A 243793-nucleotide genomic window follows, 5' to 3' on the forward strand; every position below is an offset into this window, starting at 1 on the left:
GGAAACAGTATGGAGGTTCCTAAGAAAATTAAAAATAAAACTACCAGATGATCCAGCAATCCCATTTCTGGGTATTTATCAGAAGGAAATGAAACAACTATATTGTAGACATATTCAACACTTACATCATTCAGTGAAGCATTGTTCACCGTAGCCAAGACATGGAAACAACCTAAGTGTCCATTAATGGATGAATAGATAAAGAAGATGTGAAAACACACACACACACACACACACACACAGGAATATTATTCAGTCATAAAAAAGAAGGAATTCTGCCATTTATTAAAGCATTGGATGAACCTTGAAGGCATTATGCTAAGTGAAATTAGTCAGACAGAGAAAGACAAATACTGTACGATCTCACTTATACATGAAATCTAAAAGGCTGAACACGTAGAAATAGAGAGCGGAATGGTAGTTGCCAGGGGCTGGGGGGGTTGGGGAAATGGGAAGATATTTGTCATAGGGTACAAACCTCCAGTTATAAGAGGAATAAGTTCTGGGAATCTAAGGTACCGCATGGTGGCCTTAGTTGACAATACTGTCATATATTCTTGAAAGTTGCTAAGAGAGTAGATCTTAAATGTTCTCATCCTAACAACAAAAAATTATAATTATGTGAGGGGAAGGATGTGTTAGCTAACCTTACTGTGGTATTCATTTCCCCATATATACACGTATCAACTCATCACGTTGTACACCTTAAACTTACACAATGTTATACCTCAGTAAAGCTGTAGGGTGGGGGGCATGAAGGCCCATCCTATCCCAGTGGTAACTCCTGGTGTTCAGTAGTTCTGGAGACTGGGCACCAAGTGGGCTTCAGTGCTGCCCATTCTGGTGGCTCCGCCATACTCATGACACAGCTTCTGTCCACTGCTTCCTCTCCACACTACATCTAGAGCACAAGTTCCCAGTGAGAGAACCTGACGGAGCTGGTTAGTGTGACTCCAGTATGAAAGGCCTTTTATCGGCTGGCATTTTGCAAATTTCCAAGTTCTAATCAACTGTGGTCAAGGCCCCAGGATCACATGACATGAAGCTTGGCAACTTATGTATAACCACCAGCTAGGGCTGCTTTGTCCCAAGGAGCCTATAAGTATGTCAGCTCCCTAGAGTTTCACGGTCTGTCTAGTTCACTTCTATAGCTGGCTTTCATCCAATGGCTATTGTATTATTTCATATTTTTATAGTAGGAACTACCCAGGGTGCTAGGCTTTGAGTTATTAAGCGTTGAATGGAACGGGTATCATATGTTACAACATTCCAAGGGGAATAAATCTTTAGGATAACTCTGGTGGTAAAGATGGTAATAAAACAAGGTATCAAAATAGAAAGATCAGCCCAGCTACCATGAAACAGAGTGTCCCATTCTAAATCTAGGTTTTTGGGGAAAAGTAAAGGTAATTTACAGCATTAATAGTAAGTGTAAACCCTTTCTTAAGCCTATAACATCTGGAAAGGTGTGAAGGTACTATTCCTTATCAGAAGGAAAAATCTTATTTTTACATAATCATATCACAAATGCACAGAGGCCAAATTAAGTCACAAAACAGACAAGTTTGCTTTTTTAAAAAAATAAATTTATTTTATTTATTTATTTATTTTTGGCTGTGTTGGGTCTTTGTTGCTGCGCACGAGCTTTCTCTAGTTGTGGCGAGCAGGGGCTACTCTTTGTAGCGGTGCGCAGGCTTCTCATTGCGGTAGCTTCTCTTGTTGCGGAGCACGAGCTCTAGGCGCACGGTCTTCAGTAGTTGCAGCACGCTGGCTCAGTAGTTGTGGCACATGGGCCCTACGGTGCACGGGCTTCAGTAGTTGTGGTGCATGGGCTTAGTTGCTCCGCAGCATGTGGGATCTTCCCGGACCAGGGCTCGAACCCGTGTCCCCTGCATTGGCAGGCGGATTCTTAACCACTGCACCACCAGGGAAGCCCCTGACAAGTTTGCTTTTTGCATCAAGTCCCCTCTCAGTACTTAGAGGCTACATCAGAGAGGTACTTGGTAATCTCTTCTTTCTGTCTTTGTTCCCTCGGTGTTTTTTACCCCTCGCTCAGGCTCTCTCCTCCACCCCAATCCCTGTTAATTGATCGCTTTGATTTTCTTCTCAGTAAAGCTGACCATGCAGCATGAGGGAGGGGATTGTAGGTCCTTCTGAGAAGAGAAAACCTCCACCAGACCAACTTTTTTTCCTTCTCTTGCTGATATTGATCACCTTCATAACATAAATACCAAGGGTTGTTTTGCTCTGCTTCTCTTTTCCACTTAAAAAAGATCCCTCCCAGGGTGGAGGGTGGGGAGTGAAAAGGGGAATGCTGGAAGGAGAAAAGCTTACCTGCCACCCCATCTTAATGAAAATTAACAGAGACCAGAATCTGTGAAGCCCTGGCATTGCTGTTGCTGGCTCTCTCATTAAATCAGCTTGCTCTCCCTAGTGTACGTGTAATTTCCATTCAAATTGACTCAGTCCCAAACAGGAAAGAAAGACTAGATTACATTATGTTACATTACGAAAGATACAGGTGCTATTGCAAGTGCATTTGGAATTTTTTGAGTTAAAAGACAAGACCAGTTGTGAAGTTTCTATGGTTCTATGTATACTGATACCAAGTTAAGTCAAAGTGAATACCTTTGCCTTCATCTGATGGGAGTTGTGTTTAATTAGTGAAATTTGGATTATAGTAGAAGTTTATATTTAAACCAGGAGTTTATATTTTAAAAGGTAAAAATTCACACAAAGCTAAATAGGAAAAGTACAATCCTAAGGTTCTTGATGTTTTCAAAATCTGTCACTGACAAGAAACAAATGTCAGGATATTGATTTTAGTCTTAAACATTTAGAGAAGAGGAACCTAAGCCAGCCAGTGTGGTAAAGGTAAATTTTCTTTAATAAAAGAGCTGTGGGGCTTCCCTGGTGGCACAGTGGTTGAGAATCTGCCTGCCAATGCAAGGGACACGGGTTCGAGCCCTGGTCTGGGAGCATCTCACATGCCGCAGAGCAACTGGGCCCGTGAGCCACAACTACTGAGACTGCGCATCTGGAGCCTGTGCTCCACAACAAGAGAGGCCGCAATAGTGAGAGGCCTGCGCACTGCGATGAAGAGCGGCCCCCACTTGCCACAACTGGAGAAAGCCCTCGCACAGAAACGAAGACCCAACACAGCCATAAATAAATAAAAATTAAAAAAAAAAAAAAAGAGCTGTGAACTCAAACTATACTATGAGGCCAAAGTCATTTTTACTGGAATACATCTCATGTAGTTATTGAGCTTTCTACTACTAAGATTCATGAGTATTAATTAGACTTAATATGATATCATGGTTTGCTTTCATTGTATAGTTAATTATATTTCATTATTAACACTTTTGACTACAAATCCAATCGAGATTTCTCGTTATCAATCCATCACAGAGTTCTGCGAATTCCAACCGCCAAGTATCTTTATTTCGACCACTACCCCGACCCCATCCTCCTTCACTCAGACTATTGGCATGGCCTTCTAATTGGTCTCCTGCTCCCTTCCGCCCTGGTCCGTCTCCCATCTGTTCTCCACCAGACAGACAGAAGGCATGTTTGCAAATGCATACAGGCGAAAAGAAAGACAAACTCTTTACCGCAACCTACAGGGCCCTTATGATTTGGCCCTTACCTGCTTCCCGCTCTCATCTTGCACAAGCTACTGCTCAGTCTTTCAGAGCCTCATATTGGCCTCCAGCCACAGAGCCCTGCACATGCATCTAGGACCCTCTTTCCAGAATCCTCTCCCCTCCCCTCTTTACCTTATTAACTCCAAGCACCTTTCAGGTCTCAACTCAAGGACCTCTTCCTCCAAGAAGCCTGCTCTGATCTCCTTCCCTGACTAGATCCCTCTTAACATCCCTCTTAAGGCGTGTGATTAGTGCTGTGTAACTCTTCTTCCTAGCCCTTGTCACAGTCATGCTGCTTTATTGGTTTGGAGATTATTTGATGACTGTCTGTCTCCTCTACTTGACTAGTAGTTCATTGAGGAAAGGAATCAAGTCTTTTTGCTCACTCCAGGCCTAGAAGGGTACCTCATACATAGTGGCACCCAATAAGTCTATGTTGTATGAATAACATGAAAATAGCCCAAAATAAATATAGGTACATTTATATTTTATGGATTGAAATGTATAGATACAAAATTACTATTATGCCATAAATCCAACTACTTTAACAATTAAGAGAAAAAATAAAACTGAACTTAGGCTTTTATTTATTTGTTTATTGGGAAATAGTAAATCATTCAAAGTGTTGTTTTACTAAAATGGTTAGTTTTTCGTGCCATCCATGAATATTAAATTGTCAAACTATGTATGTCAACCTCAAACTCCCATGACATTCTTTTTACCCTCCAAAGTTAAAAAATTTATTGGCTCATGATTTTGAAATATTAAAGTGCTTCTCAGTTTTAGCTTTGATTGAGTTTTACAGCTTTTTTAAAAATAAAGAAAATACTACCAAAAAATTAAAATGGAAAGTGTTACTGATGTTAAGTATAGTAGGCAGGATGGCAACAATTTAAGAAAACTAAGAGTATTGTGCTCTATTTTCAGGTGGTTTCTCATAATTTATGTTTCTACTTCAATAAATATTGCTGTTTGCGAGTTTTTCCTTGCCTGGACCTCGTACAGGTTTAAATGTGTTTAAAAATTTGGATAGTTAACTTTTATGGTCAGAAACATTTGATTCTAAATGTATAATCCTTGGTGTTTTCAGTGAAGTAAACATGTGTGAACAGTCTGGAAGAAGAAATTCCATTACCACATTGAACAGAAACGGAATTAACTCCTTAATTTTCTGGGTAATCTTCGAGGGGATTTTCATCTAATCGCTTGACTTTTCAAATAGAAATATTTTGCCCAAGTCAGACATTAGCAATTGGATACTTCGGTGATGTAACAAAGTACTCAAAACAAATCATGCTAATGATTTAAGAGTGTTTTTTGTTCACGGGGATCCATGTCATTTGAAAATAGTGCCTGTTACAGAGTGGGCATTTAATATTTGTTGAGTGATAAAATATATATGTAAGTCTAATTTTAAAAGCTTGATTAATCTATAACATAATAAATCTTTCATTTTTGGAAATTAATTCTTAATTCAGCTAATCTTAACGGCTTTGCAATAAGCAGACCTGTGGGTTCTCACGCTTTAGAGAAAATGGAGGCATATTTCATTTGTAAAGAGGGGAAAACCTTTTCAGTGAGTTTTTAATGTCCAAAAGAGGCTGTGGCTGGAATGAAATATTCAGTTACTTGTGGTTTATTTAATACTCAGTTTATTCAAGCCAATAAATTCAACTTATAGATATTGATGTTTTATTTAGAAATCTAATACTTGTATGTTAAAATACAAAATGATGAAAAAAAAATACAAAATGATGGCTTTCACTTTTTCTTTGAATGATCTCATAAACTTGACAGTTTAATTTCTCCGAGTCTTTTATTTATGTTTTAAATACCAAAGGTACAAAGAATGTTAAAGTACATACTGATGCCTACCACTAGCTTAAGAAATAAAGTATCACAGGTAACTTTTGAAGTTCCCAAACTACTCCTTCTGAAATGTATTTTCTACTCCCACACACTACCACTATTCTGAATTATAGACTATAAATGTTTACTGTAAATAATACAGTATATTGTTCTGTATGCTTTAAAACTGCATAAACAGTATATCACAGGTTGGGCTCTCTAGAAGCAGACACTGACCCTGAGTGGCTTGTGGCTTGTCTGTGGCCTGTCTTTTCATTCTTTTTTAAAACATGGACTTGTTTGCTAAATAGAGGTTTTAATTTTTTACACTTTTGTGTGGTCACATTTATCAATCTTTTTCTTCACAGTTTGTATTTTTGGTATCTTATTTTCAAAATCTCTCTTCATCCCAAGGTTGTAAACATATTCTTCTGCATGTAGAAGCTCTCTTGCTCCCACTTATATCTTTAACTCTTGTGATGGTTAATTTTTATGTGTTAACTTGGCTGGGCCACAGATGCCCAGATAGTTGGTCAAACATTATTTTGGATGTTTCTGTGAGGATGTTTTGTGTTTTTTTAAATTAATTAATTAATTAATTAATTATTTTTGACTGTGTTGGGTCTTCATTTCTGTGCGAGGGCTTTCTCTAGTTCCGGCAAGCAGGGGCCACTCTTCATCGCGGTGCGCGGGCCTCTCACTATCGCGGCCTCGCTTGTTGCGGAGCACAGGCTCCAGACGCGCAGTCTCAGTAGTTGTGGCTCACAGGCCCAGTTGCTCTGCGGCATGTGGGATCCTCCCAGACCAGGGCTCGAACCCGTGTCTCCTGCATTGGCAGGCAGACTCTCAACCACTGCGCCACCAGGGAAGCCCTGTGAGGATGTTTTTGATGAGATTAATATTTAAATCGGTGGACTTGAGTGAAGCAGATTGCCTTCCCTAATGTGGGTGGGCATCATCCAATCAGTTGAAGGCCTGAGTAGAACAAAAAAGCGACCTTTTCCTGAGTAAGAGAGAAATCTCCAGCTGACTGCCTTCACGTTTCATCTGCAGCATTGACTCTACCTGCCTTATGGCCTTTGAAAGCTGAACATCAGCTTTCCCTGGGTCTCCCCCACAACTGGCCCACCCTGAAGATTTGGGGCTCACCAGTCTCCATAATTGTGTGAGCCCGTTCCTTATTATCATCTATCTATCTATCTTTCACCAATCTATCTATCTACCTACCTATCTATCATCTATCAACTATCTATCTAACCATCCATCTAGCTAGCTATCCTGCTATTTAATCTATCTGTTTGTCTATTTACCTATCCATCCATCTGTATCTTCTATTGATTCTGTTTCTCTGGACAACTCTGACAAATATAATCCCCCCTCACCCCTGAAATAATTTTTATGTATGTATGGGAGGTAAAGATTCAATATTACATTTTACAAACAGAAAACCAAGCGTTCCATCACCATTCTTTAAAGAGTCCATCCTTTACCCACTGATCTACAATGCTGCTCTGTCATAATCAGTCATACATTGGCATGTCATAATTATTACAGCTTTAAAATGAATCTTGATATCTGGGAGAACACAATCTCTGCTCCCCTTTTCTTCTGGCTATTTGGGGCCCTTTTCTTTCATATAAATTTTACAGCCATCCTATCAAGTCTGCAAAAAGTTATGAGTTTTTATTAGAATTTCATTGCATTTCATTAATTTGGAGAGAATTGACATATTTATATTAATACATTTTTCTATTCTTAAATTTATTTAGGCTACAAAGTTCTTGCACATCTGTTTTTAATATTTATTCATAAGTACCTTTTTTTTTTTGGTTCTGAGGCTCCATTTGTTGCTAGTGTATAGAAATGCCATTGATTTTTTTTTTATAATTGATTTGCTTTTTCTATATCTATTGAAATAAAATTTAATTTTTTCCTTTAGTGTGGTGGAATCCATTAATTGATTTTTCTAATGTCAAACTGGCTTTGCATTTCTGGAATTATCCCATGTTGGTCACTGTATGTATTACTTATCTTTTGCTCCATAGCAAGTTACCCCAAAACATAGCAGCTTAAATAACAAATATTTATCATCTCGTACAGTTTCTGTGGGTCCGGAAGCCAGGAATGGCTTAGCTGAGTGATTCTAGTCAGGGTGTCTTACAAGGTATCAGTCAAGGTCTTGGCAGGGGTTACAGTCACTTGGAGGCTTGATTGGGCTGGAGGAACCACTTCCCAGCTCACTCACATGGCCCTGGGCAGGCTTAGCTCCTCACTACGTGCGCCTCTCCCTCTGATGCTTATGACATGGCTTCTGGCTTCACCCAAAGTGAATGATCTGCAAGGAAGATCAATAGTTAGAAGCCATCACATCTTTAATAAACAAATCTCAGAAGTGACACACCATCACACCTACTGTATTCTGTTGGTCACATACACCGACCTTGATACAGTGGGAACTACCTGGAGGTGGGGACCACTGGGGATCCTGGAGGTTGGCACAGTCATGATGTTTTATACTCTCTGCATATTGCTGGATTCAGTTTGCTAATATTTTACCACAACTTTCGTGTCTATATTGGACTATAATTTTTCTTTCTCATTACCAAGTTTATACTAGCCTTGTAAAATGAGATTAGTAGTGTTCTCTCTTTTTCTATTCTTGAAGGAGTTTGTGTATAATATCAGAAGAAAATCTTCAGAATATCAGAATTATTTATTCCTTCACTGTTAGAATTCAATGGGGATCCATCTAGTCCCCATATTTTCCTTGATTCAATTCCTTCAACTGCATTGAAAGATCATTTGGGTTTTAAAACCACTCAGTTTTTCTATTTCTTCTTAAGACAGTTGATGTAAATTGTACTTTCATAAAATTTGTTCGTTTAATCAACATTTTCAGATTCTTTGGCATAAAATTGTCCATAATGACTTTTTATTCTGTATTCAGTATTTCTAGCTTTTATAGTAATGTCCTCTTTTTCTGATATTGGTTATTCATGCTGTCATTTTTTTTTATTGGCCTCATCAGATGTTTGTTAAATTTATTAGGTTTTTTGAAAAATCAATCTTTGACTTTACAGATCCTCTACATTGTGTGTTTGTTCTTTTAATTTTATTGGCTCCTGTTCTTATTTCTACCATGTTCTTTCTTCTACTTTCTTTGGGTTTATTTTGCTTTTCTTTTTCTGTTTTCTTGAATTTTATTCTTAGTTTGTTAATTCTTAGCTTTTTGCTAGTATGAACATCTTAGACCATAATTTTTCTAAGTATTGCTTTAGCTGAATCTTGTAAGTTTTGATATGTACTATTTTAATTATTTCTCAGTTCAAACTATTTTTTTAAATTCAACAATAATTTCTTCTTTGATCCATGAGTCACTTAGATATGTATCTAATTAATTTCCAAAAATACGAAGATTTTCTTGAGGTCTCTTTTGTTGTTGTTGGTTTCTAACTCATTGTATTATGTTAGGGGAAAAATGTTTGTGTTATTATTTCAATCCTAAAACATTTGTTTAGGTTGCTTTAGTATTGAGTATATGGTCAATTTTTGTAAATATTTTGAATGTGCTTATTATATGCAGTATTCAATATATGTTTATTAGGTCAAATTTATTATAATGTTTAAATTATATATGTATTTAAGAATTGTTTTTCCATTTTTCTATCAATTACTGAGTGGTTATGTTAAAATACCATATTATGAATGTGGATTTGTCTATTTCTCTTAACAGTTCTATCAATTTTTAAGGCTAAATGATTAGGTACATAGAAACTTAAAGTTGCTAAACCTACCAGTTGAAATGAACCTTTCATAATTATAAGTTACCCCTGTTTATCCTGAATAATGCAGTTTGTCTTAAAGGCTACTTAGTTTAAAAGCAATTTGGCTTTTTATCTGAGCCTTCTAGTTTTCTAATTATAGTACAGGTGGATTCTCCTGGATTCTCTTCTTTCCTTATCAAGCACCAGTTTGCATCTTCTTTCTATAATAAGCTTCAGCTTATTTCACTGTTCTTTAGTAAAATCCTGTTCATCTCTTTCTCCTCTTCTTCAAGTAAAATTGAATCCCACAGGCCTGGTTGTTGCTTTAAGTAATGAATGAAATTCCAGAGTTGGCTCTTAAAAATGCAAGTCTTTGTAATTCACAAAAGGAGCCTAAGAGACATTTAGGAGAGGTGGTTTCTCCACTGCAGCTGCATAAAAGTGACCATCCTTGTGTCATAAAACATGTTCGGAGAATCTGATCTGATGTGGTATTGAGACTTGCATGAATGTTTATAAATATATTAACTTGTTCTGTTCTTTGTTATTATAAGTTTATCCTTGGAAGGATAATACAAAGACTCTGGAAATCATTGCTGTGTTCTTCATCTCCAAAATGCTCTTTAATTATGATAAATTGTCTTACTTAATAATCTGATGCTCTCTTGATGTCATGTTTGACATTTCCATATTTCTATACAGTATCAATACTTGTAAGATTGTTCTGTGAAATCAGTAGAAGATTACTAGCATTTTTTTTCTTCTCTCCCCTGCATGATAAAAAGAGTAAATGACCATGACTCTACTAGATTTCTTGTTTAGCAAAGAGACTGATTGTCTTGTCTCATTTTTATTAACCAGCCTAATGGCTGGGCTTCGATATTTTTGTATTCTGTGTTCTGCATTTTTATTGCCTCAATTAGAAGTTCCCAGACCTGGGCACAGTATCAGTTGATAGGTTTGGTAGACTTTCGTCTTTGCATTCGCATCTATGGTTGTGTTTAAAGAACTGCATCAGAGTTTATTCCTCCTAATCAGGCGTACTTCTATCTGTTCTCATAGTTGGGGCAGGGGCGCTGGTGTGGCGAGGAAGCCTATTGTCCTGATTATGCCTCTAATTTAGGTTTTACCAAGACTTTATACTGTCAGAAACTGTTAGCTCTGAAGGAGTATTCTGCTGTCCACTCTTTATCCACGAGCCACATCCCAAGCCTTTTTCTGACGAAAAGGAGAGGGCAAAATGCAGGGTTTCCTCCAGTTCAAGCTAAGACACTATTTGTGTACACAACAGAGGACTGTTTCACATGGAACTTTCCACGTACCATATATGTCTCTGATGGTTTTTAAGTTTTTTAGTTAAAAAAATTTTTATTGAAGTATAGTTGATTTACTGTTGATTCAGGTGTACATCAAAGTGATTCAGTTATACATATACATATATATTCTTTTTCAGATTCTTTTTCATTATAGGTTATTACAAGATATTGAATATAGTTCCCTGTGCAGTAGTTTTTAATTTGTTTCCTTTTTTTCATTTCAATTTGTCAAGACTTTTTAAATTTGAAGATAGTTTTCCCTTATTATACCCCAATTTCTCTCCTACCTTGTTCCCAGCAAGAGAAAAATAGACCAGTGTGATTGGCATTACGTCTGGCTTTCACTGATTCACTGCATATCCATGGTGAGGAGCAGGACTTCCCTTCTAGAGCGACTTTCTGTGTCTTTCCTTATGAGCAAATATCACATGCCTGTCACCATCAGTTCTGCCCAATTCCAAAGTAGATGTATTAGTCATGGATTAGAATTTTGTCTCAGTACCTTCCTCTTGCTTTTTTTTCCTCTCTTACTCTTGCATCTGCAAAATCTGCTTAAGGATTCCCACGACTTCTGTTTCTGAATAATGCTTCTCAAATAACATGGAGAAAATTTTTGCCCCCCTGTAGTTTAATAATGCATGTGTATGCTGTTTCTATGTCTTATTAATTTATTAAGATTTTAATGGGAGAGAGAAGGAGATTCTGTTGTCCTGCCATTTTTCTCTGGAAATGAGTAAATAAATTATATATGTGTGTAATTTTATTTTAATAGACTCTGTATAAGTCAGAGTTCTCCAAAGAAACAGAACCAATGGGATATAAAAGGAGATTTATTATGAGGAATTGGCTTATACAATTATGGAGGCTATGAAGTCTTGTGGTCTGATATTCCCCAATCCAGTCAAACTGAGAGATAAAATTTACTGTCACAAACTCTAGAAGAAAATATGGGTCAAGGGCTTCCCTGGTGGCTCAGTGGTTGAGAACCTGCCTGCCAATGCAGAGGACGTGGGTTCGAGCCCTGGTTCGGGAAGATCCCACATCCCGCAGAGTAGCTGGGCCTGTGCGCCACAGCTGCTGGGCCTGTGTGCCACAGCTGCTGAACCTGTGCTCTGGAGCCCGTGAGCCGCAACTACTGAGCCCGCATGCTACAACTACTGAAGCCCATGCGTCTAGAGCCCGTGCTCCGCAACAAGAGAAGCCAGTGCAATGAGACGCCCGCGCACTGCAACGAAGAGTAGCCCCCACTCACCGCAACTAGAGAAAGCCCGCGTGCAGCAACAAAGACCCAGTGCAGCCAAAAATAAATAAATAAAATAAATAAATTTATTTTAAAAAAAAGAAAATATGGGTCAAAAAAAGAGTTCAGAACTTTTTCTGGAGGGCAGTTTGCCCAATATCTATCAAAATGTTTTGACCTAATAATTTTACAATAGGAATTTATCCAAAAGCTGTACTTACACAGGTATACAATGGCAAAGGAGTAGGGTACTTTGCTGCAGTATTATTTGTAACTGCTAAAGATTTTAAAAAATATAAATATCCATGAAAAGGGAACTTCTCAAATAAATCATGGTACTGTATATCCATAGAATTGGATAAGCAGCAGTAAAAAAGAAAATGAGAAAGCTCATTGTGGATTGACATGAAAGATCTCCAAGATCTATTGTTAAGTGAAAAAAACAAGTTGCATAACAGTGTACATAGTATGCTATCATTTCTGAAAACGGAAAAAAGGGGGGGGGGAATACATGCATTTGTTTTTATATGCACAAATTCGTTCTGGGAGGATTTGGAAAGATACATAAGAAATGTATATTAGTTGCATCTAGGTGGGAGAACTCCATGCCCAGATGACTTGGGTATGTGCTTTTTTTCTTTTGACTCTTGAACCATATGAATATATTACCTACTCAAAACTAGAAAGAAGGAAGGAAGAACTACACCAAAACATTAAAGTAATTGTCTTTTGGTGATTAGAATCTGAGCAACCTTTATTCTCTTTTTATGTTCTTCATTGTTTTTCCTAACTTTCTACATGGTATGCATTACTTTCACAATTAGGAAAAATATTTTTTGAATAAAAATAATCATTTTTGTCCTTTTATTTATCACATAAGTCTCTCTCACTGTGGTTTAATCCTAATTCCTTTTGAAGAATAGGACAAAAAAAGATAGGCTTTGAAGATACATATTATTCTATTCTTCTTGACATAGTGAATTAAGAACAGAATATTTTGAAGTGCACAATACTGTGTTGTTATTATAGGCACTATATTGTATGGCAGATCTCTAGAATTTATTCATCTAGCATAACTGAAACTTTGAACAATGACTCCCAAACAAAACAACAACAAAAAAACCAAAACAAAAACAAAAGAACACAAGGAAATTAGGAGGTGATGGGTATGACTATTACCTTGATTGTGGTGATGGGATCACAGGGGTTTGCATACATCCAGACTCTTCAAATTGCACCCATTAAGTATGTGCAGTTCTTTGTGTACAAATCATACCTCAGTAAAACTGTTTTTTCAAAAAAACTAGAATATTATCTATATGTTCTCTTCTTCCAGCTAAATAATTCAAACTGTTCTAATATTTTACTTTCCTATTTCTAAAGGTAGGAGGTAGAATTATGTATGTATAAAAGACAGTTATGTATGAAAGACAAAACAAAGACACCACTTTTTTGTGTGTCCTTGTTTGCCTCAGAGCTCCACTTCATTTTGACTACGTTCTACATCAAGGAATCTAAACTTATTCACAATTTTTTTTTCCTGCAGCTTGAGTCATATGGTGTTATCATTTAGAATTTAAAAATTTTCAGCTTCCGTGAATTTATCACCTAAAAACTGGGCCACTGTGACTGGTTAATGTATTTTAGTTATATTATGGGTAAATTCTCTTTAGGTAATGAAATTTCACCATAAAATGTTATCGTTCTATGTAATTTAAATTATTTATACAACTACTACATTTGGCATAGGAATTCGTTGAATTCTGGTTTCTGAGGTGACAGAAGGAAACTTCTACGCACTGAGATCCTGGGTGGGATGAGGTTACAATGCCCAGTACTGACAGAGAATTGCAGGACCTCAGCCTGGTTTCATCAGTATCAGAATTATTGCCATAAACAGTTGTGTAATTGCTTTTGCTTACTTGGAATGCTGACGTGGCTGGTGGTATAAAGGCAGCGAGCACACCGGTCTGTGCTCCTTCTGCCAGGCAGCTGTCTCCCTCACAGCCCGTAGCCCACCAGCCCTCCAGTGTATCTCCACGAAGCACAAGGGAGTCACTGGTTGCTGAGTGCCCCCGTTGGAATGCTGATCTCAAGAATATCTTCTGTACCTTGTTTCTTACTGGGGCAGACCTAAAAGAAAGTTCTGTGAGCTGGGAGAAGTCATAATTCTCATCCATTGTCATTCTAGAACCAGACTCTGTGGTCTGGTCCAGCCCATTCTTTCATATAGAAACCAGAAACCACACACAGTATGAAGTTAGATCATGACGTCAACCGTAAAAGCAGGCAGAGTTTCCTGGTGGCCTAGTGATTAGGATTCTGGGCTTTCACTGCCGTGGCCCGGGTTCGATCCCTGGCCGGGGAACTGAGATCCTGCAACCCGTGCAGTGTGGCCGAAAAAGAAAAACATGTGAACTGATTAACCCTAAAAGCAGACAGATCTGATTTGAACTCTGTCCCTACCACATACTGTTTTGGTAATCTAGAAGAATGACTTAATTTTTCTGAAACTTAAAGTTCATGTTTATAAAACTGGGACTACAATGCTTACCTCAGGATATGGTGGTAAAATTAAATATATTTGTGTAAAGTGGGAGGCCCTTAAGTACTCAGTATTTCATTAGTTACTTTCTCAACTTGTGGTTAAATTGTAGAGCACAGTATAATCTTAGAATTTATATATATTATATAAATTATATCTATATTTGTATATATATTAATTGAAAGTATTTTCCATACTTGAACCTGAATAGTAGTAAAGTTTAGATAACTGCCACCAGTTCTTCTACTTTATTTCAAATTCTGTCTCTTTTTTTCACAAATCATTATTTTAATGTTTGTTGCTTTGTTTTTAAAAGTTACTAAAAGAGAAAGAGAAAGAATACACAAAGAACATTTATTTTTATTTTCTAATATTAGATTACCTTGACCACAAATTTTAAAACTATGAGTTCTCAGTTTTATTTATTTTCACACTTTCCAAAAATACTTTTTCTATTGTGATGTGAAACAAACAAAAAAATCCACCAAAAATTATCTCTTCCTGTAATCAGGTAAATAAAATAGTCCTCTGACTGACGTACAAAAACAGACTAAAATATGAATAGGACTGTTCTTCAAATCTGGGTCTTCAGAAGCTGACTGAGGTCAGTTTCCCTGGGAAAGAGACCCTGAGATGGAGATTTGTGTGTAGTTAACTGTTGGCGAGTCTTATGGGGCTCAACCCCTGTGGGGAGGGCGGAGGAAATAGGATTGGCTGAGGGAGAAGCTGCAGTGTGGCGCAGTCCTACAGGCAGCTCTGGAGCTGGGAAGGCCCTTCAGGAGGCAAGGGAGCCGGGCAGGATGGCTCCGCGTGGTCCGGTCCTCAGCTGTGGGCTGTTCCAGGAAGGAAGGTCGAGTGGCTCTTTTTAGCTGAGGGCAGTTCCCAGGGAGGATTTAGCTGAGCTGGGGAGTGGGAGGAGGCGTGAGGGGTGACTGAGTCGCTCTCCACAGCATTCACTACATGCTTAAATCAAAATATATTCAGACTTTCTTCAACTCCTACTTTAGATGTGTACTGCAGACTAATGGCTGCTGAGTAGTTAGCAGTAACCACCAAAGTCCGGACAGGTAACTCTAAAAATCATCTAGAAAAAAAAAATGAAAATAGAATAAAATCCTCATTTGTTTGGAAACAGCCTTTTGTGAGCAACATAATTGTTTAACATGCCAAATATCTTTACAAGCAACAACCACAGCCCAGAACACTTGTTCCAAATATACATGATCCTCTTACTAACCTGTTAGTCTTATTCGTGTATCTCCTGAACATTCAATATTAGGATTACATTACTCCCCACCTCCTGACGCCCCAGGAGAGAAGCACAGATTTAATATATGTGGCTACAAGTCCTGGGACTATTCATGCAGAATCTCTGACAGTCAAAAGGCATGAGACTTTAGTGACTGCTGGGGTATTCCAGGGTCCGTGAGAGATGACCTTAGGCTAAGCTCTATTGGGGGAATTTATCACTTTCTTGAATCCACACTGAGAAAGAAAAGCAACGGATGAGAGTGGGGAGACAATTGTGGAAGATGAGAGGGAGAGCTCTTTACAATGGAAAAAGACAGAGAACTGGGACAAAGACTTATTCCCCCCCCCCAATATTTATTTGCCCCTTTTCCCCTTACAGAAGTAGAACTGCTGAATTTTAAGTCAGCAAATGACCACCCACTTCATATTTCACCCCTTCCTGCATTGGCTGCAATAATGGGATTAGTTTTATAATGAGAAGTGAGTGAAAATGTTTTGTACAATTTATAGAAAGTGTCCTTAAATAGAGTCTATGTGTATTCTTCCTGCCCCTTCCTTCCTCCTGTTGGACCATTCAGACAAGGGCAGCACACTTTAGGAACCACGAGCAACGAAGTAGAGGCAGCCTGGTTATCTGGGCAAGTTCACAGAGCATTGCCCTGAACCACCTACCTCCAGACTCTTAGGTAATAAAGAAATTAATTTCTCTCTCGTTAAGCTGCTGTTATTTATATGCAGCCAAATATGTATTCTAAATCAATACAAGAAAAATACTCAAAAAGCTCTCCTTTTGAGACTTCCTTTGTGGTGCAGTGGTTAAGAATTGCCCGCCACTGCAGGGGACACGGGTTCAAGCCCTGGTCCAGGAAGATCCCACGTGCCGCAGAGCAACTAAGCCCGTGCACTACAACTACTGAGCCTATGTGCCACAACTAGTGAAGCCCGTGCACCTAGAGCCTGTGCTCTGCAACAAGAGAAGCCACTGCAATGAGTAGCCCCCGCTTGCCACAACTAGAGAAAGCCTGTGCACAGCAACGAAGACCCAACACAGCCAAAAATAAATAAATAAATAAATAAATTTATTAAAGAAAAAAAGCTCTCATTTTTCAGAATCTTTTAGAGCAGTGAAAGTTTAATAAATACACTTTTATTTATTTAAACTCTAAAAGATTCATAGATAATAAGATAATTTGCTCAACAAATTTGAAACTACTGTGTGCCAGGCACTGTTCTAGACACTGATGATACAACTGTGAATGGGATATGCAAATTCTGCTTACATTCTAGTGGCAGGAGGCATTCAATCAACAAATAGACACGAAATATGGCAGGAGGTGGTAGTGTGACCACCAAGCAGTATAAGAGAGTTAAGGAGTGTCAGGGAATGCTTTCCTAACAAGATTATATTTGAGCACAGATCTGAAAGAAGTAGTAAAATTTAAAACACTTGGTTATCTGGGAAAAGAACATTCCAGAAAGAATACCAACAACTATTAAGAGAGAAGTGGGAGCAAGGTTGACATGTTTGAAGACTAGCAAGGCTTTATGGTTGGAGCTGAAGAAGCAAGGGGAAGAATGTAGGCGGTCCAAGGGTTTAGATGGTAAGGACCTAGATTTTCTCCTGAACGGAATGATTAGAGGCTTTTGAGCAGGAGGAATGAAGTGATCTGAGTTATATTTTGAAAGCATCCCTGTGGAAGATAGAGGGGCCAGGTGGGAGCAGAAAGACTAGGTGAAAGTTGATGGTGGCGTGGAGCAGGGTGATAGTTATGGAGAAGTGGTCAGATTCTGGATATATTTTGAGGGTAGAGCAGATATGATCTGCTGATGAATTGAATGTGTGGGGTGAGAGAATAAAGACTCAGGACTGACTCTATGATTTGGCCTGATAGATGCTGTCTTGATAAAAAAAACCTGCTATAAATTCCACTTTGGGGGTAGAGACTTGGGGGAAGTGAAGGCTTTGTGGCACTTCTCTAGACATTCATTATAGTGGTAACTAGACTCACTGTGACCTTGCATGTGCTAAACATACATGTCTTACTTCATTTTACTCTCACAACAATCCTATGGAATGTCTATTACCATCCTCATTTTACAGATGAGGGCATGGTTTTAAGTGGGTTGCATAACTTGTCCAAGGTCACACAACTAGTGAGTGGCAGAGTCAAAATTCAAACCCACCTCTGCCTACTCCAAACGTGGGTTCCCAACCACTCTGTTACACAGACTTCAATGTTTCTACTCTGCCGTCTGTTAGAGTAGGGCAGACAAACTAATCCCCACAGGCCAAATCTGGCCCTTCACCTGTTTTTGTCCAGCTCATAAGCTAAGACTCTTTTTGAAAAAAAAAATCAAAAGAAAAATATTTCATGACTGTTGAAAGTTATATGAAATTCAAGTTCAGTGTCCATAAATACAGTTTTGTTGGAACAGAGTCATGCCCATCCACTTACCTAGTGTCTATGGCTATTTTCAGGCTACAGTGGCAGAGTTGAATAGTTGCAACAGAGACCATTTGGCCCACAAAGCCTAAAATATTTACACTCTGTCCCCTTATAGAAGAAGTTCGCCAACCTCTGGTTTAGAGAGTGATCTCTGTCCTAACATTTATGAAATGCCAGACTTGTGAAACATTTCTATTGTAGTTAATTTCTCCAGTGTCAGAGAGGGTACCCCTCTGTGGAAGAGAGTTTGTTCAGCCAGTTAAAGATTAATTACTCATGCAGTTTTGTTCTACATTGAAAGCACAATACACAGTGGAAGTGAACCCAGAGTCAGAACAATGGCAATAACCTTGACGGCTCCCTCTCCTGCTCTCTCTCTCTCTCTCTCTCTCTTCTCACTCTCTTTCTCTCTCTCTCTCCTCTTTCTCAAATAAGGGTTAAATACCACTTAAATAATCTGTACCTTTCAGGACATTGAGAATACCTGTTATTTTTAAATTATTAAAGAATTTACCTTTAGGACTTGTTTTTGAAATTTTTAAGTTCCCAAATTTCTAGCTTTGAAACTATATCACACACTGGGATATAGACCCAATCAAATTTCCTTCTGCTGAATGCCATGGGTGAATAATCATGATAACATTGATCAAGGGACGGTATTCTATAGACCAACAGTCACTTTATTTCCACCAGAAAAGAGGTATGTGAGGTCTGCAAATATGGCTCTCCCAGCAGAAAGCTTTGTAATGATCTAGTGGGGAGGGAAATAAGACAGAAAACAAGATAAGAGCTACATATGAAGGGAGAGTGTTCCATCTCTGTGCCAAGAACAGAAAAGCTCTCAGTCACAGTGTTTATCTGTGAATCTAGAAGCAGCTGATGTTGTGAAGCTCAGCGTGCAAGTGTGTTGCTATCACCGCTGCTGGCTTTCTCTTCCAATAAAAATCTATCTTATCTGAACTGAGCTGAAAACAGCTTGTTTTCGTCCATGTCATTTTTGGCTCGGAGAGAGTCGTGAAATCCCATCCTTGGAGTAGACTCGAAAAGAGACGCACGTCAGTTGCGTTTGTATGTGAATGGTGACGCCACACGCTCCTCGGAGAGCAAGAACGGATTCTCTCCTGTTTGGTCATGCCCAGTTGCCTCTTGTCATGCTCAGCTATATCTTACATATAAATTTCTCTGTACTGTAAGTATTATCTATATTTACTACTTCTGGTAACAGGTATTTTCTTTGGGACCAAACTTTTGTTTAAAAATAACAGGACTGACACTTCCCTGGTGGTCCAGTGTGGTAAGACTCCATGCTCCCAATGCAGAGGGGCCTGGATTCGATCCCTGGTCGGGGAACTAGATCCCGCATGCATGCCACAACTAAGAAGTCCTCATGCCATAACTAAAGATCCCCCGTGCCACACCTAAAGATGCTACAACATGCCTGCGTACTGCAACTAAGACCCGGTGCAGCAAAAAAAAAAAAAAAAATAGGACCAGTCTTGGTGCAGGGGGAGGGTGGGGGTTGATACTATATGATTCTATTTATATAGCATTCTCTTTCTGACAGCATTATTGATATATAATTCACATGCCATACAATTCACTTACTTAAAATGTACAATTCTCTGGTTCCTAGTATATACAGAGTTGCCCAACCACCACCATGTTCATTCTTAGAACATTTTCATTACCCCCAAAAAGAAACCCTGTACCTTTTAGCCATCACCAACCATTCTCCCCCATCCCACCCAGCCCTAGACAACCACTAATCTACTTTCTGTCTCTCTCTCTATTTGTCTATTCTGGACATTTCCTATAAATGGAATCATCCAGAATGTGATCCTTTGTGGTTGGCATGTTTTCAAGGTACATCCATGTTGTGGTGTCAATATTTTCTTTTCCTTACTGAATAATATTTCTTTGTATGATATATCCTATGATACTTTTTAAATGACAAAAATTATAGACATGAAGAATAGATTAGTGGTTGCCAGGTGTTAGGACTGGCAGTTGTGATGGCAGGGGATGCCATGACTGTGGCTATGAAAGGATAGCATGAGGCATCCTTGTGATGGAACTGTTAGGTATCATGACTGTGGTGTTGGTCACACAAATCTACACATGTGACAAAATTGTATAGAATTAAATACACACACACACACACATACACACACAAGTACATATAAATGGTAAAATCTGAATAAGATCAGTGAATTGTAGCAGTATCATTTTCCTGCATAGGATAGTGTACTCTAGTAATGCAAGATGTTATCTTTGGGAGAAACTGGATGAAAGGTATACAGGATCTTTGTATTATTCCCTACAACCATATGTGACTCCAAAATGATCTCAAAATAATATTCAAAAATAATAAAAATAGGAACATACCTTTCAAGAATGGCAGAGTAAGGACCTCTGAAAATTCACTCCTCTATAAAAGCAAAAAGAACACTAGCAAAAATGGTCAAAATCAACTTTTTCAGAACTCTGGAAATTAACCAAATGCTTGTAACAATTTGAGGAGTGTTTATTCAAGAAAAGCACTGAATCATGGTAAAAACAGTGAGCTTTGTGGCACTTTAACCTGCCCTGTTCTCATCCTCCTCTTCCCAGCTCCAGGGTAGCCTTAAAAACAAACAAACTGGGCTTCCCTGGTGGCGTAGTGGTTGGGAGTCCGCGTGCCAATGCAGGGGACACAGGTTCGAGCTCTGGTCCGGGAAGATCCCACATGCCACGGAGCAACTAGGCCTGTGCACTACAACTACTGAGCCTGTGCTCTAGAGCCTGCGAGCCACAACTACTGAGCCCGTGTGCCACAACTACTGAAGCCTGTGTGCCTAGAGCCCATGCTCTGCAACAAGAGAAGCCACCGCAATGAGAAGCCCACGCACTGCAACGAAGAGTAACCGCCACTCTCCACAACTAGAGAAAGCCCACACGCAGCAATGAAAACCCAACACAGCCAAAAATAAATAAATAAATAAATAAATTAAAAAACAAACAAACAAACCTGCAGTCATGGTGAAAACCAATAGCAGCCACTGGAAGGGATAGAATGTTGGAGCTTCCCCAAAGCCCCACTGCCAAATACCTGTCTTTATGTGACCTGTCTGGCAGTTCCCTGGAAAATCCCACTCACAAGGCTTGTCTTTATTTGACCTGACTCAGAGCTCACACATTATGAACAGCATTTTCCCCAGGGGTGTTTGTAGAAAACAACCAATAACAATTGTTTAATATCACTGCTGCCTGAGGTGGTAGTAACAGTTGCAACAATAAACAAGTTCACCAACAAACTTAAAAGGGAAAGCTGGGGCATAAGATGTCAATAATAGGCTTTGAAAAGCTCTGACATATTCCTGGGAATCTAGAAAGCCACACCCATGTGTAGGGCTGTGTGCATGCCCAGGAAAGACCTGAGAAGGCTCTAAACTCTCACCTCTGGTTAACCATGAGGCTCTGTGCGAGCAGGAAGTGAAGGCTAAGGCAGAGTTGTAAACAGCCTACTGGAGTGTTGACGGCATGTCCCAACATGCATGCAAAGGCTGGCAGACTTATTCGTTCCAAGAACTTAAGGAAATGTATATACAATTGTTAACTGCCCAATAAGAAAACCAAATAGAGACTTCGGTGTCCATACATGAAAAAGAATACAGACTTTACAGAACTAATTCAGGAAGTTCACTGAAAAACAAATAGCAGCAGTAAAACAAACAGTGACAACAACAAACCCCTGGGGAGTGGAGGGAAATTTGATTTCCAGATGTTACATTATATGATTTAAAACTTCCCATTTTCAGCAAAAAATTATGAGACATGCAATGAAACAAGAAAGTATGGCCCATACATGGGATAAAATTAGCAGTCAGTAGAAATTGGCCCTGAGGAAACTCAGGTGCTTGACTAACTACAAAAAGCCTTTAAATCATCTATTTTTAAACATACTCAAAGAACTAAGGGAAATTATGTCTAAAAAACTTAAGGAAAGTGTGAGAATGATGGCTCACTACATAAAGAATATCAATAAAATAGAAATTATAAACAAGAACCAAATGAAAATTCTAGAGTTGAAGAGTATAATAACTGAAATGAAAATTCACTTCAGGGGCTCAACAGAAGATTTAGGCTGACAAAGAATCTGTGGGCTTGAAGACAAATCAATTCATTTGATCTAGTTTGAGGAACAGAAAAAAGAAAGAAAAAAAACAGACACACAAAGACCTGTGGGACACCGTTAAGTATATCTGAAAGAAAAGACTGTCAACCAAGAATTCTTTATCCAGCAACACTGACCTTCAAAAACAAAAGAGAAATGAAGATATTCTCAGGTACCTAAACATTGAGAGAATGTTCAAAGAAGCATTATTTATAATACCAACAAGTAGAAATAATCCAAATGTCTATCAAATGATGAATGAATAAACAAAAAGTGGCATATTCATACAATGGAATACTACTCAACCATCAAAAGGAATATGCTTGATATGCTACAACATGGATGAATTTTGAGAATATCCTAAGTGAAAGAGCCACTCACAAAGGACGACATATTGTATGATTTCATTTATATGAAATTTTTAGAATAGTCAGATGTATAGAGATCAAAAGTAGATTAGTGGTTGCCTACAGTGGCAGGGTTGGGAAAAATAGGGCATGATAGCTATATGATAGAGGAGTTTTTTTCAGAGAGTGATGGAAATATTCTAAAATTGATTGTGACAATGGTTGCACAACTCTGTGAATGTACTAAATATTATTGAATTGTATGCTTTAAATGGATGAATTGTATGGTATGTGAATTACATTTCATTAAAGCTGTTACCAAAAAAGGGTGGGGGAGGGGTAAAACAATAAAACTCTTAGAAGAAAACATAGGCATAAATGTGCATGACCTTGGATTAGGCAATTGTTTCTTTTTTTTTTTTTTTTCTAGAAGACTTCCCACCCTCACTCCCATCCTATCCTTTGGTGAATGTGACCTGGCACCCACTCCCTGGGGGAAAAGCCTCTTTTTTTTTTTTAAATTAAACACCTGATCCTTAGGTCATTTGCATTCTTAATTTATTTATTTATTTATTTTTGGCTGTGTTGGGTCTTCGTTTCCGTGCGAGGGCTTTTTCTAGTTGCGGCAAGCGGGGGCCACTCTTCATCGCGGTGCGCGGGCCTCTCACTATCGCGGCCTCTCTTGTTGCGGAGCACAGGCTCCAGACGCGCAGGCTCAGTATTCGTGGCTCACGGGCCCAGTTGCTCCGCGGCTTGTGGGATCTTCCCAGACCAGGGCTCGAACCCGTGTCCGCTGCATTGGCAGGCGGATTCTCAACCACTGCGCCACCAGGGAAGCCCTAGGCAATTGTTTCTTAGATATGACACCAGAAGCAGAGCAACAGAGGAAAAGAAAAGATAAATTATACTTTGTCATAACTAAAAACTTTTGTGCTTCAAAGGGCACCATCAAGAAAGTGAAAAGACAACCCACAGAATGAAGAAAATATTTGTAAATCATATATCAGATAAGGAAACATATAAAGGATCCAGAATTATGAAAGAACTTTTACAACTCAATTAAAAAAAAGACAATTAACTCTATTAAAAATGGGCAAAAAATTTGAATATACATTTCTCCAAAGAAGATATGCAAATAGCCAGTAAAACACATGAAAAGATGCTCAACATCATCGGTCATTGGGGAAATGCAGCCAAAACCACAAAGAGATGCCACTTCACACCCACTAGGATGGCTATACCTTTAAAGAACAGAAAACAGTAAGTGTTGGTGTGGATATAGAGAAATTGAAATCCTTGTATATTACTGGTAGGAAGGTAGAGTGATACAACCACTTTGGAAAACAGTTTGTCACTTCCTCAAAAATTTAAACATAGAATTATTAAATGACTGAGACATTTCACTGTTAGTTCTGTGTTGGTTTTAAAATGTACCATGAATCACATTTTGACCAGCCAGAATATAGGGGAGTTTGCTGGTTTGCTATACCATAAGGTCCAGAGGTCACAGTGGAAGAGTTTGGAAAGACAGAAAGGGGTGGGAAGGTAGGTCAATTAGTAGAAGCACAATTCATTTAATAAAGTTTTTGTTCTTACAATTTTAGAGCTTTCAGGGAACAAAATTTAAATCAGTGTTCCCAGGAAGTTATGTGAAGAAACAGTAGTTGGCATTTGGTGGGGGGGGGGCAGTCTCATGATGGTAGGAGCAGATCTTTCTGACAGGCAGCTGATCACCTTCCCCAGAGAATATCACATCCTCAGGTGACTATATAGTCAGGTGTATCAGGAGAATAAAAAGCTGGGGTGTGTTAGGGGGAGCCCTTTACCCTCCCCCTTTACCTTTCAAAGAAGGGAGAAAATGCTCACTCAGTAAGAAAGAAAAATACAAGAGGAAATTTCTAGGTTTTTTCTGCCCCCTCATTCACTTCTTCCCAAAGTTGAGAAGTAACTTATACTTGAAGGGGTGGAGGATGTGTGGTCCAGCCTCTTCTGGGCTTTTTGTTTGTTTGTTTTTTTGATGCAGCTTGATATTAAGAGACTTACTCCCTGCCCATCTTTCCCTAAACTTTCCAGGCCTGGATGGAGAAAGAGATCTATTAGGGATCCAGATAATGGCCACAGCTCAGATCATGATCTTTAAGCCTAGCAGGGAAAAAGCTGATGTTTTTATTTCAGTCTATCTGATTGCAGCATCTCTTTCTCATTCGGTGGGAGCGGGTCTTCCTGACAGGCAGCTGACCCCCCTGAGCATCCTTTGCTCCCCGTGGCAGTCACATATCCTGGAGCAGGAAGCTGAGACTGCCACTTATTCTAGAAGAGTGGTAGGGTTGTGGCACTGGATTTAAATATAAACACTGGGGCTTCCCTGGTGGCGCAGTGGTTAAGAATCGCCTGCCAATGCAGGGGACACGGGTTCGAGCCCTGGTCTGGGAAGATCCCACATGCCACGGAGCAACTGGGCCCGTGAGCCACAACTACTGAGCCTGCGCGTCTGGAGCCTGTGCTCCGCAACAAGAGAGGCCGCGATAGTGAGAACCCCCGCACCGCGATGAAGAGTGGCCCCCGCTTGCCGCAACTAGAGAAAGCCCTCGCACAGAAACGAAGACCCAACACAGCCATAAATAAATAAAATATAAACACTGGGTTCAATTAACTGCCCATCCATTTATTCCATATACCTTTGTTGAGTACACTCCCTGTACTCATTGCTGTGTACAAGGTGACGGAGATGTGAAGGGGAACATGGCAGATGGAGGATATTGACCCTTACAGACCTTTCATCTCCAATGGAAAGTTCTCTGCCCTTTGGGGGCAGCATTTCGCCTGTAAAGTGGAGACTGGTTTTCCCTCTCAAGCCTCATGTACCTGGGACCAGAAGGAGGGGAGAGTCCTTGTTGCCCCCGAAATGCCATCTCAGGTGTTACATCTCCCACCCTCCTTCAAAGTTCATATCATCAAACATCTTGCTGTACTGATCATTCCACCTTAGTCACTGATGACTTTAACACCTGGCTCACTCTCTTCTCTTCCACCTCTACTCCTGTTTTTATTTTTTGACGACTTCATTCAACAGGCTCATGGATGAAATCCATCCGAGACAGGGTGTATCTCTAATTTCCTGTGTGCTTTCTGTGAATTTCTCCCCTCTTTTGCTCTCTCTAAACCCTGAAGACTGTTTTTCTTTCCCGAAGCACACAGTGAAGAAGAAACAGACTCAGAGGAGCCTCTGCTGCAGATGTGAGACAGGAAGATCCAGACATGGGCTGCTGACTATGCCGGGGCTCCGGGGAAAGGAAAGAGCAGGTATGAGGATGGTTCACAGGGAAGAGGAAAGCCTTGGAGGAGCAGAGTTCTTGAAATGGGAAGGGAGAGGAGGACCCTTAGTTGAGAGAACCAGGAAGTGGAGTGGACAGGACTTGGTACTGAGCTATCCTTACTTGGGAAGGAAGCTCCCACCCACTGGGGACGTCCTGCTGCTCCCGGGCTTGTACTGCACCCTTGACCAGAAGGTGAGGAACTTGGTCATCTTCTGTGCGGTTAGAGCCACAGAGGGAAAAATCACACCTCCTGACCAAGATGGGACAAAAGAGGATCAGATTAGACTTTGCTAACCCCTGCACTGCACTGACACAGCCCCGCTGCCACATGTTTATGCTGTGGTCTCTTAGTTCCTTGACCTCTCACCTCTAGTGATCACTTCCTCAACCCACTTCAGATGCCCACTGTCATGATGATGGTCTTGTCATCAGCCATGACCAAACCCAGTCCACACCTTGCAAACCCCATGAACTTCCTGGTCCTCTCTCTCCCTCTGTTGTTCTCTGGCAAAGCCCCAGCCTGGTTAAAACCAACCCTCAGCCTGATCTGTGCCTGTCCCTGAGCGGCTGAGCGGTGCTGGAGAAAAAACGCATGGCCACGCTGAAAAAACAGTCTCACTGCAAATCTGTGACCACAAATCGCAAAAGGATACTCAGCACTGCCCAGGGTCCTATCTTACATCCCTGGTGTGTTTGGTTTCCTAGCTCCAAAATGGCTATTTTATACCTTCTTTCCCATCAAATTCCCTATGCACACCCACTCCCCCACCTCACTTCCTCACACAAGCGTGTTCTCACTGGTGGCGCAGTGGTTAAGAATCCACCTGCCAATGCAGGGGACACGGGTTCGAGCCCTGGTCCGGGAAGATCCCACATGCCGCAGAGCAACTAAGCCTGTGCACCACAACTACTGAGCCTGTGCTCTAGAGCCCGCGAGCCACAACTACTGAAGCCCACACGCCGCAACTAATGAAGCCTATGCACCTAGGGCCCGTGCTCCGCAACAAGAGAAGCCACCACAATGAGAAACCCGCACACTGTGATGAAGAGTAGCCCCCGCTTGCTGCAACTAGAGAAAGCCCGTGCACAGCAATGAAGACCCCACGTAGCAAAAAAAAAAAAAAAAAAAAAAAGAAATATATATAAAAAAAAAAAGCAGACACCTACACACGCCTCACCCTACCACGCTCCCTGCCAACTCCTCCTCGTGGGCTCCAGATCCCACCCCTTTCTTGTTCTCAAGGACAGGCTCCTACCGTTCCCCCAACTCTTCCAGACTTTTCCTGCCAGCATCCAAACATGCTGCAATCTGTCCTATGAAAAAATAAAATCAAAACACCTCAAATGACCCCATAACACCTTTCAAATTCCCCTCTCATTTCTCTGCTCCCCTTCAAAGCAAAATATTTTGAAGGCAGTGATTATAATCACTAGTGTTTCCACAATCTCTCCTCAACACACTCTATGCAGTTTCCTTCCACACCACTCCACCCAGACTGCTCTTGTCAAGGTCTCCCAGGGCCTTTGTGTTGCCAAGTCCAGCATCACGTCTCTGCCTTCATCTTACTCACCCAGCACTGGGCCCAGCGAACTACTGCTGCTTCCCTCTGCCCTTTGGCAGTCTGAGAAGACAATATTAGAGCTTCTATTTTCACTTATTTTTTTTCTCTAAAACAAGTAAGGAAGAAATTAAGCTTTACTAATAGGTAAAATCCATTTTTATACTGGTGCCCTCACTTGGTTGCTATAGCAGACAATTAAATATCACATATGCCACACAGGGCGTGCTGAGGGATGCTCCATAATCAGAGGTATGCCACAGTTCAGTGGTGTCGGCTTATGGATTACATGATCTTAAAAAAAAAAAAAGTTTTATTGTGGTGAAGTATACATATTGGGTTGGCCAAAAAGTTCGTTCGGGTTTTTGGTAGCAGCCTGCAGAAAACCCGAACGAACTTTTTGGCCAACCCGGTATCATGAAACTGACCATTTCAACCATTTAAAAATGCACCATGTAGTGGCATTATAAGTACATTCACATTGTTGTGCTACTGGGACTTCCCTGGAGGTCCAGTGGTTAAGACTGTGCCTCCATTGCCGGGGGCACATGATCGATCCCTGGTCAGGGAACTAAGATCCCGCGTGCCGCGAGGTGTGGCCAAAAATAAATAAATAAATAAACAAACAAATAAATAAATAAAAGTAAATAAATCATATTGCTGTGCTACCATCACCACCATCCATCTTCAGAACTTTTTCGTCTTCCCCAACTGTACCCATTAAGCAATAACTGTCCTTGTCCCCCTCCCCGCAGCCCTGGGAAACCATCATTCTAATTTCTGTCTTTCTGAATTTGACTACTCTAGGTACCTCATAAGCAGAATCATACGTTATGTGTACTTTTGTGACTGACTTATTTCACTTAGCATAATGCCTTCATAATGGATAAGCATAATCCATATAATCCAATGGATAAGCATAATGGATAAGATTTACCCGTATTGTAGTATTTATCAGAATTTCAATCCTTTTTAAGGCTGAATGATATTCCATTTCATTATATGTATATAGCACATTTTGTTTATCCCCTCATCTGTCAATGAATATTTGGGTTTTTCTCCGGCTTTTGGGTATAGTGAATAATGCTGCAATGAACATGGGTATACAAATATCTGTTTGAGTCCCTGCTTTCAGTTCTTTGTGGTATATACCCAGAAGTGGAATTTCTGGGTCCTATGGTGATTCTATCTTGAATTTTTTGAAGAAGCACCATACTGTTTTCCACAGCAGCTGCACCATTTTACTGTCCCGTTAGCAATGCACAAGGGTTCCAGTGTCTTCACATCCTCACAGACAGTTATTTTCTGTTTTGTTTTATTTTGTTGATAATAGCCATTGTAATGGGTGTGAAGGTGTATCTCACTGAGGTTTTGATTTGCATTTCCCTAATTACTATTGATATTGAGCATCTTTTCACGTACTTGTTGGCCATCTGTATATCTTCTGGGAGAAATGTCTATTCAAATCTTCTGCTCATTTTGGGGGGTTGTTTTTTTGTTTTTAAGCTGTAGGAGTTCTTTATATATTCTGGTTATTAATCCCTTATCAGATGTATGATTTTTTTCCCAGAAAATATATATCAGATATATATTTTCTCCCAAAATGTGGATTGCCTTTTCACTCTGTTAATAGCATCCTTTGATACACAAAAGTTTTTAAGTTTTGATGAAATCTAATTTAACTGGTTTTCCCTTTATTGCCTGTACTTTTTATGCCATATCCAAGATATGACAAATCCATTGTCATGAAGATTTTCCCCTATGTTTTCTTCTAGGAGTTTTATGGTTTCAGGTATTACGTTTAGGTCTTTAATCCATTTTGAATTAATGTTTTATATGTTGTAAGATAAGGGTCCAACTTCTTTCTTTTTTTTTTAATCGATGGTTGTTTAGCAGTTAGTTGTGATTTGGGGTGTGCTTATGAGAGGAGGTGAGCTTCGGGTCCCTCTACTTGCCATCTTGTCTCTCCTGCATTTCCCAACTCTCTTTTGCATGTGGATATTCAGTTTTTACAACCCTATTTGTGAAAAGACTGTCCTTTGGTCTAGTCATCCTTGTCAAAAATCAATTGACCATATATGTGAAGGTCCATTTCTGGTCTGTCTATTCTACTCTATTCATCTATATGTCTGTCTTTATGCCAGTACCACACTGTTTTAATTACCATAACTTTGTAGTAAGTTTTGAAATCAGGAAACATGAGATCTCTAACTTTGTTCTTTTTCAAGATTGTTTTGGCTATTTGGAGTCCCTTGAGATTCCATATGAATTTTAGGATGGAGTTTTCTGTTTCTGCAAAAAAAAGTCATTGGGATTTTGATAGAGATTGCATTGAATCTGTAGATCAATGCAATACTTTAGGGAGTATTGACATCTTAACAATATTAAGTTTTTCAATTCATGAAGACAGGATGTCTTTCCATTTATTAGTGTCTTTCATTTCTTTCAGCAATGTTTTGTTGTTTTCAGTGTACAAATCTTTCACCTGCTTGGTTAAGCTTAATCCTAAATATTTTTTCTTTTTGATGCTATTGAAAGTGGAATTGTTTTCTAAATTTCCTTTTCAGATGGTTAGGTGTATAAAAACACAACTGATTTTTGTGTGATGGTTTAAAATCCTGTGACTTTCCTGAATTCATCTATTAGTTCTACCAGGTTTTTGTTGTTGTTGTTTTGTTTTGTTGTAGATTCTCAGGTTTGCACCTGTCTTTGATACTTCCTCTTCTCTCTTGCTCTCTCATTCCTCTACATGCAAATAGCCACCAATTCATTTCAGTTTGTTTTGATTTCACAGTGTTTCTAATCTTTGACACTTTCTTTAGTATCATTATAATCCAATGTGATTGAATGAATATTTCTATCCACAATATCTAGGGCAATGTGTGAAGAAATTAGTTTCTAAAATAGTCCTTTTATCTCTCTCTCCCACTCAAACCTCTAGGACCTCCATATAACAGTAGAGGCTCCAGCCTTCTCTCCCATCGTCTCAGAAGCAGCACTGAGGCTATGGGCTCAGGAAGACCCAAGGTGGAAGCAGACATGCTGCTTACTAGCTGTGTGACCATAGGCATGTAATGTAGATCCTCCCTGGAAACTGGTGATGATAATAATAATAACTACCTCAAAGGGTTGTTGAGAGGTATAAACCCATTTGGGCTGCTGTAACAAAATACTTCAGATTGAGTGGCTTACAAACAACAGGAATGTACTGCTCACCATTCTGGAGGCTGGGAAGTCCAAGATGAAGGCACCAGCGTGGTCACATTCTGGTGAGAACACTCCTTCTGGTTCACAGCTGACACCTCCTTTCTGCGTCTTCACGTGGTAGAAGAGACTAAAGATCTCTTTTTTAAGAGCACTAACCCATTCATAAGGACTCCACCCTCAAGACTTGATTACCTCCCAAAGCCACCCCACCAACACTATCACACTGGGCATTATTATTCCAACATGTGAATTTGCAGGGGTGGGAGGGAGAGGGACACAGACATTCAGACCATAGCAGGAGGCTTAAACAGGACGATGAACATAAAGCACTTTGTAAAACACCCCCTTTCTCCTACTTTCTTTCTCCAAAGACACAGATGGGATTGATCTCCTGAATCCTCTTGTCTTTATTACTCCTTTGGCGCTTACCATCTACTGCCTTGTACTATTATCTTTTTATGTGTATCTGTGTTATCTTCCCCACAAAATATATAAATTCTCCAGAGGCTGAGAGTTTGTCTTTTTTTCTTTTTCCCTTCTTTTGTGCTTGTGGCATATTGTAATACAATGCCTTATACATGGTAAATGCTTAGTCAATATTTGCTTTTCAGTTGTTTGACATAATGAAATCCTTTATTGCCTGGTTTCCAAAGTCTTCAGAATTGATGTTTCATTTATTTCAAGTAGGTTTTTCCCCCACTTTGATTTTAAAACAGCCTGCAACACTTAAAAATAGCTAACAAGAAAGTAATGAAGACATCACCACTTCCTGGAAGACCATCTGAATGTATTTCAACCTATGTCTCTATCAAAAGTGGAAAAAACAAAGACAGACCAGGGTTGCCAGATAACATACCCAGTTAAATTTGAATGTCAGATAAACAAGAATTAATTTTTGTTAGTATAAGTATGTCCCATGTGATATTTGTTGTTTATCTGACATTCAAATTTAATTAGGTGTCCTGTATTTTTGTTTATTAAGTATGACAACCCTACCACGAAGGCTTTAAGTTTAAAAAAAAAACTGTGAACAAGCATTATTCTCTGTTGAAATGAGACTATTCCCATGTGCTTAAAGTGTTTTTGTGTCAAAAGAATACAGCTTGAGACATCATTATGAAACAAGCTTTAACCACAACTATGACCTTACATGGAAAAGACATGTGATGAAAAAGCTAATGAAAGGTAACATTAACTGAAATATCAACACACATTGCTTTGGAATATAAATGAAAACAGTGATGTTTCTGTAAAATGCAATCCTGTACTAAATGAAAGAATTGGTTGGGCTTTAAAATCTTTTATAGTGAGTGTGTAAAATGATCATATTTGCATATCTAAGTCTTCTCAGAAATACTATTGCTCTGCATGTTGAAGACATGACTTAGAACTTACAGGACAAATCTTGAGAAAAATTAGAATTATCTGTGGCATGTCCTATTGCCACTCGGGAGAACATAAATATAAATTGTACCTGTCAGCTTTATTTATTCAAGATGTCAGTGAGAACTTTTATGTGACTGAAGTACTTTTGGACCTAGTCTTCATTTTGGCACCACATTAGAATCTGATTTGTTTTTAAAAGTAATGACCAGTTTAATATATACTGATCAAAATGATTAAGAATACCTACAGTGTCCCTGGGGAGTCAGTGTTACTTCCGACTTGTTACCCAACCACATGGTGCAACCAATGATTTGTATCAGTACAGCCTGTAGGTCAATTCATCACATCCTCCACCATGAACCACATGGTTCTACTAGGTAAAACATGGAACTTGTCATGCACATAGCAGCTTACCTTAAGAGCTGGCCATTCTCCTATGGCTTGAACTTGGGCAATTCTCCAGTTTACTTGATTGTTTTAGAAGTCTGATCCATAATACAATAGATTATTACCCTCGGAGAAGGAAAGGTGTTTTTCTTTTTGAATTCAACAATATTTATTGAAAGCCCAATATGGGCTAGGCACCATTTGGAGGAATGAGCAAGATGGACATAGTCCTGCTCTCATTGAGCTTGTATTCTAATGAGTGGAATCACACAATAAACAAATAATGAATGGACAAGGAAGATAACTGAGAATGGTAAATGCTAGGCAGCGGATTGAATAGGGGGGTGATGTGAAAGAGAGCAACTGGGTGCCCTTTTAGGTTAGGGGATTAAGATAAGCCTACCAGAGGTGGTTGAATTTCAATGCAAGTCCAACAGAGGGAAGACGCCAGACAGGCAAAGATCTGGAAGAGTATTGGAGCAGAAGGAGGGCGAAGTCCCTAAAACAGGATGAGCCTGGTGTGCTCTGAAGGAGAACCAGTGTGGTGAGAGAGAGGATGGTGCAAGGTGAGGCTGCAGGTAGACAGAGGCCAGATTATGGAGGACTTAAAAGAACGGGGATTTATTCTAAGTGTGATGGGAAGCCATGGGATTTTTCCATTAAAAAAATTAAATAAATAAACACACAATATAATCCTTCAAAGTAAAGGTAGTGTTTTAACAATGAGGAAAAAGTAAATGCTTTGAAAGAAAACTAAGCAATGGAGAAAAATATTTTTAAGGTTAACCTTAAAATTGACCTAATCATTGTATCATGAAGTATTGATTAAACCAAGATTTTCTCCAAAAATGAAGAATATTATCACCATCTATTTTTATTGAGAGAAATCTGGTTTAAAATGATGTGTTAATTTAGAAATCTGGTTGAACATTTTGTGATAAATTAAAGGTCCAATTTTAATTTCAATTTATATAGATGCTTAGTTTGAATGGGTGTCATAGGTGAGAAAGATTCCTCACAAAAAGACATAGATCTAAATGCAAGACGTGTATTCTTGGCTCTGCTACTAAGTCATAGGTTCTTTTTGTATTTCCATTCAGCAACTGTGCAAAGGTTTTTGCTAAAATTTAGCTTAGTAATTTTCCATCCTCCCTTATGTCAAATAATTATTCTTGAAAACGAACTGAAAATGAAGGGTTTTTATATTCTTAACAAAGGGACTTTAAATCCACTGAAAAGCTACATTTGGAAGATTTAAAACAAGTTCTTAAGAGTCCAGGTAGGAGAATTTTTATTAGTGACACATATTTTTGGCAAAAGAAAAAAATCATATTCACCTAATGATGAATTTCCAAACACCCATTTCCCTACTTTCTCTATAGTATGAGATTCTTTCTCAGTCATTTTTAGAATACTGTCTTTACCTTTAAGAGACTCTCTGTGGTTTAAAGCTTTTTAGAAAATTGTAGATAGCGTGCTACTGACAACCATTTGCCATTACAGAAGGAGATCAGAAAACTTGGCCCAAGGCAAGGAGCTTTCGGGGTGCACCTGTAGGAGGCTGACTGAAGCAGCGTGGAATTGGTCACTGGCCGAGGTTAGTTTACACATGAGGCAGAGCGGACTTGAAAAGATGCATCAAGTTATCTAACACAGGCTGTCAAAGTTCAGAACGGAAAGGTTAGCCTTCTCCAGCCTGCTGCCGGTGGCTGGGCAACAGCTTGAGGATACACTAGAAAGAAGGATTCCGTCAATCCACACTACAACAAATAGAAAAAAAAGCAAATTGACAACAGAAAAAAAAAACCCCACTTTGTCTCTACGTTTCCCTTTATCACTAATATATAAGTGGTGGGTCATAGAATGTTCTTTAGTGTGTGCCTCTAAATAAACCCTTAATGCTGACCTTTTGCAACTTCTTTTTCTCCTTAAGTTTGCAGTCAATATTTATTTCAACATGATTTCATCTGGACAAAAATGTTCTGTAGGTGAACATACGGTGGTATCTGGCCCAATTCTGCACCCCCTGGAGACAGCCCTGGTGCCAGGGGGAGGGAGAGGGGGAGGGGGGGGCGGCATGGGGGGCTGTGGCTGACAGTGGAGATGCGGACCAGGCTCCAGGGAGCAGTAGAAGGAAAGAACAGTAGCAGAGCTTACCAGATCACTGTGTGTCCATTCTACTTCAGGCCTGATTTGAAATAGTGGCATCCTTATAATCGATTCAGGGAAATGTGGTCTCAGCAGATACTTAGGAGCAGGAAGAGGGGAAAGAAAATAAGCCAAGGAATAAAATGTGGTTGTTTGCCTACACCACAGATACCTTGATTTAAAAACTCTCAGTTTCACTTCCATTACTGGAACTTTCATCAACGTACAAGTCAGAAATAATCAAATATCCTGAAACGTCAGAATATGGGACTGACACGTGTTAGACCAAATTTTTCACCTCTGAACAGTAATTTACTATACTGATAATTCTGTTTATTGTCTATTCATGACTCTGGTACTTTCTCAGTAAATTCAGAGATATCCAGGTCTCAAAAGAGATAACTGGTGAATTGATGTGCTTATCAGTTATTTATATCATTTCTCAATTATAAAATTAACAAATGACGAAGCATTAACTGAGTCAATGAACCCAATTTTAGAAGGAGGTAAAGACCTGAGTACATCACTTAATCACATTAAGTTAAAAAAGCAGAGCTGAAATGCATGCTTAGGAAACCATTTGTCAAAAAATACCATGAGCTAAAAGCCATTTAAAGACCAGCATAGACAAAGGCTAAATTAATATTTCAAAAGTTCAAATTATGTTTTTCCTACTCTTGTGCAAACATACAAAAGGAAAGGGAAAAGGGAGGTGGAAAATTTCTTTTTAAGCATCTAAAAATGATAGTGAATGAAAGGGCACCTGGTTAATGGTAACTTGTACCATTTTCTCTTTTATAAACACGATTCTTCCTTAAATTTAAAGGTTTAGGTTAGGATCTGTATCTCTTAATTTGAAGCTATTGAAATTCTAACAACAAAAACTATGTTCGCGCGAGGTAACTCCTTTAGAATGTCAAAAATAATCTTTGCCTGTAAAAATGTTCTTTGCCCCCTGGTGGTGAAAATATTATTATTTAATTTTTTAAAAGTTAAAAGACTTTCATTATGGAGTCTTGGCACTAAAAATCCTTCCATGGTTGCAAAAAATAAGAGAGGATTATATATTGAAGTGGGGAGAAATGAAGCTAGGCCGTAAGTGTGGTAAAGGAATTTAAATTTCTCCTATCTTACCATTTAGAATTGTTGATTGCTAATTCAGTATTATTTCAAAATGCCGCCTCCTTTTAATAAATTTAATAGTAAGCATTTATGAGGCATGGAATTTCTGTTCATAATCTAATGCCTTAGCTGTGCGGCGTGTTGACCGAGGTGATCAGCAACTTTGCACTGTTTCCTTTGTGTTTCAGTTTGGCATCACAAACAACATTAGAGCTCAACGGCACAATGCCAAAGCCAGGCTGTTGAGCCTGGAAGAATATGAAGAGGCCTGTTCAAATTTTCTTTTGCAGACTAATTGGAGCTTTTGTGTATGAGGGAAATACAACGATTGCTGTACTCAGGCTGGACGGAGGAGTCGGGAGAGACTATCCTTGTTGGTTGGTTAAAAGTAAAATGGGAAAAACTAATTTTCAAATTTAAAAAGTGATTCAGTGAGTTGATGGAAACCTTTGAAAAATGAACGATAATCTTGAAATTGTGTAAGATGTTAGGAGAAAGAAATTTTTGCATGGATTCTACTGAGGCACATTAACGTCTATGTAAAGCAGAAGACATCATTATCTGAAAAGACAGCTACTTCAGGGTAAGACAATCACCAATGAGTCTTTAATGACTTAATCGGTGAACAAATTTTCCCTTCCTCTTGTTCATGTGGGTCACATGCTTTTAATTAGGTATTTATTAAAGCTGAATTTGGCAGGAAAATCATGAATAATATGTTTTATGGAGTTGGAACAAAAAAAGTAAACTGGCTTTGAGAACCAGTCATTATTTTGTAAAGGTGGTCTTGTCTGCCACCATCTTGGGCAGACAAGTGATTGGATAAATTTCCAGTGAAGTGGGCATTTGCAGCCTAAGTTTAATAACAAATGACTTTAAACACAAAATCTAAACATTTAAGAATAGATAAGCTTTATTTATGGAGCCCTTAATACAAAGTAGATAGAGACCTTCCATAACATATTGGTAACATTTAAATAGCAGTTACTATATACTGGGCTCTAATTATCTCACTTAGCTCCTACAACAATTTTGGTAGTATTTTATGGTTTTGGTAGTATTATTATCCTAATTTTACAGATGAGGTAACTGAAACACAAGGATCACCCAGCTAGTAAGTAATAGAGCCAGAATTCATACTGAATCATCTGGCTCTAGAATCTGTATTCTTTTGCACTATGAGATTATTTGAGTAAACAGTACATTATCCAGAGAAGTAAAAGCCATAGTGTCAACATGATAGAAATGTATTTATTATTTATAACATGAAGAACATCTGCATTTATTTATTAGCCCTTCAAAAGATTAAGATTCAGTACTGCAATAAAAAAGGGATTATTTTTCAAGAAGGTGCTTCCCCAAAACAATATTTTTCTAACCTTTGTCAACTCAATATGTTTGTGAATGATGTTTGGTTAAATAAATTACAAGATAATGTTCCATTAGAGAACAATGATATCTTAGAACTTTAAGTCCATATATTTGAGAAACAGCCAAAAAGGGGCAAAAGAGAAAATTTCAGAATAATATTCCATTGTATGGATATACCACAGCTTGTTTATTCATTCCTCAGTTGATAGGCATTTAGGTTGTTTCCAACTCTGGTTAGTATGAATAATGTTGCTATGATCATTTGTATACAAGTTTTATGTTTTTACTTTTCTTGTGTATATACCTAAGAGTGGAATTCCTGGGTCATATAGTAACTCTATCTTTCGTTTTTTGAGGAACTTCCAAACAGTTTTCCCAAGGGGCTGCATCATTTCACATTCCCACCAGCAATAAATGAGGGTTCCACTTTCTCCACATCTTTACTAACCTCTTTTTTGTCTGTCTTTTAAATTACTGCCATCGTAACGGGTGTAAAGTGGTATCTCTCTGTAGTTTTGATTTGCATTTTCCTAATGACTAATGATGTTGAGAAGCTTTCATATACTTATTGGCCTTTTGTATATATCTTCTTTGGAGAAATCCGTTGCGCATTCAAAAAAAATGTTGAGTTGCAAGAATTCTTTACATATTCTAGATGTAAGTCCCTTATCAAGTATATGATTTCCAAATATTTTTCTCCCATTATCTTGGTTGTCTTTTCACTTTCTTGATGGTATTGTTTGTGACACAAAGTTTTAAATTTCTGTGTAGTTCAACTTATTTATTTTTTCCTCTGTCACATGCTTTTGGTGTCATATCTAAGGGACCACTGGCTAACCCAAGGTCACTAAAATTTACTCTTATTTTTTTAAATAAGAGTTTTATAGTTTTAGCTTTTACCTTTAGGTCTATCACCTATTTTGAGTTAATGTTTTTTTTTCATCTTTGGTTTCATGTCTTTCATTGGTTTTGTAAAATTCTTGGCCATTGTTTCTATAATTATTGCTTCAGCTTCATTCTCTCTCTCTCCTCTTTTTCTAGGACCCCAGTTATATGTGTGCTAGATTTATTCACTGTGTCCCACATGCATTTTTTTAACATCTTTATTGGAGTATAATTGCTTTACAATGGTGTGTTAGTTTCTGCTTTATAACAAAGTGAATCAGCTATACATATACATATGTTCCCATATCTCTTCCCTCTTGCATCTCCCTCCCTCCCACCCTCCCTATCCCACCCCTCTAGGTGGTCACAAAGCACCGAGCTGATCTCCCTGTGCTACCACATGCATTTAAAGCTCTATTCTCTTACCATTCTTTTTTCTCTCTGCTTCAGTTTGGGTATTTTTTCTTGACCTATCCTCAAATTCACTAATCCTCTCTTCTGCTGTGTCCAGTCTGCTGTTAAACTCATCCACTGAGTTCTTGATTTCAGATATTACATTTTTAAATTTGAGATTTTCCATTGATTCTTTTTTTAATGGATTCAATTCTCTGTTGAAATTCTGCATTTTCTAATCCATTTTATCCACTTTTTCTTCTATTTTATAAACTATTGCTCTATTTTATAATAGTTATTTTAAGGTTCTTGTCTGGACTCCAATAGCTGGCTTATCTGTGGGTCTTCTATTATCTATTTTTTTCTCTTGATTATTGGTCAAATTTTCCTGTTTTTCTCACATCTCATAATTTTTTTTTATTATGTACCAGACTTTTATATTAAAAACAATAGACAATAGAGATGATGTTATTTTCTCCTAGAGATGAAAATAGACAAATAGGGTGAGGGTCAGGGATTGAGCTGGGTAGGGATTGGGTTGGGGTTTTAGTAAGATTCATTCAACTTCTGGTTTCTCTGTTTCTTAGGTGTGATTCCTCTGAGCCTGCAAGGTTTCTATCTCCTCAACCCAGCATATTTACTTCTGCTCTTCAGAGGTTTTAAACTTAGATCTTTATCCTCCTATTCATATAACTTCAGAAATATTGCAAATGTCTTGAGGGAGAAGACTGCCTGTGTATTTGAAGCAGGCTCCTCCTCTTCGGTAGAGTTCATTTTGTATGCACTGGTAGAATGTGAGGAGATTTTACTCGTCCTATCCTTCAGTCTTTCGGCCTCCTGCACGACCCCAGAATTCAGCAAATGTTCTGTGGGAAAGCTGGCTGTAAGTCTGGGCCTCCTCTCTACATTTCCAATCCGTTACACAACTCACAAGACTGTTAAACATTTCACTGGCTTCTCTCTTCCTGTGTACACTGCCTCTGCCCAGGCTAAGCTTCATCAGTCCATGCCCAGAATCATTAAATGTCAACAGATAAGAAAACAGCTGTTCATTGTGAGCTAACTTAGTCCTGGCTTCAGCAAAAGAAGATTTATTCAATTGCATTGTCCTCTGCATGAGACTGAACACGTGAAGATGCCAAATTAGAAGTCTAAATGTAAATAGCACTGTGGTCTTTGCAGAGACCTAGACCAGAACAAGCAAGGACATCACTTCAGAGTGGACTAGTGTTATTGGAACTGAGTAGGAAGAAGCTTCCAGAGCAATACCTTATAGCAGTGAGAAGCAATAGCAGTGCTGTATTGAATAGACTTCAGTTCTGCTTTTCAGCTTGGCCTTGGAAAGAGAACTATTCCCTTTAGATGGAGGAGGTCCTTGGGGTTCTTGGACAACATAAGAATAGAGCTCAAGAGGGAAATACCAGATCGCTAAAATATCAGTGGCAATATGGCACCAGTTTCAAATGTTATATTGCACTTAATTTAATGGTCAAATTAGGAGAAAAGATGAATGTTGGGATATTATGTAAAAGTAGTGCTTAAGATTATTGCTCTCATTTTATTTCGATGTTTTAATCATTGAATAAACAGTAAGCTAACTTAGAGATGTGGTAAAAATACCTCTCGCTTTAAGAAAACTGATATATCAAAAAACCAAACTAAAAAACTGTGGGGGAGGCACGGAGGTGGGGAGGTGTTCACAGGATTCCATTCAACTAATTGAATGCTAGCATGTGCTATGCATTGTGCTTGGAACTGGGAATACACAGAAAAGGTGATACCCTTTGCTATGGACTGAATGTTTGTGTCCTCCCCAAATTCATATGTTGAAGCCCTCATTCCCAATGTGATGGTGTTTGGAGGTGCAGCCTTTGGGAGATAATTAGGTTTAAATGAGTTCATGATGGTGGAGCCCACACTGTGGGATTAGTGCCCTTGTAAGAGGAAATGCTAGATCTCTCTCCCCCTCCCCCGCACTCCCACCATGTGACGGTACAACAAGAAAGCAGCCCTCTGCAACCTGGAAGAGGGCTCTCACCAGAACTCGACCATGCTGACCTTTCCCCGTTACAGACTTCCCAGCCTCCAGAACTGTGAGAAATAAATGTCTGTTGTTTAAGCCACCCAGTCTATGGTATTTTGTTACAGCAGCCCTTGCCGACTGAGACACCCCTGCTCTTGTATCTTTGAAAGTTAAGCCTCATGATGAACTTAAAATGGGATTAATTCAAGCACATATATTATTTTTAAGCAAGATATACTTGCATTCATTTAACTATTTTAAAATATATATATATTTTTAACTCTACAATAATGGAATGATTTCTTCAGTAAGATTTACTTCCTGCATCCAGGTATTGTTTTTCTAACCTTTGTCAAACATAATATATTTTTACTATGAGAGCTTTATCATTATCCTGTTGAGCTTAATTCAGCTGGCTGGATCCAAGATGGGAAAAGCATGAGATCAAACTCTCAAAACTGGTCAAGCAAAAGCTAAGAAGAAAATAAGGTTCACACAAGAGAAAGCAATAGCGGTGAGGGGGAGGGTGGAGTAGGAGGTGAGACACTGGTGGGAAAGAGAGGAGGGTTTTAGCCTAAATGTCATTGAAAATAGACCTCAGTTGGGAAAGGAACACCAATTGGAAATCGACTAAAGCGGATAAACTACACTTCCCCTAAGACTTTGATTGAGTCACGCTTATTAATTTCTGCCAGGTTGCCTACTTTATGGTATTATGCCTATAAATCTTAATTCATTATTAGAAGTATACTTTTTGTCTTGGTTCAAATTTCATTTCTTCTTCACCTCTCTCAAAAGGATACTTTAGACTACTCACTAGATTTGTCCCTTTCAAGTCCTAGGTTCAATTCCTCCTATATCTTTGGGGATGGAATAATGAAATGTGTGGAACAGAGGCCGTAGTCAATACATCAGTTTTCAAATATACTTTTAGTTTTTAATATCTGGGGTAGGGTAAGAAGGTATCTGTTTCAGGGATATTTGGGATGTTCCAGGTGGATGCGCGATGTCTATAACTGTCCACGTCTCTTAATCTGTGTCAACACACGGCACAGCTTCGCGGAGCGCGCCAGCGACTGAGAGGCATTTCGCGGAGGCCCAGGTCTGGGGCGCAGGCTTCTCTACTTCCGGCCCCGCCCCCTCTCCCGCGGTTGCTAGGAGACGTGATGTCACCGGAAGCGAGGCCTGGGATAGGCTAAGGCGAAGGGAAGCCTCTCCCACCCGGTGCAACCTCAGCGCCCGGCGCTGGCTCGCCAGCTGTTTGTAGGCCTGGGTGAGGGGCGGGGGTCCGCGGAGGGTAGAGCCGCCCGCGGCCGAGCCTGTCCCTCAGGCTAGGACCAGCCGCAGGGCGGGCGACTCCGGGGCGGCTGCCCGTGCTTCCGACTGACAAGCACTGTTCCCGTAGCCCGCGCTGCCCGCCACGTCCCTGGTCTCGGCCGACGGCGCTGCGCGGCGGGTGACCTCTCCGAGCCCCGCGCGATGACGGCGCCCTGCTCCCGGCTGGCCCGGCTTCCTCCGCGCCGCCGGCTCCGGCTTGTGCCGTTCCCGCCGCCGCTGCTGTTGCTGCTGCTGCTGCTGGCGGTCGCGGGGCCGGCGCGCGGCTGGGAGAGCGGAGACCTGGAGTTGTTTGACTTGGTGGAGGAGGTGCAGCTCAACTTCTACCAGTTCCTCGGGGTGCAGCAGGTAAGCGGGGCCGGCCGGCCGGCCGGCAGCCCGCCCGCCCGAGGGCTGCGCCTCCGGGGCAGAAAAGTGCGGGTCTGGGCGGAAAGCAGGGGGTGGGGCGGGCTCTGACCCCGCTTCCTCCGAGGGAGCCGGGCACGCGGGGCAAGACTTGGTCATCCTGGGCTCGTCTGCCGTCCTCAGCCCGATCCACCAGGGTCTCCTCGTAACCAGGCTCAGAGGGAATGACCCGCCTTCCCCAATTCCTCACCGCCCGGCTCCCCTTCTCGAGTTCCGGTCTCAGTGACAGCAGTCTCAGTGACAGCCTGGACGGTGCCACCAGCCTGGGGTGGCGATCCCTTCTCTTTCCTCTGCCATTCTGGGGGAGATCCTTGCACCCAGCTGTGCAGGAGGAAGAAGGAAGAGTGGTGTGGGTAGATCTTTTACTCTTACCCTTTCCTTGCCGGCCCCGTGAACGTGGGAAAGAGTAGTCGTGTCTCCCTCCAAATTTTCACCTTCCCAATTACACTTATCCATACTTTAGCAGCCTCCTTTCCTCTGCCTTTCTGGGAAGATAGGAATACATTTTGGTTGGCGTCTGGGTTGCAGAAGTTTTTCTTGCACTGTACTTTGGAATCTATGTAGCCTATTCGATTAGGCGTTCGTATCCTAGTTTAGAAATCTGGAGGAACTTGAAGCCTCTACAGTGTTGGTCCTGGAAGTCATAGAAGGAGCCATCAAGTTTTCGGGGCAGTAGAGGCACTTGGGGTGCTCCAGGAAGAGAAGTCCAACCAGTAACGCAGGGTCGTTGTCTTTTTCTTTTCCTTTCGTTTCGTTTTCTTTCCTTTTTTAGCTTGAGACTTTAACTTGTAATGTCCGTTTGTTGCTATTTACTTACACCCTGGGAGTGGTGAATGAGGGTAGATATCCCGTCTCTGACGCCATTTTACTGGTTTAAGAATTATGGGGTTAAAGACTTAGAATTTCACAAGATCTGACTGAGCCCTTCATAGAATGCTTTGAATAGTTATGGGGGCAAAAAAAAAAAAAATGTTTACCAACAATTGTCATTCAAGGCACACTTCCCGTGACCAGATGTGAAGTGTACATTTCACTCCTACAGGTTATCATAAATTTGTGTGAACTGTTGAGCTTAACACTAAATGGAAATTTACTTTTAAATTAAATATATATAATTGAATATAAAATAGCAGTTGCCATGGCACCATGATTTTAACGAATTTCAATTTTGTAAGTTATAAAGTAGTTTAAGAATTTCACACTTCAAATTCTGTGCAAACGCTTATGTGGCAATTGTCTTTAGTCATTGTCTTCACCTGGTGCCACTTCCTGCTTGTAGAGACAAAGTAGACCTCATTTCAAAGTAAATGGTGTTTCAATATGTGTAAAAATCACTAGTGAAATATAACTGAAGACTTTTAAGAATGCCTTTAATATTGAGAATATTTGTTAGAATTTATCATAATTGATTAAATTCTGTAGCTAGAGAGTCTTTTACATAACCTATCCAAAGATTTTGAAGATATTTTCCAGTTATTCAAGGAAAATTAAGCCCCTTTCAGAGAATACAGAAACTTAGTAGCAGTGGTTTAAATTTTAGATTATGTAATCTAGCTTGCATGTGAACTCTCATAGAATTTTCATTTATAAATTCATGCAATTAAATTTGCAGAGTTAATTAGGCAGTGTGAACAACCAGAGCATTTAACTATATGGGCAAAGATGGGAAAATAAAGAAGCATCGGTAATTGAGAAGATTCTGTGTGGAGGTAACATTTTAATAGAAGGATCCAGAAAATTGTTTTCATCTGTGTTTCTCTACCCAGTTGTGTTGAATTGGAAACAATGCAGAAGAAACTTTATTCTACCTAAGCAGAGAAACTGATTGGAACAAGTTCTTTACATTACATTGAATCTTAACTTTCTTAGGAGACTTTCAGGAGACCAGAAACTTGGTAGAGACAAATGCAGCCTGTCTTATGTCCTTAATGTGTAATTTTCAGGCCAAAGCCGACCAGTCTCTTCTTGACTAGCCAGACATGAGGAACCAGAGCAAAGTAGGTAGGTTACTTAAGAGTGGTGACCTGGCTTTACACACTTAATCAGTTTTGTTGTCCATTCAACAGAGATTTAGTTCATACCTACTAAATACTAAACACTGGGAATTGGCCGGTATGTAACACAAAACCCCTAGACTAGTGAAACTCACATTTTAGTAGGGGGAAACAGTAAACAACCAAACAAGTAAATATAAATGTCAGATGGTCAGAGAAGTCCTCAGAAAGAAGTAAGGGAGTGAGCCATGTTGATAAGTGCATTCAAGGAAGGCAAACGGTTAAGCTCAAAGGCCTTGGAGCTTGCTTAGTATTTGAGGAATGGCAAGGCAGCCAATGTGGCCAGAGCAGGGTGTATGGGGAGGACAGTAGTAGATGAGATCAGAGTCATGGGGGGCGGGGGAAGATCTTGTAGGGCTTCGACGTAAGTCATGAGGACTTTGGCTATTATAAGTAAGTTGGGGATCAAGGGGGGTTTTGAACAGAAGAGGTACATAATTTGACTTAAATTTCAAACCGATCACTTTATTGAGTTGGAGATCAACGATAATGTACGTTATTAATTATTGGATAATTGTGGTGTAGAATGTAGAATGGACCTGGGTGGTGCAAAGTGGTCAGATTCTGGATATAATTGGAACATAGAGCTGACAGCATTTTGCTGATTGTTTGAATGTGGGATGTGGAGGTGGGGAGTGGGGAAGAAAAGTTGAGGATAATTCGAAAGCTTTTTCTAAACCTCAGAAAGTGAATAAATACTTGTCTAATTGCACTTGCCACTTACTGAGATGGAGAAGCCTGGAATAGAAGCAGGTATGGTTGGGGGAAAATCAGTAATTTGGTATTGGTCATGCTAAATGTGAGCTGTCTAATAAACTTTAAAGTTGGTTATCTAACCCTGGAGTTGTAAGGAGAAGGGTTTGGGCTGTGCATAATAAATTAGGGAGCCCCTGGCACTTCGTAGGTAATTTGAAGCCACAAAACCAGGTAAGTTCACCACTGGAGTGAATGTAAAAGAGAACAGAGGGGTCTGGGAGCTGGACCATGGGAGGAACCAGCAAAGGAGAAGAGGAAGGAACAGCCAGCAAAGTAGCAGGCAAACCAACAAAAGATGGTCTCTTTCAAGTCAGGTGAGGAAAGTATTTTAAAGAGGAGGAAGCAATCAGCTGGGCTAAATGCTGATGATAATTCAAATAAGATGCGTTCTGAGCACTGACTGTTGAATTCAACAGTGTGGAGGTCATTGGCTACTTTAGTGAGAGCTGTTTCAGTGGAGTGGTGAGATCAATAGATTGGTTACATTGGGTTCAGGAGAGAAGGAAGGGGGCGGAATTGGAGACAATTAATAGAAAAAAACTTTTTTTTGAGATCTCCATACCCCAAACTAGACTCCAGGGATGATTAGTGACTTAATGTGGCATCCATTTTATCCCTTTTTCCGCCAGGTCTAAAGTAGTTCGCTCAGTCACTCCCTAACCTCTTTAATTGGAATAATCAATGACTTTTAGAACTTGAACCAGGCCACTTACTGACTTATGACCTTGTCAAGTTAAATTATTTCATTTTTAGGACAAATGGTATTTTCTTTCTTTCTTTACTTCATAGGAGACACTTAAATATTTATTAAATGAAAAAATATGAACATGGTAACTAAAACTAAACAGTAATTCACCGAATGAGTAATTGCTTGACTGTTTTTATTCAGTAGGTTATATTTATATTGGCCTTTTATTGCTCTCATACAGCAAAGGAATCCCTCTCCTTGTATTCCCAGGTTTCAAATTGGTTCTAAAAGCTTTCAAAGGGATTCCAGAAGTTTTTAGTGGAGGTATGTATACAGGTGACATACCAGAGGCTCACTCTATTTTTAGAATGACTTTGATTGTTCACAGGGCATTCCAATTTGGATATTGCCTCTTTTCAGAGGATACAAGGTAGAAGATTAGAAGAATGTAGGAAAAAAAGTGTGTTATTGAAATATCTTTCATTAGTAACTTAAATTCTAGGTCCCCAAACAGTATTTATATTTATTCTAACAGCTCCTGCTCCTTGGATACCTGTATTTCTTGTGGGATCAATTTTTTTCATTGTCTTTTGGGTCCGTGACTTTCTTTATACTTTGTACAGTGTTCTAGCCAACAATAAATACTTCATAGTCATTTAAAAATCTGTGAATTGAAATTGTAACAAGCTAAGTTATCTTAAATTTTGCAGCATTTACTTTCTGATGCAATCAGAGTAATTTTCTTGGTGCCAGTCATTACAGATTCCTATTCCTATAGAACTAGAAAATGTTAGAAATGCCTCTTTCTCTTATAAAATTTTTAATAACTGCATCCTTACATTCAAATGAGTGCTAAAACCTGGTTAAAAGAAGAAAACTATTGTTAAGTGCACATGTGCTTACAAAATGTTGGATTTTAACTTTTTAATCAGAATTAATAAATCTTTTAAGCTCTTTCAGTCTGTATTTCAGATGCACAGAATGCACAGAGTAGCAGCCTGTATAAGGGAGGGACAATTATGGCACACTCATCCTACATATATCCAAGGGGAGGGACTTCCTTAAAGAAATACTGCTGATCTCTTGACCCATCTCTTACATCTTTCAGTGGATGAGTTACCTTGTTAGAGGGTGATCACCTGTGGTCTGCTTTGCTTGATTGGGGAGAGCTAACTAATTAAAGAGCTAGAAGTAATGATGCTCATTCTTAACAGACCAGCAAGGCAGTTGTTATCCTGGCCAGACTTTCTCTTGAGTGTACTGTCTCAAAGTCTAGGCTGGGGATGGGAGGGCCAGAATTTCTAGCAAGCTCTCTTGGCTCCTATACGTAATCTCAATTCTCCAGTAGCTTTTCAGCAATAAAGGTGCTATTTGATCTCTATTTGCCTGACTTCTGTGTTCTGTTTTTTTTGGGTGGGAAAAGCACAAAGTCATTAATGGGGCCTTCTCAAACCCCAGCATAGGGGTTTGAGAAATAAAGAGGAAGATCTCTTTCATAAGTGACTGGTGAATCTGTACTGTGAGTATCAGTTCTCTCCAGTGATTCTTGTAGATTCCACTGAGCTTGTGGTGTTAGTTGAATATAGTGCAGTCTTTCTCTAGTGAGTCTATTCCCTTGTAAATCTATGTCATGTAATAATCACTCCCCCATTTTCATTGTAGAATCCAAAATTATTTGTTGATTTGTAGAGAGAGAGATGTACAAAGTTTGGAATGGTAGATAACCTACCAGTCATTTATATTTCTGATGTAAAGCATATCATGTATAGAGTTAGAGCTGAATAAATACTTGTTTAGTTGTATACATATTTGCATCAGCTTGAATTATTGTAAAATTGATTTACTTTTCTTATGTACACGCTGTTTAGTGGAGGTTGCCTGGACATATTTTACGGGAAAAAGCAAGTTTATTGGGAAACTTTTGCCACATAATCTAGAGCTGATGGAACAGAAATCCTCTTCTAGTTGTAAGTTTCTGTTTTCTTTTTATAGTATTCTTTTTTTTTAAAAACTAATTATGAGAACAATCCTAGAATAGTGTGTCTTTTATTATTCATAGATACACCCTAAGCTGAACTGGGAAATGGAATTGTCCTTTGTTATTACAATTATTCTTAGAGATACATTCTAAAATCTTTTTAATAAAAGTCACCATTTTACCCAGTGATTGGTGTAATGTGGTGAATTTCAATATCATATGTTTTATTCAGTGTTGGGAATGATACACAGGGTAGGATGGAGGTGAGGGTAGGTACTTGGCTTGATGATTGCTGGGAGGAGAACCTCCGTGGCAGTTGTAAGTAACACCAGTTGATAAAATGCCTTGTATCTATATTAAACATGTTCTCACTTATTCCAAGACTATATCGTCTTGGGAATCTTTTTCTAAGTCAGGCATTATTGGGTCTATTTGGACAGTAATGACGTCAATTAATTCTACCCAGAATTAAAAACAAATCCAAAGTCTTTCTTGTATAGAAGTGTGCAGAGATGGAAGGAAAGGAATGGCAGTGAAAAGAGAGACTTCTGATTGGGTGAAGCAGGACCCTAGACCAATTGATAATGAAGCTATAGTCATATGTATTTTCAAAAACCTTTCTTTATTTTCATCAAAACACCTACTTGTGAAAGATGGGTCCTATACTAATGAATGTAAAAATATGATTATGTTTTAAGTAACATCATGGTATTCCATTTGAAGAGCTAAATTTTTTTTTTTTTTACTTACATTTACTGAAATTTTTGTCTAAGAGTGTCATTGGGACTTAATTAGAAATTTAATCTAGGATTTGTGTCTCATTCTCATCCTCCTTAATACTACATTAAGTAAGGTTAGGACTCGTTCACTTACTCAGAAAGTGTTTCTGATTACCATCATCCAGCAACTGGAATCTCACGCATAATCAGGCATGTTGCAAAAGCAAGGCATGCCGCTGTCTACATTTCTGGTTAGAGAGAATATGTGCATAGAACAGTATGCTTCATTATTAGACAAAATGCCCATTTTAGTGCCAGTGAAGCAGTGGACATAAAGCTATGTGCAGCTACATGGTCAGCTAATAGAATTTGAATTAAATATTAAAGGTAAGAGTTTAAGATCCAGAATTAAATAAAAGGACACATGTCATGGTATAAGCAGCGGTATTAAAATGGAAAAGAAGCAGTATTAAAATGCCACTGAGTGCAAACACTAGAATTCTAAAAGGAAGTAATTAATTAAACAAATTCTGGAATACATACAACTCCTGATCATAGAAGGTACAGGGATTTTAAAAAGCTGCATGAGACCGCACTGTGACATGTGTAGTAAGCAGTAGTCAAAATGAGTTAAGACCAGAAAAGTTGTTGTTGTCATTTATTGGGAAGGTCTGAACAGACCATAGAGAAATCCTGGGGTCCATATATGTGCCTGCTAAGGAAAGTAGAGGCTTCATATTTCTAGCCAATACTTAAGGACTTTATACCATTAAAATGGATCAGGTTAAGGAAGCTATCTCATGGCCAATTACCAAGAAGCCTCTGGCTTTTTGGAATTAAAAAAAAAAAAATGCAAATCTTATTAGCAGTTATTTTCAATTACCACACTTTTAGTTAACATATAAAAGATTAGTATTTAGGTCCTTCTCTGACTTCAAGTAGTGTTTTGTATTAATATTGGTGATTAAATTTGATTTAAGGAAGTTAATATATGACTGTATAATGTAGGGTGACTGGAACTTGTTGTTCCTTGTACTTAAGTATATTATATAAAGTTCAAATGATTGCCATGCTATGCAGTTCTATAGTAGTTATACAGAATTAGTGTGACTTTTTGTATCACACATTTGCAAGTATATGTTTAACTTAGAGTAAATTAGATCTTGAAATTAGTTTTTGTGGAAAGCTTTGCAGGTTTTCAACGATGCTGCCACCTCTCAAAGCATTGTTGAAACTTCTTATTTTGCGTTGCTTTAAAAGCCTGCAGCATATTTGGCAGATTTACTCATTAATAGTAAACCTTTAAGATGGATTTGATTTTTGCCTATAGCTTATAGTCATTTGGAGCTAAATTTGATGACTAAATTGGGTTTGCAAGCTTGGGTAAGTACGCTTTGGATTGATAAAGAGATCTGAAAATAAATTTCAAGTAAGGCTCATAAACTGGTTTGAGGACTGTTGTCAAAGAAGAATTCCAGGGAAGTTTGGAGGGGGTGTCAACATGAAGTAAATCTGTAGCCTTACAAAGCAACAGAATGTATTCCAGTAAATGGCTTTTGGAGTACTTATTACTTTGCGGGTAGCAAATTTCTAAAAGAATTTTTACCTGTCAGAGAAAAATATGTAAATAAAAATCATCATTAATTTTAGAGAGGCGGGAAAATATTGAGCTAGAAGAAAATATTTTAATTATTTGCCTGCTTGCTTTTAAAATTAAAAAGGATCATAAAGGTATTTATTATATAACATTTCTCTAATAATGCTAGTTAAAGCAGAGTGGTGGAGGAACCAATATAAACGTTAGGGATAGAGACAGTAGCTGAGAATACCACTGAAGGAGAAAGGAAATACACAGAAAGAGGGACATGTACACAGAAAAAAAATACATCAGTACAAATACTGTAATGGAGTAGTATCTCCATCTTGTGGCCTTCTTTGTATATTGTTGTTAAAAATGTTGAGGGGTTGTATTTTCACAACTGTAGGCATAAGTAAGAATAAAATATAAGTCAGATGAAAATAAAATATGGGTCAGAGATTTTTTTGCAATGACCTTTGAGCCTGAGCTTCCCAGTTGGTGTGCAGTAAGTCAGTGTGCTGGGACAGTGGTGCCCTCCCCGGAGAGGAGTTAACTCCAGTGTGTCTTACAAATGTAATTTTCTGTGAAATGCCATGGTATGGAAAAAGTTGGAAGAGCACTGTGAAGGCATGCAGTTACAATGTTTTTCTTCCAGGGAAAATTTTATAAGCCTGTGTATGTATGTGTATACATATAAAAATAAAATTGTCCTATGTAATTACTCGTATCAAAATCTTTGCTATACTAAAGATCTTCGTTTAGATCTCATAGAACCAAGAGCATTAGTTAACATATTGGTGAGTGAATCCGGATATAAGAGGAATCAAGAAATCTGATGAATTAGTGTCCTTCAGTTACTTGATTACTTATTCTGGATGGTGGAATGACCATTATGTAACTATGGGTACTGCATACCCATAGTTTGCAGTAACTCAGAGGAATACTTTAATGGTTTGTAACAATCTGTGTGAAGAGGATACAAATGTCTTTGGAATGTATAAGTATACCAATTCTGAGTAGCCTAAAGTAATACTTTGTGACAGTAGGAGATCAGGATTTGTAAGTAAAATACCACCTTACTGACATATATTTCAGATTTTTGACAGATGACTTTCTTTTTAAAGCCATTGATCCCTTAGGGCAGCACTGTGCAATAGATACATAATACAAGCCACATACATAATTTAAAATTGTTTAAAAGCCACATTTTAAAAAGTAAAAAGGAAACAGGTAAAATTAATTTTAAAATATGTTTTATTTAATCCCATGTATCAAAAATATTATTTCAACATGTAATCACATTTTTAAAAGTTATTGAGACATTTCACATTTTAGCTTTTTTACTAAGTCATCAAAATCTGGTATATATTTTAAATTTATACTTCTTAGCACACTTCAATTTGAATACTCAATTTTGATTGAAAATACTTAATCTGTGTTGAGATTTCATAGAATGTGCAGCTAACAAGTAGATTCATGTAATCAGATTCTTCCAAACTAACAAGTAGAGTCATGTATTCAGGTTCTTCCAAACATACTTAAAAAGCTTTTCAGTAACTGAATCAAATATCATTTAAAAAATTTAAATATAAATGACTCAAATTAAATAAAAAATTTGATTTCTGAGTTGCACTAACACATTTCAAGTGCTCAGATATGGCTAATGGCTACCACATTGGATAGCACGACCTTAGAGAATGAACATTTCTGTGTTGTATAGCTATATCTAAATATTTTTGGATAAAATCACTGATTGCTGTTTCCATTTTGTCAGGGACGTTGTAGGTTTTGTTTTTGTGTCTTAACTCATTGTGGTTTTTATTGTTTTGCTTTTTTTTTAGGATTGTTCCAATTATGCTATATATCATCTTCCTAGTTAGTTTTCTGTCCGTTTTGTCCATTCTTTTCTTTGGCCTGTAAAGGCTGTTAGTATAGTACAATGCTGCTCTTCTAGGGACAATGGGTTCTGAACATCCATGCGTAGAGGTCTGTCTGCTGAGGGTGTTTTCAGTAACCAGCTTAATCCAATTTGGTCGTTTACTTTTGCTGACTAGCCTGTTATATTTTATAATTCTTAAAGTGTTATTAAGTTAATATATTAGGTCTTTAATGATGCTTTAACCAAGAAATCACCAGTGTTCCTACTTTGTAATTTTAACTTTGAGGTTGCCTGTTCTCCCTAGTTATTCTGAAACTCATCCATCAAATATATTATTAGTTATGAAATATTCACTATATTTTCTGCTGTCATCTATTTTGATTATTATAACATCTTTAATTAAATAATTTTAAAAAGGGATGTCCAGGTGCAGTTCTATTTGTGTGCCAGTCTTTTGGCTCATTATAATATCAATTAGGGATTCCAGAGTCTTCCTTTTCCACTAGCCACCTTTGCCATCTCCACACAGCTCCTAAAAGTACTGCTTTATTTTGGACTGATTAATTGCTGATCTTTTTGCTTTTGTCTTCTGTAATTTCATAAGCAAGTAAGGAAAAGAAGTAGATCTTAATATTGATCGTTCTTATACCTGGCTATTATTGTTTTAAATAGTCCCGTTATAGGAAAGAATTGCAGTGGGTCAGAGATGTTAAAAAGTCTATGATAAGGGAAAAAAACAACAACGAAAATTGAAGAACGGATATAGAATCCTGAAGTTAGAAGAGACCTCACCAATATCTAACCTGTTTCCTCATGTAGGAGTCTCTTCTGTAGTTCTCCCCGAAGATGGTCATCCAGTCTGTTTGATTTACGTCTAACAATGGGGGATTATGAAACAACCTGTTAAGTTTTTGATAAAGTACTCAATGGGAATTTAATTCTTATGTAAAGCCAAAAATCATAATTCTTATACTTACTTTCAATTTTATTTGCAGTCTCCTTTTGGAGTACCTCCGAGTATATATTCCCTCTAAATTATTTTTCTGAAATGCCTTAAAATAAAATGCACAAGAGAAATAATTACTTGTTGATTCTCTCCACAACAGTAGAGTTATTTAAAAACAAACAAACCACAGTTCTTTGTATAGCAGTTATACCTCAATAAAGTTGTTTAAAAAAAAAATACAGGCAAGCTGAGAAGCCTACTTGGTTTCATGGTCTTTAGATATGTATTAAGTCCACCCTAGAGAAGACCCAAGCCACCGTAGTTACAGTTGTCTTGGAAGTACACCAAGCATGATTTGAAGTTACTATAAATAATTTCCTGGGCTCATCAAAGTCAGCAAGAGGCAATTTCTGAACGTTGAAAGCATAAGATGATTTGGGGTATGTCGGCTTTGATAATATGGACCACAGGGTTGATTTAATTAAAATTGTACCCAAAAGTTGTTACAGACTCCTAAAGCAAGACCCGTGTGTACAGTTGTGCAGGTTTTGTGTCTGCTTCAAAACTATCGTGATACAAAGATGTTTTAGACTGAGGTTTTTATGAAGAATTGCACATAGGTAATTAAACTGTGAAGGAAATAATTTCTCTTTCATAATTAAAATGTTATGTTTCTTTAGGTAGAATTTTAGTTTTCAGGTCCATCTTGAGTGGCTGTTTCTCTCTCCTTTTTATTCACCCGTCCTCCCTAGGGGCTTTATAATGGCTTTTACTCCTTTCCCTGAGACACCTAGACAAGCAGTCGGTCTGATATAGGCAGCTTAGGGCTCCCTCCTGAGGTTATATTGAGGCCATTGCAGATCCAGATACCAAGCCTGCAGATTGTTTGGCCTGGTTTCAGGTGTTGGGCTGAAACTATGGCCTCTTAGCATCTCGGACACATAATATTTTATAAGCTTGTAGCCTCAGGCAGCAGACTTCACTTTTTTTCACAGGTGGTGGAGTCCCACTGCAACCCTTGGTTTCCAGCACCGAGTCTGGCTCTGATCCCGGGCCTTTTGTGGAGCACTTTCAGTCCTCATTACTCTGTGGGAGTCATACTTCTCATTTCTCCTGCCTACTACAGGTGTGGAGTCCAGGCTTTTAGCTTAAGCTCTGTTTGTGGCTACACGTTTCCTTTAGTTTTTGTCTACAGAGATACTTAACTAGTTTTGGCCGTGGCTATATGTTTATGATTTTCTCTCTTTAAATTTTATCATTGGTACATATTTGGAGTAGGGTTTAGGAGGAGCAGTGCTACTTTGACTCCAGAGTATTTTTTAAAGCTGCACTTTTTAAATTATTATTTTTAATGCCATTTTCCTATTATCTAAGCACCTTTTACTACTTAACATCCAGAAATATAGTCAGGCCTATCACTCACAGCAATGTAAGAGGCTGTTACTTAGGCATTAAAAGGAACAGTAAACCGTTCAGTCCGTGTCGCTATCAGTCCACTATTCCTAGACTTGATCCAAGTCTGGGCGCTAAAACAGGCAAGTAACATTTCTAAAATAATCAGATCCCACAGGTTTTGAATATTGTAATAAGTAGATCCATTACCCCAGAGTGATGTATGTGGCCCTGTTATTGGAGGTGTCCAGAGGAGAGTCCTGAACTCTGTCTTGCATGTAGTTAGAAAACCATGCCAGGTGGGGAAATAGTTACTGAAACTCGGGTACGTGTCAGAAAAACCATTGCTGGAGGAAATGAATGGTCCTGAAGTTAAGATATATGCAGATAATTTCATGTTGATGTTTTGTAAATATATACCAATCACAAACCTCTTAAAAAGACTTTCTTTTTCTGGACCTGAATAACATTATGTTCTCTTACATATAGTCTTCAAAATTCACAAAACAAAAAATAGGACAGTGAGGGTTAACCTCACTGAAAAACATTTTCAATAATCAACTTGATGGACAATACTAAAATCATAGAGTTTCAGTGGATATTAGCTTCATGGAATTGAGTGATCTTTAATCAAAGCTTCAAGCAGTTTATAGAGTACACATTTGGAATGTACTTTAAATTATTTTAAGGAAAGAAGTATACAATTCAGTTTTACAAGAAAAGATAAAGGGTCTTTTCATATTAGATCCATAGGATTTAAATATAATCGGTTTACATACAATTTGAAGGACATGTTTATCTTATTATTGTATACCTTTAATATTGAGTTGTTAATATAAGGGAAATCTTTAATGATACTACCATGGATGAAAACCGTGGTATAATGATCTTTTTAAAAGACATTTCACTTACAGACTGTCATTGCTGCTTTTCTTTAACATGGATAACAATACTCTGTTTCTGCAGCAGTTCTCTGCAATAGTGTTTCTAACCTTTGTTTTTGTGACAAAATAGAATATGCACAGCTATCTAGGTTATGTTATGAAATTCTGATAAAACCTGTTTTTCATATTTATTAATTCATTTGTTCCTTCTACAGCACACTAATAATAGTAGAGAATGGAAACAATCAGATTCTAATAGTAGGAGAATATTTGAGTGAACTATGATATGTTCTTGGTGTGATATGTAATCATTAATAACAATATAAGTGAAAAGTACATAGCAACATGGAAAAATACGTATAAGTGAAAAAAGCTAAATAGCAAGTTTTATTCACATTTGATTATAATTTTGTAGGAATCATATATGCACAAGGGTGAGAAAGTAACATGGGCTAATGAGAACAGTTTAAATTGTGGGATTGGTAGAATCATTTTATTTAGGGGTGAATATTTCATTTAGAGTCCTGATAACATTACTAATATATACCCATGTAAATTCTATTACTTTGGAAAAAAGAATGTTATATAATTAAATCACAATTGGATAAACTAAATTAGCAACATATCTTCATATTTATGAGATAAAGTATATGGATATTTTAAAGTTGCTTTTAACCTATAAGCTATTTAAAATTATGAGTGGGAAATTAAGTAAATCAAATAATTTTAGACTAAAAATCCCATGTATTTATTTTGTTATTTAAAAATATTACCAAATAATTTCTAATAATTATTTCAGTGAATCAAACTGTTTCATCATAAGTCTAATCTTCCAGAAAAGACTATAAAACTCTGTTGTTGAGCTTATAACATATAACGATTACTATATATGATAATGATAGCACAAAGAAAGGGGCAAGAGATGGAGCTGTAATGGAGCAATGTTTTTATATTTTTCCAGAGTAAAGTTAGTATTTACCTGAAATAAATCTTTTTTTTTTTTTTTAATTTATTTAGCTGTGTCAGGTCCTAGTTGCAGCACGCGGGATCTTCATTGCAGTGCACAGGCTCTTCATTGCGGCACGCGGGCTTCTCTCTAGTTGTGACGCATGGGCTCAGTAGTTGTGGCGCACGGGCTTAGTTGCCCCACAGCATGTGGGATCTTAGTTCCCCAACCAGGGATTGACCCCGCGTCCCGTGCATTGAAAGGCGGATTCTTAACCATTGGGCCACCAGGGAAGTCCCTGAAATAGATCTTGGTAAGATACATACTGTAATCCTTAGAGCAACTACCAAGAACATAACTAAAAAATTTATATAGTAAAAATTCTAACAAAGGAGGTAACATAGATCACTAGGACATATCTATGTAACTAAAAAGAAGGCAGTAAAGGAGGAGAGGGGGAAAAAGACATGAGGTATATAGAAAACATAGCACAATGGCAGATGTAAATCTGACCATATCAGTAACTAAATTAAATATGACCAGATTAAACATTCCAATAAAAAGGCAAATAATGTTAGGCTGGATTTAAAAAAAAAAAAAAAGATAAAAGATCCAATGATATGCTTTCTACAAGAGACATACTTTAGATTCAAAGACACAAATAGGTTGAATGTAAAAGGATGGAAAAAGCTCCCAATTTTTGGAACTTAACACATTTCTAAATAACCCATCAGTCAAAGAAGAAAATCACCAGGGAAACTAGGAAATATTTTGAACTGAATGAAAATGAAAACAGAACGTATCACCATTTATGTGATGCAATTAAAGTAGTACTTAGGTGGAATTTATAGCTTCAAATACCTATAATAGCAAAGAAGACAGATTTTATTTTATTTTTTATTGTTTATTTATTTTGGCTGCATTGGGTCTTTGTTGCTGCGCACGGGCTTTCTCTAGTTGCGGCGAGCGGGGGCTACTCTGTTGCGGTGCGCGGGATTCTCATTGCAGTGGTTTCTTTTGTTGTGGAGCATGGACTCTAGGCACGTGGGCTTCAGCAGTTGTGGCACGTGGGCTCAGTAGTTGTGGCTCTCGGGCTCTAGAGCGCAGGCTCAGTAGTTGTGGCACACAGGCTTAGTTGCTGTGCGGCATGTGGGATCTTCCCAGACCAGGGCTCAAACCCGTGTCCCCTGCATTGGCAGGCGGATTGTTAACCACTGCGCCACCAGGGAAGTCGCACAAAGAAGACAGATTTAAAATCATTAACCTTACGCTTTTGCCTTACAACACTAGGAGGGGAAAAAGTGCAAGCTAAACTCAAAGCAAGAAAAAGGAAGGAATAGTAAAGATTAGAGCAGAAACCAATGAAATATCAAACAGTTAATAGAAAAATCAGTGAAACCAAAAGTTTGCCCTTTGAAAAGAGCAACAAAATTGACAAACTGTTAGCTATACTGATCAAGAAAAAAAAAGAAAGAAGACATAAACACCAACCTCAGGAATGAAAGAGGATGTATCACTGCCAACTCTACAGAAATTAAAAGGATTATAGGATTATAAGAGAGCACTATGAAGAACTTTGCCTACAAATGAGACAACGTATATGAAATGAACAAAGTCCACTGACCAAAACTACTCTCAATAAAAAATCTGAATAGACTTATAACCAGTAAGTAAATTGAATTAGTATTTTAAAGTCTTCCCACAAAGAAAAGCCAGATGGCTTCATTGGTGAATTCTATCAAATAGTTAAAGAAGAAATAATCACAAATTTTCAAAAACTTACAGAAAATAGAAGAGGAGGGGAGGGAATATTTCCCAACTCATTCTGTGAGATAAGTATTACCCTGATAACTAAAGCCAGACAAAGATGTCACAAGAAAAGAAAACTACAGACAAATAACCCTCATGAATAGAGATGCAAAATTTCCAGCAAAAATGCTAGCCAGCTGTATCCAGCAACATATGAAATGGATTAAACTTAATGATCAAGTGGGATTTATCCCAGGAATGCAAGGTTGTTTTAACATCTGAAAATCAATTAATATAATACACTGTATTAATAGAATCAAAGACAAAAACTGCATGATTATCTCAGACACAGAAAAAAAAATTGAAAGAATCTAGTACCTATTCATAATAAAAACTCTCGGCAAACCAGGAATAGAAGGTAATTTCATCAACCTAATAAAGAGAATCTAAAAAGCTATCCGTGTAGACATTTCCCCCAAGAAGATATACAAATGGCTAGTAAGTGCATGAAAAGGTACTCAACGGTATTTGTCATTAAAGAAATGCAAATTAAAGCCATAAGGAGATAAAACATTACACCCACTAGGATGCCTATAATCGAAATAGTGGACAGGAAAAATCATTGGTGAGCATGTGGAGAAACTGGTGGTAATGTAAAATGGTACAGCATCTTTGGAAGACAGTGTGGCAGTTTTCTTGTTTTGTTTTTAAAGTTCAAGTAAACTTAGGATATGCCCCAGCAGTTCCTCCTAGATGTCTATAGTGTCTTAAGGCAAAAGTGAAAGTATATGTCCATACAGATTTGTACATGAATGTTCGTAGAGCATTATTCATAATAGCCAAAATTGGAAACAATCCAAATGCCCAGCAACCTATAAATGGATAAACAAAATGTGATATATCTATGTAATGGAATACTAGTTAATATTTAGTATAAAAAGGAAGAACTTCTGATATAAACTACAACATGGATGAACCTTAAAAACATTATGCTAAGTAAAAGAAGTCTGACTCAAAAAGACTCCATGTTACATGATATCATTTATATGAAATGTCCAGAAAAGGTAAGTATATAGTGACAGCAAGTAAGAGTAGTAGTTGTCATAGTCTGGGAATGAGGGTTGACTGAAAATGGCATGAGGGATCTTTTTTAGGGTGATAGAAATGTTCTAAGACAGGATTTTAGTGATGATTGCATATCTTTGTAAATTTATTAAAATCACTGAATTGTGTACTTACAGTATGTGAATTTCATGATATGTAAATTATACCTCAACAAAACTGTTAGAAAAAAGATGTGTTATTTTATGGGAAACATGAGGGTGCTCTGAATTGAGAGTCTTGTTTGACAGATTACTCTGTAAGGAACCTAAATTGTGACTTCCGACATGTCTGAGCATTTAAAAGTTCTTATGATTTGTCCTCTTCCGTACAGATGCACACACACATACACATACCTATGTTAACTGAATATACAGACTTGTTTCTACCATTGCATCTTTGCTGTCAGGGACTTCCCTGGTGGTGCAGTGGTTAAGAATCCGCCTGCCAATGCAGGGGACATGGGTTCGAGCCCTGTTCTGGGAAGATCCCACATGCTGCGGAGCAACTAAGTCAGTGTGCCACAACTACTGAGCCTCTGCTCTAGAGCCTGTGAGCCGCAACTACTGAACCCACATGCCACAACTACTGAAACCTGCGTGCCTAGAGCCCGTACTCAGCAGCAAGAGAAGCCACCACAATGAGAACCCCACATACCACAACGAAGAGTAGCCCCCGCTTGCAGCAACTAGAGAAAGCCCGTGCACAGCAACAAAGACACAATGCAGTCAAAAATAAAATAAATAAATAAAAAGAATTCCATCTCACTATGTTCTGGCTTTGACATTCATTAAAATGTAAATTTTTTTTAGTGTAAAATGTCCTAAAGACTTGTTAATGTGTATCTTTTTATTAGATTTTATACTTTTTAGAGGTGACTCCAAATAATAAAGATGAAAGCTGAAATTTTAGTTATATGAAAAATGCTTTTAAGTATCCGAGGCAGACTACTAACCATCTATCTACTTTTCTTTAGTAGCAGAACCCCTGTATTATTAGATACTGGAGTTAAAAACAAAACAAAACAAAACACACCAGCATTTTCCTGTCTTCTTTACAGGTAATGGTGGCCAGTGAACAGAAGACATAGAGTTGGGCTTCTAGTGAAGGAAGCCCTTAAAGGGCAATACATCATTTTGTCCTTGTTTCTCCCTCCTTTCTGCTCACTGGAATGTATCAATAGATGAGATGTTAGTAGCTGTTGCAGCAGACCTCTTGCAAGTGGAGGTGACCTTGAGAAACCAGGAGCAGAGAGATAGTAGGGGCCCGGGTCCTGGTGACTATGGAGCCGCCATAACTGCCCTGGATGCTCACTTCTGTACTTCTCTTATGGAAGAGAAAAACAGACCTCCATCGTTTAAAAAACCACTTGGTGTATTGAGTTTCTGTTACAAGCAGCCTATTTCTAATACACTGTTCTTACCTGTATGAAGGGTTGTTCTTTAAATATTTTTTATTAGATTTTTTTATGTAAAAGCAAAGAAAAACGACATTTTAAAAATCCAAAGAAAACCACTTTTGACATTTTAACCTATATCATTTCAGGGTTTTTTTCCTCATACATATGTTTTTTTTACCTAGTAACTCTGCTCATACTGTTAACTGTGCCTGAAGTTTCTTCCACCTCCAAAAATAATCTATGTGAGTACTTTTATGTGAGTACAGCATGCTAACTGCTCTTTTTTAAATTGTGGTGAAATACACATAGCATAAAATTTAACATTTTAACCATTTTTAAAGTGTACAATTCATTGTGTATATTAACAGTGTTGTGCAACCATCATCACTATCCGTTCCTAGAACTTTTTCATCATCTCAAAAAGAAACTCTGTATCCATTAAAAAAAAAAAAAATTGCTCACTATTCCCTCCTCCCCCAGGCCCTGATAACCTCTAATCCATTTTCTGTCTCTTAAGACCTTGCCTATTCCAGGCACCTCATATAAATGGAATCATACAATATTTATCCTTTTGTGTCTGGCTTATTTCACTTAAGTCTTCAAGGTTAATCCATGTTGTGGAATGTCTCCAAATTGTATTCCTTTTTATGACTGAATAATATTCCATCGTATGTATACGCCACATTTTGTGGAATATATACATTCATCTGTTGATAAACTGGGGTCCACCTCTGGCTATTGTAAATACAGTCGACTCTTGAACAACATGGGTCTAAACCGCACAGGTCCACTTATGTGCGGATTTTTTTCAGTAGTAAATACTACAGTGTTGCATGATCGGTGATTGGCTGAATCTGCAGATGTGGGGACTGAGTGTAAGTTGTATCTAGATTTTCAACTGCATGGAGGGTCCGTGCCCCTAAACATGCCCCCTCCCATCTCCACCAACATCATTCAAGGGTCAGCTGTAAAGTTGCTTTAGACACCGGTCGACAAGTATTTGCTGGAGCCCCTGCTTTCAATTCTTTTGGGGATATACCTAGAAGTAGAATTGCTGGATCATATATATGGTGATGATCTTTTCCACAGTGGCTGCATCATTTTACATGCCCACAAGCAATGAACAAGGGTTCTAATTTTCTCCACAGTATCACCAGCGTTTTTTTGTTTGTTTTTGTTTTGATAATAGTCTTCATAACGGATAAGAAGTAGTATCCTATTGTGGTTTTGATTTGCCTTTCTCTAAAGGATTGGTGACGTTGAACGTCTTTTCACGTGCTTGTTGACCGTCTGTTCCTTGCACAAATGTGTATTCAAGTCATTTGCCCATTTCGGGGGGATTGTTTGTTTTTTTTGTTGTTGAGTTATGGGAGTTTTTGATATATCGTGGATATTAATCCCTTGTCAGGTATATGATTTGCAAACGTGGATTGTCTTTTTACTCTCTTGATAGTGTCCTCTGATGCACAAAAGTTTTTAGTTTTGATGAAGTCCAAACTTATCTCTTTTGTTTCTTTTGATCCCTGTGTTTTTGGTGTCATGTCCAAGAAGTAATTGCCAAATCCCATGTCATGAAGTTTTTCCCCTGTGCTTTCTTCAAACAATTTTATAACTTTAGCTCTTACCTTTAAGCCTTTGATCCCATTTTGAGTTAATTTTTGTATATGGTGTAATATAAGGGTCCAGTTTCATTCTTTTGCGTACAATTTTTCTGGCACCATTTGATGAAAAGGCTAACTGCTTGAGTATATCTTATTTAATCTCTAAAACAGTTCTGTCAAGTTAGGTATTTTATCAATGAGGAAATGGAATTTCAAAGACTTCCCCAAAACTAATAATTCGCGGAGTTAGGATTTACACTCTTGTTTGTTAGGTTCAAAGATCATAACCATTATTCTGTATTATTTCTTACTATTCAAATGCTGCCTATTCTTAAAGATCTAGCCTAAATTTAACCTCTTTGTTAAGATTTTCCCTACCCTTCCAATCAGATATGACCACTCCATGGCAAATTTTTTATATACTCTTAATTCGTAGTACACTGCAAATGGTATGTATTCAATACACGGCAAGTGAGTGATAGAATTGTAATTCAGAATAATCTAAGAATTGTAATTCAGAATAATCTAACTGGTACCCTTACCTGTGTAAAATATGAGCAGAAACCAAAAGGGTGGAAATAATCACAGAAAAAGGTAATTCCACATTTTGCTTAAAAAAATCAATTGCACAAGTATAAAATGGGAAGATCTAATTTGACCTTAGTAAAGGTAAACGCTCAAGTTTTAGTTGATCACAAACTGAATTACGCCAACAGTATGGTGCATCTGCTTTTAAAAACCAGCTCTAGGTTGCATTAACATACATATAATGACTTGATTGTATGAAGTGAGAAATATAATGCAGTCTGTAACTGATTATGTACATTCCTGGTAACAAATGGAGTGTTTTAAAAGGGGAGCTGTAAGTATAGTAGGGGTTCTGGGAATCTTGTCCAATGCAGAACATATTAAATGTGAAAAAGAAAGGCTAATGGGGTGCATGATCACTGACTTTGAATATTAGAATTAAGAAATATATTTTTAAACTTTTTACTTATCTTTCATTTTGGAATAATTTCAGATTTAACAAAAAAGTGGCAAAAGTAATGCAAAGAGTTCCTTTATACTCTTCTCCTAGTTTTCCCAAATGTCTTACATAACCTTAATAAAATGATCAAAATCAGGAAATTAAGATTGATACAGTACTATTAACTAACCTACAGATCTTATTCAAATTTTATCAGCTCTCCTACTAACATCTTTTTTCTAGTCCTGAATCGTACATTTAGTTCTTATCTCATTGATGTCCTCTACTCTGGGACAGTTCTTTAGTCTTTGTCATTCTTGACTTTGACACTTTTCAAGAGTATTAGATAGTTATATTTTAGGATGTCCGTCAATTTGGGTTTGTCTCATGTTTTCTCATAATTAAATTCAGGTTATACATGTTTCGCATGAATACCATAGACTTGATGCTGTGCCCTTTTCAGTGTATCATGTCACCAGGCACATGATATTGATGTATCACATTGCCGCTGAGCTTAACTTTGATTACTTGGTTAAGTGTATGCCAAATTTTTTCATTGTAAAGCTACTGTTTTCCGTTTGTCATTTTTCATGTGGGAAAATGCTTTAAGATTATGCAAATATCTTATTTCTTTTTTTTAAATAAATTTATTTTATTTATTTATTTTTGGCTGCACTGGGTCTTTGTTGATGCGCACGGGCTTTCCCTAGTTGCGGTGAGCGGGGGCTTCTCATTGTGATGGCTTCTCTTGTTGCGGAGCACGGGCTCTAGGCTCACGGGCTTCAGGAGTTGTGGTACGCGGGCTTAGTAGTTGGGACGCACGGGCTTAGTTGCTCCGCCGCATGTGGGATCTTCCCGGACCAGGGGTTGAACCCGTGTCCCCTGCTTTGGCAGGCGGATTCTTAACCACTGCGCCACCAGGGGAGCCCGTTTATTTCTCATCATTCTTTTGCCCAGTAATTTTAGCATCTGTTGATGATTCTTGCCTGTAGCCAACGTTACCATGGTACTTACCAAATGGTGATTTTTCTATCTCCATTATTCTTTCTATACTGTAAGGAAGAGATAGCCCTTCTCACTGTTTCGTCAGTTACTTATATCAGTATGAATATTTATTTTAATCTATGGGTTATGCTACATTACTATCATTATTTTTTTGCTCATATTATACTACATTTGGCCATTAAGAACTCCTTCACATTGGATCCTGTGTCTTTTGTCTTACTCCTGTTGTTTTTCAGGGCACTTATTTTCTGGCACCGCAAGATGTTCCAGACTTATCTTGCACTTTCACTGCCCCAGCGCTGGAATCGGTCATTTCCCCAAGGAGCTCTGGTTCTTTTCATTGAAGAATAATATTTAGAAACCAAAATATGGGCACTAAGTGTGCTTGTTGCTTTTGTGGTGCCCTTGCATCTAGTATTTCTCAATGGACAGAACTAGGAAATATATGTATGCATATGGTTTGCTCAGTATCTGGATTTTGTGTCTTTTTGTTGTTGTTTACTGCCATCTCTTTAACATTTAGCGCAGTGTTTAGCACTATGGTAGATAGATATTCGTAACTAACAATATAGAAGGGATTCCTCACTTAGTGAGGTTAGACTATATAACCTAAGGACTTTCCAATCCCATAAATCTGTTGTGTTTTGATTCTGAGAAAGGTAAACTGGGGAATTAGACAAAAAATAAATTCAGAATAACAAAAATAAAAAGCTGTGGGAGGAGAAAGTTTTGATTATTATCAAAAACAGTGAAGGAGTTGGAGGCCTAGGACAAACTTTACTCAGAGTAGTAGGTAAGCAGGAGAAGATTGGTACTCCTTTTATCCATTATGCCTTAGTCTGGCTGTCTTGAGAAGGTTGTATCAGTAAGCCATGCAGACATCCTCAGAGAAGCAAATGAGGATATCCCCTTCACTGGAATTCTGTCCTTTTATTTGCTTTCCATTATTTTCTACTTTATCCAGGTGGACCAGATCCAATAACAGTTATTTCTGCTACAATACCATATTTGGCTCCTTGTTCTGCAAAATCACGCCGTGAAAGTAACAGATTTTTAGGAGAAATAGGGTTGAGTAGAGCCCTCAGAATCTATGGAACTTTATAAACACTAACAAAAACAAAAAATACTTAAGAAACAATCTCCCACCGGCATTTGTACCTAGCGTCATAGTCAGTCAGTTCTTAGAACCCTTCAAACTCTTCTGTTGATGCTCATTTATTTGAGATATAGGTTTTTTAGGTCATTTGAATAAAAATTCAAAATATGATCCAGAGCAGAACACTTTTCACTGATATACAAGTTTAAAAATGGAGGAAATAGGGCTTCCCTGGTGGCGCAGTGGCTGAGAGTCTGCCTGCCAATGCAGGGGACACAGGTTCGAGCCCTGGTCTGGGAGGATCCCACGTGCCACGGAGCAGCTGGGCCCGTGAGCCACAACTGCTGAGCCCGCGCGTCTGGAGCTTGTGCTCCTCAACGAGGGAGGCCGCGACAGTGGGAGGCCCGTGCACCGCGATGAAGAGTGGCCCCCACTTGCCACAGCTTGAGAAAGCCCACGCACAGAAACGAAGACCCAACACAGCCAAAAATAAATAAATAAATAAATAATTAATTAAAAAAAAATATATATATATATTCAAAAAAAAATGGAGGAAATATACTTCTTCAACTATACTCACAGTTTCATCAGATAGCTTTACATAGTAGCAATCATAGATGTTCTCAGAGCCACTAAACCAGGTACTACTTACATTAAAGGAAGGCATTTCTGTGAATTTTTAGCTTTTTAAAATTTTTTAATTTTTTTAAGCTCTTCAAAAAGAGCTAAGGCTTTGTCTTTAATTGCAAGAAAGCTTGTCTCCAATCATTTTTAAAAAAAATGAATGAGCCAGGAAAAGATCAAATTGGGCTAACACAACTTCTGCATTATAAGGACATCATACCACTATTTACTAATCACATAATAAGGTAGTTCAAGTTAAAGAAGCACATGCCATAGCAGTAATTAACCTGCAGTAAACTGAGTAATTGATTGCTAATCTGTGTACACTTCAATGACAGTGTTTAACCAGAGTTGCTATTTGCCTTTTCTTATAGCCTTAGATGTTTCTGATAACATTGTACAAGCATATCACTTGCTGAATTTACAGAGTCTTTGAATAGAAGATGGGCTTGTGTGATGTATGTAGTACTTTAGCCTCTGGATTCTTGGGTTTTGGAGAGGTGCTTTTGGGTAGTGGTTTTGTGTATGTTTCCACAGCCTTTTAAATTCTTTCCCCTTTTTTCCTGTGCCTCTTTCTATGCCTCCATCTATTCTGTTAGTCCCTGGCACTGTGCTAGGTTTTATGGAATCTTTGAAAGGAGAATATAATATAATTCCTGCCCTTTATAGACAGGAGGTAATTTGGTTGCATTGCAAGACAGAATATAATCAGTTGACGGACTGCTCTGTGATGCCTGTAAACAATAGGCCTGCCTGTGCTGTGGCATTGCCTAGTTTGGCTGAACACATTTCAAGCTTAAGAAGTTGCTGACCCCAGTCTGACCAGGTTCTGAGCCAGTCCTTTCACTTGCTAATTGACTTTCCCACTTCACTGAGAGACTTTCTGAATTCTATAAATTACTATATCAGTATGTGAGTACTACAAAATCTTGTTTCAAGAAGTAATGGAGGGACTTCCCTGGCGGTCCAGTGGTTAAGACTCCATGCTTCCACGGCAAGGGGTGTGGGTTCGATCCCTGGTTGGGGAACTAAGATCCCACATGCTGCACGGTGCCGCCAAAAAAAAAAAAAAAAAAAAGTAATGGAAACTCTTGTAGAGTTTGCCTGTTGTATTTCTCTCCCTTTCTCCCACCCTCCCTCCCTGTTAAAATTTCCCTCTCTTAGTGGAGATATGCTTCTAGGTGGCTAGTGGCCTTTTATATTTTGTATTCTTTAGTCTTCTTGACTATTGTATGGTAATCAAGAAAAATCTATATATTTGGTTGGGGAGGAAGGAGAAAGGTGTGGGAAGACTTGAAGTAGAAGAGCTTTAGAAAGAAAACTATTGAACCTTATCTAGCTTACAAAATAATCTAAATGTTCCTATTTAGAAACTAGACATCCTCATTTTTTTTTTAAAAAAAGGGCTTTTGTAGTTATATATTATCTAAATGTTGACTTGATGTACAGAATGTAGAAAAATAATTTGGGCATGGATTTTATTCCCTTGTCACTTTAAAAAGTATTTTCTCCATTTATTTATTACTTTCCTGTTGACTTTTCACAGAATTTTTATATTAGACAATCTTGTCAGCTTTCCAAACCAGAGAACAGACTGATTATCAACCCTTATTATCCAGGTGGGGAAGTGGAGATCCAGAGTGATACAAGGATCGTGTGTAGGGTCAGCACTAGAACAAAAGCTTGACTTAAATGTTCTATTGGATGTATTAAGGTGTATTTGTTTTATTTAATGTGAAAAAATCATGGTAACTGACTGTCGTCTCCTGGGTATGTGTATTTTGGTCCCCTGCACCGGGGATCAATTCTAAACTCAAGTCTAAAATTGGCTCCAGAGACTACAGTGTTGAGAAGAGAAATAGGAAGAGATATCTGTACTTCTTCAAATCACACAAATAATTGCTTGGATTAAATTAATAATTACTACTTTTGGAAACCATTTCTCATTCTGAATTTTATTTTAATTCATATTATAGTTTGTGTTTATAAAACAAGGAAGTGAATTCCTGAAGAAAACCTGATAATAGTTGCTTTAGAGAAACCGAGCTTTGTAAATTAATTAATTAGACTATATTGCAGCTCTAAGCTAAATAATGTTTACTTGGCATAGTCTATTATTTCATTTTTCTTTTCATTTTTTACATTTGGTAGTTTTCTTTTAAAAAAAATCACTAAGATAAAATCTTGAATCTTGTCTGGCATTGAAGTACTAAGTACTATGACTTGCATTTGTGGGTGTGAGAATATGTCAAGGGAGCAGGAGGCCAGCTGTGTGAGTGTTCACCATATTCTCTTCCTACCTACAAAGAAGCATCATGTGCCCGACTCATTCATGAGACCAGATTTGGAGCCATCACTGCTCCTTTCTTCTGTCCCTTACCATTGGCCCCATTTCCTCCTCACTGATGCTGCTTGTCTTGATGCGTTGCTTTTGCAGTGGCTGTGTTGGTGCTGTTATGGAAGAAAAGAGAAGTAGGGGAACCTGGTGGGTGGCCTGCATTCAAGAAAAGACATAGAGAAAGGCAAAGGCTGCTAGCCTTCTCTTCCTCCACCGATTTTTAACATAGCCATAGAAGTCAGTAAACAGCCTCTGTAGCTAGATGAGGGTTGAATCCTCCAGCTCCTTTGCCTTTTGTTACCCATTGAGAAGAACTGAGAAAAGCCACAACTAGGAAAAGTCCCTTGCTCCCCAAAGCAAGTGTAACCTTTTCAGACAGGTATTGATCTTCGTTGGGTTAAGAAATACAGTGTGTATTCCTTTAAACCCCACTTCAAAACTGTCTGTTGGCATTTTCCCAGTATTCAATTAGCATTTTAAAAATTACTGCTATCAAGACTCTGATAAATAACATGGCTAGGGGAAGATTTGGCATGGAATTTTAGCTGATAGTGGGATGATATTGGTACCTTCAGGAGGTATGGGTAGTAGGGAAAAGAGAGTGTTAGGATTAACGAATAAATATTTATGTAGACTGTCTTAACTTACTGTTGAACAACTATATTCTTTTATTATTGGCCCTCTTATCTCATAGGAGCAACGCCTTTCACATATGCCAAACATTTCACAACATTGGTCATTACCAAATATTTGCATGCCTAGTATATGATACTTTTCTAGGTTTTATAGACTGTGTGGAAGGTACGATCCTTGCTCTCAAGTATAATTTAAAGACGATACATGGCTGTATTTTGGAATCAGGAAGATGAATACAGTTTCCAGTGATAAACCTATTATTGTCTTTTAAAAACAATCTTATATAGCCCTTCAAGATACAAAGTTTCCTTTATAGTAGTAAATTATAATTAGATACAACTGCTTATGCAGCAGCTGGTTGATTTACAAACCTCTTCAGTGCATATTAGGATTACATTTTTGCTCACTTAAATATGTTACTCTTTTCCTAATTTCCCCCTAATTTGTCTAGAAGAAATTTGAAGTGAACCTAACCTAAAAAAAAAAAAAAAAAAAAAAATCCTTTAGGCTGAAAAACTTGAGTAGTAATCAATTCATAGTTTAATAAAGGACATGTGTAGTTTGAATTTCTGGATAACCACTCATCCTTTGAAAGTGTTCCTTAATTAAATCCAGATGAGAGTAGCGAGGAAGGTATTCAGAATACTAAATAAAATGGATGTGCTTCATGGAATTTGCAGAATTCATCAGTACATGTAACAATGATTTATAATTGCATTTGGTCCTAACACATATCAGTGTAGATCTAACAGAGGCACAGTTAAGTAAGGAAGCTAGTATAAAACGCTAAGGTGAAAGGGTTAATTGGCCTTGCACAGTTCAATTTGCCACTCTAGTGGCACTTTCTGTTGTCTGTGTAAACAGAGTTGCTAAGTACTTTCTCACTAAGCTGCCCCCCTTTTATTTATACAGTTGAACCACCAATAAGGAATGGATCAGTTTACCAGTTGTTAGGCCTTTTCTTCCTGCCTTTTCTGCCCACTTCATGCTTCCCTCCCCTCCCCCAAAGCTGTTGCTACATACCTCTCTAATCTTTCCTCAGTCCTTATGCTTTTTGTGGGTTTTATTATTTTTTTTCCAGCTTTTTTCTCTCTCATTCATTGATTTAAGTGTATGGGTATGTACACCTGGTTCTGCTCATCTGTACCTCATTCTTTCTCACCCCAGCTCCCAATCATTCATTCTACTCCAATTGCTATCTCAAAACTTGCTGCAACTTTTCTATTTTTTTTCAAAGAACATTTAAATATTCTTAAAAAATTTAAACATTATGTATATAGCTAAAGGCCTCTCTAGCCAGACACTTTACCGTCTGAGAACCCCCCACCCGGCTGTGAGTTAATATATTGATATATATACACTGTTAAGCCATTTTAGTAATTTTACATTTTTATGTATACCTATTCATAATCATAATATGATTGCTGGAAATTTGCAGAAATGATAAAATTCTGGAAATATTGTTCTGCTTGTTGGTTTTTTTCCACTCTACATTATATATATATTTTTTTTCATTTATTTATTTATTTATTTTTGGCTGTGTTGGGTCTTCATTGCTGCGCACGGGCTTTCTCTAGTTGTGGTGAGCGGGGGCTACTCTTCGTTGCAGTGCGCGGGCTTCTCATTGCGGTGGCTTCTCTTGTTGCGGAGCAAGGGCTCTAGGCGTGCGGGCTTCAGTAGTTGTGGCATGTGGGCTCAGTAGTTGTGGCTCGCGGGCTCTAGAGCACAGGCTCAGGAGTTGTGGCGCACGGGCTTAGTTGCTCCGAGGCATGTGGGATCTTCCCAGACCAGGGCTGGAACCCGTGTCCCCTGCATTGGCAGGTGGATTCTTAACCACTGCGCCACCAGGGAAGTCCCTACATTATATTTTAAAGATATATACATATTACATAGAGAGATCTAATTTAAACAACTTCTTCATAATATTACATTGTATTTTGTATTTAAATTATGCGGTTGTGTGGATGGATATATAAGTTGTGTCCAGTTTTTTCCCTATTTTAAACAGTGCCACAGTGAACACCTTTACAGATGATGTCTTGCACATATTGCTACAGTTTTTTAGGGCAGTGTTTTCCAAACAGCAGGCAGTGAAATCAGTTTAGTGGTTTGGAATCTGCATTTTGAAAAAGAATAGAATGTGATAGAAAGTGTCAGCGTAAAGGGCACTTATTTTTTCATGAGACATGTATCACAACTCAGAACACAATTATATAAAATGTATTCCCTACTGTGGGTCTCAAATATATATTTTGTATGGTGTATCTCAGTCTGTTTTGGATTCTATAGCCAGAAGTGGATTAACTGGATCGTGGGCTACATAATATTTTGAATTTTGTTAGACACAGCCAAATTACTTTCCATACTGTCTACATTAATTTACACTCCCTAGACCCTAATCAGTATTTGATAGTCTAGTCAGATTTTTATATTTTCTATATTCTTCAGGGTGGAAAATTCCATCTTATTTTAATTTTCATTTTAAGTAGTGAAGTTGAGCATAACTTCCTTATTACTAAAAATAAAAGTGTTCGGACCCGTCTAGTTGGTAGATTGCTATTCTTGCAAATCATATTTCAAACTAGAGAAACCTTCATCTCCACAATCTTTGCCAGCACTTTTTAAAGTAGTGAACATAAAACTATATGACCTTAGTAAGTAATTGCTACTAAATATAATTTTGTTAACCATGCCACATTGTGTTACATTCAGGTTTATCTGAAATTTGTTTTGAAACACAGTTCTCTTACCCAATGTGAGTAACTTCGGGTAAAACAGCATATTTGAGGAATACTGATATCCCTCAGGGTGTGGATTTAGATTCATTTCAGCAAAATTCTATCATGCCTATTCCTTCTGTTGTAGAAGAAGAGTTCTAGCCAAGTGCTAGAATATATTTCATCACTTTGTGAGGACCACTGTGGACTGATAATGATCTTAGTATTGAGCAGAACATTAGAAAATAATTTTAGTTTAATTGTTATTACTTATCTACCTTCTGTTTGATTTTCTCTGGTAATAGAGATATTGTCACTTTCTTTCTAGACAGTTTTTTTTGTTGTTAGTGTTGGTTATTAAATTTTAACCTGATACCTGTTGGTTTTATTCATTGGTGCCTTCAAGAGTCACATAGGAAAGACTATACTTCTTTCATTAGGACAGTTCAATATTGGAAGCAACATAATTCTTTGTTGTGGGAGTTTTGATCTTTAGAGAGTTGAGAGACCAGAACACACAACCAATAACACGACTCAATTTTTAGAGAATTGAGAAATGGGAACACACAGCCATTAACACAAGCAGCAACAACAACACACACTAGTATCATTTCTGGGTTTATTACTTCCTAAGGCTTATTCCATAAATTGCCAGTTTTTTGTTTTTTGTTTTTTTTAAATTTATTTATTTATTCATTTATTTAATTTTTGGTTGCATTGGGTCTTCGCTGCTGCACGTGGGCTTTCTCTACTTGCAGTGAGTGGGGGCTACTCTTTGTTGTGGGGCGCAGGCTTCTCATTGCGGTGGCTTCTCTTGCTGCGGAGCACGGGCTCTAGGCGCGCGGGCTTCAGTAGTTGCGGCACACGGGCTCAGTAGTTGTGGCTCGCGGGCTCTAGAGCGCAGGCTCAGTAGTTGTGGCGCACGGGCTTAGTTGCTCCGCGGCATGTGGGATCTTCCCAGACCAGGGCTCGAACCCATGTCCCCTGCATTGGCAGGCGGATTCTTAACCACTGCGCCACCAGGGAAGCCCAAATTGCCAGTTTTTAATATTACTTCACTTAAGTATGTGGTTTGTAAAGCTGTAAACAAAGTTGGAAGCTGATTTGAAAAATGGAGTTATATTTTGAAGAGCCTTTCATTTTCTTTCTTTTTCTTTTCTTTTTGTTTTTTAAATAAAGACTTTTTACTAGAGTTGTATTATGCTATTTAGGTGATCTGGTTCTGTTTTTAACCTGAAATTGCCCTACTTCTGTTTTCTTGGTGTGGAGCATGAAATATACCAGCAACTATTCTCAAGTAGTAGAGTCAGAGCAGAAGTAGTTCTGGATTAAAACCAGTCGGTGGTCATCAGTCCATTTTATGCTGCCCATGGCAGTAGCCTCCTGAGCACTCATTTAGAGTTTTATACTGGACAAGTGGGAGTTGTTTATAGGACTGCTTGGACAGCCCAATGTTACTCTTGAGAGAAACAGATTAGATTAATTTAATTTATAGATTCATTTATTTTCAAGACTTAATAGTTTTCCTCATTTAAATTAATTGCATGCTCAAACATCATTCAAACTCAGCACTTGGCTTCAAATGTGATAAAGCTTCTGCTTAATTTTTAAGAAAATTATATTCAATGCATTTCTTTTAAATGTGTACTGTTAAACAGCAAGTTTATGGAATACTTAGCACTTAAAGCTTTAGTCACTAATTCCGAATTAATTTCTTGTTGTTACCTTCTTTCTTGTTTCTGAGATAGTGCTACTCAAAGTGTGGTCTGTGGACTGGTGCTGGTTTGTAAATTGTTACTTGTTTGCAATGAGATAAACACAGACATTGAGAGTAAGCATTTAGACATTTTTATAGCAATTTGACAGAAATTTTGTGCCTGTTGAATCTAATAATAACAAAATTTGTGGTTATGTTTTATATATCCTTGTTTTAAAACTTGTTTTTCCAGTAATTAATTTATATTATATTTTAAAAAGTCTCCTTGAAAGCAAAATAAAGATTAGGTCACATTCCACATCAGTAAACAACTACAGTAGAGTGGAGTTCTTAATTTTATGCAGATGTATTAATATATTAAATAAAGAAGATAAAGGGAAAAGGGGGAGATGATGAGCTTAAATTATAGTATTCAACTCCTGAAAATTTTTCTAAGAACATTTTATTTTGTGTTTGAAATCTGTTTACATGACATATTTAGTCATGCTGTCTCGTCTTTCAGTATGCTCCAGTTACTCTATGCAGCTTATAATACCCTCCAGGTTGCTCTAATATTCTAAAGTTCTGTAAATTATTGAGATTTTTAATGCTGTATATTTATATTTGTGCCATTTGCTCTTTAGTTTTAATGTTTACTTTCAATAAATGTAATTTGAATAATGATGTCAAACTCTCAGTTCAAAATATTTTCCAAATAAGTTTTAGAGGAGCTTCTGATAAGAACAGAAATCAATTATGACAAGTCTTTAAAAAAAAATGTACAGCATATCTTATGTTTCTCAAAGCAAGAAGCTTTAAAAATGACTCTGTGTTATGTTTCTCTAATATCAATTTTTTCTAAGCCAGTATTTCCTATTTAAAAGTTCACATTCTGTTTCCAGATGTCCTTTTCTTTTGAATTCTCGTAAGCCTTAAAAATTTCTCTTTAATTAGTCCTTATAAATATATAGCAAAGAGAAGGACAAGATATGACTCTTCAAAATGATTTTAGCTTCTAAATATGAAATACGCTGTTAAGATAAACAATTCATTGTTTGACATAACTGATACCCAAATAAATTATTTCACTCCTAGTTATTATTGAGTTGTTGAGCCAAATCTAATGTTTAAAGGAAAACATTCATTAGCACTCATTTTTTTCTAAATATCTCTAAACAAATTATAAAATTAAAGGCATTATGCCACATGTATGTTTAGACAGCTATTATATATACTTCTGTGGCCAGAGTCGTGTCAGGATAAACTAAAATACTTACTCTAATTAGTTTGGAATAAAAGTTTAGAAGCTATATTTCAGAACTTTATTGTGATGTAAAATATATATGAGAGATTAGCACTATAGAAAAAAATTAGGGTGTGAGCAGAAAAAAATCTCAAAATATTTAGGATAAGATTCCAAACTCTTAGGCTGATAATTTTATCTTTTATTCCTACCATAATCAGTGACCATACTAACTATCCCTGAGAAAGTAATTTTAGGAATATTTTTTTGTAGAGGTAGCACAGCAGAAATCAAATCAACTCCAAATTCTGTTGTGGTCCATGTTTAAAAATACATCTTTGGTCTGTCAACTTTAGATAGAGATGCGGACACAGGAAGGAGTTTGTCAAGATTTACAAAGGAAAACGTTCCATATGGAAGGACAGGAACAAATATTTGAATAGGATTGCAAGTACTTTCTCCCCTCTTGGTAAATTTCAAATCCTTCATTTAAAAATGTTTATTAGTGTATCTTATAACTGAGAATTTCCTGCTCCTATTTGCTTTCTGTTTCTAGTCCTGTTTCTGCATTTTTTCCCTTTTTAAAAAAAACTTATATTTTAATACCTATAGAGAAACATGCAATTTTTTGTTTTCTCCTAACCTCCTTTAAACAACTTAGTATAAAAGGAAAAAGAGACTATTAATTTATTAGATAACTTCGCTTTCAGAATAAAAAGTGGAAGGCCACAAAAAAGAGAATTTACCTATTTATAGTGTTCATTCCATTTTTATTTCATAGTACAAAATCACATTAATATAAATTTGAATTGCATTGTTTTTTAGTTTGTAATAAATCTGCCCGATCAAGAAAACTTAGAAACATCAAAATGTGAGTAGAAAAAACAAAGAAAAGAAAAAAGCTAATAGAAATCAATGAGATTTTGAAAAATTTTCATGATAACAAGGATAATTTAAGAAAGTAACTTAATGCCTAAAATATTTTTAGTTGTTTCCGCAGCCTTGCAAACTATATATAGGTTAACATAAAGAAAACCAGGAATTGTGTAAATTCAAAACTCATCAGAGAACATTATACTTTATGAATCAGAAAAAACTGGGAAAGTGCCAATGCTGTATGATCTGGGTTTAACATCAGATTTTTATCCTGCATAATGCATAAGCTCCTGGTCAGAAGATGAGGTTGCGTGGAAGGGGGCATGATTTTATTGATGTTATATCTGAAACTCAATATTAAGATGTCCTATCATTAATTACATAGTAAGCACTGGTTTTGCTATCATAGCACGTTGTACCATTATTTTATATACTACTTACAAGGAAAGCATACTGTCAAAGCTTTTTACCATTTAGAATTTTCATGTTTATCAAAAGAACTCTGTCAGAATTAGTAAGACATAGATTTTATTGTTTATAACTCTTACACATACGTGAAAATGTAAAATACATGTGAAATAAGTTTGTTAAGGGATTTTTAAAGTTCTTTACATTCAGAATCACTTTTTGACTCAGTCACTGATGTTCAGTTTTTTCACACGGAGTCTTCCTCTGTACAGCATTTCTGACAAAGAATCAGGAACCATTGGTGCTGAGCTCTTAAGCCAGCTTTGCACTTAATGTGGAGTGAACCTACTTTTGATATCCACTTTGGAAACGCTGCTAAGTACGTCCGATTTTCCCCACCCCGCCCTCTCCTCACAGTTGCTTGCTTCTTAGGAATTAAAAGGAGTGTTCCAAGATCATTTCTAGGATTTTCTTCTGACTCAAATTCTGCAAGTCTTGGTACTAGTACTTTGGAGGTTTGCATGCACACAGGGAGTGACAGTTGCCGCATTATTGTCACTTAGAATTGCTACAACAGCAGCTGTAATACACCGACAATTTTAAGATTCACCCTGAATTTAGAGTTTCAAGTGTGGGGGAAACATTTATTTTAAAGCATAGTGGCTAAGAGCTCAGAGTTGGGTTGCTCTAATACTTAACTAATTGTATGATCTCGGGTAAGTAGCATAAAGTCACTAAATCTTAGTTTTCTCATCTGTGAGATAAGCAGCCCTTACCTTATCAGGTGGTTGTGAGGTTTCAGTATTATGATACATGTAGAATACACTGCTTAATAAATGTTAGCTAATACTTTATCTTAGTTTTTTCGAGAATATAATTTTATTGAGCTCCTTGTATATTCTTTTACTTAACGTATGCTTTTACTTTGAAGGAAGTAATGACTTGTGGAGAAGAAAAGATACTGATAAATTTAGATACTGAGTGAAAATTCTGGAAAAAATTTCTAATGGAACTTAAGTGTTGGTGCGATATAAAACTATTCAAATATGCATTTATAATTAAAGGATGGTATTGTATGTAATGGGTCATTTTGGAAACTTGACACTAAGTTATTTCTATTGTTTTAGAAGGTAATTAATGATTTTAAGTTGTAGATTTTGAAATGCTACATTTTGTAACCATTATAAGAATAAAAGCTTAAAGCTATTTTGTAACCTTTGTTTTGGTTTTTGATCTGTGATTGTTCAAGGAATTATTACCATCTTGCACAGTTTAAAAGAGTAGGCAGTAAATATTGTTTTTTTAATGTGGTGGAATGATCCTGAATGATCCTCTCAATTGAAACAATTGAAATCCTGAATGAAATGGGAAAACAATTAAATGCATTGCTCAGCTGGCCTGAGTTAGCATGCCTTAGAGGGTCAAAACTTGCCTATCTCAACCTGGTTGCTTGGTAGAGAGGCAAAAACATCTCCCCTGAGATTTTGTAGCCAGGAGTGAGTCTTCATAAGTTGGTGGTCCTAAGTTATGTTACTTATGGAGGACAAAACCTCAAGTGGGGAATTTAATTTGAAGTGGTTCTAATTGGCACAGGGCCTCTTGTGCTAGTTATCCACAAAGATTTCCTAGTTTATAGATGCATATACATGGCTTATAGCTGCCAAGCTGGAAACTATTCACTGACTTCCCTTGAAGGTTGATATGGCTAAGGCTAAGTTTTGGCAATTGATTATGAACAGAAGTCATGTGTGGCCCTTCTATGTCTTGCCTTAGGAAGGAATGCCTGTGCATGACCCCCTGCCTATGTCCCTCTTGTGTACTGATAGTTGATGAAAACTCGAGTCAGCAGAATCTGAACACAGAGATTGTAGTATGTGTGGAGCTGCCCGTCCAGCTATGCACGGCTTATTTCTAGACTATTACATGAGAAGGAAATAACCTTCTATCTTATTTAAGCCACTGTATTTTAGAATCTCTTTGTTACAGCAGCTTAGCCTGTATCCTAACTAATGCCCTTTAAAGAATAGCCAAACAGATTTTTAAAAGGACCAATTAGTACTTGTATAAATGGAAAAAAAAAAAAGAAATAAAAACTCACTGATTAAATTAAAAGAACCAGGGCTACATGGAGAAATGGTTGATTCCAGGGCTGGGTCAGGAAAAATAGAAGATGAATCTCGAACACTGTGCTGCAAGAGAATAAGGCAGTGCTTAAAATATGATAAGGTTGGAATACTGCTCAGTTATTTTTTTAAAAAATGAATAACTGATACATGTAATGACATGGATGAACCTCAAAAATGTGCTCAATGAATGAAGCCAGATACGTAAAACTAATGTTGAATTAGTCCATTTGTATGAAATTTCTAGAAAAGATAAAACTAAAGAGGTAAAGTAAATTCGTGTTTGCCTTGGGTTGGAAGTTGGAGTGGGGACTGACTGCAAATGGATTTGAGGGAATGTTTGGGATGATAAAAGTACTCTAAAACTGGATTGTGCTGAAAGTTGCATAACTGGATAAGTTTATTAAAAGTCATTGAGTTGTACACTTAAGATGTTTAATTGTTTGTAATGTTTAATTGTTTGTAAATGATAATTTCAGTAATGCTGTTAAAAATATTTGAGAGAGGGCTTCCCTGGTGGCGCAGTGGTTGAGAGTCTGCCTGCCAATGCAGAGGACACGGGTTCGAGCCCTGGTCTGGGAAGATCCCACATGCTGCAGAGCAACTGGGCCCGTGAGCCGCAACTACTGAGCCTGCGCGTCTGGAGCCTGTGCTCTGCAACAAGAGAGGCCGCGACAGTGAGAGGCCTGCGCACCGCGATGAAGAGTGGCCCCCGCTCGCCGCAACTAGAGAAAGCCCTCCACAGAAATGAAGACCCAACAGAGCCAAAAATTAAAAAATAAATAAAAAATAAATAAATTTAAAAAAGAACATTAATATTAAAAAAAAATATTTGAGAGATATTGTAAGAAAAAATGATGGGGTGGCAAAAGCTAAATTAAACATAGCAAAAGAAAAAAGTCAGTAATAAAGTAACAGGCCTTTAATTGTAGAGCAGACTTTAGAGTAAAATTAGAGCCCTCTCCAATTTTGAGGAAGGTTTAAGAAGTGGCATGTCTTAATAGTTGCTCAATAGTGTTATATTGGTGATCAGAATAATTCACTGTTCGTTCACTCAACAGTGATTTATTGACTGCTTACTATGTGCCTGGCACTCTTTTAGGGACACAGCATTGAACAAAATAGACAAAATTCCTGCCCTTATGGTGTTTACATTCGAAAGGAAGAGAATGACAATAAATTTGTGATTTTTATACACACACACACACCAGATAAAGTGCAGTGGAGGAAAATAAAGTGGAGAAGAGGGATAGGACATGTTGGGGGAGGGGCTGAGTTTTGAACAGGATAGTCAGGGGAGCCCTTACTGAAAGGGTGATATTTGGGCAAAGACCTGAAGGTGAGGGGGAAGTCCGTTTCAGACAGAGGGATCGGATCAGCAAATGTAAAGGTTCTGAGCAGGACTGTGCCCGTGTGTGTTCAAGGAACATCAAGGAGGTGTGAGTGTGGAAAAAGCCAGAGGGAAAGTGGTTGGAGATGAGATCAGAGAGATAATGAGACATCAGGTCCTGGTGACTCTGTAGGCCTTTTAAAGGATTTTGGAGGTGATTGTAAATGTGATTTTAATGTGATTGTAAAACCTTTGGCTTTTAACAGAAATGGTTAGGGAATTCCCTGGTGGTCCAGCAGTTAGTTCTCTGTGCTTTCACTGCAGGGGGCATGGGATCAATCCCTGGTCGGGGAACTAAGATCCTGCAGGCTGCGCAGCACAGCCAAAAAAATAAATTTTAAAAAATATAAAGAAAGGAAGGAAGGAAGGAAGAGTGGTTAAAATATGTAAAACAAAAAGTTTGCTATTTCAACCATTTTTAAGTGTACAATTCAGTGACATTAAGTACATTCAGTGTTGTACATCCCTAACCACCATCTGTTTCCAAAGTTTTTTAATCACCCCAAACTGAGACTCTGTACATATTAAGCAATAACTTCCCGTCCTCCCTCCCCCAGCCCCTGGTAACCTCTAATCTATTATTTTCTGTCTCTGTGAATTTGCCTATTGCAGGTGCTCACATAAGTAGAATCATACAATATTTGCCCTTTTGTAGCTGGCTTAGCACAGAGTTTTCAAGGTTCATCCATGCTATAGCATATATCAGTACTTCATTGTTTTTATGGCTGAATAATTTTCCATCATATGTATATACTACCTTTTGTAGTATATGCATTCATCTGTTGATGAACTTGGGTTATTTCCACTATTGTGAATAATGTTGCTGTGGACATTGGTATCCCTGTTGTCAGTTTTTTAGGGTATATACTGAGAAGTGGAGTTGTTCATCGTATTCTAATATGATGTTTAACTTTGTAAGGAACTGTCATACAAACTATTTACCATAGTAACCACCATTTTACTTTCTCACCAGCAATGTGTAAGGGTTCCAATTTCTCTATATCCTCGGCTACACTTACCATTTTCCATTTTTAAAAATTACAGCCGTCCTAGTCGTTCTGAAGTGGTATCCATTATGTTTTTTTTCTTTTTTAAAATATTTATTTATTTATTCATTCATTCATTCATTTATTTTGGCTGCACCGGGTCTTTGTTGTGGCAGGCGGGATCTTTTAGTTGCGGCATCTGGACTTCTTAATTGCGGCATGCATGAGGGATCTAGCTCCCTGACCAGGGATCGAACCCAGGCCCCTGCTTTGGGAGGGCAGAGTCTTAACCACTGTGCCACCAGGGAAGTCCCTCCATTATGGTTTTGATTAACAGTTCCCTAATTATTAGTGATGTTGAGCATGTTTTCATGTACTTTTGGCCATTTGTATATCTTTGGAGAAATGTCTATTCAAGTCGTTTGCCCAATTTTTAACAGGATTGTTTGTCTTCTTGTTGTTGAGTTGCAGGAGTTTTATATGTATTCTGGATATTTACCCCTTATCAGGTATATGATTTGCAAACATTTTCCCTCTTTTGTGGTTGTCTTTTCAGTCTTTTGACAGTGTCCATTGATGTTATTTGATTTCTATAGCTTATGGGTTTTTGTCCCTCAATTTCTTCATTACTGCCTGGTTTTGTACTTAGCTGATTTTTTGTAGCGCACCATTTTACTCCCTTCTTTCTTTAAAAAAATCTTTTAAAGTTATTTCTTAGTTGTTGCATAGGTTGTCAAAAGTTAAACTAGATTGTTTTAAGTTTAAGATGTTAATTGTAATCACTAAGGACTTGGACTTTTGATCTGAGTAAAAGGGAAAGCTGTTGGAGGTTTTTGACTGGATCTGTTTTTTGTTTTAGTCTGGCTGCTGTGCTGAAAACAGACTGTTGAAGGAAGGGGCCTGGCAAGGGCTGAAGTCAGGAGTTGTGTTAGAAGTTTTTGTTACGATCCAAGCAAAAAAGGATGGTGGCTTTGGACCATTGTGGTAATGGTGAAGGCATTAGTGTTCAGATCCTGAATATAATTGGATAATAGAACCATCAAGAGTCGCTAATGAATTGGATGCGGACTGTGAGAGAAAGAGGAGTAAGAGTGACACCAGAAGTTTTTGGAGGATGGATTTCTGTTTGGAGATAGAATTCCACTTGTGGCTAGAATTCCAAATTTTTAGAGACCTGTATTAAATGGATTTCTCATCAATTTTTAAAAAGTGTATTCCACATTTAGGAGAAACTGAAACATCTCAAGGACACAATATATTCATATGTTGGATTTCTGTTTTGTTTTTCTTTTTTTTTTTTGATAAATTTATTTATTTTTATATTTGGCTGCGTTGGGTCTTCGTTGCTGCATGCGGGCTTTCTCTAGTTGCAGCAAGTGGGGGCTACTCTTCATTGCGGTGCGCAGGCTTCTCATTGCGGTGGCTTCTCTTGTTGTGGAGCATGGGCTCTAGGTGCGTGGGCTTCAGTAGTTGTGGCACACGGGCTCAGTAGTTGTGGCTTGTGGGCTCTAGAGCACAGGCTCAGTAGTTGTGGTGCACGGGCTTAGTTGCTCTGTGGCATGTGGGATCTTCCTGGACCAGGGCTCGAACCCCTGTCCCCTGCGTTGGCAGGCGGATTCTTAACCACTGCACCACCAGGGAAGTCCCTTGTTTTGTTTTTCATTAAACTATCAGGATATGTATTGGAGTGGATATAGAAAAGCCCATTCCTTATACCTTCCATGTATACTGTATTGAAAACTGTGGTCTATTAACAGTGATGATCGCTAAATACTGTAAGAGTGAAAATTGGCAAAGAGAAGAAAGGAAGGAGAGGAGGGAGAGAGGGAAAGAAGGCATAGAGTTCAGTTATATTTATAGCATCCTTACCAAATGAGCAAAGCATGTTAACTTTTAGAAAAGACTTCAGCAAAATCTTTATGCAAAAAGTATTTTGTTTTTTGCTACTAAATCTGATATTTAAATATATCAGAAAAACCTCATCCCTTCCATTTATATGAAACGTTCAGAAAAGGCAAATCTATAGAGATGGACATGAGAGATCTTTCTGGGGTGTTGGAAATATTCTAAAACTGGATTGTGATAACCTTGCACAGCTCTTTACATTTACTAAAAAATCATTGTGTACTTAAAACAGGTGACTTTTATGGCTTATGCTTTAATAAAGCTGTTTTAAAAAAAGTACCAGAAAGAAAATAAAACCCTAGTTCCTTGATCATTCTGATTAATATTTTAAAACTTATAGAGAATATTTTTGTTAAACTTTTAAATCCAATTATAGTTTTAGTATCAGGTCCCTACTTATATATTTTATGTGTTAAAATAGTGTATGTTTTACACCATGGTATTTTCAATTAAATGTTTCCAATAATAAGCCAAATCCTTGGTAAAACTGGTGTTACGTAGCGTATCTTGTATGAAAATGAATATTAACATCAAAGCCCAGCAAAGCAATATGTGAATGGACAAAAGCAGACATTAATTATGAGTTCTTTTTTTAATACAAGGAAAGTGCTTTGCTTAATGATGGTATAATATAAAGTGGAAGATTTCTACATGTACACATATATGAAAGTAAATTAATTAAAAAAAGAAAAAAGATCTAGAAGTGTGTATATGCACCAAACTGATAACCATAATAACGTCTGTTGGGGGAGTGAGCTTTGCCAGGGGGTGATAGTTAAGGAGGATGTTTTACTCTGTGTTATTTAAATTTTTATAAGAAGATGTGTGTATTTATTCATGTATTACTTGTATAGCTAATAGCTAGCAAAAGTATAACGAGACTAAACAACTGAAAAGAAAAGGAAAAAAAAGATCAGAGCCTAAATAAAGGCAGTGAGGATAGAGAAATGTGAAAAAATGTGAAAAATATTTAGTTGCCTAGTTGATATAGTAAAAAATCATTGCAGAGATCAACAGAATGGATAAGCAGATTATACTAAACTATGAACATTACTTGAACATAAACATTATAAATATTACTTTATTAAATTTATGAAACAAAATGGAAAATTGATATGTATACTGACTGAAAGAAAAGGATACAATGTAGTATGTACAATTTAGTTTACAGTAGTAAAAACAAGTAGGAAAATGAAGGAAAAGAAATAAAGATGACAATGAGAGAATTTAAAGTTAAATGAATAGAAGAGTACTTATTACTCTGTTTTCTTTAAAGGATTTCTAAATAAAGTAACTGGAAAGAAAACTTGCTATAATTGGGGATTGGCAAAATGTACATGGTTAAAGTTATTGCAGAGAATTCTAGAAAAAATAAGAATTGTTTGAAAATTGTATACCCACTTTTATACACATCTTTAAGCAGCACCCTTGAAAATATACACCTCTAGTAGTCTCTTAATTTGTTATTCAGTTTACTAGTTTTCAAACCCATGGTTAACTATCTAGTTAATATTTTTTGTCTAATTAAGCATGATTATTTTATCATGAATTTTATTATGAATTTGTTGTATTTCCTCCATTAGTATGTAAGATAGAACATAACAGGGAGAAATATGGGAAAACCAGTGAAAACAGCTCATGGGAAAGCATCAGTGAAAAACCTGGAAAAAGATTCTTCCAGGCCCAGCACAGAGCATTGTGCCCTCTGGAAGAATCGCTGCCTGGGGTGAGAGTGGCGTTTCCCAGGCCATACATGGCAACGTGAGCCCTGAAGCAGCCTGGTCTGAGCTGTGGACTGAAGCCCTCGGCTTGGGGTAGACTGATGGGCGGGGATGTGTTCTTTCTCTAGCCTAGGTGGACGCCGGTTGCCTGGATCCTTCCTCAGTCTAGCCAGCCTCCTTCCCATCCGCAACCCTGTAGTTAATAAGCATAACTGAAATGCTGATGTCAGAAAGAAAAAGTTTTTCCTAAAATTTGGTTTCTAAAAAACTTAGTAAAAAACCAAAATGTTATTTGAAAAAAAGTTAACACAGTACCAAAATACATAAAGTGAAAGGTGATATTCCCATACTTTGTCCCTCAGTCCCATTTGCCAGAGGTAACTACTTCTATAAATTTTAATGAAATTTATGTATCTCCTTCATTATTTTCATGTTTGCCTACATAAACCTTGTATGAGGTTTGCCCATCATATTATGATTTTTAATTATGTGACATGTCATCCCCTAAATGGTAAGACTTAGAGTATTGCTATCCTAAACTATCTGTTTTAGATTTAAAATTTTCTGTATTGTGGTAAATAATTTAAAATGGAGGAAAACTAATTTCAGATTAATTGGTCGTCCTTTGTTTCTGCAGTGTTATAACAGATTAACTAATCTTATATCATTGATTTTTAACTGGGAGCAGTTCCCCACCCACCCTCCCTCCCTCCCTCCCTCCCTCCCCCCCCAGACATTTGGCCATGTTGGGTTATCATAACGGGGTAGGGGGGTGAGGTTATCATAACGGGGTAGGGGGGTGAGGTCATGTTAATGGCATCTGGTGGTAGATGCCAGGGATGCTGCCAAACATCCTGTAATACACCAAAGAGCACCCTCCCCTCCAGGTAAAGAATTATCTGGTCAAAATGTCAGTAGTGCCAAGACTGAGAAAACCTGCCTTATACCCAGGCAGACTACTTAGGTTCATATCTCATCCCTACACTTATTGTGTGACTGTGGGTGGTTATTTAACATCTCTGTGCCTCAGTTTCCTTATCTATATAATATTAATAGTACCTACCTTGTAGCTTTGTTGAGAGACTATTTAATACATGTGAAACATCTAGAAAAATGCTTGGCACATATTAGGAACTCAATGAATGTTGGCTGCTATTGTTAATTTAACATGGTAATTCATACCTGTAATCAAAGCCACAAAATTTTCATGTTCTCTGTGATTTGTAAACAAGTGTCTCAGTAAAAATTTAAATCCAATCAAAAGAATAAAAGAAATTCTGAAATTTTGAAATTCTGAAATTCTGAAATTTTCATGTTACAAATATATAAAACAGAAAGAGTGGTCCATTAATATCTATTTTAGCAATGTTGGAAAATTTCTAAACATGATTATGAGATGAAGTTAATTACATTCCTACATACTATTTTGTATACAGATAATTTTTTTAAATATTTTAAAATTATGTCATGAGTGATGCATCTCACATAGCAGCATTCCTTGAACTGAGACATTATTTCATGGGTCTTTTCCCCTAGGTTCTGTAGTTGCAGTTTTGTTTCTTTGACAGTCCTAACTCCTGTAACATAATTCAGGAAGTATATGTTCATTTAAAAAAAAAAAAAAGGAAAGATATTAAATAAACTTGAATTCACTTTTTGACTTGTTTCCTCATGGTTAAATTTTTTACTTTTTCTTTCCACAGTGTTAAATCATTATTCTGATCCTTCTCCATTCATAGGCTGTGGAAGACATTTTGGGGATATTTTGCTATCACCACATCCTGAGAGTACAATGAGAGTGTTCAGTTTATTAAAATCTAGATTATTTGTACAGGTAATAGAAAATCCTTATTTTAGCCACATCATTTTTTTTTAATAACTGTTGTAATGCACTATAAAATTCATCAATCTTAAGTAATTCTTTGTGTGTCTCACTGCTATCCCTATCAGTGAAGTAATTTATGAACTGTAGTTACATTAAATATAACACTAAACTACATAATGACTTAATTCAAAGTATTTTTATGTACCTTGTAAATGTAAAAATATCCAGAAAAGTTTCCGATTTATAGGAAACGACTATTTTCTAGAAACAGATGGCAAATCAATTTTCTCCATAATCACTAAGGTAGTAAATGACACAGGAAAAAAAACAGACTTATTTTTTGAACCAAAAAAAGAGGGTATGTAAGTGGTATAGAGTATATAGTTTTTTTTCCTGTTGTTTTTTTTTTTCCTTTCTTTCTTCCTTCCTTTTTTTTTCCTTTCAAAGTTCAGTTTTAGCTTTTTACCACTTGATGGCAGTGATGGAGCTAGAGCTACCCTAAGAAGGTTAGGTCAAGAACTCATCATGAATAACAAAAGAGTATATACAAAAGAAATCTCTGACATTTTAATATTATTCACATTTCTAGGTGATATTACTTATATTGCAAGTGACAGTAATAGGGCGAAAAGCCTCTAGATGGAGCTTCAGTACTTTCTAAGGGAGAATGTTTGCTGTATCTTTCCAAATATATGCTTTATATTGTTTTACATAAGATATTGAAGGCAGAATGGATTTTTAAAAAATAATATTTAAGGATGAATATATGTCAGTTTTAACTAGGGAAGCTGATTCAGCTAGTCCACAAATAATTTGAAAAAATGGCTATTTAAGTATCTGTTTTATTGTTATTATTTGTTGAAAAAAAGTATGTTAAAATTGTTAGTCAAAGGTTCCTAACTAGTATTAGAATGAGCTTGCATATCTAACAAGTTAGTAAAAGACATTTTATTAGTAGGAACTCAGGTGCTTAAAATCAGTATTGCACCATAATTAAACATGACCATCTATATTATTAATTGTTATGCTTACTATCTATCATTCAACATTTGAGTTCTTAAGAGAACATATTTTTCCAATTCAGTTACCCGATTTTTTAAAAATTAAATCAATTTAAATTAATCCAAATTTAGGAATTTTTTTGTAAAATATTCTTTTTATGAACACACATGTTCTTTAAGTAGTAAATATTCTTACTCATCAGAAATGGTTTTCTTTCATAGTCAAATAAAGAGTCCATTGTCACTATATGTAGAAGTGTGGTGGTCATTTTTAATAGGGAAAAAATATGGATGTTAATGTTCTCTGTACACTGTTGATTTTAGTGTCTACTTCTTTTAGAATATCAAGAAAACTGGAAAAAAGAATAGTAAGTTTTCTTACCTTCCTACTCATATACCATTACCTGGATTAATTTTGATGTCTTAAAAAGCATTTCAATAGGTATGTGCTATTGGTTTACAATTGGTATTTTTAACCCTCAAAATATTAGCAGCAAACCATGAGTAATATTTGGTTTGATATTTACATGAGATCATTGTTTTTTGTTGAGGGAGAATGTATAACTGGAAAATCATATTAGAAGCATGAAAAATGATATACAGTGGGTTTTTTTACTTTTCTTCAGTTTCTTAAATTCTTTTTCTCTGTTGAGACAAAAAGCTCACTGAAACAGAGTCATTGCCAATAACTCTTTATAATTACGTTTAATGATAGTGTTAACAACAGTTGATTTTCTTTTCGGCTAAGCAAATATTGTATAAATTCATTTCAGGCTGTGTATAAAGTCAGCTAAATTTGCAGCATAGTTTGCTTGTGAATCACCTCAGTAGTAACAATCTCCTAGAAAGCCGTGTGTCGCTTTATTTGTTTCTTACCTTATTAAGTTTTGGGACTCTAGTAAGAAAGAAACACATTTCAAAAGCATCTCGTAATTTTCCAAGCATTTCCTTTTGTTATTAATACCTCCTAAGCCAATATAATTGCATTAAATTAGCTTTCGGTTGTGTACTGACATGAACTTGAAAAGATATGGTCTGTTTATCAGTGATAGGCAAACTCCAAATCAAAAATTGTTATGCTACTACAAATATCTATAAATGGTAACCTTGTAATAGTAGTTACTAATGAAATAAATTCATTTTAAGTAGTTATGCTTAAGTTTCAACTTAAGCTTTAACTTGAGGAATCTCTCTTGACAAAGGGAAACAAACATTCTCCATTTCTCTGAAGCACTTGCCCTATGAAGAAATCAGTTATACGTATATCAAGTTAATTTTACATGTCAAACCTTTTTTAAAAGGAAAAAGGATAAAGCATGCAGTTGTTATTTGCTACAGTCAAAGGAGTTTAAAACTGTCTTTAATTCGGTGGAGGAAAAATTCCTCTGTTTTACACTGAGGTTGCTGAGTTGCTTTTTCTCCTTTTTAACCAGTATGTTGGTGTTAGGTAGTATCATCTCTAACATTTAAAGTTTACTTAGCTTACCTTTTTATCTTGCTGGTAGTAGTGCCGAAACCTGCAGTGAAGCATTCCTATCGCCCAGTACTTACTGTTAAGAGTATTATACTCACTTTCAGTATTACTACTATAAACATCATTAACAGTAACTTTTGTCGATAAGACAAAAATAAATTAAGTAGAAAAGGACAAACTTCTCAATTCTTTTTGTAAACTAGTTTTTTAAAAAAATAGATGTTCCTGAAATGTAGTCTACTTAACAGGTTTTTATTAAACTGTATGTCGAAAGTATAATAAGCACAAGGAAATCTGTAGTAGTTATTATAGTGACTAATAAAAATCTTTTGATTTGTCAAAGCATTCTATTAATAAACCAAAAAAAAAAAGCACTGACACAGCCCCTGCTGTTCATACAGACTTTAAACAATGCAGATTACATTTGTCAATTCTTAGAATGTGTCTGGACAGCTCTATATCCCATTAATTATATATGTGTTCTAATACTGTCTTCTCACTCTGTGTTGAAGTTTCGATTTTACATTATTATTGCATAGCTTTCAGTACTATCTAAAATATGGTCATACAGCAGCTAGTAAAACAATTTGGCTCTCTCGTTGTTATTTTGTTTCAATAAAAGTTTTATTCTTTTCATACATTTAGCATTAAAGATTTCCTGCTTTATTTTGCTTTTGAAAATAAAGTATATGTAGTAAAATAATCTAAGTTTCACTTTATTTTATATCATCAGGCTATCTAAATAGCTATTGAAATACTTTTCAAAGCTCACTTTCTTTTGAAAGAAAATTTTTTTTATGAAGTTGTACTACACAAATGATGTCTTGGGGTTGTCCCCAACCCTGGATCTATCCCCTTTCCTTAAATTTTTCATCATTAAGCAGAAAATATATATGATTACTTCTCTAACAACACCATGGCTTTTTAAACTAAAAAGCAAAATATGTCAATGAATAAACACTCTGAATTTAGCCTTCTCTATCCTTTAAATTTTTATGAAGGTAATAACACTAAATGAAAGGCCATATTAATTAATATAGGTATAATTTTTAGTAAAGACATTATTTTACTTTTAAGTATAAATTTTATGTTAATACTCTTTTAAGTGAAGTAGCCCTGATTTATGAAACAAATTTATATGCATCCAAATACATGTTTGATGGTGTGCAAAATGGTAGTGGTATTTGTATCTCAAATTCATTGATATGCAAAAAAAATTTAGCTGATATCTGTAAAAGAAACTTCAGTATGAATTAGCTTATTAATGAAGGTTAACTAAAAAAGTCATGCCATGTGAGGCAAAGAGTGTATAAGTATGTAGAGTGGATTATATACTGTATGAATATAATTATAATATGTATGTCATATAATATTTTATGACACATTGAGGAAAATGAAATAATTAGTTATCAATAAGAATAGTGTAAACATCAGAAACTGTGTAGAAAATTATCAAGTTTCTGTTCATCTGTTCTGTAAATGTCAGCTAGATAGTTTATTATTTTAATATTTTGATAAGACCTTAAATTAATCTGTGTCGACTTAGTCCTCTTGCTAACGTATTAATTGAACTGTAGCATAAAAGTAATAATTAATAGCTCAGTAAATTTATGTAACTGAGGATGACCTGCGAAAAGAAAATTGAATGGGCATTTATTGTGTACGTAAAGAAACTAATAAAATAACTTTTAGGGTTATTTCATAAAGTTTATTTTCTTATAGGCTAGCATAAATACTGCATTTAAAACTAAATACATTTTATCTTAATGGGTATGATGTTTTGATATGAAAAACTATAACTTAAACCCTTTTATACTAAAAAACCTTAACATGTCAAAGTTTATAGTTATATAGTCAAAGTAGTTATAGTTATTAAATACTTCATAACAATACATAAAATGATGAGGCTGCCGAATAATAAGAATTTAAGTGCAGAGTGAAACTTAAATCTTGCTTGGTATGCTTTTTTGCATTTAAAGTAATCATGACTGTTAAAAGACTTAAGAGCAGAGGATTAAAGAAACTTTCTCATCTGAATTCCTGACTTCTTGATCACAGGTACTTTTCTCTGTGTATACTAGTTCCTCTTTCTGATTCATTATATACAAATGATCATTACAAAAGTACATGATTGTCGAGGTTTTTTAAAGGAGAGTGTTTTGTTCTCAATGTAAGTTATCTTTTAAAATTAATTTGGTTTGACTTAAAAAATTTTTATCAAATTATCTTTAGTAGAGTTCCCTGCAAAATCATGTAGCCTTACAGAATTGTGATTGTTACCCTTAGCAAAGTAAGCCTAAATTATTCTGATAAGGAATTGTAAGTATAATTAATTATCATCATTCATAGTTTTGTTAGCTTATCAATTAAATTGTTTTCCACATAATTGTGATTTTAATCAATAATAACATCCAAAGGTTTGTTTTATTTTGTTTTAATTTTAAGTACAATTTTTTTTTCAGAAAAGTTTTTCCAATTTATTTTTTTAAACTAATTTTTATTGGAGTATCATTGCTTTACAGTGTGTGTTAGTTTCTGCTGTACAGCAAAGTGAATCAACTATATGTATACATATATCCCCTCTTTTTTGGATTTCCTTCCCATTTAGGTCACCACAGAGCACTGAGTTCCTTGTGCTGTACAGTAGGTTCTCATTAGTTATCTATTTTTTACATAGTAGTGTATATATGTCAATCCCAATCTCCCAATTCATCCCACCCACCTTCCCTCCTTGGTATCCATCTGTGTGTCTATTTCTGCTTTGCAAATAAGTTCATCTGTATCATTTTTCTAGATTCCACATATAAGCAATGTTATACGATATTTATTTTTCTCTTTCTTACTTCACTCTGGTGACAGTCTGTAGGTCCATCCATGTCTCTGCAGATGGCACAGTTTTGTTCCTTTTTATGGCTAATATTCCACTGTATATATGTACCACATCTTCTTTATCCATTCCTCTGTTGATGGACATTTAGGTTGCTTCCATGTCCTGGCTATTGTAAATAGTGCTGCAGTGAACATTGGGGTGCATGTATCTTTTTGAATTATGGTTTTCTCTGGGTATATGCCCAGGAGTAGGATTGCTGGGTCATATGGTAGTTCTATTTTTAGTTTTTGAAGGAACCTCCATACTGTTCACCATAGTGGCTGTATCAATTTACATTCCCACCAACAGTGTAAGAGTGTTCCCTTTTCTCCACACCCTCTCCAGCATTTATTGTTTGTAGATTTTTTGATGATGGCCATTCTGACCGGTGTGAGGTCATATCGCATTGTAGTTTTGATTTGCATTTCTCTAATGATTAGTGATGTTGAGCATCTTTTCATGTGCCTCTTGACTATCTGTATGTCTTCTTTGGAGAAGTGTCTATTTAGTCCTTCTGCCCATTTTTTTATTGGGTTGTTTGTTTTTTTGATATTGAGCTGCATGAGTTCTTTGTATATTTTGGAGATTAATCCCTTATCAGTTGCTTCATTTGCAAATATTTTCTTCCATTCTGAGGGTTGTCTTTTTGTCTTGTTTATGGTTTCCTTTGTGCAAAAGCTTTTAAGTTTAATTGGGGTTAGATCTATTCTGGGTTGGGGTGGAAGTGTGTTTAGCTACTGAAGACTAGTTTGATTTCTCAGATATTTCTAATGTCATGATTCAAAGAAATGGGATATAATAAAAGTATTAGTCCTAACCAGTCCTTATTTCCTTACCAACTTGTAGTCTTTAATATTCAGGTCAATGAGTCATCTGAAATTCTGCATATTTACTGCCTTTAAAAATGTCAGAAACCATTGCACAAAGTAATTTTGGGAACAAAATAAATGACAAAATATTGAATCCAAGGAGCACTTAGATGTAATATCACAGCAGTCTCCAAATCATTGCTGGTGGAATCAGTATGGGAATTTAATAATTCCAGGCAGATTGTGTTTGGTGACCTGTAGAGTACATTAGGAATCAAAGGTCAAAAGAAGCTTAGGACAAGTTAAGAGCGAGCACCTCTTCTTTAAAATACTTGTCACTTATTTCAGCTTCATTCTCCACTTCCTCCCAATTGGAGACTTTCTAGGAAAGCAATGTTACTAAAACACATTTAATTAATTCAGAAGAGTAGCTCAAAGTAATTGTGTCTGTCTTAGTGAGAGGTCAGACTCCACCAGTTACACTGGAGGGAATAGTAGTTAAAAGTTTTAAAATTTGGATACAGTATATTTGGGTTTTCCTTTTCTATCTTTTCTGTCTACTGCTTAAAAACGAAACAAAAAGCAAAAATAAGTAAGGTTCCAGAAAGAGAAGTGAAATATCCCTAACCAGTTTAAGAATAAAGTTTCAAATAATTTCCCTTATGTTACCCATGTATGAGAACCAGGAATAAATTATTGAAATAATTTCTGGATTAATTTAAGGATAGGGTTTTTTTTTCCCTCTACCTTTAACTGATTTAATAAATGATTTAAAATCATTTCTGGATTCACAAGGGTTATGTCCTATTCTCTTTTGAAGACCCCATGTTTCAATGAATGATTGCTTTCTAACCTCCTTTGTAGCCTTCCAAGAGATAGTACTGTCATACTAATATATTATTTATAAATAAATAGGCATATTTTGGTAATTCATGCTCAAAAATGTTTAGTGACCATTTCATTATGTTATCTTTGTAAGGTCTGATATAGTGACTCATGCATTGTTCACTGCAGTAGTCTTTTTTCTTACCTTGTTCTCCTATTACTAAATTCTTTAATCTTGTAGACATTTCTAGCATCTAGTTGTTTTTTACCTTGCTCCCCAGATCACATCAAACTCCCAGGTAAACTCTTCTCTGTCTGCACACCACTGAGGCACTTCCTCCTTGCCTTTCATAGTCACTTTCTACTTCAGCTATTGCCATAATCTCCCCAACCCATTCAGGCCATGTACTAATTTATTGAAACGTAGGTGAGACAGAATTTAGATTTTAGTAAGCTATATTTGCCTTGTTTCTTTCTTTTGTGATCTGTGCAAAGGTGGGCTTACAAATTATTACAAATAATTTGACAAAAATTATGGCCAACAGGTCAAATGTGACAAATATGCTAAAGCAAAATATTTTTTTCAGAGGAAGAACTATCAGTAACTTCCTAGAGTATAATGATCATAAAATAATCAATAAGCAGCTATTGCATAATAAAATGCCCCTGAGGAAATCAGAGTCTTCTTAAATTCTTGGCATCAGGAGCTGCTAAAATGCATAGAAAAGATACATAGTATCAAAGTATATACTCTGACATAGATTTCCTTTTATTAAGTGTTGATTTGCTTCTTAGAAATTTGCTTCATAGAAATTAGACTACCCTGCAAAAAGAGAGATAAATTATTGCAAATCTTCTCTCTGGTTACAGCCCTAAAACTAACCACAGAGCTAAGTGGAAGAATAACTCAGGCTTCTATCATTTCATATAGTTTTATCTTTTGGAAGGCTACAAATGAGGTGTCTTTACTTTTTTTGTTTATTCAAGATAAGGAAAGGGAGGAAGACCACATGCTCCTTGGAATGAAGGTGGTTGGCAGGTAATTTTTGTTTAATTTCCATGTAATTTTTTTTTTGTAATAACTATTTTTATTTTAAGTTTTTATTGGAGTATAGTTGATTTGCAGTGTTGGGTTAGTTTCAGGTGTACAGCAAAGTTAATCAGTTATACAAATACATATATCCACTTCTTTAGATTATTTTCCCATATAGACCCCATGTAATGTTTTTTGTATCTTGTTTCTTTTTCTTTTGGAAGAGAGGTTGCTTACATGTTTAGGTTATATATTTTATTTTCTATTGGATTGTTGCTATTTCTGTAAGGAGCTCATTTGAAGAGTCAAATCTACCAAAGTAGTTTAAGAGATACATAGTTTTCTGAAGTAAAGTTTTTATTGAAATGCACATTCGTACATTCAGAAAGACGCAAAAATCGTAATTATAGAGTTATATGAATTTTCACAACTGAATCCATCCATGTAATCACCAGGAACAAGAAATAAAATGTTACCAGCACTCCAAAATCCCCTCTTGTGCTCTTTCTCAGTTACTCTCCCCTCTAAGGACAACCGTTATCCTGCCTTCTAACATCATAAATTAGTTTTACCTTTTAAAAAAATTTACATTCACATAATCATATGGTATATGCTCTGGTTGCTTGGCTTCTTTTGCTCAACATTATGCTCATGAAAGTCATCCATATTGTGTCGAACAAAAGTTCACTTGTGTTCATTGCTGTCTGTGTATTCCATTGTATGGATGTATCCCAATTTATTTACCCATCCTACTGTTGATGGATATTTAGGTTGTTTCCAGTTTGGAGCTGTTATGAACAGTGCTTCTGTGAACATTCTTGTACATGTTTTTTGATGAGCATATCTATGCATTTCTGTTGGGTTCATACCTAGGAACGAACTTGCTGGATCACAGGGTATGTGTCTATTCAGCTTTAGCAGATACTGCCAAACAGTTTTCAGATGGTTGTACTAGTTTATAGTCCCTCTAGCAGTGCATTGATGGTGTAGTTGCTCCATATCCTGTCAACACTCGGTTGTTAATTATCTTTTTTATAAAGAGAAAATCTTTTACAAATTTTCATTTTACAAAGATAAAAAAATTACCTTCTTTATTTTGGCCATTTTGTTAGGTATGTAGTGGTATCTCAGTGGGGCTTTAATTTGCTTTTCCCCAATGATTAATGAAGTTGAATACTTTTTCATTTGTTTGTTGGCCGTTTGGATATGAAATACAAATTTTAAAGTATTATCTATTTCTATGTAATACTGCTACACAGAGAGAAAAGCTGGGAATTTGAACTTACTGATCATTTCTAGTATATCATTTCTAGTGATTGTCTAGTATAATTTTGATTTTTCACCTGTCACTTCTCAAATTACTAAGTAAACAGTTATTTTGCATAAAATTGGAAATAAGATGAAACAGTAAAGTAGGAGAAAGTGTTAAGGTAAATGTAGAAATAGCCACTATGTACATCAGGTCTTCCGTTAACGAATAGCTAGGCAAAGTTGTACAGACTGAATTACTAGTTCTGTCTCTCCTCTGTCTACATGTCCACTTTTTTCCTTAGTATGACCTTCCTACTACCTCTAACGAAGAGTTCAGCCTAAAAGAACTCTCTTACCGTCAGCTTGCATTCTCATTCCTGTTAATTCAAAGAATCCCCCTCAACTTTTATTAGCAATGACATTTATGCATCATCAGGATTTATAACATTTACAGCCAGATACTTCCAGCTTCCCACAATCACCCTACAGACTTCCTCTTACGTCTATCCTCTCCTTCTTCCTGAAGGCTAGTTTTTCTCTCATAATTTGGATTCTATCCCCACCTGCTCTGAAACAGTCTGTCAGTAATCCTGTATATCACTTATATTTAAATTCTCCTGTCAGCTGGATCCTTATCAGTGTCAAAAAGGAAAGAAAACCTTTTGCAATCCCACATCTCCTTTTAGCAGTCAAATTTCTTGAAAATCTGTCCTCATTTCCTCACTTCCCCCCCCATTCCTTATTGTACTCTAGTTTGGCATCTGTACCCATTACTCTATCAAAACAGCTGTTCCCAAGGTCGTTGGTGATCTTCAAAATAGCAAATCCAGTCAGTATGTTTCAGTGCTTATTTTACCTAACAGTAGCAGTATTGATACTGCTGACCATTCTTTTATTCTTGGAATAAAAGAAAACTCTTCTGATTTTCTACCTAACTTTGGTTCTCTGTCATTTATTTACATTCTTCAGACTCATTTAGGCCTTCATGTCTTACCACTCCATACTTTTTTCTTTAAGCGATCTTATTCGTGCCTGTGTTCGATTTTTCTTCATGTACCAATAGCTCCTAAATTTATATGTCTAGCACAAACTACTTCTTTGAGCTTCAAACCTGTATATTCAGATGCTTAATTGACAGTTCTACTTGACTACTTCAAAGGCATCTCCTGCTTGGTAAACTCATGATCTTCTCTGCCCTTCTAATCTAACTCTTTCAGTATTCCCTATTTCCACCAATGGCACCAGTATCCTTACTTGTGCAAGTCTGACACTACAAGTCACCTGTCATTTACATCCTTCCCCCAATCTAAATTATCAACAGAAGTTCTCTTAATAACATTTCTTAAAGACTTTTTATTCTCTCTCCCCCAAAGATTATCTTAAGATAAACTCATTGCTACTTTTCTACAATACTGAATTCTGTCTCCCCTGTGATTATCCTAGACTTATCCAATATCTCTTACTTGGACCGTACTATGATTGCTACAGTTAGGAAGTTATCGTGATCAGGGAACTGTCATGATCAGTTAGCCACTGCAACTGCTGCACTATACCTGTTCCACCCAAAGGAGTGTCTGGCAGCCATGAAGCTAGTGGTAGAAACAGGACTTCTAATACTATGACAGAAAAACCTATGACCTTGTTTGCCAGCAGAAGTGGTCTTTGCCTCATTTTTGCATGCTAGATCAGAGTGCGTCTAACTTCTTTAGTATGGGAAGATGCTCTAGAAATTCATTGTTGAACATAGTAGCCACTAACCACATGTGGCTATTTAAATTTAACTGAATTAAAATTAAATGAAATTTAAATTCAGTTCTTTAGTCATGCTTCCCACATCTCAAGTGCTCAGTGGCCACATGTGCTGATCTGGAACATTTCTATCATTGTGCAAAATTCTTTTTAGACAATGCTGGATTAGAAAGAGGGTGGACTGAATATCCACTTTATATACCAGAGGAGCCATGATATTTGAAGCAACATATACTTTGAACAGAGTCCCGTAGAAGGGCCAAGAATAGGTTGCTTGGACTAGGATGAGGGGAGTGTTTGGACACCTGACAAATTATATAAAGAGGCTGAAGGAACGAAAATAATTGAGGTTTACCGTTAGATTTTTGGCTCTGGCTACTGAGTAGATAGTGGTGCCATATACCTAAAAGGAAAAACTGGGAAAGGAGGAAATTTGGGAGAACTGTATTATTTATGCTTTCTAGTGGGAACTTATAAAAACATAAATTGAAAGAATTGGTCTCTGTCTTCAGGGATTTACAATCCATACTATGAATAATTTAGAAATTTACTCTGACAGTCCTTGAAGAAAAGGAAAAATGTAGTGGACTATTACACGTCTTTATTTGGAGATAAAGGTTTCACCCTAAAAAAGTGAGTTAATTTCAGAGATCCAAAGAAAAGCATTCATTATCATTCCATTGCATTTCCTGGTTTGCATGTTTATTTTACAAATTTATCAGCTTTCTTAAATGCTGTAAGAATTTATATATTAAAATTAGAGGATGATATGAGAAAACAAACCTTCTATGTGGTAAATACAGTGGATTGGTTTCAACATTTATTCCTTCCTTCTGGTGTGCTTTACTGCACCAAGTGTGGAAAGTTAATAACTATGTTTTTCAGACTCACTTGCAGTTAAGTGTTCTGGATATAGTATAGCTTTGACCAGTTAGACATACTTTGGTAAATTTTGGAAGGTGGAAATCAGATGGAGGCTGTGCTTCTGCTGCTTTTGCATTTCTGTTAGTAGGCATGGGTGCCTATCTGTTTTTCCTTTGGTGTGGCATGGATTTGAAATCAACACTTTCATTGACTGTAGCCACCTTCTCACTTACCATGTCAGAGTGGAAGCATACCAGTGGGAAAATGGACAAACCATTTAACAGTAGCAGTCAGTTGACTGTTCTCTAAGGGTCCAGCTGTGGGCCTTGGGGACTATTCCCTGGGCTGACATTCAGGAGTTGGGGCTTCTGTCTTTGGGAAGAAGACTACCAGGAACAAGACATAGTCTGCAAGAACCACAGCAGAAAAAAGCCCTGTAAGGGGAACTGGTGCTCTGGTATTAAGAACCAATCTGTCTCTGAAAGGGAGTAAATGCAAAACTGATTAGGTGAAAGACAGATTTTGAAAGTTCCCGGTATCATATCTAGAACTTGTCTTGGCTGAGCTTTCAGATGAGATCGTTTGGCTCTGCTATTGGACAGTACAGGAGGCGGGGTCAGTGGAGAGGAAAGTAAAGTTGATATGTGAGAATATTCAGGATACAGAAACTGAGGTTTTAAGTGACTATCAAGGCACTTTGTGTCTGGTACGTTTTATTCACTTTCCCAAAGAACTAGCTTTTTTTCCTTTACGGTTTCATTACTTTCACCTTTTATGTTTATTTGTTCTTTCTTCCTATTTTCTTTTGTGTACTTTGTTGTTCTTTTTCTACTTTCTTAGGCTGGGCACTTCATTCATTTTCGGATTGTCTTGTTAAAAGAGTATTTAAAGCTACAAGTATTATCCTCTAAGTAGAGCTTTAGCTGTCATAGGTTTTGATATCAAATATTTTCCTTTTCATTAATTTCTAGGTAATATGTAATTTCAACTTTTATTTCTGCCTTGCTAAATTTTTTTTAAAACATACATTTGGTTCTGTCTCTCAAATCTCTTTAATATAGAACTGTCCATCCTGCTTTGTGCCCCTGCCATTGACCTCCCTTTCAAGATAAATTAGTTACAAAATATAGTCTAAGATAACTAATCTGGTTACCAGAAATGATGATTTTGTTTTGTGAATAGTTGATTTGATGTTCCTGCCAGCTCAGTCCCTCAGTAATTAGATATCAGAAGCAGCTGTCTCTTGAGGCTGCAGTATTTTGTTTATCTACATTTTGGAGAAGGCTTGCATTTTTAATCTTACGGGGAGGGCAGAGGTGTGTTCAACTTAAATAAACATGTTATTAATCCAAATTTATTTCGATGCAAGTTAAAAATAAGAGGATAGAATGCATTCCTCTTTTACTGTACTGGAAATTATCTGATTTGTCAACAAATTATTCTTACCAACCTTGACTCTCAAAATATAATAAGATGTATGTTCTATACGAGCATGAATAACTAAGATTTTGATATAAACTAGCCCTGTATTGGTTCCTATATATAGTTTAAGGCTAAGAAAAGTCAACTAAAGCTGTTATCTTACATAAATTTTAGTAGTTTTCTCCAAAGGCAATTGACTTTTAACAGTGATCTCCAGTGGAAGAACCCAAAGCTTCTCCCTGCTTCTTTTGTAGCAGGTCAACCATAGAAGCCCAGACTTAAAATTTATTATGAAGTAAACGACTTTATTATTTATTTATTTTTGCCATGAAAAATCATTTTTTAAAACATTTTCCTTTTTCAGTTTATTTTGATATTTTTCCAATTTATTTTGAATATTCTGTGAACCTGCATAAAATCCCGTAGTCCTGAAATTATGGTGAGCACAAGTTTCCTGTCTTATCTTCCTGGTCCTTAAATGCCTCCTTAAATGCCTCTATTATTTAATGCTTCTAGTGGTAAATGTACTTGTATCCAGGCACGTAGTTTTTTGTTTATTTTTTGTTGTTGTTGGCTTTTTGGGGGGGTGGAGGGTGGGAGTGGACTATAAATTTAAGTGCAAAGGCCACAGTAAAGAGGATGACGTCATTATCAAGAGTTCAGCTTGAGCTTTTTACTCAGTAATATCAGATGAGAAAATGACCCAAGGACTTAGAAAGATTGCATGGAATTACTAAGTTTGAGGCAGTTGACCTTGGATAATAACATTACAGAAATTAAGATACCCAGATGTCAACCAGAGTTTGAAGTTCTTCACCTGTGTGCCTAAATATATAGTTTGGATAACTATAGCCTTCCCTTTTTACTGAATCTGATATATGTTCTTCTCTTGGATTTAATATTCTTGAGTTTTTTCAAGGCAATAAGAAGTTTTATTAAGAACAATTTACTAAAGATTGGTTCAAGATGACGGAGTAGAAGGACATGCTCTCATTCCCTCTTGCGAGAACACTGGAATCACAACTAACTGCTGACCAATCATCAACAGGAAGACACTGGAACTCACCGAAAAAGATACCCCACATCCAAAGACAAAGGAGAAGCCACAATAAGACGGTAGGAGGGGCGCAATCACAATAAAATCAAATCCCATAACTGCTGGGTGGGTGACCCACAAACTGGAGAACACTTATACCACAGAAGTCCACCCACTGGAGTGAAGGTTCTGAGCCCCACGTCAGGCTTCAGAACCTAGGGGTCCAGCAACGGGAGGAGGAATTCCTAGAGAATCAGACTTTGAAGGCTAGCGGGATTTGATTGCAGGACTTTGACAGGACTGGGGGAAACAGAGGCTCCACTCTTGGAGGGCACACACAAAGTAGTGTGTGCATGGGGACCCAGGGAAAGGAGCAGTGACCCCATAGAGACTGAACCAGACCTACCTGGTAGTGTTGGAGGGTCTCCTGCAGAGGCGGGGGGTGGCTGTGTCTCACCGTGAGGACAAGGACACTGGCAGCAGAAGTTCTGGGAAGTACTCCTTGGCGTGAGCCCTCCCAGAGTCCGCCATTAGCCCCACCAAAGAGCCCGGGTAGGCTCCAGTGTTGGGTCGCCTCAGGCCAAACAACCAACAGAGGGGGGACACAGCCCCACCCATCAGCAGGCAAGCAGATTAAAGTTTTACTGAGCTCTGCCCACCAGAGCAACAGCCAGCTCTACCCACCACCAGTCCCTCCCATCAGGAAACTTGCACAAGCCTCTTAGATAGCCTCATCCACCAGAGGGCAGACAGCAGAAGCAAGAAGAACTACAATCCTGCAGCCTGTGGAACAAAAACCACGTTCATAGAAAGACAGACAAGATGAAAAGGCAGAGGTCTATGTACCAGATGAAGGAACAAGATAAAACCCCAGAAAAACAACTAAATGAAGTGGAGATAGGCAACCTTCCAGAAAAAGAATTCAGAATAATGATAGTGAAGATGATCCAGGACCTCGGAAAAAGAATGGAGGTGAAGATCGAGAAGATGCAAGAAATGTTTAACAAAGACCTAGAAGAATTAAACAACAAACAAACAGAGATGAACAATACAATAACTGAAATGAAAAATACACTAGAAGGAATCGATAGCAGAAAAACTGAGGCAGAAGAACGGATAAGTGACCTGGAAGACAGAATGGTGGAATTCACTGCTGCGGAACAGAATAAAGAAAAAAGAATGAAAAGAAATGAAGACAGCCTAAGAGACCTCTGGGACAACATTAAACGCAACAACATTCGCATTATAGGGGTCCCAGAAGGAGAGAGAGAAAGGACTCGAGAAAATATTTGAAGAGATTATAGTTGAAAAATTTCCTAACATGGGAAAGGAAATAGCCACCCAAGTCCAGGAAGCGCAGAGAGTCCCATACAGGATAAACCCAAGGAGAAACATGCCGAGACACATAGTAATCAAATTGGCAAAAATTAAAGACAAAGAAAAATTATTGAAAGCAGCTAGGGAAAAATGACCAATAACATACAAGGGAACTCCCATAAGGTTAACAGCTGATTTCTAAGCAGAAACTCTACAAGCCAGAAGGGAGTGGCATGATATACTTAGAGTGATGAAAGGGAAAAACCTACAACCAAGATTACTCTACCCAGCAAGGATCTCATTCAGATTCGATGGAGAAATCAAAAGCTTTACAGACAAGCAAAAGCTAAGAGAATTCAACACCACCAAACCAGCTCTACAACAAATGCTAAAGGAACTTCTCTAAGTGGGAAACACAAGAGAAGAAAAGGACCTACAAAAACAAACCCCCCCAAAAAAAAAAACCCAAAACGATTAAGAAAATGGTCATAGGAATATACATATTGGTAATTACCTTAAACGTGAATGGATTAAATGCTCCAACCAAAAGACACAGGTTTGCTGAATGGATACAAAAACAAGACCCATCTATATTCTATATGCTGTCTACAAGAGACCCACGTCAGACCTAGGGACACGTACAGACTGAAAGTGAGGGGTTGGAAAAAGTGATTCCATTCAAATGGAAATCAAAAGAAAGCTGGAGTAGCAATGCTCATATCAGATAAAATAGACTTTAAAATAAAGAATGTTACAAGAGACAATGAAGGACACTACATAATGATCAAGGGATCAATCCAAGAAGAAGATATAACAATTATAAATATATATGCACCCAACATAGGAGCACCTCAATACATAAGGCAACTGCTAACAGCTATAAAAGAGGAAATCGACAGTGACACACTAATAGTGGGAGACTTTTAACACCTCACTTACACCAATGGACAGATCATCCAAGCAGAAAATTCATAAGGAAACACAAGCTTTAAATGACACAATAGACCAGATAGATGTAGTTGATATTTATAGGACATTCCATCCAAAAACAGCAGATTACACTTTCTTCTCAAGTGCGCATGGAACATTCTCCAGGATAGATCACATCTTGAGTCACAAATCAAGCCTCAGTAAATTTAAGAAAATTGAAATCATATCAAGCATCTTTTCTGACCACAACGCTATGAGATTAGAAATGAATTACAGGGAAAAAAACGTAAAAAACACAAACACATGGAGGCTAAACAATACGTTACCAAATAACCAAGAGATCACTGAAGAAATCAAAGAGGAAATCAAAAAATACCTAGAGACAAATGACAATGAAAACACGACGATCCAAAACCTATGGGATGCAGCAAAAGAAGTTCTAAGAGGGAAGTTTATAGCTATACAAGCCTCAAGAAACAAGAAACATCTCAAATAAACAATCTAACCTCACACCTAAAGGAACTAGAGAAGAAGAACAAACAAAACCCAAAGTTAGCAGAAGGAAAGAAATCATAAAGATCAGAGCAGAAATAAATGAAAAAGAAACAAAGAAAACCATAGCAAAGATCAGTAAAACTAAAAGCTGGTTCTTTGAGAAGATAAACAAAATTGATAAACCATTAGCCAGACTCATCAAGAAAAAGAGGGAGAGGACTCAAATCAATAAAATTAGAAATGAAAAAGGAGAAGTTACAACAGACACCGCAGAAATACAAAGCATCCTAAGAGACTACTACAAGCAACTCTATGCCAATAAAATGGACAACCTGGAAGAAATGGACAAATTCTTAGAAAGGTATAACCTTCCAAGACTGAACCAGGAAGAAACAGAAAATATAAACAGACCAATCACAGGTAGTGAAATTGAAACTGTGATTAAAAATCTTCCAACAAACAAAAGTCCAGGACCAGATGGCTTTACAGGTGAATTCTATCAAACATTTAGAGAAGAGCTAACACCCATCCTTCTCAAACTCTTCCAAAAAATTGCAGAGGAAGGAACACTCCCAAACTCATTCTATGAGGCCACCATCACCCTGATACCAAAACCAGACAAAGATACTACAAAAAAAGAAAATTACAGGCCAATATCACTGATGAATATAGATGCAAAAATCCTCAGCAAAATACTAGCAAACAGAATCCAACAACACATTAAAAGGATCATACACCATGATCAAGTGGGATTTATCCCAGGGATGCAAGGATTCTTCAGTGTACGCAAATCAATCAATGTGATACACCATATTAACAAACTGAGGGAGAAAAACCATATGATCATCTCAATAGATGCAGAAAAAGCTTTTGACAAAATTCAACACCCACTTACGATAAAAACTCTCCAGAAAGTGGGCATAGAGGGAACCTACCTCAACATAATAAAGGCCATATATGACAAACCCACAGCAAACATCATTCTCAATGGTGAAAAACTGAAAGCATTTCCTCTAAGATCAGGAACAAGACAAGGATGTCCACTCTCACCACTATTCAACATAGTTTTGGAAGTCCTAGCCACGTCAATCAGAGAAGAAAAAGAAATAAAAGGAATACAAATTGGAAAAGAAGAAGTAAAACTGTCACTGTTTGCAGATGACATGATACTATACATAGAGAATCTGAAAGATGCCACCAGAAAGCTACTAGAGCCAATCAATGAATTTGGTAAAGTTGCAGGATACAATATTAATGCACAGAAATCTCTTGCATTCTTATACACTAATGATGAAAAATCTGAAAGTAAAATTAAGAAAACACTCCCATTTACCACTGCAACAAAAAGAATAAAATACCTAGGAATAAACCTACCTAAGGAGACAAAAGACCTGTATGCAGAAAACTATAAGACACTGATGAAAGAAATTAAAGGTGATACAAATAGATGGAGAGATATACCATGTTCTTGGATTGGAAGAGTCAACATTGTGAAGATGACTATACTACCCAAAGCAATCTACAGATTCAATGCAATCCCTATCAAATTACCAATGGCATTTTTCACAGAACTAGAACAAAGAATTTCACAATTTGTATGGAGACACAAAAGACCCCAAATAGCCAAAGTAATCTTGAGAAAGAAAAACAGAGCTGGAGGAATCAGGCTCCTGGACTTCAGACTATAAGCTACAGTAATCAAGACAGTATGGTACTGGCACAAAAACAGAACTATAGATCAATGGAACAGGATAGAAAGCCCAGAGATAAACCCACGCACATATGGTCAACTAATCTATGACAAAGGAGGCAAGGATATACAATGGAGGAAAGACAGTCTCTTCAATAAGTGGTGCTGGGAAAACTGACAGCTACATGTAAAAGAATGAAATTAGAACACTCCCTAACACCATACACGAAAATAAACTCAAAATGGATTAGAGACCTAAATGTAAGACCGAACCCTATAAAACTCTTAGAGGAAAACATAGGCAGAACACTCTGTGGCATAAATCACAGCAAGATCTTTTTTGATCCACCTCCTAGAGTAACGGAAATAAAAACAAAAATAAACAAATGGGACCTAATGAAACTTCAAAGCTTTTGCACAACAAAGGAAACCATAAACAAGACGAAAAGACAACCCTCAAAATGGGAGAAGATATTTGCAAACGAATCAACAGACAAAGAAGTAATCTCCAAAATATATAAACAGCTCATGCAGCTCAATATTAAAGAAACAAACAACCCAATCCAAAAATGGGCAGAAGACCTAAACAGACATTTCTCCAAAGAAGACATACACATGGCCAAGAAGCACATGGAAAGATGCTCAACATCACTAATTATTAGAGAAATGCAAATCAAAACTACAATGAGGTATCACCTCACACCAGTTAGAATGGGCATCATCAGAAAATCTTCAAGCAACAAATGCTGGAGAGGGTGTGGAGAAAAGGGAACCCTCTTGCACTGTTGGTGGGAATGTAAATTGATACAGCCATTATGGAGAACAGTATGGAGGTTCCTTAAAAAACTAAAAATAGGGCTTCCCTGGTGATGCAGTGGTTGAGAATCTGCCTGCTAATGCAGGGGACACGGGTTCGAGCCCTGGTCTGGGAAGATCCCACATGCCGCAGAGCAACTGGGCCCGTGAGCCACAGCTACTGAGCCTGCGCGTCTGGAGCCTGTGCTCCGCAACAAGAGAGGCCGCGATAGTGAAGAGGCCCACGCACCGCGATGATGAGTGGCCCTCGCTTGCCGCAACTGGAGAAAGCCCTCGCACAGAAAGGAAGACCCAACACAGCCAAAAATAAATATAAAAATAAATAAATAAGACCTGGTGCAAACAAATAAATATTTAAAAAAAAAAAAAAAACTAAAAATAGAATTACCATATGACCTAGCAATCCCACTACTGGGCATATACCCAGAGAAAACCATAATTCAAAAAGACACATGCGTACAATGCTTGGTGTCAGTCTATTTATGTCTTGTAAAAATAAAATACAGTGTGTGTGTGTGTGAATAAAAAAAAAAAAAAAAAAAAAAAAAAAAAAAAAAAAAAAAAAAAAAAAAGACACATGCACCCCAATGTTCATTGCAGCACTATTTACAATAGCCAGGTCATGGAAGCAACCTAAATGCCCATCGACAGACGAATAGATAAAGAAGATGTGGCACATATATACAATGGAATATTACTCAGCCATAAAAAGGAACGAAATTGGGTCCTTTGTTAAGACGTGGATGGATCTAGAGACTGTCATACAGAGTGAAGTAAGTCAGAAAGAGAAAAGCAAATATCGTATATTAACACATATATGTGGAATCTAGAAAAATGGTACAGATGAACCGGTTTGCAGGACAGAAATTGAGACACAGATGTAGAGAACAAACGTATGGACACTAAGGGGGGAAAGCGGCGGGGGGTGTGGGTGGTGGTGTGCTGAATTGGGTGATTGGGACTGACATGTATACACTGATGTGTATAAAATGGATGAATAATAAGGACCTGCTGTTTAAAAAAATAAATAAAATTAAATTGAAAAAAAAAGAACAGTTTACTTTGGTCAGATTCTGGATAAGGTCTTCTCATTTTTGTTTTGTTAACCACCTGGCAGACCTAAAAAGAGGTGGGTCTCAAATTTGCAAAGACACTGTAAATAGAATGAGTTTTAGATTATTGGCAATCCACTGATATAAATCGGGTCAACAAACTACACTCCATGGGCCAAAACCAGACAGTAACTGTTGCTGAAAATAAAATTTCACTGGATCACCACAACACCCATTTGTTTATGGTTGGTCTGTGGCTGCTTTCTCACTACAATGGCAGAGCTGAATAATTGCAGCAGAGACTTTTTGGCCTGCAAAGCCTCCAGTATTTACTATCTGGCCCTTTACAGAAAATGTTTGCCAATCCCTGATATAAGGTAAAATAAGAAACCCCTCTTGAACCACCTAAGACAGAATTTTCAGTGTTCTTACCTTGCAAAGCTTTTATGAGGATAGATTGGGTTTATTTTGTTCACTACTGTGTCCTCAATGGTGGTAAGTAGTAGGTACGCAATAAATATTGTCAAATCAATAAATAAAAACCATCCAAATTCATTTTACTCTTCTCAATTCCTTAGTACTCACGGTCTGAAGCACAAATCCAAATAAACTGCAAGTCAGGTTTGCTAAGTGTTAAAATGAAAGAGAAATAGTGACTTTCTAGCCTATGTATTATAACAGTTTTCATTTACTCAACACTACTATGTGCCAGATACTATAATCACATTATGTACATATATGTATGTGTGTATATATATTTACATATATGTATATATATTTAGGTGTTGTAACATTATTATTTCTATTTTATAGATGAGAACTTGAGACTTAGAGTAGGTAAATTGTCCAAAATCACATAGCTAGTAAGTGGCTTAGTTATTTTCAAGCCCATCTTCATCCTAAGCATCATAGTAAGTGGAAAGGGGCTAACTCTAATATAATCTAGAATACGAGTAAAATTTCTCTGAGATTTGTCCCACATCTAACATCCTAACCAGATCTGTTCAAAAGTAAATTAGATAAGAAGTTTTTCATTTAATGTATCTACCTCTAGAAGAGTGTTCACTGGGAACAATGAATACATTTTAAACATCTCTGGGTTGAGCTATATCAGATCACTACCAATCCTGCTTTTCAGACTCCCAGAGATAGCTGGCTCCATTTTGATGTGTATAGCTTAACTTACATTAGAAGATAATCAAGGAGTGGCCATAGGATATGCAGAAAATAGTCTTTAATTCTAGAAGAGGTAGCATGGGAGGTGAGACTAAATTTCTGTCAGGAAATTTCTGCTACCTAGAATCTATCTAACATTTTGGCAGATTACTAATCCTTAGTTTAAGCCCCAGTTTCCTCATTAAAATAAAGATAATAATTATACCTATCACCAAGGGTTGTAAAAATCAAGGGAATTAACCTATATTGTGGCTAGAATGGCGCCTAGCACATAGCGTGCAATAAAGATAATTCTGCATTGTTTCAATTTTTAAAAATTGAGATATTCATGAAACATAAAATTCACCATTTTAACCATTTTAAGTGTACAATTCCATGATTTCTAGTGTATTCACAATGTTGTTCAGCCATCATCTAATTCCAGGACATTTTCAGCACCCCAAAAAGAAACTCTGTGTGTATTAAGCAGTCACTCCTCATTCCCCTCTCTCCCCAGCCCCTGGGAACTACTGATTTGCTTTCAGTATCAATAGATTTGTACATAAAGGACAAATGGACAGTTAAAATGGAATCATGAAATACATGGCTTTCTGTGTCTGGCTTTTCTCATTTAGCATCGGGTTTTCAAGATTCATTCATGTTGTAGCATATATCAGTACTTCATTCCTTTTATGTCTGAGTAATATTCATTGTATTGATATACCTATACCACATTTTGTTTATCCATTCATCAGTTAGTGGACGTTGGGTTGTTTCTACTTTTTGGCTATTGTAAATAGTATTGCTGTGAACATTTGTGTACAAGCATTTGTTTGAACACCAGTTTTCATTCTCTTCATTAAATACCTAGGAATATAATTAAAAGGTTATATGGTAACTCTGTGCTTATTTTTTTAAGGAACCACCAAACTTGCACAGTGGCTGCAAAGTTTTAAATTCTGATTAAGTACAATTTGTATATTTTTTCTTTTGTTGCCTGTTCTTTTAATATCGTAGCTAAGAATCCACTGTAAAAATCCAAGGTCGTATAGATTTACCTCTGTGTTTTCCTCTAAGAGTCTTATAGTTTTAGCTCTTATATTTGGGACTTTGATTTATTTCAAGTTAGTTTTTTTATATCGTGTGAGATAAGGGTCCAACTTCTTTCTGTCTTTTTTTTTTTTTGCATGTGGATATCCAGTTATCTCAACATCATTTGTTGAAAAGACTGTTCTTTCTCTATTGAATGATGTTGGCACCCTTGTTGAAAATCAATTTGACCATAGATGAATAGGTTTATTTTTGGATTCTGAATTCTTATACTGAGCTGTATGTCTATCCATATGTCATGACCACACTGTCTTGATGACTATAGCTTTGTAGTAAGTTTTGAAATCAGGACATATGAATCTTCCAACTTTGTTTTCAGGGTATTGTAGCTATTCTGGGTCCCTGGCATTTCCCTATGAATTTTAGGATAAGCATGTAAATTTCTGCAAAATGCCAGGTGGGATTTTGATAGGGATTGCATTGAATCTGTGGATCAACTTGCGAATTATTGCCATTTTAATATTGTCTTCCAGTCCATGAACATAGATGCCTCTCCATTTATTAAGACCTTCTTTCATTTCTTTCAGCAGTGTTTTATAGTTCATAGTGTACAAATGTTACACTTCTTTTGTTAAACTTATTCCAAAGTATTTTATTCATTTTGATGCTATTGTCAAGGATTTGTTTTCTTAGTTTCATTTTTGGATTTTTAATTGCTAGTATGTAGAAATACAGCTGATCTTTATATATTGATGTTGTATCCTACAACTTAATACATTTACTTCTTAGCTCTAATACTTGTTCTGTGATGCTTTAGGATTTACCACGTATAGGATCATGTCATCTGTGAATAGAGAGAGTATTAATTCTTCCATTCTAATTTGGATGCCTTTTATTTCTTGACTAATTGCTCAGGGCAGAACAGATATCCCTCTTACTACTGATCTTGGGGAAAAGGTTTCAGACTTCACCATTTAGGTAGGAGGTTACCTGTGGGTTTTTCATAGATGCCATTTATCAACTTGAGAAAGTTTCCTTCTAGTCCTAGTTTGTTGAGTGTTTTGTTATTAAATGGTGTTGGATATGCTTTTTCTGCATCAACTGAGATGGCTATGTGGTTTTTTGTTCTTCATTTAATTAATATGATATATTGATTGGTTTTCATGCACTGAAACACCCTTGCATTCATAGGATAAATCTCACTTGGTCATGGTATGTAATCCTTTTTATATGCAGCTGGATTCAGTTTACTAGAAGTTTGCTGAGGAATTCTTGCATCTGTATTAATAAGGAATATTGATCTATAGTTTTCTTTCTTGAGGTGTTTTTCTGGTTTTGGTATCCTTCCTCCTAATGTCTCCTAATGTCTCCTTTGGTATCCTTCCTCCTAAACTCTCCTAATGAAGAGTTTAAAGAGGATTGTGATTTCTTCAAATGTTTGACAGAATTTAGTAGTGAAAGTCATCTGGTTTTGAGGTTGCGGGCTTTTCTTTTTAGGACATTGGGTTTTTTTGGTTTTTATTAACTGATCAATCTCTTTACTTGTTATAGGTCTATTCATTTTTTCTGTTTCTTCATGAGTCAGTTTGTGTGTTTCTAGAAATTTGTCTATTTCATCTGGGTTTCCTAATTGGCATACAATTGTTCACAGTATTCTTAGTGTACTATTTGATTTGCTTTTTGTTTCTTTTACAGTAGATCTTTATTTTCTTAGTGTTTGCCATGGAGATTACAATTAACATGTTAATTTATAGAAATCTAGTTTGAATTAATAGCAAGTTAGTTTCAATTGTATAAAAAATTTGGCTCCTGTATAGCTGTGTTCCCCTTCCTTATGTAGTTATTGTCACAGATTACATCTATATACATGTATGCACATAGACATAGATCTATATTATCATTTTATTTGAGACATAGACATTTATTATTTAAGACATTTAAGACATTTATTATTATTGCTTTAATAGTTGTCTTTTAAATCATATAAAAAATTGGAGTTACTAACTAGAAATACATGAATATTGACTTTTATATTTATCTATATAGTTATCTTTATCAGTGTTCTTTATTTCTTTGTATGAATTGAGTATTCAATTCAATACCCTGGTATTTTTTTCTTTCAGCCTGAAGGACTCTCTGCAGCACTTTTTGTAGAGCAAGTTTACTAGAAATGAATTCTTATCTTTTGTTTAATTGGAATATCTTAATTTCTCTTTCTTTTTTGAGGAATAGCTTTGCTGGATATAGAATTCTTGCTTAACAGATTTTTTAAAGCACTTTGAATATGTCATTTCATTAACTTCTGGCCACCATGATTTCTGATAAGAAATTAGCTGTTAATGTTTTTGAGAATTCCTTGTACATAATGATCACTCTGCTGTTCTCAGGATTCTCTGTGTCTTTGAACAGTTTGAGTGGAATGTTTCTAGGTGTGGATTTCTTTGTGTTTACCCTACTTAGGATTTGTTGAGATTTCTTGGATGTGTATATTCATGTCTTTTATCAAATTTTAGAAGTTTTCAGTCTTTTTTTTTTTTTTTTGCCCTTTTCTCTATTCTCCCTCTTGGACTCTTATTAAATGTATGTTGGTATACTTGGTGGTGTCCCACAGATCTCTTAGGCTCTGTTCATTTTTCTTCATTTTTTTTCTTCTCTTTGCTCCTCTTATTGGAAACTCTCATTGACCTATCTTCAAGTTCATAGATGTTTTTCTCCTACCTGCTCAAATCTGCTTTTGAGCCCCTCTAGTGATTTTTAAAATTTCAGTTATTGTATTTTTCAAGTCCAGAATTTTTCTTTGGTTCCTTTTAAAATTTTATGTCTCTGTTGATATTCTCAATTTGGTGAGACATCATTCTTGTTCTTTCTATTAGTTCTTTGTACATGCTCTTGAGCATATTTAAAACAGTTGATCTAAAATCTTTCTCCAGTAAATCCAGTGTCTGGTCTTATTCAGGGACAATTTCTGTTAATTTCTTTTTTCTGTGTGTGTGGGCCATACTTTCTTGTTTCTTTGCATCCTTCATAATTTTTAATGAGTACTGGACATTTTGAATATATAATGTGGTAATTAGATTATTTTACCTCATCAGGGTTTTGTTTGTTTGTTTTTTTCTGCCTGTGGTTGGTGTTGTTTGTTTGTCTAGTGATTTTTCTGAACTAATTTTGTAAAGTGTATATTCTTTGCCATGTGTGGCCACTGACATCTGTTTGATTAGCTTAGGGGTCAGCTAATGATTCAACAGAGATTTCCTTAAAGGTTTGGGACCAGAAACAAACAAACAAACAAACAAAACCTCAAAATCTTTGGCAGTGGGTCCTGTGTATATGTTGGGGCATGCCTTCAACACTCAGCTAGGCAGTTTACAACTCACCCTTAGACTTCATCTGCTGCTTGTATACAGCCTAAAGCTCAGCCAGAAGTGAGAATTTAGGGCCGTCTCAGGTGTTTTTGAGCAGCTACTCCGCCTTGGGCACACACATGTGGGTCTTCTGGTGGGAGCATTTCAAATCCCATATTCCCCAAAGCATCTCACTTTCCAGTTTTTCCTCCTAAGCTTTTTGATGTGTCTATTGTTTACCCCAGCTGCCATCCCTTGCCTCATTTGGCACCTGCTGATAAATTTGCCGTTAAATGTTTTTGACAAATGTCCTGAACAGTTGCCTCTCTGCACTGGGAGAGATCTGAGCTTGGTGAAATAAAGGTAAGCCCTTTACACAGTCTGTCAGGGAACCAAAAGACAGGCCAGAACAAGCAGCCACAGTTCTTGGAGGACAAAGTCCACTTTGCTTACTCTAACACTAGGAACCCACACCAGTAACTCAGATTGGCATCTTCAGGACCCTTACTGCAAATTAGCTACCTTTTGCTTGACTAAGTGCTTGACTGATTGCTGGAATCCTTTGACTAGTTTGAAGAGTTCAGATAAAGTTGATTCTGACAGGTTTTGCCAGGTTATTTGCTGTTTCTCTTCAGGGACAGGCCCTTGGAGTTCCCTATTCTGCAACTTTCATTGATGTCTCATCACATTTTTTTCAATTTTGACAAACATATTATTTTCATAGGTTGCTGTTGTGTTTTTTGTTTGTTTTTTTTTTTAATAAAGAATGACCAGGGACTTCCCTGGTGGTCCAGTGGTTAAGACTCTGCACTTCCAATGCAGGGGGCACAGGTTCGATCCCTGGTCAGGGAACTAAGATCCCACATGCTGTGTGGCACAACCCCCCCCCCCCAAAAAACCCAAAAAGAATGACCATATATATCTCTTCTTTACAGGGGTCATCCAAGTATTATGATAATTCATGTCCAGCTTGCCAAAAAACCATATCACATTTAGAAGGAAAGAATCCTGGCAGTTGAACCCTGTAGATCTTCTGATGTCAACAGTGTTAAAGATGGCCAGTTCACCCATAGTCCTATCAAAAATTTTTCTCTGAAAGCCAGAGAGATAAAACGTCTAATTCACTGTGTATGTGAGATGAATGTTCTAACATTCAGGTCTCTAGTAGAAATACGATGTAAAATGTGCCGTAAAAGCCAACATATATCAGGATCTTTACCTTTAAAACTGCAGTCGACCATATTCCATTGTAGTTGTGTGGATGTTTTCCACATAGTTTATCAGCTCAGTAGGATTGTAGCAGTTGTTCTCACTGCCTTCCCAAAAGCTTTAGCCCTTGTGAAGTGGCTCAGATGAAATCTACTAACTGAATCTAAAGAATCCACATACAGAGCTATGATTCTGATGCAATATTTTCTGGGTTTGAATTCTGTTTTCCTCTATTTGCCAGTAGTATGAACTTGAGCAAATTACTTCTTTTTGCCTCACTTACCTCATCAGTAAAATGGGCCTGCTAACAACTGTGCTTATCTTATAGCTTTGTTATGAGGATAAAATAAGTTAAGATTCATTAAGTAATTAACTAAAATTTAATACATACATAAGCTAGTTTGAGGTGCAACTTGTCTAGAGCATGTCTTTTAGATAGGGAAACCTCTGAGTTTTTCAGTTCTGTCCACTTAGCATGAAACTAATAAGTTCTTTCCACTTATTAGTGAAATAAACATACTGGGCAGATTCTCAAGAGGAAAATAGTCAGGCAGTATTTCTGTGTAGCCTGAGAGGCCCATTCCTAAGTCAGGAGAGAACTGTCTGTATCTACAGCTGGATGCAAAACAAAAACATAAAGTTGGAGAACAGCATCGTATCGTGTGATGGTTTGGGGGACAAGGAGGATGGACCAAGATAGTGGGATATAAAGCTAAAAAGACTGGAAAAGACAGATGATGAAGGTTCTTGGGCATTACTGAAGGGTTTGAAATAGGAGAGCCATCTGGCCACATTTACCCTTACGGTATATACTGCGGCAGAAAAACGGAGGATTGGGGTCAGCTTGCCAAGACTGGAAGGAGGGAAATGTCTTAGATGACTGTTATGTTAAGTCATAGATGTTCCATAATGAGCATGTATTAATTTTGTAACATAAGCAAATTCATACACTCTTATTTTGTAAGAAATCTACTTTTGGAATTTCTCTGTGATAGAGTCCCAATTTAATAAAATCTAAAATTAAAGTCCCAATTAGAGAATGAGAATTCATTTCACACTTGACCTCTTTGCTCAACAAAATCTCCATCACAGAGTTTCAGTAAATAATCATCCTTTTCTGCTACATGCTACCTATCATTTAAGTATAAGGAACACTTCAATTCCATTGAGCAAATGAGAATGGAAATTATAACCATATTACCTGCGAAACTTACTCTGCTAATTTTATAGCTCCTCAGCCCTCCACAAGTCAGAAAAATATTCACACCTAAGTTGAAACTTTAAAGTAGAGTGATTGCCTGGAGCAATAAGCCCCAGAAAATTGGTAATGAAAGTATTGGTTTATAAAAGAGAGCTTGGCAGACTAATTGTAGTCTCACTTTGCCTCTTTCCATCTCTGTTTCTTTAACAGCTATTTAGTCCCAGGTACACAGACTTTTGTTATGTTTTGTTTTTTTAGTCATTTGAACTTTTTAGTAAATCAGTTTTAGGAATTAATTGAACAAATACTCAGCTAAAAAACAAGATACAATTTAATAAGCAACTTTATCCTCATTTTGCCCCACTATGAATGTTCGTTTTTGCAATAACTTTTAAATTTAGTGGAGATCAAGTTTTATACCCAACTTAACAGTGTGTTCTTTGTTATTGTCATGTATTTTTTACATGTAAAATGATGTTCTCTGAGTTTACATGTACACACGGGATTACATAAAATTCAATTTTAATATCCACTTAATCCAAAGTACTCTTCCTCAACTATCATGACCTTTTAAAATATATTTAAACTATATTAGTAATACATAAATAGTGGGCAAATTTATTTCTGGAAATCAGACTATGGAAACTGGACAGCATTGAAAATAACTTATAAAGTACTAAAAAAAAAAGTTAATGACAATATACATAACTATTTCTAATTATAATTATTTTGGGTAAATGCAAAGTTAACTGCCTTCAAATAGGCATACTTTTTGACATGTGAAATTGAGATTCCATAGGTTGTTGCTTCATGGTAAATTCAATATAAATAGCAATGAAGGAACCACATATGGTAAGCCTGGGCTTCAGACATTGGCTTTAGGATTCTCAGATAAATAAAGACCTTCCTTGAAGGCACACGGATGTATTAATTTTTAATTTGTTTCTTTTTGATCTCTTAATTACTGAAAAAGATTTATTGGTTAATTTTAGGAAGGCAAGTGTTTGAAAAGTTTTGCCAAATACTGTCTTCTTTAAATGAATGTATGGTAATGAAAAGTTAAGAGGAGAGCCAAATTAGATTGAATAATTGTTCAGTCATGTGGGTCAGGCTAGTTGCATAGCCTGGTTGTTAGACTGATTGCTCAAATTACATTGCCTGGGGTCCTGCACTTGGTTGGCTGTCTTCTCAGATCTTAACAAGGTTCTGGGAATTTCTTTTACTGACAAAGTTTGCTTTGTGTTTTTCCCCTCCCCCCACCCCCCCAGGATGCTTCATCTGCAGACATTAGAAAAGCATATCGTAAGCTTTCACTAACTTTGCATCCAGACAAGAATAAAGATGAAAATGCAGAAACTCAGTTTAGACAAGTAAGTGAAATATGCTGTTATTGTATATGTATTTTTGTGATAATTTATAAATAAATGTTTATGGTAGAAACAGTAACCTACACGTAGAATATTCCATTTAAAATGAGATTGTAGTTTAGAAATATAATGTATACGTATTTATTCAGTTTTTTTACAAAATATGCTTTTACCAACATTTTTTTATATTAGAATCTCTAAATTCCTGGGGTCATAATTGTCATAATTTTCTTGTCTAAATTACAGTTTTTGCTTTTAAAAATCACATGTTAAGATAATTATTAGTTTTGCATCTTTCAAAAAGATTTATTTTGGTATCAAGCCTTTTTTAACCTCTTAAGGTGCTACCAAAACCGTAAAATGTTACTTATAATTAAGATTTTATCTGTTCATTGTATATATGAGTACGTGGGGTTTTTGCATGTGAATTATAGTGTGTTCGTCTCCCTAAGTGATTTCCTATAGTTGAGATTATTTTTAAAGTAATGCTTCTGTTTTAGTTGGTGGCCATTTATGAAGTTTTAAAGGATGATGAACGAAGGCAGAGGTGAGTGTTCATCTGCTTTTGAATTAAGATGTTATACTTTGATGTCTCAGTTTATAAAGGAGAGAATTGTCTCGTTAAACATTTTATTATGTTAGTATTTTATTTTCGTTCCTTTCAAGATGTGCATTGTTTTTAAAATGTATGTTTATAGGAGAGTTAATTTCTATTGAAAATATTGACTAGGTTGATTCAGTACTTATAGACTTCAGGATCATGGCTTCATTAGCTAATATTTTTAACGTGAGTATCTATGCTCTGGGAAATAAAATTCCACTTGACTTCAAACAAATGCCTATTCATTTTTGATATATGAGTAATTGCTCCTATCTGCGCTTGGGGGGCTTTTTCCCCCCCTCTATTTCTTAAATGTTTTGCAATTAGGCGATTAATGATATTCAAGTTATTACCATTTCTTGGTGTTTCCTCATCCTCAAAATAATAAAGCCAATTTGTGAGTGAGAGAACAGACTTGTATAAGTCTGTAGAAGATAGGAGTAGAAGAAAAATATTTGCTTCTTTCTCCTATTTCTTTGGCCTCCATCCCTTCCCTTCCTCTGCTCCAGTGATTCTGTGTTTAGGGTCGAACGTCAGAGAAGAGGCAGCTACCTCACTCTGAGACTTCTCTGGGCCTCTTTCAGCAGAGTAGTAATGTATTTATACAGTGGTTTATATGCTAGTGACTTAAGAGGAGATTGCAGAGAGACCCCCTTCCTCTGTTCTTCCGAATGTGTGGAAGGTAGACACTACTGTGACCGGTTTCAGAGTTTTTTTAAGTCAGACCCACGGTAAGAAATACATTTTGCATCATGCCTCAGGACACACACACACACACACACACACACACACACACACATACACACAGACACAACTGAAACAAAAATTTGACAAAACACTTCTTATTGTGTGTGAAACAGACTGATGTTTTCTATTCTAGGCTAGTCTAGACCAGTCTTCTTTCTTTTTAAAAACAATGCTGATTGTGGTCCACTAAGTTGATTTCAGGAGATACTAGTGAGCTACAATCTGTAGTTTGAAAATAGTGCTTTACAGTAAGAGTACCTTTAAAGAAAAAAAGTAGGTATTTGAGATTTTAGGCTAAAGCCAGCCTAAATATCTGTATCTCTCTATGGAGGCTAATATATCTTAAAGATAATCCAAAAAAGTATGCAATGTGACCTTCTGAATCTTTCTTCAAATGTATTACCTGGAATTATTCTGTATCCTACAATGTCAGCTACCACTCTTGGTTCTCATCTTAACTCTTTAATTTGAATACCTCAGTTTGTCAGATTGCAAAGCAAGGACTCAGGATATTCTCTTGAAGAGTTCTTTGCTTTATAATAAGGGGCTGGCATTGGTCCAGATACCATAGCAGACATTCCTCTGGTTTGAGATAATCCATAGTGTTGAAAGAGTCCTACGAGTGTGTTGAAAGAAGTGTTGGTCATTCTGTGCATATTTTCTAGTTGGTTTCTCTCACTGAGCCCCTAGTTTTGTTTCACACATCAAGAACGTGTCTGTAAAGATAGCTTTATTTAGTCTCTCTACATCTTTGGCATCAGATTTTGCCTTTTTGTTTGTTGTTATTTTAAAAGTCAGTAAACTTTGTAACAATTTCTTCCAATTACCGAAATTATTTATATCTTTTCAGAACAAATCACTTCTCATGTAAAAATTGTTTCTTCATTAACATAGACTCATCTAACATTTTCTTTTTAGGATTAGTTCCCTTTGCATTTATTGTAGAGTGTTAGTAGAAAAAAATGGATCTGACAGTTACACAAACAGCTGTAGTATTTATACCCCTTGAGGCACAAGTAACTCTTTGGTAACTGGTTTTCCTTGAGGCAAAAGTCTTAGCTAATCAAGCTGAGAATCATTCCTCTAAAGCTTGCGCCTGAGGCCGGGTGACCTATGAGTATTTAAACATATAGGAGAAATGCACCTCTACAGACAATTATCTAATGTTTATAATTCCTTGTTTTATCTTTTGAAAGAAGATTGTCTTATACTGATATTTAAAAATGCTCTTTGGTATCACAATTATTTATTATAAATATTCATTAAATAAGTAATGTGTAACCTTCCAGGAATTTGTAATTTGGAAAATTGTCATAGACATTTTTATCTATTTAGTTCCCTTACAAATAATTGTATTTTCACTGAAATCAGGTGCATTTTAAAAATTTTGGTAGAAAAGGGAATAGCATTGAAATAGATAAAATAACAAACTGGGTAACTTTTTTTTTTTTTTTAAGGAATAGGCAAATTTTATTTTTTTAAACAGCCTTATTTAGGTGTAATTTGCATACCATAAAAGTTACCTATTTTAAGTGTACAATTCCATGATTTTTAGTAAAAATACCTATTTTAAGTGTACAATTCCATGATTTTCAGTAAAGTTACAGAGTTGTGCAAACCACAACCAGTGTTAGACCATTTCTGTCACCTCAAAACATTCCCTCAAGTCCATTTGCAGGCGTTTCCCATTCTGATCCCAGCCCCAGGCAATCACTGATCTCCTTTATGTGTCTATAAATGTGGTTTTTTCTGGACACTTCATATTAATGAAATCATCTAATATGTAGTCTTTTGCATCTGACTTCTTTCTATTATCAAAATGTTTTTGAGGTACATCCATATTGTAGCATATACCAGTAGTTCATTCTTTTTTATTGCTGAATAGTATTCCACATTCCACTTTTGTTTATCCATTCACCAACTGATAGACATTGAGGTCGTCTCCACTTTTTGGCTATGATGAACAACGCTGCTGTGAATTATCACACACAAGTCTGTGTGAATGGATATTTTTCATTTCTCTCAGGTAGATTCCTAGGAGTATAATTGTGAATAAACTTTTAAGCTTTTTTTTCCTCCCAAAGCCATAGACTATAGCATGAAAAAAGTTTTCCTGGTTCGTGTAAGGGAGATTAATATAGAAGTCTTCTGAACTCCGTAGGTAACTTGCTTATTTTAGGAAATAGCAGCTCAGCTATGTTCTGACATAAATTTCTATCCAAGTGCCCTGAGTGTTAGCTGGAATAAAGTACTGAGTAGATCCTAATCACTACATATATACACTAGATTGTGCTTTAGTAATATTAGTATATTTACTTTTATTTAAAATCTATTTTAAAATTTTACCAGTATTCTTTTGCTAACCCTCTTGTGCAACTTAAAATTTTTTTGTCTATTTTATGGTACTATATTTGTAAAAGTTCAATGTATTTTTTTAGTTTACTAAGTAAAGTCACATTTTATTTACAAATCCAGTGAAAAGTATAGTTTTCTCAGCTTTAATCTGCGAAACTTTTACAAATCCATTACCTCCTTATTGTAAATTTGATTACAGGTGTGTTTGAATAAAAATAAACATTAACCTGAGAATAAGAAATCTTTCTTAGTACCTTCCCTAATTAGGAGATATTATAAGACACGTATTATATACAATATATAAAGTGCTGTGTACCACAATTTTTGGCACATATATACATTTTATAAAGGAGAGTAAGATCAATTAATTAAAGCTTGTTTCCTGTTTATGATCTTTGTACAATTAATTTTTATTCTTAAGTTTCAATATGTGACCTAAATAGATGTTGTTGTTACTCTTTTAAGCTAAAAATTCTAACTTTTTACAATGGGAGATTCACAATTTAGGCAAATGCTAGAATTATTTCAATATTCATTTTCATAATATACATGTTTTCTATTTTAATTTCATAGTTACTATTTTATTCTTCAAAGCATGCTAATAATATTTTTAATTTACATACTTTTTTTTCTTCTGGTAATTTAAACATTTTTAGATTTACTTGCCAATGTTTGTATTAGGCTAAAAATATTTGATGAATTGCAGACTATAGAATGGAACTCACATAATTATGTAACCATTATTATGTTCATCATGTGCATTTTAAGAAAATCAAATGATGTAAACATGTATTAGGCCAGATGTAGAATTGATCAATGTTTTAATTTCTAATTAATAGTTCCATATGATTTTTTACATTAGTGATATTTTCATCATAGAGATTTACTTTTGTATTTTCTTATAATATTCATACATGTGTACATTCTTAATCTGATTTTAACAAATTGTTAAGAGCAGTTTGTATGAGCTTAATTATTTTAACAGTGTTATGTGTTAAATATAGAAAAGGCATAACAGTGATGTTTTAAATTTTATGTGTTGTCAACACAACATTTTTTTCTTAAATAACTTATGAATATAATGTCTGTGTATATTTTAAGAAATATCTTTATTTTTTCAGTGTTTCAGGAAAGCAGTGATTTATCTTTTAACAGCATATATTCTAAAAAGTGAACTATAATAGAAGCTATCTTCCCTTAAAATGGCCAGTCGTGTGAGCCATAATGTTCATTGATAGTAAAATCAATAGAGCATTGATTCTAAGCTTAATCCTTGGAGACTGTTGTTCAGAGTGGCAGACGTAGCCTAGTAAATATCTAGTTTTGTTTAATGTGTTCAGTGCATAAGGTTTTGCTATCTTGAATTTAGCTGTGCACTAACAATTTATATGTGGGGTAGAAAATAGTAGCTATTAACAGACACATAGCATTTCAAAGATGATGGTGATAAAATATTTGATACGAGATTCGCAGCTATGAGCTCAGCTGGGTTTTCTTCCAGTACAGTTTAGATCTAAAACAAATTTAACACTTAGCAATGCTCTTAGGGAATTGTTGCCACTTTCTTAGATGTTCTTTATTAATAGCCACACTTTTTACTTGAAGTTATTTCATGGGAGAGATTAGCTGAAAATAATTATTTTTATATTCCACCTGTTTTCCTCAACAAATCTGAAGTAGAATGTAGATTCAGAATAAATTCAGCACTTCATTCATTGGACTTCATTCAAATGTTGTAATCTTGCATTATACCACTTGAAACGTTTTTGCCAATCCATTTCTTATCTAAAATGAGTCAGTTTTTACAGAAATAGATTTAAAGATAAATTTTCGAGGACAGGAATGATAACTTTTGATGAAATCGTGTTATTATGTCTTGATATTAGTGTTCAAGAATTGCTATGTAAATATTGAAAAAGAATATTTAACATCAAACTTAGGCCCAGCTACTGCACAACCATATTTTAATTAGCAGATTCTTGTATACTACACAGTTTGCCTGCCTTTAAGAGTTTAGTACCACTAATGTCCTTTGCTTTGAACATTGGTTATTCTGATCTGCCATTATTATTAATAATCTAAGTTGATCCTAAAAGTCACGTTTTCTAGATAGCCTGATAAAATATATTTCGAATTTATAACCAATATTTTTTGTACCGAAAAAAGAAGTTGCCTGTAATAAATCCTCTGCTTTATTTTTTTAAGCATATCTCCAAGGTATCAATTTAATAACTATCAAAGTAGCTACTGCAGTTGTTGCATTTAAATTGATTTACATGTCAAGACTGGCAGTTTAGCAGCTGCGCTATTATTCCTAGATCGGTCAATTTACTTGAGAAAAACCTACTACTGAGTTCTACTGACCTGCCTGACAATATAGGCCCTATTTCTATTCCTGTAATTAGGCCTGCGACTAACTCAGAATATTTTTAATTAAAATATTTTGGTCAATGTGTTGCACCAAATTAGGCCTTTCAGTGAAGATTTAATTCTGGAAATAGTGTGATTAGAATATTTAATGAGTTGTGTTGAACTAAGATTAACAGGTTGTGTGTTTTGAACATTGTTTGTGTGTGACCATTTTGAGTTTTACACTCATAAATGTTATTCCTGATTTTTAACCTTAAAAATATTTGCCTCAATAACTGTCTGACGGGTAAATTTAAATTCAGTTGAAATTTCATTCTAAAGAAAGCAGATTTAAAATGCATTACTAGGAAAGCTGTTATTTGTTATGTTCTTCCCTTTCAGCAAAGCCAAAAAATGAGGAAATTGCCACTTAAATGTTTACAAATAAACAGTTTTATCAAGAAATTGGTTGTTTCCACATCTCCTAATTTGGGAATTTTTTATTCTCTAAAGGAATGTGACCAACATAAAATTAAAAAGTGCTCATTTTATAGGCTCTTTATGTCATTAAGAAGCTTTGATAAAATGATAAATATTTCAACCTTGAACCCTTGTAAAGGGGTGGAAATAAAAGCACTGACTAGAAAATTTATCCTGATTTTGATTCCATTAATATATAATTCATGGTAGCAGATAGAGCTCTTATCTTGATTTTCTCCCATTGAGAGCCTCCTCTTGTTGCTGACTTTCATGGCGGGGCCCCTCTGCAGCCTGCAGTGGAGAGAGGTAGCCTCTGTGGCTCCTTCAGCCTAGCTGCCATTACAGGAGTCACATCACGGGGGTTTAAGCACACAGGGTCTGGGATCCACAGCAGATCTCTGTGTGCCTTTTTGAAGGCTGTCTGTGATTGGATACAGTGTTTTGATTTATAGGCCATTGTAATGCCGATAATCTATATAAATGTTATCTCTTCTGGAGAAATTCTTTTCTCTTTCCTCTTTTTACATATAAGTACAAATAAAGTTTTTTGTTTTTATTTTAAACTCCCTATGAAAATCTGTTATATTTGCTGCTGTAGGTATGATGATATTCTGATCAATGGACTTCCAGATTGGCGACAGCCTGTATTCTACTACAGGCGGGTGAGAAAAATGAGCAATGCTGAGCTGGCATTACTTTTGTTCATTATTCTCACAGTGGGTCATTATGCTGTGGTTTGGTCAATCTACCTGGAAAAACAACTGGTAAGTATTGGTAATAAATCAAATGATCTAGCCTCCTTAATTTTACATGGAATTTCAGACATTTATTTTTTCAACTGATAAAAATTTCAACTTTTCTGTATATACTCCTTATTCTAATATTTTTTGTACTCAGCATTTAGTATTTGATATGTTTCTATTTCAAGAATCCATGACATAAGAAGAAAATATGTTTCTTTTTTAAAATGTGGCATTTGAGTTTGTTGCAAAATTTTGTGAAGGCTCAAATATCTAGCTGAAAATTAGAAGGTAGAGCTATGTTTTCTTAATTGTCACCTTCCAGATATACATATTTTTTATGTAAAATGATTTTAGAAATTTTTGTGTCGCAGGCCCTTATATAAAGAATGATTATTTTAAAAGCTTTTAACTCAGTAAAGCTTGAAATGAGTATAATTTTATAATTTCAGAGATCAGTTGGTTAAAAAAATATTACATTTTTCTTAGCCTAATATACTACTACATAGTGTATTCTGCTATGGGCTTTTATTTATACGCTAAAGATAAACATATTTATCAGTAATCATGAATTAGCATCTGTTTACTCATTCTTTTTGAAGTGACATTATTAAAGTTGGATGAATGAGAAAAAGTAAGTTGAATGCCTTCTCTTCTTAGAAAACTTTGATTGCTATGGAGATACACATGACTGACAGTGCTGAACTTCATGTGTGTTTAAGGACTGGTTACCATGGCAACAGTTATTGTTAAAGATTGATGATTTTACTTAATCATGTTGGACCCTACATACATTTGCATAAATGTTCTTCTATAATGTTTACCCTTCACAGAAGACTCTTGATAACATTTGAAGAGTACATGTTAATGATAACCTGTAACCATAATTTTTTCCACATTAAGGATGAACTGCTTAGTAGAAAAAAGAGAGAAAAGAAAAAAAAGACAGGCGGGAAGACTGTGGATGTATCAAAACTTGGTGCTTCAGAAAAAAATGAAAGGTGGGAGCATATAAAAACATTTTATAATTCAAAATTGTTTTAAAATATGTCTGTAACGTGATTCAACTTCATATGTATATCCGTTTCAGATATGCTAACATTTACATCTGTATTCAGTTTATAAAAGACTAATAATGTGCCATAGTTTATGAAACACATTCTAATCTTAAGCAAAAGTTCTACAGGTTTTTCCCTTTGTAAAGTGTTCATATATACTTAAATAATTAAACCCCTGAATTCTTGTTGTTTGAAAATTTTGTACTGAACTTTAGAAACAGAGTATTACTAGAAGAGTCTATCACTGTAGAGTTTAGCTCAGGAGTGACAGTATGTAGAGAGACAGTGATATGCAGCACACTCAAAGAGATACCACCATTTCTTCTATTGATTCATAGGAAGAAATAAAGGGTTTAAATAGTTCACACAGCAGGGCAGGAACTGGATCAATGTGAGATGGAGATCAGAGACTATTCTGCCTGTCTTCTGTTCTGATGACATCAGTGAGTAATGCTTCAGTGAACTGCAAATGACATTAATTTTTATGTATTGGTTTGTTTATGCTACAGTCTTCATATCTGCTTGTCAGCACTTGGGGACACTCTGATGATGTTTAGTCTTTTACCGCTGAAGTAATCATAAGGTCTAAGAATTCATTTTGCCAAACTGATGAAAAGTCCAGGTTAGAAACAGGGCTTTTGTTTCTTTATCTTTATAACTTGATTACAAGTCCCCTTCCCCAAAATCTTAGCCTAGATTCTCTTACTTATTATACATAATTGCATTTGCTGTACTAATATATTTTATGATAAAATATGTCAGATTAAGTGATAACTGTCATAAATATTTCATTGAAAAACTTCTTCCTTTGTTGAAATAGCCATTCAAAACAGAATTCATGATTATTATAAAAATATTTTATCTGTCAGCTTTCTTTCTATATTTTGCTTCTATATTTTTGCTTTTTGTTTTCCCTTTAGATTACTGGTGAAACCACAATGGCATGATTTGCTCCCCTGCAAGCTGGGAATTTGGTTTTGCCTTACACTAAAAGCATTGCCTCATCTAATCCAGGTAAAATGTACCTCTTTCTTATAATATTAGATGCTTTCACTTTAATTATTCATAAAATAATTTATGCCTGCTATCTGAATGCTGAATATACAGTAGATGCTTCCTAATGCTGATTGAATGAATAGTATAAGTATAAACCTAATTTAGAATAGTTCTAAAATTTATTTAGGTATCTATTCCTATAACTATCTCTTAAACTGCTTTTATAACACCTTAGAATTCCAAGACACTAAAAAAAGGAAAAAAAGCAATACTATCTTTTTTTTTTAACATCTTTATTGGAGTATAATTGCTTTACAATGTTGTGTTAGTTTCTGCTGTATAACAAAGTGAATCAGCTATATGTATACATATATCCCCATATCCCCTCCCTCTTGCATCTCTCTCTCACCCTCCCTATCCCAGCCCTCTAGGTGGTCACAAAGCATCGAGCTGATCTCCCCGTGGGATGCAGCTGCTTCCCACTAGTTATCTATTTTACATTTGGTAATGTATATATGTCAGTGCTACTCTCTCACTTCGTCCCAGCTTACCCTTCCCCCTCCCCATGTCCTCAAGTCCATTCTCTACATCTGCATCTTTATTCCTGTCCTGCCCCTAGGTTCATGAGAACCTTTTTTTTTTTTTTTAGATTCCATATATATGTGTTAGCATACGGTATTTGTTTTTCTCTTTCTGACTTACTTCACTCTGTATGAGAGACTCTAGATCCATCCACCTCACTACAAATAATTCAATTTCATTTCTCTTTATGGCTGAGTAATATTCCATTGTATATATGTGTCACATCTTCTTTCTGATAAATTATTTTTTTTTTTATGGTTTCAGTTTTATAATTTTTACTTCATTTTTTTTTAACATCTTTATTGGAGTATAATTGCTTTCCATTGGTGTGTTAGTTTCTGCTTTATAACAAAGTGAATCAGCTATACATATACACATATCCTCATATCTCCTCCCTCTTGTGTCTCCGTCCCACCCTCCCTATCCCACCCCTCTAGGTGGTCACAAAGCAGCGAGCTGATCTCCCTGTGCTACGTGGCTGCAGCAATACTATCTTTAGGACAGATATAAAAGCAATAAAAATTTAATCATTTAAGGCATATCCAGTAAAAAAGAACAGAGCTCAAATAGCTTGTCACCATATTTTAATAGCATTTAATTAAGTACATAGTGTGAAAAAAAAAACACTTTACATAAGCATTGGTATAATTAAGCAAAAATATATATAGCTTTCCATTTTATTTGCAACTTTAAGAGGAGTCAAGATATTTTGTCTTAAACTGGTAATCAAAGTTTCTGTTGCTAGTCAGTCTTCCTCTAACAATAGAATGTACATATCATATTTATGTGGCAATTTCTTATTTTTTTATATTTAGCATACCAACACATATTCTATTATTGCTTTGCTAATTTTAATTGTTGTATCTGGTTAGAAGATTTCCAACACATAAACAGAATATTTGAAAGAATATATAATAGTTTTGGTGTACAAATTTTGAGATTCTTTGAAGTTGTAATTTTGGAAGAAATGTTTCATTTCAGAAAATACAAAGAGCAAGAGAGACAGATAATTTGTTTAATTTTACTCGCTCTTTTTCATGTAACAGCTGTTTTTCCTAATTGTTTAAGGAAGTGAATGACTCCAACTTCTGTACTTTATTCCTCTTTTTCCTCTAATAATGAAAATTTTATATTTGAAGGGAAAATGAACTAAAAATTACTAGTGTGTTTCTTTCTAGCCTTTGAGAAATTATTTACCAGTTCTTTTGTCAAAATAGTTTATCTTAACAGTTATTGCTTACAGAATCATATATTTTGTTTATAGTTAATAGAGACAATTGAAGTATTTTGGTAATTTAAAAGCTTTTGTTTTTAAGTTGTTTATTTGAAGTTTTATGTTGTGTTTATTTGAATAAAAATCCACAATCCTTGTATGCTATGTATGTAAGAGTTAATAAGAGAGAGGGGAAAGTATATTTATCATACTGGTATATTTATGAGAAGATGTGACAGAAAAATATTTTAGGACATGATTTCCTATATTTTTTAAAGAATGATTATTTTTTGCCGGCTTTAGAATCTGTGCAATAGGCAAACCAGAATGTAGATGAATTTAAAAGTATAGTCATGAGGCAGTATAAATAAAATATCACATAAAATGTCAGTCTGAAACACTTCTTTGTAATTTTAATCTAAGTCATTTGAAACAAAGTTTACTTGGTAAAATTAACATATTTCTTGGTTAGCGTGGAGTAATTTGCAAAAACAGAATCAATATATTAAGATGGCTTAGATTTACATGTTATTGTTTTGCCTCATCACAAATTTGTAGAAAGCTTACAAAAATAAGAAATTTTATAAAAACGTTTTAGCCTCTTCAGAAACTTTCTTAAACTGTTGAATCAGTTTGAAGTTTAAAGTTTTTCTCATGTTCACTAACAAAATAATGTAATATAGTAGACTCTGATACAAATTGTAATAGTGAAAGTATTTTAGGTTGATAAACATATAGCTTATACTTTCATAAGCATCAGCAAAGCAATACTGAATAGTTGCTATTAAGATTAGATTGTCTGCTTTTTTTTATCTGCTTTGACCTTTGTATTAATTTATCATTCATAAAATCGTGTAATGTGAATACATATGCCTTATCTACAACACTGAAATTTTCATGTGACACTTCTATGAGATCTTCTTAAATAAGGTATTTATGAAATTTAGAGGAAGCCCTTTTTACCCGAAGCAGTCTGGATTAGTAACTGGCATAGTGGTGATAAAAGAGCCCTACTAGAGCCCTCAATATAAAAAAATGATACACATGACCTTCAACATTTTCTTCACCACTCTTGTGATACAAGGCCACTGTTTTATTTTTAAGTAGGAGTCCTTTTTCTTGCGTAAACCATACCTATCATCTTGGTTTCTTTAAGGACAAATTTCCAGTTGATTTCTCTAAAGAAGAGTTAAATCATACTCTTGTGAAGCAATGTAGTTGTGTAAGCCTTAGAGATTTGTATGATATCCGTCACTCAGTCTTTCATCATCGACTTATTTACATCTAGTTAACAGCATTTTTAGCAACTCTTTCATTGAGCTTTCCAAAGCATCCACTTGGTTTTCATAGAAACAACTGTCATTTTCTACTCAGTTTTCATCTTTTTAATATAATATTTAATTGAATCGTATAATTACAGTAACATGTATCACTGACACAAATAGGTTTAAGAGCTAATACAACCAGCTCATATAAGCATACAGTTAGTTAAATAGGTATCAGTTAAGGGAGTTTTACTTCCGTGTGTGAATCCCTTGAATTTCATGGAAAGTTCATTAAAACTGAGCTGCAGATATTCTGTGTAAGCAGACAGCTGTTGGATAAGATGGAGTATCCAAGCTAAAAGTGGGAGATTCAGAGACTTCCAGCAAATGGCCTCACACTAGCAGAACTGGTACCCAAATTTTGTCCTTGTCATATCAACAGCTCTTCATCTTCAGCTGTTTTCCTCCCACTCTTCCTCTAAATACCCATTCCTTTATTACACTTCACATGCATATATGTTGGTTATCCAGTAGGATTTGAAAAAGTGGCAGTTCTGGTTCAGCTTATGCTCCTAAGTTCACTGTTTATTACTTAGTATCTAAAATCCCTAAGAAAATTCCTTGTTGCCTACTTACTTTACCTAAATTCTTTTCTATCCCTTTCCCAAAAAAATTACAGATGAGAATAGTTATATCGTAGTTATTTGATGTATAAAACTTCTTCTGGTTATATTTTTAGAAAAACAGTTTAGCAGGTTCAATAAAAATTTATTAAACACAGTATCAGAACAAGAGGCTATAGAGATGAATATGCTTTCTTGGACCTTACAGTCAGGTAGAGGTTATATCACATGAATTAAAATAATTGGGACACAATATGGTATATAAGCTTCATATATGTAGTATAAACAATGACTTCTGTAGATGTTCAGAGAAGCAAGGTTGTCTCTATTTAGGATAACCAAGGAAAACTGAAAAGAGGAGCCACTTGAATTGAGTCTTGAAAGATGAATAGACACTTGACAGTGAAGTACCCACTCTGTGTACTAGTTTGTGTACAAAAATAATTTGATAGATACAGTAACTCCCATGTAATCATACGTGTTAGGACTGGAAGAAACCTGAGGAAAACATTGTACAACTGCTTTTTAAAAAAGAAGAAAAAAGAAAATTCCACATAGCCCATTGCTATCATCTAAGACTATATCCCAGGTCTCCAGACTCTGAATATAGCCATTTAGGAATTTATACTCCAATAGATAAATCTGACAAATCTGTTAAAGGACATTGAGACAGCAGAGTGTTTCCATCGCACATGTCTGTCAAAGATACGTATACATTGTTAGGAATGAGAAAGTTAAAGTACATAGTGGGCAGAAAATACTCAAAGTGGTTCTGTGATCAAGCAGGGCAGAGGTAGAAGTACTTCTTTGATAGCTCCCCTTGCTTTTTGAGAAGGTCTTTATTACCTCCAGCACTGGGTTTTGTTCCTTTCCTTTGTTCTGAAAAATATATTGAAAGAATTATAATATTTGGAAGATTAGAAGAATGAGGCCAGTAACTGAAAACGATTATACTTGATATGTGTAAAATATTTGATGTTAAGTTAATAACAAACATTTCCTAGACTGGAAAATATTGAAGGGAAAGATGTATGGATATTACTATATTTAGCAAAATGTATGTCCCTATATCATTCATGTACCCACATAGGCAGAGAAGTAAAAAGTCAAATGAGAAACCATAGAAGAAGAATGTGGAGAGCGTTTGTAAATTGATGTGTCCATAGAGAGATGAGAGAACTTTAGAGAGGAGTAAAATGCATGACCGTGTGTAGAGAAGCTTGGGAAACTTGAGAAGAATGTGTTTAGACAGCGAAAACGGCAGGTGGAATGATCAACTGAAGACATGGAATGTGAATTAGAATATAACAAGGAACTTGGCCTATATCAGGAGGGGCATAGTGTGCTTTGAGGCTAGAAGTTAATTTTAACATTAAAAGTATAGCCCTAGTGACACTTTCATATCTTACCAGTGTTTCTTTTTTCACGATAGTTTGAAGGGAGTACACAATCTCTTGGAATCTGACTAATCCAGTCTTCCATGTTGACTATATTCAGCCTATAACCCCAAGAAATTTTTCTGACCTCCAAAATGCCCTTCTTGGATATTTTTTAATTGACCGTATATGTTCTGAAACATATTCACAGCCATGAGGGTAGCAAACAATTGATGAAATATAACCAATGCTATGTGCATATTTTCATTTTAACTCTTATAACTTATCTTATTTTTGTCACTGCCTGTTTGTGTTGGAGCTTCATTTATTTGGGCCCATGATAATTTAGGTCCTTAACACCACTGATTTCTCATACAAAATCAGTAAGTACCAAATATCCCAAGTGATTACCAACCGAAATCATAGTTCATAGTTCTCTACATTTTCTGAGATGAAAAAGGTCTTCAGTATTCAGAATTTATTTGCTTGATAGTTTGTTTGATTTTCTATGAACTCACCATTTAAATTTCTCTCTACCTGCTATGTTACATTTCTCAGTAAGGTAATTTATAAAATGTACAACTCCTTTATGTGTGCATTGCCTAAGATTGTTAATCTTTCTCATTGTTAAGTCCCAGTCCCATCTTTTCTCACTACCAAGCTGATCTAATATGAACACAGTTAGACTAGAAATTATTGTAGGAAATTTCCAGCATGCATATCTCCACCCTATCAGGATTTATAGGTTGCTGAGGAGCAGTGGCTGAGAAAATAGAGTAATCTTTTCTGTAGTGCTATGACTTTTACCTTAAAAAATTAAAATAAACGTTGCCTAAGAGAGTAAATGGAATACTGTACTTTATACAACTATTTATAAGTGGAGGCATCCTCCCTCCCAAGAAGCTTCTTCCATGGAAACTACAACTGTGGACAAGCCTGGAGGTCACCCTCTCTACAGTCAGGGCCCTTCATTTCTAGCCCCTTTGCTTCTGCTTGCTGGGACAGAAACCAAATAAACAAAACATTCACAGCTAATTAGCAGGGAGAAAAGCTTCTAAAAGGCTAGGAGGCATTTGTAGCCAGCTCAGTTGCCTGCCCTTCTACTCAGAGTTAAACACAGATTTTCCAAGGGATGAGGAAGCTTACTTTCAGTACTCACATAACTTTTTGAAAAATTTTGCATACAAACATACTTTACATAGGGAATACGTAAACAAATGAAAAAGGTTGGAAAAACTCGTCTGAATTTTTATAAGGCTGAAACTCTACTGCTACGGAAGGACAAAGGGATACAGGAAAACTGGAAAGGCCTCACAACATAACAAAGATTCCATTCCTTCTACCCTCTGAAAGGAGGCCATAAGATGCAATTATGCGGAGGTCCGAAGGCAGAATATAGAGTTTTGTAGAAAAGATTTTAAAATCACAAAATGTTAGTTAGGTAGGATGTTAGAGATGCATAGTCTCATCAGTTCCATATTTTGTAGATGAAAAATAAGTTTAAGACTCAGATTGGTGAGACAATTTGCCCAAAGTGACACTACTAGTCAATGGTAGAAATGAAACTTAAAGCAGACAAAAATAAATTTAAAATATAAGAAATATAAAAGCTAAGAAAGAATAAATTTTTTCAACAGCTGGATAATAAGCTAGATATGTTATGGTGAGTGAATAAGCTGTCTGATCTTACATTCTCTATACGAATATTGAGGCAGACTGTAATTGTTATAAAAGTTGTAGAAGGATTCTTGCCTTGAGTTGGGGCTGAATAGATGACTTCTGTGGTGTCTTCTGTCTCTTAGCACAAATGGGAAAAGTTGCTTTGGGCCTTCCATCTCTTTGAATACTACTGACTCAGGCAGAGGAAAGCTGAGCTTCTTGTTTTCTTCTTTATTTTTATTACTTCTTGTGAATTTAGTGTTATTATCATTCTGTACAAGAAAATTTACTCTTATTCAGAGTATGAAATTTAAAAGTTTTCCTGTATTCTTCATTGTAATTTTATACATTATATGTAATTACACATTATATCTAATTCTGAGATTATAAGTCAGTTGGAGAACAAAATTTGATATAGAGCAATTGAATTTATGGGCAGATTTTCAGAAATGCACTTAACGATATTCTCCTGTGTTGAAGGTTATATGTAAGCTTCAAACAAGAGATTTGTGCTGTCACACAGTCAAAGAGAAATGTTCCCTATTCCCATTAGGACAGGTGGTACTATTTCCCTGCTTGTACCACTCTAAATCAATTCCTTTCTTTCCTAAGATTTTTTTTGGATTGTTTAATATTTTAAGGTTTATATGGAGAAGTAAAAGAAAACCAAAACATGACGAGCACTGCCAGCTCAGCATGTTATCTTTATCACTTAGATAAACTATGTCAATAGAGTTAAAAAGAAAGGTTTATAAGGGATGACTTCCATCTTGTAGCTAACTAACCTTGGGAATACTACATCTTCAAGGCTTAGCTAAATTGTCATCATCATTATGAAACCTTTCTTGATCAGGCCAACTGAAAATTTCCCATTGTATATTCTCTGTACTAACTTCATAGCACTTACTATTTGTATTAATCAGGATAGACTATGGTACAGATCATCCTGAAATTTCAGTGACTTAAAAATTTTTTTCCAGTGTATGCCACTTATCTATCACTGGTTGGTGGGAAAAGGGACATTCTGCTCTAACTAGCCATTTAGGGACCCAGAATAATGACGTCTTCACCATCTTCTAGCTGTTCGCATCTGGAGCATGTGGCTTCCTTGGTCCCTGTGGCAAGAGTAGAGAGCTGGAGGATTGCACAAGTTTTTTGATGTTGGGTTGGAAATGACGACATGATATTTCTAACCGCAGCCCATCCAGAACTAGTCCCATAACCCCACCTAATTTCAAGAGAATAAGGGAATGTGGGGAAACAAATAGAATGTTGGGAGAGCACCACTCTCTCTTTCAATAATTCATTCAGCAAATTTTTTTTTTACTCTATTTTTTAAATTAGTTTTTATCAGATTATGGTTGCTTTACAAAGCAAATATTTACTGAGTGCTTACTATGTGCTAAGTATTCTTTTAGGCTCTGGAAATACAAAAAATTTTCTAAAAAAGACCAAAATTCCTGTTCTCATGTAGTTTATATTCCTTATTTTGGTTGATATTCATAGATATTTTTACATATGCTTCAAGGGCAACTGCTAGTCTTATCATGTAACCCCCATATATCCTAACAAAGTACAACACGTATAATAGTGGTTCAGTAAATAAGTATAAATAAATATTACTTTTTAAACACCTTCTCGTGCAGGAGCCCATGCTCTACAATTAGATAAAGAACCACTCATAATATGTAAATTCTTTAAGTCATAGTTCTATAATGTAAAATCAGTCCTCTGCTTGGTGTCTATGCAGACAAGCTTTGAGCCCTCCAAGAAATTTTAAGTATTAAGAGAGTTGATTCTAGAGTAAAAGCTTTTCCTCATGTTCCATCCATAAGGATTATAAGCTCCTCGAGGATAAGAACTCTCTGTTTGGAACAGTGTAAACTCTGTAGTTTTAATACAGTATTATGCAGCTAAACCTAGGCAGTCCAGAGCCCTGATTGATTAAGCATTCATTCACTCATTGAATACTTATTAAGCATCTATTATGTGCCAGGCAGTGTCTCCAAAGATGGATGAGAAGTTTATCCACAAGAAATTTATCCTTTCCTGTGCAGGTAAACTGGGGCTTATTCTGGACTCAAAATGAGATTTTGTGTTTATTTTCCCTACTTAACAGTGGTATTCACATGAATTAGCTTCTCTTAAGGAATGGGGGGGGGGGAAGGTTGCAAACAACTGCTCTTATTCAACCTCTTTTGAATACATGACACCCCAATCCCTACCCCCCACCCCTGTCACCGGCCTGGTCTTTCTTGAATATTACCTGCAAAGCCAGTCTGTTTCATTTTCAGGTGATTTTAATTATCAGCAAGCTCTTTTTTGTATTTATCCAAAATCAAAACTTATCCGGAATCTTCTCATTTCCATTCCCTTTTAAATACAGTTTCAAGCCCAGATTCACAGACACAGAAGACAGACGTACGGTTACCAAAGGGGAAAGGGAGGAGGGGAGGGATAAATTAGGAGTATGAGGTTAACAGATATAAACTACTATACATAAAGTAGATATGCAACAAGGATTTACTATATAGCACAGGGAACTATATTCAATATCTTATAATAACCTATAATAGAAAGTAATCTGAGTGTATATATATGTATATAGTTTCAAGGCCCCTCACCATTTGATCACTTTCCTTTTAAAGTCTTCCAGTTTGTCAGTGCATCTTGAAGTATGGGACACCAAACTCTACAGAAGGATGGTTGGAACAAAGAGTTTGTTGAGTACAGTAGAATTATTTGAGATCGTAGGTTTATTAAAGAAGCAATGCTTTCTAGAGTGGGCATATTGTAATTATAATTTGCAAGTACAAACAAGATATGAAGGAAAGAAAAAGCATGAGGAACATTTAAATAAATGCTTAGAAATGGGGCAAAAGGGAGATAGGATTCTTTGCCTAGAACAAACAGTGAGTGAGACTAGGGAATGTGTTAAAACTCTTGGAATTAGATGGAGTAGGTTAAGGTGATTGGGTGCATTGCAATCCTCAGATAAGTGTGTTTTTGAATCTAATGCGTATTTCCAAAAGGAATTTTTAGTGGAATTCTGTGCTGCAGCAGAAGGAAGAAACATTAGCAGAGAAATGTTCAGATTTGTTAGGACCACTAGGAAGGGATTGTCCAGCAAAAGGTTTTTGCACTGAGGTGAACAGGGTTCATGTAAAGAGAAGTTGTGTAAGTGAGAAGATGCAGGATTCTGCAGGAGTTTTGGTTTACTATGAAGCAGAAAAATTCACCCTGTCTTTGTGGTGGAGAATAAGGTTCTTGGCAAAATGATGAAGTAATAATAAAAATAGGTACCATATATAAGGCCTAACTGTGTGCAAGATGTTATTCTAAGTGTTTCCCATATATTAACACATTTAATCTTTCCAACAGCTCTATGAGTTAGGTACTCGTATTATCCCCGTTAGATGGGTGAGAAAATTCGCCCATAGGAAAGTGAAGTAATGCTGAATGTCACATGGCTAGTGAGATGGCAAAGCCGAGATCTTAATCCAGGCAGCCTGACTCTAAAATCTGCCCTCTTCATCACTATATTCTATCTCATTCTGTTATACTGTGGTGTTTGATTTCAACTCGTCTTCTTTCACACCTCATAAATAACTTATCTGTGCCCTTCTTTTCTTACATGGTGCAACCCTTCCTACTTCCCTAAGGAGCCAGTGCCTTCCTGACCTTTTCCCTACTATTAAAAATTACTCTCTGGAAAGAAGCTAATAAGCCTATTCATTCATTCATACTGAGGAACGAATGATTGATATGGTTTAATATAAAATAAGACTTTTCCAGGGTTGAGATTTTGGGGGTGCAGGGAGTGTTAAGGGACCATAAATTCTTAACCAAAACTCTGTTGAAATTTAAAGTAAATATGGGTAACCAAGGGATCACTGAAGAAATCAAAGAGGAAATCAAAAAATACCTAGAAACAAGTGACAATGAAAACACGATGACTCAAAACCTATGGATGCAGCAAAAGCAGTTCTAAGAGGGAAGTTTATAGCAATACAATCCGACCTTAAGAAACAAGAAACATCTCAAATAAACAACCTAACCTTACACCTAAAGCAATTAGAGAAAGAAGAACAAAAAACCCCAAAATTAGCAGAAGGAAAGAAATCTTAAAGATCAGATCAGAAATAAATGAAAAAGAAAGGAAGGAAATGATAGCAAAGTTCAATAAAACTAAAAGCTGGTTCTTTGAGCAGGTAAACAAAATTGATAAACCATTAGCCAGACTCATCAAGAAAAAAAGGGAGAAGACTCAAATCAATAGAATTAGAAATGAAAAAGGAGAAGTAACAACTGACACTGCAGAAATACAAAGGATCATGAGAGATTACTACAAGCAACTATATGCCAATAAAATGGACAACCTGGAAGAAATGGACAAAATTCTTAGAAATGTACAACCTTCCGAGACTGAACCAGGAAGAAATAGAAAATATGAACAGACCAATCATAAGCACTGAAATTGAAACTGTGATTAAAAATCTTCCAACAGGGCTTCCCTGGTGGCGCAGTGGTTGGGAGTCTGCCTGCCAGTGCAGGGGACACGGGTTCGAGCCCTGGCCTGGGAGGATCCCACATGCCGCGGAGCAGCTGGGCCCGTGAGCCACAGTTGCTGAGCCTGCGCGTCTGGAGCCTGTGCTCCACAACAAGAGAGGCCACGATGATGAGAGGCCCGCGCACCGTGATGGGGGGTGGCCCCCACTTGTCGCAGCTGGAGAAAGCCCTCGCACAGAAACGAAGACCCAACACAGCCATAAATAAATAAATAAATAAATAAAAATTGTATAACTTAAAAAAAAAATAAAAAATAAAAAATAAAAAATAAAAAAAAATAAAAAAAAAAAATCTTCCAACAAACAAAAGCCCAGGACCAGGTGGCTTCATAGGCAAATTCTATCAAACATTTAGAGAAGAGCTAACACCTATCCTCCTCAAACTCTTCCTAAATGTAGCAGAGGGAGGAGCACTCCCAAACTCATTCTACGAGGTCACCATCACCCTGATACCAAAACCAGACAAAGAAAAAAAGAAAACTACAGACCAATATCACTGATGAACATAGATGCAAAAATCCTCAACAAAATACTAGCAAACAGAATCCAACAGCACATTAAAAGGATCATACACCATGATCAAGTGGGGTTTATCCCAGGAATGCAAGGATTCTTCAATATACGCAAATCAATCAACGTGATACACCATATTAACAAATTGAAGGAGAAAAACCATATGATCATCTCAATAGATGCAGAGAAAGCTTTTGACAAAATTTAACACCATTTATGATAAAAACCCTCCAGAAAGTAGGCACAGAGAGAAGTTACCTCAACGTAATAAAGGCCATATATGACAAACCCACAGCCAACATCGTCCTCAGTGGTGAAAAACTGAAACCATTTCCACTAAGATCAGGAACAAGACAAGGTTGCCCACTCTCACCACTATTATTCAACATAGTTTTGGAAGTTTTAGCCACAACAATCAGAGAAGAAAAAGAAATAAAAGGAATACAAATCGGAAAAGAAGAAGTAAAGCTGTCACTGTTTGCAGATGACATGACACTATACATAGAGAATCCTGAAGATGCTACCAGAAAACTACTAGAGCTAATCAATGAATTTGGTAAAGTAGCAGGATACAAAATTAATGCAGAGAAATCTCTTGCATTCCTATACACTAATGATGAAAAATCTGAAAGTAAAATTAAGAAAACACTCCCATTTACCATTGCAACAAAAAGAATAAAATACCTAGGAATAAACCTCCCTAGGGAGACAAAAGACCTGAATGCAGAAAACTATAAGACACTGATGAAAGAAATTAAAGATGATACAAATAGATGGAGAGATATACCATGTTCTTGGATTGGAAGAGTCAACATTGTGAAAATGACTATACTACCCAAAGCAATCTACAGATTCAATGCAATCCCTATCAAACTACCACTGGCATTTTTCACAGAACTAGAACAAAGAATTTCACAATGTGTATGGAAACACAAAAGACCCCAAATAGCCAAAGTAATCTTGAGAAAGAAAAACAGAGCTGGAGGAATCAGGCTCCTGGACTTCAGACTATAAGCTACAGTAATCAAGACAGTATGGTACTGGCACAAAAACAGAAATATAGATCAGTGGAACAGGATAGAAAGCCCAGAGATAAACCCATGCACATATGGTCACCTTATCTTTGATAAAGGAGGCAAGAATATACAGTGGAGAAAAGACAGTCTCTTCAGTAAGTGGTGCTGGGAAAACTGGACAGCTACATGTAAAAGAATGAAATTAGAACACTCCCTAACACCATACACAAAAATAAACTCAAAATGGATTAAAGACCTAAATGTAAGGCCAGACACTGTCAAACTCTTAGAGGAAAACATAGGCAGAACACTCTATGACATACATCACAGCAAGATCCTTTTTGACCCAGCTCCTACAGAAATGGAAATAAAGACAAAAATAAACCAATGGGACCTAATGAAACTTAAAAGCTTTTGCACAGCAAAGGAAACCATAAACAAGATGAAAAGACAACCCTCAGAATGGGAGAAAGTATTTGCAAATGAAGCAACTGACAAAGGATTAATATGCAAAATTTACAAGCAGCTCATGCAGCTCAATATCAAAAAAACAAACAACCCAATCCAAAAATGGGCAGAAGACCTAAACAGACATTTCTCCAAAGAAGATATACAGATTGCCAACAAACACATGAAAGAATGCTCAACATCATTAATCATTAGAGAAATGCAACTCAAAACTACAATGTGATATCACCTCACACTGGTCAGAATGGCCATCATCAAAACATCTACAAACAATAAATGCTGGAGAGGGTGTGGAGAAAAGGGAATCCTCTTGCACTGTTGGTGGGAATGTAAATTGATACAGCCACTATGGAGAACAGTATAGAGGTTCCTTAAAAAACTAAAATTAGAAGTACCATACAACCCAGCAATCCCACTACTGGGCATATACTCTGAGAAAACCATAATTCAAAAAGAGTCATGTACCACAATGTTCATTACAGCTCTATTTCCAAAGCCAGGACATGGAAGCAACCTAAGTGTCCATGGACAGATGAATGGATAAAGAAGATGTGGCACATATATACAATGGAATATTACTCAGCCATAAAAAGAAACGAAATTGAGTTATTTGTAGTGAGGTGGATGGACCTAGAGTCTGTCATACAGAGTGAAGTAAGTCAGAAAGAGAAAAACAAATACCAGATGCTAACACATATATATGGAATCTAAAAAAAAAGAAATGGTCATGAAGAACCTAGGGGCAAGACGGCAATAAAGATGCAGATGTAGAGAATGGACTTGAGGATATGGAGAGGGGGAAGGGTAAGCTGGGACAAAGTGAGAGAGTGGCATGGACATATATACACTACCAAATGTAAAATAGATAGCTAGTGGGAAGCAGTCGCATAGCATAGGGAGATCAGCTCGGTGCTTTGTGACCAGCTAGAAGGGTGGGATATGGAGGGTGGGAGGGAGGGAGATGCAAGAGGGAAGAGATATGGGGATATATGTGTATGTATAACTTACTCACTTTGTTATAAAGCAGAAACTAACACATCATTGTAAAGCAATTATACTCCAATGAAAATGTTAAAAAAATGAAGTAAATATGGGGACTTCCTTGGTGGTCCAGTGGCTAAGACTCTGCGCTCCCAATATAGGGGGCCCCGGTTCAATCCCTGGTCAGGAGACTAGATCCTGCATGCCTCAACTAAGAGTTTGCATGCTGCAACTAAAGATTGTGGGAACATGCTGCAACTAAAAATAAATAAATAAATAAATAATAAAGTAAATATGGGCATGGGAGGATAAGTCAGATGTATGGCCTCTGTGCCCTTCAAATTATGCCATTATTTAGCTGGCCCAGGGCTTGTAGAAATCCTTCTAGAAGAAATGAGGTAGGAACCTAAAAGTGGGAATGGAAGGAATAAGAGGTATATCTTTATTATATTGATTCGGTGATTTTAGAAGTGCCCTGTCATTTCCCTAATTAATTATCAAGTAAAAGAGTTCTATTATAACCCCAAGCGACATAGACCCCAGGAGAAAGCTTAAATTTGAACAGTCATAGCTGAAAAGAGATAATCCCATTCTAGGGTTTAAGTGTTCATGCATTTACATCTGAATTGAGGTAGATCCAAGGATTGATTTTGTTCCTTCATTTCCTGCAGAAATAAAACCCTCTCAGACGGGTCTATGATTTATATGCTCTAGGAGTCGTACAGTCTGGGGATATTACTCTAGAGTTATCCTTGATATCTTTTTCTTATTCCACACCAGTCAGTCATCAAGCCCTTTTGCTTCTTTCTTAACAAGGTTTCTCATATATTTCAATCTAGCTCAGTTCAAAGAATGCTTATTGAGTGCCTGTTTGATGCTAGATACTGTGCTCTGAGCATACAGGTAACCCTGTCTCAGATTTCTCATTTTCTAGAAGAGAATACAGCATGATACAAGCAACCATAGAAATGTGTTTAAATACAGAAGCAGTATACAGGAGAGAATTACTCTTCCAGGGAAGGTCAGAAAGACTTGCAAAAGAGGTGATGCTTGAATAGGGTTTTCAAGGATGAGTAGGAGTTCTTCAGAATAATGGTAGGGGAGCAAAATGTTCTAGCTAGAATGCAACGCCTACAGAAAGACATGGAAGCATAGCACAGTGTAGCCTGGCAGCTACAAGTAGTATTGCTATAGAATAGATGGAGTTTGAGTCAAGGGGTGGTGGAAGATTATCTGTTTTTGCTCTTTTCAGTGTCAGCATCTTCATATGCCTAGAGCACCAACTTGTTTATCTCCATGTCTGTGATTAAAGGCCTGGTCTTTTTTCGGTACTCTGCTAAAGTCTTACCTATCCTATATGCCACTACTTGAGACTTTAGCCACTGTATCTTGACACCTAAGTATTTGTGTACAGTATGTGTCCTCAGTCCTCAACTCTCAGTGGAGTGACAACTTTCACTTGTATCTATGTGGTCATAGAAGTTTCACAATCAGATTTGCATATAGTAATTTTGAAAATCTTTTGGAGTTAAGGGACTAATATGAAAATAGTGTTAGTACTTTGTTTGTCACAATAATGTAATTTACTCTGCTATCAAATAATTCAGTTCAGCAAGTGTGTTTTTCTGCTCTCTGTCTTTGCATAATACTGAGAAAATATACAATGGAAGAAAACAGGAAGAGGATACGTTCCTTACGTATCGAGAGTAAAGGCTTTACTTAAACATATTTATACTCATGTAGTTTCTGGCTTTCATTAATTCTCTAAGATAGAGAAATCATAGAGAACTGCTTATTCAGTTTCTTCTGTTCATCATAAAATTTGAAAACATAAACACAGAGGATGACTACTTATTAAATGAATATACTGCTTTAAATAGTTTCTTTTAATATTTATTTTATTTTTATTTATTTATTTTCCTTATTTTTTTGGCTGCATCGGGTCTTAGTTGCGGCATACAGGATCTTCCATTATGGCTTCCTTGCGGCACGCAGGTTTCTCTCTAGTTGTGGCGTGCAGATTTTCTCTTCTCTAGTTGTGGTGCACGGGCTCCAGGGCGCATGGGCTCTGTGTTTTGTGGCATGCGGGCTCTCTCGTTGAGGTGTGCAAGCTTAGTAGTTGTGGTGCACAGGCTTAGTTGCCCCGCAGCATGTGGGATCTTAGTTCCCCAGCCAGGCATTGAACCCGCATCCCTGAATATACTGCTTTAAATTGAAGCTATGTGGAAAATACCATCAAAGCAAACTGACTTTTATGTTAATTTATTTGTTACTTCTTTTTTCAGGATGCTGGGCAGTTTTATGCTAAATATAAAGAAACAAGATTGAAGGAAAAGGAAGATGCATTGACTAGAGCTGAACTTGAAACACTTCAAAGTGAGTTTTAAACATTTTCTTACTGTATTAACTAAAACTGATTATTTAAATTTGGATTTTCCCTTAAATTCAGCAGTAATTAAATTTTTTGTGCTTTCTTTGCTACTCTCTAAATGGAGTTACTTGTACTTAATATACTATATGTGGAAAATACTATATTAGTAATTTCTGAACCACCCACAGCTCAATATCAGGAGGGATAAAATTAACATGGGGTCATATAGTTCCTTTAATCTGAGAGGCATCCAAAATCTAGAAAGTCCTTAAATACTCCAGTGCTGCAGTTGCCATTGATATTTAGTGCTGAGTCTGTCCAATTGATCACCAACTTGCTGTATTACAGTAGTAAACAGGAAGCCTGAAAATGTCAATGATTTTTGTTTTGAAAGCCTTTGTTTCATTTGCATTATTGTTATATAACACGAAAAACCTTGGCTAAAGTGTCAGTATGTTGAAGTCTTCCATTGAACGCTAAAGACAGCTCTTGCTGATTTTAGGAAAAGTTGAACATACTATTAAAGGTGACATTTTCCCAGCCCTAGTCTTTTTGTCTAAGTTTGTATATCTACATCTTTCCCGCACAAATACGTTCTGTCCCTTTATGTTGCTTTATCTTTATCCAGAGCATTTAACACTACTTAACTTTAATTTATATATTCATTTTGTTTACTGTCTGGTCCCCCCAATAGAATGTAAGCTTCATGAGGGTAAGGACTTTATCTGTTTTGTTCACTGTTATGACTGTCCAAGGACCTTAAAGAGTCCCTGGCACATAGTAGGTTCTCAGTATGTTGACTGAATTCATGGAGGTGAAGTCTATTTTTTAAAAAATTCCAATATGAGTGTTTTTGGTTCAAACTTCATTTCTGAATGCTGTGCATGGTACCAATCTGGGCGCAGAAGACAGTGTAAACGCCCTTAATACCTGGTCACTTCACGCCTATAAATGTATATAAATACACAGCATGTGTAGTTTAGAAAACAACTTGTGTGCTTTTAAGGGTATACAGTAAAAGCTTTTCTGCAGCGCATAGAAGTCACTTAGCCAAATCAAACTGGAAAAGAGCAACTGTGGTATTAGTATACCACACATTCAGTTCACACTTTCAATATATATAGAAAAATGGTGATGGCTATTTCCCTTCATATACTGAAAGTCTAGCTTTCTGTCTTTACCCTGACACTGACCATGGTTTGAGAATAGAGGAGAATTATGTTCTCTCCAAACCCAAAGAGTACACTGCTCCTACCTAAATGTGTGACTTTGAGGGTTTTACTTTCCTTATCTGTCAGAAAAACATGTCAGACTAGATGATCCCAGTATTAGTTTTCTATTTTTGCTCTAACAAATGGCCACAAATTTAGTGGCTTAAACACAAATGTATTATCTTATAGTTGTATGGGTCAGAGCCTGACATGAGTCTCACTGGGCTAAAATCAAGGTTATCAAGCAAGGCTGCATTCCTTCTCCAGCTTCTAGAGGCCTTCCACACTCCTTGGATCTTGGTCCCCTTCCTCTTTCTTCAGATCCAGCAATGTTTCATCTCTGACTATTCTGTAGTCACATCTCTGGCTGATCATAACTGGGAAAAGTTCTCTGCTTTTAAGGACTTGTGATTAGATTGCGCCAACTTGGATAATTCAAGATAGTCTCCTATCTCAAGCTTACTCACATCTGCAAAGTCTCTTTTGCCATGTAAGGTAAAATAGTCCCAGGTTCTGGGGATTAGAACATGGTCATGGTTAGGGGACCATTTTTTGCCTTATACAACCTTCAGGTGTCTGGGCAGCTTTAGAACAGGGACTTTCTTTTTCATCTTTGTGTCTGCAGCATTGAATATAGTGTCCTGGCACATAGTAAAGGTTTAATAAATGGATGAATGACTAAATATATGAATTAATGTAATCCCATGAATATTAATGAGTGTTAGTGAAGAAAAAAACAAACTTACGGTTACCGGAGGGAAAGGGGTGGGGAGGGAAAAACTGGGAGATTGGGATTGACATATACACACTGCTCCATATAAAATAGATAATAAGGACCTACTGTATAGCACAGGGAACTAGTCTCAATACTCTGTAATGACCTATATGGGAAAAGAATCTAAAAAAGAGTGGATATATGTATATGTATAGCTGATTCACTTTGCTGTACAGCAGAAACTAACACAACATTTTAAATCAACTATACTCCAATAAAAAATAAAGTTTCAACAGTTACAAACACAAAATAATATTCAGATAAACTATATCATTGTTTAAAGCAGACTTCTGTTTAAGAGGGGAAAGTTTAGGATGTTAGAGAATTACGTATTAAGGTTGACTGATGTGTGTTTTGCAGAGTAAGGGTGGACAAATGATTATTATTGTTATATTATTATTGTTTTATTATTGGTATATATACCAAAGATTGAAACAGAAGTTGATGTTAGAGCAATTGTTGAAATAGTTTTAATTAAATTGAATAAATCAATGAATAAATGAAACTTTAAATGTAATTTTTATATAATTGTTATTTTTAAGTAAAACTGTTACATAAAAATTTTCTAAGCCTTTTAAGACTAGTCAAAAGGAGAGGGGGAAATCACATTTACAAGAAAAGAGAAAAATATCACACTAAACCAAAATTTACCTGTAGAGGCAGTATGAATACACTAATTTCATTGCTTTCATAGTCATGTTTTCATGACTATTTTTCCAAAATTGTTCAGAGACTTTTGTTCTGCCTAAGAATTTGATAACAGTTCTCAAGCAGATTTGATAATGCTCTTTAAAAATTTTTTTTTTAATTTTTATTTTTAAATTGAAGTAGAGTTGATTTACAATGTTTCAGTTATACAGCAAAGTTATTCAGCTATACATATACATATATATCTATTCTTTTTTAGATTCTTTTCCATTATAGGTTACTGTAAGGTATTTAATATAGTTCCTTGTGCTATACAGTAGGTCCTTGTTGTTTATCTATTTTATATATAGAGGTGTATATCTGTTCATCTCAAAGACCAAATTTATCCCTCCCTCTCTTTTGCCCCGCTAACCGTAAGTTTTTCTATGTCTGGGAGTCTCTTTCTGTTTTATAAATAAGTTCATTTGTATCATTTTCTTTAGATTCCACATATAAGTGATATCATATGATATTTGTCATAATAATTTGTTATTATTGTTTAATAAAAAATATTGTGTAAAGAAGCATTAATTTAAAAATAGGTAAATATCTGAAAACTCTGTATGCCAGCAAAAATGTGTGATAGTCTTCTAAAAAGTTGGAAAATTCATTAGTAGCTTATGGTTTCTTGAAACTGAAAATGAGGAAATTAAATGCCAGAAACTTGATTAAAAACAATACTCATCCTAGGCTCTGAGTAATAAGACTTCTGTCGCTCATGTTTTGATATCAGTAGTATATTTAGAAAAGGTGATGGTATCAACATTAAGAATGTTAAAGAACAGTCACATTACTGTTAATAACGTCAAAAGCTGTCATGTATTTTTAAATGTAGTCTCTAATGGTTACATGCAAAGAATCTTTTAATTAATTTTGTTAACTTCATTACAGTGTTCTACATTGTATACTTTAGAACTGATACATAAAGGCCCCAAATCCCCCAGTGTGCATTTCATTTGCCCCCATCCTTCTTAATTTTAAAGACCATCATTGGAATACTGAGTTCATAATAACATTTCCATCTGCTTAATTGAGTAAATGCATCTCATGCAGATTAGCAATAGCTATTTTATGCTGCCTGTTTTTCATGACCTAATTGCTAATCTGCCCTCAAGTCTGTTTGCTTTACTGCTGAGATTGTGCAGAGTCGTCTAAGGGCTACACTAGAACTACATTGAGTAGGGTGTGGTGGTCTTACTTACTAAAATGGTATTTTAGAGGGGGAAATCTGAAAAAGGGTAATTTCTTAAAAATAAATATCATTCTTCTGGGAAGTCTTTATGGAAAAAAATGTGATGATTTATTTGGAAATTTTTGAGCATTTCTTTCTTTATTATAAACTTTTAATCAATTTTATGTTTTAGGTTTAAATCCAAGGTGAATATTTATAAATATAAGACTTTTTCAGTGTTAATAATATTTCTATACATTCTCTAATTGTATGAGTTTTAATCTAAGTCAATAGATGTGAGTTCCAAGTACTATAATGAAACAGCCCATATTGTGAATGGAAAAAAATGAGTTATTTTATGAAGAAATTGATTGCAAAGATTAAAATTTGAATAGAGAAAAGAGGGGAGGAAGGGTAGAAGGAAAACTCAGTATTTCCCTTTTTTTTACTGTGTACTTTATATGAGTTAAGAACAAAAGCAAAATCAAATAATCAAAACCCTACTGTCAAGTACTTCTTTTTTGTCGGCAGAGATAATCATTCCAGACATTATATTTTTCTTCTTGTTGTGTGGTCCCCACTCCATGCCCCAGTGATGGCCTAAGTAGGGATGCCAAGGGGACAGTAAGAACGTGGTAGACAGAATATATCTCTTTAGGGTGGCAGGATGGGAAAACATTCACCTTCCCTAAGGTAACGGAAGACTGGTTTTCTAGAAAACTTAGATTCATGAGGAAAGGAGTTGCTAGTGCTGATTTGTAAGCTAATTCAGGGGTTGATGGAGAAGGAGGACAAAGGAGGTAGGGCAGATGTAATCCCAATGGGTTAGAACATTTTTCCTTTGGTGATATAGGGTGCTCATGGATGGGAGATTACTCTCTGAGATAACTTATGAAAAGGCATATAACACATCACTAGCTCCAGTACATTTGGAAACATGACCAAATAGAAACTCTGTACCTTAACTTACTATATAGTAAAACCTGATAGGAGCCCTAGCCCCAAGAGTTTATATGTAGGCAAAGGATATCTTTAAAATAATATTATTTCCTACGTACTTTGTTCTAATAACAATGGAATGTGAATTTTTAAAATCATATAGCTCAAATACAAATTACAGTTGCCTCGATATTTCAAATCATAATGCTGTGATGCTTAAATATATTGCAATCTCAGTTTTCTCACTGAAATGATTCAAAAAAGCATTTATCCAATTTAATATATAAACAATTATGGCTATAGATTAACTGGTCACATTTCAACTAAAATTTTACTTACTAATCTGGAAACGAGTACCTGTTTAATGTAACTGTATATAAAATGATATATCAGTTTATAAGATCCATGCAGGCAGGCATTTTCATCTCTCTTGTTTATAGTCATAACCCCAGCACCTAGAATAATGCCAAGCTTGCGGTAGCTCCTCAGTAACTATTTATTGAATGAATTAATGAATTTAGAAATACTGTATTGCTCTTTTCTACTTCATACTTCTTAAAGCAATTTATTAAAACTCTTCAGTAACATTTTTGACAAGAGGATTCTTGTCATCAGTAAAACTACTTTTTGAGTCATCAACACAGTAAATCATCTTTATTTCCATATATAATGAGGTATGATCTTTTTGATTCCATGTATGAGACTGACAGTGAACATTTTATTCCAAGTCACAAGGACCTATTCATCGAATATTAGGATTTTTTCCTTTTTTTTTTTTATATGATTGTTACAATAAAACCAATGTATTGCTTTATCCCCTCAATAATTTTCATTGTGGTAAAATATACATAACAAAATTTACCATCTTAACCATTTCTAAGTACAGCAGAGTTCAGTGGTATTAAATATATTCATAATGTACAACCATCACCCCCCTCCTTCTCCCATAGCTCTTTTCATCTTGCAAAACTGAAACTGTACCCGTTAAATAATAACTCCCCATTCTCACCTCCACCCACCCTGTGGCAACCACTGTTCTGTGATTTTGACTACTCTTAAGTATCTCATATAAGTCTAATCATACAGTATTTATCTTTTTGTGATTGGCTTATTTCACTTCGCATAATGTCCTCAAGATTCATCCATGTTGTAGCATATGTCAGAATTTCCTTCCTTTTTAAGGCTGAATAATATTCCATTGTATGTGTATACTACATTTTGTTTATCCGTCTGTCAATGAACACTTGGGTTGCTTCCACTTTTTAGCTGTTGTGCATAATATTGCTATGAACTTGGGTGTGCAGATATCTCTTTGAGTCCCTGGTTTCAGTTCTTCTGGATATATATCCAGAAGTGGAATTTCTGGATCATATGATAATTCTATTTTTACTTTTTTTAGGAACCTCCATACTGTTTTCCATAGCACAGTACTGTTTTACATTCTCACCAGCAGTGCACAGAGTTCCAACTTCTCCATATCCTTGCCAATGCTTTTTATTTTCTGGGGGTTGTGTGTGTGTGTGTGTGTGTGTGTGTGTGTGTGTGTGTGTGTGTGTGTGTGTTTCCTATAGCCATCCTATTGCGTGTTTCTTTGGAGAAATTACTATTCAAGTCCTGTACCCAATTTTGAATCAGATTATTTGTTTGTTGTTGAGTTTTAGGAGTTTTCTATATATTCTGTATATTATTCCTTATCAGATACATGATTTGCAAATATTTTCTCCTATTATATTGGTTGCCTTTTTACTCTGTTGATATTGTCTTTTGATGCACAAAATTTTTTAATTTTAATGAAGTCTAATTTGTCTATTTTTTCTTTCATTGCCTATGCCTTTGGTGTCGTATCAAAGAAATCATTGCCAAATCCAGTGTCATGAAGCTTTTGCCCTGTATTTTCTTGGAAGACCTTTAGAGTTTTAGTTCTTAGACTTAGGTCATTGATCCATTTTGAGTTAATTTTTATATATGGTGTTGGGTAAGGGTCCAACTTCTTTATTTTCACATGGTATCTAGCTTTCCCAGCACCATTTGCTGAACTGTTGCTTTTTTTGTTTGTTTTAATTTTTCTTTTTTTAAAATTTCGGCTGTGCTGTGCAGCTTGTAGGATCTCAGTTCCCTGACCAGGGATTGAACCCAGGTCACAGCAGTGAAAGCGCCAAATCCTAACCACTGGACCACCAGGCAACTCCCATGAACTGTTACTTTTCTATTTAACTTTTTACTTTGAAATAATTATAGATTCATAGGAAGTTGCAAAGATAGTACAGAGAGGTCCCATGCACCCTCCTCTCAGTTTCCCCCATTGGTTATCTTATATAACTATAGTATAATATCAAAACTAGGAACTGACATTGATAGAAAATGTATGTATAGTTCTCTGCCATTTTATCACATGCTTATGTTAATGTAGCCACCACCCCAATTATCCACTACTGCTTTATGATCACAACCATCACCTTCTCCCATCCCCCCATTATCCCTAATACCTGGCAATTACTAATCTGTTTTTCATCTGTCTAACACTGTAATTTTGACTATATGATTTAGAGAATGTGAATTCGAGAACTATATAGTATGTGACCTTTTGAGACTGGCTTTTTTCACTCATTGTATTGCCTTTGGGATGTATCCAAGTTGTTCCATGTGTCAGTAATTCATTTCCTTTTATTAATGAATAATATTCCATGGTATGGATGTACCACCGTTTGTTTAACCATTCACCTGTTGTAGGACATTTTGGTTGTTTATGGTTTTTGACCGTTACAAATAAGGCTGCTATGAACAGTCATATGTAAATTTTTGTGTGAACCCAGAAGTGCAATTGCTGGGTCATATGATAAGTTTATGCTTAGCGTTTTAAGAAATTGCCAAATTATTTTCCAGAGTTCCCGTACCATTTTATACTCCTACCAGCAATGTATGAGAGATTTAGTCTCTTTGCAGCCTCACCAGAATTTGATATTCTCACTCTTCTTTATTTTAGCTATTCTGATAGGTGTGTAGAGATATCTCACCATGGTCTTAACTTGCATTTTCCTAATGGATAGGGATGTTGAAACATCTTTTCATGTGCTTATTTGCCACGTGTATATCCTCTTCAGTAAAATCTTTCTTCATGCCTTTGGCTTGTTTTCTAATTGGATTTTTTTTTTTTTTTTACTATTGAGTTTTAAGAGTCCTTTATATATATGTTCTAGATATGATTCCTCTTTTAGATATGTGGTTTACAAATATGAAATCTTGATTATTGCAGCTCTACAATAATCTCAAAATCAGGTAGAGTGATTCTTCCCACTTTCTTCTTCTTTTTCAAAACGTTTTAGCTATTCTAGTTCCTTTGCCTTTCCATGTAAATTTTAGGGTAATCTTGTGTGTATCTCCAAAAAAAAAATCTTGCTGGAATTTTGATACGAATTACGTTAAACTTGTATATCAATTTGGGGAGAATTGACCTATTTACTATGTTGAGTATATCTCTTCATTTATTTATATCTTCATTAATTTCTTTAGTGTTTTGTAGTTTTCAGCTTACAAATCATATATGTATCTTCTTAGATTTACATCTGTTTCTTTTTTTTTTATTTTGAGTGATTAAATGGTATTGGGTTTTTAATTTCAGTCTCCAAATGTTTACTTTAAGTAAAGAAATTCAGTTGAATTTTGTATGTAGATCTTGTATCCTGCACCTTTTGGGATTTACTTATTAGTTCTAGGAATTTTTATGTAGATTCTTTGCATTTTCTATGTAGATAGTCATGTCAATATGACGATAGGGATAATTTTATTTTTTTCCTTTTTAATTTGTATGCATTTTATTTCCTTTTCATGCCGTATTTTGCTATCTAGAACTTCCAGAACTATGTTGAACATGAGTGGGGAGACAGGGCATCTTTCCTCTGTTCTAAACTTTAGGGGGGAAGCATTTAGTGTTATACCATTAAGTAGGGTGTTAGCTGTATGTTTTTTATAGATGCCCTATATGAAGTTAAGGAAGTTTCCCTCTATTCCTAGTTTTCTGAGTTTTTAATCATGACTGGGTGTTGAATTTTGTTAAATTTTTGTTAAATTTTTTTCATCAATTAATATGATCATGTGATATTTCCTCTTTGGCCTGTTAATGTTGTGGATTACACAGATTGAATTTTGAATATTGAACCACACTTGCACCCCCCCCGCAGTAAATACCATGATGGTATAGAATTCTTTTTTTTTTAACTTTGGGTTTGTTTGTTTGTTTGTTTGTTTATGGCTGTGTTGGGTCTTCATTTCTGTGCGAGGGCTTTCTCTAGTTGCGGCAAGTGGGGGCCACTCTTCATCACGGTGCATGGGCCTCTCATTATGGCGGCCTCTCTTGTTGCGGAGCACAGGCTCCAGACGCGCAGGCTCAGTAATTGTGGCTCATGGGCCTAGTTGCTCCACGGCATGGGGGATCTTCCCAGACCAGGGCTCGAACCCGTGTCCCCTGCATTGGCAGGCAGATTCTCAACCACTGCGCCACCAGGGAAGCCCTATAATTCTTTTTATATATTGCTGAATTCTCTTTGCACATATTTTGTGAAGGATTTTTGCATCTATATTCATGAGAGATACTGGTCTATAGTTTTCTCTTTTTGTACTGTTTTTGTATGATTTTAGTATCAGGGTACCCTCATATAATGAATTGGGAAGTCTTCTCTCTTCTATTTTCTGAAAGAAGCTGTGTAGAATTGGTGTTAATTCTTTAAACATTTGGTAGAATTCTCTAGTGAAGCCATCTAAGCCTGGATATTTCTTTTTGGCAGTTTTTAAATTATAAATTAAATTTCCTTTATAATTACAAGGCTATTCAAATATCTATTTCATATATCTATTTAACGATTGAATTAGGGTAGTTTGTATTTTTCAAGCAATTGGTCAACGTTACCCAAATTGTCAAATTTATGTGTTTAGAGTTGTTCACTTATTATCCTTTTGATGTCTGCATGTCCTGTGGTGATTTCTCCTGTTTCAGTGCTAAAATACTGCTAACTTTTGTTTTCTCACTTTTTTGGTCAGTTTTGCCAGATGTTTATCAGTTTTATTGATCTTTTCAAAGATCCAGTTCCTTGTTTCATTGATTTTCTCTATTGCTTTTCTTTTCAATTTCATTGATTTTTGTTCTTATTTTTATTATTTTCTTTTTTCTGCTTGCTTTGGGCATCTTTTGGGTAATTTCCTTTACTCTGAATTCTATTTACCTGATATTAATTAGCTACTCCTGCTTTCTTTTGATTAATGTTTTGATTAATTTGAAATAAGTTTCTTGTAGATAGCATATACATAGGTCATGGTTTTTCATCCACTGTACCAATCTTTATCTTTTAATTGGTGTATTTAGACCATGTGCCTGTAATGTAGTTATTGATATATTAGGGCTTAAGTGTGCCATTTTATTTTTTGTTTTCTATTTGTTCTGTTTTCTTCTTTCTGCTTTCTTGTGTAGGTTACTCGAATGTTTTTATTTTTTTAGAATTCCATTTCAATTTATCTGTAGTGTTTTTTTAGTATATCATTTTGTATAGAGTTTTTAGTGGGTGCTCTAGGTATTATGTTATATATACATAACTTATTACAATCTACTGGTGTAAGCAATTTACCATTTCAAGTGATACATAGACACATTACCTCACTTTACATCCATTTATGTCTCCCACTTATAACTGTCTTAAATATTTTCTCTACATACATTGAATGTTATAATTTCCATTCAGCTGTCAGATATAACTTAGAAAACTCAAGAGGAGGAGGAAAATCTATTGTGTTTACCCATATTTTTACTCTTACTCTTGTTCTTTCTCCTTCCAGCTATTTTAAGATTTTTTTCTTTTATGATTTCCTTTCTGTTCAGATAACTTTTTTAGCCATTATTATCAGATAGGTCTGCTGGTAACAAATTCTCTTAGTTTTCCTTCGTCTGCAGAGGTCTTGGTTTCCCCTTTATTCCTGAAGGATATTTTCACTGGTATGGAATTTTGAGTTGACAGTTTTTTGCATTTTGCACTTGAAAAATGTGCCAAATTCAGTTAGCATACTTTTCAGTTCTGGTATTTCTATTTGGTTCTTCTGTATATCTTCTGTTTCTTTGCTGTTGACTTTTTTATTTCTTCATCTGTTTTAAGAATGTGTATTATTGCTTGTCAAACCATTTTTATATGGCTGCGTTAAAATCCTAGTCACATAATTTGGATATCTCTTTCATCTGTTGGCATCTATTGATTATCTTTTTCATTCAAATTGAGATATTCTTGGTTCTTGGTATGATGAGTGATTTTTTTTTTTAATTAAAACTTGGACATTTCAGGTATTATAAGACTCTGGATCTTATTTAAGTCCTCTATTTTACCTGGTGTTCTCTAACAAAGCCTAGTAGTGGAAAGGAGAGGGTTGCTGCCCTGTTACAGTCAGGTAGGAGTGGAATTCCAGGTTCCCTTCATGACATGTGTTACAGCTGAGGGGGAGGCTGGTTGTGAATCCTTTCAGCGTTGGGTGGGTGTGGGTGCTCCTGCTTGCCAGTAGGTCTCCACTTACCCCAGCCTGGCTGGGATAAGCAAGAATGTCTACTTACTGCTCACCACCTGGCCTCCCCTGACATTGTGGGGGGTGCCTCAGCTGGACAGTTGTGAAAGCCCTGATTGCCCTCTAGGCTTCCTCTGAAACCACCCTGGCAGGGAGGAGGAGGGACACCTCATTATCCCTGGGTGGATTTGGAAACCCAGACTACCAACTTAGTCTCTGCTGTTTCCACATGGGAAGGGGGATCCCCATCACCTCTCAGCAAACATGAAAACTTGGCTTCTTACACAGCCTTCTCCCACATCACCCTGAGACTGGGGTGCCTCATTACAGCCTCACTATGGCAGAAGTCTAGGCTTCCCACTAGCCTTTGCTGGCATGGGGGTGGGGTGTGGCCACAGTTTTTTCTGTGTTGTTTGCCTAAAGTAGATCGGTTATTATCTAAAAGTTTATCTTGATATGCTGCTGCTTTTCTGGTCCTTTTGGCTGGAAAGAGAAAGCTTTTTAAATTTTTTATTATTACCATTATTATTTCTGTGCCTTTCAGTGGTTTTGGGTTGCAAGCTTCTCTGGGACCAAGTCTGGGATATATGAGGCTGTAAGAAACCCAGGGAAGTTACCACCTTGGTGCTCACTGGGTCCTGCCATTCCTAGTTGGTCTGTCTTCTCTCCAACATTCAGATTATTCTTCTGTTTGTTTCATATATAACATTTAGAATTTTTAGTTTTTTCTTAGTGGGAGGACTATGAAAAAGTACTTCTTCATTTTTCCGGGAGTGGAAGTTTTGTATTATTTTTTTAAAGTGATTTTTTTAAATGCATATTTTTTTTTTTTTTTAAAGAAATTCACGTTCTTTTATTTATTTATTTATTTATTTATGACTGTGTTGAGTCTTCGTTTCTGTGCGAGGGCTTTCTCTAGTTGCGGCAAGTGGGGACCACTCTTCATCGCGGTGCGCGGGCCTCTCACCATCGCGGCCTCTCTTGTTGCGGAGCACGGGCTCCAGACGCGCAGGCTCAGTAATTGTGGCTCACGGGCCCAGTTGCTCCGTGGCATGTGGGATCTTCCCAGACCAGGGCTCGAACCCGTGTCCCCTGCATTGGCAGGCAGATTCTCAACCACTGCACCACCAGGGAAGCCCCTTAAATGCATATTTTAAAAGATTCAAATACTTGCAATTGTGATCAACACCCCAGAAATAAACCAAATTTATTTGCTTCCTTTTTATAACTGATTCTCTATAAGCAACCAAAATTAGTAGCGATGAGATACGTTCTAGTTTATGTGTATTTTCCCTTAGCAATAATTTGTTGCTCAAAATAAAGAAATTGTGAAAAATTGAGTAATATGACCGACTTCATAAGGAATCTTTTTTTTTTTTAATTTATCTTTGGCTGCATTGGGTCTTCGTTGCTGCGTGTGGACTTCCTCTAGTTGCAGCGAGCAGGGCTGTTCTTCGTTGCGGTGCGCGGGCTTCCCATTGTGGTGGCTTCTTTTGTTGCGGAGCACGGGCTCTAGGTGCACAGGCTTCAGTACTTGTGGCGCATGGGCTTAGTTGCTCCGCGGCATGTGGGATCTTCCTGGACCAGGGCTCAAACCCGTATCCCCTGCATTGGCAGGCGGATTCTTAACCACTGCACCACCAGGGAAGTCCCCATAAGGAGTCATTTATACGGTTTCTTGCTCTTTTCTGAAAAACAATTTTGAAAAACAAGAAAACCTGGCATTCTATTTGGGCTCATATTGTACTCTGGTGACACTATGTTTTTATACTTTTAAATTAGACTCATATGTCATTTAAGTTACTAATTTCCTATTTTGGTATTAAGGTGTTTTGGTTTTTTTTTAAGTCACCATTTCAAAAGCCTGGATGTATAAAGTTACTGAAGCAGTATAGGATAAAATATGGTATTAGATACCATGTAATTTCTAGAAAGGTAACAGCCTTGTTAAGTAGAACTGTTCCCATAACACTGTATTCTTAATGCACATTATTTTTGGCCATTTTTCTCTATTGGGCTGCCTATCCTCTTGTCAGTTTATAATATCTCTTTATGTATTCTATATATCAGTCTTCTGTTTGTACTCTGAATTGTAGATGATCTTTGCAAATCTGTTATTTCTCTCTTGATTTGTTTATTCTGTCTTTTATCTTTTTTTTTTTATAGCATTTGGGTTTTCAGTCTTAGTTAAGATTTTGTCTTCCTTTAAATAGTACAGGTAGTATTTTAGATTTCTTTTTGCAAGATTTTTATTGTTTTGGTTTTTAAAGTCAAGTTTCTTATCCAGCTGGGATTTATTTTGGTATATATTGTAAGGTTGTGTCCAATTTTCTTTCAAATGGGTATTCATTTGTGACAGCATCATTTAATAAATCCTTTTCCCACTGAACTGAAATGTTTATGAATTCTCTGTTCTATTCTAGGAATTTGTCTTCATATGCCAATATCATATTAATTTTATTATGTTAGCATTATAACACATACACACACACAGGATGGAGAAGATATGGTTATAAGGATGGATGAGTTTGACAGTAGTAATCAAGAGTGAAGTTGCTTCTCAGTGTTAACTCTCTAATCAGAAAGGGATTTAATGGAGAGGCCAATTGATAAATTGATAAGTATCTATTGATAACTACCCTTGATGTTGCCAGATTATATTTTGCATTTGTAAAATATTGAAAAGATGAATGTATACCATTAAGAGCTAATTTTCTGCCAAGTAGTATGTTAGGGGATATATAATTCTCCTCACATCAACTTTATGAGGTTAGATATAGCTCCCTTTTACAGAAGAGAAAATGGACACTTGTTCTAAGGGTTAAGTTACTTGCCCAGTATTGTGCAACTATTAGATAGTAAAGGTAGGATTAAAACACTAATGACCAGGCTCTTTGCACTATGCCATAATGAAATGTTGCATGAACAGTACCTTGAACACTAAAGATATATACAAATTGATATGATGGTTATATCATAATCATCTATCATTAGCACCTGTGAGTTTTATTTTAAAACAATGCAGTGGATAGGGCACAATAAAACTTACAGCTAACTATTTATAGCAAAGCAATTCTATTTTGATGAAAGAACAATATATATTTATGTGTTCTTTCAAGAATGGTCTATGAATAAAATGTTAGAAGTTATTATGTTATTGATTGGTTCTTTTAAACTTTTTTTTTTTTTTAGAGCAGAAGAAAGTTAAAATAAAAAAACCAAAACCTGAATTTCCTGTATATACACCTTTAGAAAGTACATATATTCAATCTTATGATCATGGAACTTCTATAGAAGAAATTGAGGAACAAATGGATGATTGGCTGGAAAACAGGAACAGAACACAGAAAAAACAGGTAAATTTTTAAAATTTTGTTTTAATTGATTAAAATACATACTGAAAAGTACATAAAATATAGATATACAGCTCAGTAAACTATCACATGGTAAATCAAGTTAACCATTGCCAAGATCAAGAAATAGAACATTGCCAGTGTCCAGAAGCCACACTCATGCTTCGTCCTGGTCACTACCTTTCTTTTCTTCTACAAAGATAATGATTATCCTGACCTCTAACCATAGATTAGTTTTTCCTGCTGTTTGAAGTTTATAACTGGAATCGTCCTGTCTTAGTCCTTTCAGGCTGCTGCAACAAAAATATAATAGACTGGGTGGTTTAAACAACAAACATTTATTTCTCACAGTTCTGAAGATTGGGAAGTTCAAGATCAAGATGCCGGCAGATTCGGTGTCTGGTGAGGGCCCTCTTCCTATTCATAGACAGCAGTCTTCTTGCTGTGTCCTCACATGGTGGAAGAGGTGAGAGAGCTCTCTGGGGTCTCTTTCATAAGGGCACTAATCCCATTCATGAGGGCTCCAACCTCATGACCTAATGAACCCCCAAAGGCCCCACCCCTACTACCATCACATTGGGGGTTAGGATTGCAACATATGGATGGGGGAGCGGACACAGACATTCAGTCCATAACACATTCCATATGTACTATTTTGCATCTGCTTTCCTCTATTCCTATAGTATTTGTGATAGTTATTCATTATTGTGTGTAGCAGTAATTTGTTCATTTTCATTGCTGTATAATCCATTTAGAAATATAGCACAATTTATTTTTGTTGGAGATTGATGTTGTTTCCAGTTTTTGACTATAATGAGTAAGTTTCCTTTGCACACTATTGTACTTTCAGTACACATATGTGTAAATTTCTATTTTTGGAGTTAAGTTGCAGGGTCAGTTTTAGTAAATAATTCTGAATAGTTTTTTTTTTTTTAATGTTTGTATCAATTTATAGCTCAGCAACAGGATCTGAAAACTTCAATTACTTTACATCCTTGCCAACACTGGGTCAAGTCTTTTATGTTTTTAACCATAGAGTTAGGTGTGTAGTTATATTTAATTATGGTTTAATTTGCATAACCTTCGATGAATAAGTTTAAACACTTTTTCTTATGTTTATTGGACACTGATATTCTCTTATGTGAAATGCCTTTTCAAGTCTTTTTTTTTATTGGGTTGCCTGTGTTTTTTCTTACTGATTTGTAAAGAGGTTTTTAACGTATTTCAGAAGTGAATCTTTGCACATGTTTTCTCCCACTTTGGCTTGCCTTTTCATTCTCTTAATGGTGTCTTTTGATGAGCAGAGTTATTAATTTCAGTCATCAGTCTTTTCCTTTCCTTTATTTGATGTTTGTGTTGTGTTTAAGAAATCTTTTCCCACTTTGCAGTCATAAAGATATTTCCAAATTTTTCTAGAAGCTTTAGTGTTCTACTTTTTACATTTAGATTCATAATCCCCTGGACTTTGTGTTTATTGTAAAGTAATGATCAAGTTTAATATTTTTTCAAAAGTTTTCCAACCCAATTGACCCAATACCAGTTAAAGAAAGGACTGCTTCCTACAGCTCTGCAAATGCCACCTTTATTATAGAACAAGTGTCCATAACCATGTGGTCTGTTTCTAGACTTTCTGCTTTGTTCCATTAATCTATTTCTCCATGCTTGTGCTGATACCACACAATCTTAATTACTGTAGCTGTGTACTAGATATCTGGTATAGTAATTTTCTAACTTAGTTTTCCTCCTATAAGATTGCCACTTTACATTCACATATAAATTTTTAAAGTAACTTGCAATTTTCCACAGATTATTCAGCTGAGATATTCAATTGGGGTTACATTGAATATATAGATTAATTTTGGAAGAACTGGCATCCAGACAGTATTGACTCTACAACCCATGAATAAATCCATTCATATAGGTCTTTAAAAAAATTTTTTTAATGTGTCACAGGTTTTTGTGTGTATATACTGCACGTTTAAAAAAAAATTTATTCCTAGTCATTTAGTGTTTTTAGATGACATTATATATGATACTGTTTTTTTAAACTTCACTTTCCAATTGTATTTGCTATATAGAAATACAGTTGATTTTTGTATAATAACCTTGTATCCTGCAACCTTGCTAAATTTATTTTTTAATTTTAATAGTTTCTCTGAGTATTACACTTTTTTTTTCTTTTGTGCTAAGGATCTCTAGTACATGTAGAATAAAAGTGATATAATAAGTATCTTTGTTTCATTTCCAATCTCAAAAAAGCTTTCTTTATTAAAAATTTTATTTCATTATTAAAATTATATATTCTTTTATTGTTTAACTGTTAAATGTGATATATGCTGTAGGCTTTCTATAACATTTTTTACTGAGACACACTTCACATAACATAAAATTCACCATTTAAAAGTGCACACAGTTCAGTGGTTGTAGTCTATTCACTATGTTGTGCAACCATCACCACTATCTAATTCAAGAAGATTTTCATCACACCAAAAAAATAAATAAATAACCCTCTACTTGTTAGCAGTTAGCTCCAATTCTCCTCTCTCCCCTTCCCTGGCAACTGCTTATCTACTTTCTGTCTATGGATTTGCCTATTCTAGACATTTCACATAATTGGTATCATACAGTATGTGGCCTTTTGTGTTTTGCTTGGCATAAAGTATTCAAGGTTGTGTTATTTAACAGTACTTCATTTCTTCTTATGGCTAAATAATATTCCATCATATGGATATATCACATACTGTTTATCCATTCTTCAGCTAATGGATATTTAGTTTGATTCCACTTTGGGACTATGATAAAAATGCTATGAACATTCACATACAGGTCTTTATTCAGACATATATTTTGTGGTTTCTCTAGGGATTACATTAACATCTTAATTTATAACAATCTAGTTAGGATTAATGCCAACTTAGTTTCAGTAGTGTTAAACTTTCCGCCATGTAATGTTATTGTCACAAATTAAATCTGTGTATATTGTGTGCCGGTCAACTTAGATTTATAACTATTGCTTTATGCAGTTGTCTTTTAGTGAGATTAAAAAAGAAAAAGAATTACAAACAAAAATTACATTTATGCTGTTTTCTATATTTACCTGTGTAAATACAAAAACACCTATCCTGGTGTTTATTTCTTCATATGCCATTGAGTAACTGTCTAATGTCCCTTCATTTCATTCTGAAGGAGTCCCTTTAAGCACTTGTAGGGCCAGACTGCTAGCAACAAACTCTCTCACTTTTTGTTTATCTGGGAATGTCAAAATTTTTCCTTCATTTTTGAAGGATAGTTTTGCCAGATAAATAATTTTGGTTTGACTGTTCTTTTCTTTCGGCACTTTGAGTACATCATCCCACTACCTTCTGGTTTCTGATTAGAAATCAGATGTTAATCTTATTGATGATCGCTTGTACATGATGAGTTACTTGTCCTTTCCTGTTTTGAAGATTCTTTCTTTGTCTTTAGCTTTTGATCAGTTTGATTGTGATGTATGTAGATGTGGATTCCTGTGAGTTTATCCTTTTGGAGTTCATTGAGCTTCAAATTTTAGAAGTTTTGACCATTATTCTTCAAATATTCTCTCTCTTTCTCTCTCACCCCCCTTCCCCTTCCTCCTTTCACCTTTCTGTTACTCGTATTAAGCATATGTTGATATGTTTAATGGTATCCCACAGGCCTCTGAGACTTTGCTTATTTTTCTTAATTCTCTTTTCTTTCTGTTCTTCAGAACAGATAATCTCAGTGGGTTTATTTGTCAGTTTTCTGATTCTTTTTCTGCCTGTTCAAATCTGCTTTTGAGCCCCTCTAGTGAATTCTTAATTTGTTATTGTACTTTTCACCCTCAGAATTTCTATTTTATTCCTTTTAATAATTTCTACCTATTTATTGATTTATTCTCAACTAGGTGACACATTGTTCTCATACTTTCCTTTAGTTTTTTTGGGCATGGTTTCCTTTAGCTTGTTGAATATTTAAAATAGCTGATTTAAATATTGATCAATCAATATTAAATATTGATTTAAATATTTGGGCCATACTGTATTGTTTCTTTGCAGGTATGGCAATTATCGTTGTTCCTGTTGAAGACTGGGTATTGTGACTGTTATTAGTTGCAGCTCTGAAAAAATCAGATTCTCTCCCCTTTCCAGGATTTATTGTTATGTTTGGCTTATTGTAGTTGTTGTTTGTTTGTTTACTGACTTTTCTGTACTAATTCTACAAACTCTGTTTCCTTTGTTTTGTGTAGCCACCGAAGTCTCTATTCAATTAGCTTAGTGATCAGCTAATAATTGGACAGAGATTTCCTTGAATGCCTGGAGCCAAAATTTCTTTCAGTCTTTGCCATGGGCTCTGTGTATGTGTTGGGGCTCAGCTTCCACACCCAGTCAGGCAGTTGACAATTCTGCTTTAGCTTTTACTTTCTGCTTCCAAAGAGCCTCAAGATCAACAGCAGGTGAGAAAAGTCCTTCTCAGGTCTTTTCTGACCATGCTCACAGCCTTGAGCATGCACGTGGCCTAGATTCTCAGAGCATCTTATTCCTCAGCCTTTCTTCTCAAGCTTTTTGGTTAATCTGTTGTTTGCCCAGCTTTTTTCTGTTGCCTCAGGAAGCGGTGGCTAAGATACTAGACAGTAACCATTTTCCCAAAATGCCCCCAGGGAAGAGCTTTTAGCATTAGGCCAGTTTTCAGTTAGGCAAAATAAAGACAAGCCTTTTGATCGGTCTTCCAAGGAACCACGAAACAGATCAAAACAAATGATTACAGTTCCTTGAAAATTAGTTCATTCTGCTCCCTCCACAATCAAGAATATGGTTGTTATTTTCATAGGCAGTGCTGAGTTGTGGAACAGGGAATAAGACTGGGGTAAGTTAATGTAGCACAAAGGTTGCTGTTCTTATCAAGAATCAGCTTTCTTTAGTACATGTTACCCATAGTACCGCAAGCCTTTGATTAATTTCCAGAGTTTAGAAAAACTTGATTCTGATAGATTCTGACCATTTTTTTGTTGCTTTTATAAAGAGAGTAGATTTGGAGTTCCTTACTCTGCCATTTTTGTTAACGTCACACTGTGAATTTTAAAAATCAAAATTTCTTCCTAGATTTGCTAAGAATTTGTATTTATTAAAAATGAATGTTGTAAAATGTTATCAAATATTTTTTGTGTCAGTTATGATTATAGCTTTTTAACCTTTATTTTGTTAATGAGATGAATTATATAGATTGTTTTTCTAATATTAAACCACTTTGCTTTCTTAAACCCATTTGATTTGATATGATTTGATAGTACACAGAATTCTAATGTACCTTTAACCCAGTTTTCCCTGATAGTTATATCTTATGTAACTACAATACAATTTCAAAACCAGAAATTGACATTAAGTACAATGGCTGTGTATAGTTGTATGCCATTTTATCACATGTGTAGATTAATGTAACAACCACTGCAATAAAGATATAGAACTAGTCGAGATACAGAACACAAATATATCACTCATTCTTCTTTATATTCACACCCATCACCTTCCCACCATCCTTAACCTCTGACAACCGTTAATTTATTCTTTCTCAAGAGTTTTGTCATTTTGAGAACATTATATAAACGGAATCATTCATTGTGTGACCTCTTGAGGTAGACATTTTTTAATGCCTTTTCATTTTTATTCCTTTCTTTTTTTTAGTGAGGTGTAATTGGCATATAACATATTAGTTTCATATTTACAACATGATTCGACTTTGTATGTATTTTTTTTTTATAAATTTATTTTTATTTATTTATTTTTGGCTGTGTTGGGTCCTTGTTGCTGTGCGCAGGCTTTCTCTAGTTATGGCGAGTGGGGGCTACTCTTCATTGTGGTGCGCAGGGTTCTCGTTGCGGTGGCTTCTCTTGTTACGGAGCATGGGCTCTAGGCATGCGGGCTTCCGTAGTTGTGGCACACAGGCTCAGTAGTTGTGGTGTGCGGGCTCTAGAGTGCAGGCTCAGTAGTTGTGGCGCATGGGCTTAGTTGCTCTGCGGCACGTGGGACCAGGGCTCAAACCCATGTCCCCTGAGTTGGCAGGCGGATTCTTAACCACTGCACCACCAGGGAAGTCCCTTGACTTTGTATGTATTGCAAAGGAATCACCACAGTAAGTATAGTTAACACCCATCACCACACATAGTTACAAAAATTTTTTTTGTGATGAGAACTTTTAAGATCTACTCTCCTAGCAACTTTCAAATATGCAGTACAGTGTTATTAAGTATAGTCACCATGCTGTACATGACATCCGCATGACTTATTTATTCGTACCCTTTCACCCATTTCATCCACCCCTCACTGCCACAGCCACACCTCTTATAAAAACCAGTCTGGGCCTTCCCTGGTGGCGCAGTGGTTAGGAATCCACCTGCCAATGCAGGGGACAGGGGTTCCAGCCCTGGTCCAGGAAGATCCCACGTGCTGCAGAGCAACTAAGCCTATGCGCCACAACTACTGAGCCTGCGCTCTAGAGCCCGTGAGCCACAACTACGGAAGCCCGCGTGCCTAGAGCCCGTGCTCCGCAACAAGAGAAGCCACTGCAGTGAGAAGCCTGCGCACCACAACAAAGAGTAGCCCCCGCTCACCGCAACTAGAGAAAGCCCGCGCGCGGCAATGAAGACCCCACACAGCCAAAAATAAAAACAAATAAATAAGTAAAGTTATAAAAAAAAGAAAAAAAACAGTCTTTTCTCTTTTTTTTTGAGCTTAGTTTTTATGGTTTTTGTTTGTTTTTGTTAAGATTCCTCTAAAAAAGTGAGATCATCTGGTATTTGTCTTTCTCTACCTGATTTATTTTACTTAGCATATGCCCTCAAGGTCCATCCATGTTGTCACAAATGGTACGATTTCCTTCTTTTTATGGCTGAATAATATTCCTGTGTGTGTCTGTGGATGTGTGTGTCACATTTTCTATATCCATTCATCCATCAAAGGACACTGAAGTCCTTTCCATATCTTGGCTATTGTAAATAGTCTGCAGCAAACACTGGGGTGCATATATCTTTTCAAATTAGTGTTTTCACTTTCTTTGGATAAATACCCAGAAGTGGAACTTCTAGATCATATCGTAGTTCTATTTTTAATTTTTTGAGGAATCTCTGTACTGATTTCCTTAGTGGTTGGACCACTATACATTCCCACCAACAGTGCATAAGAGCTCCCTTTTCTCCATATCCCTGCCACCACTTGTTATTTCTTGTCTTTTTGATAATAGCCATTCTAACAAGTGTGAGATGATATCTCATTATGGTTTTGATTTGCATTTCCCTGTTGATTAGTGATGCTGAGCATCTTTTCATGTGTTCAGTGTGATGTTAGCTTTGGGCTTGTCACATACGGCCTTTATTATGTTGTGGTGCATTCCCTCTATACACACTTTGTTGAGAGATTTTACCATAAATGAATGTTTTTGTCCAGTTTTGTCAAATGCATCTATTCAGATGATCATGTGCTTAATCACCATACATCTGTGAGTTTTGCTTTCTTCTTGTAGTTGATTTCTAATGTCAATACCATTGTGGTAGGAAAAGGTGCTTGATATGATTTCAATCTTCTTAAATTTAGGACTTGTTTTGTGGGCTAATTAACATCTCGTCTGTCCTGGAGATCCATGTGTACTTGAGAAGAATGTGTATTCTGTTGCTTTTGGATGGAATGTCCTGTATATGTTATTAATTCAATCTGGTCTAACATGTCACTTAAGGCTAGTCTTCCGTATTGATTTTCTGTCTGGATGATCTACCCATTGATACAAGTGGGGTATTAATGTTTCCTACTATTATTGTATTGCTGTCTATTTTTCCCTTTATTCTGTTAATATTTGCTTTATAGATTTAGGTGCTCAGCTTGACTTTTTTTTTTTTTACTCATATTATGCCCTTAAGATACCTCCAAGTGTTTGAGTGTATCAGTAGTTTGTTTCTTTTTATCACTGAATAATAATCCATAGTGGGTTAGTTTGCATGATCTAACATATTATGTATATAGGAGCATACAGTGCATACTGTGTTTTGAGATTTATTCATGTTTCTATAGTTTTCCCTTTTTAGTGCCGAGTAGTATTCTATTGTATGGGTACGCTACAGTTTTTAAAATTTATTAGTTGATAGACATTTGATTTGTTTCTAGTTTCTGGCCATTATAAATGAGTCTTCTATGAAGATTCATTGTACATGTCTTTGTGTGGACTTATGCCTTCATTTCTCTTGGGTAAATACCATGTAGTAAAATGACTGGAAGGTGTGATGTGTGTATATCTAAATATTTTAAAAGTTGCCAAACTGATTTCCAGAGTGGCTATTAATTTTACATTCCCACCAGCAATGTGTAAGAGTTGCAGTTGCTCCACATCTTGGCCAACCTTTGCTGTTAACACTCTTTTTGCCATTCTAGTGGATGTGTAGGACTATCTCATTGTGATTCTAATTTGCAGTTCTCTAATGATTAATAATGCTGAGCATCTTTTTATCTGTTTATTTTCCATTAGAATATCTTTTTTATGAAGTCTCTCTTGAAATCTATGGCCCATGCTTGTCTTATAATTGAGTTTAAAGTTCTCTACATATTTTGCACACTTTTGTCACCTATATGTTTTGCAAATATCTTCTTGTTTATAACTTGCTTTTTTTAATATATAAATTATTTATTTGTTTTTGGCTGCGTTGGGTCATCGTTGCTGCGCGCGGGCTTTCTCTAGCTGTGGCAAACGGGGGCTAGTCTTTGTTGCGGCACGTGGGCTTCTCATTGTGGTGGCTTTTCTTGCTGCGGAGCATGGGCTCTAGGTGCATGGGCTTCACTAGTTGTAGCTCATGGGCTCAATAGTTGTGGCGCATGGGCTTAGTTGCTCCATGGCATGTGGGATCTTCCTGGACCAGGGATCGAACCTGTGTCCCCTGCGTTGGCAGGTGGATTCTTAACCACTGTGCCACCAGGGAAGCACCCTAACTTGCTTTTTATTTTAGTAATAGTGTCTTTTGAAGAGCAAAAGTTTTAAATTCAGATGTTCGGTTTATTAAATATTTTCTTTTATACTAAATTCTTTTTCTGTCCAAATTAAGAAGTCTTTACCAAACCCAAAGTTACTGAGAGTTTCTTCCATGTTTCCATTTAGAAGTTTTACAATTTTAGCTCTTAAATTTAGGTCTGTGAGATTTCAAGTTAATTTTTGTATATAGTGGGAGGTAAGCATTGAGGTGGTTTTTGTTTGTTTGACATTCAGCTATCCAGTAGCCCCATTTGTTAAAAAGGTTATACTTTTCCCATTCAATTGGCATGGGACCTTTGTTGAAAATAATTGACTGTGTATGTGTTGGTTTATTACTGGGCTCTCTATTCTGTTTTTTTAATCTGTATGTCTATATTTACACCAATACAATTTGTCTTGATAATAAGCTATATAATAAACCTTGAAATCAGATAGTATAAATCCTCCCACTGTTATCTTCTTTTCAAAATTGTATTGGCTATTCTAGTTCTTTACATTTCTTTATAAAATTTAAAATCAAGTTGTCAATTTGTACAAAAGATTCTGCTGGAATTTTTATTGCAGTTGAATTGATCTGTGGATAAATTTGGGGAGATTTCACATCGTAACAATACTGAGGTTTTTTTTTTTTTTTGGCTGTCTTGGGTCTTTGTTGCTGCAAACGGGCTTTCTCTAGTTGCGGCGAGCGGGGGCTACTCTTTGTTGCAGTGCGTGGGCTTCTTGTTGAGGTGGCTTCTCTTGTTGCGGAGCACAGGCTCTAGAGCGCAGGCTCAGTAGTTGTGGCGCACGGGCTTAGTTGCTCCGCAGCATGTGGGATATTCCCGGACCAGGGCTCAAACCCATGTACGCTGCATTGGCAGGCGGATTCTTAACCACTGCGCCACCAGGGAAGTCCCAGTATTGAGTCTTTTGATCCATTAACAAGGTATATCTCTTATTTTATTTAAGTCTCCTTTAATTTCTCTTAGGAACATATTTTGTCAAATTTATACGTAAATATTTCATATTTTATACTATTCTGAATTGTATTTTTAATTTCAGTTTCTGATGTGAGTATATCGAAATACAATTAATTTTTGTATATTAGCCTTTTATCCTGTAACTTTGCTATACTCACTTATTAGTCCTAGTAGCTTTCATGAAGGATAGGCCTACAATTTTGTTATATTTTAATGGTTTTGTGTCCTCTTCATATCAGGTAATACTGGCCTCATAGAATGCATTGGGAAGTGTTCCTTCCTCTTCTCTTTTCTACAAGCATTTGTGTGGAATTCCATCTATTTTTTTCTTAAGGTAGCTTTGGCTGTTTTTCTTTTTGAAGGGATTTGACTGTTTTATCCAAATTGTTGAATATACTGGAATAAGTTGTTTATAATATTCCCTTATTATCATTTTAATATCTGTTGTGATGTCTCTTTCATTTCTGATATTGGTAATTTGTGTCTTCTGTTTTATTTTTGGTCAGGATCTCTAGAAGTACATCCATTTTACTGATTTTCTTTAGAAATCAGCTTTTGGTTTCATTGATTTTCCTCTGTTGTTTTTTAGTCTTGTGTTCATTGATTTCCGCTATTAATTTTTTCCTGTCTTCTACTTATTTGGGGTTTAATTTGCTCTTTTTCTAGTTTCTTAAGGTGGATGTTTAGGTCATTGATTTGAGAACTTCCTTCCTTTCTAAGTATTAATGCTGTAAGTTTTTTCTGAACACTGAATTATTTAAATGTAGAGCTTTATATTCGGTATTTTTAATATTTATATATTTGTATTTTAGCTGTATCCCACAAATTTTGATATTATGTATTCATTTTCATTCAGTTCAAAACAGTCTAATTTTCCTTGTGATTTCCTCTTCAACTCATGTTTATTTTCCTAAAAGATAGGTATTTTCCAGCTATCTTTCTGTTTCTGCCTTCCGTTTGTATATAGTTCTTTTATTATTTACGTCTACCATTTTAGGAATTTGGGATGAGCATTTAATTCATCTATATTTAGTATAATTAGTGATATTTTGGGGTTCAAATTTATCATCTTAGTATTTGCTTTCTATTTGTCCCTCTTTATCTGTTTCCTCTCTTGCTTTCTTTTGGATTAATTTTTAATTTCCATTTCTCCGTTCTATAAACTTGATGTCATTATACACTCTTTTAGTCTTCCTTTTGTGGATAATATGAAGTATTCAATATGCCTCTTATTATAGTATTGCATGAGTTTCTGTTGCTACTCCCCAGACAATAAAATGACCTTTGACCCTTTACTTCATCTATTTTTTTGTGTGTATTTTGTGTGTTATGTGTTGAGCTGTGTCCCCCTAAAATTTATATGTTAAAGCCCTAACTCCCAGTACCTGAGAAAGTGACATTTGTAAATAAGGTCATTGCATATGTAAGTAGTTCAAATGAAGTCATACATGAGTTTTTTGTGTGTAGAACTGTGTGATGATACAGCATTTCATTTCCTGGATTCCTTTGTTTCAAAGCTTGTATTCTTTTCTCATTAGAATTTTTACCTATGGTTTCTTTGGTTGAACTGACTGTAGAAATGTGCACACATTATACTCTCAGTAGATACTTGTTAAATTGATCAAGTGTTCAGAGTAATTTATCATGGTGACTTCTGCTGAGAGACCATAATAATGGGGGGAGTGGGAGACAAAATACTGGATTCTTAAGATTTGAAGACCTAAGTTCTAGTTTTAGCATCACTGTTTATTACCTATATGATCCGGGTTTTTGTTTTCTTATTACTTAACACCATACAAAGAGTGTGAAATTATCTGCTCTTTCTACCTTAGAGATAAAAGTATGTATGTTAAAACATTTTGTAAACTGAGAAACCCTAAACCAAAATTTTCCTTTTATTCTAGCCTTCTTTGGGATCTTCCTGTCATTTTCAAAGTTTTCATCTACATTAAAATTTTTCTTTTGTCCTTTTATTAGTAGAAACCAAATGAAGAGAAACATATGTCCCAGTTGACCTCTCTGCTGTTTGTATTAAGAAGTTGACTAACTTTGTTCAAGAGCTTCTCCAATAATCTCCCTAACTAGTTTTTGTTTCGTCCAGTATATATTCGGAAAGGTTTTAAGTACCATGTTTGTAAACTCTCACAAAATATTGCTGTAAAATGATGTAATGGAGAGATGAACTTCTAGGAAAGGTTACCCTGGGCATATGACATGGTGGCAAATGACCGTAGACAGAGGCTATACCTCTGTATAGCTCATATAGACAAATTGCATAAGGAAAATACCATAGCAGAAAGCTAGCTGTTGACTTTACTGATAATTCCATGTCAAATAGGGGAAATACAAATTTTTATCATTATCATCATCATTCTTGACATGTTGTGTCAGATATTGTCCTATGTCCTACTGAACATTGAGTTGCTCATTTAACTCTCACAAGAACCCTGGTAACATTTTTCCATTTGCAGGGGTGTTTGATTATCAGGGGCACTGTACAATATTTAGGTCTATCATAGGCATTGCTGTTTTTAGGGTAAAAACATTCAAATATCAGGAATTTTATATGGCTCAACCAGTGTAAGTACATTAGGCATGAATCCATCTATGGAATTTCTTAACCTTCTTAAGCTCTTGAAAGGGTCAAACCCAGGTAATTTCTCCCAGAATTTGCCACAGCTTTCATTAGTGGCAGTGCCTGTAGCACTTTAAAGCAATAAGTAAAAGATGACAAGTATCCAAATAGTAGGAATATTACATAAAAAGTGAAATATAAAAAGTTATTTCTGATTATAATTGCCCGACATTATAAGTTAAGTTGGTGATAGTCATTTTTTTTTCAATTTCTGAAACAATGTAGTTTTTTAAGTCCAATGAGCAGATGTCAAACATTTTTTGTGCGAAAACAATCCATGTATATGATTAATAAAAGTGAGGTTTTAATGAGTCATTGGTAAGTCAAACAAAATAATTTTCCACCATAAATACTACAACAAATAAACTCTTTTAAAATAAAATAGTTTCTTCTTTTTCCCTCTGGTGACCTAGTGGTAATGTTCTGCAGTGTTTTATGTAGGAGACTTGGATTTCATTCCTGTTCTTGTTATCTCTCTCCCTGGGGCTGCAATGAATAAAATAAGAAATAAAATCACTATCCTGCATCCTTATTGCCATAGGCTGTACCCATGTCAGATTTCATAAACTAAGCTAGATGGGGCCTGATTAGTATTGGGATGGAAGACCTCAGAACAAAGTCTGTGGAACACACATCTTCCATACAGCCAGTATTTCATCTTCCTTGAACCCTTGTCTTACAGTCATTATTGCACTTTCCTCTTTACTCTTTGATTGATTTACTTGCTGTAGGAAAAAAGAAAAGAAAAGGTCTTTAAAGTAAATGCATTTCTAGTAATTTAAATCAATGAATTTATTTATTTTCCCTTTTCAAACTTGAAAGACTATTTAGTTTGAAAGGTGTTTGGCTGTATTCTTGAAAAGACAGTATTCCAACCAGCAATGTGTTTTATTGTCTAAAAATTTACTATCTCAGGGACTTCTCATTTTATTTATCTCTGTAAAGTGTTCTTTGTTTCTGTTTGTTTTGAGAGATAGTGTTGCCCTTGTTTTATAAAAAATATACAACACATGAAATTATTTTTTAAAACACATATGTAATTATGTGAAGATTCAAAACTTAGAATTGTTTTCTTGTTCACTTTAAAACCTAGATTATCTACATACTCTGTAACTTTAAATTTTAATTTAAAAAACCTCGAATACCAGTAATTTAAATCAATTAGATCTTTGTGTAGGTGTATATATAAAATATAATGCATATAATTCAGTTAAAAATGCACTTGTGTTTTAACCATGAATGGACCCAATCTACCTATAGCTGTTCCTCCCAAAACACACACAAACACACCTTGCATAATTACAGGTGGTACATATGCATGCATATGCAGACACACACTCAAACATTGGTGTACCTAAGTTCTCTAACACACTGGTTTTCTTTTCTTCTCTCTTTCCACCTCCGTCCCTCCCTCCCTCCCTCCCTTCCTTCCTTCCTTCCTAGTGACATTTTACACATAACCTCAATATATGAAAGACAGCTACAAAAGGCTGAGCTTCTCTGGTTAATGTCAAAATGAGGGAGGCTAGAGTCCCATCCATATGGCCTCTTCCTCACCCCATGAGGCAAGGCATCTTGGAAAAACCCTAAAGTTCTAAGAAACATGGCTGCCCTCCTCAGTTTCACATTATTCCATATACACAAAAACTTAATGTTTTGAAAGAGTTATGGTGAGTACAGAAAAGTGAGTAAACAAAAACAACAGAAACAAAATCAGATTATTGTCAGAAAAGTGATACTTGAGTAGGTGTGTGAATGTAAACAGGAGAAAGTTATTTAAGTGGAAAAGAAGGGCATGTATCTTCATCAGGAAAACAACTTCCAGAATGCTGTTCCTATTTAAAAATGTTGATGGTAACACTTAGAGCTGTGAGCATGGGCCTGCGAAGTATTCAACAATGACTCTTGGTGGTTTCTTATTCTGCCCTTATGCCACATCCTCTTCATTTCTGTTTAGAATGAGTCCAAACCAAAATTAAACCCCCAGAGTCATAGCAGTCAAAGATGGGTGGCATATTTTTCTTTATAAAATAAAAAGTCATTTATTTATATTCTGGAGTATTCCAGGATTGATCTAATTTATATTTTAGTAGCATTTAAGATAATATTCCCTATTTGTCATCAATGATTTTTCAGGAAGTAGTTTTTCAAGTATTTCACAGTGTTACTGCTTTTAAACCAGCCATCCTTATAAATATTTTTAGAATACCCCATGGTACTGGTAGGTTGGTGAATTTTTAAAAATTGATTCTTTGGAGGGAAAAAAGAAGCCTCAATTTGTAGCATTTGCCAATTTTACTGGTAATTTACTCTCATCATGGCTGATTTGAAATTATCAACATGAAGTCACTGAAAGTGGAGTTGGGAAGAGATGTGGAGCAGTAGTTTACCATTCTGTAATATTTCCATCATGTAGATACACTAGGTGTGAATATCCTCAAAGGCATACATAATAATAAAATGTAAAATAGGAAGCAATGAGTTTTGACTATTACCTTTTTTAGTATAATTTAATTAAAAGTTTATATAATTTAATTTTTAATAATGGATACATTTAATAACTGGCTCACACAGTTCCTGAAACGTTGGCAGTTGGCTCTCATGAGCTGGTTTAAGTGGGCTCCAGCACACCACTGTCCTTGGGAAAACTCCATTTCTTTACCTTTTACTGTATGTCTGATTCAGCCATCCTTCGTCTGCCTCCGAGATTCACTACAGTTATGCAAATTATTTGACTATTGGTATTTAGGGGATATATAGAGGATATAAATACCAGCCTGTTTTCTGCTTCTTTTTATCAGTTTGTCTCTATTATTAAGGCACCTATTATATTATCCTGAAGTCATTTAATTTGTTACCTTCCTGTTACTTGCCTAGCAAGATGACTTTAAACCATTCAAAATGATTATCTTTCCCATGTCTTAACAACAGAACCAAAAGAAGCGAGCCCTAAGTACATTGGAGTATTGGTGAGATTTTTTTGTTGCTAGATCGTCACCTATCTAAAACTGCCTAGATAGATCTGTTTTATTTGTAAGAACAGGGTTTTCATTTTAAAAGCTTTTTAATGTAATTAGTTTGATAACAGCTGAAGTCTCCGGTGAAAGGTCCCAGTCTGTTAGCCAGCGGTTAACTGTTTGTGTTCATCGTTGATAATAGCAGCTTGCCGCTGAATATTTTCATCATTCATTAGTTTACCCTTTAATAAAATTGTTTTACATACATTTTCTAAAGTGTATTATATTTTCAAAATAATTTGGCCATGGCCATATTAGATCTAGAATATCTGCCTTTTCCAGAAGATAAATTTGAACTTTGCCTGTTAGAAAATCTTATATTTTGCTGAATTGGCCCTTTGTAATAAAGCTGTTTCTCACTTAAGTAAAGCTTCAGGAAGAAAAGGAAAACTCTTTTTAAACATTGTCTCTGACTATTATAGAATGGATAGCAGAAAAGACATCCCAATGAATGATTTACTGTATGGTGCTGTTAAAAGTGCATTTCGTGGTTTTCTTGATCATCAAGACAGAAAATGGCCAGTAGATTTGAGATCACGAAAAACTGAGATATTTATGTGTCTGGTAGTCTTATTTTGTTAAAATCCTGTTTTAAGTCTACTAAAATCACTTTCAACAAATATTAAACACATATATTTTGTAAGATTCTTTTAGAGGTATAACTTGTTTGATAACACTAGAGTACAAAAGATGTCAAATCTCTCAGTTTTTCCAAAGAAGTTTCTGACTTTAAGCCCTTCCCCATCAGGGTCTGTGAGAAGTCCACTGTTAGTCATTCTTTGGGCCCTGGCCCCTTTCCCAGTTGTCTCTCCAAAAAGAAGTCGCTCAGTCTGAGATTACTGCTTTGTTGATTATCTGAGAATGCCCTCTAATTCCTTCTGAAGTGAGTCCCCTTTGCTTGTCCTCCTGCTTTGGCCAGTGTGGTGTCTGTAGTCTCTGATACAGCAAGAGGCCCACTGGCAACTGCTGTCCTCATGCCGAGCTAACCAGGGGCCTCGCCACCACCGCTCTCAAGCTCGCCTCCAAGTGCAAGTATGTCATCGTATCCTGTTACCAATTTTAGGAACTCTTCTATCCCCCCCAGTTGTCTTGCTCTTTTCTTCAATGCTTCCATTTGCACTCAGATTTTCTTTTCCACCCTCATCTCTTCACACACAGTTGGAGCCTAATGGCTTCGGTATGCACTGGATAGTTCTGAACTAGGACACATTTCTTTTAAGCAGTAAAAAGTAAACAATACAGCAGGTTTTTATATCCTGCTGTATTAAATTCTTAGTAACTCATCTTGTTATAGAAGTTTTCTCTGAGTGGGAAAAGAAAATGAATATCACAGTCTTCAGTTTTACAGACTAAGATAAAATGAAAGCACAACATAAGAAACTACTTTTGTGTGGACACCAGATTTATATATCAGTTTGTGTATATCACATTCATGCATATATTCAAGTACATACGTGAGTAGACAACAAAGAATACTATGAGAATTAAATGAAACATACGTAAGAGTGGCAGACACATCGTAGCCCTTCAATAAAATTAATCTTAATTAGATAATTTTCTAAAAGAATTAATGGTTTTATGGTTCAGGTGGGTGATTACCAGCATGTGTTATTCTACTAATATTCTCTAACACTGTCTTTAGTTTCATAATGTCTTAAGACTTTTTCCTAGATAGCTGAGAAACTTTGTTTTAAACAGTCATTTATTTTGTGATGGCTGTTTGACTTTAACTTTTATTTATAAATTTATTTTCTTCTTAGAAACTTTCTACAGTGGCAACAGTTTACAGTCAGTTTGAAGAATGCTAAGATAATTGATAAGTCTTTACAGTGGGTCTTTCGTTAAGCCCAGGTACCTGATAATTAATGACTGCTACCACACCACCTGCTCTCTTCTGCCTTGAATCTTATCACATCCACGTTGCTTTGAAATCTGAGAATCCTTTCCACTTCCTGACAACTAATATGCTACTAGTTTTAGTCTGACATCATATTACTGATTAGCTGAATACTATTTCCTTGTTTCTTTTTCTGTATCTCTAAATAAACGACTTTTGTCTTAGGATTATGATGTTATAGAAAAAATACTTAAATTTGAATTTTTTTTTTGCAGAGGGAAGGAGATCATAGAAAAGATGAATCATAAAAGTAAAATTTTGATAATATTTAAAATATAATTAGGCATACCTATGGAGAGAGAGTTTTTAAAAATCCACATTTGTTTCTCATCTTCCTTTTATAATGTAAGGGTTTTTTTCTGTATTCTGTAGTATAGGATTTAGTTTTTGTGTTTTGTATTGTTTCCCTTGCATCCAGTCTCATTAATAATATAAGTAGGTATTTTTTAGGAATAAGCTGAGATATAATTCTTCTATTATAACTACCTGGTCACTTATGTTGTTCCTCTCCTCCACTATAAACCACCTGATGGTCGTGCTCATACCCTTTTCATTTTATATCCCCTGTAGTGTCTATAGGGTAAATATTAATTGAATTGAATTCACTTGTTGAATTAAACTGATCCCACTAATTTACTTCACTCCATTACTCAATACCATTACATGTTCTTATCCTTTGTGTGTTTATCTTTCAAAAGATAATCTTACTTCCATGAGATTAAAGTTCCTGGGAGTATCTCACTATATTCACCACTAGGAGTCACAGGGATAGGGCCAATTTATTTATTTATTTATTTATTTATTTATTTTTTTTAAACATCTTTATTGAAGTATAATTGCCTTACAAGAGTGTGTTAGCTTCTGCTTTATAACAAAGTTAATCAGTTATACATATACAATATGTTCCCATATCTCTTCCCTCTTGCATCTCCCTCCCTCCCACCCTCCCCATCCCACCCCTCTAGGTGGTCACAAAGCACCGAGCTGATCTCCCTGTGCTATGCGGCTGCTTCCCACTAGCTATCTATTTTACATTTGGTAGTGTATATATGTCCATGACACTCTCTCACCCTGTCACATCTCACCCCACCCCCTCCCAATATCCTCAAGTCCATTCTCTAGTAGGTCTGTGTCTTTATTCCCGTCTTTCCCCTTGGTTCTTCATGGCTTTTTTTTTTTTTCCCTTAGATTCCGTATATATGTGTTAGCATACTGTATTTGTTTTTCTCTTTCTGACTTACTTCACTCTGTATGACAGACTCTAACTCCATCCACCTCATTACAAATACCTCCATTTCATTTCTTTTTATGGCTGAGTAATATTCCATTGTATATATGTGCCACATCTTCTTTATCCATTCATCTGTCGATGGACATTTAGGTTGCTTCCATGTCCTGGCTATTGTAAATAGAGCTGCAATGAACATTTTGGTACATGACTCTTTTTGAACTATGGTTTTCTCAGGGTATATGCCCAGTAGTGGGATTGCTGGATCGTATGGTAGTTCTATTTGTAGTTTTTTAAGGAACCTCCATCCTGTTCTCCATAGTGGCTGTATCAATTTACACTCCCACCAACAGTGCAAGAGAGTTCCCTTTCCTCCACACCCTCTCCAGCATTTATTGTTTGTAGATTTTTTGATGATGACCATTCTGACCGGTGTGAGATGATATCTCATTGTAGTTTTGATTTGCATTTCTCTAATGATTAATGATGTTGAGCATTCTTTCATGTGTCTGTAGGCCATCTGTATATCTTCTTTGGAGAAATGTCTATTTAGGTCTTCTGCCCATTTTTGGATTGGGTTGTTCATTTTTTTGTTATTGAGCTGCATGAGCTGCTTGTAAATCTTGGAGATTAATCCTTTGTCAGTTGCTTCATTTGCAAATATTTTCTCCCATTCTGATGGTTGTCTTTTCGTCTTGTTTATGGTTTCCTTTGCTGTGCAAAAGCTTTTAAGTTTCATTAGGTCCCATTTGTTTATTTGTGTTCTTATTTCCATTTCTCTGGGAGGGCCAATTTATTTTGATACTGGATTAGATTCAAGTTTCTGGACCAGAAAAGCAGTTTTCCAGTGTCGTTCTTTTAAGAAGAGATAACTCTGGTACAACAGTATGGTTAGTATTGAGAAAATAATAACTTCCTCTACCTGAATAAAATGCCCACAAGGCCAGAGTGTGTCCCTGACTGCTAATTTATTCATTGGTTGCGTGGATCAGTTTATTCTCTCCCATGATAAAGGGTTACGTGTAGAAGACCCTTTATCAATATACCATGAAAATCACTTTCTCATGACTCAGAGATACTTAAAGTAGAGAGGAGAGTGAATTCTTGGAAGAAAGACATGTTGAGCAAAGACACAAAGGTAAGACATTTCAAAACATGTTCAGGATAAGATGGCAGACCATTGTGTCTGGCTTCCAGAACACAGTGGGAGTAGACTGTGACCTGAGGCTGGAAGGACAGGTAGGTAACAAAATACACAAGTTTTTGAATGCCAGGCTAAGAAGTTTACATTTTATATTTTAGGTAGTAGGGAATCTTTGGATTTTGAGCTGGAAGGAGTGAGGTGGTGATGTGCTCTGAGTTTTCTTTTTTTTTTTCTGGCCATGCCACGCGGCCTGTGGGATCTTAGTTCCCCAACCAGGGATTGAACCAGGGCCCAGCAGTGAAAGTTCCAAGTCCTAACCACTGGACTGCCAGGGGATTCCCAATGTGTTCTGTTTTAGAAAGACGACTCTAGCAGCAGTAGACTGAAACCGTGGAGTGGGAGTAGAAAGAAAAGAAATTCCAGAAATGATACGGAAATAAAGTTCAGATTTGCCTGTAATCATAGCTAACTAGTCAGTAGTGGAGCCAGGGCTTAAATGGTCTGTCTGACTCTAAAACCAATACACTGTGCTCCCCTACAGTGTAAATGTGGTCACCCCTCAGTATTCCGAGGGGACTGGTTCCAGGACACCGCTCCCAACCCCAGGACACCCAAATCCACACAGATGCTCAAGTCCCTTTATTTGTGTAGTATTTGCATATAACCTATGTACATCCTTCTGTATACTTCAATCTCTGGATTACTTTATAATACCTAATACAATGTAAATGCTATGTAAATAGTTGTACCTACAATGTAAATGCTGTGTAAACAGTTGCTATCATGCAGCAAATTCAAGTTTTGTCTTTTGGGAACTTTCTAGAATTTTTTTTTCTGATTATTTTCAATCCGGAGTTGATTGAATCTGCACATGTGAAACCCACAGATACAGAGGGCCATCTGTATACTGTTATTATAATTATTTAAATGTCTGTTTATTAGGAGAGAGAACCATGACTTTTCATTTTTATGTCCCAGGGTCTTAGCACAGTGCCTAAAAAAACAGTGGGAACTTCATTAGTTCAATCAATAAACATTTATTGAGCACCTACTAGGCATTGTGCTAGGGTGTGCATATAATTCAGCTCTAGTAGATTACTGCCAGTTTTACGAAGTAATTATAACCAATGTATGCATACACACCAATTTATGAGAGTTCCTGTTGTTCCATATCCCTGCCCACAGTTGGTATTTATGTCTTTTTTTCATTTTAGCTCTTCTAGTGGGTGGTATACCAATGTGGGTTTTTTGAACAATTTTTTTATTTTTTTAATTGAGGAGAAATTCACATAACATAAAATTAACCTTTTAAAAGAGAACTCTTCAGTAGCATTTACGTTCACATTGTTGTACAACCACCTCTGTCTGGCACCAAAACACTTCATCACCCCAAAAGGAAACTCTGTACCCATTAGGCAGTTGCTCCCTATTCCCTACCCCTGTCCCCACCAGCCTATAGCAACCAGTAATCTTCATTTTGTCTCTGTGGATGTACCTATTTTGAATATTTCTTTCTTTCTTTTTTTTATAAATTTATTTATTTTTATTGTTGGCTGTGTTGGGTCTTCGTTGCTGCGCACGGGCTCTCTCTAGTTGCGGCCAGCGAGGGCTACTCTTCATTGCGGTGTGCAGGCTTCTCATTGTGGTTTCTTGTCTCGTTGCAGAGCACGGGCTCTAGGCACATGGGCTTCAGTAGTTGTGGCACGCGGGCTCAGTAGTTGTGGCTCGCGGGCTCCAGAGCACAGGCTCAGTAGTTGTGGCGCATGGGCTTAGTTGCTCCGCGGCATGTGGGATCTTCCCGGACCAGGGCTCGAACCCGTGTCCCCTGCATTGGCAGGTGGATTCTTGACCACTGCGCCACCAGGGAAGTCCCTGAATATTTCTTATAAATGGAATCATACAGTATGTGAACTTTTGTTTCTGGCTTCTTTCACTTAGCACGTTTTGATGTTCATCCACATTGTAGCATGTATCAGTCCTTTTTATGGGTGAATAACATTCCATTGTATGTGTATACCACAATCTGTTTATCCATTCTTCAACTGATGGATGTTTGGACTGATTCTACCTTTTGGATGCTGGGGGCAGTGCTGTAATGAACATGTGTGTACATGTATTTGTTTGAGTACCTGTTTTCAAATCCTTTGAGTACATACCTGAGTGGAATTGATGGGGATATATGATAATTCTATATTTAGCTTTTTGAGGAGCCCCTAATCTGTTTTCCATAGCAGCTGAACTCTTTTACCAGCAGTGTACAAGAATTTCATTTTTTCACATATCCTCATCAACACTTGTTATTTTCTGTTGTTGTTCCTGTTGTTGTTAAGCCATCCTAGGGTGTGAGGTGGTATCTCATAGTGGGTTTGACTTATAATGCTGAGCATCCTGTCATGTGCTTGTTAGCCATAAGTATCTTCTTTAGAGAAATGCTCTTTTTTTGAAGTGGGTTGTCTTTTTGTTATTAAGTTCATTGTATGTTCTGCATATTGGATATGTGATTTGCTTATCAGATATATGATGATGATTCACAAATATTTTCTCCCATTCTGAGGTTTTCTTTTCACTTTCTTAAAAATGTCCTTTCGTGCACAAACTTTTAAAATTTTGATGAAGTCCAATTTATCTACTTTTTCATTTGTGGCTTTTGGTACTATAGCTATGAATCCACTCTCAAGTTCTAGGTCTTGAACTTTACCCTTTTGCTTTCTTCCATGAATTTTATCGTTTTAGTTCTTATATTTAAATTGTTGATCCATTTTGCATTAATTTTTTTGTATACTATTCAAGTTAAGAGTTCAGCTTCATTCTTTTACATATTATACATAATCTCAGCAGAATTTGTTGAAAAGACTTCCTTTTCCTATTAAATGGTCTTGGCACCCTGTCAAAAATCATTTGACCATATATGTGAGGGTTCATTTCTGGGCTGTCTGTTCTATTCCACTGGTCTGTATGTCTGTCTTTATGCCAGTACCACACTCTTGTTTTTTTTTTAATTAATTTTTTTAAATTTAATTTATTTTTTGGCTGCATTGGGTCTTAATTGCTGTGTGCGGGCTTTCTCTGGTTGCAGCGAGCGGGGGCTACTCTTCCTTGCGGTGCACAGGCTTCTCATTGCAGTGGCTTCTCTTGTTGCAGAGTACGGGCTCTAGGGCATGCGGGCTCCAGTAGCTGTGGCACATGGGCTCAGTAGTTGTGGCTCCCGGGCTCTAGAGTGCAGGCTCAGTAGTTGTGGCGCACGGGCTTAGTTGCTCCGCGGCATGTGAGATCTTCTCAGACCAGGAATCGAGGCCCTGAAACATGTCCCCTGCATTGGCAGGCAGATTTTTAACCACTGCACCACCAGGGAAGTCCCCACACTCTTTTGATGACTGTAGCTTTGTAGTAAGTTTTGAAATAAGGAAGTGTGAATGCTCTAGCTTCTTTTCCTTTTCAAGATGGCTTTGGCTTTTGGGTTCACTTGAGATTCCATATGAATTTTATGGAGATAAGTTGGGGAGAGCGGGGGCTACTCTTCATTGTGGTGCATGGGCTTCTCATTGCAATGGCTTCTCTTGTTTCAGAGCACGGGCTCTAGGCGTGAGGGCTTCAGTAGTTGTGGCTCGCGGGCTTCAGTAGTTGTGGTGCACGGGCTTAGTTGCTCCACGGTATATGGGATCTTCCTGGACCAGGGCTTGAACCCGTGTCCCCTGCATTGGGAGGTAGATTCTTAACCACTGCACCACCAGGGAAGCCCTTGGTGGAGATTTTTTTGAATCTGTAGATTGCTTTGGGTAAAATTCATATTTAACAATATTGTCTTTTAGTCCATGAACATGGGATGTCTTTCTATTTACTTATGTCTTTAATTTCTTTCAACAATGTTTTGTAGTTTGTATTGTACATGTCTTTCACCTCTTTGGTTAATTCCTAAGTATTTTATCCCTTTTGATGCTATTATAAAAGGAATTGTTTCATAATTTCCTTTTCAGATTGTTCATTATTAGTGTATAGAAATGCAACTGAGTTTGTGTATTTTGTTTTTTTGTTTTTTGTTTTTACTTCTTCCTGTTTTTATAAACCCAGTTTATTCTGGCTTTGTTTTCTCTCTCTGTTTCTATCCCTCCCTTTGAAATCCCTCAGTGCTAACCATCCTAGTCCAGTATCTCATGACCTCATGACTGCTAATAGTTTCTTAACTATTATCCTATCAGTTCATCCTGTTTGCTTCTCTCTGATTAGAACTTTTAAAATACAATTTCACTGGGGAGTCACTCTTTCCTATTTTCTTACTCATCTTACTTCCCTTATCTGAATTCTTTTTTTTTTTTTAATTTTATTTATTTATTTATTTATTTTAATGCTATTCTTCTCTGCTTACATTCTTTTTATGTATGTATGTATGTATGTATGGCTTTGTTGGGTCTTCGTTTCTGTGCGAGGGCTTTCTCTAGTTGTGGCAAGCGGGGACCACTCTTCATCGCGGTGCGGGGGCCACTCTTCATTGCGGTGCGCGGGCCTCTCACTATCGCGGCCTCTTGTTGCCGAGCACAGGCTCCAGACGCGCAGGCTCAGTAATTGTGGCTCACGGGCCGAGTTGCTCCGCGGCATGTGGGATCTTCCCAGACCAGGGCTCGAACCCGCGTCCCCTGCATTGGCAGGCAGATTCTCAACCACTGCGCCACCAGGGAAGCCCACTGCGCCACCAGGGAAGCCCTCTGAATTCTTATAGCACTATTTCTGTACCACTTAATCTTATATTTGAGTGTATAGTGCCTTGAACTACCTAGTATTCTATTGGTTTTAATTTTTTCCAATTAGAAAAAAAACAACTTGCTGACTGCCTGCTATGTGGGAAATAATGTGACTGGGTGATACAATGATAAATAAGACGTACCCAATTTTGTCCTTAATATTAGATAGCATTTATTAAGTGGCTACTATGTGTCTGATACTATTCTATGAACTTTATATATAACTCAGTCCTCACAGCAACACCATGTGGTCTACACTATTTTCTTCATTTTACGCAGGAGAAAACTGACGTACAGAGAGGTAAAATAACTTTTTCCAAATTAGTTAGCTAATAAGTGACAAAACCATGATTCAAACCTACTTCACTAGCTTGAGAATCCATGCTCTTAGCTACTGCCACTATATTATCCAGTTGGAAAGGTAAGACAGAGACCTAAATAAGCATATTTTGAGGTTTACTATAACAGCTTTGTGAGAAGGTTAAAGAACTTTTACAGTTCAGCAGATGGCAAGATTACTTCCACCTAGAAAAAAAACAAAAGCATTATGAAGGATTTGGAAGTGGGGTGGGGAGAAACATTCCACAGACAGGAACTTGCGTGATATAAAGCACTCTTGAGAGGAGACTCTTCAGAGCATATTACCAGACAGAGTGAGTAATGTAGTTTAACTGCAAAGGATGCTTGAAATGGTAAAGGGAAATAAGTTTATAAAAGTGGGTTGCAGCCAAGTCATAGTTCTTGAATGTGAGATTAAGATGTTTAAGTCATATTTTGTAAGTAGTTCAGTGATACTTTTAAGTCTGTATCATAGAAATGTTTGACTATCATTATGCAAAAGGTCAAAGAGAGGAGAAGGACTAACTAGAAAGTTATTGCCATAGGCTAAGTAAGAGATAATGAAGCCCTGAATTAGGTAGCTAGCAGGGAAAGTAGAGACTGGAGGAGAGACTATGTGAACCTTCTTGAATCTTCAAGATTTATCAACTGATGGGCTATACAGCAAGGGTGGGGCTGGGAGACTAAAAATGACTAGTGGGTGGTTGGAAGAGGCAGATGCCATTAACAGAGATAACAAAGAGCACAGTTAGGACATGACAGTTTGGGAGAAAGGAAGATATATAATCAGTTTGAGACATGCCAAGTTTATGATGCCAGTGGAAGGAAACATTCAGCGATAACGTAAATTTTTTTTTTTTTTTTTTTTTTTGGCTGCATTGGGTCTTAGTTGCAGCATGCGGCCTTTTCGTTGCTGCGCACGGCCTCTTTGTTGTGGTGCACGGTCTCTTCGTTGTGGCGCTCGGGCTCCTCTCTAGATGTGGCTCACAGGTTTCTCTCTAGTTGTGGCATGCGAGTTTTCTCTCTCTAGTTGTGGCACGCAGGCTCCAGAGTGCGTGGGCTCTGAAGTTTGTGGCATGTGGGCTCTCTCGTTGAGGTGCGCAAGCTCAGTAGTTGTCGTATGCGGGCTTAGCTGCCCCACGGCATGTGGGATCTTAGTTTCCCGACCGGGGATTGAACCCAAGTCCCCTGCATTGTAAGGCGGATTCTTTACCACTGGATCACCAGGGAAGTCCGATAATATAGAATTTAAGAGATGAAAATTAGAGATATAACTATTAGAGACCTTGGTGTACATTTGATACCTAAATCCAGGGAAGCATGTAGAGGCAAAACATCTAGGGGACATATGGAAAAATCAGAACCACCAAAGGAATATTCCCAGGGTAAGGAGAACCAGAAGATTACGGTGGATTAAAATAGGAAGTGAGAGAGTGGAATGTTTCAGAGAGGTAAAACAAACGTGGCAAAACATCAGCATTTATGAAATCTAGGTTGTGAGAACATGAATTTTTGTGCTTATACATGCTATTTCATATTGTTTTTCCCTTAGATCTTTTTCTTTGCTTCTATAATTGGCTGTTCTACTTCAAATCATTTTCTAGTTGTTATATCTTACAAGTGAATTCTAGATTCCTTCATAGCACTCAGAAATCACAGACTAACTGTGGTATCTACACATGTTATATAGACACAGATAAAGTGAATATTAGGTTATTAGACTTAAGAGTAAATGTAGATTAGCCCTCAATAAGGCTCCTTTGGCAGATTTCTAGCAGCATAAAAGACAGAGCTGATATGAATGAGCCCTGCTCTTCCAATATAAGATTAAGTATTATGAACAAAAAAAATAATCATAGCCTTGATTAAAGGAATAAAAGGGAAATCCAGTTTTGTTTTAATGCCAGCAACAGCTCAAAACCATAGTCAAAAGCAGGAAATGACACCACAGAATATTAGCCTTGGTGCCTGGGGTTTTAATACTCACTTGAAGCAAAAATTGTGCCTTTGGGTCCACAGGCAGCCCCCTGCATAAAGCCTAGTCTCAAAGGGCTACTGTTTTGTGAAAGAATGAGAAAAATTCATTCTTAATTTTAATCCTAAAACCCTTAGGACCCTGACAGAAGCCAATGCCAAAACTGTTCTCTACCACAAAACTTAGGGCTTTGTGAGCTCCTGTTAAGGAAGTATTTTTTAAAGAATCAAAAAACCTCAGCGAAGATGTGCTCACATTATGAACTGTGAGGATAGTCAACAGATGTAACAAAGAAGAAAATTGTCCTTCTAAGAACAGGAGATAAGAAACCTAATCTGAAAGATACCATAAAACTAATCATTTTTAAATAAACAAAGAGATAAAAGAAGGAATAAAACCTTAATGAAAGAACATGACAGGATAAGAGAAGAAAAAGAACTATAAATGAAATGTTCATTGATTTTTTTTTTTTCTTTAACGGTTGGATTAAACTGCTGAAATGAGAATTAGTGAATTGGAAGATGATCTGGTCAAATCACCCAGAATACAGAACCAAGAGATAAGGAAGGAAAATATAAGAATGCTTAGGAGACATGGGAGATAGAATGAGAAAGTACAGCAATATCTATCTAATGACAGCTTAGAAGAAGCGAATGGGAGATGCAATATTACCATAAAATAATGGTTGAGATTTTCCAGAATTGACAAGAAAGACAAGTCCTCATATTTAACATATTTATTTATCCTGAACAGGATAAATAAAAACAATCCACATTTAAACAAACCATAGAGAAACTGTTCAACATTAAAGCAAATAGAAAATTTTAAACCAATTGTAGAGCAAAAACTAAAGAACACCAGTTATACTAACAATTACCTTCTCATCTGAAACAAAAGATATCAGAAAAAGATAGAAAAATATCTTCAAATTGCTTAGAGAAAATAATTGTCAACTTAGCATTTTATACCTTGTTAAAGTATTAGTTGAGAATAAAATAAAGATATTTTCAGAAAAATTAAGACTTATCAATTTGCCATTCACAGACCCTTACTTTGAAGGCAAATAAAGGGTATACCTCAGCAAGAAGAAAATTGAATACAGAAGGAAGGAGAGGGCAGCAAGAAAAAGTTCTAACTCAAAAAAAAAATGAACATGTTGATAAATCTTAAGCACTGACTGTAAAAGAAATTATTGTAATGATGATGACTAATTTGGAGGGGGTTAAAAACAGTATGACAGCAAAACGTAGAAGATGGGAGAAGGAAATCAGAAACATTTTAGCATCCTTAGCATCCTTGTATTGAGGGGGAGGAGGATAGAGATACTAATTAGACTTTGTCAATGATTATTTTTTAAATATAGGGGTAAAACTATATAGTATGTACAATTTTCAAACCAATAGGTGGAGAAAAACACAGTAAGAAAAATAGAATATAGGAAAAGAGAGAATAAAAGATACATAAAAGAAGATACAAAAGCATAAGTTAAGATAAAGAATAAATCCAAATATTTCAGTAATCACAATACATGGAAGTAGTATTTTCAAATTGAAAAACTAATACAAAATGTGGCCACATGTTATTTATAAGAGAAACATCTAAAACACAGTGTCACTGAAAGATTGTAAGTAAAGGGATAGAAAAAAATCAGAATTCTGACCCTTATAATCTTTATGCATCTAACAACATAACCCAAATTTACATGGCAAAAAACCCCACAAATACCACACCTTCAAGGACCAGATAACCTCTATCTTATATAGATATTCTAATATTTGTAGAGGAAAAACTCCCGAAGTTCTTTTATGAGGCTAATGTAAATCTTAATTTCAAAATTAAATATGTATTATGAAAAGGAAGAGATCATTGTTACATATGAACGTAGATACAAAAATTTCCTAAAAATGTTAGATATTGAGTTTTAAAATGTCATTTTCTAATACCTGAGGTTTGCTTTAAAAGTTTCTGCTCTGTTAAATGAGTATGATCGTAATACCAACTTTGAAACATGTAATATAGGCAATCCACCTGGGCTAGCCCAGCCTAGATCAGCCATCTCTGAGTGTCCCACAGACTCATGTGATAAATAAATGCCTGTTGTTTTATATACTGAGATTTTCAGTTGTTTGTTTTGTAATAACAAGCTAATACATCTGGCAAAGTTAAAATTTAGATGTTGCCAACTATGTGGAGGAAAAATGGGAAATTTCCATTGCTTTTTAAAAAATATTTATTTTATTTGCTTCTTGGCTGCGTTGGGTCTTAGTTGCGGCACATGGGATCTTCGTTGAGGCATTCGGGATCTTTTGTTGTGGCGCGCGGTCTCTTCATTTCGGCGCTGGGGTTTCTCTCCAGTTGTCGCGTGCGGGTTTTCTCTCTCTAGTTGTGGTGCGCAGGCTCCAGGGCGCGTGGGATCTGTAGTTTGCGGCACGCAGGTTCTCCAGTTGTTGGGCGCGAGCTCAATAGTTGTGGCGCGTGGGCTTAGTTGCCATTGGCATGTGGGATCTTAGTTCCCTGACGGGGGATTGAACCCGTGTCCCCTGCGTTGGAAGGCGGATTCTTTACCACTGGGCCACCAGGGAAGTCCCAAATCTCCATTGCTTTTGATGGGAAAGTGAATTAATACAATTACTTTGGAGAAAAGTTTGGTGATACCTAATTGCAGATTTGAAGATACCCATATCCTATTGTCAGGAATCGGTAAACACACAAGTAGGTAAAGAGTCACTTAAAGGATATTCATTGGCGGGAGGAGCGGCAGCGGCCAGGCAGCCCGGCTTCGCGAAGGCTCTCGGCGCGGCCCGCAGCCACGATGCTCAAGAGGGTCAGCTCCAAGGAGGGGGCGGCGAAGGAGGAGCCCAGGAGGAGATCGGCGAGGTTGTCAGCTACACCGGCTCCTGCAAGAGTGGAAACGAAGCCAAAACAGGCGGCAGGAAAGGATAAATCTTCAGACAAAAAAGTGCAAATAAAAGGGAAAAGGGGAGCAAAGGGAAAACAGGCCGAAGTGGCTAACCAAGAGACTAAAGGAGACTTACCTGCAGAAAATGGAGAAACTAAAAACGAGGAGAGCACAGCCTCTGATGAAGCAGGAGAGAAAGAAGCCAAGTCTGATTAATACCACGCACCTGGTCCTATCAGTGGTCCCTGCCTCCCTTCTTGTACAATCCAGAGGAATATTTTTGTCAACTACTTTGTAAATGCAAGTTTTTTAGTAGTTCTAGAAACATTTTTAAAAAGGAGGGAATCCCACCTCATCCCATTTTTTAAGTGTAAATGCTTTTTTTTAAGAGGTGATATCATTTGCTGGTTGTTTATTTTTTGGTACAACCAGAAAATAGTGGGATATTGAATATGGGAGGCTTTGATTGTCTTGGGTGTCAGCTTAACATTCCACAGATGGGGGGGGGGTAGCTTTTATATCCTATAATACAAAGCATACTTAATGGCAGTTTGGAGTCAGTTGTGCATTTAATGTCTTAAACACTTTAAATTACTACCCTTCCCATGTTGTTTTGGTAGAATTGTTTCCTAAAGCAAACCACTCACCCCTTGATCTTGGCTCTCCTGGTCAGGATTTTGTGCACTCTGTAACATCTTTGGTTGTGGTAGTCCAGTTCTTCTAGTAACTGTTAATGTGCTGTGAACGACTGACAATTTGAGTATGTAGTGTATATGATATTAAATTGCAAATTAGTGGGGCTTATAATGTAACAGCATATCAATATCTGAAGATATTGGTACTTGATATCCTGTGAAGGAAAATTTGCCTCCAAATTTTAAGCTGGAAAGTCACTGGAATAACTGTTCAGAAAAGAATCACAACTACATGATTTTTTAGATTTTTGGTACGTATGTTGAGAATTGTGTATAAATTGAAATGTCTGTGTACTGATCCTCAAAGCAACCAATAAAATCTCAATTATGAAAGAAAAAAAAGATATTCACTGCAGCATTCTAATAGTGAAAAATTGGAAATAACCTAAATGTCCATCAACAAGGGGAATGAATAGATAAATGAACTACATATTATAGTCAAATAATGTATAGTGAATAGTGCCCTCCCAAAAAGGGCACTATTCGTGTCTACCCAGAACTTCAGGATATGATCTTATTCAGGAATAGGGTCTTAGTTAATATGAGGTCATACTGGATTAAGACAGGCCCTGAATCCAATAACTGCTGTCCTTATAAAAGGTGAAGATACATAGAAACACACAGGAGAGATTGGAGTGATACAGGTACAAGCCAAGGAACACAAAGATTACTGGCAACCACCAGAAGCTAGAGAGAGGTGTGGAACAGATTCTCCCACAGAACCTCCAAAAAGAACCAACCTTACCAACACCTTGACTTTGGACTTCTAGCCTCCTGAACTATGAGGGAATAAATGTTTAAGCCACCCAGTTTGTAGTGTAATGTTTTATGGCAGCCCTAGGAACTAATACTACATAGCAGTTTAAACGAATGAACTAGAACTATATGTATCAATATGGGTAAATCTTGAAAACTTAGTGTCAAATGGGAAAAAGTATATCCCATTACAATTTATGTAAACCCAAGGCAGACAGTGGGGGAGGGAGGAGACTGTGACCTCCAGTAAGCAAGTGATACTGACTGGACAAAGTGGCTTTGAGCTTCATTTTAAAGATGAATGAAGTACACTGAAAACTACAAATCACTGGTGAAAGAAACTAAAGAAAAATAAATGGAGAGGCATCTTGTGTTCATGGATTGGAAGACTTACTACTGTTAGACGTGAATACCACTCAATCTACAGGTTCAGTGCATCCCCATCAGAATGGAGTCTCAAGGGACTCCAAATAGCCAAAACAATCTTGAAAATAAGAACTAAATTGGAGGACTCATATTTCCTGATTTCAGAACTTACTACAAAACTATAGTAATCAAAACAGTGTGGGACTGCCATAAAGACAGACATATATATCAATGGAATAGAATAGAGTAAAAAAATATCCCTCGCGTATATGTCAAATGATTTTCAACAAGAGTGCCAGAACTGTCCAATGGAGAAAGGACAGTCTTTTCCACAAATAGTGTTGGGAAAACTGGATATCCACATTGAAAAGAATGAAGTTGGACCCTTGTTTTACACCGTATAGAAAAACTAACTCAAAATGGATCAAAGACATAAATGCAAGAGCTAAAACTATGAAACTCTTAGAAGAAAACATGGGGAAAGCTTCATGATATTGAATTTGGCAAGATTTCTTGGATGTGACACCAAAAGCACAACAACAAAAGAAAATATAGATAAATTGGACTTCATCAAAATTAGAAACTTCTGTATATCAAAGGACACTATCAAGAGTGAAGATGGAACAGAATGGGAGAAAATATTTGCAAATCATATATCTGATAAGAGATTAATACACAGAATATATAAAGGACTCCTACAACTCAGCAACAACAAAAAACAGCCCAATTCAAAGATGGGCAGAGGAGATATACTGATGGCCAATAAGCATGTGAAACGATGCTCAACATCATTAATCATTAGTGAAATGCAAATCAAAATCACAGTGAGATACCACTCACACCCTGTAAGCATGGCCATGTGAAAAAGAGGGGAAAAGGAAAATAACAAATGTTGGCAAGGATATGGAGAAAATGAAATCCTCATAAATTACTGTAACGTATGTAAAATGGTTCAGCTGCTGGGCAAAACAGGTTGGTGGGTCCTCAAAAAGTTAAGCATAGAGTTACTGTATGATCCAGCCCTTCCATTCATAGGTATATACTCAAGGGAATTGAAAACAAGAACTCAAACAAATACATGCACATGCATGTTCATAGCAACACCATTCACAATAGCCAAAAGGTGGAAACAGCCCAAATGTCCATCAAGTAATGGATAAACAAATGTGGTCTAAACGTACTATGGAATATTACTCAGCCATAAAAAGGACACATGTCACAACATGGATGAACACTGAAACATTATAAGTAAATAAGCCAGAAACTAAAGGTCACATATTGTATGATTCCATTTATATAAAATATCCAAAGTAAGCAAATCCATAGAGACATAACATATGTTATGTATATTTTACCACAATAAAAACCATGAGTAAGGGCAGGTTTGTGACAGTCCTGGGAGCTGGGTGGGAAGCGAAAGCCGGAGGGGAGCAGCATGGTGGCCCAGGCTGGTAGGAAGCAGACAGCAGACTTCCCTCACCCCCACCTCCCTCTGGAGGGCTATTTGGAAATTCAGTAACCCACGGCTAACATTTATTAAATATTATTGGCCTTAATATATGTCCTTAACTTACAGCCTCACTTCAAATGATGGTAACTTTATCTAATTTACCATCGTGTGGTGCCAGATCTTTCCTGAAAGATTTGAATAATCTCTTACTCAGGTAGTGTTACGGACCTATAATGTTTGTGGAACTGGAACACTTAGCTGCACTGAGCAGTGAGAACACAGTCTCCGAAGCCCTCGTCCAGCTGTTGCTCCTCCCATTCTCTTCTCCCCTAGCCTAGTTTTTGGTGTAGGGCTGTACCAACGGCTCTTAGTATTACTGTCTTTTGAACGGAAGCTTGACTCTTCCCTCCCTTAGTGAAGCGAGTCTAGTCTGCTTGGTTACGTGCAAGAACTGTTCAGTGCCAAATTCCAGCCACTGTCAAAATGGCCGGAATCTTTATTTCCGTCATTCACTCAGCTAGTCAGTCAGCCATTCATTCAACATAATTATTATAAGCCTGCTATGTGTCAGGCACAGTGATATGTATGCTCAGATAACCAAGGAGTTTTCCATGCCTTTTCATTTGTTGGTACACATGAAGGAATAACAGAGTACTTGATGTATTATTATTGTTCAAACTAAAAAAACTATTGACTGGTATTGTTTATATGTAAGTGGAAAGCATATCAGAAGCCATAAATTTTTAAGACTGAATAAGGAATGAAGAAAATATGACAGTTGAATAGCTTTCTCTTGAGAGTAAGGAAAATATACATCAGTGAGAGAAAAATCACAACTGTTAAGAAAAAATGGGAGAAGAATCTAAAAAGAATATATATGTACATACGTGCGTATATATGTATGTGTATATATATATAACTGAATCACTGTGCTGTGTACCTGAAACTAACACAACATTGTAAATCAATGATACTTCAATAAAAAATTCTAATTAAAACTACCCCATCTAAAAGTGCAATTAAATATATGGTGGCACACATATGGGTATGAAGGTATCATTTTATGACTTGATCCTGGTGTGAGATTGGTTTTTATACTTTTCACATCCATTTCCCTTATCCTGGGAACCATCTTACAGACATATACCACTGGTCATAAGGAAATCTGGATAAAACACAAAAATTTAAAGCCTTCACAAAGACGCAGCTCTTCAGTGCACACTTCCTCTAAGTTTTTATTTTCACTTAAAAAGCTTCTAATAGGTTTGTTTGTGGTTTTCTAGATGTCAGTTCAGGTCTCCTTGAATTTGCAGAGATGAGTAAAGACCTAAATAACACATATTTTTAAAAATTATTATGATTTTATAAACTATTCCTCTTTATTATATTTTTCCTAGCTGTATTCTTGTCTGTATCCCTTTTCTGCAAATTATGTAGGCCTTCCCTTGTTAGTGGTTAATACTTGAGACTATCATATGGTATTCTTTCAGTCAATTTAACAAGTGTTTTCTGAGTACTTAGTATGTGTCTAGTGTCAACCAAAAAATAATGCAGGAGGCTGCAAATAAGAAAAGTGTTTATTTGGGGTCTTAAGGATCACAAATCAAGAGACACAGATTCTGGTAACTCTGAAAGAATGTTCCGAGGAAGAGAAAGAGTCAGGGGCTTATTAAAACAAAAAGCCAGAGGCTGTTAAAAGTTGCCTGGTGAGAATTATGATTGACTCTGACCTGAGTCAGACAGTATTTGTCCTTAAGGGATGACAAGTTTGTTCTTATTTATTTATTTTATTTTATTTTTTTGGCTGCGTTGGGTCTTCATTGCTGCGCCCGGGCTTTCTCTAGTTGCGGCGAGCGGGGGCTACTCTTGCTTGTGGTGCATGGGCTTGTCATTGCGGTGGCTTCTCTTGTTGCGGTGGCTTCTCTTGTTGCGGAGCATGGGCTCTAGGAGTGCAAGCTTCAGTAGTTGTGGCACGAGGGCTCAGTAGTTGTGGTGCACGGGCTTAGTTGCTCTGCAACATGTGGGATCTTCCCGGACCAGGGATCGAACCCATGTCCCCTGCATTGACAGGCAGATTCTTTTTTTTTTAGAAATTCACGTTCTTTTATTTATTTATTTATTTATTTATTTATTTATGACTGTGTTGGGTCTTCGTTTCTGTGCGAGGGCTTTCTCTAGTTGTGGCAAGTGGGGACCACTCTTCATCGCGGTGCGCAGGTCTCTCACCATCGCGGCCTCTCTTGTTGCGGAGCACAGGCTCCAGACGCGCAGGCTCAGTAATTGTGGCTCACGGGCCCAGTTGCTCCGTGGCATGTGGGATCTTCCCAGACCAGGGCTCGAACCCGTGTCCCCTGCATTGGCAGGCAGACTCTCAACCACTGCGCCACCAGGGAAGCCCGACAGGCAGATTCTTAACCACTGCACCACCAGGGAAGTCCAGTGATCACAAGTTGTTTTAGGGTAGGGGTCTGATAAGTAGATAGACTGTCACAAGTTATTTTAGGGTAAGGGTCCTATAAGTATCTTGAGTTTCTGGCAGGTGTTCTGGATGACTTCATCAGGTCCAAAGGTCAGATTCCATCCAGGCTGAGACCTGCATAAGTCATACTTCCTTAATGGCCTCCCAGCTCCATTTAAGAGAGCTATCTGAGCAATACTGACTCTATTTTTATTTTCCTTTCACACTAGGACTTTGCTATCAGATGACATAAAACTGGAAAGGAAATTATGACATTTATACTAATTTACAGAATTTGCAAGTATTGTCCTGACTATGATGCTGTCTAAAATTATGATCCTACCTTAATTTTGTAGAAATATTTCAAAGGTATCCCACTTTCAACAGTTTGGCTAAATATGTTTATATGATATTGCATGATACAATAATATATGCTCACTGTCAGTGATAACACTTTTATTTGTAATTTTTAAAACTCAGAATGGATTACTGGGCTAAAATTGGGAAACCTGAGATCTTATCTCGACTCCATCACTGATTGCCCAGTGAACCTGAAGAAGCTTTTTCAGCTTCTGTAGGCTTCAGTTTCTTCTATCTTAAAAAGAGGGTGTTGGGCTAGGTTGTCTCTGTGACCCCTTGTAATTCTAAAATATTATTAAATATTACAGCCTATAGATAAACCATTGAAATGAGGCTGTTTTAAGGGAATATAACTACTAAAAGTGTTACCCTTTAAGAAAGCTAGTTAGATTCCAGTGTACATACATGATTCCAGTTACTAAACTAAGAATCAGGTGTCATTCTGTTGAATAATATGACCTTTAACAAATACTGGATGCATTATAGTTGAACAACATGGAAAGAGTACTACAAATTTCCAGCTTCCCCCGTACTATTTACCAATACATCCTTTTATCATGCGTCCTGACTTTTTAAAAATCCCTTCGGTTTCTTTTGTTTCAGTTATTTTTTCTCAAATAGGATGATGCAGAAAAATTTCTGCCTGTAGACAGAATAGTTGGTCCTTGAGGTCACATTTAATGTTAATAGCTATAAATCTATAAATTAAAATGCCCCTTAAGACATGAAAATGTCTCTGGTGGAATTCTAACTTTACTAAGCAAGAGATCTACATTTTGAGTATCACTAATCCTAGAGAAATATGTAATTATTGTCATTTTCCACTCATGTATTTGTTATCCACTTCTAATAATACATATAGAATTTATTGTCCTACCTCCAAAGGGGCCTGGTATGCTTCCCATCTATTTTTCCTTTGGGTTTTTCAGCTTTTTCCCAAAATACTCACTCAGTAATTATTCACTGACTTTATAATGTGCTCCAGGCATTGAGAATATATGCATGAAAGGCATAGTTCCCTAAGCGTTAGGAGATTATAATCCATACAAAGCAACAGTTATATAAAGAGGCCATCACAATATAATGCAATAATTTTTGTAAAAGTATATATAGTTATGGAGGAAGCATAGCAGAGGGAGTACTTCAGTATTGTGGGAGTTAGAAAGGCTTCACAGAGGAAACTTATTCTTAATGTAGGAGTAGTTATTAGATAGAAAATGCAGAATAGTGTATTCTAGGCATAGGGAAAATATTCAAAAAGGCACAGTAATATGAAACATCCTCCATGTTCAGCCAGTAGTTTCAGATGTCTGAAGCATTAGGATAGGAGGCAGAGATTAAGATGAAATAAAAGTGGAGAGGTAGGCAGGGACCAGATACCCAGTCTTTAAAGGCCTTGCATAGGAACTTGGATTTCTTCCTAAAGGAAATGAGAAAAATTGGTGGATTTTTAATAGTGGATCAAATCTGGGATGTCAAGGAGCTTACTGCCTATGTTGTCTTCCAGGTTTTATGGTTTCAGGTCTTATACATTCAAGTCTTTAATCTGTTTTGGGTTAAGTTTTATGTATGGTGTAAGATAGTGGTCCAGTTTCATTCTTTTGCGTATGCCTGTCCAGTTTTCTCAGCACCATTTATTGAAGAGACTGTCCTTTCCCCATTGTATATTCTTGGCTCCTTTGTCATAAATCAATTGACCGTATATGAATGAGTTTATTTCTGGGATCTCTGTTCTCTTCCATTGATCATATATATCTGACTTTATGCCAATACCATACTGTTTGGCCGGGGGGGGGGGGTGTCCATTTATTTTTTATTTTTCATACAATTTTTCATTCATTTTTTCCATTTACGGTTACTACACATTATTGGCTGGGTTCCCCATGTTGTGCAGTACATCCTCGAGCCTGTCTTGCCCCCAGTAGTTTGTGCCTCCCTCTCCCCCACCCTTTTATTGCCGTCCGCCCGCCCCCCCACTGGTAACCACTAGTTTGTTCTCCATACCTGCAAGTCTGCTGCTTTTTTGTTTTATTCACTAGTTTGGTGTGTTTTTTAGATTCCACATATAAGTGATATCATATAGTATTTGTCTTTGTCTGACTTAGTTCATTTAGCATAATATCCTTCAAATCCATCCATGTTGCTGCAAATGGCAAAATTTCATTCTTTTTTTATGGCTGAGTAGTATTTCGTGGTATAGATATACCACATCTTTATTCATCTGTTGACGGGCACTTCAGTTTGTTTCCATATCTTGGCAATTGTAAATAATGCTGCTCTGAACGTTGAGGTGCATGTAGCTTTCGAGTTAGTGTTTTTGTTTTTTTCAGATGTATACCCAGAAGTGGAATTGCTGGGTCATATGGTAGTTCTAATTTTAGTTTTTTGAAAAACCCCCATACTGCTTTCCACAGTGGCTGCATCAGTTTACATTCCCACCAGCACTGTATGCGGGTTCCCTTTTCTCCACATACTCACCAACATTTGTTATTTGTGTTCTTTTTGATGATAGCCATTCTGACAGGTGTTAGGATATATCTCATTGTGGTTTTCATTTGCATTTCCCTGATGATTAGTGATGTTGATCATCTTTTCATACGCCTCTTGGCCTGCATATGAAAAATCTGCATTTCCTCTGGAAAAATGTCTGTTCAGTTCTTCTGCCCCATTTTTTAATCGGGTTGTTTTTTTGATGTTGAGTTTTATGAGCTATTTATATGTATTGGATATTAATCTCTTATCAGTAATATCATTTGCAAATATTTTCTCCCATTCAGTAGGTTGTCTCATACTATACTGTTTTGATTACTGTAGGTGTGTAATATAATTTGAAATCAGGGAGCATGATGCCTCCAGTTTTGTACTTCTTTCTCAAGATTGCTTTGGCTATTGGGGGTCCTTTGTGCTTCCATTCTAATTTTAGGATTGTTTTTTTATTTCTGTGAAAAATGCCATCGGACTGTATTGAATCTGTAGATTGCTTTGGGTAGTATGGACATTTTAACATATTCTTCCAATCCACGAGCACAGACTGTCTTTCCATTTATTTGCGTCTTCTTGAATTTCTTTCATTAATGTCTTACGGTTTTCAGTATACAGATCTTTCACCTCCTTGGTTAAATTTATTCCTAGGTATTTTATTTTTTTGTAAATGGGATTGTTTTCTTAATTTCTTTTTCTGAGAGTTCATTACTAGTGTATAAAAACACAACAGATTGTTTTAATTGATTTTGTTTCCTGAAACTTTACTGAATTTACTAGTGCTAACAGTCTTTTGGTGGAGTCTTTAGGGTTTTCTGTATATCATATATCATCTGCAAAAAGTGACAGTTTTACATGTTTGCATGCATTTTCCAGTTTGCATGCATTTTATTTCTTGTCTACTTGCTTTGGCTAGGACTTTCCATACTATGTTGAATAAAAGTGGTAAGACTTGGCATCCCTGTCTTGTTCTTGATCTTAAAGGAAAAGCTTTCAGCTTTCCACCATTGAGTATAATGTTAGCTATGGGCTTGTCATATGTGGCCTTTATTATGTTGAAGTACATTCCCTCTGTACCCACTTTCTTGAGAGTTTTTATCATAAATGGATATTTATGGATTCTGTCAAATTCTTTTTCTGCATCTACTGAGATGATTATATGATTTTTATCCTTCATTTTTTTAATGTTAACAAACCAATGTTGTTAATGTTGGTGTATCACATTGATTTGCACATGTTGAACCATTGTTGCATCCCTGGAATAAATTCCACTTGATCGTGGTGTATGATACTTTTACTGTATTAATGAATTTGGTTTGCTAATATTTTCTTGAGGATTTTAAAATGCATCTGTGTTCATCTGGGATATTGGCCTGTAATTTTCTCTTCTTATGGCTTCCTAGTCTGGTTTTGGTATCAGGGTAATGCTGGCCTTTTAAAATGAGCTTGAAAGTGTTCTCTATTTTTTGGAAGAGTTAGAGAAGGATTGGTATTACAGTTGACCCTTGAACAACATGGGGATTAGGGGCGCCAACCCTTCACACAGTGAAAAATTTGCATGTAACTTTATAGTCAGGCCTCCGTATCCCCAGTTCCACATCTGTGGATTCAACCAACTGTGTTTCACGTAGTACTGTAGTACATATTTATTGAAAAAAATCTGCATGTAAGTGGACCCATGCAGTTCAAACCCATGTTGTACAAGGGTCAACTATAATTCTTTAAATTATAGTTTTGGAGGACATGCATTAGCCCATCAATATACTGACTACAAGAGACTGACTTCAGATATAAGGACACACACAAACTGAAAGTGAAGGAATGGGAAAAGATACTCTATACAAATGGAAACCAAAAGAAAGCTGGGGTAACTATACTTATATCAGACAAAGTAAACTTTAAAACAAAGCTTATCATAAGAGACAGAGAAAGGGTATTACATAATGATAAGGGGGTCAGTCCAACAAGAGGATATAATTTTAATTATGTCAGTGGTAAATCAATACTTTTTTTTTCTTAAAGATTTAATTTTATTTTATTTTTGGCTGCGTTGGGTCTTCGTTGCTGCTCACAGGCTTTCTCTAGTTGTGGTGAGTGGGGGCTACTCTTTGTTGTGATGCGCAGGCTTCTCTTTGCGGTGGCTTCTCTTGTTATGGAGCATGGGCTCTAGGCGCGCGGGCTCTGTAGTTGTGGCGCGCAGGCTCAGTAGTTGTGGCGCACGGGCTTAGTTGCTCCGTGGCATGTGGGATCCTCCCAGACCAGGGATTGAACCCGTGTCCCCTGCATTGGCAGGCAGATTCTTAACCACTGTGCCACCAGGGAAGTCCCCAATACATTTTTTAAGCTTGAATTTCAAAGCGTGACTGACAAGCTGGTGGGCTAATGCATGTCCTCCAAAACTAAAAAAAACTAATTTGTACTGCTTTTTCATGAGGTCTTAAATCAAAGCCAGTGTCATGTTCTAAAATTTTTCTATTAACATCATGTTAGTCTTAAATATGATATAACTTTATCCTAAGTAGTCTAATAGTATATATATCTAACTTTGATTTTCTACGCTTTACTATTCATTTTTCTCAAAGCGATAAAGTTTTAGGCAGTAAATAGTAATGTAATTCTTTATAAAGCTTTTCCTACTTTTCAACATTTAAAAAAAACAATAGAAAACAATAATGATGGCACAAAGATTTTCTAACATAAATTTACCAATGCTCATTTTCAAAGAGTCTTTCTTCTGAATAATATAGTAAATGCACACTCACACATATCTTTTATATAATCTTAGTAAATAATATAGTAAATGTTGGGTCTTAATCATTTATAATTTTATCCAGAATACTTTTTTTTTCTTTAAGAACTTTGAATCTTTGGCTTCTTGTATTGACTTTCTAGGTGGCCTTAAGAAAATTATTACATCTTTTTGCCAATTCCCTAACCTTACAGGTGATGATAGTGTTATTATTTCAGGAAGAGTAAGACAGGATATAAGTTTTGTAGAGCATTAGAAAGGTGTAGCTAAAAAAGACAACAAAGACCCCAGGTCCTGATTTAGGCCCTTTTGCAGACTATATAGCATTATTCCACAAGCAGGGATAAAGATTTAAATAGATGGAATATTTACTTGTAATTTAAAATAATTTTAATTTCCCCCCCCCAAAAAAAAAAAGTTGTGATGTGCTACATCTTTAAAAAAATTAGCACAACACTACAATTTCCTTATCTTATAATGGAAATTATATGGCATCCAATAGATAAATAGATAAATGTAACATTAAAAGAGCCCTGAAATAGACACATACATACAGTCAATTGATTTTTTTTTTAAGAATTTAAAATGTTTATATTTGCCTTTAGTGATTACATTCCTTTTCTTCTTGACTTCTCTTTGTTTCTCTTCTTTGTCTTTTTTTGTTTCAATTTTTATTAGAGTATGGTTGCTTTACACTGTTGTGTTTGCCTGCACTGCACAACATAATGAACCAGCCATACACATACAGATATCCCCTCCCTTTTGGACTTCCCTCCCATTTAGGTCACCCCAGTGCATTAGGTAGAGTTCCCTGTGCTATACAGTATGTTCCCATCAGTTGTCTATTTTATACATAGTATCAATAGTGTATAGTGTCAATCCCAGTCTCCCAACCCCTCCCACCCCTTTCCCCCTTGGTATCCATACATTTGTTCTCTACAGTCTGTCAATTGATTTTTGACAGTGATATCAAGGCAATTCAGAAGGGGAAAGAATATAGTCTTTTCAACAAATGGTACTGGAGCAACTGTGAAATAGGAAATGAACCTTGACCCCTACCTTACCCTTGAGATTGGTAAAGCCTTTAGAGACAGGACACTCAAGTCACTAACCATAAAAGAAAACATTGATAAATTGGACTTCATGAAAATTAAAAACTCTGTCATTCAAGAGGTACCATTAAGAAAATGAAAAGGTACATACTGTCAACAACTGTGAAGGGTCTACAATGTCACACTATTTGTAGACTAACAAGTTAGCCTGCCACAGTTTCATGAATGGTGATAGAAGAATAAGACTCCTGGTCAGAAATAAAGGACAGTTTCTTACTCACAGCAACGGCAGTAGCCAGAATATCAGCATTTTTAAGCCAGTTCCCCAAGCCTCTGGTATAGCAGGATGCTTTAGCAAGCTTCCACCCTGGCCCACAGGAGAAATCTGTGGCAGTTGGGTCACCAGTAACAACCCTGGCCAGAAAGTTGAGGCTGATCTGAGTGTCTTCCACCACCACGGTAGGTAGTGTAATTGGTCAATTCAAATAATCAGGAACAAATTTCGTACCACCTTTTAAAATTAGATGATTCCCATTGTAGGGATACCTTCCTCAATGAGCACATGAACTACAAGTCAGTTGTCCCTCATTTCGGAGGGATCTTCTCAGTCGTCTGAGGGCTACATAACCTGCTGGTGGTGCTTCCTTAAACACTTGAACGTCTCTTCTGACTACTCCCAGGGTGCAAGTCATTGTATTTTCAGGAATAAAGGAAAAAAAGATGGCTTACTTCTGCACCAAAGTGTAGTCCTGAGGTGCATGCACATGACCCTGTAAAGAAAGTTCATTTACAATTGTTAGGGCAGTGGTAGTACATCACATATGAGACTTTTATGAGTCGGGGGAGGAACAAGTTGACCCTGCTTCCTACACTCCTCTCAGCGGGGCCAGTTCACTTTTAATAATGGAGGCTAGTCCTTGTTTTGTGGAGCAGCTACCTGAAGTCGTCGGCCCAACCTGTCATGTTGGCCAGTGCCGCCAGCCGAGTCACATTTTTCTTCCCCGCAGAATGATGGAGCGATAGCCATGGGGATGAGGATAGAGATGACACTCAAAGGTGCTGATGGATGTTTAGCATGGAATATATAGGATCTGGGCCATCTGCTGTTTTTAATGGCATTGTCAGAAATATTTAAGGCAATAATGATCAAATTGTGGTACAGCCAGCTAAATTTAAGGCACTTGGAACAGTTTGAGAGAGTAGCACCAGGGTGTTTTCCTTCATGAGGAAGGTTCCAGGGCCTATTCTGAAAGACAAAATTATTAACAGTCCTCCCTTCCCCATATCTCTCAGGATCTAAGCTGTTCCCTTTCCAGATTTTGAGATTGTTGTTGCTGTCCCAAAGACAGCAAGGCAGAAGCTGCAGTGTCTTTTATAAACTATCCTTGGAAGTCACACACTGCCATTTCTACAATATCTTGTTAGTTACACAGGTCAGCTCTAGGCACTGTGGAAGGGGACTGAACAAGGAGGTAGAAATCACTGAGGACCATCTTGGAGGCTTGTAACCACAGTGGTTACATAAGCTATTAGCATCGTAGTTAGCTAGATAAAGAGTATATGGGAATTAGGTAAGTCTTCAACTGTTTCAAAATAAAAGTTGAAGAATTTTAAATGAAAATGTAAGTTACAGACTGGAAGAAAATATTCACAAAACATATATCTGACAAAGATCTTGTGTCCACAAAATATAAAGAATTCTTATAACTGACTGATAAAAAGACAACCCAGTTAACAAATGAACACATACTTCACAAAAGTAGCTATTCAGTTGGTCATTAAACACATGTAAAGATACTCAAGATCATTTGTTATCTGGGAAATGCAAATTATTACCACAATAAGATACATTTCATTCCCACCAGAACAGTCAAAATAACTGGAGACTTACCTGGAGGTCCAGTGGTTAAGACTCTGTCCTTCCAATGCAGGGGGCACCGGTTCGATCCCTGGTCGGGGAACTAAGATCCCACATGCTGCATGGCATGGCCAAAAAATAAAATAAAATTAATAAATAAATTCCTGCTTATTCTTTTAAAATAAATAAATAAATTAAATAACTGGTAATATCAAGTGTGGGTGAGGATCTGGAGCAACAAGAACCCTCATTTATTGCTGGTTAGAGTATAAAACAATACTTGGGAAAAATACTTATCTAGTTTCTTATAAAGTGACATGTATACTTTCTCTATGACCTAGCAATTCCACCAGTAGGTATTTATCCAAGAGAAATTAAGACACGTGACCACTAAGAGAGTTATACACAAATATCCATAGCATCTGTATTCATAATACATAATAACCCAGAGCCGGCAGCTACCCAAATGTTTATCAGTAGGAGAATGGATAAACAAATTGTGATACAAATCTTGTTTTCTGATATGTGTTGTGAATATTTGCTCCTGGTTTGTGGCTTTCTTTTTCATTTTTTAAGCAGTTTCTTTAAAAGACCAAAAGTTTAATTTTAACAGTCCAAATATTTATGGTTTTAACATTTTAAAGTGATTAGTTGTATACAACTGGTATCCTAACTCAGAGAGAAGGCTGCCAAAACGTCTACAGTGAAGGAGTCTCTGGGGGGCACTAACAGGAGTGTCTGTTATTTTGCAATTGGGACAGATTCTAGAGCCCTTTGTCAGAGGGGGCCCCATTCAAAGTGAGCTAATTTGCAAGTAACAGCATAAATGGGCTTAAGTACAAGTTGTAAATGAGAAATATGTTTCCTTCAGAACACAAAAAAAAGCCTAAAAGAAGTTGTGGGTGCTGAGAGTCAACAGCTGTTTCTTGACAGTGTCACAGAGAGTGCAGCCTTCAGTTTCCCAAATAATTTTCAGGAATCTCACCGAGGTGGCAGGGGGGCCTTACCCTGTGTGTGAGGCAGTGGCCCATCCCCTTTTTGTGAGCACCTTGTATTTGTATGTCCTGAACGAGTGTGTCAAAGAGGAAATCATCAGGGTAATGTCATACCTGTGTCCCTAGAGAAAGAAGGATGTAGTTAAGGTCTTGCCCTCAGAGGTTGCGTGCAATGACAGGGCTGTGAGCTGCCCGCCGTGGGAGCTGGGTGAAGTATGTCATAGCCCTTTGGAGGGGAGGGCAAACTGCAGTCAAGAGGCTGTTGAAATAGGCACTGAACAAAGGATATTCAACAAATTCTATAACAGCAAAATATTTACCATTTGCTGATTGGATGAATTTGGTAAATTCAGTAGTACTGGCTACAGGGACCTTAACGAGGCCCACAGCAATCCAGGCTCACGGGTAATCCACTGTGAGGCACATTCATTCTTCCCAAGTTTCAGAGCAGGGTGAACTGGGCTGTTGAATGGCAAAGCGGTGGGGATACTCACCACTTCTCTAAATACATCTTGTCTAAAGGGTTTCAATCATTAAAGACTCTGTTTTAATTTACGTGGGGCCATATTAACGATTTTAATGGGGGAAGAAGAGGTTCATGGGGTTCCATTTTATCAAGATAATTTGTGACAAATATTTATTACTTGTTGAGTCAGAGAGTCCATGAGCACTGGCACATTTTAGGACAATGGGTACTGTGATCATGAGAAATTTAAGCAAGACAGTACTTCCTGTGGTTAAGGTAAGGCATACCTGTTTGTCCTCTTTATCATGTTTAGTAACTGCCCGAAGATTATAGGGGGTACCTTATTTAAATTTAGTGGGATGCCCAGTGTAACTGTAATTTGAGCCCCATTATTGATTAAGGCCATGAAGGTATCCAACTGCTGTGTTTCAGCAAATGTTAAACTAATTCAGAACCAGTGTTATAGAGGTACGAAAGCCAATCTGCCCTTTTAATCTTTTTGTTGTAGAAATTCTTTCAGTAAAATTTCAGTTACCAATTGGGCCAAATTACGGACTTCCATTTCAGTTTTTGTTTGTTTCCTCCTTGTTACTGACTGAATTGTGTCCCAACTTCATACGCAGAAGTTCTAACCCTCACGTGACTGTACTTGGAGATGGGGCCTTTAAGGAGGTGATTAATTAAGGTTAAGTGAGGTCATACAGGCGGGCCCTAATCTGATAGGACTGGTGTCCTTATCAGAAGAGGAGGAGAGGCCAGGGATCTTCCCTCCCTTTGCGTGGGCACACACAGAGCAAAGGCCACGTGCAAGCCAGAAAGAGGTCTCATCAGAAATCAACCCTGATGACACCTTGATCTCCTACTTCTAATCTCCAGAACTGTGAAGAAATAGACTTCTGTTGTTTAAGCAACTCAGTTACGGCAGCCCTAGCAGCCCAGTGTGCTCACCCTGTAGGTTTTTTTTGTTTTGCTTTGGGGTTTTTTGGTGGTGGTAGTTACTGGGTATGCTTCAGGGAGGTCTTCTCTGCACTGCTCATATTTATAAATTTCTTCCTCCAGAGAGCCTCCAATCAGTATGGCCAGGGTTAGCGTCCTTCGCCGTGACAGCAGTTGAATTTACACCTTGGCTGTGCCACAGGGATGCCAGGGGTGTTCTTCTCTATAACCCTGAGGATCAAGATGTTTTTTTCAACAGAGACACAGGCAGCAGAAGCAGCAAAAGCATCTTATAGGGTCCTAGTGAGCCATCTGCCTTTAGGAGTATGAATCTCAGTCATTCAACTGCTCTTCAAATGGGGACTGCTGTTCCTCCATACAGGTGACTACCCAGCGGGCCTGAACAAGCTCTCTTCCCCGAGCCCTCTTTAGAACAGGGCCAACACCACCTACTTGAGACACACAAGCAGCATCTCACAAGTTAAGAGTCTTTCTCCTGAGTCCATCAATCAAGACACAACTCAATCTAAGACACAGATGAGTCTGGGCTGAGACACACAACCCAAGGCTACTTAAAGGAGGTCCCTGATCCCATACTCTTCTCTGTGAACACCAATCATCGACGCTTCCAACTTAGGTGGGTTAAATCTATGACAGAGGCTTGGTAGGACTCAGCAAATGCAGTACCAGGCAGCAGATCCAGTCAGCAAACCAAAGCAAGAGAAGATAACTCCAGGTGGTGGTCACCCCCCCTCTAGACATCCTGCTCCCAATGCTGTGGCCACCTTGCAGGGACAGCATTACCACCTCCATACCCAAAATTTGGTTCCAGTGTCAGGACTGATAATGTCACACACACACACACACAAACAACCCCCCTCCCCCCGCAAGATTATACAAAAAGGTTGATTATATAACGAGGCTTTCTGGGGAAAACAGGGCAGGCTTTCCATGTTGGCCCAAAAATTACCTGAGAAAGAAAAGGAGGCTGGTTTGGGATTTTTTATTGCGGTTGGGGTGGGGCTGGGATGAGGGTTCTCGCACACACGGAGGGACGGAGGGATGTGCGAGGTTTCAGCCTCTCAGGCTTCCTTCAGGCCTTACCCAGATGTGGGGCACAGGGGGGAGGGGAGAGGGGAGGCTTCAAAGCTATCGGCAGTCAAACATCGTACGATGGTGTCAGCTCTTTATTTCAATATTAAATTACCATGAATAGATGATTCTAGTACGTACTCTTTAGGTTAGAATTTGAATAATGTATATCATAGTTTTAAATAAGACTTCACAAATCTTTCCACGTAAAATCATATTCTTCTGGGTAAATATATCCCCTTGATCACATTTATTTATCGTTACTCCTTTCTGAATCCCCACAGAAGGAGAGTAAAGGAATAAAAAAGGCAGAGAGAGATTAGTACTGTCATTAAAGACTTCAGAGATTCTTATCACACCCTGATATTATTCCTTATCATCAACTGTTGGGCCTGTGCAGTAAATTATCACAAACCTACTTAGCTGTGGTTCTGGATGTGGTCATCTCAGGCCAACTGCTGCCCTGCACCTGATTTCACTCTCACCTCGTAAGCAGGCTGACTCTGTGGGCATCTTCTCTTACAGGTTTGAGCTGTCAGGACTGTCAGTGCACTAGCTCTTGTGGCTCCCCTCCACTCACACCTTTGTAAATAGCCCCTTTGGTAAATAAGCTCTCCACCAACTGAAGGGAAAAAAAACCTCTCCAATAGCTTTGTGTCAGGCAGAGTAAATGAGCCAGAGTCCTTGTGATGGCCTCCGAGCCCTTCTGTGATTTTACCTCCTTGCCCCTCTGACCTCGCCTCCTCCCCCTGCCACCTCGGCTTGCTTTGCTCTGGCCACCCTGGTCATCTTGCTGTTCCTCAGACATCCTAGATGTGCTCCCACTTCAAGGCCTCTGCAATTTGCTGTTCCCTGTACCTGGTGTAATCTTCTACTACATGCCAAGTCCCCCCCAACACTTAGTGGCATAAAATGTTTTGCAAAGGAATGGATCAAACATCTTTGTGTCCATTTCTCAAGAGCTCCAAGTATTTACTGTTGCTCCTAAAAAAAAAAAGGAGGTAAGAAGGAATTTGAACTATTTGCGTTGTCTTGAGCAGTGTTTCTCAAATTTTCTATAGTGAAGGACCAGGTTTTAAAAATTATTTCCGGCTACCGCTGACCAAGCTGTAGTCCTGTTGTGCCGAACAAGATTGCAGCTCGCACTTCATGTGACGCACCAGGCTAGTTTGACAACTAACCCAATTGGCTTATAGTCTCTAAAGGAAGAGCCTGCTGATTGCTCTTGGTTGTGGTGGCAGCGGTCAACTGCTGTTAAGTGTCTGAAGTTTGTCACAGGTGGGTAACAAACTCATTTACCGGTTGGCGCCAGACCACGTTTTAGGATCACTGGTCCAGAGGGGATCTCTCTTTTGGCAAGGTAGCTAAATCATAGATGGGAAGACCTTTCTGGTCACAACGACTGCTGCTAAAGGATCACAACACTATAATACTAGCTTAGGATGAGCTGCAAGTTTTCTTCAAAGAAGAGTTTCTCCTCCTAAGAGTGAAAAGACATTAGAGGTGATTTGTTTTTAATTTTGTTGTTTGGGTTTTTTAATATACCATTTATCCACATATATAGTCAAGGTCAATTAACTGCTCAATTTTCAAACTGGAAATGAAAATTGTATAGCTGAAAGCCAAATGCACATTCTAAAACACAATGTCAGTACAGAATGTAGAATGAGAGGGTAGCAGGTTATTCGATCATTAGATATACCATCCACATTATTAGATGCATATGTGATATTTTAACTGGGTGATGCTATGTAAGGATATTATTTCCTAGGTAAAATTTGAGAATTCATGAATTGAGCTGAATCTGTTAAAAATTGTTGAATCCAAAATTGTAAGGTCTGTAATTACATAAATAAGGATCATTAATAAGTCATTTCAACATAAATATTCTTCATTATTAGGGAGTTTCAATAAAGTATGAAAATGCAATAAATAAGTACATTTAAAATTTTTCTTTTAATTGGGTCATAAGTTTTCAGTACCAAATAAATTGCCTGAGTTTGTAATTAACATTTTACCGTCTAACTAACTCTGTGAGGGGAAAGGTATGTATAGGTTACTTTAAAGGTACAGTGTGCTTTCCCCTACAGCCTCCAACTCCTATCCCCCAAGAATATTAAGGATTTTCAAAGGCACTGAATCTTTGAACATTAGCTCGTTTTATGACAAAAGTCTATCCCAAAGGGGTAGAGAGAATACAATTTAAATGTTATATCAGCTCTTACTTTAGCAGATATATTTTGGGGTCATTACATAAATGTATTAAATAATTTGAAAACTTTTTATTTTTTATTCAGTATGGAGATTTATTCCCAGAGCGGGGCTTTTCTGATGCAAAATCGGAATGCTTGTGTAGTCACAACAGCTGTCCCCACCCCATGGGGTGTCTTCCATTACTTTACTGTAGAGATGAATTTCTGGCCCAGTGTCTCAGTGATATTGGACACACGTGGTCTTAAGTGGCAAAGCGGTATGCATATGCATTCATTTGACTTTCAGAGCTACAGCTGGCTCCAGATTAGAGCAAGGAGAATACGTTCACACCAAGGCCACCCTCATGGCTGCTGCAGTAGCTGGGTCACACTAGGCTCTGTTGCTTCTAAAGACACAACCAACTATTGCTGAGGAATTACACATTCACCAAAGTGCCGTACAGCTGGAAGAGAGAGAATAATGGACTGCTAACAGGATTCTTTCAAAGATTTCAGATTATGGTCCCAGTCATTATTGATCTAGTTTTTTAGTATTAATAATAAAATCATGGCTGTGAAATAACAGTGAAACTAAAAGGAAAGATTTTCAAGGAAGTAGATGATTTTTCAGGATATTCATCCAAATATTTGATTTAAATCTTTTCCTTTCCAGAAAAAAGTGGCACTATCCTTTTAGACTCATTAACAAGGAATTAAAATTAGATTGATTCTTAATGCCCATTGTTGATATATGCAGCATATTTGGAAGGCCAATCTATTAAAAATAGATTATTTTAAAGAATTAGTCTACTCTGTGAAAAAATGGCTTATATTATTGACATTTTAGACAATTTTGTTTGCTACAAAGATGTGTTTGTTATAATTAATGCAGAAATAAGATCTGATTTAGTGTGAAGTTGCATTGATATACTATATGGTTGGAATACTCTGTCTCTGTGCAGCGTCAACTTAATGCTGTTTATGTATGACTTTGTACTATAAGCTTATATTTAAATGCTTCGTAACTTTTGCATTTTGAAGCCAATTGGTATAGTTATTCAAGTTGCAGCTTTTTAGCAAAAGTGATTTCCTAGAAAATCCAATTATGTCCGTCTAAATAATATCTCAATAATGCTTTTTGCCCTAAGTAAAAACAAACAAGCAAAAAGAAAGTAAAAAACCTTCAGTGTAAATTTTTAAATTATCTGATATGGAGAATTAGATTTCTGATACTCATTAAATAATCAAGGAAATTCTGACCGTACTCAGTGCAGGCTACCTTTTTATAGAAGGGAATTTATGCATGTTTCATAAGGGTTGTACTGATGAATATGTTTGAGGCTTTCAGCTTTTAGTGGATACAAAATAGAATGATTGATAAAATCCTCCCTACTATTGGCTATTATTTACTGACTCTTAAGTGGCAGGTTGTATTTATGCCAATTTATCTGCTTCAGGGAACATTCTTGATAGCAGAACAAAGTGAATAAAAGTAGTTTGCTTTGCAAATGAATGCAAATGGGAGAGCCTTTCGGAAAGCCCTTTAACAGGGGCAGTGCACTTTGATTATGAGTGAAGCTGCCATTTGGACATGGTGAAAAGAGCACGCTTGAACCATTGATTGGGGGAGACAGTAAAAAGTCAGGAAGGGCCCCGTTAAGCTTGCGGTGAGGCAGGCGGATGTCAGCGTGGTTAGAGCACAGTGGGAGAATGACAGGGAGGATTAGTGTCAGGGAGAAGCTTTGCTGTAGCTGTGGAGATAGTCCCTGGGGTCACTCACCTCTGACTGTTGTCTGTGCTGATGGTCCTGTAATGCATACGGCCTGATGTGTGCCTGTTCATTATCGGAAACGGTGATTAGAAAAGGTATTTGTCTCAGAGGTTTCCTTCCTTCTTTCTTTTTTTCTTTCTTTTTAATTAAAGGAAAATAAGGTGGCTTCCTCCATCTCTCTGCTGACTCCTAGAGTCTTGTGTTATACCATTGTGGCTACTGCCTCTGGTAGGAAATAGTTTAGTGCTGTAACGTAAAATAATTGTAACGTGGTTATCTGTTATTTGATGATGGTTTCTTTTGCTTTGCTCAACTTTGGGTTTCACCAAGTGGTAATGCTGAATAAAATGCAGAGAATATGCTTGCTCTGAGAATTTTGGCTCTTGCAAAAAAAAAAATTTTTATAATCTTTAAGGTATTTTATTATTCAATTTAATAATTTGATCAACTTTTAGAAGCTATTTACCTTCTCAAAAAGGAAGTGTTGCTTTGCATGGACCCGGTGGTTTAAGTCTTGGCTGCAGGAGTTTCTAATTTCTGTTCTCAAGTTTTACAAAATGCTAGCACTTGATAAATTAACTTCTTGAAGATACATGATTTTTAGAATTAAATATCGTTACGTAGAATGAACAAAAAATATATCTTTGTCTCGGTTCTGATTCTGAATCAGTCCATTTACTTGTTCACATTTTCATTTACACTTATAAAGTTTTTTGCTTTTTTTAATCATTTTTCTTAAAAACTTCAAGACCTGTGGTAAAGCTCACATGAGGCATTTGTGAGCATTAGTGACACAATGCACTTCAAAACAACTGTCTTTCTTTTTTTAATGTCTTTAAGAGCCTGGGTTCACAGTATTTCTTCTTTATTATTTGGTGTACGTTGGAGCATTTAAAAGGCTGCGGGAGCTTTGCATTCTAATGTTAAATATGCAACTCAGACCTTCACCTAAACTAGTAGATACATTTTAACATTGTTATTTTTGCAGAAAGCATAATGCCAATACTTGGTTTCACAGGTTTATTAAATGTTTTAGCGAACATTCTCTGAATTATTTTTTTTTTCTTTAATGTTTTGCAGGCACCTGAATGGACAGAAGAGGACCTCAGCCAGCTGACAAGAAGTATGGTTAAGTTCCCAGGAGGAACCCCAGGTCGATGGGAAAAGATTGCCCACGAATTGGGTCGATCGGTGACAGATGTGAGTTCACTCAGATTTGCATTGTATGGAGAGTGACAAACCAGAATAAGCCACCTATGTAGAAGGCAGACATAGATGCAACCAACATTATCTTTGGAGAAAGCCTACAGTCTTTTTAAGGACCTGGAAGTGAACCGTTAACGAAAGAAGCAAGAAGCAGATGTCAGCCAGTCCCCTGGTCTACAATTAACAGCTGTGTGAGGCATTCTGGTGTTTAGAGACTTAAGCTACTGTAACCTAATCACCGAAAAACAATGCTAGTTTTTGTGTTTCAAGTGACCCCTTTAGCTGTGGGAAAAAAACAGTTTCTCTGATTAGAATTAGAGAAGTTACATTTCAGCTGGATCTTTCTAACACTGAAGTACAGATTGCTATAGGTAGTTGACAGGTGGTTTGCATTAATTAAATGAGCAATATTCCTACCATTCATTTTGACAAGTTGTTTAACCAAAAAATTTTTCTATGCATATAGCTTTATAATTATATATAATATACATTAAAAGTGTATAACTATAGATTTATATATATACTATGAACAATATATATTTAAATTATATATAATTATGTGACTAGTCATACCTACCATTTAAAAGACAGTGTTTACTGGGAAAGTTTTCGATTTAACACTTTAGAAATATAGGGCAGAGAATCTTATAAAAGCACCTACTAGAGCACCTGATATGTACTAAATATTCAGTAAATGTTTAATTGAAATGGAGGTCTTTATTTTCATCAATATGATCCTTATTTTCATAAATGATAGTAAATATTCTTTACTGAATTTACTTTAAAATAAATCCTATAGCTCTAAAATATCTAAGGATACTGAAAGCAAAGATTCAGATTTCTCATGTTCTCAATTGTATTAGTATACTTTGGGTCTTTTTTGATAATGAACAATTTAAAAACCCTGCAAAATAATTAGTAAGCACAACTACCAAAAAAATAACCTTTTAATTTAGAAACAATACGTATTACTGTCAATTTTTTTTCTTGGGGTTTTTTTTTTTTTTTTTTTCCGTTTCAGATAGAAGCTGCTTTGAGAATTTTAAATTATATATGAATGTTTTTACTACCATATGGTAGGACTTTTTAAAATCACATTTTAAAGACATAAAAATTTTTGTAAGATGTTTTACATTATTTTGACTTAAAAGTCAGTCTGATCATGTGGAAAGTTAGCCCTTGTATCTTATAACTTTTTTTGGCTATTTCATGATGAGACCAGTTATCTTAGGTTACTGGAGGAAAACCATAAGGATACCTTTTCCTCTGCTAAGAATGTTGCTGGGATGTGCATTTATCTTGTTGTAAGGTTGTTTGTAAAAAATAAGTTAATAATGCCTTATCAGTAAATATCTGACCAGGTTAAAGATGTTCCATGGTTACTGATGTTTTAAGTACTATGATCCTCTAAGTATATAATTACTGTTAATATAATGATTAACAAAAATTACTGAAATACTTTTTAGAAAGTTATAAAACAGGCATTGGCTTAAAAGGGCCTCAAAACTTTTAGTTCAGTTGGCTGATGAGAGAGAGAGAATAGTTCACTAATTTAGTGTCTCCGTTGAAGATAGCACTGCCTTTAACTTTTTTCTTTATAAATTTTATTTATTTATTTATTTATGGCTGCACTGAGTCTTCGTTTCAGGCTTTCTCTAGTTTGCAGCGAGCAGGGGCTACTCTTTGTTGCGGTGTGCAGGCTTCTCATTGCGGTGGCTTCTCTTGTTGCAGAGCACAAGAGCTCTAGAGCACAGGGCTCTAGGTGTGCAGGCTTCAGTAGCTGTGGCTTGCGGGCTCTAGGTGCGCAGGCTTCAGTAGTTGTGGTGCACGGGCTTAGTTGCTGTGCGGCATGTGAGATCTTCCCGGACCAGGGCTCGAACCCATGTCCCCTGCATTGGCAGGCGGATTCTCAACCACTGCGCCACCAGGGAAGCCCGAGAGATGAAAGTTTAAATGCTAATATACATGATGTAACCAACAGAGCCTTGGGATGGCTGTTTAGTATCATAGATCTAGAAAATCGACGTAACTTACAAGAGCAGTCTTAGTGCAGCCTTGGTGTAGGTAAAGGCATCTTTTCACACTTTTGCAAATTCATCCCATAGTTTTTTCTTCTTCTTCTTCTTCTTCTTCTTCTAGACTTACCCAAGGGAGACTGATTCCATGTAATAGATATTTTTTCCTTTTATCATGGAAGTAGCAAACATGACTTGTTGCGATTTTTTTTTTCCCCCTCCAAGTATTAGTTCTATTTTCATAATACCAAAAGTACCATGGAAATACTTAGTAAACCTAAAATTTTGGGCACCAAAAGTGCCCCTGTAACTTTTCTTCTATATCAGTATATACACATATATAGACTCACACTGTATTTTCATCCTGTGAGCATCATCTCCATAGCTAAACTGTACATTTCATTTCAGTAACACACACACAAACACAAACTGTAAAGCACTCTCTCTCTAAAAGAGAACAAGTGTCTGAAGACAAAACTCATTTTACCGAACACACAGTGAGTTACATTGAAGCAGCTGAGATGGGTTTGGCTAATACAGTTCCTTTAGTAGAATGTTAAGTGAAAGCTAACCACACTTTAGAAGATCACTTATACTTCTTTTTTGGCTATGATGTTAATTAGATTTGTTTTCATTAAGTGTTCGACTATGAAAAAAGAAACCAAGTTGAGTTTGCTGTTATTGGAACCTCTGCATACTGACCGGATCACCTGTACCAATTCTCCCCAGCTCTGCACATCTGTTCTTTGACCCGTTTTCCTTGCTAAATGTGTAGCTTCAGGCTGAGTTCTCTTTCCTTCGAGAAACAGTTGACCTTTTTGGGAGGGGTAAGAGTGTGCTGTGGTGGAATCTATATGTTCTTTATTTGGGTTGACAGATTACAGTGAAAAACCCATTTTGTTCCTCAATTAAGAAAGGAGTTTTCAGTGTATTAATTGTCGTAATTCACTAGTTACATTGCTAAATACTACTCTGGATAAATACAAGGAATGTTATTAGCTTTGTAAAAAAAAAAAATCAATGCAAAGTATATTTTAACTCAGATATACCTAAACTGTAAGACTTACTTTATTATAGATGAAATATTTTAAATGTTTATATATGCCTTTTAGCAAATAATTTTGGTAACCACAAAGGACACTCAAATTGTAAAAACAGGAAACAAAAACTGGCATGTAAAACCAACTTTAGTGTGATTATTAACTGCAGGTTTTCTAAATTAAGGTCAGGGAGCCTCACATTTCTTGCTTGTGCAGTAATATCATTCTCTTGCCTGTAAGGATGTAAACTGATTCTGCCTCTCTCCATAGTCACTAATCCCCTGCATCCTAGTTGTGATAACAGACTGATTGGAGATGTTCTGCCTGCTTGGAAAAGGCCCAGGTAGGTAGCAAAACAAAAGATAGGTGGATAGATTTAAACAGACTTTTGTAATTAGCTTAGTGCCACTGTGAGATGTGTAGTTAGATAAGCATTTCATATGCAGGTGAAAAGGAGGGAGAATAATAAAATTCCCAGTTTTATTTTATATAGCCACAACTAGAGAGGAGATAGAGGAGATACCTGTTGGGGGAATATTTATATGTTATTATGGCAGTTGTTTCAAAAAATGTAAGCAGATTATTCAATAGAAAATAAACTTTTGTCAGTGAACTAAATATATAGTATATATAATGCTGAAAGGCATATGTTAACATTTAAAATACTTCATCTATAATAAAGTAGGTGTTACAGTTTAGGTATATCTCAGTTAAAATAGACTTTGCATTAATTTTTTAACAAAGCTAATAACATTCCTTGTGTTTATCCGGAGTAGAATTTAGCAATTTAACTCGTATATATTTTGGCAAATGAATTATTGCTGTTACTCTTAGAGTCAGACTGTCCTACACAGGTTGCAAAGGTGCGTCGGGCTTCCTGCCATAGCCGTTCTCCTGACCAGCCTGATCGCTGCTCCTCTCGCTCCCTCACCTACTCAACCCCACGACCTTCAAAGATATGTACGTTTTAAAAAGGAAGGGGTCCTTTGTACCATTCTTCTTGCTAGATGAGTCACTAAAATCTAATAATCAGTTTTCAATCTGATATTAATAGATGATAATAATTTAATGTGTTATCAAATCTCTCTCTCACGCACACACACTTTGTTGTATGTCTTTCCAGACTTTAGTCTTCTTATGTAGGCATATGACTACATAATTTTAACAGTATTAATCTGTATCCTGCCCTTTTCACTTTGCTATGAGCTTCTTTCTGCGACAGCAAAGATCCACATCATTTTTCTAAACACCTATACAATACTCCATGTTGTCTGGATATAATTAAGGAGCACCCGAGTGATTGACTGTCACTTAAATTGCTTCCCTTTTTTTCTTCATTCATCTTTCCATTTATATCTGTTACCTTAGCTTGTATGCCTAGGAGTAGAGATGCTTGATTCAAGACTATGGATGTTTTTAGAACCTTTGGTGACTCTAAAATTGGCCTCCAGAGAGGTTATAATATTATACAATGCCCCTGGTGGTAATGAGAGGACACTTCCTCATAGTCTCATAAACACAGAACGTTTGTTTTTCATCATTGCTCATCAAGTAAGTGAAAAGTGGTACGGCACTGATTTTTATAACTTGCCTCCTTACTTACTGGTCTTATTTCGAATAGAGTTTGTGTTAATTTGAGGATAGACAGGCCTACCATTTTTTGTTGTTGTTCTTTTGGCTGTGTTGGGTCTTTGTTGCAGTGCGCAGGCTTCTCCGTGAGGTGGCTTCTCTTGTTGCAGAGCGTGGGCTCTAGGTGCACAGGCTTCAGTGGTTGTGGCTCACAGGCTCTAGAGCACAGGCTCAGTAGTTGCAGCGCATGGGCTTAGCTGCTCCGTGGCATGTGGGATCTTCCCGGACCAGGGATCGAACCTGTGTCCCCTGCAATGGCAAGCATATTCTTAACCACTGCGCCACCAGGGAAGTCCGACAGTCCTACCTTCTGCAAATAATACTTTGCCATTTTCTTTATATCTTTTGTTATCTTATTTGAGTGTATTAGCTAACAATTCCAGAGAAATGTTATATTACAGTAATAGTGATTCATGTAGACTTTTTGCTCAACATTTTAATAAGAAAACCTAATGTTTGGTCATTAATTTTAATATTAGTCATTGATATGAGAAATCCATTATTATGCTAGGGAAATTTTCTTCACTTTAATTTTTCCAGTTCTAATTTATTACAGTTGTGTTCAGGAATAGATGTGAAATTTTAACAGTGGTTTCTTCAACATCCTTTGACATGATCATATGACCTAATAAGGATGAATATATTACCAAGGTCCCCCTTTGTATTTCTAAGATAAAGTTTACTTGGTCATATAATATTATTCTTTCAATAAACAGCTGGATTTGATTTGTTAATTTATTTAGGATTCTTGCATTTATATATCTTAAAGTAAAAATATTCTAGAATTCTTGGTGTTTTGTTAATTGGATATCTTTAGGTAGGGTTATACCAGCCTTCTAGAATTAGTTCATTATACCTGCCTTCTAACATCTAGAGCAGCGGTCCCCAACCTTTTTGGCACCAGGGACCCGTTTCGTGGAAGACAGTTTTTCCACACATGGGGCGGGGGGGGGGGATGGTTCAGGCGGTAATGTGAGCGATGGGGGGCGGCAGATGAAGTGAGATGCTTCACTCACTCGCCCGCTGCTCACCTCCTGCTGTGCAGCCCGGTTCCTAATCAGGGGTTGGGGACCCCTGATCTAGAGAGTCAAGAAAATATTGAATTCATAAAACAAAGAAAAAAGTGTGCTATGGAAAAAAATCAGAACAAAGCTAAGTATCCAAATAAATGAAGTAGAATGGTTGAAAATTATCATCTGGAAAATCTCCTAGAGAGCAGAACAAAAAGACAAGAAATACAGGGAATCAGTCCAAAAGGTCAAAATCTGATTAAAAGGAGTTCCAGTTAGACAAAGAAAACAGACATGAGAGCATTTTTGAATGAATGATACAATGAAGTTTTCCAGGATGCAGAAACACCTGAGACCAACAACGCATGAACACTGAGACTACACAGAAGATCTTTAAAGCTCCTAGGGAGAAGAAACCTCCAAAGTAAGGCAGGTCAGAGTGACAGCAGATTGCTTAGCAGCACTAGATTCCAGGAGACAAGAGAACACTGGCCTCACAGTTCAAGGGGGAATGGTTCTGAATCTAGAACAGACCAACCAGCTATGATGGTAAATACGTGGGGCGAGGACTCATTCTTAAGACAGTTTCCCGAGAGTGCACTCCAGCAAATGAGGGATAAGTCACCAAAGAGGAAGACATAGAATCCTCGGAATAGTGGACTGAGCCCAGTGAATGGAAATCCTGAGACCCCACAGCGATACAGCAGGCGAAGAGCGCAGAAAGTCCACGCTGGAGCAGGAGAACAAAAGACTGAGAGAGCAACCACGTGAACAAAAGGCAACTAGAAACTCCACCAACGGAAAACCATACAAAAAAGGCATAGTCCAAATTTAAGTTCAGCCATACCTCAGGTTCAGTTCCAGACCACCGAAATAAAGCAAATATCACAATAAAGCGACCCACATGAATTTTTTGGTTTCCCAATGCATATAAAAGTTATGTTTACACTATATTGTAGTCTGTTAAGTGTGCAATAGCATTATGTCCAAAAAATATACCTACCTTAATTAAAGATAGTTTATTGCTTAAAAAAAATGCTAACCATTATCTGAGCCTTCAGTGAGTCATAATCTTTTTGCAGTAGTAACATCAAAGATCACAGATCGCTGTGACAAATATAATAATAATGAAAAAGTTTGACATTTTGTGAGAATTACCAAAATGTGACGCAGAGACACAAAACGAGCAGATGCTACTGGGAGAATGGTGCCCACAGACTTTCTCAACAGAGTTGCCACAGACCTTCAACTTACAGAAACCACAATCTGCCTGTGCAGTAAAAAGTGGAACGATAGAAACAGCAAGGGAATTTGATACTGAGAACATTCTCCTTTAAGTGACACAAGAAGTGCGATCACAGTGCGGTACTTATCTCTACAGTGAGTAATGTTTACCATATCACAGTTATGTAAGATCTTACGTAATGGCTTTTCATATTTTAAACATTTTATATACTTTCAGATGGTTTTTCAATTTTTAAAATCAACAAATTGTGGAAGACTATGGCAAGTTGTCCATTAAAATATGTTATCCCCTTTTCTAGTAATAGAGAAGGCAGGCACATATTTGCCCACAAACACTGCACTTCCAAGCCCTCCAAGCTCTGCTATGGCTAGGTTACTGATTTCTTCTCAGAGGAACACAATTGAAGTAATGTGTGTCCCTAGGAGCTCTTGCTCACTTTTCCCTTCCACTGAACTGGAATACCAGTTTGCCTGCAGCTCAGCTGCGACCATGCAGGCAAAGACAATTGCCCTAAAGAATGGCAGTGAAGCACAATGGAAAGAACACGAACATATGGAGTAAAATAAAAATTGTAAACAGTGACAAGCTCCATGAAGAAAAATAAAGCAGAGTAAGAGGTTAGAGACCTAACCTAGGGAGTGCAATTTCAAGTGGGATTCTGAGGAAAGTCCTCTCTAAGAGGTAACATTTGAGCAGAGACACAAAGCAACTGAGGGAGCGAGGTTGTCTGAGAAAGCATTCCAGGTGGAGGAAACAGCAGTTGCAAAGGCTTTGAGGCAAGAGCCTGCTTGGGGTGCACAGAGTCCAGCAAAGAGGTCAATATGGCTGACCAGGAGTGAGCAGGGGGGATTAGAGAAGATGAGGCCAAGAGATAGTGGAGGACCAGACCACCTAGGACCTCCTTGGTTAAGGTAAAGATTTTGGATTTTACTCTGAGTGAGACAGGAAAGCACCAGAAGATTTTGAGCAAAGGAGTGCAAGATCTAAAAGGGTCATTCTGACTTCTCTGTGGAGAAGATGCTGTGGCAGGGCAAGTGTGGGAGCAGGAAGCAGGCCAAGTAAGAGGCTATTTCAGTTGTCCCTGCAAAAGACAGCGGTGGTTTGGACCAGGGCTTATTGGTAGAGGTGGGAAAAAGAGGCTGAATTCAGGATATAATATACCAAAAGCCTGTTAGTTAATTATGTGTACTTGTAAGCATCAGAAGAACTGTGAACATACAGATGGCCAACAGGCACATGAAAAGACCTCAGTATCACTAATTATTAGAGAAATGCAAATCAAAACTACAGTGAGGTATCACCTCACACTGGTCAGAATGGCCATCATTAAAAACTCTACAAATAATAAATGCTGGAGAGAGTGTGGAGAAAAGGGAACCCTCCTACACTGCTGGTGGGAATGTAAATTGGTGCAGCCACTATGGAGAACAGTATGGAGGTTCCTTAAAAAACTAAAAATAGAGCTACCATACGATCCAGCAATCCCACTCCTGGGCATATATCCAGAACAGACAAAAACTCTAATTCGAAAAGATACATGCACCCCAGTGTTCATAGCAGCACTGTTCACAATAGCCAAGACATGGAAGCAACCTAAGTGTCCACTGACAGATGAATAGATAAAGATGTGGTATATGAACACAATGGAATATTACCAGCCATGAAAAAGAATGAAATAATGCCATTTGGAGCAACATGGATGAACCTAAAGATTATCATACTAGTGGAGTAAGTCAGAGAAAGACAAATATATCGTATGTCACTTATATGTGGAATCTTAAAAAATTGTATAAATGAAGTTATTTACAAAACAGAAATAGACTCACAGACATAGATAACAAACTCATGGTTACCAAAGGAAATGGTAGGGGGGAGATAAATTAGGAGCTTGGGATTAACATATACACACTACTATATATAAAATAAACAACAAGGACCTACTGTATAGCACAGAGAACTATATTCAATATCCTGTAATAACCTATAATGGAAAAGAATCTGAAAAAAATGTGTGTGTGTGTAACCAGGTCACTTTGCTGTACACCCGAAACCAACACAACATTGTAAATTTATTATACTTCAATTTTTTTTAAATGGTTTAAAAAAACAATGCTCAGAAAAAATATTTTAAAATTTCAAAAAAAGACTGTGAACAGAAATGCATGCTTCTGGGTATAGGGTACATGGCTTTTCATCAGAAGCCCTTGTTGTAAACTGATTTTTTTTTTTTAAGCTGTGTGCATGTATTACGTTGGTTTTTAAAACTACTTTTAAAAATGTAAAGAAAAAATATTTTATATCTTTCCATGTCAGTATATATAAGCCTACCTCATTCTTCTTAATTTTTTTTTTATTATAAGAGCTTTATTGGTTTACAGAAATAGAAAAAAAATCCTAAAATTTGTATGGAACCACAACGGACCCCAAATAGCCAGAACAATCTTGAGAGAGAACAAAGCTTGGAGGCATCACATGTCCTATTTTCAAAATATGTTATAAAGCTATGGTAATCAAAACAGTAAGGTACTTGACAGCTGACACCTAGGCCGGGAGGGCAGTAGGAACATTCAGCCTCTACTGAAACACTTGCCAGACCATCCCCTCACCGAAAACAGCTTTACTAGTGGAATTCTAGAGCCATCTATTAATATTTTTGTCCGTCTGTATTCCCCCATCAAAGGGCCTTGAGGGCTAATTTGAATGTTCTAGCAAAGTAATAACAACTACTTGCAGACCCTTTCCAGAGAATGTCCTCCTTTTATCTGGTTCAGTTGTCTTCTTCCACAGAGGACACAGCTTAAGGAGGGGCAAACAGAATAGTGGAGAGAGAGGAACAAGATATCCACCCAGCCTGTTTATACATCAGTAGGGTGACAGGTATCACCAACAGATCTCTGTGACACACACTGGGGAAATCAAAGTACAAAGGGCTTGAATCTTTACTAAATTCACCTAGTTGGTGATTGGCAGTAACTCAGGTAAAGCAGTACAGAATTGGCCTTCATGAGAGGTGAGGCCAGACTCCCAAACTGTCAATACACAAGCCTGTTTTGGATTGCTCTTTCCTTACTTTAGCCAAAATTGATTTAGAAGTAAAAAACTTTTAAAGCAATAAACAATGATTCTCTTTCTTATAAGCACAGTCCTAATTAATTGGAAATCTGTTGAATGAGTATGCAAAGGAATAACCACATTGGAAGCTCCTTGAGGTAGATAAGACTAGATCTTACACATACACCACTGTTCTCAGTACAGTGATATGCTAAGTCAATACTTAATATATATATTAAGTATTAATATATATTATACTTAATAAATCTTTTAATTCACCTAAATTGAAAGATAGTTCATTAATAATATCACATCTAGGGAATTCCCTGGCGGTCCAGTGGTTAGAACTCCATGCTCTCACTGCAGAGGGCCCAGGTTCAATCCCTGGTTGGGGAAATAAGATTCCACATGCCATGTGGTGCAGCCAAAAAAATAATAATACTAAAATAATGTCACATCTAGTGAATCACAGAATATTTGATGTAAAAAGAAATCATTAATGCAATCTTTTGTTTTATGGATAAAGAAGTAAAGTGGAAAGAGAACAGAATTTAAAAGAAAACGTGGCTTTGGTGTCCTATGCTACCATTTATGGGCTGTGTGATTTTGTAGGTCCCCATATCACTCTGAGCTTCAGTTTCTTCACCTGTGATATGAATTTCACGGGGTAGCTGGCAGGTGAAATGTGATAGCATCATGAAAATACTTTGTTATTATGAACCATTACACAATTGTAAATCACTATAATAATCACTTATTACAGATGTGAGTTCTAGAAAGGGACAAAAGTTCAAGGCCACAGAGCTAGTTAATGGCAGCCTGGGACTAGAACCCAGATTGTTTGACTCTTATTTAAGCCACACTGTCCTCTTAGTTCAGCAAAGACTTGATTTTTACACCCTAACCCTGTGTGTAGGACAGCACTATTCTTTGTCAGCCATGCCTAGATCAAATATCATCTTCAAAGTGAAATATCTTGGTTTTCTGAGGTTCTGGGCCAAAGGAGGATAAATTTGAGAGCAAGGTATTTCATGCCCCAAGACACTGGCCAGTCCATGGGGCTGTAACTCCAGAGAGCTCCAAAAACAGTTGCTTTCCTTTGAATATTTGAACCACAGAAATATTCAGCATCTCGTTAAGCTCTAACTGAACACTTGTTCATCTTCCTCAGTGACTCAATCAAGCAAAGCATACTTGCAGATTGCATGAAAATTTTTCTATATATATCTCCCATTTACCATTTTTATATGTTTTCTCCTGGATCTTATTTAGTGTCCTATATTACTAATATATTGAGTTTGTAATTTGTACTCACTCATCAGAACCCTGTATCTTACCAAGAGGATAGTATCCACTTTAAAGTCTAGATCTAATTTACTAGTTACAATGATATTCACTTTGAATACCATGGATGTTTTATTCATGAAGGAACTGGTTTCTCACAGTATAATCTATGGTGTGGGGATAGCATTGTACTTTATGGTGAGATTTATTTTATTACCCTGAATTATTTGCTTAACTCTGTCTTATGTATAGCTTAGAGATGCAGCAAGTCAATAGATGGTGACCCTTGAGCAGATGCTAATGTGTTAATGCAATGTAGAATTGCTTCCTTGTGCTAAAAATTTGGGTAACCCATTTAAAAAAGAGGAAAGTGGGTGAATGTATGTTGGCTTGTTGCAATATCTTGCTGATAGACTAAAAATATCTGTAAAACTACACTACTACTGTCTGTTGGCATAAGTATTTTCTCCCAGTAATGGCCATCTACATTACTTATAGAGGTGATCAGGAAGTTAATGGAAGGCCCTCTTTTTCAATGATTAAGATGTACACTATTATTATTTCTTGTATTTTCTATCCAGACAGAGGATCCAGAGAAAAATTTAAAGACATTGGAGAAATAATAAGAATGAACAGCACTGCTCTCTACCAGCTGGAAACATTTTTCAGGTGGTTTATTTAATGTTCAGGTAACAGAGTGCCATTTTTATTTGAAAACTACAGTAGCTCCTGGTTATAATGAGTGCTAGATTCAGCAGAAAGTTGGCCAAAATTTAATACAGCTGAATGAAAATACAGTTGATCCCTGAACAACATGACAATTAGGGGCACCAGTCCCCTGCACAGTTGAAAATCCACATATAACTTTACAGTCAGCCCTGTGTATCATAGTTCTGCCTCCTCAGATCCAACCAACGGTGGATCGTGTAGTAGTTTAGTACATATTTATTGAAAAAAAAAAAACACGTAAGTGGATCTGCTCAGTTCAAACCTATGTTACTTGAGGCCCAACTGTAATGAACTTCACAGTTACATAATTTTTATTATTAGAATACTTAAAATATCATTAAGTCAGCCAGAATTTGAAAAATATGACTTGAGGTTATCACTAATAGCCAACATTTATTTTCTGAGTTATCTGAGGATGCCAGGAATATGAGTATACACTTTATATAGCTCAGAAAAATGGAAAACTCTTCTGTATGTTGAGTAGAAATGTGCCACTATGTAACTATCCACTGATCCTAACTGTACCCTATGGAATATAGTTTTCATTTTGTTAATTAATTTTCTGTTACTTTCATCAGTGTTCTCACTGGAAGGAATGAAACCTATTTTAGGTTTTTTTCATTCACTCCACCCTAACCTATATATCCCAGATTTGATCATAGAGCCCCCGTTTCATAAGAATTTTAAAGATAGCTTTAGGCATAACTACATTAAGAAGAAGGATTATAAAGTATTTTCTGCTTGGAATCAGAACATGATGAAACAAATTTCCCTACAATTCTACAATCCATGTAACTGTTAATACACATGTGGGTAGTGTTATCCAAAAGCCCACCTAAGCCAGTAGCCCACAGTATTATTTGTTCACATACTGAGGAAGAAGAGAAGTCTTGTCTGTATGGACCTATAGGTCTTCTCCCAAAAGGAGGCTAGCAAAAAGTCATAAATCTCCATTAAGTCAGACAGAGACCATACCGTCTACAATTGCACATGATATAAAAGCAGAATGAGTAACTGAAAAATTCATTATAGAATAGGTGAGAGAAGTAATACTAAACATTCATGACTAAATTGGCACTCATGTTATCATCCAAGTCATCTATATCTATCAGAGAGAAGTAAATTTGGTGATGACTATGTCACCTCCAATGTCATCTCTATTTGCAGATGACATGATATTACATATAGAGAACCCTAAAGACTCCACCAAAACTGTTAGAATTAATAAACTATTTCAGTAAAATCGTAAGCTACAAAATCAGTATACAGAAATCATCTGTAACTCTGTACACCAACAACAAACTATCAAAAAGAGAAATTAATTCTATTTACAATAGCATCAAAAAGAATAAAGTGCTAGTTTTAAATTTAACCGAGAGGATGAACGATCTATACACTGAAAACTCTTAAGACACTGACGAAAGAAATTGAATGAGACACAAATAAATGGAAAGATATTTTGTGTTCATGACTGGAAGAATTTAATATTGTTAAAATGTCCATACCACCCAAAGCAATCTACAGATCCAGTGTAAACCCTCTCAAAATTCAAATGGCATTTTTCACTGAAATAAACAGTCCAAAAATTTGTATGGAACCACAAAAGATCCCAAATAGCCAAAGCAATCTTGAGAAGGAAGAACAACCTGGAGGGATCACATTTCTGATTTCAACTTTTAAAGTGATAGTAATCAAAACAGTATGGTACTGGCATGAAAAACAGAATAGAGAGGCCAGAAATAAATCCACTGGTTTATTTTTCTAGTACAGGCAACTAATTTTTGACAAAGCCAAGAATATACAATGAGAAAAGGATAGTCTCTTCAATAAATGGTGTTGGGAAAACTGGACAGCCACATGTAAAAGAATAAAACCAGGCTTCTATCTTATACTGTACACAAAAACTAACTCAAAATGGATTAAAGACTTGAACATGAGACCTGAAACCATAAAACTAGCAGAAAATATAGGGAGTAAGCCCCTTGACATTAGTCTTGGTGTTGATTATTTTGGATTTGACACCAAAAGCAAAGGTAACAAAAGCAAAAATAAAACAAGTGGTACGACATCAAACTAAAAAGCTTCTGCACAGCGAGGGAACCATCAACAAAATGAAAACCTATGGAATGGGAGAAAACACTTGCAAACCACATATCCAATAAGGGCTTAATATCCAAAATATACAAGGATCTCACACAACACAATACCAAAAAAAAAAAAAATTTCAATTTTAAAATGGGCAAAAGAGCTAAATAGACGTTTTTTCCAAAGAAGACCTATAAATGGCCAAGTATATGAAAAGATGTGCAACATCACTAATCATCAAGGAAATGCAAATCAAAACCACAATGAGATATCACCTCAAACCTGTTAGGATATCTATTACGAAAAAGACAAGAGGTAACATGCTGGTGAGGATGTGGAGAAAAGAAAACCCTTGTAGACTTTTGGTGGGAATGTAAACTTGTACAGCCACTATGGAAAACAGTATGAAGGTTCCTCAAGAAATTAAAAATAGTACTACTATATGATCCGGTAATCCCACTTCTGGGTATATATCCAAAGGCAACAAAATCATTATCTCAAAGAGATATCTGCACTCCCAATTTCATAGCAACAATATTCACAACAGCCAGCCAGTGTATGGAAATAACTTAAGTGTCCATCAGCTGATGAATGTATACAGAAAATGTGTTTATACACACACACACAAAATGGAGTATTATTCAGCCAAAAAAAAGTCAAGCTTCATAGAAAAACTGTAGAAAAGCAGTTGCCAGGACTAGGAGATGGGGGAAATAGGGAGAGGCTGGTAAAAAGGTACAAACTTTCAGTTGTAAGTTGAATAAGGTTTGAGGATCTAATGTATAACATAGTGACTACAGTTGATAACACTGTATTATAGAATTGAAATTTGCTAAAAGAGTAGAACTGAAATGTTCTCAACAACAAAAGTGAATATATGAGGTGATCGATACGTTAATTAACTTAATAGGGGGAATCCTTTTAAATGTATACATATATCAAATCATCATGTAGTTCGCTTTAAATATCTTACAATCTTATTTGTCAATTATACCTTTAAAAAAAAAAAAAGCAAACTGACACCCATGTAATTGAAGTTATCTAGATCTATAGGAAAGAAATAGAATTCTGGGCAGTGGCAGCAGCTGCAGCTCCCGGTCAGCCAAGTGATTATGAGGGTGAACAACTGATACACTTACAACCATTCTTTTTTCCACTTTCAGTACAGTATTCAATAAGTTACATGAGATATTCAATACTTTATTATAAAATAGGCTTTGTGTTACATGACTTTGTCCAGTTTTAGGCTAATGTAAGTGTTCTGAGCATGTTTAAGGTAGGCTAGGCTAAAAGCTATGATGTTCAGTAGGTTAGGTGTATTGTAAGCATTTTCAACTTATTGAAACTTGTTGAAAGTTTATTGGGCTGTAACTCCATCATAAGCCAAGGAAGACATGTATTGTATTCAGAATTCTCTGTCAGTACAAGGAATAACTAACCATGTATTCTCAAACCAACTCATGGATAATAACTCCTTCTCTAGGAGGAGTCCTCCAGGAGTCAGAATAAATATCAAACATTGCCTTCAGAAACCATTCCTTCAAAGGAGCCACAATTTGATTTGATTTGATTTGATCGTAGAGCAATTTATGCCCTGGGGCATTTTGTAAACAATAAAGCATAAGCCAGCAGTTAATGTAGTTTATTAATGGGTGTGGTCAGGTAAAGAGAGGAAGAGAGTCCTACAAATACCACTAGCATCCCAAGATGACTGGGGATACCCATACCTGCAGTACCTGAGGAGCGACATCAGAGGCTTAATGCTGTAGGGGGCAGAGGGGCGTAGGCCTCGATAAATCCAGCCATCCATTAAATAAACATGCAAATAACAACGACAGACCTTAACTTGGGGAAGGGTGTGGCGAGAGAAAAATCACTAACCAGAATTGCTGCAATATATTATCTAAATGTTCAGTTTTGAACAAAAATAATGAGCCATGAAAAGAAACAGGAAAATATGACCCGTACGTTAGAAAAACAGAAGGCAACAGAAGCTGCCCTATAAGAGTGACCAAATGTCAGATTTCACAGAAAAAGACTTCAAAGTAACCCTTGTGAATATGTTCACAGAACTGAAGGAAACAATGATGAAAGAAACAAGAGAAGATATAATGACAGTGTTGCATCAGACAAATAATATCAATAAAGAGATAGAAATTATTTTAAAAGAAATAAAAGAACCAAGTGGAAATTCTGGAGTTAAAAAGTACAATAATTGAAATTTTAAAAATTCACTAGAGGACTTCCCTGGTGGCACAGTGGTTAAGAATCTGCCTGCCAATGCAGGGGACACGGGTTTGAGCCCTGGTCCAGGAAGATCCCACATGACGCAGAGCAACTAAGCCCGTGTGCCACAACTACTGAGCCTGCGGTCTACAGCCTGAGTGCCACAACTACTGAAGCCCGCATGCCTAGAGCCCGTGCTCTGCAACGAGAGAAGCCACCACAATGAGAAGCCTGCACACCGCAACGAAGAGTAGCCCCTGCTCACCACAACCAGAGAAAGCCCGCACACAGCAACAAAGACCCAACACAGCCAAAGATAAATAAATAAATTCACTAGAGATGCTCCACAGAGAGTATTCAAGCTGAAGAACAGAGAGAAAAACAAAAGAAGCAAAGTGAACAGAGCCTCAGAGAAAAATGAGACACCATTAAGCAACACCAACATATGCATAATGGGAGTAAGGAGAGGAGAGAGAGAAAGGAGGGGAAAAAAAGTCCAAAGAATGGTGGGTGAAAATTTCCCAAATATATTGAAAAAAGCTAACCTATATACATCAGGAAACTTGCTGAATTCTGAGTCGGATAAGCTCAAAGATATCCACAAAGGATGCATCATAATAAAAATGCTGAAAGTCAAAAATAAGGAGAAAACCTTGAAGGCAGCAAGAGAGAAATGACTTGTGACTAACAAGGGAACCCCCCCACACACACCAATAAGATTAACAGCTTACTTCTCAGCATAAACCACGTAGGCCAGGACAGTGTAATAACATATTCAGAGTACTCAAAGAAAAACTTGCCAACCAGAAATCCTACGTCCAGCAAAGCTATTTATCAAAATGAATGCAAAATTAAAAAATTTTCAAGATAAGAAAAACTGAAGTTTCTTCAATCTGAAAGCAAGTGACCCCAGATTGTAATTTGAATCCACATGAAAAAGAACACCAGTAAAGGTAATAAGGTAATTATGAAAAGACAGTATTAATAAATGTTTTCCTTCTTTTCTTAACTGATTTAGAAAGCAATTGTATCAAATAATAGATATATGTTACTGTCAGACCTGTAACATATAGAAAGGTAGTATTTATCTAATATATTTGCCAATAACAGCACAAAGGAGGTGGGTGGGAGCAAAGCTGTATGGGCTGAGTAAACCATTACAGATGGTAAAAGTAGTAATTATAAGAATATTACTGGGTTTGTAACATGAATAGATACAATATGTATAAATGGCCATACTACAGTATGGGGGTAAAGGGAATAGAGCTAGGGAATTCCCTGGCAGTCCAGTGGTTAGGACTCCATGCTTTCACTTCCGAGGGCCTGGGTTCAATCCCTGGTCAGGGACCTAAGATCCCACAAGACACGCAGCATGGCCAAAAAATGGGGGGGGGGGGCCGAGGGATAGAGCTATATTGAAGTAATATTTCTGTATATCACTGGAATTAAGGTAGTATAAATCTGAAGCTGACTGTCTTAAGATGTATATGGTAAACCCTAGAGCAACCTCTTAAAAAAAAACAAAACTCAATAAAGTATAGTAAAAAAAAAATCATTAATTAAAATGCTACATTAGAAAATATTCACTTATGCAAAAGAAAACAATAATAGAGGAATAGAGGAACAAAAAAGACATTAAAAGTTAAAAGAAATCAAATTCAACTATATCAAAAACAACACTAAATGTGAATGGATTAAACAATCCAATCAAAAGAGAGATTATCCAACACGATAAAAAAAAATCATGATTCATCTCTATGTGGTCTACGGGAGACACACTTTAGATTCACAGATAGAAATAAAATGAAAGTAAAAGGATATTAAAAAGATATCATGCAAATAGCAATCGTAAGAAAGCTGGAGTGGCTATACTAATATTAGATTAAGTAGACTTTAAAACAAAAAAATTACTACAGATAAAGAGGAACATTTTATAATTATTAAAAGGCCAGTCCAGGAAAATATAACAGTTAAAAGCATGTGCATCTAATAACAGAGCACCAAAATACATTTAGTAAAAACTGAGATGGATGAAAAGAGAAATAGATGATTCAACAATAAGAGTTGGAAACTTCAATGCCTCCACTTTCAATAATGGATAAAACAACTAGACAGAAGATTAACAAGGAAAAATTGAATGATAATAAACCAGCTAGACCTAACAGACATCTCTATAACACCTCATCCAACAACAACAGAATATACATTCTTCAAGTAAACATGAAATATATTCCAAGATAGACCATATGCTAGGCCATCAAACAACCTCAATAAGTTTAAAAGGATAGAAATAATACAAAGTATATTCTCTGATCCCACAGAAATGAGATTAGAAATCAGTGGCAGGGAAGAAATTGGGAAAATCAACAAATATGTCTAAATTAAACCGCAGACTCCTAAACAACAAATGAATCAAAGAAGAAATTCCAAGGGGAATCAAAATTCTTAAAGACAAATGAAAAATGAAGACACAACACACCAAAATTTAAGAAATGCAGCTAATGTAATTCGTAGAGGGAAATTTATAGCTGTAAATGCCTTTATTAAGAAAGAAGGTCTCAAACCAATAATTCAATCTTCCACATTAAGACAACGGGAAAATGACAACCTAAACTTGAAGGAGAATAAAGGAAATAATAAAAAGTAGAGCAGAAATTAATGAAATACGACTAGAAAAGAAATAGAGAAAAGTCAATGAATCCAAAAGCTGACTCTTTGAAAATATCAATAAAATTGACAAACATATTAACTAGTTTGACAAAAAAAGAAAAAGGACTCAATACAGTCAGAAATGAAAAAAGAGACATCACTACCAACCTTACAGAAATAAAAAGGACTGTAAAGGAATACTGTGAACAAATGTATGCCAAGAAGTTAGATACCTGTTTTTCTAATAGATATAAATGAAATGAACAAATTCCTAGAAAGACATTAACAAATAAAACTGAATCAAGTTTAGAAGAAATAGACGATCAAAATAGGCCTATAACAAGTGAAGAGATTGAATTAGTAATTAAAAAAAAAAAAAAAAAACTATTCAAAAAGAAAAGCCCAGGCTCAGATGGCTTCACTGCTGAACTCTACCAAACATTTAAAGAAGAATGAATACCGAAACTTCACAAATCTTCCCCAAAATTGAAAAGGATGAATACTTCCCAACACATTTTGTGAAGCCAGTATTACTCTAATAGCAAACCAAAGACATGAGAAGAAAACTACAGACTAATAGTTCATATGAATATGGATGCAAAAATTCTCAACAAAATACAGCAAACCAAATCCAGCAACTTATAAAAATAATTATATACCTTAATCAAGTGGGATTTATCCCAAGAATGCAAAGTTGATTCAATATCTGAAAATCAATTAATGTAAATTAATCATATCAATAGAGTTAAAAAACAAGATCATCTCAATAGAAGCATTTAACAAATTCAACATCCTTGCATGATAAAAACACTCAACAAATTAGGAATAAGAGGGAAGTGCCTCAACCTGATAAAGAACATCTACTAAAAACCCATAGTTAATATCATGCTTATTGGTGAAAGAGGGGATGTTTTCCTGCTAAGATAAAGAACAAGACAAGGATGTCTGCTCTCACCACTTCTATTCAACATTATATGAGGTTCTAGCCAGGGCAGTTAGCTGAGAAAAAGAAATAAGATTGAAAAGGAAGAAGTAAACTGTCCCTATTTGCTAATGACATGATTTTATGTATACAAAATACTAAGTAATTAACTAAAAAACTATTGGAACTAATGAGTTCATCAAGATTGCAGTAAACATAAATATACAAAAATGTTTTATTTTTATATACCTACAATGAACAACCTGAAAATGAAATAAAGAGAATAACTGCACTCACAATAGCATCAAAAAGAATAAAATACTTGGGAATAAATTTAACAAAAAATACAAACTTTAAAAACTACAAAACATTGTTGAAAGAAATTGAAGAAGATCAAAATAAGTGGAAAAATATCTCCTGTTTATGGATCAGAGGATTTAACATTGTTCAGATTGCAATATTCCCCTAAATGTAAGAGCTAAAACTATAAAACTCTTAGAAGAAAACAGAAGGGTAAATCTTCATGACCTTGGATTTGGCAAAAGGCTTCTTAGATAGGACACCAAAAGTCCAAGCAACTAAAAAAAAAAGAAAAAGAAAAAAATGTGGATGTCATCAAAATTTAAAACTTTTGTGCTTCACAGGACACCACTAAGAGCAGGAAAAAACAACCCACAGAGTGGGAGGAAATATTTGCAAATCATTTATTTGATGAAGGACTTGTATCCAGAATATATAAAGAGCCCTTACAACTCAATAATAAAGACAAATCACCCAAATAAAAAATGAGCAAAGGATCTGAATATACACTTATCCAAAGAAGATATACAAACAGCCAATAAACAATTTAAAAAAATGTACAGTATCACTAGTCATTTGGGAAATGCAAATTAAAACCACAAGATACCACTTCACATCCACTAGGATGTGGGATAATACAAAAAGTTGGATAATAACAAGTTTTAGGAAAGATGTAAAGAAATCAGAAGACTCGTATACTGCTGATGTGAATGTAAAATGGTGCAGCCATATTGGAAAACAGTACAACAGTTCCTCAAAAAGTTAAACACAGTTACCATATAACTCCGCAATTCCACTCCTAGGTATATACCCAAGAGAAATGAAAACATATGCCCACACAAAAACTTATACACGAATGTTTATAGCTACAGCAGCATTATTTATAATAGCCAAAAGATGGAAGCAACACAAATGTTTATCACCTGATAAATGGATAAACAAAATGTGTATATCCATACAATGGAATATTATTCCGCAATAAAAAGGAATAAAGTACTGATATATGCTACAACTTGGATGAACCTGGAAACCGTTACCCTAAGTGAAAAAAAGCCAGCCACAAAAAATCCACATATTATATGATTCCATTCATACGGAAGTCCAGAATAGAGAAATCTGTAGAGACAGAGATTTGTAGTTGCTTATTGCTTGATGAGGGATGGGGTGGGATGAGGAGGATGGAGAATGATAGCTAAAAGGATATGGGGGTTCTTTTCAAAGTGATGAAAATGTTCTCAAGTTGGCCACGATGATGGCTGCACATATCTGAATTTAGTAAAAACCACTGAATTATACACTTTAAGTGGATGAATTGTATAGTATGTGAATTATATCTCAGTTAAGCTGTTTTTTTAAGAAACAGAACAAGGGAGGTCTTTGTGTACTTATTCTGGAATAATCTCCAAAATATTTTGTTAAATAAGAAAACAAGATGCAGGAGAAAAAAAAGAATTATTCCATATCCTATATGTAGGTTGTGTATCCTATAGTTACATGAATCTATAAATGTGTTAAAATTCATAGTGCAACAAAAGAGGAAAAGGTAATTTTATTGTATTATGATGTAAAAATATAGAATCTTTAAAAATACAGTAGAAATTGAGAGAGGAGAGGTACTGTCACCAGACTTGGTAGTCCTGGTGGTGGACATCTGGTTAAGTCTTCAAGGAGAAAGTCACACTTGCAAGTATCTTGAAGGATGATTTGGCTCTGGATGGATAGATATTTAAGGAGAGGTTTGATGAAGAAAAGAAAATCATTTAAGGCAAATGTTAACAATGGCCAAGAGTACAGAGTAGAGAATTTCTGACCATCTGGGGAGCATTAATTGTTTAGTTCGCTGAAAGGAAGGATGCACACAGGAAAGAAAATAGATCAGATTGTGGATTTCCTTGTGCGTCAGGTTAAGAATTGAACACTTTGTTGTATGGTCATTGATGAGCCATGAAAGGTATTTGATCAGAACTCTGCCTTGGGGATATTATTCCATGGGAACTGCTAATAAATAAGTTGTAGACCAGTTAGAAGGCTGTTATATTAATTTAGTCAGAGAATGAAGGACTAATGCAGGTGGTGGAGATCTGAGAGAGACGGGAACACATGGGATCAGTATTGTGAAGAACGCAGCAGCTGGTTGGGGAGGGAGAAAAAAGTCCAAAAATTGGCTCTTTGGTTTTGCGCCTACGTGACTGGGATGATAGTACTGTTAGGAAAAGGAAGGGAAAGCAGAGAAGTTGATGAGTTTAGGTTGGGAGTTGTTTAGTTTCAGGAGCTAGGAGACGTCTAAATAAGACACTTAATGGCAGTTACAGAGGGAAGCCCCACGGTATGGTCGGGACCACACCTACAGATTCAATCAACCTCAGATGGAAAGTATTTGGTGGGGCGGGGGAGGGGGGGGGGAATCCAGAAAGTTGTAAAAAGCGAAACACAAATTTGCTTCACAGTGGCAACTATTTACATAGCATTTAGATTGTATCAGGTATTGTAAGTAATGCAGAGATGATTCAAAATATACAAGAGGATATGTGTAGGTTATATAAAATGTGGGAAAGATATATGGTGGTGCAATCAGAAATTTGAGTTGGGAAAGTTGCAAGTCAGGGAAGCTCATGTTGGATAACTTCAAGTTTTTTCCCATAAAATATGAAGCAAGGTCATCCACAGAGAGGGAATAAAATTGAAGAGTGTTTCTAAGCAGCTTTAAATATTTTCTCTAATTCTGCCCTTTTGCATGAATGGAAAACAAATGATCCACATCAATTATAATAGGTAAATATAAGCCTTTAACATTTGCTAGGTATCATGCTAAGAGCTTATTTCAAACTTAAAACATCCCTACCAGACAAAAGGTATTAGCAGTTCTATCCACATATTACAGACGGTAATACATGAGAGAGAGGGAGAGGACTGGAAATAGCTCAAGGTTACCCAGCTAATCAGAGGTGGAACCAAAACTGAATATGAGCTCTAACTCCGAGCTCTGAGGATGTTAGAGCATGCTTTCTGAGGTTTTCCTTTCAAATTTCATTAAAGCAGCAAAATGTTGGTTCAAGAATTTACACGGATTAAGGGGATAGAATACAAAGTATGTATTCCATGTATACAATGAAATGTAATTTTAACATAATTTTAATAAAGTTAACCTTTTAAATAAATGGAGAAGGGATGGCTTGTTTAATAAGTGCATTGGGGCAGTTAACTATCCAACTTTAATTTTTGTTAATTAATTTTGATCTCCTGTTTAAAATATATATAATAGAAATCAGAACAGTGGCTGTCTATGGCAGGGTAGAGATGGATTTAGGGGCACAGGGAACTTTCTAGGGTAACAGGAATTTTCTATAATTTGATTAGAACGTTGGTTGCATGGGGGTTTTTTTTTGTCAAAACTCATTGAAATGTACATTTAAAACTCTGTACATTCCACTCTATGTAAATTTTATCTCAGTTTTAAAAAGGGAAATCTATCTATAGACCTCCAAGACATCATTAAATTTAAAAAAGCAAGCTAAAGGGTGAGACGTATAATATAATACCATTTATAGAGAAGAAAGAAAACATTATTTCTGTGGATCCACACTTGTGTATGTAAATGTCTCATGGTTCTTGGGTCCATCTACTACTCTCACCAAGGGTCCTTCCGCTAGTGTCAATCTTGGTGCTCTTATGGTTTCTTTCTGGGATGCGAAGAAAAGAAAGACTTTTATGTTATCAAACATCGTTAGCTTAAGAGTAAATTTCCCATTGTTCATAATACCCCCTTGGTATCATATTCTCCACTGACGAAAGATACTCTTTCAGGAAATCCTAACTAAAAACATGACGTGTTTGTATAGTGATTCTGGAAACTAGTAACATCTTCACAGACAGCCTTGTATAATGGGGCTGTAATCAGGTGATCTGAATTCTTGTTCTGAGTCTGCCACTTGATTAGATGGATATTTTGGAGTAAATTCATTTAATCTCTCTGGGCTTCAATTTCCACGTTGGTTAAAAAAATGGACTGAACTGATGACTGAGGGGTCCATCCAGGCCTAAGATTCAGTAAACCCTGTTCCTTCACATGGACCTTCTATGAAAGAGGTCACTTGACCTACAGTAGACATATGGAAAGTCAGATTTCTCTGCTTTATATTTTGAAACAGGTGACAACCAAAGCCAAGCAACTGAAGGATTCAGTTTCCTGCTCCCCAGGTGAGTCAGCACCCACTCCATCCCATTAATCTAAAGCCGTGCCTTCAAAATAAATCCCTTTTTTATAATAACTTGTTTTGCCCAATGGACTCTACTGGTCATCTCTGTGAAAGGGATCGAATTACAAGCACCCACAAGCCAATGCAGCCCTGCACACACAGTGGTGCTAAGATGTACTTAATAAGTTTGAAGAACTGTAAAAACCTTGTTCTTCTCTAGTATTGGTGGGGAGGAGGGCACGCAGGGGAAAGCCAGTCTGCGCCATTTCCCCACACTGTCCACCACTGCCACCACACGCACAAAACGTCCTTCAGGACAGACCAAGCAGCTTCTCCAAGAATCTATGTTTCTCAAAATCCATTTCCTCCAGGGACTTCCCTGGTGGTGCAGCAGTTAAGAATCTGCCTGCCAATGCAGGGGACACGAGTTCGAGCCCTGGTCCGGGAAGATCCCACGTGCCACAGAGCAACTAAGCCCGTGCACCACAACTACTGAGCCCACGTGCCCCAACTACTGAAGCCCGTGCTCCGCAACAAGAGAAGCCACCGCAATGAGAAGCCCGCGCACCACAACGAAGAGTAGCCCCTGCTCTCCGCAACTAGAGAAAGCCCGCGCGCAGCAACGAAGTCCCAACGCAGCCAAAAATAAAATAAATTTTTTTTTTTTTTTTAAATCCATTTCCTCCAAGACTAAGTGGAATTTTGTTCAAGTCCCCATACTTTTTGCTTGGAACCAAGAAGAAAATGCCTCCTAAACCTTCCAACTCCACGTAAATACAGGCCCCTGTACTCGATGTAACCTACTAGGGACCAGCAAACCCTGAGATCTCGAAACGTCTCCCCTGGAGAGGGCTGGACGTGCGGTTCTGTGGGCTCCAGCGAGGAGGGCATTTCCAGACTGCTCTCCTACCAGCGCGGCTGTTGGCCTGCGTGTGGAGGCCCAAGCGCGCAACGTGCTTCTGTGAAAGACGCTCCCCTCCGACACAGTCTCCAGAAACCTGCTCCTGAGAAGGCGGGGCGGGCGCGGACAGATCTTCCTGGAGCACCGGAGGGGTCGGGAGTGTGTGAGCAGGGTGGGAAACGCGTGGCTGAACACCCCTGTGGGTGGCAGGGGGCGTGTGCTTTTCTGTCAAGCGAGGCATCGCGGTGGCACAGGAAGCAGCTTGGCTGGGGGGCGGGTCCCCCATGCAGGCAGTGAAACCCAGCGGGGAGGTCTGACGGATTCACTGTACTTGCGCTCGTGGAATTAGTAACCACCCTAGATTCTGAAGAACATCTTTCCGTACCTCGAGAGTAGCCACTTATCCCCTCTCAAGAGACCCTTCTCATTCTCTGATCGCAACCCGGCCCTGGGAGGCCCCCGAAGTCCTCAGAGTGGTGGAAGGACAAAGGCTTGGAATCAGGCAGAAGTGGGTTCAGATCCCACCTCTGCTGCTTCTGAGACTGACTTCCCTCCTCTGTGCAGTTGGGGTCACGATGGCGCTGTCTTTATAGAATAGTGTGAACATTAAGCATATAATACATGCAAAATGCCCAGCGCACTGTCTGCTGTGGTGAAGGCAGCTGTCCTGACTCTTGTCACCGGAACTGACCTTGCCCTTCCCCTCCGTGTGTCCTTTCTCACAGGGATGGTCAGACTCTCCGAACTCAGATCCACAGCCCAGAATTCCAGGCCCCCCAAGGCCGCCACGACCTTGCCGGACGACATCATCACCCAGCGGGAGGAGGCCAAGCAGGCCGGGGAGCGGGAGGAGGAGGAGGAGGAGGAGGAGGACGGCGAGGAGGAGGCCGAGCCGGAGGCCGCGGAGGAGAGCCGGCCTCGGAGGCGGAGGCCAGCCCGGCCGCCCGAGCCGGAGGAGAAGGTCCGGGGAAAGAGGCAGAAGGACTTCGACATGTCGGAACAGCACGAGTCCAGCGACGACGAGAGCCAGAAGAGAGAGCGAGCGCGAGCCGCGGAGGAGCCCTGGACTCAGAACCAACAGAAACTTCTGGAGCTAGCATTACAGCAGTACCCAAAGGGATCCTCTGACCGCTGGGACAAAATAGCCAAGTGTGTCCCGTCCAAGAGTAAGGTGGGTGACGCCGGGAAGGAAGGCCTCCGAGCGGGTCTAGATCACACGGACGCGGCCGCAGCGGGTCCACCGACTTTCCCTCCTCCTACGCGTCTTTCTATCCGCCTCATCTCTTACCTGCCAGTTACCTTCCACTAGATGTCTCCCGAGAGCCTGGGAATCTGCACTCGACTGCTTAGTGTAAATGAGGTCAAGATTCCAAGTTGAATCGTTATACAGACCAGTTATGTTTTCTCAGCGAAAACCCCACGCATAGATCATAACCTTCCCCCACAGCAATCCCGCCAACCTTCTGGAGCGTTCGCTCGGCGGGGGCGGGGCGGGGCAGGGATAGCCAGGCAGCGTCCTTGTCGCCGTGAGGGCCGCGCAGGGCCAGGGCTCCCTCGCAGGCGGAGGCTCTCTTCGGCCAGCAAGGAGAAGGTTTCCCACAGAATCACGAGCCCCTCCAGCGCTTCACAGCTCTTTAACCCGGGGAACACGTGTGGCGGCCGGCGTCACCATGGTCACCAGTTCTGCCGTGTAAGTTGTCTGGACTCAGTGGTAGCACCTGTGGACCAAAGGCTGGAAGCAGTGTTGGGGGCGGGGTCAGGGAGAGGTTGCCCTCAGGATCAGGACCCAGCTTGTCCTCTGTAGCCCTTTCCTCCCTGTGTACAGCTTTTAGTGTCTATTTAAACACATCTGCAGAGAGTTCCCAAATGCCAACTCAGATAGGAGGGAAGAGGGGCAGCCCCTGTGGGAAGTCAGGCCCCGTCCGGCCTCTGTCTTCTGCTCCGACAGTTGGGAGCTGCAGAGCCTCCGGTGTGATCTTTTCAACTCCAGCCTTTCCTGACAGCCTCCTGGGCGTCTTTCCTCGTAGCCATACCCTTCGTCTGAGGCACCAGGAACACCGAGAAATCAAAAGAGCCAGTCTCCTTTGCCTTCTGTGCCCATCACTCAGTAGCCTGTGGGTACACTGATGTTCATTTACATTTTTTTTTAATTGAAATTCGATGTCGGAAAATCTAGCTCGTGGCCATGGATGTCCCTGTGCGTACAGGTCTAGTTATCTATCACCTACTTTAAAATGAGGAAGTTGAGAATTCCCGGGGAGAAAAATAAACCATTAGCAGTTGATCTATTTGAGAAACACAGATCCTCCCAGCCCCTCCAACTGGTTTGCCAGAAGTAATTATTTTCCCTGAATTTCTTTAGCATCTGTCGGGACACAGGCATTTACATGTGTGATGACTTGACACGGGCTTAAAATGAAGGAGCTGGAACCGTGGATTCCTGCGGATAGCACACTCAGAAACTCATTGCCGTGGGGTTTGGAAACCTTCCTGGTTCAGGGGGAATGAGCAGCACTGTTTATTATCCTGCAGGTGTTCCCCTTAAGCCTCCACGTCAGAACCAGGTCCAGGGGAGGTTGCCTGCTGGCTCGCCCGCTACAGGGCGACTCCCTGGAAGTGGCCCGCAAGCCGCTGGGAGCCCTGGGCCTGAAGGAGGAGCCTCTGCCTGAGGCCCACACGGGGCTGGGCTGGGCCCCCCACCCTGGCAGGCCTGCTGCTCAGAGCCCAGGGTCCCCGCATCCCCCCACCCCAGAGCGCTGGGCCGGCCGGGCGGCTCGGCTGTTAGGGAAAGGGTGACACTTTAGGCAGGTGGCCCTGGGGGCTGCAGAAGAGGCACTTATTAGAAGATTCTCTCAGAACACTACTAAGCCAAAACCCCAGGAAGAGAATGAACACCCATTCTCTGTCCAGGGCCGCTGATAAAGTCGTCTGCTGCGGAGCACAAACCAGTTCTCGTGCGACCTTAAGTTAGTGAAGGCGAACAGTGCCCTTGGGGTGTTTTTGAACAGAAACAGAAATGGATTATGGAAAGTACCTTGTGATAAACAAGCGAGCAGTGAGGCCCTTCCCCTGCTTAATCAGGGGTCCTCACCCCAAGGGCTGACGGCGACAGGCAGCTGGCGTCTGAAGCTGCTAGTTCTGTAGCCTGGGTGGAAGGCTGGAAGACCTCGGCGGGGCTGGCACGAGCCGGAGGAAGAGCGGGGCACACTCCCCGCAGTAGCCCGCGGGGCTGGGCCGACGTGGCCCTACCGCAGGAACGTCCCAGGGGCCCCCAGGGAGAGGCAAACCATAATGAGAATGATGTTGTGGAGGCCGGGCCTCAAGGTTTTTCGTTTCTCTGAAGTAATGTGTTGTGACGAAACGGTGAAATGTTAAAATGTTAAGTGCCACTGGTGAGTCGAAAGTCACCATCACAGTAACCAAAGTCTCCGTCCCACAGACGGCAGCCACCGGCCCCTCCCCCAGGGTGCACATCGCACCTCCCGCCCGGGCACCCAGGGAATTCCAGGTGGACAGGACAGCCCTTGGTCAGCGCTGGGCACGGCAGGCTCACCCCACGAGGGTCCCTCTGATTGTAACTGTCAACTCTCTGTCTCTCTCTCTCTGTCTCTCTCTCTCTCCAGGAAGACTGTATCGCTAGATACAAGCTGCTGGTTGAACTGGTCCAAAAGAAGAAACAAGCTAAAAGCTGAATCTTCTGGAAGATGATGTTTACCTTATTTTCCAAAAGGATTATTTTAAAAATCTTATGCAGAAATTTGTATTTTGTACCTCACTATTTCTATACGTCACGTGCCTTAGTAAAAAAAAATTAAAAATGTAAAATAAATGTTGTGCTACATTGTTTAAACAAATACTGTGTTAAAGGAGAAAAAATCAGATTTGGGTATTTTATAGATTATTTTCTCTCTCATCACTGCAAAGTTTAATTTCCTGGGGAACAAACTGAATAGTGCTTTCTAACAGTCAGGCAAATGTATGATTTTGAAGGAACATATGAGTGAACTAATGTGTAAGAATGAAAACTTAATGTGTTTCTTTGACCAAAGATCACACCAGCTAACGAGTAGCAGGATGGCAGTATTTGGGAGAAAAAACCAGCTTTGTATTGAGCTAGCTGGCTGGGAGTAGTGTGGGGTTATCTTAACTGTACGTATATGCATATGTTATATGTATGTAGAAAAAAATAAGTCTAAATGCACAAGGACATAAGTAATAAACTCTAAGTTTGGATGGTTTGGTAGAAATGCATACGCAACAGATAGAATTTCCAGACAACACATAGGCAAGGTTTTTCGGATCTGATGACACTGGGTCCCACTTTTCAATACCTAAGTTAAAAATCACTATTTTGTGCTGTTACTTTTGACTGAACCATCACCATCAGCTGAGTGCTCCTTTTTAAATCTGTCATTTGCTCAGGGCTGAAAGCAGTTTGCTGAAGTACAAATTGCCTAAACTTGAAAACCATTAAGATCACCAGAACAGTGCTTCCCTGGTGCCGCAGTGGTTGAGAATCCACCTGCCAATGCAGGGGACACGGGTTCGAGCCCTGGTCCGGGAAGATCCCAGATGCCGCAGAGCGACTAAGCCCGTGAGCCGCAACTACTGAGCCTGCGCTTGAGAGCCCGCGAGCCACAACTACTGAAGCCCGCGCACCTAGAGCCCGTGCTCCACAACAAGAGAAGCCACTGCACTGAGAAGCCCACGCACCGCAATGGAGTAGCCCCCGCTCGCCGCAACTAGAGAAAGCCCGCGCGCAGCAACGAAGACCCAATGCAGCCAAAAATAAATAAATAAAAAACAAATTTTAAAAAAAGATCACCAGAACACATTTCAGGGAGGTGATCTGATAAAATAGCTATAAAGACATCGTTTTTCTCTAAGGAGTGAAATGAGGTTAGATGCCCGGAGAAGGTTTGGGTGGCAGCGGCCACGCTGGCTCTGTAACCTTTCAGCCTGAGCAGGACACACGTGGCTCCAGGTAGGCCCGCCTCTGATGCTGTGGAGGACCTGCCACCTCTGCGACGTCAAAAAGAGCAGTGGAGAAACTGCTCCAAGTCACTGTTTTCGTGAACTGAGTCCTCGGGCAGCAGCTCCCCTGAGCCTCATCCTGGCCGGGAAGGGGAGGCAGCTGGGGAGGGAGAGGCTGCCTGGCCTGCATGTCAGGAGGCCTCTTTCTAAGAACAAACAAGAGCCGGTCACGGGCGGCACCAGAGCCAACAGCTTCTGCCCCAGAACTTTCTCCTGGAGCCAATGGGGCCATGAGGTTATTACTGTGCATTCGCTTCGGGCCAAGGCCCACTCCCCATTGGTGTGGGACGTCTCAGAGGAAGAAGCTGGTGCATGGAGGGAATCAGGAAGGGATTGTTCTGGCTGCTTTCCAGGCCTTGGGTCCATCCTGTCTCCGAGTCCAGGGTCAGGCTTGTCACACAGCTTGGTTGTCCAGCCTGTGACATTCTGTGAGCATCCTTCCATGAAATCACCCTTTTCACTTATGGTACTTTGAAATGGGTTTCTGTTGCATGCACCCCCAAATCCCATGACCAGATTTCTGGGCTTCCAGTGTGGGGAGAGCCCCACAGGGGTCCCAAGATGCCTTAAGAGGTACAATTTAGGATGAAATGCCCTAATTTGCCTACCAACCTCGTCTTTTGCACACTCACTAAGGAGGAGTCTTCTAGCATGGTTTTCTACTGATGACTGTCCCTGCCACCAGCCCCTTTCTGCGTGGCCTCCCCTATTTGGGGGACCTGGAGCTGCTGAGTTTTGTTGAAGTAGGACCAGTGGGCCGGGTGGGGCAGGGCTCAGGAGCTCAGCTGCACACAGGAGACCCGTGGGGTTCGGTCTGAGCGAGGTCACGGTCGGGAAAGCAATGGCACCTCCAAAAGGGGTTCCCAACACAGGTCACATGGGGACCGGGCACGGCCCCCCTCTCCTTCCTGATGCCCCAGGGAAGTGCTCCCTAAACCCACTCCTCAGCCCCGCCTTGTGACTTTATCTATCTAGTCACACCTCCAAGCTGTGTGACATCAGTGCCTTGTCTTACCTCTTTGTCTCGATTCCTTATCTGGAAAAATAGGGAATAACGGCGGCTGCTGCATAGGTTGTTACGATGATAATCTGGCTTGTTGAACACAATAAATGTTCTTTTTCTATCTGACCATCCAGGCTTCTTGTTACCATCATTTTCAGTGGCTGCAGACGCAGGTAGCAGGGCTGACAGGCCACCAGCCACGCTCATTTGGTCCCTCGCAGGCGGGAATCCCTAGCCTGGGCCCCGGGAGTCCTGGGCACTGTATAGACCCCGGTGGTCTGGGAACCCTGCCAAAGGTATGCAAAGTCTTTATTCTTTTGGACGTGTGGTTTTCTGGAGAGAGGGTACACATCTTTCACCAGTTGCCCCAAAGGTTCCTTACCCAAAAAGGTTAACTCAGGCCTCTGCTTAAGCGTTTACTCTGACTGCAGCCCACCAGGGGCCCACGTGGTACAAGGAGAATCCTCAGACTTGGCCTCTGACAAAAAGAGGCCCAGAATTCGACCTCAGAGTCCCCACCCCACTCAGACCCTGGCAGAGGGAACAGCAGGAGGTGTCTCTTCGTGCGGGGCTTGGAAAGCGCTGGCCTGGCCCCAGCACGCGCTGCCCACCTGCGCCCCCCGGCCCCGCACAGCTTGGGGTATCTGCCCTCATCTTCCCAGAGAACCGGGCCCTTTGTCCTGTAGTGACTGACATTTACTTTCTCCACTGGGGCAAAAGCTTACAGCTCCGTTCTTCACACCACCGACGGCACCGGTTTTCAAGCCCATTCACACGTTCCCTCCTGTGTCCTCACGAAGCCCCTGACTGTTCTAGCAGGTTCCCGCCAGCAGCCAACGCTGCTTCAAGGCCAGGTGCTGTCACCCGCTGCCCAGGGCCCGGCGGGGCTGGCAGGCCTGTGTTCTTTCCTGGCTGTGCCTCACGATGCTTTGTTACTAAGAACTGAGGTTCCCAGTGGACAACCTGGTGCTTCCGTGACATTTGCTTAGGAACCACCTAGAAGTCTTGTGCTCTTATCTCCTTGACTGACCCATGTGTGCCTGGCAAACGTCCCGTCCCACAAGACGGGATCCGTTTCGACTGGAATATTGACCCCATGGGCCGAGTCTCCTCCTGGGTTCCTATCTCAGTTTTAGAATAAATCATAAGCAGCTTTCCCCAGTCGATGTTCCGGACGCCTTAAAAAGGCCTCTTGCCTCTTGGTATGTGCCAGCCCTGCCCTCACACCAAGTCCACCCACCCCTTTTGAAAGCAGATAACTCATCCCTTTAAAATACCAACTACCACAGCCCTACTTCCACCTGTAGGGTAGTTGTTAGGTTTTTTTCCTCACACTTAAACGGCACAGTTTAAGTTGTGATGTTCTATACACACAGGGTGACCACAGGTCCCAAGTGGCCCAGGACAGTCTCAGTTTATACCTGTCTCCGTGCACCCAGTCTGGACTGCACGTTACATGGTCACCCGTCTGTGAGGGGCTGCTGGAGGATGGCTGGTCCCAGAGGTCCCTGGCGGGGGGGGGGGGGGGGGGGGACGACTCTGAACCACACCCCCATCCCCGATGGCTCGGAGGCGTCCGCGTTCGTTTTGCTCTCTTGTGGCCGAGAAAACGCGAGGACGGAGCGACTGTGCTGACCCTGAGCCCTGGTGCCCCCGGGGGCACGGGGACCCACCTGAGTCGGGCCCATCCCGACCGGGGGGCTCCTGCCAGCGTCAGGCAGGCTCCCCGTGCGCTCCCGCGGCTGCCCGGGCCGCAGCCCCCTTTAGCGCTTTGCCGCACGGCCTCCCCTCCCGCCGCCCCCGCCGCCCCCGCAGCTCCACCTGTAGCTGGGATCACGGCGCGGCCGGCCTGGAAGCCACCCCACTGTCTTGGCAGGAGTCCCAGCCTCCTGTCTGAATAAACTGCTTGGCCCTCAGCCTTCGACTTGATTCACCGGAGAGCTAAATTAACACGCTGTAAAACTGAACGGCTGCAATTATTTTCCCCTCTGGTCTGGGGAGAGAAAGAATGGCTTCATGTAGGACAGAAAAAGGGAAACCACGTTAGCAATCGGATCCCCAGGGGGAAGCTACCAGTGAGTCCAGAGAGAGCCAGGGGCCAGTCCCGGGGCCGTCGCCTCCCCTGGTGGGAAGTGGGGGAGCAGGGCAGCCCCTCCTCCCGCTCCCCCCACTGAGCACCTGGCCTGGCTGCTCTGAGACCCTCCAGCCTCAGCAGGGACCCGCGGGTCCAGCTCCCTTCCTCACGCCCTCCGTGTCCTCCCACTTCAGGAACTGCTACAGGAATGAACAAAAGGACATTCTTCTGCAGGGAAAGTTGACTGCTCACCTCTTGCCTTCACCACCTGTCATAAGCCAGGAGCCTGAGGGTCAGTATGCCCTGGATTATTACAGGCGTTCAACTCAATTAAGCCCATCTTTGGTTAGTAGAGTTTAAAAAGAAATCCTACTTTTACAAAATGAAATGGACAAAGATTTGAGTGGCAATGAGGGGGTCGTCTTTTTTAATGAAGTATAGCTGACTTACAATGCTGTGTTAGTTTCTGATGGACAGCAAAGTGATTCAGTTATACATATACATATATTCTTTTTCATATTCTTTTCCATTATGGTTTATTACAGGATATTGAATACAGTTCCTATCCTACACAGTAGGACCTTGTTATCTACTTTATATACAGTCGTAACTGCTAATCCCAAACTCCTAATTTATCCCTCCCCACCCACCCCCTTTCCCCTTTGGTAACCAGAAGTTTGTTTTCTAGTCTGAGTCATTTTTAAATTTTGTATGTCCTAAGTTACAAAGGAACACAAACAATCTCTGCCATGCTTTCTTTTCTGTTGTAACTCAAAAAGAAATATTTTGTAAAATTTAAGATAAAATATCAAATTGTTTATCCCAAATTATCTTGGTTCCAATCTGTCTCACAAAGGACGATGTTCCCGCAGTGACAACTAGATGCCTCCAGACGTCTGACCCAAGCTGGTCTCCTGTTTCAAGAGGCCTGGCATAGGAAACCCCCTTGGAACTCTCCTCTGGCTAAACTGAGATCTATCCTGTTATGTTAAAACTGGAACCAAAGCATTGGATGCGGACGTTTTTGCTTGGGGCTGTGTTTCCATAACAGGAGAGAGGACGATTCTGGCCTGGGGTGGGTGACGACGAACCCAAACTTGCTTTAATCCTGGGACGGGTCGGCTCCAAATACCACCCCCCCACCCCGCCCCGCCACTCAGCACCAGCTCCCGGCAGCAGCGAAAGCAGCTGTTTGCAGCCAGCTGAGCGGCCTGAGGGGCCACTTCCTCCGGGAGCAAAGCCTGGGGTGAGGCAGGGCCACTTGGTACCTCCTTCCGGGTCTTGGCTTGGACATTAACTCCAAACCAGAACAAGGGCTGCAGTCATGGAGAAAGACTGTTCTGAGGGAGGAGTTAAACATGGGTCATAAATCAGAAGAAAGTAAAGAAGCTTCCAAGGACCTGAGAAGCCCGAAGCTGTGAGAGCTGCGGGCAGGGAGGGCCGACGTTTACGAGGTCACGGGCCTGCCCACTGCGATGCTGAAGGCCACAGAGAGCTACCCTCCGCCCCCAGTAAAACCCAAGACCGAGCACTGACGCCTGCGGTTGAAGTGTCAAAGGCTCACATCGGGGTGAACAACAAGGCCACCTGATCCGCAGCTGGGAGAGGCCAGTTCTTGAAACAGCCGCAAGGCCCACGATGGGCAGCTGCGAGGCTTCGCCCAGAGCCTGGGAAGGAGGGGGGCGTCAGGGGTGAGGCGGGGCAGAGGGCCCGGGAAGGGCAGGGAGAGCAGCCTGACGGCCCAGCAGTTTCTCACGGGAGCCCCCAGACACCC

General features: G+C 37.3%; 2 protein-coding genes and 1 non-coding gene across 3 annotated transcripts; all 3 read left to right on the plus strand.

Moving 5' to 3' along the window:
* Nucleotides 1–41347: 41347 nt before the first annotated feature.
* Nucleotides 41348–238151, plus strand: DNAJC1 (DnaJ heat shock protein family (Hsp40) member C1). The gene is made up of 12 exons (XM_036842228.1): nucleotides 41348–42039; nucleotides 115181–115282; nucleotides 115780–115826; nucleotides 122410–122575; nucleotides 123455–123552; nucleotides 124530–124623; nucleotides 141155–141245; nucleotides 155750–155913; nucleotides 208500–208619; nucleotides 232960–233008; nucleotides 234634–235079; nucleotides 237532–238151. Exons 1-12 carry the CDS (start codon nucleotides 41836–41838, stop codon nucleotides 237598–237600), a joined length of 1650 nt encoding a protein of 549 aa, XP_036698123.1. The 5' UTR covers nucleotides 41348–41835; the 3' UTR covers nucleotides 237601–238151.
* Nucleotides 112282–112354, plus strand: TRNAG-UCC. Its single transcript has one exon. It is a non-coding gene; the product is annotated as a tRNA-Gly (tRNA).
* Nucleotides 185656–185958, plus strand: LOC118890011 (non-histone chromosomal protein HMG-14-like). The gene has a single exon (XM_036842229.1). It carries the CDS (start codon nucleotides 185656–185658, stop codon nucleotides 185956–185958), a length of 303 nt encoding a protein of 100 aa, XP_036698124.1.
* Nucleotides 238152–243793: the final 5642 nt, after the last annotated feature.

This window comes from Balaenoptera musculus, chromosome 2 (genome assembly GCF_009873245.2).
Source record: "Balaenoptera musculus isolate JJ_BM4_2016_0621 chromosome 2, mBalMus1.pri.v3, whole genome shotgun sequence".
NCBI lineage: Eukaryota > Metazoa > Chordata > Mammalia > Artiodactyla > Balaenopteridae > Balaenoptera > Balaenoptera musculus.

Bases quoted from the DNA above. Each gene is read 5' to 3' on its own strand.
- DNAJC1 (XM_036842228.1), top strand. From the start codon at position 41,836: ATGACGGCGCCCTGCTCCCGGCTGGCCCGGCTTCCTCCGCGCCGCCGG. The intron at 122,576-123,454 runs GTAAGTATTGGT...TTCCACATTAAG, and splicing joins TCTACCTGGAAAAACAACTG to GATGAACTGCTTAGTAGAAA. The intron at 155,914-208,499 runs GTAAATTTTTAA...AATGTTTTGCAG, and splicing joins ACAGAACACAGAAAAAACAG to GCACCTGAATGGACAGAAGA.
- LOC118890011 (XM_036842229.1), top strand. From the start codon at position 185,656: ATGCTCAAGAGGGTCAGCTCCAAGGAGGGGGCGGCGAAGGAGGAGCCC.